General features: G+C 39.8%; 1 protein-coding gene across 4 annotated transcripts; it reads left to right on the forward strand.

Annotated features, from left to right (window-relative positions):
- Positions 1–106771: 106771 nt before the first annotated feature.
- LOC105499288 (protocadherin 19) lies at positions 106772–222544 on the forward strand. 4 transcript variants are annotated; one of them, XM_011771801.3, is made up of 6 exons: positions 106772–110604; positions 113421–113561; positions 114239–114566; positions 165060–165118; positions 173669–173841; positions 218721–222544. In XM_011771801.3, exons 1-6 carry the CDS (start codon positions 108458–108460, stop codon positions 219317–219319), a joined length of 3447 nt encoding a protein of 1148 aa, XP_011770103.1. In that variant the 5' UTR covers positions 106772–108457; the 3' UTR covers positions 219320–222544. The 4 variants fall into 4 exon arrangements, with proteins under 4 accessions (XP_011770103.1, XP_070945244.1, XP_011770105.1 ...); XM_071089143.1 differs by having other exon boundaries at positions 107811–110604; positions 173672–173841; XM_011771803.3 differs by lacking the exon at positions 113421–113561 and having other exon boundaries at positions 107811–110604.
- Positions 222545–288358: the final 65814 nt, after the last annotated feature.

Below are 288358 nucleotides of genomic sequence, written 5' to 3' on the forward strand. Positions count from 1 at the left end.
ATATAGCAAAGTAATCCCAGGGAGTCCTCATTATACAGGACAAACTAGTACTGAAAAAAGACACTTAAAGAGAATTCATGTGAAACAGGGAATGTTTCATAATAAACAGTGAAAAGATAAAAGATTTGGTTGAGATTTTAGTTCAAAAGTGAAACAATTATGGAAAGAGATTTTATCTTATATTTGATATAGGTTCTAATTCAGCTATTTTCTAATACTTAAAACAAAGAATGAATTGTTGCTTTTGAGGGTATAATTTCTTGATAAACTTATGTGATAGCATGGTAACAATATCCTTCACTTCACTTTTGACTTTCATTAGAGGGCCAATTTTACAAAAATGTTTGAGAGCTGCATCATTTTTTCCAAGGACCTTTCTTAAGCTTTTATTATTCAAATAGTCCTCTTTTGAAATGTCAGTGCTGTCATCATCCTTGTTCATTTTTTCTTCTTCGATTGTTAACTTATCTAACTTTGCCGAGTGATCATTTGTCATTGACTTTGTAAGTTATTTGGGCAGTTCTTCAACATCTTTTATCTTCTTTACACTTCTGCATCTTTTACAAAATTTTCAGTTTCACTTTGCAAATTTTCACTGCACAGTGTTGGATATTTACAGGAAGAAAAATTATTGCTGCAATGGCAAGAGATAGACACTAGTGTTAGTCAAAGAGGGATGTTTAAATGAGCTCTAATTTTACTATGGCTAGTTCATTAATAAGCACTTTTTATGTTATGGAAACTTTTGCTCTCTGCAGGAACATACGGTGTAGACTTTGATAATGAACACTTGAATAATAAGAGGTCCTGTGTACATCCCCGAAAATTCCATCTTTATTTAATTAATATTCTTTTACTATAGGAAACAGTCAATGATTCAATGATTTCAGTGACTTATTCATTCATTCATCCATCCATTCATTCATTCATTGGTGTCCCGGTAGTAGCAATGATGTTTTTAAACCAGTGGATGTCAATATTGTGGGTCTTAATAATCCATAAGAAAAACACTTTTAATATCAGTGAACCAGACTGACCAAAGGCTTTAACTTAAACTGAAACAGACCAAACACCACGCAGAATCACTGCAAAATGCACTTATACATTGGTTGATTAATAGAGAAGAGACACTCAAGAAAATTGCAAGGTAATTTTATCAGGGTGTACAATTTGTCAAGAACTATGGAGGGTCTGAGATTTTACTCTACTTGCATGCCAGTTTTATGGATGCTCGGAGAAAATATGAAACTTCTGGGTCAGAGACAAAGGATTTCATTACTCATTGCACAGCAAATAGCAGGAGCTTTGTGTTCATGTCAGCGCCCCTTGCCCTTCCCTTCTAACTCCCACAGGGTGATGTAGAGGGGGCTAGGTAGAGGCTGTGAACACAGTGGCATCACAGCCCAGGAATCCTGAATGTAGGGAACCAAATCTTTTATAACTGGCTGCATATAAACGTGTTCAACGTTTACTCTAAAAGGAAACATTATCTTATTATTCTGGATGTCTTGTTCACCTCCTGTTTAACCCATTGATAAAGGCAGATTCCTGCCCTAGGGTTACGAAGATGACCAAACACATAACACTCAACACTGGACAGGTAAGGTTCACAGCAGTTCATTAGTCATATACACTCACAACCTAGTGGAGAAGGGCACCACATGACATGCAGAGCCACATGGGGTGACATGTGGGAATAGAGTTAACAGCCAGGGGCTTTAGAAGGTAAGCTTTGTAGTATCAAGAGGATAAGATGCCCCCCAGTTCTCATGGGGGATGTGATTGACTTGTTTCAATAATTCTGAAAGATGTCAGGAAACTGAAACCAATTGCTCAGGAATAAGCAAAAATTGTGTGTCTTATCCCCTCAATATGGAAGATTGTTTGGCTAGGGGATCTTGTCTACAGGAGCAGAGTGGGAGGGAAACTTATATTTGACTGAACAATAAACACATTTGCCCTTTGTCCTACAGAGAGACACTATCTCTATTTTTCATGGCTCTTTGCTATACAAAAATCTTTGAAAATAATCATTGTCTCTGCTTGCAAGCAATACAGAAATGTGTGAGACTCATAGATAATTATTTCCCAAGACAATGTCAATAGGATTGAAGAACAGACACATTTTGATTATGACAGTAATAAGACTAGGGTCACAACAAATGAAAACGTATCTGATCAGTCTGAGTCACTAATTTCAACAGTTCCTTATATGGTGGATGAGATCAAACTATAATGGGCCTTTTCAATTGCATAAAAACCTAGGGTCCACTTGCTGGGGAAGGCACAACAAAGTCTCTGTATTCTGAGTATTTGATCATCAGGAGGTATCTTTAATCACTCCAGGTCTGGCATGATAATCCTAACTTTATAGTTAGGTAAATAAAATCTTAACCTTGGGAAAAGATAAGAATAAGAAAAACCAGTCAGAAACGGAATAAAAAATAGAATAAACATAAGAAATAGCTCTTTACAGAAATGTTCTTCTTAATGAAACGTGACAACCTGACATGACAACCTCCATCAAATTTCCACTCCTACCTGTTTTGGGAAGTCTTTCTCATTTCCCTGGCTGAATTAATCTTGTCTTCTGCGAATCCAAATGATTTCGTTTCTAACATCTGTTGTAACAGCTATCATATTCTTTTGTACTATAATGCTTTTCATATATCCTCTATGAGATATGGTTTCTGTCTCCAAGTAGCTTACCATCTTGTCAATAAATTAATTTTTAATTAATTTTTGCTTTATTTTTGTGCCACTCATAGTTCTCTGCAGGAAGTGGATGCTCACTAAATGCATATGGATCATAATTGGACAAAATAAATGGAAATAACAATACCCTATATGTCTATAGAACTTTAAAAACTTGTTATAGCTCCATTGGACCAAGGATTTTATTTGATGCTTCCAAGATTCTTGTAAACAAATTTTCACTGGATAGATGAAAAATCTGAGACATAGAGAATATGGGTGACTTTCTCTAAGTAATACATCTTGTTGGGGGTGTAAACTGATACAGATTATATGTAAATTAATTTTGACATGTATGTATACATACAAATACACACATTTCTTTCCTTCTTTCCTCTTGTTCTTTCTCTCATTTTCTCTCTCTCATCTATATATCTAAAGAATCTTAAAAATACTCCTACTCTTGACTGAGTGGATGCATTGATTGGAATCTACTTTAAGAAAGTAACTTGAAATACATGTTTGTGGAAGGACGCTCATCACAGCGTTACTTATCAGAGTGAAAGTGTGTAAGTAGCTTAAAGTGCCCCCAAAGAGGAAAGTAGTTAAATACATATGACACATACATACAATAGAATATTTTATTTTTGATAATTTGATCCATTTATTTTCTGTTTTTTTTCTCTTCATACATTAATATAGCTTAAAAATAACAAGTTGTGATGCTGGCATAGTATAGAGATATAGATCAATGAAATAAAATTGAAAGTTCAGAAATATGCTTTAATATTTACAATCAATTGAGTTTTTTACAAAGGGACCATGACAATTCACTGAACATAGAAGAGCATTTTCAAAAGATAGTGCTGAGACAATGGATACCCATATACAAACGAGTAAATTTGAAACCCCACAGTACACCACACACAAAAGTTAACTCAAAAGGGATCATAGACCTACATGTAAGATGTAAAAGTATGAAACTCTTACAAGGAGACATAGGAGTAAATTTTTGTGACCTTGGGTTAAGCAGTGTTTTCTTAGATATGACACCAAGAACAGCAGCCATTAAAAAAAGATAACTGAATTTCATTAAACTTACAATTTTTGTCTTTTGAATGATATTGAAAAGGTGAAAAGATAGCTCCCAGACTGGGAGAAAATATTTGTAAAGTCATATATATGACATGGAACTGGTATCCAGCACATATAAAGAGCTCAATTATAAAAAGACAGCTCAATGTTTAAAAACAAAAACAGGCAAAGGTTTGAATAGACATTTATCCAAAGAAGATATACAAATGACCAATAGCATTTGAAAAGATGCTCAATATCATTAGTCATTAAGAAAATGAAAATCAAAATCATAAAGTGACACCACTTTGTACATACTAGAATGACAATAATAAATGATAGATAACAACAAGTGTTGGTGAGAATGTGGAGAAATCGTGACCTTCATACATTGCTGGTATGTATGTAAAATAGTGCAGTCTCTGTGGAAAACAGTTTGACAGTTTCTCCAAAAGTTAAACCTAGTATAACCATATGACCTAGCAATTCCACTCCTCGTTATCAAAAAAGTAAAAACATGTTCACACAAAAACTTGCAGCATTATTCATAATAGGCAATAAATGAAGAGAAGCCAAAATGTCCATCAATTGATGAATGGGTAAATAAAATGTGTTATATCCACACAATGGAATATTATTCATTCATAAAAAATTAAATTGCTGATACATACCACATGGATGAAAGTTGAAAATACTGTTAAATGAAAGAAATCACAAAAGACTGCATATGATATGATCCCATATATCTGAAATTTCTACAATGGCAAATCCATAGAGATGAAAAGTAGTTTCGTGGTAGTCTAGGGCTGAAGATGGGGATGGGAGGTTGGGAAAGGACTTTCTTTGCAATGATGAAAATATTTTAAAATTAGATTATGGTGATGATTGCACAGCTCTGTAAATATACTAATAACCATGGAATTGTTCACTTTAAATGGATGAACTTTATGGCAGGTAAATTATATTATTAAAGCTATTAAAATAGCATCATACAATGCATATTTTCTATAAATGGTTTTATTCAATCATCAATTTATTGTTAATATATTTCATGCAAATAAAATATTTCTACAATATTTAAAAATCTTTATTTTCTACTCATTACAGAAGCAATGCATGTTTATTGGAAAAAACTTAAGGAATATAGAAATGTGTAACAGAAAAATCATAGTTTTCTTTTCTTTTTTTTTTTTTTTGAGATGGAGTCTCCCTCTGTTGCCCAGGCTGGAGTGCAGTGGCGCGATCTCGGCTCACTGCAAGCTCCACCTCCCGGGTTCACGCCATTCTCCTGCCTCAGCCTCCCGAGTAGCTGGCACTACAGGCGCCTGCCACCATGCCCGGCTAATTTTTTTTGTATTTTTAGTAGAAACGTGGTTTCACTTTGTTAGCCAGGATGGTCTCCCTCTCCTGACCTCGTGATCCGCCCGCCTCAGCCTCCCAAAGTGCTGGGATTATAAGCGTGAGCCACCACGCCCGGCCCATAGTTTTCTCATAATTTTATTATTTAATAATATGCTTAGTGGCTGCTTAGTATTATGTTGTATGGTTGTGTGATAATTTACTTAGTTATTTTCATATTATTTTTATTTAGCAATAGATTGGAAACAATCTGTAATAAATCACACTGTTGCAAACATCTTTGTGCATGTATTGTGGTGCAATGGCCCAATTATACTGTTAGAATGAATTCCTACAAACATATTTGCTAAAGTGAATGTATATTTTTAAGGTTTTCAAAATTATGCACTGCAAATTTTATCCAAAAAAATACTAATTTGTATTCTAATCAGCAGTATTTGTCTGTCTCCTCTCATTTTTTCCAACCCTGGTTATTATTTCTTTTTTAAAAACATTTTTTGTTGGTTTGATAGATAAAAGTGGTGTCATTTTAATTTGAAATTATTTTTTATTACTAGTTAAATACTTTTCTCATAAACTTTTGGCCTTTTGTATTCCTTTATGAATTGCTCTTTAAGCTTTTTGCTCATTTTTTAAATGGAAGTTTCATCTTTTCTTCAAGATTACATTCAACAAAATAATAGAATAATATTCAGCCAATAAAAATGTTTTATGAAAAGTTTTCAATGCTTATTTTCAATGTTAAGTGAAAAAACAGGATAGAAAACTGTATTTATCATACCAGCTCAATTGTATAAAATAGATAATGCTTTGGGAAAGATTAAAACATGTTTTTAGAGTAATCATCTCTAGACAGTAGGTTTACATGGTTTTTATGTTCTTTAAACTTTGTATTTCCCCTGTTTTCTACAACGGACATGTGTTATTTTTATAATTAAGCAAGATGTTTTTTTCTTTCAAATCACAGAGTTGGTTTGTGACTAAACCAGGGCCAGACTCATTGCCCTACTCCACCCTCTCTACCTTAGGCCTCTAGAAAAGTGTGGTCTGAGGTAGAAGAATCATCAGTGGTAGGAAAGGAGAGTAAAGAATTTCAAGAGCGTGTCGTACTTATTCCCGAGATGCATGTTGAAGAACTTAACGTTCAAGTATAATAGCATCTGCAACTTAGGAAACGTGTGCTGAAGTATCTAGAGTGCCATGATGTCTGGAAAGAAAGAGGTGAGGTTGGAAAGGGAGGGAGAGCAAGGATGGAGGAAGTATGGTAACCGGTTAAATGGTCAATCTAAGTGAAAGTATGTGGCTCCTCTTTGTGGTGTTCCTTCCATTTTTTGTAGGTTTGAAAAATTTCAAAATAAAGAAGTTAGGAGAATTGTGAGGAAAAAAAGGAGAAAGTTAATTACCTCGCAAATGTTTCCGAGAAATGAATTAGGATGAGCCCTAAGAAGAGGCAGTTGGGTTTAGCTAGTAGGAAATCACTGGAGAGGTTAAGGAAATAATAATTCTAGAAGGGTTGGGTGGGAAAGATGGCAAAGGGTTGGAAAGTGAGTGTGATATGAGATAGTGGAGTCAATGGTGTGGACCAAGAATTTGAGCAATAGGGAAAAAGAGAGTCAGGAAATTGGCCTAAGAGGCAACAAAATGTTGGAAAAGTTTTTAATATTGTTATTAATTTTCAACTAATTATAGATTCATGTTAATATAAAACTAATATTTAACCTTTCTCCCCTCCACACACATCTTTCCTGATATATAAAATGATGAATTAGAAAAATCAATGAAAAGGAGAATAAAATGCACAATGCTACCATCTAGAGTATTCACTGAGAATTACACCCAGTATTTGACAACGCAGGTGACTTGCTTTGGGCCTCTGAGTTTGTATGTGTTCATGTGTTTGTTGCTTCGTGGAAGCCATGTAGGAGAGGGAGAAATATTTTGGGAGAAGCCCAGTGTTTGGGGACCAACATTTTGATCCCTGAATAAAACATTTCAAATTTTGATGAAGTCCTAAAATTTGATTTTAAGCTAGGTGAGACATTTTAACAATCTTTAACCTCAACAGTGCTTTGGCAATGAACTGAAACATTTTGGAAGAAGAGACAGTTCTAGGATCACCCTAAGCACAAGCATTAAGAGGGTTATTATGTTTAGCTGGGAGAAATGGGAAATTCCACCTGAAGTTTCTTTTTAGCTTCAAAAAACTTCAATCTTTTCAGCTAGCTTGAAGCCAAGTGTTACTGGAATAATCGTGAAGGTCCATATAGCAAAGCACTCTGGGAGAATGGTAGTCAGAGTAATTTAGGGTAGGCAGGAGCTAGATTCTGAGGGATATGTGGTTGAAGATGGGATGGACAGGAAAAGTTGCAGGTGGAGAGAATATTGAGTACGAAGGCAGAAAAGCACAGGGCACGTTTGGAGAACAGGGATCAGTTCTGTTGTGGCTAGAATAGGAGAAAGAAAGGGAGAGAAGATGAAAAAGTGGATTGGCATATGGATATGCCTATCTTCTCTTCCCCCAGCAAGAAGATTCAGTTCTTGAAAATAGGGGGCTTCATCTTTTGTCTCTCTAAGGGCCTAACACTTGGTTGGGTACACAGTAGAAGCTTAATAAATGTTGGTTGATCAGACCATCAGCTAATACCATTGTGCACTTCTATCTCCTAAGAGTTTGGCTGTCAGACTAGGAATGGGGGTAGATGCTGGCATTTAGCTACTGGAGACATGGCTCTGGTGCTTGAAATCAGGCAAGTGTAACTCTCAGCTAACATCCAGAGCAGCACATCTCAGATCACCTGTGCACCTTGTTAACATGCAGATTCTGATTTATGTTTGGAATGGGGGCTGTGATTCTGCATTGCTAATGACCTCTCAGGTGATGCTTATATTACTAGTCTGGGGATCACATATCAGCAAGAATTTAAAGAGCCTCCAACCCCTACTCCTTGAGCTTTGAAGACTGCAGACTCCTTAATGATTGGGCACAAGTAATGATTCTTCACTTAGTATAGCTGATGAAAAAGCTCAAATCAAGTATATTATCTTGTGAAGATTTCCTGCTTCCAGAATTGTTGAGATGGCATCTACACTGTTGGCATCCTATTTTTGCCAACTTTTTATTACCTTTCCTAGGTAAGTATGGGTCTATCATACCTACACAGTGCAATCTAGTCTTGTTTTTACTCTCCAAATATGGACTTTTCTATTGATTGGACATCCCTTCTGCCTAAATCCCATGCCCATTTTCCCTTAAATAATTACAAGGCTGTGTTTTTAGGGCCAACAGCTCATACAAGGGGTTGTCAAACTGTAGTCTCTGCTATTCTGAAAACGATTCTTGTTATATAAAGAAATATGGCTGTAACAGCATAAGTTGTGCTTTTTAGTGTTTGTTAACTTTTATTTATGTCATTATTTTTCTCATCCTTTGTTCAGGCTAAGCCGTGTAATTTTAACATTGATTATGGTCGTTGCGAGGGTCAGAGTTGGTAGGAATGGTCTTCACTATGAAAATGAAAGCGATGGTAAAGAGTTGCATAAATTAATTGGTTTCTGGTTAGTTATACAACTACACATTTCAGCTACGTGAAGGCAAGAAAGGCCAGGGTGCTGACTGAATACATTATTATAGTCTTACCAAGAAGGACACTCGTCTTTAAGGTGAGATTAGACTTTTTTCCCTCAAGACATATTATGAGAAACATAGGTCTAACAATGAGATGGTCACATAGTCTGGAGTTGGAGGCAAAAAGAGGCTGCCTCTTCAACCCTCCACCAGAATCCTGGCCTTTTGTCTTCTTTCAGTGTTTGAATCATTCATCTGTTCAGATTCGCAATATAACTTTGCACAGCCCCTTATCTGCCTAACTTTAGACCCTGGGAATAGCAAGGATCTGGCCAGCAACCTCTGACAACTGGGGATACATTCTCATGTGTGGCTGAGGGAAGATATTTCCTGCTGATACATACATACACGTATATGTACATGTATGTGTGTGTGTGTGTGTATATATATATATTTTTTCAAATAATTAACATAAGAAGAAATGAGAAAATTTTCCTTTTGCGTTTAAATTCATTTTTCTTTCAAGGGCTAAAACAATTGTCATGCTTTCTTCTCTCCCCAAAGGGTGTGGGATGTCCTAATCACTAGCATGACATCCTAAAACCACACGAGTTTTCTTTTAAGAGGGATTGAGCTCTTTACAAGAACCTTCATGCTCAATGGCCTAGAGAGCTTTCCCTATAAGCCCAGGTCTAGAAGACATCAAATAAAACAAAGGCCTTATGATTCCTGGCTATTTTTCAAATGTAGTTCTATTTGATCTTAGTGAGGATTCCAAGCGAATGTTAGTCCTCCTTCCTTCCTTTTTCCTTTCTTTGCTTCCAGATGTACATGTTTAAAAATTACAAAAGAGCTATTAGGTTGTGAAAAAATTTCAATATTACAGAAGTGAGGATCCACCATGCCATTAATCTTACTCCCCAGAGGTAACTATTATTGATAGATTGGAATAACTTCAGATTTTTCATATGCATATCCAAAATGCATATATTCAGATATATAAATTAGTTTTGGTTTATAAACATTGAATAATACTTTATAGGCTCTTCTGTACTTTTCACTTGTCAATATCATGGATGCTTTTCCACATAAATACATATAGGTTTCTCTCATTCTATGACCCCATAGTATTCCATTGTCTTAATCTATGTAACCATTCTCCCATTAATAGAAATTTCACTTATTCCAGTTTTTATATAAATTATGCTACAGCAGATATGTTTGTACAACAGAAACTTTTTGTATAACATACATTTGCTAGAAATGAAAATCTTGAGTCAACATGTCTGCACATTTCAATGTTAGAATTTGTCAAATTTTCTTTTAAAAAGGCTGTACCAACTTAAACTCCAAAGAACAAATCAATGTATAAGAAAGTCTGTTTCCTAGAATCCTTACCTATACTGGGTATTTCAGTGCTTTAATTTTTGCCAGTTTGAATAATGGTATTTTGGCATTCTTTCAATATGTATTTCATTCATAATTGTTGAGTCTGAGCATCTTTCCTGTATGTTTGATGGCCATTTACATTCTTTTTTTTTTTTTTTTCCAAGAATTTACTTCCATGAGGCATCAAAGTGAGAAAACAAGCCAGCTTTTGAGACAGAGCTCTGGTAATGAGAATTTGTCACCTATGTTGCCTCAGAAAAATCAAAAGACAAGTGTTTCTATTTACTAGAAATACAAATATGTTTCTTTAAATGGTAAAAACTGAAAGTAGAATGCACTACTCAGATACATAGACTGGCCTCATAGTATATTTTTGAGATACTAAGGCAATCAAACAGAGGAAAATATGAGGAATAAGATTGCTAGTGAAGCTAGTAGTGTAATTTTTTTTTTTTTTTTTTTTTTTTTTTTTTTTTTTGAGATGGAGTCTCGCTCTGTTGCCAGGCTGGAGTGCAGTGGCACGACCTCGGATCACTGCAACATCCGCCTCCTGGGTTCAAGCGATTCTCCTGCCTCGGCCTCCAGAGTAGCTGGGACTAGAGGTGCATGCCACCACGCCCAGCTAATTTTTTGTATTTTTAGTAGAGATGGAGTTTCACCATGTTGGCCAGGATGGTCTCAGTCTCTTGACCCCGTGATTCACCCACCTCAGCCTCCCAAAGTGCTGAGATTATAGGCGTGAGCCACCGTGCCTGGTCTGATAGTATAATTTTTTTTACCATCCATCCATTGGTTCATTATTGGACAAATATTCAACAAATCTTTTTGAGTACTCACAATCTGCTAATCACTGGGTATCTGATGATGAACAAAGATTGTGGTTTCTAAATTAAGACTGAATGGGTTTAAATTTTGTTTCCATCTCTTACAGCTGTGTGATCTTGTGCATGTTGCTTAACGTTCCTGTGCTGTAGTTTCCTCATATGCACATGGTATAACAATAGCATGTACTTCATAGAGTTGTTGAAAGGATCAAATGAGATAATGCAAGTAAAGTTCTGTGCACAGAGTAAGCATCTAATAAGAGTTATATTTACAATTCCTGATAAATGAGTTGCTGTTTCCCTCCCCAAAATGAACTCTGAAGAAACTGTAGAAACTGGAGAGAAACACAGATTCTAGAAACAGCAGTAGCAGCAGCAAAAGCAATAACACTGTGAGAAACCCCTGGGGATACTTCATGCTGCCTTGACCTGATGTGTGTAGAAGGTTGGGTGACTGTCGCTTGGTGCAGAGGATCCAGAGGCAGCAGTGATAAGATAGGTCAGGGGAAAACTTTTTGAGCTCTACTCCTGCTTCTCCCCTGTGTGGCCTTGTAATGATTATTGCTTGCTTCCATCACTGCAATAATCAATTGCAATAGTCCAGAATGCCTGTGTAGGTGGGCCGCCCCAAAGTCCTGCTGGGGTAAGGAGTTGATGAGCATGGGGATAGATAACTGACTACTCTGGCGTTGATTCCTTCACCCCACCCATACTCCTAGGTCTGATGAATTGCATGACCAGAGGAGTGACTGACCAGAGGAGTTGCTTCATAAGGTGCCAGGAAATAGGACTAACAGTGGTTCTGTGATGTCTGGAACTCTTTATTAGGACTAGACTAGGGCATGGACATTAGTCTTTTTATAATATACACTATTAGGCCGTGCACGGTGGTTCATGCGTGTAATCCCAGAACTTTGGGAGGCCGAGGTGGGCGGATCACGAGGTCAGGAGATCGAGACCATCCTGGTGAGTAGAGACCAGTGAAACCCCGTCTCTACTAAAAATACACAAAATTAGCCTGGCGTGGTGGTGGGCGCCTGTAGTCCCAGCTACTCGGGAGGCTGAGACAGGAGAATAGCGTGAACTCAGGAGGCAGAGCTTGCAGTGAGCTGAGATCGTGCCACTGCACTCGAGCCTGGGGGACAGAGTGAGAGTCTGTCTCAAAAAAAAAAAAAATTTATATATATATATATATATATATATATATATATATATATACACATATACACACACACACTATTAGATACAGCAGCTTATACCCTGCATCCTGTTTCCCATATTGTCAATATCTTACATTAGTACGGTACATTTGTTACAAATGTGAAAGGAAAATACAAACTTGGGACCTCAATTCACTATGCCAAAAGAAAAGGAAATAAACTGAAGTCTGAGTCATGCAAGAAGCTGCTTTTCCTTTTATACCTATACAGACAGCTACAGATAAAAAGTTAAATATCTCCATAGGTAGCTACTCTATGTTCACATTATCTCATAGTGAGCGTGAGATGAATACATAATTTACTATTCCCCTACCTGCTCCCTTTTTGTAACATATGGATTCAGTAATGTAACCACACCCTCCCTCTTTCCCCTCCAAGCTGCTTTCCACCTTTAAATATTGAAGCCTTCAAAATCATCTTTGGAGAATGGCACAGACCTGTATCCCAGGCATGTGTCCTTAACCTTGGCAAAATAAACCTCTAAATTAGTTGAGACCTGTCTCAGATACTTTTTGGTTTATACAACTAAGTAATCAATATTGCTACATTCTTATTAACTAAGGTCCACACTGTATTTTTGTTTGCCTCTTTTCTTTGTCCCAGAGTCATATCTAAGATACCACATTACATTTAGTTGTCATGTCTTCTTAGGTGCCTCTCGACTGTGGCAGTTTCTCAGACTTTCTTTGTTTTTAATGACGTTGACAGCTTTGAGGATTACTGATTAGGTATTTTGTAAAATGTCCTCTATTTGAGTTTGTGTGATGTTTTTCTCAGGATTAGACTGGGGTTGTACGTTCTTGGAAAAAAGACCACAGAGGTAAAGTGCTATTCTCATCATATTATATCAGTGGCACATGATATCAGCATGACTGTTTATCAGTGATGTCAACCTTGATCCCTTCACTAAGGTAGTATTTTTCAAGTTTCTGCACCATAAAGTTGCTCTTTTCCTCTCTTTTTCATACTGTACTCTTTGGAAGGAAGTCATTATGTGCAGACCACATTTCAGGAGTGGGGAGTGATGCTCCACCTCCTTGAGAGGGAAGTATCCACATAAATTATTTATAATTCTTTTGTATGGGAGGTTTCTCTATTCTCCCTCATTTGTTTACTAAATTATTTGTTTACATCAGTAAGGGCTCATGAATATTTATTTTATATTTTTAGTTATAATCCCACACTGTTTTATTTATTTTCTTATTCAAATTGTTCCAATTTTGGCCTCTGGGAGCTCTTTCAGTTGATTGCTGTGTCCCTTTGGCATACCCCTATCATTTTTATTTTTAGCATTTTCTTACTTTCTGGTACTATGCAATGCTCCAGGCTCATCTTGTATATTCATAGCCCCAGTCCTAGAGTCAGCCATTTCTCCGAGGAGCCCTGGTCCCTTGTGTTGCAGAATGAAATTAGAAACCAATATCTGGGCATTGGGTGTAACATTTCTTTTTGTGCAGGTTTACTGGCAAAAAATTCTCTCAGGTTTGGTTTGGTTTGCCTGACAAGGTATGCAATTAGCTTTTATGCTGGAAGGTTTTTTCCTCCTTTGACATAGCATTCTAGGTTAACAGTTATTTTTTTTTCTTTCGCTACTTGTATTAGTCAGGGTTCTCTAGAGGGACAGAACAAATAGGATATATATGTGTGTGTGTATATATATATATATTACATATATATCATATATATTATATATATAAGTATATATAGGGGAGTTTATTAAATATTAACTCACATGATCACAAGGTCCCACAATAGGCCGTCTGTAAGCTGAGGAGCAAGGAGAACCAGTCATAGTCCCAAAACTGAGGAACTTGGAGTCCAGTGTTCAAGGGCAGGAAGCATCCAGCACAGGAGAAAGATGTAGGCTGGGAGGTTAGGCCAGTCTAATCTTTTCACATTTTTCTGCCTGGTTTATATTCTAGCCATGCTGGCAGCTGATTACATGATGCCCACCCAGATTAAGGGTGTGTCTGCCTTTCCCAGCCCACTGACTCAAATGTTAATCTCCTTTGGCAACACCCTCACAGACACACCTAGGATCAATACTTTGCATCCTTCAATCCAACCAAGTTGACACGCAGTATTAACTATTACACTACTTTAATGTCTCTCCATTGCTTTCCAGTTTATATTATTTCCGATAAGTCAGTGTTAATCCTTGTCTTTGTTCCCTTATACCTAAAGTGTTCTTTGTTTTCCTTTGGCTGCATTTAAGATTTTTTTTTTTTTTTTTTTTTTTTTTTTTTTTTTTTTTTGAGACAGCGTTTTGCTCTTGTTGCCCAGGCTGGAGTGCAATGGCGTGAAACTGGCGCACCGCAACTTCTGCCTCCCGGGTTCAAGCGATTCTCCTGACTTAGCCTCCCGAGTAGCTGGGATTATAGGCATGTACCACCATGCCCAGCTAATTTTGTATTTTTGGTAGAGATGGGGTTTCTGCATGTTGGTCAGGCTGGTCTCGAGCTCCTGACCTTAGGTGATCCGCCTGCCTCAGCCTCCCAAAGTGCGGGGATTACAGGTGTGAGCCACCACGCCCAGCCAAGATTCTTTCTTTGTCATTAGTTTTTAGCAGCTTGATTATGATGTACCTCAGTGTGGTTCTCTTTGTGTTTATACTGCTCGGAGTTTGTTGAACTTTTTGAATCTATGGATTTATAGTTATCATCAAATTTTGGAAATTTTAGTCATTATTTCTTCAAATGTTTTCTCTAAATCCCCATTCTGGGCCTTCAGTTATATATGAGTGAGACCACTTGATATTGTCCCACATAACACTGAGGCTCTAGTTATCATTTTTTCATACTTTTTTTTTTCTTTTTGTGTTGCAATTTGGATACTTTCTATTGCTATGTCTTCAAGTTTACTCATTTTCTGCAATGTCTAATCTGTTGTTAATCCTAATCAGTAAAATTTCTATTTCAAATATTTTTTTTAGCTCTAGTAGTTTTATTTGGTTCTTTTAAAATTATTTCCATTTCTTTCCTCATTATGTTTATGTTTTATTTTGAACCCTTGAACATATTTTAATAGCTTTTCTAAATTTTTGTCTGCTAGTTCTACTCTTTCTGTTTTTTTCTGTCATCTAAATTTTTTTCTGTTTATAGGTCATATTTTCCTGTTTTTCGCTTGTCTAGTAGTTTTAATTAGATGCTGGATATTGTGAATGTTTTGTTGTTGAGTGCCTGAATTTTGTTGCCTTACTTTAAAGAATGTTGAGTTTTGTTTAGCAGGCAGTTAAGTCACTTTCATGTGAGTTTCAAACTTTTAAGTCTTGTTTATAAGCTTTGTTATAGTAGGTCTAGGGTAGCTTTCACTCTAGTCTAGGACTAGGATGGCCCTACTACATATGTGTGATCATTTTGTGGTCTCAACTCACATTCCTGGGTACTCAACATTTCTTCACTCTGGCTGATTGGAAATCAGACATTTCCCTGTCCTGGTTGAGCTCTGGGAATTGTTCAGCTTACGGCAATTCAGCAGTTGTTCTTTGCCTGTCCTCATGGAAGTTTCACTCTATGTATGCACAACTCAGTATTCAGCAAAGACTCAAGGGAGCCCCATGTCAAATTTTGGAGTTCTTTCTTTGCATAACTCCCTACTCTCTTATACCCTGCCCCACAAATAATACCTGTCTTGGCCTACCTGGACTCAGATCTCTGTCTCCTAAATCAGCAAGATCACTGTGCTCTGCTTCAGTTTTCCATCCTTACGCTGTGGTCCAGAAATTTCCTCCAAGCAGCAAGTTAGGCAATCACAGAGATTACATAATATATTTCCTTTATCTCAAAGATCATAGTTCTGCACTGCCTTTTGTCTACTGTTTGAAAGCAATTGTTTCCTATATTTTGTCCAGTTTTGTAGTTACTTATGGTATGAGGGCAGGTCCAGTGCTAGTTATTCAGTCATGCGTGGAAGTGGAAATTCTAGTCTTAAAAAATATAGTAATTGAAATAAAAATACAACTGGGGGCTGGGTACAGTGGCTCATGCCTGCAATCCCAGCACTTTGAGAGGCCAAGGCGGGAGGATTACTTGAGGCCAGGAGTTTGAGACCAGCCTGAGCAACATAGGGAGACCCCATCTCTACAAAAAAAAAAAAAAGAAGAAGAAGGTTTTTGTTTGTTTGTTTGTTTAAATCAAGTGTAGTGTTGTGTGCCTATAATCCCAGCTACTCTGGAGGCTTAGGTGGGAGAATAACTTGAGCTTGGGAGGTTGGGGCTGCAGCGAACCCTAATCATGCCACTACATTCCAGCCTGGGTGACAGAGCAAGACCCTGTCTCTAAAAAAATATAATTGGTAGAATCAATAATTGGATAAATGTAGCTAAAGAACAAGTTAGTGAGTTCAAGATAAAATTGAGGAACTTTCTTAGAAGGCAGCAGGGAAGGATAAGGAAATAGAAAAAAATATATTAAAAAGTTAAAGGATGTGGAAGTAGGAACTAAAAGTGACAATATAAATAAAAGAAGTCTAAGAAATAGGGAAAATAAAAATGGAGAGAATTGTTTTAAAAAATAATGGAGATGAATTTTCTAGAATTGAAAAATAATAAAAAACTGCATTTTGCAAAGAGTCATAGAGTGCTAAATAGGAGCAAAAAGGAAAACCTATATTGGATACTTTATAGTGAACATTAAGAAAATCAAAGAGAAAATTCTAAAAGCATCCTGAAAGAACAAATAGTATATGTATAAAGAGATAAGAATCAGTTTGATCTCAGACTTCTCAATAGCAACATTAGATATAAGAAAAAAATAGAGTATCCTTGGGGAGTTGTATATAGGAGAACTTAACAGAGAAAAAGCCTGGGACAGAGGGGGAACTAGAGGTAGAACTGAACTGATAATTGATCAAAAGCCCAACAGTCATAGTTTAATAGTAGAAAAGGTCTTGTGAATATTTTCCAGAGCAGAAAATTAGGCATTATTTTGTCCCAGTGGAACCTCATTCTCCTCTGGAGTGGAAAGAGTAATTCAATTTTGCATTCATATTGGATTTTATACATTTCAAATTGCTTTAATATTCATTGCGACATTTGAACTTACGTGGAACAGGAAGCTCAAGTGTTAGTGTGTTCAAGTGCCATTTCTTCCACTGTATAGACAGGAAAACTGAGACCCATTAAGGTCATGACACTGATCAGTGACAGAGCCAGACCTGGATCCCTAATTTACTAACTCCCACATTTGTTTTTAAATTTTTTCTTTGATTTTTATTTGACACATAGTAATTGTACATATTTATGGGATACATAGTGATATTTTGATACATGTATTATAATGTATAATTATTAAATCAGGGTAATTAGCATATGTATCACCTGAAACATTGATCATTTCTTTGTGTTGGGAACACTCACAATCCTCTCTTCTAGCTATTTGAAAATATACAATAAATTATTGCTGACTATAGTCAGTCTACAGTGCTACAGAATACTAGAACTTATTCCTCCTACCTAGCTGTAAATTTTTATCCATTAACCAACTCCTCCCTCCCCTCCCCACCTCCACTCTTCCCATCTTCTAGTGACCACAATTCTATTCTCTACTTCTATGAGCTCAACTTTATAAGTGCCCATATATGTGTGAGAACATGCAGTATTTATCCTTCTGTGCCTAACTTACTTCACTTAACATAATGTCTTCCAGGCTCATCCATGTTGCCATGAATAACAGGATTTCATTTTTTATGGCTGAATAGTATTCCATTATGTATATACACCACATTGTCTTTATCCATTCATCCCTTGATGGACACTTAGTTTGATTCTGTATCTTAGCTATTGTGAATAGTGTTACAATAAACATGGGGATGCAGATAGCTTTTCAATATACTCATGTGCTTTCCTTTGGATAAATACACAGTAGTGGGACTGCTGGATCATATGGTGGTTCTATCTTTGGTTTTTAGTTTGTTGCAGAATCTCCACACTGTTTTCTATAATGGCTGTACTAATTTACATTCCCACCAATAGTGTATAAGAGTTCCCTTTTCTCCACATCCTTGCCAGCATCTGTTATTTTTTGTCTTTTTAGTAATAGCCATTCTAACTGGGATGAGATGATATATCATTGTGATTTTAATTTGCAATTCCCCTTTAATTAGTGATGTGTAACATTTTGTCATATACCTGTTGATCATTTATATGTCTTCTTTTGAGAAATAGCTAATCAGATCCTTTGCCCACTTTTGGGACTATTTGTTTTTCTACTGTTGAGTTGTTTGAGTTCCTTGTATATTCTGGATATTAGCTCCTTGTCAACTGAAGTTTGCAAATATTTTCTCCCATTCAATGGGTTGTCTCTTCACTTTGCCAATTTTTTGCTATGCAGAAGCTTTTTAGTTTAATACATTCCTATTTGTCTATATTTGCTTTTGTTGCCTGTGATTTTGAAGTCTTAGCTATATAATCTTTGCCAAGATCAATGTTATAAATCATTTCCCCTGTATTTTCTTCTAGTAGTTTTATAGTTTTGAACTTTACATTTAAGTGTTTTTTCCATTTTTGGGTTGATTTATATATATTGTGGGAGATAGAGATCTAGTTTAATTCTTCCGCATATGGATATCCATTTTTTCCGGAAGAATTTATTGAAGAGACTATTCTTTCCCCAGTGTATGTTGAAAATAAGTTGGTTGTAAATATGTGATTTATTTCTGAGTTCTCTATTTCACTGATCTATGTGTCTGTTTTTATACCAACACCATGCTGTTTGGGTTACTATAGCTTTGTAGTATATTTTGAAGTCAGGTAGTGTGATCCCCCAGCATTGTTCTTTTTGCTCAGGATTGTTTTAGCTATTTGGGGTCTTTTGTGGTTACATATGAATTTTAGGATTTTTTTTCTATGTCTGTGAAGAATGTTATCAATATTTTGATAGAGATTGCATTGAATTTGTAGATTGCTTCGGGTAGTATGTTTTTTGTTTTGTTTTGTTTTGTTTTTTGAGACAAGGTCTTGCTCTGTCATCCAGGCTGGAGTGCAGTGGCATGATCACAGCTCACTGCAGCCTTGACCTCCCAGGCTCAAATGATCCTCCCTCCGAGCCTCCTGAGTAGCTGCAATCACAGGTGTGTGCCGCCACTACCACCGGCTAATTTTTAAAGCTTTTGTAGAGACGAGGTCTCCCTAGGTTGCCCAGACTGGATTGGAATTCCTGAGCTCAAGTTATCTTCTCACCTGCGCCTCCCAAAGTGCTGGCACTACAGGTATTAGCCACGTGATCAACTGGTAGTGTGGTCATTTTAACCACATTAATTCTTCTAGTTCAAAAACATGGATGTTTTTCCAATTTTTTGTGTTATATTCAATTTCTTTCATCAGCATTTCATAGCTTTCATTGTAGAGATCTTTTAATGACGTTGAGATCTCCTTGGTTAAATTATTTCTAGGCATTGCATTTTTTGGTAGCTATTATAAATGGGACTACTTTCTTGATTTCTTTTTCAGCTAGTTCATTATTGGTGTATATAAATGCTACTGGTTTTTGTCTGTTCATTTTGTATCCTGCAAATTTCCTGAATTTGTTTATTAGTCTTAAGGGTTTTTTAGTGGAGTCTTTAGGTTTTTCTATGTATAAAATCACGTCAACTGCAAAGAGGGACAATTTGACTTCCTCTTTTCCAGTTTGGACGTCCTTTATTTCTTTCTCTTGCCTAATTTCTCTGGCTAGAACTTCCAGTACTGTATTGAATCCGAGTGGTGAAAGTGGACATCCTTGTCTTGTTCCAGTTCTTAGAGGAAATGCTTTCAGCTTTTCCCTGTTCAGTATGGTGTTAGCTGTGGTTTTGCCACATATGGCCTTTATTGTATTGAGGTATGCTCCTTCTACACCTAATTTTTTGAGTCTAACACACACATTTCTGCTATTTCTCAGCATATTGAAGCAGCACGAAAGCTAAGTGAGTTGGGTGGATTGCGAACTGATTTGTCAAGTGAATCTTGCTTTGTAAGGCCTTTTGGCTAGGGGTGGGCATTCTCAAATGAAAAGGTAACTGTGCCACCCCTGAAAAGGCTGTGTTCTGCTGTACTTGGCTTATGCATTGTGATTGTCCTCAGCTCTGAGATATGATCCAATAATGAAAAAAACATCTATTTTCCATCTTGGAGTTCTTGTTAGTACTTTATGTGGATAAGGTTTTTTAGAATAGTTATTTTAAATGTAGCACACATGAAGGGTGGCTCCAATTGCATTTTTAGAGAATAAATGTATGATAATGAATTTCATGACAACTTACACAAACCTCCTTGCCCTGAAAGCTACCAGCAGGAGACATTACTGTCTGTCAGAGAAATGAGAAATAGAAAGAAACCCCTTCTTTAAATTGTCCTTCTCTATATATGAAGTGTCTCTTTCCCATAGAGCCCATAAAGATCCTTCTTGTTGTCAGCTGTACATAAGCATTCTTTTCATCAGCTATCCTAAGGTTCTAAAAGACCCCATTGAAAAAAAAACACCAAAAGGAGCATGTTAATTTCAAGAAACTGGCTGAATGTGACAGTCCCAGCACCTCCTACTCAGAGAGATAACATCATGACAGCAGCAGTGTCAGCCCCATCGCTAGTCTCCTCTTTGGCAGGGTAAGGAGCCTGATTTTTGTATGGTTTTTGTATGTTCATTTTGTATCCTGCAACTTTCCTGAACTTTTTAAAAATTAGTTTTAAGGGGTTTTTAGTGGAATCTTTAGGTTTTTCTATGTATAAAATCATGTCAACTGCAACGAGTGGCAATTTGACTTCCTCTTTTCCAGTTTGGATGTCCTTTATTTCTTTCTTTTGCCTAATTTCTCTGGCTAGAACTTCCAGTACTATATTGAATCAGAGTGGTGAAAGTGGGCATCCTTGACTTGTGACTATGCTTTCATTTATGTCTCCATTTGAAAGATGCACTCTGCGAGATTACAGAGAACCCTGTCCTCTATACACACACACACACACACACACACACACACACACACACACACAGCAGAACCTGCTTGCTATGAAAACATTAACTCTTTCTTGCATAGCCCACTGAAAATTAAGATAGAAATAAGGATGAATGAGGCTTGAACTATATGTTAAGAAATTTCAGAGCTCCATGCATCAAATTGTAAATGAAAGTAATCTGAAACCTGGCCTTATACTGGAGTCTAAAATAGAGCTTCAAATGTAAAAGATAGTTGAAATGGGACAGAGAAATGATCCACATGTACCAGTGAGTTTGAAACACTTTTTGGAATAATAATTTATACGTTAATACCCTTTGCAATTTTAAGATTAGTAATTCTGCTTTACACTTGAAGAAGTGTTTTTTATTTCAATCAGAACCCTTTGGGGATGTATTTTATTACCAGATTCAAAAGAAAATGTAAAACTCTTGCAGAGCCTGGCTGGCACCAGTTGCATTTGGCATCTTCCTCTTTAGATCCCATAGATGCTTACAATTCATGCTGAATTGTCCTTTGGTAAGATAGTAGAGTTGGCAATGTTGGTCTCTGTAACCCTCAGCCTCCTTACCTTGTCCTCTTTTCTCTTTGCACTACCTCCCCTCCCCTACACTCCCTCTTCCTTCAGGCTTCCAGCACTACCTACTCTCTTCCTTCTCTTTCTTCCTTCCTATTACAATCTAATCTGGGGAGTAGCTCTACTATTAGTCATTTACAACTCAGTGTGAATTTAAATAAACTTTTTCTCTCACACAGGAATGGAAACTAAAGACTTTGTCCCTTATTAAAGGGATTTCAGGCATTAGTGAGCTCATGGGAGAAGTAGATTTTTGGCCAAGTGGACCTTAATGGCATCTCAGAAATTGATGATTGTACCACCCACATCGCTTAACACAGTGGCTAGCACACCTAGTGGCAGTTTATTGAGGATTTGCTAACTGGATAAGTGGTTTTCTACTCTTCCTACCAATAAGGCTTTGGCTGTTAAACTTTTGGCTTTTCAATGTCCCCCAGGTGGATATTGTCGTACTTGGGCACATTGTGGACCCTGATATTGCACTGGAGTTTGATAACAAAAAGGTTGCAATATTTGAGAAGATTGAATCTTGAAGGATAATTCAATGAGCAGTCGAAGGATAGAATCAGAAAGTTAAGCAGACATATATGAATCTTCCAGAATTGAAAACTGTCGAAATTGCTGGAAGATTAGATCATATTAGTCATTTGCTGTAAACCTGTTCTGGCTGTACCTTGAAAGAAGGGTTTATTTCCTGACTGTCAGTCAGCTGTGGCCTGATTAGAGGGAGCAGGATCTGAGGAGGTCAGAGTCTGGCTCTGGAGTCATTTCTGATGAGTTTTTCTTTCACCTATAATACAGCAGGAAAAGTGAGTGCAAGGTGGAGAAGAGATTTACATTTTTTTCCCCTATTGCTCAGATGAAGCTTATATTTCCATTAAAAATCTTTTCATGGAAAGCTCTTGGAAAATTTGACCCCTGAAGCAAGCATTATTTGGAGAGCTTGGGACGTGGCTTTCTGGCACGGTGTTGGTTTGAATGTGATTAGCAGACAAACCCTGCGTTGGGCCTCTTGGCTTCTGCTAGCTAGCATTCATCTGCATAGCACCCCGCCTTCCCTGTTTCTGCTGCTGCTAGAAATGTCCCAGCTACTGTTTGAACATTCTCCATTACATTCTCAAAACTTCCTTTACTGTCATCAGGGAGTGGCCTGCCCTTTGTGCACAGAAATCAATAATTGTCATTTTCCCCAAGAAATCCTGGGAGAATGGAGTGGTGATTGAACTCAGATGGGGACACTTCTGCCCTAATCTCCAAGCCTAGCTTAACTAATATAAGGACAATTTCTACCGGCTTTACAGGAAGAAATGGGAAGCAAAATAGGGGTGCTGTGGTCTCTCCTTAACAAAGATATTCGCCTTAATTGCTAGGCAACTTTTCATTCCCTACCTCTCACACCCTGTTCCTAAGAAACCCCACCAGTTGCTCTCTTTTTTGGTCTGATGTTGTTTTACAATAGGTTAAGGCTCTAACTGTTAATAAGCAAGGGCTTTTGCTCCAGGGCTGTCAAACTAGCCCTTTTCAAGTGTGCAAAATTTGTTTAGCAATTAAAATAAAAGAGATATGGAATCTCACATATACACGTAAGTGACTCTTCCTTTCATGTTTTTGCCTGGCTGCGACTTGAGATGCTTTTTAACCACAAGCTTTTCATTAAGTAGAAAATGTAATTATTCTTTTAGAGAGGAAGGGCAAAGCATTCCCAGTGACCTGTCTAAAGAATCCCTTTAACTAATGACAGCTTCTCTCAAATTACAGCAATAATTGTACTGATTCTGAATAATATGGGGGCAAGACAATAAAATCAGGAAAATTTTAGGAATAATAATACTGCCCTAATAAGTAGTTTTCAGCTATGAAAAGCTTGTAAGCACTTTATTAAGGGTATATTTGGAAAGACAAAAAACTACTGCAGTCTATGCTCAATAAAGCAAAATGATAATGCTGAATACTTTTAAAGATCTTTTAGTAAGGAGTCGTACTGGAATGTCTAAGAAGTTTGCAGCATTATTTGAAATAAAATTTTATAGAATGAAGTTCAAAATCTCATTACAATGAGCTTCAAACAAGTATCTAAGTGATTAATACAACTTTCTTTAATGAGGATTCTTAATTAACAAAACTTTTTACATAATTGTATTTTTGCAGAAAGAGGGGTAGCAAAAGATAACTATCTTCTAGGGTTTTTAAAATAACATTTCTAGTGTATTTTGGGTTCACTATGGGTTAAACACAATCTCTTAAGCGTTTTACAACTACATTACTAGTCTGGACTGCTGCCATCGATGGTTGGAAAGATGACTCCAAGACCTGGCAATATCTTTAATCTTCAAATATTGAATTTTGTTCACTAATGTAACTTACTATACTGTACGCACTAAGGCAGGAAATTTGACTCATAGGATTTTCGGTCATAAATTTTGAAAAAATCATAAAATTTTCAAGTTAACCCCCAGTTACCCAGACAAAAATAATCAGGCACAATACTCTAGTCTCAGATGCAATGAAGAAAAGATTGGCTGCACTGATGTGTTGTTGTATTGAATGTAGCCAAAAATGATTGACCACTGTTTAAAAAGTTTTTTTAATAGTAAATTTGTGATACTAGAAATTGATTGAGGCATTTTTTTTCTTCATATGTATAGCTACCCCGAATAGTGCCTGGCGCATGATAGGTGCTTTAAAAATACTTTTGGTCTAAATTGAAGAGTGAAAGTATGTTTCACATATTTTTGAAATAATAAATCAATTTTTGTGTCATTTGCTCCTGATAGTCTGTTTCCTTGTTGTCTTGCATGCACTCTTCCTACTCATTGAATCAATTATTGCTTCGGGGGAAGATAGAAATGACCTAGAATAACTCTATCATTGCCTAGCTCTGAATTTCAAATGGTAATTTTGAGTGTATAGTGAGGTAATAGTTTCAAAAGCCAGGCTTTGATGAGGGTAAACACTTTACAGACCAAGAACAAAATGTGGTGGTTTGAAAATAATTTACTATTGTAAATTACTGTATAAGCTATTGTATAGTGAGGATGAGGAATACTAACATAAGGGATGTTTCTGCCACTCGGGAACCCGAAAGCTGTTTTGATGCTCAGAGGATCTTGGCAATATTTGGGAAGGAATGTGCTTAGGCTTGAGATGTTGACCTCATACTCTGGACTATGAAAGGGGATGATGCTGCCCTTCCTATCTATAACTCATGGAGGGGCTCACCTCACATGATACCCCATATCAACACAGAGTAGCCACAGTTGAGTATCGAGGTGGCATGATAAAACAAAGAGAGGGTTGGGGACCATGTAGTTGGTCCTGAAGGGCTATAAAAGAGATCTTAATTTCCCACATTCCCTGGTGGGAGATGCAAGAGTGAAGAAAGGACAGGTGCATAAGAAGAAGACTGGGATCAGGAAGAGGAGAGAGCTGAGTGCAGAAACCTTACCTTAAGAGTAATGGCAAGTTTCGTGGTCATTAGCAGTGTTCCTGGCATAATTCCCCAAAGGATAGGTGAACTTGAAACACTATAGTGGATGCCGATGCAGGATTCATGATGACCAGCCATAGTTAGGGACATTTCAGTAGAAGTCAGAGAGGAACCAGAGATCAACACGCAGCACAAAGGCCCCTTCTCCGGCTGCATTCAGGCTATACAAACTTCCCTCTGCACCCTGATGCCATCTTGAGGAAGGAGAAGAGAAGACATTTTGAGAAGATCAAGGGAGCCCTAATAAGAAGTTTGAACTTTGAATTGACTAAAAATTAGCCTAAAAGTTACTGGGGGAATTGGTGCTCCAGAGCAGGATGAAGTCAGACATAGAAAATCAAGTTGCTTTTTTTCCATAACTGAGTCGGAGTGTGTAACGGTGTACTTCCTCCAACAGATGTATCTTCCAGTGCCTTATAGGCTAAGATAAGGCTCACCAGCCTTTCCAACTTAGCACAAAGTCTTCTCATGTATTTATTCTAGGAAAGGTACGAAGGGAAGTGAGACAACAAGGGAGAAGTGCTCTATTAAAATGCGTACTCCCCTGGAAATAGTTACACCTTCAAATGGTAACAACTAATGCTAAATTACTAGTTAACAAATTAGTTGTCCATTAACACTCCAGTATGGGTTTATAGGAAAGAGGGTAAAGACTTAAGCACTTTGGAGAAGGTGGCTAAGGAGTAATTAAAAAGTGGGTGTACCTTTTTTTACATATCTGGAACTACTTGGACAGTATTTATCCCATGATTCTTTGCGTTTTCTTAACCTGCTAGGACACAGGAGAGAACACTTCTACATTTCTTACTGTTAATCAAGGCAGTCCTGGGCTCAAATATCAATTCTGACATCTGGTTTTAAATACTAGCTGTGTGACCTTGAACAAGTGATCTAACTCATTTTAGCTTCAATTTTCTCTTCTGTAAAATGGAAGAAATAATATGTTCATTTTCCCTTGTCAAACTGTGTTAGGCATCTTATCTTTGTCTTTCCAGACCCATTCCCCACCCTTTTCTACACTACTCTGTGTTCTGGAAGACAGACTTGTGTACATTTCTTCACTGAGCTTACTTGTCCTCTGGCTTTTGTGAGGATTTGACCGATGGGAAGTACTAGTGGGAGATCAGAAGGAAGAGAGTGAAATGTGGATATTTATTCCCGCAGCTTCCCCCTGCAGGATGCCATGGGTTGATTGTGTCCTTTAGTGAAAGGTCTGAGGTGATAACACTTCTCCTACCTCTCCCAGGAGTCCATAATCTCTTTTTTAGTTTACTAACCTTTGTAAATCATCCATTTATTAAACTCTCTTCAAATTATTTAATTTGAGTGTACGTGCCTGTTTTCTGCTGGGATCCTGATTGGTATATTCTCTTACCATTTCTAAGTATCTATGAGAAATCGATGGAAGCCACATGCATGCTTTACTTGACTCAATCTCTCTGTATAGGTCTGAGTTAGCTGTTCCAATCTTTGCTTTGGGATTCTGAGTTCCAGTGAGGGAACGGTTTGGTCTAGTGTTAATAAAAAGGACACTCTGTAATCCTAGCACTTTGGGAGGCCGAGGCAGGTGGATCATGAGGTCAGGAAATTGAGACCATCCTGGCTAACACGGTGAAACCCTGTCTCTACTAAAAAATATACAAAAAATTAGCCGAGCATGGTGGCGGGCGCCTGTACTTTCAGCTACTCGGGAGGCTGAGGCAGGAGAATGGCGTGGATCCGGGAGGCGGAGCTTGCAGTGAGCCGAGATGCGCCACTGCACTACAGCCTGGGCGACAGAGAGAGACTCCCTCAAAATAATAATAATAATAATAATAATAATAATAATAATAATACAATAAAATAAAATAAAAAGGACACTAAGCTGGTTAGAAGAAGACTTGGCTTTGCTCTATTTCTGCCGTTAACTCTGTGAGCTTGGGCAAGTGACACACCTCCTCTGTGGGTCTCAGTTCTTCTGTAAGATGAAGAGATTGAATTAGATGACTTCCACGGTATCTTTTAGTGCTTACTCCATAGTGACTGGAGTTTTCCCTAGTAGAGTTGTAGCAGACAGTTCTTTGATGATGTAAAAGGAAAATATCTTGTGCCCCCAAAATCACTAAGCTGAAGGGAAAATTCAAGCTGGGAACTGCTCAGGGCAAATCTGCCTCCCATTCTATTCAAAGTCATCCCTCTGCTCACTGAGATAGATGCATATTCTGATTGCCTCCTTTAGAAAGGCTTATCAGACACTCAAAAGAATGCAACCATTTGTCTCTCACCTACCTGTGACCTGAAAGCCCCCCACCCCCAAGTTGTCCCTGCCTTTCGGGATGGAATCATTGTACTTCTCACATATATTGATTGATGCCTCATGTCTCCCTAAAATGCATAAAATCAAGCTGTGCCCCGACCACCTTGAGCATATGTCATCAGGACTTCCAGAGGCTGTGTCACAGGTGTGCGTCCTCAACCTTGGCAAAATAAACTTTCTAAATTAATTGACATCTGTCTCAAATTTGGGGGGTTCACAATGGTAATTCACCTAGCTTTCCACATAGGAAAGGAGATTGATATACCTCCCAACCTTCCTTAAGAAAGAAAGTAAGGAAGAAGAAGAAGAAAGAGAAAGAAAGATCAACCCCTTAAAAATGATATGTGAAGCTTTTAGAACCTTCCAATCAATCCAATCAATCTCTTTGCCCTTAGATTGGCAGATTAAGGCTCTTGACATCTGGATGATTTATTATGACTCAAAGTCCATACTTACCGTACTTCAGCTTGATTTCTTCACAGCAACAAAAGATAATGGAAGAAGACAGATGACAGGCAGAAAGCAACAGGCCAATCACTGAAGAAATGGGAGCTTCAATGATGATTCTGTCATATGGCCTTGGCAGGCATCAGATTTTTTTGTTGTTGTTGCTGTAGTTGTTTGGTTTGAATAATTTGTGAGAGTGGGGAGAGTAGAGAGGAAAGAAAATATTTAGACACACCTGGACAAAAAGAAGAACCATCAGGGAGAATGGAGAGGAATATAATAGCAAGAAGGTGGTTTGGGAGGAAGGAGCGAGTCTGTGATTTGAAGTCTACCTTGTTCTAGTTCATTGTGTTGTGGACTTTACATACATGGAGATTATGACAATTATACAGAAGAGAAAATTGGTTCAAAGGGACTGGGAAACTTGTCCAAGGTCACCCGGTTTTATTAGATGAAAAACCAGGATTGAGCCTAAGTTTAGCTGGTTTCACAGTTCATGCTTTCCTGAGACTGCTAAAGGGTGATGCCCTGAATTGCATCTGGAAACTTCAGGCTACATAGTTTAAAACCATTCGTGTATTTATTCAGGAAATTTGTTGTTTATCTTCTATGTGCCAAGCAATGTTCTATATATTGGGGTACAGTGGCAAACAAGTTAGATGAAATCCCTGCTCTTATCGTGCTTACCTCCTAGTGGGGAAAACAGATAATCAAGGAGTACACAAGTAATGCAGTGTAATTTTCTGATAATCATAAGTGTTTGAAGAAGACAAAATAAGGAGAAATTGATTGAGGGGTGGTCTAAGGTGGCTTCTCTGAGGAAGTGACATCTAAGTTGCATCTAGAATGACTCAGAAGCTAGTCTGTGAAGATTAGAAAGAAAGAGCAAGGAAAAGGAAGGAAGCCAGGGTAACTGGGGAGAAAGGGTCAGTGTGGGGAGGTGGTTGTGGTGGGGGGAGGGTGGTTGTGAGGGAGGGATAAGAAGGGAGAGAGAGAAAGAAAGATTGAGAGAGAAAGAGAGAGAGAGAGAGAGAAACTTCAGAGTGCTAGACAGCTTGTGAGCAGATCATGTAGATGCTTACAGGTCATAATGAAATGAAGGGTTTGGGTTTTATTATAAGGATGATGGTGAACCATTAGTGCTCTTAACTGCCTTCTCCACCCTTGTCTTAATGGAAAGATTTTGTGAGAATGAACTTAGTGACTTAGGATCCTATTTTGATATCTTAACTAACTCTGAGTTGGATGGCGTTTAAGTAATTAATATTCTTCATGATAAAAGCCCTAATTATATGTCCGTTTGTGCATGACACAAGTTCCAGTTCAAGCAATTACCACCCAATCTGAGGGGGGTGTGTGTGTGTGTAGGATGTAGGGTTAGGGATGATATGCATGACTGCAAGATCTGGAAGGTCAAGGAGGTGGGTAGGACTACCCATAAACCTCAGTAGTCTTCCACCTCATCACCTCCACAGTTTAAGGAGCCTTAGCTGCTTTTCCTTGGTGCTTGAGGTTATTTCCTAGTCTATCTACTGTTGTCACTCCTGAATGAACTGCAACTTCCAATGAAAATGAAGAAAAGATGTTTGCATGGCTTTGAATCTTGCCTAGGCAATTCCAGTGAATGCACAGCATATATTTACATGATGCTGGAAGCATTTACATGATGCTCGAATTGCACAGCTTGTGGAGAGGAGATTGTTTATTTAAACGAAGACTGAGAGGGCTGATTTGATTTCCTTATTCAACCGAAGACTTTGTGATGGTAGGACATGTAAATAGCTTGCTCACTGATGAAAGGTTTTATGTTTCTATTAAAAATAGAAGGAAATAAGGGGAGCAGTGTCTGGAAGGGGGCACAAGGGGGCTTCTGGTATTCTGGTTATTGATCTGGGTGCTGGTTATACGGGTGTATTCAGTTTGTGAAGATTCACTGTTCTGTACTTACAATTTGTTCACTCTTCTATATATATCTCAATAAAAGTCTACAAAAAGTGAAGTAAATGAAATGCAGCCCTGAAGGCTTTTTCCATATAATAACGCCAGGATAGTTAATGAGCACTGGAGTGGGAGTTTGGAGACTTAAGTTCAGAAAAAGCTCTCCCACTAACTCAGATGAATGAGCAATAATAATGCAGAGGTTTCAGGTAGCCCAAAAAATAACACCCTTACTTTTCTTTCTCCAGGTCTGAACTGACCAAGACAAAGAAGTAAAGCAGACAGAAATAAAGAGAGCTTCATTTCTGATAAAAGTGCTAAGGAAAGTGGGTTAAATGTGTTTGCCAAATGAGCTTCTTACTCCTTAACCCAGAATTAGGCAGAGATACTCATCTAGACATAGAAAATGCAAGGAAACTGTAGGCCTAGCCTGCAAGGGGGATTTTATAGCACAGAGTAGACCAGAGCTCATTCCCTCTAAAAGCAGATAGATCCCTATTGGCTGCACATAGCCTGTTCCTGTTTCCAGATCTACCAATCAGAATACCCTTCTTCCCGAGGAAGGGAAAATATGAGGGTGAAGAGAGATCAACAGTGTTACATTAATTGATGTTTCTCCACTTAGGAACATGAAGCCAAGAGAAAATGTGTCCCCCAGCCTTCCTCAACTAACAACAAAAACAACTTTTGCTGTGATGATGATAGCAACTGCCATTTACTGAGCACTTACCATAAAGAGGCACGAGGCTAAGTGTTCACCCATATGTGTTATCACATATATAATTGTATTCTCACAATAACCCCAGGAAATAGGTACAATTATTACCTTCATTTTACAGATGGAGTAACCTAGTAAAGGTGACATAGCTAGGAGATGGTGGAGCCAGGACTCAAACATAGAACGTAAAATCCATACTTTTAGAGGTTGCTGTAATGTAACAAAGGGTAGAGATGGGATTGGGATGCCTGGGTTTAAAAGTCAGTACCAATTACTAGTTGTATAGCCTTGGGAAAGTTACTAATCTGCTTATTAGTTTCCAAAATCAGCAAGATGGACACGCTATTTCTCTTCACTGGGACTCAATTTCCTTATCTGTGTAATGTGTAGAATAGATTAGAGCAGCAGTTCTCAAAGTGTGCTCCCTGAACCAGAAGCATCAGCATTACCTGAGAACTTAGAAAGAATCCTCCTGAATCAGAAACTATGGCAGGGCCCAGCAATTTGTGTTTTAATGAGTCCTCCAGGGGTGTCTGGTACATGCTGAAGTTTAAAATCCACTGTTCTGGATGATCTCAACATTTTCTTTCAGTTCTGCCATTCTGATATCTAATCTTAATGTTTCCAGTTGCCCTTTCTTCTCGGCAGGTGTTAACCTACTTGAGGAGATACTGCCTCACCCTCAGGAAGCTCCACTGTCAGACAAGTGGTGGTGTTATTGGGGGACACAAAGCAGCCTTGAGGAATAGCCTTTTTGATGGGAAAACCACAAATTTTAGGCTCTTGGTGAAGCCCAGAAGTGAGGCTTTAGTTAAGTCTGCTTCCTTACCCCAGAATGTGCTAGTGACAGAGGAGAAAACGGAGATGAAAGCAGAATTCCTCAGTCTGGAGTGGGAGTTGGTATTGGGCTGCAGCAGCTGCCAGGAGTGGTTGGGCCGGTGGTTTGGTCTGAGGTTCAGACCCCTATAGGATTAGGCTGTGGGACAGTTAGGAGACTGCTTTTCGGCACTTCTCCCAACTTTCCTGGCCTTCCTGTTACTGCCTTTGTCTCTATCCCCATCCCCTAGATTGCCTGGATATTCTGACTTTCTATGTCAGCCAGCAAGATTTGTCAGAGCATGGCCAGGATCTGAGAAGAAACTGTGGGTTAGTGATGCTAAGGGCACCTTGAAATATGACTTTGTATTATATGGTAGCAGATGAAGTCCTCATTAACACTTCAGCTCAGCTAAGGGATAATATTCAGTAATTATGTGAAAGGGATTTTATAAGTTGTAGAAATAGAGAGTATTATTATTATGAAGAGTATTGAATTAGACACTTGGGCAAACCATAGGTTTCCAACAGGCCGATATATGTGTTTACAGATGTCTACATAGGTGTGATTTGAGGGCTGTCATTTAACATCTTAGCGCAGATTAATTTGTCAGATAACTAGCTGTTACTTTGGCAACTCAAGCAGGGCTCTGACAGCATGGGACATGGGATGGGAAAGTTTTTCCTGGATGCTAAGGGTGACAGCAGGAGGCTTAGAGGGAACTTATGGGATTAAGCGATATGCCATGTGTAAATTACCTAGCACAGTACCTGGCATGGAAAAAGTGCTTGATAAAAAAACAAATTAAGGTAAGAGTGTCTGGACAAATGGGGATCCACTGGGTACTGCTTAGGGGGAACAGTTTGGAGGAAGGCCAAGGCACTGAGTGGCAGCTAGGGACATGTTGCAAAGGGGAGAGAAAGAGAAAGGGGTGCAAGGGGTCGGGGAAGCAAGTGAATTTGGCTGACCTGTTGAGGAATGTGAGGGCCATTCAAAGGCCCTTGGCATGCTGATGCTGAAAGGCTTAGGAAGGCAATGAATAAAGGACTGGTTTGTTTTATAGTTAAGGAGGCTGTTTTAAATCTTTTGAATTTCACTCTAAGCTATGTTGGAAATTTCTATGGCACACAAATCATGCAGGTTGGTAACCTGTTGGCATGGGAAATCGCATTCTTTTCTCTGGACCCTCCTGACAGAGTCATAATACATTGAAGCAAAACCAAGAGAATTAACATGACTCACGTAGCTTTCTTTTTTCAAAAAAACCACCATGCTTAGCTATATTAAAGAAACAAAATTCAGGCCAATGTTTCCCTTGGGCTGAACAAAACACTGATTGAAACCAGATCAGGGTGCTGCCACTAACTGTGTGACTTTGGGAACTCACATGCCCATTCCAGGTAGACCTTTCTTCCCCAGAGAGCAGATGGTTTCTAATATCCTACTTTGGACTTCCAAGTCTTTGGTACAAAGTAAGCTTGTGTGCTTCTTCCTTCCTCCCCACCATAGCCCTCAGCTCCACTGACTGCTTTCAGAAGGTGACGAACTGCTACAAAGTTTGCCTACAGAAGGTGACGAACTGCTACAAAGTTTGCCTACAGACTGTAATCATGAATGCATAAAAAGCAAAGCAGGCCCCAAACACCAGTTAACATCATCATCAAACCCTGCCACATCCCAGAGAAATAGAACAAGAACTCCATGAAGAAATTATGTCCTGATTCTAGATATCAAAATGTCACATTGCATTGGCCAATTCCTGCAGATTTTGTCAAGCAAGAGGCATCATGAGACATTAAAAATTCTCTTTGTGAGTGTAGAGTGCCAAACATCAGCCTTGCCTCTCTCCAGAGTTACAAACTGGAAAGCAGGCTGGTCCTTTCCTTTTCCTTTTCAACTCTCTGATGTGGGCCGAAGCCAAGGGCAGGGTTCCTTGGCCCACCGGCAGTCTTTCATCTGGCCTATTTACTGGGCTCCTCAAGAAATGTCTCTACAAAAGTTATAACCAAACACAGTGACTTGTTCTTTTCAGCGGGCTGCCTGCATGGCAAACATGATTTAAAGAAATTCTTTAGATGATTGCTAGGACGTTGGGAAACTGCATAAAGCTGCTGTGATTGGGAGTGAGTACTTTGTGGAGTTTTAAATTTGCTTTATATATTTGTCCTGCTTCCAGCTCTTTTCATCTTTTCTTTACCAGTCCCTAACTGTTTAACTTAGCAGTAGTTCCTCTCTCTTGGGACCTGGTTTCCTCTATGGGTCTCTCCCTGTCCTCTCCAGCCACTAGGCATTTGGACAGAGACCAGGGCATAAGGGATGCCTTTCATCATGTCCTGCCTTTTCTCCACGGCCACCAGCCTATCCAGAGTTCCCGCCACTTCTGCCTCTCTCTTCAGCCTCATTGTATATGTCTTTGAAATTCTGGGAGCATCACTGTAATCACATGATATATGTGAAAGCCATTTTAGCCTAAAGAAAGAACAATGTTCGGTGTCAGGTTTCTGAATAAATTGTGATAGGGCTGATGGGCCTGAAGCAGGCTGGCAGGAAAATTACCTTTGTATGTGCTTTCCCGTTACCTGGCAAGCTGTTCCCAGTCTTCTACCTTCTAAACCTAGCTGATCACCATATCTAGGATTTCTGGAAAGCTCAGCTCAGACATCTTCACCACCTCTGGAAGCTTTTAATAAACTCTGCTTTGCTGGCCTTGTTCTCCCTCTTATGCACCACTAACAACATGTAACATTTATTGAATACTTCTTATGTGCCAGGCACTTTACATGTATTAATTCATTTAATCCTAACAATCATTCTATAAGATAGACGCTCAGTTATAATTTCCATTGTATAGATAAGGAAACTGAGATACCAATAGGTTAAACAATTTGCCCAAAGATATACAGTTAAGAGGTAGTAAGGTTGGAGTTCAAACCTAAGCATTCAGACTCTAAAGCCTACACGCGACTGCCTCTCTCTTCCCTAGCATAGCTAATGTAGCATTTATTGTCACTTGTGTAATTACCCAGTTACTTGTCGTGTTCACAACTAGACTGAAGATTCTGTGCAGGGCAGGAGTGGTGTCTTATTCACGTTTTTATCCCTAGGATGTGGCATGCTAGGTGTTTGGTGCAAAATAGACGCTTAATACATGTTGAATAAATGAATGAATAAATAAATAAATAATTTTGCTGACGTAGAAAGTACAAGGCTTTTGGAATCAGAAGACCCGGATTTGGATCCTGCTACTGCCTGTATGATCCTGGCCAAGTTACACAATTTTTTGAGCTTTGGTTTCTTCTTTTGTGAAATCAGAATAAAAGATAGTACAAAGCCTTATCCTAAGGATTAAAGAAGATCATGTTTTTAAAGCACCTAGCACAGTAAGGGTGCTGAGTGGTTTCATTCATTCATTCAACAACTATTAATAATTTTTGAGCACCTGGTATGTGCTAGGCACTATACTATTTGTCAGGTAAACACTGTGAACAAAACAGAGTTCCTACCTCATGGAGTTACATTCCAGTGAGGGAAGGGAAACCAAATAAATGAGTAAACAAGTGAAAAAATATATAGCATTTATAAAGTAAATACAGAGTAACTGGAGGACGACTTTATTTAGACAGGATGGTCAAAAGAGGTCTCTGAGGAGCAATGCTGACATTGAGGCTTGAAGGATGAAGAGGAGCTAGCCACATGAAAAGCCAGGAGATGATCATTCCAGGAAGAGGGAATAGTCAATATAAGGGCCTTGAGTTTAGAAAGAGATCAAGGTGTTCGAAGAAGAGGAAGGAGATCGGGATCCTGGCACCTAATGAGTGAGGTGGAGAGGGGTAGGAAATGAAGTTGGAGAGGCAGGTGGATGCCAGATGCCAGAACAAGGGTGTTCCAGTCCCTGTTAAAGATTTTGTATTACTCTAAATGCAATAGGAAGGTATAGACAGGTTTTCAGTGAAGGGATGGCATAGTGTGATTTATATTTTTAAGAGCCCGCTTTGTTGCATAGTGTCTGGATTTTAAGGGACAAGAATAGAAGAAGGGAAGCCAGTTAAAAGCTTATTGAAGTAGTCCAGGTGAGAAATTACGATAGCTGGGGCCAGGGTGGTAGCAGTGGAGATGGAGAGAAATAGCTGTATTTGAGATATATTTTAGAAGTAGAACTGTTATAACTAGCTAATGAATTGGATATTGGGGATGGTGAAAATGGAGGAATCAAGGATGATTTCTAGCTTTTGATTCGAACAACCAGGTGGATGATGGTATATTTATTGAAATAGGAGTAGCTGAGAAAGGAGCAGACTGGAGAGAAAAACAAGAGTTACATTTAAGACATGTTAAGTTTGAAATGCCTACTCTGTCTCAGGGGAGATGTCAAATAGGCTGTTGGATATATGATTTTGGAGGTTGTGATAGTTAATTTTATGTGTTAACTTGACTATGTTAAGGGATATCCAAAGAACTGGTAAAACATTATTTCCGAATGTTTCTGTGAGGGTGTTTCTGGAAGAGATTAACATTTAAATCAGTCTATTGAGTAAAGAAGATCCCCACTCACCCAATATGAATGGGCATTATTCAACCCATTGAGAACCCGGATAGAACAAAAAATGGAGAAAGTGAGAATCTGCTCTCTTTTCGGGAGCTGGGATATCCACCTCCTCCTGCCCTTGGACATCAGAGCTCCTGGTTCTTGGGCCTTTGGACTTGGGGTTACACCAGTGGCCCTTCAATTCTTGGGACATTAACCTTAGAGCTGGGGTTACACCACTGGCTCCCTTGGCTCTCAGGCCTTCAGACTCAGACTGCATTACACAACCAGACTTCTTAGTTCTCCACCTTGCAGAAGGCATATGGTGGGACTTCTTGTCCTCCATAATCACATGAGCCAATTCCCATAATAAATCTCTTGTTATCTGTTTATCTATCTATCCAACTTACTGGTTTTCTTTCGTTAGAGAACTGTGACTAATACAGAAGTCAAGGGAGAGAGGTCAGAGTTGGGGGATGTCAATTTATGTTATTTGCCTATGAATGGTATTTAAGATTATGGGAATGAATTATATTACCTAAGCAACAGTGTAGACAGAAAAGAGAATAACAGCAATAACAATAATGATGATAGTAATGATGATGATTATAACGATAATAATACTGAACATGTAAATAGTGGTTATATGCTAGGTACTGGTCTAAGTTATATATATATAAAACTTAGATATATATATAAACATATATATATAATTTATATATAAAACTTAGATATATGTAACTTAGACCAGTACCTAGCATATAATATGAATGAATATATACATATATATGTGTATATATATGTATATATTCATTTAATTTTTTTTTTTTTTCTGAGACAGAATTTCACTCTGTCACCCAGGCTGGAGTGCAGTGGCACGATCTTGGCTCACTGCAACCTCCACGCTCCAGGTTCAAACGATTCTCCTTCCTTAGCCTCCTGAGTAGCTGGGACTACAGGCGCCTGCCACCACGCTCAGCTAACTTTTGGTATTTTTAGTAGAAATGGAGTTTCACCATCTTGGCCAGGCTGGTCTTGAACTCCTGACCTCGTGATTCACCTGCCTCGGCCTCCCAAAGTGCTGGGATTACAGGTGTGAGCTACTGTGCCCGGCTGGGTTTATTTAATCTTAACAGCAACCCCATGAGGTAGGTGCTATTACTCTCCTTACTTTACAAATGAGGAATTTGTGGCACTGATAGACTTAGGCAAATTTTCCAGTTTCACACTAAGTAAGTAGCAGATAGGATTCAAAACTAGGCAGTTTGGCTTGAGTTCATTCTCTTAACTGCTCTACTATTATTGCCTCTCAAGAGAAGAAGGCCTAGAATCAAACCCTGGGGCTCTATCATATTTAGAGGGCAAAAAGAGAAGAACTCAGCAAAGGAGACTGGTAAGGAGTAACAAGCAGAGTGTGGTATCACGCAAGCCAAGTAAGTAAAGGATATCAATAAAGTGGAAGTGTTTAAGCATGTTGAATATTTTTGAGCCATTATGTAAGAAGGCAGAGGGGTTTCCACTGAATTTGTCATTATGGGGGTTGCCTGTGTCCTGACAAGGGCAGTTCCTTCCTTACTAGTATTTACTATTTTCCAAAAGACTCCTCTCTTCAGTCACTACCTTCTTTGTCAATTTTGATGACTCCCTTTAGTACTGTAATTGGCCTCTTTGGACATGAATTTCATATGCTAGTAGGTATATGCAATCAGATCACTTCAATTTCCTATGGGATGTATTCTGAGTGCCATTTTATATTTAACCTTTTATCTCACTGTTTTATTTTGGGATGTCACAGTCTAGTTTTCTTGAATTTTAAAATTTCTTCTGGAGATATTTTCCTGTGTCATCAAAGGAGTTACATAAGAGGCTCTCTCCTTTGTTCCACTACTCCCACTTCCTCGGGTGGGTGATTCAGAGTGGGAAAGAGGACAAGATTTCTGGCTGTTTCTGAATGGCAAACTCAAGCACTATGTCAGTAGATGATTCTGATGTACAGCACTTCCTCCCTCGTGTTCCTATGCTTGAGTAATCCAGAGACAGTTTCTGAAGAGTAAATCTCCCTCCGGCAAGGATAACTATTCCTACTAGGCAGTTTAGAGTAAGGACAGATTACATGAGTAGTGCCTCCAATTAGCCCCTCAGCAAGCTCTAGTCTAGGTTCCTCATTTAGGGCATAGTGGTAGTTAGAAAGGGTGTGATTCATTTCTACCAGTGTGTCTGGACACATCTGAATACATAAAAAAGAAACTCATTTCCAGATGGAGTTCTCTTAACAGAGCTGCTTGGGGAGGGTGAACAATGGTACACCTCAGTCTCAATAGGACAAGGCACTGGGAGAGGGAGTTTCCCCTTGCTCTCTGATGAGCAATGCCCTGGACAAGATGTCATAAGCCTATGGATTCTCTCTCGAACTCAAGATAGCAGATGACACAAACACAGCAGGGGATTGACAAATGCTTATCACTACTTCTCCCTAACTTTCTTAAAACATGTCAACATTGGCCTTCCCTGGAGATCTTAGTCAAGGCATTGTGTTAAAAGAGAACATTCACAGATCTGAGTTCATAGAGGATTCAGAGTTTAATGGAATTTAGTGAGCTGAATTCCTCAGTGAGCTGAGTTCCTTTTTTGTCACTCCATGTGGGATTTGGAGCTCTTAGGGGTCAAGATGTCAAGGCCCTTGGCCTCTCCTCGTAAAAATGTCTTCTTGTAGAAATGGTTCAGGCTAAATAACTATCCTAAAGCACTGACTAATTTTCTTTGCACTTTTTTTTGTGATCCTGCAGAATCATGGAAATCCCTGAGCATAGGCAGAGGAACAGTTATTATTGGTATTGAAGACACCAGTGAAAAGGAATGAGTTATAGAAGGGTCTGCGATCTTGGAATAGTAGGATTGATCAGCAGACTGATGGAAGGATAAAGAGGCTGGGGAGGGAGAGATGTTAAAGGCACTTAGAGAAAGGGAAAGTGAAATGGCAAGAAGAGTCTTGGGGCCAAATTACCTTCTAGGAACAGAGATGAGGCAGAGGGAAATAGCCTGTAAGATGATGAAGGCTCATATGAGTGAAAACAAGAAAAACACCTACTCTTTGCCACTATCACTCCTATGGATCTAGAGGTGGGCAAGAAGAGATCCTCCAGACTTTTATTCCACTCAGAACTAAAAGCAAAGAGGTGCATGAAGGGGACAGAAAGGAAGGAAGGGGGGCTTTGCCATTAGATCAGAAATAGAAACATCTGAAACTTTCCACTGCAAAATCTTGGCAGGATTAGACCCTCGTGGGACCTTAAAGGAATCTCAATTTAACTGGCCTGCATAGTGCAAGGGTGTGGTGTGCTTGGAAGAGCTTGCAGTCTCGGGAGAGAAACGTGACCATGGAAAGTGTCTTTCCTATGTGAGAGCTGAAGATGGAATATTCCTTTTTTTTTTTTCTCCTTGTAAACTACTTTGGACTTGCTGGAAACTTATGAGCACAGTGAAACCTGTCTCGAGGTCTGCTCTTCACCTTGACCAAGTCCCACCCTGTCAATGATGACTTTACCTTGTTTTGAGTTTCCAGGGAGAATATATTTTCAACGCCAAGCAATCAATTTTTATGGGTCTCTGCCTGGAATTTAAGTTTAGAGTTAGATTCTTTACACTAAGGAGAGTTTATTGGCCAAAGTTAGACCCAAGTCATAACCAATGGATTAGTCAATGCAACAGTTCCAAACTGATGAACACAAGGGGCAATTGACCAGGATTTTCCAGAACTCCATTAGAGCTTGAGGCTCACCCAAAAGGAAGTGGATGATGAAATACTGCTGGACCAATTTGTCTGGGGCCCCTGGGGTTTTGTATTTGAAGGATTAGCTCCAGCCTCAAAATCTGCTCTAGCCAGAAATGTTGAGGCCCAAGGGGGAGGATTTTGGGGGTCACATTCCTAAAAACATATTACTTATCCCACCTTTTGGCAGATGACTAAATTTATTTTAGAAGGAGACAGAGCCTTTCATTCCACAATGCTTCTTTGACTCTCCCAACCTTCCTAACAGAGGCCATAGTCACAGTTTTACAGAAGTGTTAGATCATTTTTGAGAGCAGTTTTTCTTGCAAAGATATGGCACAAAAGAATTGCCTGCTTGAAGTGGGAGTAGTAAGTACTGGGAGGGTAAAAAAGGAGAGACTGGAAATCTGAAAGCCGAATGACTGACCTTACAGTTTTGCTAAGGATGACTAGCCCTATCAAATGGGAATTTTAGGAAAATTTATCCCAAGGCAATGGTAAGATTCTTCTTCAAGCAGCTAGTACTCTCAGCTATCTGACATGTCAGCACTGTGCATATGGGAAGTACTCAAAGGGCTGCAGATATATTGCAGGCAAGTTGTAGTATTTCTGACTTAGCAGTTCTTTTGACCTTCCCTGAAAGCTTAATGACCCACAGAATATTTTTTTCTGTCAAAAATGCCAATTTCTGATCAGCCTGGTTTGATCAGATGTTCCTCTTTCCAAATTACTGAATTATATCCAATGATCCATAGATTATTCAAAACCACTATCTATTTTGGTAAGTTCTCTTGTGCCTAGTGGAGACATTGCCAGGATTGTACACAAAAACAGTTGCTAATTAAAGAGACATGTTAGCATTGCCTTTGAGAGGGAAAAGGATGACAACAAAGAAAAACCGATCTCCAGCATCAGGGTCTAGCACATGCTGAATATCTTGGGGTGTCATTTATCTGAACTCCTCTTCAGCCTTGGCAGGGAAGATTTGCTGCTGCAGCTGGGCAGTGGCCTTGCTCTGTAGCGGAACAGCAGTCACACAATCAAGATGCAAACTTGAAAGAGGTCTGAAGTTTCTTCTTCTTCTTCAAGTAGATACCACAGCCACCTTCATTATTATCTTTCTAGCTTGTTTGATCAAAAAAGGTTTGGTTGATTTTCATTTCAGCAGAGCTGGGGTGGACCAACAACTGGAGGCAGAGGAGTAGCAGATGGCCAGTCACAGAGTTCAGATGGGTGCAGGGGAAATCTCAGTGTGTTTGCAGCATTTTTACACTGTGTGGAGTGCTTGTGTGGAGGAACATATGCTAAAGGCAGTGAGACTTATGTACTCCTTTTCAAGTAACACACTCAGTCTGTGGCACCCCACTAATAGACTTTAAGCGGCCAGCGTTGCAGGAGGATGTGCCATTGCCAAAAGCCCATCACCAGCTCCCAGAGAATACTTGGCACTCCTGCATCATCGCTTTTGTTAACTTGTAAACAGTCCTGAACTGTTAACTAAACTAAACTGTAGTAGCAACATGAAAAGGAGATGGAGGTAAATAGCCAGGAGGATTTTAGGTTAAATACATACCTCATCACCAGCAATGCTTCTTCCTGTCCTTTCAGTAACACTGCCTTTAATCTGGTGGTATGATTGGTTCAAGGATAAATTGATTTGAGAAATAAATTCAAGATGAAACAGTCTAGATTGTAGCCCTTGAGGTAGCTGATCCCAAAAAATCTCACATGCAGCTGAAGCTCAAATTTCAGTGATTAGTTTAATAAACATTGGGAAGTGTAAACATTTGGGAATAAAGAACTAGGCTAAAAAGTGTGTGTCATATTTTTATTGAAATAAGACATTATGATTGCATTGAAGGAAAACTCTTCAAACAAAGGAACAAAAAATCATCTACAAGCTCTCTAACACAGGAGCTATTTTCACTTTTAGATTTCCCTTTCTAGTCTGCATGCAAATGCATACACTTTTTTTTACATAGTTGCAACTGAAATAAACATAGACTTTACAGTCAGGCGTTTTTCTCATAGCATCATATCCTAAACACTGTCAATGTCTCCACATAATAGTCTTTTTCAAGGTTTCATTTGATTTTTTTGTAATCATAAAATCATTATGATTATGATTTTTATTTTTTTGAAACGGAGTCGCGCTCTGTTGTCCAGGCTGGAGTGCAGTGGCACAATTTCAGCTCGCTGCAAGCTCTGCCTCCTGGGTTCACGCCATTCTCCTGCCTCAGCCTCCCAAGTAAGTGGGGCTGCAGGCACCTGCCACCACGCCCGGCTAATTTTTTGTGTTTTCAGTAGAGACGGGGTTTCACCGTGTTAGCCAGGATGGTCTTGATCTCCTGACCTCGTGATCCGCCCACCTCGGGCTCCCGAAGTGCTGGGATTATAGGTGTTAGCCACCGTGCCCGGCCTATTATGATTATTATAAGGTTATGATTATTGTAGAAAATTGGGAAAATACAGAAAATAATAAATCAAGCAATAAATCATGAAAAGAGACCTATAGTTTCACTATCAAAAGGCAGCTATTAAAAGGATATTGGTCTATTTCCTTGTAGTCTTTTTACAATCAATGTATTTTTCTTTACATAATTGACCTTATACTGTATATATATGTATCCAGCCTTGATTTATTAACATTGTGTAACAAGCATTTCCCAATGCCCTTATGAACAAACATGCTTTAGGAGGACTGCATCATTTTCTATTTTTTGGACGTTCCATTATGTTAGATTGTTTTGATATTTCCCTAATATCAATGATGTTGAACTGCTGTAACAAATAGACTGCCTAAAATGTAACGGTTAACGTTAGAGAGCAATTTGTTTCTCTCTCAAGTAATGGCATGAAATCCGAGTCAGGTCGTGATTCTTCCTAACACATTCACTAAAAAATGCAGATTTATTTTTGTCTTCTTTTTTAAAAATTTAACTTTTATTTAAAGTTCAGGGATACACGTGCAGGTTTGTTATGTAGGTAAATTTGTGTCCTGGGGATTTGTTGTACAGATTATTTCGCCACCCAGGTATTAAGCCTAGTACTCAATAGTTATTTTTTTCTGAACCTTTCCTTTCTCCCACGTTCCACCCTGAGGTAGACCCCAGTGCATGTTTTTCCTCTCTATGTGTCCTTGTGTTCTAAACACTTAGCTCCAACTTATAAGTGAGAGCATGCGATATTTGGTTTTCTGTTCCTGCATCAGTTTGCTAAGGATAATGGGCTCCAGCTCCATCCATGTTCTTGCAAAGGACATGATCTCATTCATTTTTTTGTGGCTGCATAGTATTCCATGGTGTATTTGTGCCACATTTTCCTTATCCAGTCTATCATTGATGGGCATTTAGATTGGCTCCACATCTTTGCTATTGTGAATAGTGCTACAGTGTACATACGCATGCATGTGTCTTTATAACAGAAAGATTTATATTTCTTTGGGTAATACCCAGGAATAGAGTTGCTGGGTTGAATGGTATTTCTACCTTTAGGTCTTTGAGGAATCACCACACTGTCTTCCACAATGGTTGAACTAATTTACACTCCCACCAACAGTGTATAAGCATTCCTTTTTTCTCTGCAACCTCATCAGCATCTGTTATTTTTTTAACTTTTTAATAATAGCCATTCTGACTGGTGTGAGATGGATCTCAATGTTTTTGATTTGCATTTCTCTAATGATCAGTGATGTTGAGCTTTTCTTCATATGATTGTTGGCCATATAAATGTCTTCTTTTGAAAGTGTCTGTGTTCTTTGCCCATTTTTTAGTGGGACTGTTTGGTTTTTCCTTGTAAATTTGTTTAAGTAACTTACAGATGCTGGATGTTGGACCTTTTCAGAGGCATAGTTTGCAAACATTTGCTCCCATTCTGTAGGTTGTCTGTTTACTTGGTTGATGGTTTCTCTGATGTGCAGAAGCTCTTTGGTTTAATTAGATTCATTTGTTAATTTTTGCTTTTGTTGCAATTGCTTTTGGCATCTTCATCACAAAATCTATGCCAGTTCCTGTTCCTATGTCCAGAATGGTATTGCCTACGTTGTCTTCCAGGGTTTTCATAGTTTGGAGTTTTACATTTAAGTCCTTAATCCATATTGTGTTGATTTTTGTATATGGTGTAAGGAACAGGTCCAGTTTCAATCTTCTGCACATGACTACCCAGTTATCCCAGGACCATTTATTGAATAGGGAATTCTTTTCCCATTGCTTGTTTTTCTCAGGTTTATCAAAGATCAGATGGTTGTAGGTGTGTGGTCTTATTTCTGAGCTCTCTATTCTGTTCCATTTGTCTATGTGTCAGTGTTTTTTTTTTTTTTTTTTTTTTTTTTTTCAGAACCATGCTGTTTTGGTTACTATAGCCCTGTACTATAGTTTGAAGTTTAGTAGTGTGATACCTCCAGCTTTATTCTTCTTGCTTAGGATCACTTTAACTGTTCGGGCTGTTTTTGGGGTTCCATATGAATTTTAAAATACCTTTTCTAGTTCTGTGAAAAAAGTCAATGGTAGTTTAATAGGAATATCCTTGAATCTATAAATAGCTTTGAGCAGTATGGTCATTTTAACAATGTTGACTCTTCCTCTCCATGAGCATGGAGTGTTTTTCCATTTGTTTGTGTCATCTCTGATTTTTTTTGGGGGGTGAAGTATTTTGTAGTTCTCCTGTAGAGATCTTTCACCTTTCTGGTTACCTGTATTCCTAAGTATTTAATTATTTTTGTGGCAATTGTGAATGGGAGTTCATTCCTGATTTAGCTCTTGGCTTGATAGTTGATGGTGTATAGGAATGTCAGTGATTTTCACACATTCGTTTTGTATCCTGAGACTTTGCCAAAGTTGTTTATCAGCTTAAGAAGTTTTAGGGCTGAGACTATGGGGTTTTCTAGATATAAGCATGTTATCTGCAAACAGGGATAGTTTGATTTCCTCTCTTCCTATTTGGATGCCCTTTATTTCTTTCCCTTGACTGACTGCTTTGGCCAGGACTTCCAGTAGTATGTTGCAACCCAATCCAAGAAAGCTAAAAATCGTCTCTGTCTTCTACCAGCCCTGCTGCAAGTGATGTCACTTGAACATACGTGCTTAGAATCACAGGAAAAGGAAATAGAGCAGGGTGGAGGTACGCCCAGGGATCTGGCCCAGGAGAGATGCACCCTTTTGCTTGCATTTCTTAATCATACAGCCATACACAAGAAAATGAAGCTTGAAACTGTAGTATAGCTGGACAGCCATGTCCCTGGCAGGTCTATTGCTATGGAGGAAAGAGAAAAGAGATATTGGGAGACAGCTAGTAGTCTCTGCCATAAACATTTTTGTGCAGAAATATTTGTTTGTATGTTAGTGTTTTTTCCTTAGGATATATTCTTAGAAAGAGTGACTAAATATTATTCTTTTTAAACTACAACTGCTTCACTATTGCTCTGTTATTTTTAATTCATCTCTCGGCTAACCTGAATGTCCTAAACAGTTTCTTTCAAGAAGAATCCATGACTAATATATTTTCTGAGCCCTTGCATATTTGAGAAACTTTTGGTACCTTCTCATTTGAAAGGCAATTTCTCTAAGTATAGAATTCTTGACTTACAAACTTTTCCCCTTAATACTTCATAGCTATACCTCCATTGCCTTCAACAAATATTTATTGAGCACCTACATATGCCAACAATTACTATAGGTGTTGGGAATACAGCTGTTGACAAAGCAGGCAAAAAGCCCTTGCCCTCTCAGAGGGACTAGTGGGCTGTGCTAGATTTTCTCTGCTCCCAAACCTGAGCCATTCTCTGCCTACTGTGGGCCTTGAAAGACTGACTCCTGAAGACTACGTTCCCCAGCCTCCCTTCATGGCTGATTTTCAATATTTCTTTCAATGGGTGGCACTGGCAGAAGATTGGAGGGCAAAAGGAGAGAGAAGCTGAGGTATTTCTTATCTGCTCCCTTCCTATTTCTGTATCTTATCTCTGACAGCTGCATACCTCCAGAAGTATAGTGTCTTCCAGATGGCTCTCTTCCACAGTTCCATTTTTCTCATTAAAATAATCTGAATCTGATTCTGTTCATTTTCATGATCCTGCCACTGGTGTAATGATTAGGATCACAGCAGGAGAAAGATGGCATACTCAGATGGTTTAACTAGGGATAGTTTAATGGCAAGACTATTTACAGAGTTATGGGCAGAGTTAAGGAATCCATAGAGGATAGTGTGATGCCCAAGCATAGCAATAGTAGGAAGCTGTTACTACTGGTAGGCCTGGAAGCACAAGAGGAGTGGTTACTAGAACCAAGTGAGACCTACAGTTGTTCGAGAGGGCCAACTAGATAGGTACCGTCATGATAGGTAGAAAAACACAATCATTACCCAAGCTATAGCCTGGCCGAGGAGAGGAGAATGTTTGAGGGAAAGTAAGTGCCCTGACCTTACTTTCCTCCTACCTCAGATCTCCTACCATTATCTTCCATTTGCCAAACCCAACTGGAAACTAAAAACCAAGGACACTTCACATGAAGCAGTCTGTGTAGGTCATCCTCCCAGGATACTGCTAGGAAGTCAGGAGATGGATCTGGGGGGAAAACAGACAGTATGAAGCAAAATGGGTTAATATTTACATGTAATGTTGCAATTTAGTTTGGAGTTTGCTTATTCTATTTTATTTTATTTTTTTGTGATTGACAAATAATTATATATATTTATGGAGTACAATAATGATGGCTTCATATAAGTATACATTGTGGAATGATTAAGTCAAGCTAGTTAACATATTCATCACCTTACCTACTTATTATTTTTTGATGAAAACATTTAAAATATACTCTTAGCAATTTTTTTTGAGATGGAGTTTTGCTCTTGTTACCCAGGCTGGAGTGCAATGGCACAATCTCCTCTCACCGCAACCTCCGCCTCCCAGATTCAAGCAATTCTCCTCCCTCAGCCTCCCGAGTAGCTGTGATTGCAGGCATGTGCCACCACGCCCAGCTAATTTTGTATTTTTAGTAGACACAGGGTTTCTCCATGTTGGTCAGGCTGGTCTTGAACTCCCAACCTCAGGTGATCTGCCCACCTCGGCCTCCCAAAGTGCTGGGATTACAGGCATGAGCCGCTGCACCTGGCCTCTTTTAGCAATTTCGAAATACAGAATACATTATTATTAATTATGGTCACCATTATGTGCAATAGATCACTAAAAGTTATTCCTTCTATCCAGCTGAAATTTTGTACCTTTTGACTAACATCTCCCCTTTTCCCATTCCCCTCCCCTAGTCCCTGGTAACTACCATTTTACTCTCTACTTCTATGAGTTCAACATTTTTAGATTCCACATGTAAGCAAGATCATGCAGTATTTATCTTTCTGTGCCTGGCTAATTTCACCTTAACATAATATTCTCCAACTCATCCCTGTTGTTGCAAAATGACAGAATTTCCTTCTTTTTAAAGGTGGTACAGTATTTCATTATATATGTATATCACGTTTTGTTTATCCATTCATCCATTAATGGACACTTAGGCTGCTTCCATATCTTGGCTATTATGAATAAAGCTGCCATGAACATGAAAGTACAGATATCTCTTTGACACTAATTGTAATTCCTTTGAATATATACCCAGAAGTGGGACTGCTGGATCATATGGTAATTCTATTTTTAGTTTTTCAGTGAACTTCAACACTGTTTTCCATAATGGCTATACTAATTTACATTCTCCCCAACACTGTACAAAGGTTTCCTTTTCTCTGCATCTTTTTTTTTAACACTTATTATCTTTCTTCTTTCTGTTAATAGCCATTCTATCAGGTGTGAGGTGATATCTCATTATGGTTTTAATTTGCATTTCTCTGATGGTTAGTGAGGTTGAGCATTTTTTCATATATCTGTTGGCCATTCATATGTTTTCTTTTGAGAAATGTCTGTTTACGTGCTTTGCCCATTTTTAAATTGGATTGTTTTCTTGCTATTAAGTTGTTTAAGTTCCTTACGTATTTGAGTATTAGTCCCTTGTCAATGTATGGTTGGCAAATATGTTCTCCCATTCTGTAGGCTGCCTGTGTTTTCAATCTGTTAATTTATTTCCTTTGCTGTACAGAAGCTTTTTAGTTTGATGCAATCCCATTTGTCTATTTTTGCTTTTGTTGTCTGTGCTTTTGGGGTCATATCTAAGAAATTATTGCCTAGACAAACGTTTTCTTTTAGTAGTTTCCTATGTTTTATTTTAGTAGTTTCACAGTTTCAGGTCTTATATTTAAGCCCTTAATCCATTTTGGGTTGATTTTTGTATATGGTTTGTGTTAAGGGTCCAATTTTATTCTTTGGCATGTGAATATCCAGTTTTCCCATTACCATTTATTGAAGAAACCATCCTTTCCCCATTGTTTATTCTTAGTACCTTTATTTAAAGTAAATTGAGCATAAATTAATGGGCTTATTCTGGGCTTTCTATCCTGGTCCACTGGTTGATGTGTCATTTAAATGTCAGATTGCCCACACTAGTAACTTCTATTTGACATAGGACTGGAAGTCCTAGCAGAGTGATCAGGCAAGAAAAAAAAATAAAATGCATCCATATAGGAAAGGAAAAAGTGAAATTGTCTCTGTTTGTTTATAACATGATTTTATATATAGGAAACCCTGAAGACTCCAGCCAAAAAACAAAACAAAACAAAACTGTTAGAATAAACAAATTCAGTAAAGTTTCAGGATACAAAATCAACATACAAAAACCAATAACATTTCTATACACTAATGACAAACTATCTTAAAAAGAAATAAAGAAAACAATCCCATTTATAATAGCATCAAAAAATACTTAGGAGTAAATTTAACCAGAGGTGAAAATCTGTCTTAGTCTTCTTTCTGTTGCATATAACAGAGCACCTAAGGCTTTACTCTGTGCTGCTGCTGGCACTGTGAACAGATGCAAACAATGAAACTCCATAGCCCACTCCCATTGGTACCTGATCCCAGCCGACAGGGAGGAACCCTGCTGTGCTGCTGTGGCAGCTGCCACATGCAAGCGAACACAGATCTCGCTGCCGCTGCCCTAATGAAGCACTTTGGCCAGCAACACCAAACAGAGTGTTGTGGCCAGCAGACCAGGAACACCTTAGCCCCTCCAGTGCAGCAGATTCCTAAACTCAAGGGACCAGAAAACAAAGCCAGGGTCCTGGTATCCGCCCTGCCCCCAGAGTTAAAGCACACAGCCCAGGATTGCTGAGCTAAGCCTTGGCCCCCTAAAACCTTCCAGAAACAAAGCCAGTTGACTGAATGCACCTCATACCACAGTAGAACTCCCAAGGGCATCAAAGAAGATAAAAGCAAAAACAAAACAAAACAAAACAAAAACCATCCAAAAGATGGCAACTTCAAAGACTGAAGGACCATTAACTTACACAGATAAGAAAGAACCAGCGCAAGAAGTCTGGAAACTCAAAAAGCCAGAGTGTCTTCTCACTTCCAAATGCTCACACTGGGTCCCCAGTAGTAGTTCTTAACCAGGCTGATGACAGAAATAGAATTTAAAATGTGGATAGAAGTGAAGATCACTGAGATTCAGCAGACAGTTGAAACCCAATCCAAGAAATGTAGGGAATACAATAAAATGATCAAGGAGATGAAAGATGAAATGGTCATTTTAAGAAAGAACCAAACTGATCTGATAGGGCTGGAAAACTCACTATGGGAATTTCATAATATAATTGCAAGTATTAACAGCAGAACTGACAAAACTGAAGAAAGAATCTCAGAGCTTGAAGACCAGTTCTCTGAAATAACTCAGTCAGACAAAAATAAAGAAAAAATATTGAAGAATAAACAAAGCTTCCAAAAAATGTGGGAGTATGTAATAAGACCAAATCTACAACTCATTGGCATCCTTGAGAGAGAGCGAGAAACCAAGCAACTTGGAAAACACATTTGAAAATATCATCTGTGAAAATCTTCCCAACCTCACCATAGAGGCCAACATTCAAATTCAGGAAATGCTGAGAACCCCTGCAAGATGCTAAATAAGATGACCATCCCCAAGACACATAGTCGTCAGATTCTGCATGGTTGAAATGAAAGAGAAAATGCTAAAAGCAGTTTGAAAGAAGGGGCAAGTCACTTACAAAGGGAACCCCATTGGGCTAACAGCAAACTTGTCAGCAGAAACTCTTAAAGCCAGAAGAAATTGGGGACCTATATTCAACATTCTTAAAGAAAACAGTTTTCAACTAAGAATTTCATATCCAGCAAGCTAAGCTTCATTAAGTGAAGGAGAAATATGATACTTTTCAGGCAAGCAAATGCTAAGGGAATTCATTACTACCAGACATGCCTTACAAGAAGTCCTTAAGGGAGTGCTAAATATGGAAAGGAAAGACCATTACTGGCCACCACAAAAATACACTTAAGTACATAGGCCAGTGACACTATAAAGTAACCACACGATCAAGTCTGCATAATAACAAGCTAACAACATGATGACAGGATCAAATTCGCACATATCAAATATTAACCTTGAATGTAAATTGGCTAAATACCCCAATTAAAGGGCACATAGTGGCAAGTTAGATAAAGCAGCAGTACACAGCAGTATGCTGTCTTCAAGAGACCCATCTCACATGCAACAACACCCATTGGCTCAAAGTAAAAGGATGGAGAAAAATCTACAAGTAGATGGAAAACAGAAAAAAGGCAGGGGCTGCTATGCTAATTTCACATAAAACAGACTTTCAGTCAATTATGATTTAAAAAAAGAGAAAGTTGGATATTACATCATAAAGTAAAGGGTTCAATTCAAAAAGAAGATCTAACTATCCTGAATGTATTTGCACCCAACACAGGAACATCTAGATTCATAAAGCAAGTTCTTAGAGACTTATGAAGAGGCTTAGATAACCAGATGAATAGTAGGAGACTTCAACACCCCATTGACAGTATTAGACAGATCACCAAAGAAGAAAACTAGAAGATATTCGGGACCTGAACTCAATACTTGATCATCGTACAAGATCTCAAGTTAGTAAGCTAACATCACAACTAAAAGAACTAGAGAACCAAGAGCAAACAAATCCCAAAGCTAGCAGAAGACGAGAAATAACCCAAATCAGAGCTGAACTGAAGGAAATTGAGACACAAAAAAACATTTAAAAGATCAATGAATCCAGGACCTAGTTTTTCGAAAAAAATAATAAAATAGATAGACCACTAGGTAGACTAACGAAGAAGAGAAAAGAGAACATTCAAAAAACACAATGAGAAATGACAGGGTAGCCAAGTGCAGTGGCTCACGCCTATAATTCCAGCACTTCTGGAGGCCAAGGTGGGTGGATCACCTGAGGTCAGGATTTTGAGACTAGCCTGGCCAACATGGTGAAGCTCCATCTCTACTAAAAAATACAAAAATTAGCCAGGTGTGGTAGCACGCACCTGTAATCTCAGCTACTCTGGAGGCTAAGGCAGGAGAATCACTTGAATCCAAGAGGCAGAGGTTGCAGTGAGCTGAGATTGTGCCACTGCACTCCAGCCTGGGAGACTGAGCAAGACTCCGTCTCAAAAAAGAAAAAAAAAAATGAAATGACAGGGCAATATTACCATTGACCCCACAGAAATACAAACAACCAGCGGAGAATATTATGAACACTTCTATGCACATAATCTAGAAAATCTAGAAGAAATGCGTAAATTCCTGGGCACATACACCCTCCCAAGATCAAACAAGGAAGGGGAAAGGGTCAGGAATAATAACTAACAGGTACTAGGCTTAATACCTGGTGGTGGAATAACCTTTACAACAAACCCCCACAATGCTAGTTTACCTAGGTAGCAAATCTGCACATGTATCCTTGAACTTAAACATTAAAAAAAAGAAAGAAGGAATAAGAAAATGGGCAGGAATTACCAAGGATGTTTTGGAAAAGAGGAAAAATGGGAGATGACTCTCCCTACCAGATATCAAAATATGGCATACATTTACAATAATTAAAACAGTGTGAATATGGCTTAGGAATGTAATAGGCTACTGACAAAACAGAGAAGAATTTCAAAATAGACTCATTTAAAAAATTGGAATTTATCATGTGGTGTGACATTTTATATCAGTGGAACATGATGAATTCTTCAGTAAAAGATGTTGAGACAAAAATTAATAATTTAACACAGTTAGTTCTCTATCATAATCTAAGGTAAATTCCAGATGGATTTGAGAAATGAACATAAAATATCAAGTCTTAGACTAAAATACAAGAAAATGAAGGCTTGATAAGCATGATGCTAAGGGAAACCTAGAAACCGTAAAGGAAAATCATGATGAGAAACAGTAACATATTCAACAACATAAAATACAAAACTAAAAACAAAAACGTAAAAAACCTCTGAACACCACCAACAACAACAAAAAGTCACTAAAAGCTAAGTCTCAAACTGGTGGCTCATATATGCAACACAGTTTTTTTCTGCACAGAGCTTTAAATATTTTTTTGTATTTAAAACTGTTGTGTGGACATTTTTTTGCCTTATTCTTTATTGTCTTGAACCTAGTGAGCATTACAAAATTAAATTACCTTCCTGACTCATAATTGTTTGAATTTGTGACATGTGCAACAAACGAAAACACAAGAAACAGACTGGAAAAATATTTACAATATATGTAAAAGACAATGAACATTCATAATATACCAAGTGCTTCTACATATCAATAAGAAGGTGACAAAAAACTCATTCAATAAATAAGCAAAGCTATGATTAGGCAATTCATTGAAGAAATACTAATGACTAATGAGTATATGAAAAGATGCTATTTTTCACTCGTAATCAAAAGAATTCAAAATGAAACAAAAATAAGATATATATATTTCCCATTAGGTTAGGAAAAATTAAAAAGATTGATAAAATGTAGAATTGGTTTGTGTGTGTGGGAAACTGATAATGTTATACATATTGGTGGGAATGTAAATCCATATGGCCATGTTGTTGGGTAATTTGGCTCTACTCCGTCAAACTTTAAAATGCAAATATACTTCGATGTAGCAAATTCACTTATAAAAATGCTTGTACATCTTAACAAGGAGACTTATACAAGGATGTTTATAGTTTTAAAAGATTGTAAACAACTCAATGTCCATCTGTAGTGAAAGGGTTATATACATTATCATATCTTTTTGCTATGAAATACTACTCAGAAGCAGGAACAAAATGAGATAGGCCTGTCTCTACTGACATAGAGAAATCGCTAAGATATTTTTTAGATTAAAAAAGGCAAGTCACATAAAATGTATAGAGTATAATCCAATTTTTATAAAGATAAAACATCTCAAACTATGTGTTTGCAAATGCATAGGAAACTATGTGTTTGCAAATGCATAGGAAAAAATTTGGAAGAATGTACATAAAACTGTCAGCCTTGAGGTTGCTTCTGGGGAGTAGTATAGAACAGAGAGTGTCAACTATACTTCTGTATAGAAGTATTCATGTATTACTTGAGTAATTAAAAAACATTAAAAAAAGAGTGAAAGTAAGGAAGTGGATTTAAAAGTTTCTCACGTTTGAGATGTGAAAATGCAGATGGGAGAGACAGGAAGTACAGGAAATGAATGTATGGTAAGGTAAGTAACATTCTAAGTACTCTGACACTATGTATTTTTTAGAAAGCCAGTAATGCTTCAATTCAGAAGTTTGTGCAGGATCTTATATTAGTTAGAATTCAATCAGGAGGGCAGTTTTATGGTATGAGAGATTTTTTAAAGAATTAGACCTCTTACAATTGTGAGAGGAACATATTGCAGGAGGAAAATAAAGGTCTACAAAGAGGAGTTCAAAGATCACCAGAAAGGTCACTAATCAGCTCCCATGAGGTTGAAAGAGTTGGAGCTTACAGGATATTCTGGAAGCTAGGCATATCAGTCTGCTAACATTAGGTCATGAAGCAGGGATGATGTAGAAAATGATGCAAGATTTTTGGCTTTCTATGGTGATACTGCTTCTGCGAGGTTGCAGTGAAGCATCTGGTGATGGGCCTGGGGTTGCTGTTGGTCAGCAGGACTAATAGGAAGAAAAGCTAAAGATGGAGCAGGAAAAAGTGAAGAGAAACTGGAACCTGTCTACACTTCAGTTTCTGTCTCTCAATACTTATAACTAAAGATGGCATTTTTTAGTGTAATGGCTACTGCTTTACAAATCTTGTACAACCTCACTTTTGGCCAACTACAAGCAAGTACCATCCAGGGAAGAGGATTGTGGGAAATGTAGTTCGTAGTGTACTAAAGTTTACAAGAGAACATACTAGGAAAGTCTTTATTCAGTAACCACTGAAAGCTAATAGGGGCACTGTATAAGCTGAAAAATATGACTGTGTATTCATACTGAAGCTGGATTGAAAAGAACACATATCCCCTGAACTTACAATAAAAGTAGAATGAAAAAGAAAATAAAATGATTTTAAAAATGCAGATTGTTTAAAAAAAAAAAAAAAAGAAGTCTTAAATTTGTAGCCTTCTTTGAAAGCTGGGCCAGATTATAGCCCCTTTGGTCTGGTTTTGTGAAGATCTGGGCTGCAAAGTTGTTCCAAAGCTCAAGGATTAGCAAGAAGTGATCCATAATGGTAATTCATTCATGTCATTCAGTCAGCAAATATTTATTGGAGTCCCTACTATGTGACTGGTGCTGGCTAGTGCTGGGGATATAGAATGAGCAAAACTAGGCATGGTCTCTGCCCTTCATAGTTTCCATTCCCATTCTGATTCTAGTGGTTGAATCACAAATGGGGCGGTACATTTATAAGCAAATGTAAATATTGTGATTTTGGTAAGTGCAATGAATGAGCATGTTACAATGGGATTGGGGGGAGATTTGGGAAGTCAGGGAAGAGCTATTTGAGCTAAGATAGAAGGAAAAGTAGGAGTTTAGATTATAGGCTATGCTGGTGATCATAGTGGGAAGAAAAGTTCAAGGTGCAATTTTCCATGAGAAAATTGCATAGATCTCTACTGAACAGAAGCTGAGAATGAGAACTGGGAGTTTGTGATGGTTGGTAACTGCAGCTCAATGGCAGTTTGTACTGAATGGGTCAGTAGGCTATCCTGCAGAGGGTACTCATTGTCTCAACAGCAAGTTTTGGTTGGGTTGGCAATTGAGTTTTTCGGTTCAAGAATTAGCTGAGGGTGACAGCCTCCTACCTACAGTTCCATGGGAGCTCAGAATGGCTCCCTCTCCTGTGATGGGGGATTTAGATGTAGGTCAAAGCCCAGCCATTTCTACCTTTTTGGCAAGCCAAGAAGTTCTAGAGTGGCAGATGTGATACTGCCTGGTAAAGCATATACAAAGTGTATGCTAGCAAAGTTTCTTTTCCAATATTAACTTGAGGAATTCTTAGGGGGCAGGTGGGGCAAGATCTCCAGCTACATCACCAATGTCACATAAAAATATGCATGTTCTTGACCCTAGTTGGGTGACAGGATGTCATTGAAACCATGGGTTCTAGGCAAAGTGATATCAAGCCCTCAGTCTCTGATAGGGAGTTTGGATGAAGGATGAGTTGGGATCCATGGAGCCAGGGTAAATGTAGAGTTGTGAAAACCAAAAATATGAGCAGAGCTAAAACTTGTGCAGGAAAGCCAAGTTTCCAAAGCTAGGAAGGGAGTCTTGAAAGTCACCAAAGGCCCAGAGTCAGGTATGGATATATATGTACTAATTCAGAAGCCTGGCACCCATGAGGTGATAGTGAATTTCAGAGAAATAGTGGCTAAGTATAGCAGCAGTGGTGGTGGTGGGCATGTCTGCAGCACCTGTCTAGAAAGACAGGTGCTGGCCACTAGGTGGTCTTTCGTCATTGGTGGTGAGGTCAGGTGTTTGTGGAGCATTTAGTTAGAAATGTCTTTGCTATTTAATGTGTATCTGCAAATTCTTAGTTGCTGATGTGTGAAGAGATAAGGAGCTAGCTAGATTGTAAATCAACTATTTTATTGTGCAAACTGTTTAGTTCAGCTGATTTTGTTTTGATAGAAATACCTTCTCAAGGAAGGCAGTGGGGTGGTGACTTCCTTACATCATTCTGGCCATGCTTCTTATCTCATAGTTGACCATCATTTTGAATAACTCCAGATATACCTTTGGGCTGTAGTAAAACTTGCGAGCCATTGACATATTTGCAGTATTTGAACCTGTGGAGTAGATAAGATTTCTTAGAGACCAAACAAAGAGTGAGAAGAGGAGAAGTCAAGGAAAGGATGCTGAAGGATATCAACATTTTTTAATGGTTCATTCACTGTGCTAAGTACTTTACATGCATTATCTCATTCAATTCCTATAGTAGCCCTAGGAGGTAAGTATTATTATTCCCATTTTACACATGAGCAAACTGGGGTTTATGATTACACAGCCATGGTGGCAGAGCTGGTAGTCTAACCCAAGTTCTGAGTCCAGAACCTGTGCTCTTAATTGCTAAGATCTAACAAGGAGCTTGCTGTAAGCAGGGACCAGAGAGCCTCTTAATAGCAGTTTCTTCTGAGAGAGAGGGTGCTCAGGGGAAGAACCAGATGACTGGACCAAAATGACTTGCTGGATCAAGCAGGTCTGAAAACAAGGAAAAGGGATTTGAAATGGGTTTATGAGAGGCAGCGTCTGGGCACACACCAAAGACAGTTGCTGATACCTAAAATGGACTTGTTTTTGGATGGGGTGGGTTTGTTGCATGAATTGTCTTGACTTGCTTTTCTGGATACAATGCCTGGTGCATAGCAGGGTGCCCTGGCTTCAAGAGCCAAGTATGAAATGAATGGTTCCTGGATGTTGGAAATATTTGGTAATGTCAAACTAGCTTAGTTGGAATGTTATGAGATTATTCCCTTGGGGCAGGGCCCTGAAGGGGAAGAACTGAGAACCTAGCTGGGAGAGACCTGAACTTTCTCCAGCCTCAGGGTATACGGTCATCTTTGCTCTGTAAATGGCTCTTACCAAATAAAAACGAGGTAGGAAGGCTTCTCAAGAGCTTGGTTTTATGAAAGAGATCAAACTGCAGTTTTCTATTATCTATCCCAGCAGGCAAGAAGCCACATACCTCCTGGGAGCCTAGAACAACAAACAGCAAACCTGACTTTCTCTAAAGAAGAAAAACCGCCTTGATATGTAGCTAGCAACTGTGGTTCAGACAAAGTGAATAAGACCTATTCCTACTTTATTTTCTTCAAAACACACATGACTACATGATAACACATTTTAGATTAATTTGTTGTCTCTTACCCCCCACCACCCTGCCTTCAACTTTCAACTGCCCTACTAGACATTCTTTTTTTTTTTTTTTTGAGACAGAGTCTTGCTCTGCCACCCAACCTGGAGTGCAGTGGCACGATCTCGGCTCACAGCAACCTCCGCCTCCTGGGTGCAAACAGTTATCCTGCCTCAGCCTCCCCAGAAGCTGGGATTACAGGTGCCCGCTACCATGTACGGCTAATTTTTGTATTTTTAGTAGAGACAGGGTTTCACCATGTTGAGGCCAGGCTGGTCTCAAACTCCTGACCTCAGGCAATCTGCTCACCTCTGCCTCCCAAAGTGCTGGGATTACAGGCATGAGTCACTGCACCCGGCCTTAGACATTCTTTATGGTGGCAGGAACTTTATCTTGTTCACTTCTATGGTACTATGCCTAGAACAGTGCCTGGCACATCATAGGTCTTCAATAAATATCTGTTGAATGTATGAAGACAAAGATAGATGGATCATGGAGGAGGGGGAAGAGAGGCCCATACCCGTAGAGATACTTATGAGAAAATGAAGAATAGTTGTTAAAAACACAGACTCATGAGTCAGACTGCTTGGCTTGAAATTCTATGCAACTTTGGGCAAGTTAGTTAACTTGTGTCTCAATTTCATCATTTGGAAATGGGATATTATTTCATCATGCTGTTGAAAAGATGGAGTTAGCTAATAGGTGTAAAGCACTTAGAATAGTGCCTGGCATATAATTAAAAGCTAAATAAATGTTTGCTATAATAATAACTATTATTATTTTGTTTTAAAATTTTTTGTTAAATTGATTATTTCTTTTCTAAAATTTTTATTTAAGGTTTAGAGGTACATGTGCAGGTTTGTTATATAGGTAAAATGCATGTTGTGGGAGTTTGGTGTACAGATTATTTTGTCACCCAGGTAATAAGCATAGTCCAATAGGGAGTTTTTTTTAATCCTCACCCTCCTCCCAGCCTCCACCCTTAAGTAGGCCCTGGTGGCTATTGTTCCCTTCTTTGTGTCCATAGGTACTAAAAGTTTAGCTCCCACTTATAAGTGAGAACATGTGGTATTTAGTTTTCTGTTCCTGTGTTAGTTTGCTTAGGATGATGGCCTCCAGGTCCATCCATGTTGTTGCAAAGGTCATGATCTCATCCTTTTTTATGGCTGTGTGGTATTCCATTGTGTATGTGTACCACATTTTCTTTATCCAGGCTACCATTCATGGGCATTTAGGTGGGTTCCATATCTTTGCTATTGTGAACAGTGCAGTGATGAACATGTATGTGCATGTATCTTTATACTAGAATGATTTCTATTCCTTTGGGTATACACCCAACAATGGGATTGCTGGGTCGAATGGTAATTCTGTTTTAAGATATTTGAGGAATCGCCACACTGCTTTCCACAATGGCTAAACTAATTTAGATTTAGACCAACAGTGTATAAGCATTTCCTTTTCTCTGCAACCTTGCCAGCACCTGTTATTTTTTGACTTTTTAATAATAGCCATTCTGACTGGTGTGAGATATTATCTGTATTAGTTTGTTCTCACACTGCTCTAAAGAACTGCTCAAGACTGGGTAATTTATTAGAAAAGAGGTTTAATTGACTCACAGTTCTGCATGGCTGGGGAGGCCTTAGGAAACTTACAATCATGGTAGTAGGGGAAGCAGACATATCTTACATGGCAGCAGGTAAGAAGCATGTGAAAGAGGAACTGACGAACACTTATAAAACCATCAGGTCTCATGAGAATTCACTCATCATCACAAAAGCAGCATGGGGGAAACCACCCCCATGATCTAATCACCACCCACCAGGTCCATCCCTGGACAAGTGGGGATTATGGGGATTATAATTCAAGATGAGATTTGGTTATGTACACAGACCAAACTGTATCAGTATTTCATTTTGGTTTTGATTTGCATTTCTTTAATGATCAGTGATGTTGAACATTTTTTCATATGCTTGTTAGCTGCATGTTGTCTTCTTTTGAAAAATATCTATTCATGTCTTTTGCCCACTTTTTTCACAGGTTGTTTGCTTTTTTCTTGTAAATTTGTTTAAGTTCCTTGTAGATTCTGGATATTAGACCTTGGTCAAATGCATAGTTTGCAAATATTTTCTCCCTTTCTGTAGGTTGTCTGTTTACTCTGTTGATAGTTTATTTTGCTGTGCAGAAGCCCTTTAGTTGAACCAGGTTCCATTTGTCAATTTTGGTTTTGCTGCAATTGATTTTGGTGTCCTAATTGTGAAGTCTTTGCTAGGTCCTATGTTCAGAAGAGTATTTCCTAGGTTATCTTCCAGGGTTTTTTTTTTTTTCTTCTTCTTCCAGGGTTTTTAGAATTTTCAGTTTTACATTTAAGTCTTTAATCCATCTCAAATTAAGTTTTATATATGGTGTAAGGAAGGTGATATGGTTTGGCTGTGTCCCCACCCAAATTTCATCTTCATTTGTAGCTCCCATAATCCCCACATGTTGTGGGACGGACCCAATGGGAGGTGACTGAATCATGACGAAGGGTTTTTCCTGTGCTGTTTTCATGATAGTGAATGAGTCTCATGAGATTTGATGATTTTATAAAGGGCAGTTCCCCTGCACATGGACTCCTGCCTGCCGCCATGTAAGACATACCTTTGCTCATTCTTCATCTTCTATCATGATTGTGAGGCCTCTTCAGCCATGTGGGATTGTAAGTCCATTAAACCTCTTTTTCTTTATAAATTACCCAGTCTTGGGTATTTCTTCATAGCAGTATGAAAGTGGGCTAATACAGAAGTTGTCCAGTTTCAACCCACATATGGCTAGCCAGTTAACCCAGCATCATTTGTTGAATAGGGAGTCCTTTCCCTATTGCTTATTTTGGTCAAATTTATCAAAGATCAGATGGTTGTAGGTGTGTGGTATTATTTCTGGGCTCTCTGTTCTGTTCCTCTAGTCTATGTGTCTGTTTTTGTACCAGTACCATGCTATTTTGGTTACTGTAGCCTTGCAGTATAGTTTGAAGTTGGGTAGTGTGATACCTCCAGCTTTGTTCTTTTTGCTTAGGATTGCCTTGATTTTCTGGGCTCTTTTTTGGTCCCATATGAATTTTAAAATAGTTTTTCCTAATTCTGTGAAGAATGTCATTGGTAGCTTGATAGGAATAGCATCAAATCTGTAAATTGCTTTGGGCAGTATGGCCATTTTAACAATATTGGTTTTTCCTATCCATGAGTGTGGAATGGTTTAATATTTATTTGTGTTATCTTTGATTTCTTTCAGTAGTGTTTTGTAATTCTTATTCTAGCAGTCTTTCAATTTCTTGGTTAGCTGTACTCCTAGTTGTTTATTTTATTTTATTTTATTTTTTTTTTGCTATTGTGAATGGGATTGCATTCTTGATTTGCCTCTCATCTTGGATGTTATAGGTGTGTAGAAATGCTACTGATTTTTGTACATTAATTTTGTTTCCTGAAACATTGCTGTAGTTGTCTGTTAGCTGAAGGAGCTTTTGGGTCAAGATTATGGGGTTTTCTAGATATAAAATCATGTCATCTGCAAACAGGAATAGTTTGACTGCCTCTCTTCCTATTTGGATGCCCTTTATTTCTTTCTCTTGCCTGATTGCTCTGGCCAGGGCTTCCAATACTATGTTGAATAGGAGTGTTGAGAGAGGGCATCCTTATCATGTGCTGGTTTTCAAGGGGAATACTTCCAGGTTTTGCTCATTCCATGTGATTGGTTGTGGGTTTTTCATAGATAGCTCTTATTATTTTGAGGTATGTTCCTTCAATGATTAGTTTGTTGAGGGTTTTTAACATGAAGGGATGTTGAATTTTATCAAAGGCCTTTTCTGCATCTTTTGAGAAAATTATGCGGTTTTTGTCTTTAGTTCTGTTTGTGTGGTGAATCACAATTATTGATATGTGTATGTTAAACCAATCTTGCATCCCAGGGATAAAGCTTACTTGATGATGGTGGATTAGCTTTTTGATGTGCTGTTGAAGGACATTGGCCTTAAGTTTTCTTTTTTTGTGTGTGTCTCTTCCAGATTTTTGTAACAGGATGATGCTGGCCTCATAGAATGAGTTAGGGAGGAATCCCTCCCCTCAATTTTTTGGAATAGTTTTGGTAAGAATGGTACCAGCTCTTCCTTAAACATATGGTAGAGTTAAGTTATGAATCCATGTGGTCCTGAGCTTTTTCTTGCTGGTAGGATTTTTATTACTGATTCAATTTCAGAACTCATTAATCTGTTTAGGGATTCAATTGCTACCTGGTTCAATCTTGGGAGGCTGTATGGTTCCAGGAATTTATCCATTTCCTCTAGGTTTTCTAGCTTGTGTGCACAGAGGTGCTCATAAGAGTCTCTGAAGAATTTTTGTATTTCTGTGAAGTTGGTGACATCACCTTAGTCATTTCTGATTGTGTTTATTTGGATCTTCTCTCTTTTTTAAATTAGTGTAGCTAATGGTCTATCTATCTTATTAATGCTTTCAAAAAACCAGTTCCTGGAATCATTAATCTTTTGTATCATTTTTTTGTGTCTCAATTTTCCTTCAGTTCAGCTCTGATTTTGGTTATTTCTTATAATCTGCTAGCTTTATAGTTGGTTTGCTCTTGTTTCTCTAGTTCTTCTACATGTGATGTTAGGTTGGTAATCTGGGACCTAACTTTTTGATTTGTGTGTTTAGTTCTATAAACGTCCCTCTTGATCAGGAAAAATAACTAATGGGTATTTGACTTAATACTTGGGTGATGAAATAATTTGTAAAATAAATCCCCATGGCACAAGTTTACCTATATAACAAACCTGCATATATACATCTGAACTTAAAATAAAAATTAAATAAAAAGAAAAAAAGAAAGAAAACTATAAATATACTTCCTTCTTACACTACTTTGGTTGTGTCGTAGAGATTCTGGTATGCTGTATCATTGTTCTCATTACTTCCAAAGAATTTCTTGATTTCTGCCTTAATTTGATGATTTATGCAGAAGTAATTCAGGAGTAGGTTGTTTACTTTCCATGCAATTGTATGGTTTTGAGTGATTTTCTTAGCCTTTCTTTCTTTCTTTTCTTTCTTTCTTTCTTTCTTTCTTTCTTTCTTTCTTTCTTTCTTTCTTTCTTTCTTTCTTTCTTTCTTTTTCTTTCTTTCCTTTTTTTCTTTCTTTCTTCTTTCTTTCTTTCTTTCTTTCTTTCTTTCTTTCTTTCTTTCTCTCTCTCTCTCTCTCTCCCCCTCCCTCCCTCCCTCCCTCCCTCTCTCCTTCCTTCCTTCCTTCCTTCTTTCCTTCTTTCCTTTCTTTTCTTTTTTTTGAGACAGAGTCTTGCTCTGTTGCCCAGGCTGGAGTGCAGTCGTGCAATCTCAGCTCACTGCAACCTCTGCTTCCTGGGTTCAAGTGCTTCTCCCACCTCAGCCTACTGAGTAGCTAGGATTACAGGCATGCACCACCATGCCTGGCTAATTTTTGTATTTTTAGCAGAGAAGGGCTTTTGTCATGTTGGCCAGGCTGGTCTCAAACTCCTGATCTCAAGTGATCTTCCTACCTCATCCTCCCGAAGTGCTAAGATTACAGGCATAAGCCATCATGCCCAGCCCCTTAGCATTGATTTCTATTTTTATTGCACTGTGGTCTGAGAGTGTGATTGGTATGATCTTTTTTTTAATTTGCTGGGGATTGTTTTATGCCCAGTTGTGTCATTGATTTTAGAGTATGTGCCATGTGCAGATAAGAAGAAGGTATATTCTATTCTTTGGTTGGAGAGTTCTGTAGATGTCTGTTAGGTCCATTTGGTCAAGTGTAAAGTTCAGGTCCTGAATATCTTTGTTAGTTTTCTGTCTTAATTATCTGTCTAAAACTGTCAGTGGGGTGTTGTATTAGTCTGTTTCACACTGCTATAAAGAAATGCCTGAGACTGTGTAATTTATGAAGGAAAGGAGTTCAATTGACTTACAGTTCCACATGGCTGGGAAGGTTTTAGGAAACTTACAATCATGGAAGAAGGCAAAGGGGAAGCAAGCACCTTCTTCACAAGGCAGTAGAAGAGCAAACGAAAGAGTGCAAATGAAGGAGCAACTACCAAACAATTTCAAAACTATCAGCTCTTGTGAGAATTCCCTCAGTATCATGAGAACAGTACGGGAGAAACTGACTCCATGATCCAATCACCTTTCATCAGGTCTCTCCCTTGACATGTGGGGATTATAATTCAGATTACAATTCAAGATGAGATTTGGGTCAGGACACAGAGCCAAACCATATTCTGCCCCTGGCCCTTTCCAAATCTCATGTCATCACATTTTAAAGCACAATCATGCCTTCCCAACAGTCCTCCAAACTCTTAACTCATCCCCGCATTAACTCAAAAATCCAAGTCCAAAGTCTCAGCTGAAATAAGTCAAGTCCTTTCCACCTATGAGCCTGTGAAATCAAAAACATGTTAGTTACTTCCAAGATACAGTGGGGGTACAGGCATTGGATAAATGCTTCCTTTCCAAATGGGAGAAATTGGCCAGAACAAAGGGGCTACAGGCCCTATGCAAGTCCAAAATCCAGCAGGGCAGTCATTAACTCTTAAAGCTCCAAAATAGTCTCCTTTGACTCCATGTCTCACATTCAGGGCATGCTGATGCAAAGGATGTGCTCCCATGGCCTTGGGCAGCTCTGCCCCTGTGGCTTTGCAGCCCTCTACTTTACAGCCCTCTACTGCCCCCTCCCAACCCACTGCTTTCATGGGCTGGTGTTGTGTCTGCATCTTTTCCAGGTGCACAGTGCAAGTTCTTCATGGATCTACTGTTCTGGGTTCTGGAGGATGTGGCCTGCTTCTCACAGATCCACTAGCCAGTGCCCCAGTAGGGACTCTGTGTGGGGGCTCCAACCCCACATTTCCCTTCTGCCCTGCCCTAGTGGAGGTTCTCCATGATGGCTCCACCCCTGCAGCAAACTTATGCTTAGACATCCAGGTATTTCCATATGTATTAGTCTGTTCTCATGCTGCTTGCACCTTCTGAAGCAATGGCCTGAGCTGTACCTTGGCCCCTTTTAGCCACAGCTGGAGCTGGAGTGGCTGGCTGGGATACAGGATACCAAGTTTCTGGGCTGCACAAAGCAGCAGGGCCCTGAGCCCAGCCCACAAACCATTTTTCCCTCCTAGCCTCCCAGCTTGTGATGGGAGGGGCTGCTGTGAAGGTCTCTAACATGCCCTGGAGACATTTTCCCCATTGTCTTGGTGATTAACATTTGGCTCCCCATTGCTTATGCAAATTTCTGCAGCTGGCTTGAATTTCTCCCCCAGAAAATGGGTTTTTCTTTTCTGTTACATTGTCAGGCTGCAAATTTCCCAAACTTTTATGTTCTGTTTCCCTTTTAAACATAAGTTCCAATTTTAGATCATCTCTCTCAAGTTCAAAGTTCCACCAATCTCTAGGGCAGTGGAAAATGCCGCCAGTCTCTTTGCTAAAGCATAACAAGAGTGACCTTTGCTCTGGTTATCAGTAAGTTCCTTATCTCCATCTGAGACCACCTCAGCCTGGACTTCATTGTCCATATCACTGTCAGCACTTTGGTCAAAACCATTCAACAAGTTTCCAGGAAGTCCCAAACTTTCCTATATCTTCCTATCTTCTTCTGAGCCCTCCAAACTGTTCCAACCTCTGCCCATTACCCAGTTTCAAAGTCACTTCCACATGAGGTTATCTTTATAGCAGTACTCCACTCCCTAGGTACCAATTTAGGTGTTGAAGTCTCCCACTATTATTGTGTGGTTATCTAAGTCTCTCATAAGTCTCTAAGAACTTGCTTTATCAATCTGGGTGCTCCTGTGTTGGATGCATATATTTAGGATTGCTAGGTCTTCTTACTGAATTGAAACCTTTAGTATGATGTAATGCTCCTTTGGGTTTTTTTTTTTTTTTTTTTTATCTTTGTTGGTTTAAAGTCAGTTTTGTCTGAAATGAGAATAGCAACTCCTGCCTTTTTTTGTTTTCTGTTTGCTTGGAAATTTTTCTCCATCTCTTTACTTTGAGTCTATGGGTGTCACTGCATGTGAGATGGGTCTTTTAAAGAAAGCATACAATTGGGCATTGCTTCTTTATCTACCTTGCCACTCTGTGCCTTTTAATTGGGGCATTTAGCTTATTTACATTCAATGTTAGTATTGATATGTGCAGTCTGATCCTGTCATTATGTTAGTAGCTCATTATTATGCAGACTTGTTTGTGTGGCTGCTTTAGTGTCACTGTTGTATGTACTTAAGTGTGTTTTTGTAGTGGCCAGTAACAGTCTTTCCTTTCCATGTTTAACACTCCCTTAAGTGCTTCTTGTAAGGCATGTCTGATGGTAATAAATTCCCTTAACATTTGCTTGCCTGAAAAGCATCTTATTCCTCCTTCACTTATGAAGTTTAGTTCGATTAGATATGAAATTCTTGACTGGAATTTATTTTCTTTAAGAATGCTGAAAATACACCCGCAATCTCTTCTGGTTTGCAGGATTTGTGCTGACGGGTTTGCTGTTAGCCTGATGGGATTCCTTTTGGAGGTGACCTATCCCTTGTCTCTTGCTGCCTTCGACTTATTTTCTTTAACATTGATCTTGAAGAATCTGATTGCTATGTGTCTTGGGGATGGTCTTCTAGTATTTTGCAAGGGTTCTCTGCATTTCCTGAATTTGAATGTTGGCATCTCTAGTGAGGCTGGGAAAATTTTCATGCATGATATCCTGAAATATGTTTTCCATGTTGCCTGTTTTCTCTGCCTCTCTTTCAGGGATGCCAATGAGTCATAGATTTGGTGTCTTTACGTTATTCCATATTTATCAGAGGTTTTGTTCATTCTTCTTTATTGTTTTTATTTTATTTTTGCTTGACTGAGTTGTTTTGGAGAGCCAGTCTTCAATATCTGAGACTCTTTCCTTGGTTTGGTCAATGCTGCTGTTAATACTTGTGATTGCATTATGAAATTATTCTAGTGTGTTTTTTAGCTCTATCAGACAAGTTTGTTTTTTCTTATAAGGGTCATTTGCTTTATCCCCTCCTGTATTTTTTCATTGTAATCCTTAGATTTCTTGGATTAGGTTTCCATTATCTCCTGTATGTCAATCATCTTTGTTCCTGTCCATATTCTGAATTCTATTTCTGACTTTTCAGTCATTTCAGCCTAGTTAAGAACCATTGCTGGGGAATTCATATTGCCATTTGGAGGTAAGAAGGCACTCTGGCTTTTTGAGTTGCCAGACTTTTTTGCTGTTTCTTTCTCATTTGCATGGGCTGATGTTCCTTCAGTCTTTGAAGTTGCCATCCTTTGGATGGAATTTTTTTTTCTGTTTTCTTTTTTGATACCCTTGAGGGTTTGATTATGGTATAAGGTGGGTTCAGTTGACTAGCTTCAATTCTAGTCCACTCCTCCATCTTGGAGGAGCCCCCTCTGATTGCTGTCTCTGTGCCTGTGTTTCTTTTTTGGGGTGTTCTGATCCATGGGGCTCCCCACAGGGGCCACAATTGGCAGACAAGCCTTATCCTTGCCAAGTAGGCCTTAATATGCTGTGTGCTTCCTGGGAAGAGACAGGGTTGTGCCTGCCTGCAGAGTTTAGGTGGAAGCAGGTTCACTAGGATGGAAGATCTAGTGAGTTTGGCCTGTCTAGCTATGAGAGGTGGGGGTGGGTGCAGTGCCTGCTCTGCTGTCTGGGTGTTTCCATGGCTGCACCCCTTTGCAAATTCAGGCAGAAGAAGGGCCACTGGGCTGGAAGCCCCAGCAGGCATAGCTCCCCTGGCTACTGGCAGTAGGAGTTGGTGGGGATGCCTGCCTTGCCACCTGGGAGTTTTCTAGGAAAACAGGAAGCTGCACCCTGCAGCTGAGTTCACACAGAAGCGAGACTGCTGGGCTGGAAGCTCTAGCAGGCATTGCCTGCCTGGCTATCAGCAGCAGGGGTGAGTGAGGTCACCTACCCTGATGTCTGGATGCTTCCTGGGACAATAGGCAGCTGTGAGCACTGGTTGAGTTCACACAGAAGGAGGACTATGGTGCCTGGGAGCAGGCGGGGCCATGTACTGTGTGTTCCGGGTATTTCCCTGGACAACAGGAAGCTGTACACTTCCGCTGAATTCACACAGAAGCAGGACCACTGAGCTAGAAGCTCTAGCAGGCATTGCCCTCCTGGTTCCCAGTGGTGGGGGCAGGTAGGGTTGTACGTTCTGCTGTCCAGTTGTTTCCTGGGACAACTGGAAGCTGCCTGCTCTGGCTGAGTTCACACAGAAGCCAGGCTACTGTGCGGAAAGCTCTAGCAAGTGTTGCCTGTCTGGCTGCCAATGGTGCAGTTGGGTGGAGTGGCCGGCTGGGTTCAAACAAAAGTGGGACCACTGGCCTGGAAGCTGGTACTGAGCCCTTTCTGGCAAGGGGGTGGTGAAGTAATGTTACTGCTCCCAGGCATGGCAACGGTGGCCTCTACTGATGCTATGGCACCAGTGCTTGTTTGCTCTGGGGCCTAAGGCTTGTAGAGGTCCCTTTGGACTCGAGAGTTGCCCCTGCGAAACATCCAGGTGGCTCTCTGCCTCAGTCTAGAAGTACGGTGTAGGGACAGTTCGGGGGAACCAGTGGTATTATCCTGTTCCCAGTCTTGCACAGGTCCCTGTGGGGAATGTGAATCCCCCTGGGAGATCTCACTCACTGACCCTTTCCTATATTGGAGAGGTTCCCCCAGCTCCACTTTGAGTCCAGGCAACGTGGGGCCCAGCTTCGTTCCTCTCTGCTCTCTGTGTTCCCCTCCTACCTTAATGAATCCCAACATGGTTTCTCAGATGATCAGGCTGTAGGGACAGTATTCACTAACCTTTTGTTTTCTGTCTGTGAGAGTGGCACACATGCACTGCTTCTAGTCCACCATCTTGGCCCAGCTCCACCTAATATTCTTTTAAAAAGTTGATTGCAGGAAAATATGAAGAAGGAAGGGGAGAGGTTAACACTCTTCAAGCAGTTGTTATACTCCAGGTGCTTTTCTTCATGAGTTACTTGCACTACTTCATTGAATCCTCACTTCAACCTTGGCAAGTAAGTAGCATTATTTTCCCACTTTACAGATGAGGACACTGAGATACTTGTCCCAAGTGATGCAGAGATGAAACTGAACCCTGGCACTGAGTCCAAGCTCTTTCCACTCAAGAACATTGACTCTAAGTTCTGGATCATAAAAAAGGGCCATGTTTATTTTTATCTATAATTTTACTCTCAGCCCGTAGCAAATAGTTGGCACTCGAAAATTAATTGCTGGATTTGAACAAATAGTGAATGAATAAATGCTTTTAAGACCAACAGAAAGGGAAATTCCAACCAAAGCTTAGGGAAGACTCTAGAAAGGCGGTTGAGGCTGCCATTCTTAAGTAGGATGCAGTCTGGACCAGAGTGGACAATCTGAGCCTACAGGAACTGGATGGAGGATGGCTTTGGGCTGTTATGGTGCCAATCATAAGCCACCTTGGGTTCCCGTGGCTGGAAGTTACAATTATGTTTCTAAATTAAAAGGGAAAATATAAGTATATGAAATACATTCTCATTTAAAAAAATACCCGATGATGATAAAGCAAAAATTCTCTTTGAACTAACTTCCACCACTAATTTGATATGCATCCCCTCAGAAATTTGTATATGAATTTAACTATATATATGTATATGTCTATAGCTATATCTATCTTGCTTGGTTTTGTGGTTTTTTACATAAATAATATCCTCCTGTATGCATTGTTTTACAGCCTACTTTCTTCACGCGACAATATGTGTTATAGCTGTTTCTATGTTAGTATGAACCGATCTATCTCCTTTTAAATGATTGAACAGCATTCTATATTTTATTGTTTGGATAAGCCAATTGACGTAAATGGTCCCCTTTTATGCATTCTCCTTTCTTCTCACCTTCTGTCCCTTTGTCCTTCCATTTCTTTCATTCTTTCTTTTGACACTACAAACATTACAGCAAGAATACTTATAAATGGCTCTTTCTGCTCATGTGCAAGAATTTCTGCGGATAGAGACTTGAAAGTAGAGCTGCTCAGCTGGAGAATATGCTCATGTAAAATTTAGTAGATAACTGCCAAGTTATGTAATTAAGAGTTTATAAGAGCAGAGGCAGGAAATTAGTGCTCTCTAAACTCATTGGTCTCTCTGCTTTTTAATTGCTTTGCCTATTTCAGTATTCTTTTTCCTTAGCTTCTCTGCGAGGTCACTTTTCAAAAATTTTAGTCTATCTCAGAAAAGCTAAGGAGAAAAGTTCCTCGGTTACACTAATTTCTATAAATTTAGGAGGACACTGAGAGTGTCCCTAGTGTCCATATGGCAGTAATGCAACCCTGGCTGCCTGGGCTCAGCTGGGGCTAGGGATCCAGAGAGGTAAGAGGGATTTATTCTGGGAAGAGTCAGCATGGCTGCAGTATTCGTCCTTTCCAGTTTAGAACGTGCCTATATACACTTTTCTTTCCTTTGAGGTCTTGGAGAACCCTTCATCGTGGGTAATCCTTTATCCTCTCCCCACCCCAAATCAAGAAAAAGAGAAGCCATGTATTTTACAGAGAAATGAGACATTCTGAAGAGCTAGTGCCATCTACAGTCCTAAAAACTGCCCACAAGTTTTCTTGAGAATTTCTCCACAGGTCTATATGCTCTTTCATTTGCTGCCATTTGCCTGCTTTCCCTAAAACCTTGTCAGTCAAAATAATAGTAATAATAAATGAATAATACATGATTTGTAATTCAGTGATATTTTCTTGTGTTTTTAACTACTCCTGCAGCAATTTTAATTTTTAGTATTTTTTCTTTGCATATGTTTGACTCTATTAGCATATCACAATTTGTATATCCTTTGGAGTTTGCAAAGCACTTTCACATCCAACATATTATTTACTACCTGTAGCAACCACTACTGTCCTTGATTTTATAGGAAATGGTTCAGGGAAGTTAAGTTACTAGTTTAAAGTCACACAACCTATAACTGACAACAACTGAAGTCTACTTGGATCTATTTTCTTTGGCCATTATATTACAATATACCATACTCTGTGTTTATGAATTAATTAGAATTTTTATCTGTGAATATAAATATTATTTTAGTTATCTTTTCTTGATCATCTGAAGATAAGGAAACTAAATTTGTGTTTCAAGTTCCTAAGCCTTATAAACAAACTTCTCATAAATAAGATAAGCTAAAGACGAAGAGTGTCTGACAGCTTTATACTTGATTTTGAAGGGTATACTTTTTGGGTGTGACTGAGAAGACAGAGCTACTCTTCAGTAGGACATTGCTCCCATTCCCTCCTCTCCTGTCAGTATGCAAATTGTGCTGTTGGTCAACACTGCAGCTGCCATTTGTTGAGTCTGGCTCTGTGAGCAGTTGCTGCCTGGCCCCCTTTCTCAAGAGGAGGCTTTGCCCCACTTGGTGGGGCTGGTGTCTCTGTATTTTTCTTGCCACTCAGAATAATATCAAACTGAAGTGAAACTCTAGTGCAGCCCTGAAGTCTTCTCCAGCTTTATAATATATTTAAGTAATATTTATTGAGTGTTTGCTAAGTGCTAGGTAGTGTAATAAGTCTTTTACACATATTAACTCATGTGATCTTCGCATTAGCCCTATGAAGTAGAGATTATTATTATTAAATTCATTTTGCAGAGGAAGAAACTGAAGCTCAGAGATGTTAAGTAACTTGCTGAAATTCATGGAGCTAGTGTGTAGCAGATTTAGGACATGATTCCAAGTCTGTTTTGATGTCTAAGTTTGTGCTTCCAACCATTTTAAGTCTTTCAAAAAGCTTCTCCTCATCTTCCCTGCCACCATTTCAATAACTTCTAAAAGAACACCCAAGATGTAGCACCAAATGAGAAATGGAGTAGTAATGATGATGCTTTGGCTTGAATGCTCTGAATGCTATCTCTTTAGCAATGGACAAATGGCCTTTGAGCATGGATTGGAATATGAACTTTGGAGTCCCCTGACACTTGGATTTAAATCTCAGTTCTACCTCTTCTTTATCTGTTTCTTTATCTATAAATTGAATATAATAATAGTTACCCCAATAGGGTGATTGTGAAATATAAATGGGTTAATACATGTAAAGCACTTAGAACTGTCCCTGGCCCATAGATAGAGCTATGTGACAAGATTCTGTTATGAAGCTATAAGATACATTTAGATACTGTGTTGTTTCCTTGCCTCCGTGGGTGAAGAGGAGGCTTGTCTAGGTCAAAGGGAGCACTTGAATGGCAATACTGTTTTTTTTTTTTTGAACAAAATTTAGCATTTTATTTGTGTTTGGATTCCACTTGTGAGATTATGAAAATATGTTTTAGAATGCTTAAAACGATTTTATACCCATATTGCAAAGTGTGAACAGCTTTAAAAGTGGGCAGATTATCTCATTACACTTAAAACAAAAATCCAAATTGGAAGCTAGCTTATCTTGAAGTAAGAATATAAAAGAAACTGCAAGGTAGTAAAAGCTGGCAATTTTTTTTTTAATTTTTTATTTTATTTTATTTTATTTTTTATTTTATTATTATTATTATTATACTTTAAGTTCTAGGGTACATGTGCATAACGCGCAGGTTTGTTACATATGTATACTTGTGCCACGTTGGTGTGCTGCACCCATCAACTCGTCAGCACCCATCAACTCGTCATTTACATCAGGTATAACTCCCAATGCAATCCCTCCCCCCTCCCCCCTCCCCATGATAGGCCCCGGTGTGTGATGTTCCCCTTCCCGAGTCCAAGTGATCTCATTGTTCAGTTCCCACCTATGAGTGAGAACATGCGGTGTTTGGTTTTCTGTTCTTGTGATAGTTTGCTAAGAATGATGGTTTCCAGCTGCATCCATGTCCCTACAAAGGACACAAACTCGGCAATACTGTTAAGAAAAAACTGTTACTCACTTGTGCCTGTTGAAGCAACATGGGGGCAGTATTTGCAGTTATCTCTTGTCACTGCTGGCCTTGGGCAGATTTATTAACTGATCAAGTTTGCTTTGTGGTAGTATCCCCTTCATCTACCCTTCTCAGACATTTTGTACAGTTGTTTTCTCTTCCACTCCCTGGGCCTCTCCCACACCTATGCCTGTGGAAGGAGGCAAATACTCTTCACTCTGACTGAGGTGTCTATGACTTATGAAACTTCCTTTATGTAGTTGCTTGTATTTGAACTGAACACTAGATGTTTAGTCTATACTCATGGTAGGATTTCAGGCATTAATCAGTGGACATGTCTTAGTCAGCTTAGGCTGCCGTAACAAAATACCATAGACTGTGTGGCTTAAATAATGTAAATTTATTTACTCATAGCTCTGGAGGTTGGAAAGTCCAAGATCAAAGTGCTAGCCAATTTGGTTCTTGGTGAGGGCTCTCTTCTTGGCTGGCAGACAGTGGCCGTTTTGCTATGACCTTACTTGGCAGGCAGAGATAGCCCTGGTGTCTCTTCCTTTGAGGGCCACTCCCTCATTAACTCATCTAAACCTAATTATCTCTCAAAAACTCCGTCTCTAAATATCATCACATGTGGAGCGGGGGTTAGGGAATCAATGTATGGATTTTGGGGAGACACAATTCAGTACATAGCAGATCACAAAAGGACATTTAAACCTCAGGGCCATTAGGTGCCCCTAAAACCATAACAAAATGTAAGAAAGCCAAGTCCCTCTGTACTCCAGGCCCATACACAGTTCAGAAATGAGCATGTTCTATGGAGCTCCCAAGGGCTCTTCCCTCTTGGGTGGTAAGGACAGATTCTCCCCCTTAATCATAGTTGTGGTTCCGAAGTCAGGTTTTGGAAACAGTCTAATCCACATTATCAGGCGGTTAAGAGAATGGGATCCCATTTGACTTGGTAATGGTTTTCTTTTTTCTTTCTTTTTTTTTTTTTTTGAGACGGAGTCTCGCTCTGTCGCCCAGGCTGGAGTGCAGTGGCCGGATCTCAGCTCACTGCAAGCTCCGCCTCCCGGGTTCCCGCCATTCTCCTGTCTCAGCCCCCTGAGTAGCTGGGACTACAGGCGCCCGCCACCTCGCCCGGCTAGTTTTTTTTTTTTGTATTTTTTTTTAGTAGAGACGGGGTTTCACCGTGTTAGCCAGGATGGTCTCGATCTCCTGACCTAGTGATCCGCCCGTCTCGGCCTCCCAAAGTGCTGGGATTACAGGCTTGAGCCACCGCGCCCGGCCTATGGTTTTCTTTTATTAACTTTTCGGTGAAAATTTTCCTTTCATTGTGATTAGACTTAGTGATTGGAATCTCTAGAGTTTGCTCTTTAAGTACCAGCAAGTGTTAAAGTGCCCAGGACTATCAAAAAATCTTCAGCTTGAGTTGTTGGTGTAAAGGGGAGGTTTAGGCAAGCCTGCAGCCACTAAGCCTGTTGATTTAGAACAGGCATTAGGTGCCCAGAGAGAGTTGAGAGAAAAGGTGTTATAGACGCCATTAATGGATCCATGGGGAGACTGAATTATTTTTCTAATAACGTGGTCCATTTATTTTTAAGATCATTTGTGGGTTCCTTGTATCTTCTAGTTTGTGCACCAAAGAAAGGAAAAGGAATATTTCCATCCTTTTTCCTCTTTGGATTTTGGAAAACCTTGCCCTGATGAAGACATAAAGACTCCAGGGAAGTACAATAGTACTGTGAGGGTGGAGATGCTCTTTAAAAGATAAGTGTATATGATAGACAAATACTTAATATTATGATATTATTCATATATAAAGAGCTGTTACAGATTAATAAGAAAGACACAAGCATCATAACAGACAAAAAGACAAAGGAGATAAACCATTACACACACACAAGACAAAAAAATAAAAATGTCCGATAGACACTATTTTAAATAACAATGAAATCATGTGCTTCATTAATGCCTAACACATTATATTGACAAGGATTAAAAAATTAAAAACAGTCCAGGTGCTGTGACTCACGCCTGTAATCCCAGCACTTTGGGAGGCCAAGGCAGGCGGATTACCTGAGGTCAGGAGTTCGAGATCAGCCTGGCGAAACCCCATCTCCACTAAAAATACAAAAAAATTCGCTGGGCATGGTGGTGGGCACCTGTAATCCCAGCTACTCGGGAGATTGAGGTAGGAGAATTGCTTGAATCCGGGAGGCAGAGGTTGCAGCGAGCTGAGATCGCGCCATTGCATTCCAGCCTGGGCAATAAGAGCGAAACTCCGTCTCAAAAAAAAAAAAAAAAAAAAAAAATTAAAAACAAATAACCATAGGTGGTTGGTGTTGGCCTGGTTAAGACAAAAACAGACACTCAAATACAGTTCTAGTGGAGGTATTAATTGGTGTAGACTTTCTGAAAGGCAATTTGAGAATACATACCAAAAGCTTTAATATGTGCATATCTTTTGACCCAGCATTTGCACTGTTAGGTATTTATCCTAAGAAAATAATTATGGATGTGTGAAAAGATTTAGCTACACAAACAATTGAAGCAGCAAAAATTGGAAACAACTAAATACCCTCAAATTGGAAATTGGTTAAATAAATGATGGTATAGGCATAGAATAGAAAATTATGTAGCCATTAAAAATCATGTTTTGAAATGAGAAAATGTTCATGATATCATAATATTAAAATAAGAAAGTAAGATACCAAGCTGTGTATACAGAGTATAATCTCAATTTCATACACAAAAGTATATTAAAAGACTAGAAGAAGATACACTTAAATGTTAACAATGATTATATCTGGGTAGTAGGATGACAGATAATCCTTACTTTCTTCTTTTCAGGATTTTATGTCTTTTCCAAATTTCATGCAGTGAGTATGTGCTACTTTTATAATTTAAAAAAAAAAAAAAGCAACACAGAAACTATAAAAAAGACATTTAAGCTTGTTTCTGAAAGCTAATCTTTGATTTAATTTTTTCTCTTCAAATTTAAATGCAGACATTTCCTTTAGGAAATGAGGAAAAACATTTTAACTGTCTTGTGGGAGAAATTGATAAAGAAAAAGTTTTTCTGGGTGTGTAGGGAATATCCCAGGATAAAAGTACTCCCATGGACCGTATATATTCCAGACTGACCCTTCTTTCAAAGGCTTCGTGTTACCTTTTTTTCAGAAACTGCTTTATGGAGGTATAATTCACATACCACAAAATTTACTCATTTAAAGTGTACAAGTCAATGTATTTTAGTATATTAACAGGGCTATGTGGCCATCACCACTATCTAATTCTAGAATATTTTTATCACTCTAAAAAGAAAATTCATACTCCTTAGCAGTCACTGCTCATTCTCCACTTCCCACCCTCTCACCAACTCCTGGCTATGGATTTGCTTATTGTGAACTTTTCATATAAATGGAATCACACAATATGTAAACTTTCAGTTAGCATAATATTTTCAAGGTTCATCCATGTTTCAACATCAATCAGTACTTCATTCCTTTTTATGGCTGAGGAATATTTCATTGTATGTATAATGAAGTTGTGTGTATGTATAAACTACACTTACTTTATCCACTCATTAGTTGATGGACATTTCAGTTGTTTTCACTTTCTGGCTTTTAGGAATAATGCTGGCATGTACATTCGTGTACAACTTTTTGCCTGCAAATATATTTTCATTTCTCTTGCATATATACCTAGAAGTGAAATTGCTGGGTTATATGACAACAGCACAATTAACCTTTTGTGGAAATGTCAGGTTGTTTTCCAAAGTGGGTGCACTATTTTACATTTCCACATGTTATCTTTCATCCAATAATTCTCACATGTACTTTAAGAAATATGTACAAGGATGATCATTTGTAGTAGCAAAAAACTAGAAACAATCAAATATCCATAGATAGAGAACCAGTTAAATTGACTGTAAATTATGGAATACGATGCAGGTGCTGAAAGAATGAGATATTATATATGTTCTCATTGGGAAAGATATACAAGATGTATAAGTTGAAAAAGCAAGTTGTAAACCAGTATGTATGATATTATTTATTTGTGTGCAACACAATTATTGTGCATATGTATATGTATCAAAATATATACATATTGTACATATGTATGTACATATGTATATGTATCAAAAATTTCTGGAAGAATATCTAATCAATTGTTCATACTGATTACTACTGAAGAATGAGACTGGGGGGATTGGTGGTGGTCTGAAGTGTGGTGTGGGGAGGGAATTGCTTTTCAATTTAAAGCCTTCTGTACATTAATTTTAAAAACTGTGTTATTTTACAATAATAAAAAAGTTTAAGAGAGCTTGCATTTTAAAACTTAGCTTTTTAATCGGCATAAACAGTTTGATTTTCATTATTCCTACAAGTGCAGCAGGAGGGAAGTGACGCGTAGTAGTCCCAATAGCAGAGTGAGAGTGCAGAGCCTCCTCTACATCAATAGCCCAGGATTCTTTAATCTCTTATTGGATACTGGGCCAAATTTTAGGAACAAACTACCTCTTGATTTTTCTATTGCATCCAAATGGGTAAATTTATGTTACCAAGAAACATGTTTTGAGGCCAAATTTATGACTTGTGTAAACATTTTAGTAAAAGCAGAGCCCTCAAGATTAAAATAGGAATGATTGAGGAGACAACCTTGGGATATATTTGTTGGCAACCAATATTTGATAAATTGCATTTACTAAAAAAAAGAATTCAGCAGAACAGTTTGCTTGAAAAATGTTACACCATGTAACTACACACAAGATTTGATCATTTAAAATGAATCAGTTGTTGGCCGGGCATGGTGGCTCACGCCTATAACCCCAGCACTTTAGGAGGCCGAGGAGGGTGAACCACCTGAGGTCAGGAGTTCGAGATCAGCCTGGCCGACATGGCCAAACCCCGTCTCTACTAAAAATACAAAAACTAGCTGGGCGTGGTGGTGGTGGGCACCTGTAATCCCAGCTACTCAGGAGGCAGAGACAGGAGAATCACTTGAACCTGGGAGGCGGAGGTTGCAGTGAGCTGAGATCACACCACTGCACTCCAGCCTGGGCGACAGAGCGAGATTCCATATCAAAAAAAGAGAGTCAGTTGTTGCCAGAAACTGGACAGATTTCTGCTTTTAAAAGAATTTGCGGCCCGGCACGGTGGCTCATGCCTGTAATCCCAGCACTTTGGGAGGCTGAGGCGGGCAGATCACAAGGTCGGGAGTTTGAGACCAGCTTGACCAACATGGTGAAACCCTGTCTCTACTAAAAATACAAAAATTAGCCAGTCGTGGTGGCACACGCCTGTAATCCCAGCTATTCAGGAGGCTGAGGCAGGAGAATCGCTTGAACCCGGAGGCAGAGGTTGCAGTGAGCCGAGATCGCGCCACTGCACTCCAGCCTGGGGGACAGAGTGAGACTCTGTCTCAAAAAAAAAAAAAGAGTTTGCATTAAAAGCCCTATGATATGAACCCCTGTGTTGGGGAAGAGGTAAGCAATAAAGCTTGGCATAGCTACCCTTTCTGTTAATAGGAAAAAGTAGGTGGTCTTAGTTCTCAAATTAAGACAGCCACATGAGATCAACAGCTTGGTGCCCGAGGTGTAGGCAGGATGTAACTTCCTCGGTTAAATATGTTTACAATGAATTGCCTCCATTAATTCCTTTCAACTTGGTTTATACACCCTTTTCAATTCAATTATAAGAAACTCAATCAAATACCTACCCGGTGCCAGGCACTATGTTAATCCCTGTGGTGGATACAATTATGAATGAGACTAGGTTTCTACCTGGAAGGAACTAATTTGGGAGCTATTTACAGCTAATTTCTTAACAATTTTCCTTTTTATTTTAATGCACATCTTATATGCACAATATCTGTTATGTTTTTGTTGAGCTTTTAAAGGCTTAAGAGGCAAGTGAAACGCTAATCAAGTGGTCTAATTCATTCCAGGGAAAGTGTAGAAGTCACCTTTGTAATGATCCAATGTGGAGCTGAAGCATGTTCGATTATGCTGTAGGCAAAAGAATCTTGGGCTGTGTTCATCTGCCTCTGAGTTTCCTTTCATAAGACTTGGAATCCCTTCCACACCCTAGAATAGCTACGTTTTCTAAAAGTAAGGTTTTATAAAAGGAATTCCATGTTCCACTGACCTCTTGTAGCAAACAGCCAAACAAATGAAATAGATGTATTTTGACTGGAAAAAACTGACTCTCACTTATAATATAATAAGAATAATATAAAACTTTGCCAAGAATTACTACTCCTCCCCACACTGTGTTAATACTTCTGCTAGCAGGACCTGTCTAAAATTGATTTCACTTTATAAACAACAACAACGGCAAGAACAACCCACTGGTAGAGATAATTTACAACCAAGAGGGTCCATAGTGTTCCTCTACCCTCCTTTGCTTTACACACTGTTCCTGTTGGTGGAGTATCTATCTCTAAAACTTTAACACATTCGCTGTTTTTCACCACCTCAAACCTCCTCAGCATTTCTAAATATATATCCAAGATGATTCTATTATTACTTCTGGCCCCTTTCACATTCCTTGAATTTACAGGCCTCTTTTCAGACATTTTCTGATGATATCCATGCAGTTAATTACAGTCTTCCTGATTGAGAGAAACTAACAGCACCCACAGGGAGGGACTGCAGTGGCTCTTCCTTATTTGGCAGTGGTTGCTCAGTTGCAGTTTCTGCTGGGAAAGGGTCTACATTCTGCAATAACATAATATTAACTAGCTGCCTCATAAGGAGGTGCAAATGCAGCACCTCTTCGCCACGATTTGTAAAAGGGCATGTTTCAAGAGTCTGAAGATGGATTTAGCCATTATACTGAGAACTTGTTTTGCCGAGGGACATCGGATGTAGTCCACTTAAATCAAAATGGAAGAATTACTCCAGCTGAGCACATTTGACTCGTAACTCTAAGAAAGTAAAAGTAGTAACAATTGTCTGGATCTTGTGTACCTTACAGAGATAATTTGGGGGTGGGGGTTTTGGTCCGTGGCAACACCACCTTAGGTAATCAACTCTGCATGAAGACAAGCTGGGGAAGAGAATGGTGCATGGGAGGACACTTTTTCTCACAAAGAATTGCTTTCTCCAGGCTTGGCCCTTCCTAGGTGTGTATATTTGGGTAAGTTACCTAATCTTTTGAAACCTCAGTTTCCTCGTTTGTGCAGTGAAGATAATAATACCTATCTTGTAGGATTATTTTGGGGACAGTATATAAAGGAATCTGTGATATAGTAAAGCGGAGGCATAGTTTAGAGTACAAGATGTTTACTAGGGATCAACACCTGTGAAAGGAAGGAGACGGAAGCACTTTGTAGTAAGACACCCATGTTATAACCAGAAAAAGGTATGAGTCCTTAACATTTACTGTTCTTGTTGCTTGAAATGCCATTCCCTAAAGACTCCCACGCCTGTGATAATGACCATAAAGAAAATAAAATAGTAGTGTCTCTGTCTTCCAACTCCTATTTCACTTGTTTTTAAAAATCACTTTTCATTGCTTTCCCTGGCAAAAGTCTCCTTAAATGTCAAGCTTCTTAACCTGCCACTCAAGGATCTCTATTATCTGCCCACAACTTCGTACATTTCCAACTTTTGTACCCTGTCAACCTCCAGCTGGCTGGGCCCTCCACTATTCTTGGCACAAGGCATATTTCCTCCTACATTTACCCTCTCCTGACACCATTCATCCTGTCCTCCTAGCTGCCCTTCACTCATTCAAATGCTTCCCAATCCTCAAGGAGGAATTCTGAGTGCATGCCAATCTGATGTTTTACTGGTCTATTCCAGCTCAGAATAGTTGATTCCTCTTTTGAATTTCTAGTTCTTATGCTTGGACTTCCTCATATTATAAAGTCTTGTAATGCCTTTTGTTTCATTGCCGTGCATTGTTATTACGTTATTGGTGGCAAATATCCGAGTCACTTGGCACCAAAATATGTTAGTGGCGGCAACTCCATACAGGTTTGCAGCAGGAATGTACACTTGGAAGAGAACCAAGTGGGCACCTTGGAGGTCAAGTGCCCCGTTTAACCTTGAACCTCAGAAATATATGCTGGCCTACTTCTGGCATCTTGCGCCCCTTTCCCTTCATTCCTCCCTTAGGGTGAGCCGCCTGCATGCGCGGTGCACTGCTTGCACTTGGGAGGCGAGTATGCACATTGTGTTTACTGGAGTTGTACGCATCTCACCTAAGGCTTTCTTCCCTTTTCCTGTGGAATGCCCCTGGAAGGTCACACTCTGCCATTTTGCCTCTTAATGTGCGCGCTCGATCCCACTTGCCCAATTCCTGAAAGCTGCTGATTACCAACTTCAGGTGTTTTTATCTGTTAGGAAACTGCCTCTCCCTGGTGCTGGCTGTGACCTATTATTATTTTAGAGAGGCAGTGTGACAACTGCTGGACCATCACCTGATGATTGCCTGACATTCTTGGTGGGTGGGAGGGAGAGCCCTCTCCTGCCCTGCTCATGCCTGACTAGCTACCTACTGTAACAATTACAGTCTTTGTGCAGATATTTGCTAAGCATCTTTTATCTTCCTGTCCCTAGTCAAGGAACTGAGGATACAGAAAGTAGTGAACAAAGAAAGGCAAGTTGCTGCTCTCAAGGAGAATATATTCCAGTGAGTGGGGATAGACAGATAATAAACAAATAAAGGAATAAAGGAGATAATTTCAGGTAGCGATAAGAACCATGAAAAAAAAGAGCAGTAACGTAAAGGGAGGGAAGGGGGATACACTACAATTTTATTTTCTTCATGGTGATTATCACAGGCCTGGAATGTTCTAGAGGAAGAGCATTTGAGGCAGAGGGAACAGAAAATGTTAAGGCCCCAAGACTTCTTTATTTTGGCTAGAGTATGGGGTCTTACTACTAAAAGATTAAGAAAAAATACACAGAGAAGGTCAGCTAGGTATCTGGCTATTGGAATAACTGAATCTCATGCTGACCACTGCATATATTACTTCTTGTTTTATAAATTGCAATGCTCTACAAATAAGTTTCCAAAACATTTCATGTGATTATCACAATTACCCTTCAAGTTTGTTAAGGTAGGTATTATTCTCCTCTTTTTATCGGAGGAAACTGGGTCATTAGATGACATGCCCACAATCACATATTTAACATGTTTGTTGGATGGGTCTCATTTTCCTCACCACGATGGAAATACCTCAAGTCAGCAACCTTAAAGTGAGGGTAATGGAAAGAACTCTGGAGGCAGCCAAGTCAGTTTCAAGCCTGACTCTGCCACTTACTAGCTGCAGAGTCTTAGGCAAATGATTTCACTCTCTATACCTCAGCTTCCTTCTTTGTAAAATAAGGATAGCAATAATCCATGAAGTGGTTGTGCAGAATGAAAATAATAATATATGGAAAGCCACTAACACAGCATTTGGCATATTAATAGATGGTCCCACCTGTGACCATCATTACAATGAATATAATAATTATGAGAAACAATAATAAAATAATAACCTTTCCTAAGGTTATATTTCTCAGGGAGCTGTTCTGTTACACATAAGGAACCATTAGTTAGCAGATATTTTTTCCTGTGCCTAGAAGTGACCTCCATACATTATTACACACAAGATCATTGGAAACACAGTGATTTTGAGAGATTTGATGCAAAAGATCCTGTAAAGGCACTTAGCACAGAGCCTGGTATATAGTAGATTCTCACTTAATGGTTACTATTATTATATAAACCATTATGTCTATCTTCCTAGGTTTCCTAGCATTGTGATGGGTGCACTGGCATTCAATTAACATTGAATGAGTGAAGGAATAATTGAACTTAAAACACCAAATAATCTTGTTCACTTGCAGTTCAAACAGAGCCAAATGAATTAATACTGGGCTTTGTCTCTGGTTATTTCCTGGTATCTCCACTGTCATCTCAACCAACCTGAGGGGGAAACCATGTATTACCTTTCTTTTGTATCCTTCCCCACCCCCATTTCCATTGGTCACTGTGCTTAGTTCAATTCTTTTTAAAATGTGAGCAATAAATAAATACATGCTAAATCAATTACCAGTTCACTTGTCCAGAGGCTCATTTCTAATAGATCAAATTCTCTGACACCTCAATGACTCACCTGCATTACTGTCATTTTTTTGAAGTAGAGACTGAGTCTAAAGGCTCTGGAAATTTGATGATGGGATTTCACCATTCTGGTTTAAATTCACTGAATACCTTCCATATAGCAGGCACTCAATACATAGCTGTTGAGAACAAAGAATGAATATTGAATTAATGCATCCTTCACCCTTGCCACTAGATTCTTCTCCTTGTCACCATATTTCAGAGCAGGGAAGTCTAAGACATTGTTTTCTTTGTTTTTCAAGTGCTTAGAACCAAAGGCATTGATGAGCACTCCCTTAGGCAATGGCATCCTAGTTGAATGCCATTAGGCAAGTCTTTCAACAGAAGCAATTTGGCCTTTGGGTCATCTGGTGCCTCATTTTCTGATGACTATTCTGCCCAAGGCAGTAGGAAACAATCTGCTCAGCCTAGGCTGAGTGAGCTTTTGTGCCTATGGGTGCACCCTACTTGAGACCCAGCAGGGTGGGGTCACACTTCTATCTCCAGAGACAGGAGGCCCTGAAAGTGAACTGCAACTGAAATAGAGATCTTCTTGAATTAACAGTGGAACCTGGTTAACCACATTAGGTCTGCATCTCAAAAACAATAAATAGAATTTAGGTCTCTCCGTCTTAAAGAAACAGCCATTTGTTTTCAGGATAACTGTGTGTTAGAGACTTGGGTAAGGAGGAGACAATTCTGTTTTAAGCATGTTAGGCATGATTTAAAGGGTTTTTCTATTGCTTATAATAGGTTTTCATTTTTGCTGATTGAATTTAGTTGCTTCTGTGGCTTGTATGCAAGCTCCTGGTTGGGGGTGTGTGTGTGTGACCTTTTTAACTTTGTAGCACTTTAATGCAAATGAAATTTAAGGGTGGGGGAGCAAGCAAAACCAACCGAATGACAATGAAATCATTTTCTAAATATGTTTACAATCAAATATCTCCCTCGATAATTTGATTTGTAGGAAATGGCAGAGTACAGCATTTTATACAGAAGCTTTTCAATAATTCATCCTCATCTCATTGATGTGCAAGCCTTTGGCTAGGTTGGTGAGTGCAATAGGTGCTCTGGCACGGGGGAGAAATTCATTTGAGTTCTCAAATCGATGTACCCCTTGTCTGACCCACCCATCTAATGCTGTTCTGGCCTGTGACTAGAGGCTTTTCAACCTTATTAGACTCCTGTAGTACCCCTTTCTAGAGTACTGAGAGCATTTAGAACCCGTGCTTTTTCCTTGTTTAATTTTTTGGGGGATTTATATTTGTATAATCCTTATTAAGCTGTTCAAATGATTAAACTCCTCTGTAGAAACTTCTAGAAAATTGACACTCCCAAGTGTTAGCTTTTGGGGGCATAGGGAAATGGAAGAGTGTGAAAAGTGGCAATTGGGAGAGGGTCCTCCACCAGTTGAAAAGATAAGCCTCTTAATGGGTCACAAGGTCAAGCAAACTTGAATACATAAATAATAAAGAGACCAAGAGACACTTGAAACCCTCCAAGCTTGAGCTAGCGTTAAAAAGTAGTCTTTTCCCTGGGAATCTGCACTCTTGTGGTGGCTCCTCACAGAGCTTGTGTACAACGGACTCTTCCTGGCTCTTGGGTCGGGGTGGGGTGGATCCTTTGCAAACTCCTTCCTGGAGCAGAAGGATGCAGGATAGAGGGAGGTGGTGGGTGAGGAGAAAATGGCATGGCAGCATACCCAGTCATCTCAATTAGAATCCCAGAGTCTTCAGGCAGTAGTGTGCTGAGGCTCTGGCACTCAGAGAATTCAGACAGTGATTACCTACTTTGTAATAATAGACAGGAGACATGAAGTTTGCTATTGTGCTGCTACTGCTGCTCTGAAACTTTGTGAAGCCATTGATCTGACTTCAATGAACCATAATACTATTGATTTGGTGTCAGATCACTGGTAGGCACTTGAGTGACAGTCTGAGTGGATGTGATGTTACATTTAAATTGTCCTTTTGTTTGTTTTCTAGTTGTCAAAACCTCTTGATAGAACGTGTGCTGCCAAGTGCCTGTACAGTCCTTATTAGAGTTCAAGTGCCAAGAGCATGTGCTGCATCATTAAACAAAATGAGTGGCTCTTGGCCAAATTCTATTGGTTAGAAATGTATAACATTTGATGAGCCTGATTTTCACTGAGAAGCTCAGAAAGGCATAGTGTCATACCCCCTGAAGCTGTCCAGGGTAAAAGTAAATCATCCTTCAACCCCCATCTCCACCCCACCAATCTTATTGGGAGCTGGGACTCCTACCATCTCAGCCACATTCCTGGCTGTGCTCGGACTGAGAAAGGGCTTTACTAGGCGAGAAAACCCAGCAGGTTTACAAGTATCTTGGGCTATTGTAAGGGAAGTGGAGAATCAGCAGAATTAGCCTGACACATTCTTCCCAGGTTATAGTTCCAAACCAGGCCTCATATTGGGCACAATATGTGAAGTAGTGCCCCAGTGAGACTGTAAGGTGGGAAAAATTGAGATGTGTGAAGTTGTGGAGAGCATTCCTTAGTGAATCTTAGTCACTTATTATTATCATTATTATTACTATTACTATTATTTTTGAGATGGAGTCTCGCTGTGTCTCCCAGGCTAGAGTGCAGTGGCGCGATCTCGGCTCACTGCAAGCTCTGCCTCCTGGGTTCACGCCATTCTCCTGCCTCAGCCTCCCCAGTAGCTGGGACTACAGGCGCCTGCCACCATGCCCGGCTAATTTTTGTATTTTTAGTAGAGACAGGGTTTCACCGTGTTAGCCAGGATGGTCTGGATCTCCTGACCTTGTGATCCACCCACCTTGGCCTCCCAAAGTGCTGGGATTACAGGCATGAGTCACCACGCCCAGCAGTCAGTCATTATTTTTATTCAGCGATTACATATTGAGTACACACTAGACATTGGGCATGGTGCTTAGTGTTAGGGATATAGTAGTAAACCAGAACAACATGGTACCTACAGGCAAAACACAGTTTAGGAGGGAGAAAAGGACCAAATAAGTCTTATGAATAATTCTAAATATAATGGTAGAAAAAGGAAGGCAGTGTAATGTGGCAGAAAGGATATAGAGTTTGCAGTCTGGCAGATGTATGATTGAATCTATTTTTACTTGTTTTTTTTTTTTTTTTTTTTTTTGAGACGGAGTCTCACTCTGTCGCCCAGGCTGGAGTGCAGTGGCCGGATCTCAGCTCACTGCAAGCTCCGCCTCTCCGGTTCACGCCATTCTCCTGCCTCAGCCTCCCTAGTAGCTGGGACTACAGGCGCCTGCCACCTCGCCCGGCTAGTTTTTTGTATTTTTTAGTAGAGACGGGGTTTCACCGTGTTAGCCAGGATGGTCTCGATCTCCTGACCTTGTGATCCACCCATCTCGGCCTCCCAAAGTGCTGGGATTACAGGCTTGAGCCACCACGCCCTGCCTGTTTATTTTTTTGAAACAAAGTCTCACTCTGTTGCCCAGGCTGGAGTGCAGTGGTGTGATCTCGGCTCACTGCAACCTTCGCCTCCTGGGTTCAAGTGATTTTCGTGCCTCAGCCTCCCTAGTAACTAGGATTACAGGCGCCCACCACCACGCCCAGCTAATTTTTGTATTTTTAGTAGAGACTGGGTTTCACCATGTTGGCCAGGCTGGTCTCAAACTCCTGACCTCAGGTGATCCACTCACCTCGGCCTCTCAAAGTACTGGGATTACAGGCGGTGAGCCACCGCCTGGCCACGATTGAATTTAAATTAGCTGTTTGTTTTTAAACAAATTACTCCTTTTCTTTGAGCTTTCATTTTCTCCTCCGTAAAATGGTGACAATAATAGTACATATCTCCAAGGGTTGTTGTACGGATGAAGTGGGAATATGCATATAAAGGTCCTAACACAGTGCCTGACTAGTTGTCTAGGAAAGAAGAATGGAATGGTGGGGGGGTGGTAGGGGGTGGGGGAAGCACACTGACAAGTATACGGAGTATTATAAGCAAAGTTGAGGGTTCATGGCCAATTAGGAGATTGTTGCAGTAATACAAGTGAAAAATGATGTTAGCCAAGGCTAGACTGGTAGTGTGTGGGTGGAGAGAAAGGGACAAATGCTTATGTTACAGTGGTAGACTGAATAAAGATGGGAATGAGGGAGGGGCTAATCTCCACGTTTCTGACTATGATAATTGGGTGGATAATTACTCTTTTTATGGATTAAGGAATAAGAGAAGAAGATTTGGGGTAAATTAACTATGAAATGTCTATGAGATATCCAAGTGTATATGAGATACCCAGTAAGTATGCAATTGGATATAAAAATGCAGAGCTCAGTGGAGAGGTGAGGCCCAGAGATCGAGATTTAGAAGTCCTCAGCACAAAGATTAAAATTTTAGTTATGAGTGATCTCCTTGTCTTAGTCCGTTTGGGCTGCTATAACAAAATACCTTAAACTGGGTAACTTATACACAACACAGATTTTATCGCTTTAAGGTTCTGAAGGCTGAGAAGTCCAAGATCAAGGCACCAGCACATTCAGTGTCTGGTGAGGACCCATTTCTCATAGATGGCACCTTCTTGCTATGTCCTCACATGGTGGAAGAACAAGCAGGCCCCTTGTGCTTCTTTTATAAGAGCATTAATCCCATTCATGACAGCTTCACTCTCATGAGCTAATCACCTCCTACAAGCCCCAGCTCTTAATATTATTGAATTAGGGATTAGGTTTCAACATATGATTTTTGGGAGGGACACAAACATTCAGACCATACACTTGTGAAGAGAGAATGGAGAGAGAAGAGAAGCGAGTAAAGGACAGATTTGTGGGGGCACAATTTGGCAGCTTCTTACTCCTATGTTCACTATTCTTCCCACTTTTCCAGAGAGGGATTTATGGAGTTCTTTATGTTTCTTCTAGAGTTTTTCTCTTGTATAACTGACTTGTAAGTCTCCTATAAAATGATCAAGTAGCTGTTTGTATTTTTTTTTTTTTTTTAACAGATGGGCACACAGAAGTGTAGGAAACTATCATGAAATTGTCAAGGTCACTCAGCTGGCACCAAACTCAGGACTCCTTCTTGCCCACCTGCCCATGTCAATTCCTTCTTCATGATCCTTTTTGAAATGGAACTGTCCAGTCCTTTGAGTATGGTTAAGGTATTGTGAATCACACATGCCTTGATCTCCTCGTCTATAATGGCATGGGTTGTTATTTAGGGCTATTCATGTTGGGAGGGGAGGGCAAAAGGTAGAGAATGGGAGAGCTCTATTTTTGAGTATGAATTGTCACTGTAGACAGAGGAAAAAAAGAAATCCATGGGAGATGATGACATTGTGCAGTTGGAGAGCAAAGAAAGAGGAGTCGAAGAGAGAAGAGCTAAAAGAAGTGGACGTGTTATTGGAGTAAAAAGGCACTGAGGAAAATACTCTTCAAAGATCCCAGCATGAAGTGAGAATCCCAGGAGGCAAGAGAAGTAGTCAGAGAAGAAAGTGGAGGAGGTCGCGAGTACATGTGTGAGCGACAAGAGACTTGTTTATTTCCCTTCAGTTTATTCAGTGGTTTGTTAATGAAGGCCCAGCAGCAGGAGATGTGCAGTCCATTTAGGAATGACAAGGACTGCTAATCCAGGATTTACCTATGCTTGCCGGAGGTGAAAGCCCCTGCTACTAAATTATTTCAAGTGAATGCACTGGCTCAGGTAGGGATCGAATTGTCTCGCTGGGCCAAGTCTTTGAGTTAATGCTTCAGCGCATGACAGTGGAAGTAAAATCCTGAACTGGATTTCCATATTTGTGTAATATAGACTCAGGCAAGAGGCTGGGATGAAGATTGAAGTCCCTGTTTGTTTAAAAAGGCATGCAGAATTTCAACGAGTTTCATTTGCATGATTGACTGACTGAAATGTGACCCCTAATCACACAGTGAGGTTGAATACACTTTGTACTGGCTTGTTTCAGAGAGGAAACTCTAACCTCTTTGGCATTAGCCTGTATAGAACTCACGCCTTACTGATCCTGTACTTTCTCCATCATCCTCAGTGAATCAAGAAATCTCAACTCCCAGCAACAGGAGGTTAAATACTGGTTGATGAGAATGTTTGTTTGCTTGGTTTCTCTCCTAATCTCAGTGCTGGCAGCAGGTGCCTGCTTGGCAGCTCTGGAGTCCTGGACCATCTCAGAAGAGCTACAGTCGTAAGTCTGCAATCCACAGCCTCTCCACAGGGTCTTTCTGCTTGGCAGACCTGCCATGGCCTAGTAAACAGGGCTCACCACTAGCATCTGCTCTCTGGAAACTAGTCTGAGAGTCTCACCTCAGTTGCCCAACTAACTTGCTGTAAACAGACACAAGGCTTCTGGTAGGATCAACAGGAAAGCGCCTTTGTTTGTAGCAAGAATCATTAAACTCCGGACCCCCAGATTTTCCTAACCTTCTTCCTCAGACATCCTTTAACAATGCTCCCAAGCATCTCTTTACCGCGTGCTTCATTCCTGGTCAGATTAACACCTAGAGGTTCTAAGCACTGAAAAGTTTATAGTTCTTCCTTACTGATCCTGTACTTTTTCTATAATCCTCAGTGAATCAAGAAATATCAACTCCTCAACTTATGTAATTCAAAAGTGAAAATTATACTAAACTGTAGCAAGTCCAAAAATCTGATTTTGACATCATGACTCTTTTACTTTTTAAATAGAAAATATAAAATTATTTTTAATTTTTTAGGTAAAATTGATAATCTAGTTATGGTAGGTAACACTGACCCTAACAGATTCAGGGGAGACAGACTACTTCTGCGGAGAGACCTCTTGAACTATATATGCAGAGACTCCATATTCCAAATCTCACAACTTCTTTCTCTAACATATTTTAGAGACTTCCATACAAATATCTCCTTTCCAGGTGTTCAAGTCTGACCTCAGTAAGCCTATGTCATCATTCAAACTGGCTGTTTCTTTCTGGAAAGAACCAGAGAAATCCCAATTGCAGACTGGTTTAAATAGTCTTAGCTGCCTGGTTCCCTCTTAATTCTTAATTGGAAAAATCAATCTGATTAGTCAAAGAAGAGGATCATTCTAACACCCCAAAGTGATCAAAATCACATCTTTTTTTGAAGGTGCAGTTTGACACCCAGCTGTTGTTTGGGGAACGTCTACCAAAATTTTTGCTTGGCTGCCGAATTTTCATATGAAAAAATTCTCCTTTCCTTTGAGCAAAGCTATTACTGAGATGTAGGTGGTTTGAGCTGAAAGAGACGATGGATTTTCTCAGTCCTCTAGTGTGGCAAAACAATCCATCAGTAAGTACATAGAGGGCCCAAGGGAAACTACTCAGGGATTAGCCCATAGGGGTATTTCTTGATTTGTTCTCTGTGTTGCTTTTCTTTTCATTTTAGTGGTGGTAAAAGTATGGCTGATGGGAGGTACGCCTCTTTCCACAAAAGCACATGCAACGCCAACAACCAACTTCACTGAACCAAATAGAAAACTGTGAAGCCTCCAGCACAAGGAAACTATAACCAATAACATTCTATTTATTCAACTTAACCTTAAGCTTATTGTTGATTAGCCTCAAATAATGATAAACTTACTGGTGTATTTCCATCTATGTATGATTCAGGGAAATTGCACAGGACTCAGTATACTGTGTAATCACTTGCTAAATGAGTCTTGAATACACAGGGAGCTACTTGAAGCAGCCTGAGATTGGGTTTATTCTGGCCTTGGGTTTATGTCTATGCTATGGGGACTAAGTGGCGGGTGTGTGTGCGGAAGGGTGTTTGGATGAACTCCTGTTCTGGAAAAACACTTCAAAGTGTGTGTTTCACTGATTGTGGCTCGGTAGGGTTATTTCTATTTAAAGGACAGCACATTTTATTTTTCAAAAGTGGCTACCTCTGACACATCTATTATTTATATTAAATAATTATATATATATATATATATATATGATTGGTTTATGAAAACCCAGCCTATAGTTTTGTAGCATGTAATGGTGTTGCTTCCATTTCACTGTACCTCCTGTAAGAAGCAACCAACTATATTTTGGAAGGGTGGAAAAACTACTTCCCCATCTTTCAAATTAGCTCTGGAATCACAAATGTGGGTACAAAATTCTACAAGTAAAAATGGTTTTCCCAAAAGGAATATAATTGTGTCATAGACATGGCCAAAGTTATGATCGCCAATTTACTGATAAATTAACTAAGGCATGGGAAAATCAAGTGACATTCCCAGGTATGGTGGGTTGAATAGTGCCCCTGCACCCCCAATTCACGTTCACCCAGAACCTGTGAATGTGACCTTATTTAGAAATAAGGTCTTGGCAGATGTAATCAAATTAGGATGAGATCATACCAGATCACATATATTGTTCGGGTTGTTCTGAATTAGTGGAGTTTTCATGGGTTTCTCTGATTCTAGATTTACTTGCTATGGATCCTTGAATCTAATAGCAGTCCTGTTATTACGAAGAGCTGGTGATGGTCTGAGAACCATATATCTTAGAGTTGGAGGAGACTTCATGATATCATGGTAAGCCACCTGCTTTAGGGAAACTAAGCTATCATTATTTCCATTTACAGTTGAAATCACTGAAGACAGTTCCAACGATCAAATAAAGATAATACATTTGGTTAGTAGCAGATAATAATATCCAATATTTTAAGTGTTTTCCATGTGTCAGGCATTGTTTTTAGCGTATAATTCATTTAATTTCCACAACCTTATGAAGTAGGTGTCATTACTATCCTGTTTTAAAGAAGAGAGAACAGAGACAGAAAGGTTAAATAACTTGCCCAAGGCAGTACTGCTAGTAAGTTATCAGAACCAAGTATCTGCACCTTAGTGTAGATACCATTGTGAACCCAGAAAGTCTGATTCCCAAGCCTAAGTATTTAGTCACCATGTTATATCATTTAGTGGTCAGAATAAGAATCAAATTCTCCTTTCCTGGTAGTTTAGTGAAGTTGTTCCTAGCTATTGTTCGGGGCCTATGAATCTCTCTCTCTCTCTCTCTCTCTCTCTCTCTCTCTCTCTCTCTATAAATATATATATATATATATATACATATATATATATCTTCTAAGCATTATCTGTAGACTAAAAGCATTAATGTGCTCAACAAATATTATTACATGAATATTAGGGTTTGAGTAAGTAAACTATAAATTCATTCAAAAGCATTAATGAATTGACTGGTCACGGTGGTTTATGCCTGTAATCCCAGCACTTTGGGAGGCCAAGGTGAGTGGATCACTTGAGGTTAGGAGTTCAAGACCAGCCTGGCCAACATGCTGAAACCCTGTCTCTACTAAAAATACAAAAATTAGCCAGTCGTGGTGGCGGGAACCTGTGATCCCAGCTACTTGGGAGGCTGAGGCAGGAGAATTGCTTAAACCTGGGAGGTGGAGGTTGTTGTGAGCCAGGACTGCACCACTGCACTGCAGCCTGGGTGACAGAGAGAGACTTTATCTCAAAAATAAATAAAAGCATTAATGAATTAAAATTGGCTTCATGTCATGATTCATTTTATTAAACCAGGGGCTAAAAAAAGAACAACAACCCTTTTGTGGGAGGTTGAAATATTTTGAACTATTTCAGGGGTCCTTATATTCATGAAGATTGGGAATCACAGGTATCTTAGTCAATTAAGGCAACTAAAGCAACAGAGGATAGACTGGGTGGCTTACAGAACAAAAAATAGTTCTGGAGACTGGGAAGTCCTAGATCAAGGAACTGGCAGATTCAGTGTCTGGTGAGGGCCCCGTTCCTGATTTGCAGATGGCTGCCTTCTTTTTGTCCTCTAATGGCAGGGAGACAGATCACATCTCTCATGTATATTCTTATAAGAGCGCTAATCCCATCATTAGGGCTCCACCCATAATTACCTCACAAAATTCTCACCTCTGAATACCATCACATTGGGATTAGGGTTCCAACATGTAAATTTGGGGGAGACACAAACATTCAGGCCACAGCAACAGGTATAGGAAAAAGGGCTGAATTTGGAGTCAGACAGACTTGGGTTTGCGTCTTGGCTTCTGTTTACTTGCTAGCTGAGAGATCTTGAGCAAGTCCCTTAATCATCTGAGCTTCAGTTTCCTCATCTGCAAAATGGTTTTTCTACAACTTGTCCACAGTGTTGTTGGGAGTCTCAGATGTAATAGTGTATGTGAGAGTATTTTGTAAAACAAAAACCCATAGAATTCCCTAGGAATAAGAACTATAATGACTATTATTCCTCTATAATACTCAAGGAATCAATTTTAGTCCTGAATATGTACATATGTCAATTTTGCCTGTGGCCTTTTTGTACAGCTTTCTTTACCTTTGTCATTACTGTGATACCAAGCTGAGGGAATAGGTCAATTTACAGGAAAATAATATCCATCCCTGGCATGAGTTGTCTCCACTTTCCAGTCATGCCTGGAATAGCACATCCTTTGTAAGATGAGGACTTTGGGTGGTAAAGAGGAAAAGAAGATGGTATTTCAGCTCTTCTGTAGCTTTGACTTCATCCAACCACTTTGAGTAGGTCATAGCTATTCTGGGAGGCCCTACATCATTTTTTCTTCCTAGGCTGAGAACTAGAGATGGAAGAATGTAGCCCAGCCAAAGAAAGGGAGAACTGTTCTGTCTTTCTCCCACATTTCTCTCCTATCCCAGCCTTCCAATCTCTGTTGTGGACACTATTTTTTGAAGCAGAAGCCTACAAAGGAACAGACCAGATCCATCGTTGGCCTTCTGAGTGGCATGAAAACGTTTTGGGGCCTATTTTGTGCAGATAACATGGTGAAGTAGCCAGCCAGGATACTCCTGTCAGTGGATCCAAGGACTCTGGTGGAGTTGTGTCTGAACAGCAGGGACAAGCTTGAGGGAACCTCAGTTACAGCCCGAGTCTGACTTGGTCATCTGCTGTGACTTAAGATTTCTCCTTTGATTCCAGCCGTTTCTAACTACTGAGTTGCTCCAAGGCTTAGAGTGAAGTAGCCTCAGCTTCTGGAGCTAGAGCTGTGCCGCCACCACCTGGGGTTGGGGAGTGTTTCAGCAGGTATTGTCCTTACCTCACTCTTAGCAGTTATTCATTTACAGACAGAATGCTGAATTTATTCTCTTGTCCGAGAAAAATCCTTTTCTCCAGAAGCTTCCTGATTCTTTGGGGAGTGCTTGATATGGAATAGGGTTTGGTCTCTGGGCTACTGATGAAATTTACAAGGTTGGCAGTGATGAATCCTTAAACAGGTTTCTTGTACTCTACTAGCCACAGCTATCCATTATGATTAATAAAACAGTGCATTAGTAACCTAGGTCTGACCAGTGCTAGGGCATGATTAATCTTGCGGCCCAACTGCAGTCCAACTCTCTTTGTTAACCTCTTGTCTGAGGACATATAGCTATCGAGAGACTGAGGACCTCCTTGTTAATTACACTATATATACTATATGCTATATATGCTTTATAAGACCTAAGAAGTTTTGGAAAGCTGGTTGGCTGCTCTGTCTTCCTAATACCAACCTGTGCTGAGAACCTTGCTATTTATCTCCTTGGTTTCATCTGCACTGCTAGTTCCTGGTTTGGGACAACCACAGATTATTTTCATAGCAGACTTTAATTGTGACTCTTGGCAGAAGACAAAGGTGAACTTCACTGCTTGATCTGCTACGATCTTTGTGCTAAAGGAGAGAGTAGGAATTACCTTTATTTTTATTTATTTATTTTTATTTTTAGTAGAGACGGTCTCACTTTGCTGTGCAGGCTGGTCTTAAACTCCTGGGCTCAAGCGATCCTCTCACCTTGGCCTCCCCAAATCCTGGGATTACAGGCGTGAGTCACCATGCCTGTCTGGGATTACCTTCTTATAGATACATGAAATCTAGTGTAAGATGGGTAAGTTTTTATCTTAGTCTGTTCGAATACTAGGTGGAAAAAGGCGGGGCCCTGGCAAGGGTTTCACCCTCAAGCCTGGGCCTGTGGCCCTAAGTGAGAACTTCACATCCCTGTTTTTCTACCTGAATGTTGCCTTTTGGCCCACCAGGTCCGCCCACCCTGTACCCATAGAAACCCCAAGCTCCACTGGCAGAGGAGCAGAGTGGCATGGCAGAGAAGGAGAGAAAAGAAGTGTCTGAACGTCGAGAGGAGTTTGGCCAGGGACAGTCAGAGAAGAACTTCCCACTCCATTCCCTTTCCAGCTCCCCATCCCACTGAGACACCTCTATCACTCAATAGAATCCTCCACATACACCACACTTACATCCTTACATCTGAGCTGTTTAACGCTTAAGCTGTCCACAGATGGCAAAGCTAAAATAGCATTGTTTGTAACTCACACCCTCTGGGGCTCCAGTGGTTGTGTGCAACCTCTAGACACTGCTGCAGACTGGTTGGCACCTGAAGGCACTCGCCCTGGCTCCTGCACCTGCTCACCTGCGTGCTCCCTCTCCTGCAAATGGTTTGAGCTTGGAGGCTGAATAAACGAGTCACACCCCTGTCACAAGTCCTGTGAAGGGGTCAAGGGAACTCTCCTCTCTCACTGTTACAACAAAATACCACAGATTGGGTAATTTATAAATAATAGAAATTTATTTCTCACAGTTCTGGGGGCTGAGAAGTCCAAGATCAAGGTGCTGGTAGGTTCAGTGTCTGGTGAGGGCTGCTCTCTGCTTCCAAGATGGTACCTTGTTGCTGTGTTCTCTGGAGGGGAAGAATGCTGTGTATTCACATGGTAGAAGGGATGCTAAAGAAAAAAACAACTAGCTAATTCCCTCCAGCCTTTTATAAGGTTGCTAATACCATTTATGAGGGTTCTTCTCTCATGACTTAATCACCCGCCACAAAGGCCCCACTTCTTAATACTCTCACATTGGAATTTCAGCTCTAGCATATGAATTTTGGAGGGCTGCATACATTCCAACCATGTGTGGCCTTCTGAACTTTGGAATTGGTCCATGTGTCAGGCCTAAAACAAGTGTGTGGAGAGCACCAAGAGAGCTACCATTTGCTGACTTCACTTTTAAAGTCAGGCTTGCTTTGTGTTCAGATGAAAGAGGTTGGTTGGTAGTGTTGGTCATCTGGCTGCTCTGAGACACACATTTAATTCTCATTATGCCAAGGAAAGACCTAAAGAGAGATAAGTTATAAGTGTGGAACACACCACACCTCTGGTGCAGTCATAAGATCTGACAGAAGTAGAAATTGTGGGAATACACAGGAGAGTTTTGTTCCAAGACATTCAGTTCCCAAGAAAATGCAAATCATTGCAATACATGGTTTTACAGTTATACTGTCAGAGTTCTCAGAATTAATCATTTTCATTTCTAGCACTAAGTCTGATACTAACCTCTGCATTCCTTACACTGTCTTTTCCTTACACTGTGTAACCTTTTGGAAAAGCACTTATTGCTTTTACCAAAACCTTCTCGGTCTAATCTCCAGGAAATATCTTGAAGAAAATCAGGTTTATTTGACAGACCATATATTGGCATTTAGTGAATTCTTATCAATGTAGACTGCCTTAGATGGTCTTTACGTTTCATATTAAATGTGACAGATATTCTCAGAGAGGCCTTCCTTGACTATGTGCTCTAAAGTCGGTTGCTCCGACCTCTTTTTTTTTGGTATAGTGGTTAAGAAAGCATGCTCCAGAGCCAGGCATCACTTCCCTGGTTCTGTCCACCACTAGCTGTGTTACCCAAGGCAAGTTACTTTCACCTCTCTACATTTCACTTTCCTCACTTGTAAAATAGGCATAATAATAGTATGTACTTCAAAGGGTTATCATGAGGATTAGTGATGGTGCATAAAGCACTCAGAACAGTGCCTGACTATCACCATTATCACTATAATTTGAGCCTGGGTTGTGTCTTTCATGTCATTTATTATGAATTAAAATTGTTGTAGGTGTCAGTTTTTCTGTTTTTGTTTGTTTGTTTGTTTGTTGTCTCTCTTCCACTGTTCTGAAAGTTGCATGAGGGCAGAAACCATGGTCGTCTTGTTAATTCTTCTTTCCCTGGTGCCTAGCACAGTGCTTAGCACACAGCAAGAGCTCAGTAAATACTTGCCAAGTGAATGAATGATAATTTAAGAAAATTTCCCTAAACAACTCAAATATTATAAATCTTATTACCCCAAGCTCCCATTGCCATAAAATCTCTTTATAACAAAAAGACTCTTAGATACAAATTGATGAAGCATTTTATTTTAAGGAATATTTGTTACAAACAAAATGCCAGGACAACACATTCCAAACAGTTTTCCACATCAGCCCTTCTTTTTCACTAGTGCCTTTGCTTTCTCCAGCTATTGACAGCTAGATCTACTAATGGGACCTACCCCTAGGTTTGGACCCAAATCCTGTCAATCATCCAAGCTATTGATGATGTAGACTAGGGTACCAAAATTATAAAGGTACAAACATATTAAATAATTGAAGTGTTGGCTGGGTGCGGTGGCTCACACCTGTAATCCCAGCACTTTGGGAGGCCGAGGCAGGTGGATCACGAGGTCAGGAGATTGAGACCATCCTGGCTAACACGGTGAAACTCCGTCTCTACTAAAAATACAAAACAATTAGCCAGGCGTGGTGGCGGGTGCCTGCAGTCCCAGCTACTTGGGAGGCCGAGGCAGGAGAATGGCATGAACCCAAGAAGTGGAGCATGCAGTGAGCCGAGATCGCACCACTGCACTCCAGCCTGGGAGACAGAGTGAGACTCTGTCTCAAAAAAAAAAAAAAAAAAAAAAAAGTTGAAGTGTTGTGTAAACTGTAAAGATACCTTACTCTAGCATGAAGTGTGTTAGAGATGAACCCTGGCTGTTTGTGTAGCCTCCAAGTCATAAATCCTGCTCACTGCACCGTCTGTCACAGATGGCCAGATGTCCTAGAACCAACAAAGACGCCACCTGTGCTTGTTGACTGAAATTTTCTGTTGACATATCCTATCTTCTGCTTCCATGAAACATTTTGGGACTTGATGAATTCCTTGAACACAATGACTTGGACACCCAGCTGCTATTGCTGATACCAGCCTCCTCTACTTGCAATACCCCCATCTCAGTGTTCCTACCCATTTTTAGGAGCCCTTGCTTCTGAGCTTACTCTAGTTAAGAGTAAGAGTTATGGTAAATGTCATACTGGAATTTGACTTGTGTAAGAATTAGTGACATAATCCAAAATGTGGGCAAAGTGGAGGAAGGTTGAGGAAGCCAACCTGACATTATTTGGAAATTTTAAAAATCACAAATCATAAAAATGATATTTAGTTATTCCCTACTACAAAAGCCTTAGATGACTTCACTGACCTTAATAAGGTTCTAATCCTTCAGTCTAACAATCAAGGCTCTACACAATAGCCTCTACCTACCTCTCTAACCTCAACTCCCATTATTCTACTATACAATCCTTCCACGAGATCCTTGAGGGCACAGGATTTCTCTTCTTTAGTAGCAGACTGGCACCTTGAATTGTATGTGGAACTTTGTGGTGTTCAGAAAATGTAACAACTAAAAATTATTGAGTTATTTATTCTGTGCTAGGCATGTAAAACATGAAGTACTGTATAGGTATCATTTCCCTTTGCAGGCATCATCTCATGTTATACCACAACTTTATAAATAGACATTATATAATTTTCTCAAAGTCATTCAACTAGGGAAATGGTAAAACCAGGACTTCAACTCAGATCCATTTAGCCCCAAAGCTTGTGCCCTTAATAACTACAGCACAGCACTTCAGTGGTGTTTGTGGAGTAAGTGCTTGAGCCAAATTGCATTCTTCATTCCTAACACACCTTACTGAAGCTTATGTGCCTTTGCAAACACCCTTTCCCTCACCTGAAAGGCATCCCACAGCTTCTAGGTCATCAGTCACCCGTTTGTAACTTGGGTTGTACCAATATTGAGCACTGCTGCTCTGACACCTGAAAAATACATCCTTGTATTTTTAATTCTCCTTTTATGATATCCATAATTAGACTGTAAGCAATTGGAGGGCACAATCCATGTTTCACACTATTATGCATTATCAGTCTTATGCATCAAGTGTAGGCAATCAATTAATATTTTCTGAGAAAGCAATTAATATTTCCTGTTGGCTTAAAATGGAGCCAAAAACTGAAGTTAGGTTCATGAATAATTACAAGAGATCTATATTACATAAAGATGTATCAGAACATGACAGTCCTTTTATGTGCAAATATTAGTTACTGGAATAAGAAATTGAAGGAACAAAGAAGAAATAGATAGTCATCATCATAACCACCACCCTTACAAATAAATCTGCTTCAGAGGTTGAATTATCCTGTTATGTCTACTGTCTATTTTAGACTGATCCATGGGAACTTCCAGAAACCAGAAATTAGTTGCCTAGGCTGGACATAATTATTTTGCATTTATGGGATAATTTACATTTATAAAACTGCTTTACAATCATTTTAATGTTCACTGGAGATCAAATAAGACTGAACAGGAAACCTGGGAGGGTCTTCAAAGGCTTCCTGATGATCAGGGACTGCCTATCATAGGAAATCTTTGGTTAAACTCTACGTGGAGCTCCTTTTCTCAAGAGAGGATCAGATTTCATTGATCTCCACGTTCCAAAGCAGTTCATGAACCCTGCTGTTCTGGATGTGTGACAGCTATTTATTTCTCAGGGAAAAGAGAACTAAATTAAGCATCTTTATTTTACTCTCCTTGGTTAAAAAAATCTAATGCTGTATTAGAACAGGTTAATGATCCACTAAGTAATATTCAGAGCCCCGAGTTATAAAGAAAGGGAGGCCCATGCATGAATCTCTTGAAATGTACAATAAAAGATATGAAATTGGGCGTTATGGATTCTCTTTTAACACTTGTAGGTGATTACTGTTGCTGGGGTTTTAATATGGTGGTTTCACAGACTATGAGATCAAGTTTGTTGTTCTATTAAAAATAACTATATGACTTTCTATCCTCTCTACATTAGGAACAGAGGTCTGGGGAAGATGTCTTCATATACATTGCATTGAAGAAAAACTTTGTTTCCTTTTCCAGATTACCCTGATCTCTGCTATAGAGCAAGCAATTTGATTACCTTGCTAGCGTTCACTTATATTGCATGACTAACAACATTATTAATAGCTAAAAATTATTCAGGTCCTTAAAGATGCAGTCACTATTCTTCTCTTAAAGGTGTCTTACAGCAGGAAATTCTAGGCTGATTTTAAATGTGTTTTCCATTAATTTAATCAAGCCAACTTTTGCTCCCCTGCAATGGCACCAAGAATGGGAAGGGCTTGCCTGTGTCTTTCACCACATCCTCCATGGATGGAGGAAATCAGGCCTGGACTTTCTTGCTTCACATCTTGAGGCTGAGTCTGTCTTTTCCACTTTACCGTTTCTTCCTGAATGACCCTGTTCTTGACCCTAAGCATGCAATCTGAGCGCCGAGTGGGGGTGGAGTGGGGGGAAGATGTTCTGGAGCTCAGCAGATGGATCCCAAGAGCACAATGGCTTACCAGCCCTTCTGTGATTGTTGCCAAAACGCCTTCCTGTTTTCAAAATTGTTTCGCCCCCTGCTCCTTTGTTTTGCTTTGCTAGGAGACTGCAGTTCTGATTTTGCTAGGAACCAAATCTGCTGTTTCAAGGAAATGCAGCTGCTTGCTTTGGTGGGTGGCTTGAAAGAGGGAATTTTTCTATCCTCCCTCCATAACCTCCTTCCCACCCCACCCCCATGTGAACTCCGCTGGCTGGCTCATCATCTCATGAAGCATTGATTTTAGAAGCTGACTATTTGCTTTTGATTGTTTGGCTGGGGCTGCAACAAAGTCATTGATGGATCTCATTTTGAGCTATCATTCTGTCCACTCTCTTCAGTCAGGCTTCCAGAACTGATTGCCTGTTCTCCCAAATGAAACTGCACAGCCAGACAGCAAGGCTTTCTCAAGTTCCACCATTTCCCCGGGCAGAGAGCACGCAGAGCTGCACAGGCCTCAAGCTGGGCCCACTGTCCTCTATGACTGTTAGTTTTCTTACTAACCCATCAGTAGGTACAAGACTTAATTTGATCACTGCTGCCTAGGTTGCTATCTCTGGGTGGATATGGCCTGCTACTGATGTCACTGCATTTTGTGATCTTTGCTAAAAGAGATCAGCCAAGCTCAGCCCAACTGGTATCTCCTGTGACACAGGACACTCTCCCTAACCCTCTCAACTCCCAGCTTTTGGAAGAAAGGTCACTGGTCCTCTATGGCCATTCTGGCTCCAGCCGGAGACAACAGACACAAATTAATAGGCTTTCCCCCAAGTCCAGTGCACCAATATGCAAACTCTTGGACCCTAAAACAGGATGTTTTCCCAGCTGGCAAGTCATTGTTTTCTTCTCATTCATAAAAAGGTACATAACTTCCATGCTGCTAAAATGATTTTTCTGTTACTTCTGCTCTATCTGTCCCCTTTGTGGGGCTCTCTCTGCCTCCTTCTGGGATCTCCTTCTTTCAGTTTATTCTCCACTGCCCCAGGGCTTGTCAACCTGAACAGATACTGTGCCTTGTGCTGTTAGTGGCATACGTGACATGCCTTTGGTACTTATATTGCTAGCCCAGGTAATGTAACTGCAGCTGTCAAACTGGCAGTTCTTCATGTTTATTAGTTTCCTTCTTTCCCTTTTAAGTTGACATTAGCCAAGTAGCGAGTTTCCTAGTTCAGTGAAAAATCAGTTGGTGGAGCAGCTGGAACTCCCAGGGAGCTATGCTAGGCCTCTCCTGAGTTCTAGGAGAAGCTTGGGAGGAACCAAGAGCAAATCTAGGCCCAGCCTGGTCACTTAGAACTAAAGAGTATACAACAGATTTGGTGCCTCACAGAGATCATCTTTTGCCCAAGATACCAAGAGAAGCCCAGGAAACTGGCTCATCAGACTGACTTTTGTATTCTTCTGGCTATTACTGTTCATTTGAACTTAATGCAAAAGGGTACTATAGTGTGGAGTTCACAAACTCACCTCAGCTCCAGTACTGTATATCTCAAGGTCTTAAAAGATCTGGTTTGTTTTCTCCAATCTTGTGGATATCTCCAAAAAGAACTCAGCCTCCTATAAGATCAAGCAACCAGACAGGTATTTATTTTTATTTTTTAATTTGGAAAGCTGATCTTCAGGGCATATTCTGTAGGGCTGATATTTTGGCCAGGGCTCTTTTAACCCTCAACCATTCCTTTCAGTGATAGTTCTGCTTTCTTCTTGCCCCACTTGTACTGCCTCAGAAATAGCAGAAGAGACTGTGAGAGAAGCCTAGGGTGGGAGTCAAAAGCTGAGCCCTAATCAGAAGCTCCAATCTGAGGGAATTACACAAGTTATAAGGTGCCTGGGATCCACCTACTAGGTTGCAGCGTTAGAGGCTGGGGATATAAGTACAGGAAAAAAAAAAAAAAAGGCTTGGCCTTGGCCTAAAACAGTGCATCCCAAGTGAAAGTCTGCTCACTTTCAATTACGTATTCTTTGTATCATTGTGGTTCATATTTCAATGGTTTTTGAGGTCTCCAATTTGGTGATAGTTTTTTTTTTTTCAAGCTGTCAAAAAAGCATTTCCTCTGGGGAGCTGTGGAATGTCACCCTTACCCTCCTCCTTGGGATGAGGGAGTCAGCAGTGGGAAGGCTGGCCGTGATTTAATCAGAGTGCCTTTGAAGAGAGAGCTTTCTGTTTTCAAAAGTGGTGATGGGGGGAGTAACAGCTGACATGAGGTTGCACCTAGGAAACCAGCATTTGGGGTCCACTTGGAGAACATTCACATGAAAAGATTGAGGCAATAATGCTGAGAGCCCAAATGGTGCTGTCAAAACATCACAGGTGATCACTGCAGGCAGTACAAAAGGTGTTAGAGAGCAGTGTCATTTATTGAAATGTATCTGCTGATTTAGCGTTTGCTAATTAAATGGTCCCCATGATGTGTGCTTATTTAGGGACAGTTATGAGTTTGGCAGCAGCAGGGGTTTGGTCCTGTGGGAAGTGCCATTCCTAAAGGGAGGGGATAAGGCATGGAGGGAGTTTGGACATAACTTGTTCAAGGATGCTGGCCTTGTCAAAATGGGAAGACATGAAGTGATTAATAACTTTCTCAGTCTCTTTTTCTCCACTGTCCCACTCATCTCTTGTGTTTCTTGGAAAAGGCAGGCATTGGGGCCATGGTGAACAATTTCAGCACTTAAGGAACACTTTCTCTACTTTGTTTATCTGCTGCAGCTCCCTGCTGTTAATGTTATCCTCTGTCACAGGGTAGGAAAGGGGGTGGAGTTTGAGAGGAAGAGAGGGAAAAGTGCGAGGGACCTCAAACATTTTTCTTGGCCTCTGTCCTAGTCTTCTTGGTGTTTCAGAAGGGTTAGAAACAGCATCCAGGATAACCCCACCCCTGCCCAGCAGGTCCACATCCCCGATTGCTGCTGTTGATGCCTTTCCTTATACTGTCTGGGATAGTGGCCGGGGAGGCGGGAAGGGAGGTAAGGACTATCTAGAAATTGGGCAATCATCGTGGGCAGAAGAGAACAGAATTTTAGGAATCTGTCAACATGATATATCCCATCCTAGTTTCTCCTCTAGGAAAATTTATAGTACGTAGAAATACATGCTGTTATTAAATTAATCAACTGCATATTAAACTACACAAGGGCAAGATCCACTAAAAAAATTATCAATCTTTAACACAATGCTGGACAAAAAGCCAACACTTGTTGATCTCACAAGGGAAGTGGTTGAGTTTTGTGTAATGAGGTCATCTTGGAAAATCGTTGAACTGCTCTGCAACTCTGTTTCCACATCTGCAAAGTGTCTTTATCTCCCAGGGATATTGTAAAAATTAAATAAGATGATGACTTTAATAATGACACTTTATAGTTTTTTTTTTTTTTTGCCATTTCCTCCATTTTCATTCTTTTATATTCTCTTCTCTAGGCATTGTAACCTAAGTAAGGAGATCAGATATACAGTCAGAAGGAGTTTGATTGAATTTGCTAATTTTAAAATCAAGTTTTTCTTTCTAAGAGAACCTCATCAGGCAGCTGGTCAAACTAGTTGGGTGGAATGGGATCCCCATGATATGCAATGAAAGCCAAGCTAGAAGATGGCCCACTTTTCTGCAGCCAGGGCAAAGAGAAGGGGACAAAAGGGAAGAGGAGGAGGAGGAGGAGGAGGAGAGAAAGAGAGAGACTGGAGTTATTTGAAGGCTAATCTCTTTTGAGCTTAAAGCAAACATTTTAAAAAAAACACATCTCAGGCTAGGGCACAGTGGTTTATGCCTGTAATCTTAGCACTTTGGGAAGCCAAGGGAGAAGGATTGCTTGAGGCCAGGAGTTCGAGACCAGCCTGGACAACAGAGAGAGACCCCATTTCTACAAAAAATAAAATGAAAAAAAAATGAGCCAGGTGTGACAGTGCACACCTGTATATTCCTAGCTACTCAGGAGGCTGAGGTGGTAGGATCGCTTGAGCCCTGGAGTTTGAGGATACAGTGAGCCGTGTCTGTACCATTGAACTCTAGCCTGGGCAACAGAATGACACCTTGTCTCTAAAACAACAGAACAAAACAAACACATCTCAGAAAGCTCCCTTAAACTTCTCAGAGTTACAGTCCCTCATATACTGGTATCTTGGTTCCTACCATTACTTTTTACTTTTCTGAACAAAACCTTTTACCCTACCCTTATCAATCTTAGGAGAACAAGAATTAGCTTCACATACTGGTTTAAGATTTCTCCCATTTTGGTCTTCTTTTATTGCCTTTCAGCATGATTTTAGTGGCATGGATGACATTTTAAAGACAAAAAAAAAAAAAAAATCTCTTTACCAATTTTGATGCTGGCCTCTGTGGAGCTGCTTTGGCCTGGAGAGCAGCTGTAGGCGGCATAGCACCATAGTTAGTATTTCTTAGTAGCTGTTGGATAAAAAATACTGAGGATGGTCACTAGATGTCCCTCTTGTGTCTCTAAAGAGGCTGAGGAGGCGTGGCTCCCTTCAGGATTGAAGTAAAGGGAAGCTAAAACGGAGAGAACTTTCTTGTTTTTGTTATCTACATGCAGAACGATTTTATTCAGTTAGTTAATAAATTCCTGATCATGAAAGTGTTTTGGGCTACTCATTTAGTCAATGGCATTGTTGGAGTGTAATGATCAAGTGTGCCTATTAGAAAAAAAGAAATTCTGAGGGCAAAGGCTGTTGTTAGGATTATCTGTAGAAATAGACTGGGGGATGGAAGAGCTATCTTGTGTGTGGGGGTGGGGAAGGCTGTGTAACTGTCACTTTGAGCTTAGGGGTGGGGAGGAGATAATAGGAAAGAAGGAAAGCATAGGCACACGCCCCTGCCTCCCTCAGCACCTGGCTTGTGCAAAAGTGGTTTGGTAGCTGGAAGTACTTGGATGCTCTCCTTGGAAAAGAGGGGTGCCTAGAGTGTGAACAGCGTGTTACCTGGGAACACGGTGGCATCGCCTTAGCAAAGAGCGTTTGTCTTTGCAAATGCAGAACATGTCTTTACAATGTGATTGCAATTACGAAGGTAATGACATTGTACATGAATTGAATTCTCCTATTTATCTTTAAAAGACAGCAGAATATAGACATTCTATTAGCACTCCCTAAGGTAAGAGGTCTGCAGTCTTCTTATCTTGTTGTGTGCATCTTTTCGGATCCTACGACAATGTTAATCATTTTACCTGAATAATTCTTCCATTTCTCGTTACCTGGGGGATTGTTAATGGCCGAGACTACTTCTCAGACTCTTTGCTCCCGCTCAATCAAGCCGTGGAGGCGCCAGTTTACTTTTATTGATCAGTGGGTTCCTGACAGCCTTCGCCACAAGGAAGCAGCATCATCCTTTTTTAACTTAAAGGGGGAACAGATCGCCTTAAAGTTTACAGCTAAAAGCTTCTAAGCATAGCATGCAAACATTTTAGCATGCTGCTAATTGTTCTGTTTAAATAGTCCAAGCAATATTTTAGAAAGCTGCCAAACGCCGAATTCACATCCCGGCAGATAGCAAACCCATTTCAAATGCCTTTTTAGGCCTTTTTAATTAGACCAAGATGCACTTCATTCCCATGCTCTGACATCAAAGGTAAATAACTGTGATAAATCAAATGGAACCCTTCCTTTCGCGGAGCCCGCGAGGTGCGCCCACCGCTGCCTGCCATGTTGTCATTTTCTACTACTTGCCCATTTCTCCAACGGTGTCTGGAGAAAACCAGGAGGGCCACCGGGCTCCCTTGAGCCACCATTCTGGTGTCCACCCGCAGCTCTAAATGACCAAAATTAAATGATACTCCTTGCAGAAGCATCGGTTTTCTCCCTGTTTTTCTGGGCCGAATCACATCCTAACGTGAAACAGTGAAACGACCCCCACGCGGAAAGCGGATCAGGCTCCCTATGCTCTCCCTTTGGCCTCGGCTGCACGTTCAGGGGATCGCAACCTCACTCGCGAAATACTTTCTTTCTGTAGGAGGAAGCTGCCTTTCCCCTCTCCCACCGCCAAGGTAAAGGCTGCTAAAGTAGCTCTTCTTGGAAAGAAAAATATTTTAAAAAGCAGCTGGGTTGCTCTCCACTAAAATATGGCAGTTTTGAGAAAACCCATTATGTGTCCAAATGCCGGCTTCCTTTTCTTGTTTAACGCTTTTTAGAGGGCAAAAGTGACTCTCACGTTAAGTCCACAGGCTCGAGCCAATGTCGCTGGGCTAATTATGAGTTTGCTTATCCCACTCCCAAATATCCGAGACGACTCACTCAGAAGACATTTTTACTCTTCCAAGAATTGTGAATTCAGAAGCAGCTTCCCCACCTTCTACGAGGGGAGAAAAAAAAAAACACAAACTTGTTTAACGGGCATGTTTTTGATTCTTCGCCGCCGGCGACCTTAATTAAAAGCCTCAGAGCCCGAGTGAGGAGGAATGCCCCGCTGCCCCCAGGGAGCCTTCAATGCACAAGGCAGGATGAGCTTGATGTCAGCCCTGGCCATGCCGGCCTCCCGCTTCCCAGTACTGGCACATGCCGCAGCCACCACCGCCGCCCAAGTGGAGCTGGCAGCCCACTGGGACCGAGACCCCGCGGGAAGGCTGGGGCGCCCTGCACATCGGCGCCGGCTCCCAGCTGTCGGCGACCTAAGCGGACACGTATGGCGCGCCCGCCCCACAGCTCCTGCCCGGCTTTGAGCTCTGCTGGCTTGGCGCGGCGCGGCGCGGCGGCGTCCGCTCCACCGGCTCTTCTCAAACGTAGAGTTTATTTATAGGGAGCTAAATTCTCCAACAGGGTGGGGTGAGGGGCAATGAAATGTGTCCAGCCCCCTCCGCAGCTCATTCTCTGTGCCACATATCCCATTTGATTAACAAGCAACAGACAAGAGCGAACCGAACCAGGGGGCCCTGCTGGGAGTGCAGCGGGCAGAGAGTAGTGTGGCGTCTGCCCGGGGTGGAAGGATGGGGGTGACGGTCCGGGGGGGATGGCGGCCGTGGCTGTCGCCTGATGTGAAGATGCACCGGCCAAAAGCGGGATGAATGACCACCTCAGGGGCGCTTTCTCCTTCCCTTTCTTCCTTCCACTACCGGAGAATGAGAAGAGAGGCAAACAAAAACAGACAAATTTTTAGGGTGAAGAGACAAGAAGAAAGAGAGGGATATATATATGATTACAATACAGATATTATATTCAAGATATGAAGATATGTGAGGGAGTTAAACACAAGAGAATCATAACATCCTCATCTTTCCTGAAATCTCTGCAAACATGAGAAGCGCACAGTTCCCGGCGAGGCTCAGCCGCAGCCCCAGCACATCGCCTCCCTGCTCATTCCTGCCCTATTTATTGCTCCCGCCTGGCCTGTCTGTCCGTCCTCCCTTGAATCCCGCCAGGGCTCTACGGGCCGGGGTACCACTTGGTCCTGCCGGTGTGTAAGTTTCCGTTTGGTCCTACCCCCCGCCACCCCCCTCCCCTTGGCCCCGCCCCAAGACTGGAGCCCGCTGGGCGGCGCGCTGATTGGCCAGCGCCTGGCGTAGCCGGGCTCGGCAGCTCGAGCTCTCTCCGGCTTTCTCCAGACTCCGCGGCCAGTAGTTTGCGGCATCGGGAAGAGCAGCAGCAGCAGTAGCGGCGGCGGCTGGCGCAGCGCGGAGACGGACGAGCGGGCACAGACGGCAGCACAGCTCCGGTGCACCATGCCCGGCTTGCCCGGGAGGCACTGGCACCCGCGTCCCTAGCCAGGTGCTGGCCCTTGGCGCGTTGCGCTCCGCGGCATTCCGGCTGAGCGGATTCATCCGAAATCCTAAACCTCCTACCCCAAACCCATTGCCTCCTGCTTGCTCATACTCCACACTCACACTCCCAACACCACACACTCTTCTCTCTCTCACACATTCACACACAGCCCGAGACAGACAGAGAAAGCGAGACAGACCTCCCGAGTGCGCGAGCGCCCGGGAGGGAGGGAGCCCAAGGCAGCGCGGCCAGCGCCTCTCCGGGAAGATGAAATCAAGACTCTCCTGCAAGTAAACTTTGGCGGCGACAAAATCGTCGACTGTGGCAGCTGCTGAGGCGGATCCGAGCGACATGCAACTGAGCTAGGAGGGCTTCCTCCCGCGGCGGCGGCGGCGGCGGCGGCGGCCCTTGGAGCGACACCCCAGCCCAAACGGAGAGAGGAGAAGCACCCGGTACCCACGGCGGCGGCCCCGCCTCTCCTGGCCGGTACTGTTGTTGCCTCCCCTTCCCTCTTCCCCATTCCCCGCCACCCCGGACCATTAGAAAGACCGGGGCTTTGATTTTCTTGGACAAATTGCCACCTCCCTGTTTCCACAAACTTGACGTGGAGGGTCGGGCTGCGTTGTTAACTTTGATTTCCTAGACGCAAACGCCCGCAGACCCTCAACTGCTCTGTGGGGGGAACTCCGCTCCCACCTCGGATCCTGGACAGACGCGCCCCCAAGCCCTCCGAAGCCAGCCTTAGCGCGAGGGAGCGCCCTCAAGCCCTGGCAGCCTCTCTCCCCTCCCCCTTCCTCTGCTGGCCCCGGGACCGCCATCCGGCTCAACCCTATAGCCGGGTGCCCGCGGCGCTTGCCAGTAACTGACTCCCGCCTGTGACACCCCCTTTCTCCCGAACAGGCCTTGAAGAGGCCAGTGTGGCCCCCCCAGACCCCGGAGGGCCCATTCCAAGCGGGTACTCTCTCCGCAGTGAACCGGGAGCGCTGGGGGGAGGTCTTTGCGCATGCCAGGTGCACAGACAGCGAGTTCGCCAGCCTCAGTGCCGGTGCGCCGCGGCGGGCCGGGCAGTGCCTGAAGGGCTGCGCCTCCTCCGCCCTCTTTGCCTTCGCCTCAAGTACTATCCGGACTCAGCGGCGCGTCCTCCAGGCCGCGCAGACGCTGCCCGACCCGCAGCCCTGGGCGGCTGCGGACAGTCGCGCCCGGCTAACTTTGAAGGGGGAAAACTGAGTAGCCGGGCTGGAGGGAGGGGGCTCGGGGCCGCGCGGCGCTCCCTTGGCCCCTCGGAGCCCCCGGGGCCCCCGCGAGCCCCCGCCGCGGCCGCCGCAACCTCAGCATTGGAGCCGCCGCGGGTGTCCCCCGCGCGCCGCCGGGCCGCCCTGGGCGGGACTCCTCCCGCGGCCTCCGGGGCCACGGGGCGCGCGCAACAGGCGGCCCGAACCGGCGGGAAGCTGGAGCGCCGACGGCGTCGGTCTCGGAGGGGTGTGGAGAGGCGAGGCCAGGCAGAGCCCCGCGCAGCCATGGAGTCGCTCCTGCTGCCGGTGCTGCTGCTGCTGGCCGTACTATGGACGCAGGCAGCCGCCCTCATTAACCTCAAGTACTCAGTAGAAGAGGAGCAGCGCGCCGGGACGGTGATTGCCAACGTGGCCAAGGACGCGCGGGAGGCGGGCTTCGCGCTGGACTCCCGGCAGGCTTCGGCCTTTCGCGTGGTGTCCAACTCGGCTCCACACCTAGTGGACATCAATCCCAGCTCTGGCCTGCTGGTCACCAAGCAGAAGATTGACCGTGACCTGCTGTGCCGCCAGAGCCCCAAGTGCATCATCTCGCTCGAGGTCATGTCCAGCTCAATGGAAATCTGCGTGATAAAGGTGGAGATCAAGGACCTGAACGACAATGCGCCCAGTTTTCCGGCAGCACAGATGGAGCTGGAGATCTCGGAGGCAGCCAGCCCTGGCACGCGCATCCCGCTGGACAGCGCTTACGATCCAGACTCAGGAAGCTTTGGCGTGCAGACTTACGAGCTTACGCCCAACGAGCTGTTCGGCCTGGAGATCAAGACGCGCGGCGACGGCTCGCGCTTCGCCGAACTCGTGGTGGAAAAGAGCCTGGACCGCGAGACGCAGTCGCACTACAGCTTCCGAATCACTGCGCTAGACGGTGGCGACCCGCCGCGCCTGGGCACCGTTGGCCTTAGTATCAAGGTGACCGACTCCAATGACAACAACCCGGTGTTTAGCGAGTCCACCTACTCGGTGAGCGTGCCAGAAAACTCGCCTCCCAACACACCCGTCATCCGCCTCAACGCCAGCGATCCAGACGAGGGCACCAACGGCCAGGTGGTCTACTCCTTCTATGGCTACGTCAACGACCGCACGCGTGAGCTCTTTCAGATCGACCCGCACAGTGGCCTGGTCACTGTCACTGGCGCTTTAGACTACGAAGAGGGGCACGTGTACGAGCTGGACGTGCAGGCTAAGGACTTGGGGCCCAATTCCATCCCGGCACACTGCAAGGTCACCGTCAGCGTGCTGGACACCAATGACAATCCGCCGGTCATCAACCTGCTGTCAGTCAACAGTGAGCTTGTGGAGGTCAGCGAGAGCGCCCCCCCGGGCTACGTGATCGCCTTGGTGCGGGTGTCTGATCGCGACTCAGGCCTCAATGGACGTGTGCAGTGCCGTTTGCTGGGCAATGTGCCCTTTCGACTGCAGGAATACGAGAGCTTCTCCACTATTCTGGTGGACGGACGGCTGGACCGCGAGCAGCACGACCAATACAACCTCACAATTCAGGCACGCGACGGCGGCGTGCCCATGCTGCAGAGTGCCAAGTCCTTTACCGTGCTCATCTCTGACGAAAATGACAACCACCCGCACTTTTCCAAGCCCTACTACCAGGTCATTGTGCAGGAGAACAACACGCCTGGCGCCTATCTGCTCTCTGTGTCTGCTCGCGACCCCGACCTGGGTCTCAACGGCAGTGTCTCCTACCAGATCGTGCCGTCGCAGGTGCGGGACATGCCTGTCTTCACCTATGTCTCCATCAACCCAAACTCAGGCGACATCTACGCGCTGCGATCCTTTAACCACGAGCAGACCAAGGCGTTCGAATTCAAGGTGCTGGCCAAGGACGGCGGCCTTCCCTCACTGCAAAGCAACGCTACGGTGAGGGTCATCATCCTCGACGTCAACGACAACACCCCGGTCATCACAGCCCCACCTCTGATTAACGGCACTGCCGAAGTCTACATACCCCGCAACGCTGGCATAGGCTACCTGGTGACTATTGTCAAGGCAGAAGACTACGATGAGGGCGAAAATGGCCGAGTCACCTACGACATGACGGAGGGCGACCGCGGCTTCTTTGAAATAGACCAGGTCAACGGCGAAGTCAGAACCACCCGCACCTTCGGGGAGAGCTCCAAGTCCTCCTATGAGCTTATCGTGGTGGCTCACGACCACGGCAAGACATCTCTCTCTGCCTCTGCTCTCGTCCTAATATACTTGTCCCCTGCTCTCGATGCCCAAGAGTCAATGGGCTCTGTGAACTTGTCCTTGATTTTCATTATTGCCCTGGGCTCCATTGCGGGCATCCTCTTTGTAACTATGATCTTCGTGGCAATCAAGTGCAAGCGAGACAACAAAGAGATCCGGACCTACAACTGCAGGTAAAGCCAAGTTTTCTTTCTTTGTCTTGGATGAATAAGGTGTGTTTATCTGTGTCTCTGTGTGAAAATCCTGGTGCTTTTGTTTCCTACTTAAATGCATGCAGCATACTTGCAGTGCTTCTTTTTGTAGGGTGAAAAGTTTGTGGCAGTCCAAGTTGATCAATTCTTTTGATCTGACAATTTGCTGGAAGACAATCATTTAGTGTTTGAATGGATTCTGTCACATAATGATGATGAGCAGAAAAGCAATTACCATTTTAAAATTTGCATAGCTGTCTCCATGAAGTTATGGCAGGAAAAACAGAGAGAGAGAGAGAGAGAGAGAGAGAGAGAGAGAGAGAGAGAGGGAGAGAGAGATTGTTCATGTTTTTAGGAAAACCGCCAACTACCACAACTTGGTGTCTGGGGCACAGTGTTTTTGGGACAGGTACTGAATGAAAGGAGAGGGAGTGTTGGCAGCTACCCTGTCTTGTTGCAGTGATGAACTCTGGAGAGAGACTGGGAGTGGGAGTGTAAAATGGGAAAGGGAGATTAGGGGGAGGAGAGAACAGGAGTGTGTGGAGATGCAGGTGATTAGTGGTTTTTAGTTTATTCTTGGCTTGTTTTTTATCTAGTCCCCAAACATCTGGCTATATAAAGTGAAATTCTGTCAGGCATCTGTATGTTTTCAAATATCTGGTTGGTTGGTAGTGTGGAGACCAAACATCCCAATGAGGAACAAGACTTTGCATCCAGATGTTTCAGTAAAAATAGCAATCTTCTAGAGTTGATGATGCTTTCCTCTAATGTGAGGCTGTGTTGTGGCATTAAGATCTGGTTGCTACCAGTGGATGTCACTGTGGGCTATTGTGTTACAGTTTCTCTTGAAGTATGTGCAGGATGTGTGTGTGTGTGTGTGTGTGTGTGTGTGTGTGTGTGAGGGGGGAGAGAGGGATAGAAGGGGGAGGAGAAGGGAGAAAAGAAATGTGGAAGCACAGTATTTTTAAAAAAGATTTCCTGATAAGCACATTAGAAGGTCTTACTGAACCCCTTTCTTACATTTGGATAGAGCACATAAGTCTAAGCATTTCTAAAATCCTAGAATCCAATTTAGAATAATACATGACATTTTTTTTTCCAGCAGTGTCTCATCGAAACAGTTGAAAAAAGTTGTTTCTTTAGTTTGCTGAAAATGAATGATGCTGCTATTTACAACCAAGGTGTGTGTGTGCTTTCCACACACCTACACATCAGTGTGTCTTTTTGTGCCATTTGTGTCTGCATGTTAATCAGTCAAAATATGTTCCTCTGGTTCAGTTTGTATTTGACACCGTCTGAAATGCACACTTCTGTGAATCAGAGCCCCCTGAATATGTAACAGCCATGCAATTATTGTTTCCCTTTTACTATTCTCTGCGTTACACAAGTTAGTAGACAAATGCTAACCACACATGAATATCAATCAGGTGCCATAAAAGAGCAGCTGCAATGCCTCATAAATGCTTTAATCCTGTTACTAGTGAAATGGCCATGACTTTTCTTTCCTTCAGCACCAAGTCATTTCAGATGGGAGAAATGGAAATTAATATTGCTCTTACCTTTCAAACCTGTGACTGCTAGTGGCGATTTTTATAGGAGAAAAATGTGGGGTCAATAAAATTTTATTTATATGGAGATAATTATGGAGAGGACTCTTTTAAAGCCATTTTCTCAGCATAGAAGTAAATGCATAAGATGCTTTCCTTGATGAAAAAGAAATTAGCTTGAAATAAAGATATTGAAGGCTTTGCCACCTCTTGGTGATGTATGAGTAGAAGTGAGAGCCCTTTCTGAGAACTTGCCAAGGAGATGATTAAACAGGAGGAGAGCATCCAAATATTGAAAAAAAAGAGTAAATCAAAGTGCTCTCCAACTTCACCCAAATGTGTATTTTGTGAAGCACTCTGTTTCCTGTGATGGTTTGGGATTAATGAAGTACAGTATAATTAAATAATTGGTCAATACAGAAAGGGCTGCACAATGAATGCTTCAGCTGAATAATTTCATGGGGCATTGCCAAACTTACTCATCTTGGGTAAACAAAATGATTAAAATTTCCCATTGATTCTGTAAACAGATGAGAATAGAAAATCAACCTTAGTACTAGGGTTTTGGGGATTTTATCTGCTCCCAAACCCCAGTAGTACCAGTTTGCCATCACTGCAAATCTGCCTGAGCACAGAGCGAAGGGGTGAGGGGAACTCAATTGCTTAGCTCTAGATAGATCCTGGGGACAGAGCAAGATTTTGCCTCTGTAGATGTGCAGTCTCCCTATCTGTTCAGACTTTTTAGAGACCTAAAGTTCAGGAGTGTGTCTTTCCATGTGATTAGGCAGAGGTTTCTTTTGCTAAGCCTCTGCAGAACCTCTTCCTGAAATGCATTCATTTATGAGACTTGCGAGATGATCTGCAATTGCTGCTTGAATTGGGCTCCCTTTTTGTATTCAGACAATTAGCTTTGTCGAGTGAAAATAAGGCACAGTCTTTCCCTTGTAAAGATCAACCCGTATTATTTATTAACCCTATTGTTTTGCTGATTATTGCCCAGAAATCGAATTTCCAAAAAATAAACTGCATCATTATGTGCAAAGTAACAAATGACTTTGAGAATCTGGCTACATTTAAATGTATTTCTTTTGATAAGTCTCTTAATGCTTGGTGTCTTTGGTGCACGTTGCTGGGTCTGTGTCAGTGTTAATTAAATTGAGCTCTTTATGTTCCAGTTGCAGCACAGCTGCTTGTAGGTACACCTGAATGGAGAAGGATGCTGAATGCACTAACCTTTAAATTCCTTTGCAGTAATTGTTTAACCATCACTTGTCTCCTCGGCTGTTTTATAAAAGGACAAAACAGCAAGTGTCTGCATTGCATCTCAGTTTCTCCCATTAGCGAGGAGCAAGACAAAAAGACAGAGGAGAAAGTGAGCCTAAGGGGAAAGAGGTAAAAAGGCATTTCCCCTCATTTAAATGGGTTTGGCTATTAGATTTTTCTAGGAGAGGAGGGGGTCGGGGGGAGAGTAAAAGGGAACTGGGCTAGGGCAGGGAGGAGGGTGTGGAGGAGACGTGAAAGAATGGGGTCTGATCTCCTACCCCAGTCCAAAACTGATCAAGTGAGTCATAGAGGAAGCCGACTGAGGGCGTGTGCCACATGGCAAATGCCTGGAGGAACTGGCAAGCGGGGAGGGGGGGAGGCGGGTATTTTTTATCTTCCTCTATCTCCTCTTTGGTGACTTGCTTTGTATTTCACCTAGGAGTTCCTTTTGGTTCCAGGGAAGCTCCAGATTTGAGCATTTTCATGCTTTCTCTCCCATAGGCTCAACTTTCCCTGTCCCCACACCCGTGCTCACAGGCCACTCACAATGAAAAATTCCAAATCCAAAGTATAGAAACTTTTTTAGGGGGGTTGGTGGGAGGTTACTATGTTTAATATGAAAAGTTTATGGCCCTCAGCTTGTTTTCCCATGTAAAAAGCACAGGGAGAAACCCGATGATGTAATGCGCCAGAATAAGGAGCTGGAGCAGAAATGGGGTGCAACCCTCTGGGGTGCTTAATGTTTATTAATCAGTGCATGGTTTGGGAGGGTGTTAGTGATTCATGCTGCCTTTTCTGTCACATAGAATTGCTGAGTACTCCTATGGGCATCAAAAGAAATCAAGCAAGAAGAAAAAAATCAGTAAGAATGACATCCGCCTGGTACCCCGGGATGTGGAGGAGACAGACAAGATGAACGTTGTCAGTTGCTCTTCCCTGACCTCGTCCCTCAACTATTTTGACTACCACCAGCAGACGCTGCCTCTGGGCTGCCGCCGCTCTGAGAGCACTTTCCTGAATGTGGAGAACCAGAATACCCGCAACACCAGTGCTAACCACATCTACCATCACTCTTTCAACAGCCAGGGGCCCCAGCAGCCTGACCTGATTATCAACGGTGTGCCTCTGCCTGAGGTGAGTGCAGCTAAGTGGCTCTGTGAGGTTCTCCCAGACCTCCTTCTTTAGCTGCTTGCTGGATACCATAAGCTGCTGTGCTGGCACATCCTCTGGCAGGGGTGGGGGGAATTTTTCTGCTTATGCCTATTTTCATACTAAGGGTTTGCTACCAGTGCTTCTTGGAGCAAATGGTAACCTAACATACTGGGCCTTTGTGTAGGTGTGGGTGTTGGAATTGGCAACTCAAAGAGTCTGAACCCTTGAAATCACTGTGTGATATCCTGGCATAACTCAAGTTTGCTCCACCTGTTGCAAATATAGCACGCTTGACAGCCAGCAGTACCAGCATGCCAGTAAAGTGGCTTAGAAAGAGTCATCAAGTAGTGTTGAAAATGGATGAAACCCTCTAATGCCCTGGGACCAGTTTTCCAGTGTGAGAGTGATTCAGCCTCCTAAAGCCCCCATTTGCTTTTTCTTTCGTCACATCACTGTTCTCTAGCATTTTGGTGAGATATGGATGGACTGGTTAAAAGGAGGCAAAGCAAAAAATTAAAAAGCCACTTTGCCATTTCTTAGCAGTTCTAGTGGTAACATTTGATGGTTGAGAAGATTGAAACTGTCATTATTGCTAAAAATTTAAGAATTAGTTGACTGGTTGCAGTGGTTCACACCTGTAATCCCAGTACTTTGGGAGGCCGAGGCAGGAGAATCCCTTGAGCCCGGAATTCCAGATCGGCTTGCCAGCCTGGGCAATATAGTGAGACCTCGTCTCTAACAACGAAAAAAAAAAAAAAAGAATAAGAATTATCTATGCATTCAATTTAGCTCTGTTTCTCTTCACTAGGAATGAATGATTTTAAGTAGATTTTTTTTTTTTTTTTTTTTTTTTTTTGAGATAGAGTTTCTCTCGTTGCCCAGGCTAGAGTGCAATGGTGCAATGTTGGCTCACCGCAACCTCTGCCTCCCGGCTTCAAGCAATTCTCTTGCCCCAGCCTCCTGAGTAGCTGGGATTACAGGCATGCGCCATCACGCCTGGCTAATTTTGTATTTTTAGTAGAGACAGGGTTTCTCCGTGTTGGTGAGGCTGGTCTCAAACTCCTGACCACAGGTGATCGGCCTGCCTTGGCCTCCCAAAGTGCTGGGATTACCACCGCGCTGGGCTTAAGTAGAAATATTTTTAAAAATGTGATGTGGTCAGATGTTTGCTGGCTATTGAAATATTTCAGGGCAGTAGAGTGGTATATGGATGATGGCTGGTGGGTAGCTGGGTGGAAGGCTATAAATAACATTTCTTAAGTTGATTTCATTTTTCCATGAATTGCTTAAGTCCCTCTTTGGTTAGAAATTTGATGCCCTGGAAGGCATATGTCCTCTTCCAAGCTACCAGTGAAAAGAATACTGCACACTTGGAGATCTCTTTCACATCTTTCAAAGCACCTTCCCAAACATTGTTTTGTTTGATCCTCACAATCAGGTATCTTGATAGGTTGCCCTTCAGTAGATGATGAAACAGAGGTCCAGAGATGCTAAGAGACTTACTCAGACTCACAAAGCTGGTCATCAAGAGAGGGAGGACCAGACTGAAGGACTCCATACTCCCTGGCAAATGTGATTTCAGTGACACCTTCCTGCCTTAAAAGTAATTCAACCTGACATACCCAGGCTATGATGCATACATAAAATGGCCTCATAGTATTTGTGTCAATTTTGTAGGATAAGGGGTCTTAGGACCACTTACATTGATTGCTTCTTCTAGTTCCTGAACAATAATTCTCATCAGAATTAATGGGGCCGAACACCAGTGCTTTTGATGAGTAACTGATGGTATTCTGCCAGCAACAAAAGCACCAATATTTTCTATTTATAACTCTATAAATAAGGATTTTTTTCGAAAGTCCAATATTGTGCTAGGTAAACTTAGTTATACTTATCAATGTTAGTGAATACTACTAAGGCCTAGACCGTAGACTACTTGGAAGACTACTTGTGGATCACCAATAGCTCAGCAATAGAAAGTGAGAGGTAGTGGTGTGTAGGGGAATCAGATTGATCATGATTTTGAAGCCAGGGATCACTGCTTGCTGTGGAACCTAAGACTCTTTCTTTATCTGCAAAACGGGCATACCTGTCATGCAAAGTTTTTCCAAGATGACTTGTGTAGTGTAGAAGGTCCAACTCATTGATGTCCCCAAAAGAGTAGACCTCTTCATCAGACAGTTGGAGAATCAGTGTTACAATGGCTTGCACTACTGATTGTGTCTCCCTAGGCACTTGTAACCAAAGAGGAATTTAGGCTGCTTCTATACAGGTAAGTCCTACAAAGTGTTATGGCCATACTATTCATATTGATCATTTAAACAGTAGAGGTGAAAGATGCCAAAGTTGTGGGTTCAGTTGTTCACAAGTAACAGCACTGTTACTTGTGGAGATGGACAAAAGAGTTGAATCCGGAGGACTTGGTGATCACTTAAGCAATCATTCCAAGGTACTAGATAAATGTGAGTTCTGGTGTCTATGAAATAGATGGAGAGGACAGAAAACATATGACTACATCTGCTTGGTTTACCTAAGACTTAGTATCATTTCTGGGATTCTTCCATGGGCTGAATGAAACAAAATATTGCTTCAATTATTTAGAAGAGCCATTTAAAATCTCAGTTCTGATCCTGTCTCTGACTCACAAAGCCAGATGCTTTTCCTTGGTTAACAAAATTACACAGTTTTGGTGTGTACAGCTGGTCAGGGCCAAGACAGTGTGTACTAGACATAGTGAGGTTGTGTGTATTTCTAATATTTAGTCCCTCCTGGAGAATTCAACTGGCAAACCCATTCAGAAAGGAGAGAGGCCCACTTACAGCCAAATATATACCAGGCCATTTAACTTGAATCAGTCACAATGCCCTGCATAGGGAAAATGGCACTTCTCATTTTCTTTTATACCAAAGGCCACTGGACTTGGTGGAATACTTAGGTTCAATGAAATCTATAGAAGAGCAGGGATGATTGATTCATTCATTCAACTGATATTTGTTGAGCCTACTCTTTGTAAGGCACTGCTCTAGGCTTTGGCATTAGAGAGATGAAAAAGACAAGAAATGCACATTCTAACGTGAGAGACAATCAAGTAAATAGGTGATTTGCAATATAGAGTAATAAATGCTAATATAAGGTGCAATGGGATATTCTCCATTGCTAGGATAATAACATCTTGATATATTTCTTACATTATCTTTATATTTCCCTAATTAATTAATCCATTCAAGAAAGCAACATTTATTAAGCAATTATAGCACAGAATGATAAGTGCTATGATGTGGCAAATATAAGATTCTATAGAAATTTCTCTATTAAATCATATTATGTTACTTACATTGTTCTTTATATTATTTCATTAAATAATTCTTTCATTTGTTCATTAATTTATCCCATTACCAGTTATTATACATTTAGAATGTGCCAGATAATGTACTATTTCCTGAGGATCAAAAATAATAAAACACTTGTTTCTTGACCCCAGGGAGCTTACAGAAAGACAAGTAAACAGGTAATTTCAATTCAGAATAACATCCTATTCCTGAGCACATGTTACATTCTTACTCTCCAGGTTGGGACAAAAGGGCACTACCTAGTAGGTTCCTCTATTGGATTACCTGTGTCAAACCCATTCCCTTTATGAGCTGTAGATCCAGTTACAGGGCTTACTCTCAAAGGGATTATAGACGAGTCCACTCAGACCTGTTGTATGCTAGCTGTACTCTATCACACTTTGAAATTTGTCACCATGGCATTAGATCAAGTCAGTAAGCATTGTTGGAGTATCTACTATGTGCTCAGCTGTGTGGCAAGGACCATGGAGATTCCAAATAAGTTCAAGACGTAAATTCTGCCCTCAGAGAGTTCACAGTCTAGTTGGGGAGCTAAGATCACCCAGAATGATTTCACTGGCAAGCAATACAAGATAGTTTCTGATCACCTGTCGCTTTGTAGACTCCTAAGAACTCCTTTCTCTTCCTTTCATGGCAGCCTTACATTTTATGTAGGTTTGCCATTGAACCCTCAAAATTTAGTGCTGAATGGAAGATAGCTCTTGTATCAGTGTCCAAACCTAGCCACATCTGAACATTGTTGGCTCTAGAAGCTAACAGAAATACAACTTTGAATGCGGTTAGGTAGACAAGGTAAAGGGAATAGAACATTAGTCAAGAATTGGAACTCAGTTTACAGTATTGCAGAGATAATCTTGTGTAGAATTGTATATCATTATTTACTTGTCCTCTGATGTTGGCTGGGAAATCAGCTGTGTGGATTTTGTGGTTTTGTACACAAATTTGAGGGGCAAAGTGGAGGATGCCTTTGCTGTTTACAGAAGACTTTTGTAGAATTAGTGATGTCAGGTATCTTTTACATATTTTAAACTGAAAGGTGAGGTTTGCATTCCTTGGTATCCTGGTTTATTTTACTCATAGACTTAGTGTATATGTGAATGAATTAGACGGTGTGTGTGTGTGTGTGTGTGTGTGTGTGTGTGTGTATGAGGGAGTAGAAAAGAGTGAAGAGAGAGGAAAGGAGGTTGAAAAAGAAGGAAAATGGAGAAGAAAGATAGTAGGTTTATCAGTTTGCTAAGATCTTTCTAAAAATAGTCCAAGTTTTTTGAGAGGCTCCTTAGTATGGCAAATACTTTTTCTTCCAGTCTTATGGAATGGAGACATGTCTACTGGTGCCTCTGGATGCTGGAAAGTGTTATTCCTTTGTACAGCAGCGTTGCTGCATTACCATTTTTGTCACCTGGGTCCAGTCATTATTGGAGGAAGAAAATGCAACTCATTGCTTGTACTGGAAATGGAGACTTGGGTGAGACTTCTTCCTGCCTCCAGGAGGGGTGAAATGGCCCAAACACCCAGTGTCTTTTGTGCAGTATTTTTAAATTTTAGTTTTCTGATGTTGAATGTTTCTGAGCTGACAGTTCTAACGGAGTGATAGGAGGTAAAAACTTAGAGAATTACAGTCATAGTTACGTAGGGATTTAAATTTTGGTTTCAATCTCAATCATGAATTCTATTTTCTACCTTTCATCAGGAAACTGTAGTTTCTTTGATATGAGGCATCTAAGGGTTGTGTGTGCATGCTCTGCTATAGTCACTCATGCAACAGTCTTCATAAGTAACGATGTAGTAGCCGTGGAAGAGTTTGCAGAACAAGAATGTGTGTGGTAGCCAAATTGAATGCTTCCAATTATCCTACAGAAAGTCTGAATGCCTGGTCATCTTAGTGGAAATAATGAAAATAAAACATTAGTTAGGCTTTTAAAACAAATAGTCCAGTACACTTTAGTTCCTAAAACAGTTTTAAAGTTAGAGATTTGCAGTGACTTAAATGAAATTCTGGGCTAAATTAGACAGCCACAAACCTATCAGGTAGTAGATTCAGAAAGCGCTAAAAAATAATAGGCATGATAAGACTGGTTTGGATAGCATGGAAATGACACAAAGCATCACCTCTAATTAAAACAAACCAACAAACCCTTTAGTGCACATCTTGTTTGTTTCCTTATTACAGCGGGGTCTTATAATCGTTTAAGTCCTATCCCTAAGGGTCAAAATAACCCTGCAGGAGAAAGCAATGAAAAACAACGCAGCCCACATCTTTTCAAGCATTCTCATTTCAGTTTTCTTCAAAAATCAAGGACTCCATTTCTACCAGCAGTCATTCTAGGGCCACCCATTGCCTACATTGTATCTTATTGGCGTGTTTCACCTCTAGCTGAGACAGCCAGTTTCCCAGCGGGGATGGGCTTGCAAGATGTGTTCCAGAATAAACTGTTCCTCTGTTGTCTCCATGCAACTGCCACAGAACTGCAGAACTGAGTTAGTTTACATTAGTATCTGCTAATTTATTATTATCATTCCTTATTGGCAATTAGCTGGTTACCTTAGAGATCACCTCTCTCCCCGTACACCTTCGCTAAAGTTGAGCTCAGCCAGAGCTCTTGCTAATGATCCTGAGATTTTTTCTCCCTAAGGGGCTGGAGGCAGGACATTTTCCAGAGAGGGCCCTAAGGCTTTGGAATTCGCCTTATCAGAGGACCACTTGTTTTGGGTCCAGGTGGCTCCACCTGGTTTTTTCTCTGATTGTCAGTCAGACTTACAAGGTGGGGCGAGCTGCAGACCTCTCTCTCCCTAACCTTGCCCCAGCCTGTGCTGTGGCTTGAGCTTATTGTGCCCAGGGCAGAAGCTAAGGGCTTAGGGGATTGCTTGTTAGGAATTAGGGAACTAAAAAAGGATGAAGTCACCTCCTGGCAAAGCTGGAGTCTTTCAGCTGTGGCAGTGCTGTGGCTTTTAGGCGTCTGCTTCAAGTTTCAGATGTTGACCCCTCTGCATGTGTACCTCAGCTTCCAGGATTTAGGGGAGGCCAAGCTTGGTTGAATCGAGTGTCTCAGATGTGGGTAAATAAAGTTGTTTTTACAAGAGGCCTGTGTGTGAGAGGTGGGAGGCTGGCTCTGGAGCAGCCATTTTCCCCCACGGAGAAGAAGTTTGATTTCTTGATGTGTGACTGGCTGGCCTTTGATGTGAGCCTCATTTACTTCGAACAATTGAGAGGCTTGAAGTGAAAATCCCAGAGGATCAGTTGTTTGCAGAGGGAAATGCTCTTCAAGTTACATTTCCTATTTGGCTGCTGTGTAGTTAGAGTGGTTTTTGTGTGGGCTGCATAGTGGGGTCACTCAGCTTCTGGTCGGTGTACCCAGGCTGCTAGCACCTCCCTGTGCCCCCTAGGGGAATGATGAAGAAAATTCCTGCAGCTGTGGGGACAGCAACTCTGCCAACTCCGGGAGCTTGAGCTCCTATGCGGAAACCTTACTTGTTATCATTAGGCATATTGGTTAGGACCACACAGCTCCACAGCATTTCTAGAAGAGCTGTCAGAATGGACCAGTGTTTCCACTCTACAGTGATGAAAATGGAAAAGGCAAATGACTTACCCAGGCACACAACATTTGCAGCCAAACAAGCCTCCATTTTGCTTCATAGTAGTTCCTCTGGTGCAGCTTCCCAGCGTTTTCTGTCACTTAATGAAAAACCTGACAGGACTCTCCAGGAGGACCTGCGGGTATGCTTTCAATGGTAGCTGTGTTCCTGAAAAGCTGGTCAGCCTAAGAGTGTTTGTTTTGTAAATTAGACCCCATGCTAATCACAGCAGTGGAATTCTGTATTTAAAGAAAGCCTGTGGTGGATCCTTTCATAAGGAAGAGTCCTTATATAATGTGAATAATCAACTCCTAACTGATTTATTTTGTAAGTCTGGATTTTCACATATCTTGTTTGCTTAAAATTAGATTCCTCAAATTGACAAGATTTACAAAACCTTTGAAAGGTGGGCCAATTCATTTTTCCCTTGATTGAAATCTGGCCCTTGAATCCTCACTGGTTAGCCTTCCTGTTTGAATTTTACTTAATTAAACAACTTGCAACTATGTAATATTTAAAATATAGTGTCCAGAAAAGATGGGTACGAGCCATTGAAATTTAACAAGTATTAGCATTTAATATTTGCTCCAGATTCTTAAAAAATGAAATAAAATATGACAGCTGCCACCTTTCCATCCTTTTCTCTCCACTGTTTGTAAACCCTTGACTCAAAGGACAGAAGCCCATCACGAATGTTTTTTGTTGCTGTTGTTGTTTTGTTTTGTTTTTTGTCTTCACCTCTAGAGCTTGTTCCTGAAAAGAGATGGCTTCCTCTTTGCCGTCTCAGATTCCGAAAGCTCCCCAAGTCAGTAAGGATTTCCTGTATTGGGTAGAGCCTGGGAATTACTTTGGAAAATGAAAGAGCTCTCTTAGACTTTCCTTTAAATTCAGTATTTGGGGAGGGAGAAAAATCACTTTTCAGAATGGGGAAAAATGAGAATGAGAGTGAGATAGACAAATTGACAGACACATGTTAGGACCAACTGCCTACAGAATTTTGAGCAGACCCTTTGGGACTGAAGCAGGCAGGAAGCTTGGTGTCAAATCTCTGTTCTCCTTGAGCTCTGTTCATGGGCTAGCACCGCGGCTTCTTTTTGTTGTTGTTATCGAGACGGAGTCTCGCTCTGTCACCCAGGCTGGAGTGCAGTGGTGTGATCTCGGCACACTGCAACCTCCACCTCCTGGGTTCAAGCGATTCTGCTGCCTCAGCCTTCTGAATAGCTGGGATTACAGGCATGCACCACCATGCCCGGCTAATTTTTTTTTTTTTTTTTTGTATTTTTAGTAGAGACAGAGTTTCACCGTGTTGGCCAGGCTGGTCTCGAACTCCTGACCTCAGGTGATCCACCCGCCTCTGCCTCCCAAAGTGCTGGGATTATAGGCTTGAGCCACCATGCCTGGCTGCACTGCGGCTTCTTAATGTCAGATGCTTAAGCACTGCCTTGATGTGCATAGTCTTCTGATGCTCCATTAAGTCTCTGAGTGCCAGGGTGGCCAGTTTTCAGTTTCTCCCACTGGGCCCCATCTGGCCGCTGTTCTGTGGCAAGCTGCTCTCCCTCACTGCCACCAGCACTGGCCTTGGCGGTCTCTGCCTTCTGGATTATTTTCGCTCCCAAATCTGATTTCCAGAGCATGAAGGGCACCTCTTCTCAGATTGTGTAGTTTGCTCTTCTGAGCAAAATGGATTCCCTGTGTAAGCTGACAGGAAGAAAAGTTCAATCCAAAGGCCAGATCCCTCTTCAGGGGAGAGTGTGTGTGTGTGTGTGTGTGTGTGTGTGTGTGTGTATGTATGTGTGGGAGAGGGAGGGGGGAAGGAGAGAGAGAAAGAAGCGGGAGGGAATAAAATGAACATTATCTGCTTCTCTCATTCACTTTTTTGCCTCTGTGATGATGGAGCCTTTACTGGCTGGGCTGACTGTACACATGTCTATGATATTAGGTCCTCAGAGCCCCCTTCCCAACTCTTTGACATTCTGCTGGTTGTCTCCCTGAGGAAATGCTCATAAGCTTAGTCACAGCAGGCTGTGATCCCCCAAATGTGAGACCATGACACCCCAATTTGATATAGCTCAAGGATAGATATCTCAGAGACTCTTTAATTGAGAACTCGGTGAGTAGGAAGCAGCCGAATAATCATTGCTGTGCATACAACTCAGCTTAAGAATACTTTATAGTGCATATTTTCAATTTATTAGAAATTATTTTCTGAGGCTTGCTTTCTCTTTTTGTTTCTTTTGGGCACAATTCTGTATCAAGCTTTCCTCTTCTTTAATTCTCTTGGCTTGAGGGAGTCTGCTTTGGGCTGCCTATGTATACAGGTCGTTTGCTATAAAACCGTATCTTTTCTAAGTGAGAAGAATGGACAGGGAGACCCTGTCAAACTGTGTTCAGAGGGATTGGCTTAACCTTTAAGAGGCTTTTTTATAACTAAAAAGGTCCATAATCTAGCATTCATATTTGAAACTTGACATACTTGAAGGAGGCAGGGCTCTGGAGATACAGGGACGAACAGAGGCATATGGCTACAGGTAATGGTGAATGGCTTGTTGGAAGACTGATTTCCTCCTCTGTGCAGCCAGGCACAGAGGCCACAGTAAGGACACAGACACACTGCACTCATAAGATTGGCATCGACTATGAGCTTGCTGTACTGATCATTTCTTTAATTAGTGCATTTCCATTTTTTCAAGTATAGACTTTTGAGTGATGGAGTATGCTAATGGTAACATTTGTTCCTAAAAGCTTAGGGGAGAGAAGACAATGGTATTAGTACTAAATATTGTTTATTTTCGTAGTGAAATTTTGCCTGATTTTAAAATTGCAAAATAATTTTATGATAGTTATGGCTCTTTGGAAACAAATCGCAAATACTACATATGAAACACCAATTTTCTGTGTGGCTTGTGCACTTACTAATGGCATATGTGTACTTACACTTCTAGGTCATTCTAATTTTGCCTTTACTGGTAATTCTTTAGAAATAGAAAAAGAGGTGTGCTTTGTTGCAGTAAAAATATAATAATTTCCTGAAACGGAAAGAAAGCTAACCTGCCTTTGCAAAAACTCTGCATTGTGTAGTGGCCTGATGGAGCAAAACCTTATAAAACTGGTAAGCTATAAATACCATGGCACTGGGCATTGTTGGAATGACATCCGGGGCTTGGTTTTTGCACATCTGATCACCAGGTACCCTCAAGAGAAGATCATGGAAGGTGGAGACAAATCCGTACCTGTAAAGGTTTGTGGCTGTGCATGGTGTCATATTTGGAAGTATGGGATCAAATAAATATGTGTGATGTTTGCAACACTTTGCTCTCCTCACTCTTTGAGCCTAGCAAACTCTATCAGGACAGTTTTCTCTAGTGTGTGAGTGAGCCCAAGTGACTGTATCATCAAAGATAACCATCTAGAAATCTGCAATTCTGAGGTAGGGGAGGAGGTCACTAGCAAAACAGATGAAACAACCACGTAAAAAAGAAGCTTTAGTTTGTTGAAACCTGTTATTACTAGGGAAATCAGAACCCAAGACATAGAGAATTCTGAAAATTCCAGAGAAATGCCGAACTACACCAAACCTGCAACAATATGTGAAGAGATTGGGTTAGGGGATCTCCAAGTTGTCTTTCAGCTCTAGGTGTAAATGTGTCAATGTTTGCTGCATTGGTTTGAAGGGCTTCATATAGCTGCCTGCATTAAAGTTTGAGTCCATGTGATGACAATGGTTGCTCTGTAGGTGATATTGAAGACAGAGGACTTAGCTATGGCAGGTGACACAATAGGTACAGCACATTAGCTTTCAATGAGGACAGCATATTCTGTGTATAATCTGGGTTGTGAGTGTGCATGCCAAAACTCAGAGCCTCTCTGTTCAAATATGTCTTCCTGTCCAATGCGAGTTCTGCCATAAAGGCAGCAATGGGTATTCTAACCTTGCTTCATTTGGTCTGTACTTGTTTTAGGGATGAATAGGAGATGCACGTGTCTTGCCTGGCAAACGACCTTTCAGGAGAGCACAAATTCACTTAAATATAAATTATGTCGATTATCACTGTACCTAAAAATTTACAGAGCTGGAAGTCACCGAGATCTCCTTTTAAGTTGGGTATTCTTGAAAACTGTTTTGTATATCATGATAAATTATCTAACCTTTTATACAGTTGAAGGCCAACATTATGGAAATAAGCAGCTTTTTATTCCGTTCTAAGGTCAGTCTAACCAAATTATGCAACTTCTAATGCAATTGCTTGAAGCTTCCACTTTGAGAGTTTTTTCATCTTAATACCTTGCAACAGAGATAAATATTTTAGCTGCTATTCATGCTTAACAATATATTTCACTGATTGTCATTCTCTTCGTGGGATTTGTTGGCATGAGAGGCAGCCCACCATGGCTCTGCTCATTTTGCTGTTTGTTATAGATTATAAGAAAAGAGCCAAAATTCAATAAAAAAATGTATTTTTGTTCTTGCTGTTATTTTTAATTTCAGGCCATAGGAGGCTGACTGAGCCCTACAGAATCAATATATACTTGGCACTTGGGGTTTGACTTAAGAGCCAAAAATGAGGTAGATTTTCTTTTAAACTAGATTTGATTCCAGAATTATTAAACCCAATGCATGTTGGAGGCTGATGGACTGCATCCAGCAGGATTTGGGGCACCTTCTGTAACAAAGCAATCTATTTCTTTCAGGGAGTTACTGTTACTTCAAGGGAAGGGGCAGTCGGAGGGGACACCCTTGGAAGCTCTGTTCTACCCTAGGCTCCCTAAACAATAATTTTTAGGAGCTCCTTGATGGTAGGATCAACTCTATGCAATTTCTTTTGGACAGTGTCAGGTGTTTATTAAATGTATTTTGTTACTGATGACTAGCTCTATACTGGTTACAGTGCCCTGCTGTTAGAGAGTATTCATTTATTCTGGGTCAAACCTTGCCCTCTATGATGATTTGCCTCCAGACTTTAGTGAGTGGACTTACTGTTTAGTAGTTAGGCTCTTTAAAAAAAAATTTTTAGCTTGAAAATATCCATCCATTCATCCCTCCACCAAATATTTATAGATCATCCTTCACTGACCAGGCCTGTATTCAGCCCAGAGAGACATAGAGAAAGCGTAAGTGGTACGTCACCTTGTAGTTTATATTGCCACTGAGGAGACAAGATAGAAGTTAACCACGTTTTCTTTAAGTCAATGAGGAAAGCAAGGATCATTTACTAAATGGTGCCATGTAATTGGTTAACAATTGGAAAAAATATGATTTTATTTCCCACTATATGACAAAAATAAATTTCACATTTATTAGTTAATATGAAAACTCAAATAATAAAATTATTAGAAGAAAATATAAATAAATATCCAATTAATTTTGAAACTGAAGAGGACTTCAAGAGCATAAAAACAATGAAAATGAGCACAAAGAAAAATACCAGCAGCTCTCACTATCAGCTGGGAAAATATTTTAAATTTATAGTGCAGAGAACCTATATTTATTAATTTGTTTTTCAGCTTTATTGGGAGTGTAATTGACAAATACAAATTGTGTATATTTAAGGTGTACAACTTGATGTTTTGACTCATGTATACATTGTGAAATGATTGCCACCATCAAGCTAATTAACATAGCCTTTACCTCATATAGTTACCATTTTTTAAAATGGTGAGAACACTTAAGATCTACTCTCTTAGAAAATTTCAGGAATACAATACAGCATTGTTAATTATAGTCACCATGCTGTACATTAGATCTCCAGAACTTATCTTGTATAGAAACTTTGTATCCTTTGGCCAATATCTTCCTGTTTCCCCCACCCACAACCCCTGACAACCACCATTCTGTTCTCCTTCTATGAAGAACCTGTGCTTATTAATTCATTAATTAATGCTTCAGTTATTTATAGAGTGCTTACTACATGTTAGTCACTATTCAAGGTGCTAGGGATACAACCGTGAACAAAAATCTCTGTTTCCATTGAGTTTACATTTTTATGGGCAAATGGTGATACGAAGAAAAATAAGGAAGCATGAAGCGTACATGTTTTGTCGAGAACGAGGATTGCTCTAGGAAGGTCAGGGAAGACATCTTGAATAAGAGGACTTTTAAACAATACCCTTATATATAAAGAGCTCTTAGAAAACAATGAAAAGACAAACACCCCAATATGAAAAATGTAAAATGAACACAAATGGATAATTAATAAAGAGGCCATTCAAACGGCCAATAGATATATAAAAATATTTCAACCATAGTAATCAACTAATAGCAATGAACTGCTATTGATTTTTAATTGCAAAGATGATGCATACTTACTACTAAAAAATCAAGGAACACAGGAATGTGTAAAAAGTTAAAGTCTTCACAACTATTTCCTCACCAATCTGTTACCTCTGGGGAATCACAGACAATGATTTGATATGTAAGGTGTCATTTTGTACTTATCAAATAAGCAAAGATTAAAAAAATAACAGTGATGGCAAGGGTGTGGTTATGATACATTGCAACCTGGAATATAATTTTAAAAATTGATATAATCTTTCCTGGGGGCAATTTGGCAATACACATTAAAAGCCCTAAGATATCTAATATTTCTACTTCTGGAATTTATCCTAAGGAAATAATTTTAGATCAGCATAGAAATTCATGTACAGAGGTGTTAATCTCAGTATAATTTATGAGGATAAGACATCAGAAATATCTTAAATATCATCAATATGTTAATAGCTAAATATATTATGATATATAGATATGCTAGAATACTGTGAAGCCAGTAGAATAATATTTTGAGGAATATTTAATTACACATGAAAATACGGTATAATATATATTAATTGAAAAAATCAGAAAATGAAACAACATACATAGATTCCAGTTTAATATATGCATATATTAGTTATTCAAATTGTTTAAATATATTACAATATATAAATACATATAATATGTAAACAATCCAATTATGTGTATATATATGTGTGTGTGTGTATATATATATATACACACACATACACATGCACATATGCACACACATAAGACTGGAAAGAAAATTAGCAAAGCATTAACAGTTATCTCAGGTTATAGGAAGTCAGGCAATTTTTGCTTTTTAAATAGTATACTTTTTTAGTTTTCCAAATTTTCTACATTGAATACGTATTATTTTTGACATCAGAAAAGCAATTACTTAAATTAACCGTGATACTATGCAGTAGGTATTAAGGGCCAAAAAGGTGGCTTAGACAGTTTTTATCAGTTATTCCGAGGAGGGGCAGACCAAAATGTTCCTTATTTTCATTTTCCAATTAGATCATATGAATTTTTTCTTCTTAATTTTCTTCTCTTGGAGGTCTCTCTCAGAAGGTAACAAGTATGAAGTTTTACATTTAAAAATTACTCTTTTATTTACAGTTTACCTTTTAAATGTGAGAAATAATGTTATGAACAATATTTGTTTCCTTTTTCATTCTTCTTGCCCGTATGTATACTCTTGTAAAAGTAGATTTGTCTCATCAGTGTTAGACATCTAGTTCACATATTTTATTTTTAGAATGAGAGGTTTTAAAATAGTAAAATTTAACTGCAACTTATACAGATATTTAATACTATAAAAATGATATAGGCTTTATCTAAGGGCCACTTTTCACAAAATATATTTTTTTCAGTGCCCTTTTCAGTACCAAATGGCCAATTTGGAGGGAAGTGCTTTTTTAGTATTCTCCAATACTTGATTTCATGTTCTTGCTTCTGGGCTTTGAAGCATCGTGTTTCAACATGATAGCCCCAACCATTTGGAACACAAAGAAGAAGGAGTCAGTGATTTGGTGATCACTGAGATGCTAAAAATTTTAAATTCAACCTTGACTAAATGCACTAGTTTTGTTCTTTTTTCAACAAAGTAGAATGGGTTCAATCCTTTTATGAAAGGCAAATTTTTTGATTGCTTCCTCATCTAGTAGGCTAGTTTTGGACAGCATAAATACAAAAGCCAGCATCCTTTGGAACACTTCTTTAATTGATGGCTGTATAAACTTCTCACATCCTAAGCAGCACGCTTAAGGGCAAAATATTTAATTCAGTGGCCCTGTGTAGATAGACATCAGAACTACTTAGATATTGTAAAGAAAATTCTCATGGAAAAAAAAAACTCACACAGACGCTTCACTCTCCACCCCATAGCTAATGCATGAGAACCGTGTACAACATCACTCTGATTGTAAATGAAATCTTTGCTACAGGAAAATGTCTGTGGCCTAATTCTGTAGTCTGTCCCTTGGATAAATGGAGACTGACTTTCAGCAGGACTATATTTCTTATATGTGCAACCATTTAACTAGATGGGTTTAAATTCAAATTACAAGGTTTTCATGTTATAGCATGGAGCATTTGATAGAAATGAAAGAAAGGTCTAAAAATTGAGGGAACCTCCCACCCCAGCCTCCTTTAGAGTTCAGTTCCTTAAAGTAAAAGTCTTCATTTAAAGAAGTATTGAGAATGTTTGAAACTTGATTATGGAGCAACTTAAGATTCATATTTTCTCTTCAGATGGCTTAAAGATGAGATTGTTTGGATTAGAAAAGAATTTCCATGAAATTAAAATATTTAATTACAGTTAAGCCAGGATTTGGAAAAAGTTAATGTGATAAAGCAGAATGTTCTAGCTGAAAAAAATTTATGTAATATTATGTAAATTCATATCAGCACGAAAGTTAATATAAAACCCCAGAAGGTGATAAGAAGATCAAAAGCAAGGAATTTTGTTTATTGCATTCAAATTCTATTTACACTTGCCAATCAGTGAGGGTTTTGGACTGGCTGTGAAGAGAGCCCTACTAAGCACACGATGCTCTATTTGATATGTGTGAAGGCCTGACTCTGAACTTGCTTATGGGCCCCGGATAGGCCAAAAGGCCTTGAGGTACCCTTAGCTCCCACCCTCCACTTCCTATGGCTGCTGTTTGCTAGGTCCCAAGAACAGAACTGATGGGATGCTGTGACTGAAATGTTCTTGTTTACCAGTGCCGATGAGGGAGATAGAGCCACGTAGGGAGATGTAGATACACAAAAGCTCCCTGAAACCAATGCTAATCTCAATGAGTTGGTATTTTTGAAAACACATATGTTAATGTCATGACTAAATAAATGCCCAATAAATGTTTGTTGAATTAATGAGAAAAACGTCCATGGTTTTAATGTTTTAAAATTTTAGTTGAGATCATTCTGTTTCTCTTTTCTCATCGTTACATTATGTTGTAACATTTTTTCTTTTTTTTGAGACGGAGTCTCACTCTGTCACCCAGGCTGGAGTACAGTGGCTCAATTTCGGCTCACTCTGGGAGGCAAACTCTGCGTCCCAGGTTCAAAGAATCTTCCTGCCTCAGCCTCCCAAGTAGCTGGGATTACAGGTGCCTGCTACCATACCTGGCTAATTTTTGTGTTGTAAGATGGGGTTTCGCCATGTTGGCCAGGTTGATCTCGAACATCTGACCTCAAGCGATCCGCCTGCCTCAGCCTCCCAAAGTGCTGGGATTATAGGCATGAGCCACCATGCCCAGCTAACATTTTTTCTATGTCATTACAGAATATTTATAAGCAATTTTTTAGTGGCCGAATTGTATTCTGTTCTATAGATAGGGTTTAGTTTTACTCAAACCATTGCTAGTATTGAACTTTGAGGTTATTTAAATTTTTGTTTTATATAAATAACACTATGACGGCTATCCTTATATATAAATTTTTTTGTGATCTCTGATTGTTTGCCTGTAATAAGTTCTCTACAAGTGAAATTGTTTTATCTGAGGGTTTATATATTTTTAAAAGTGGTATTTCCCCCAGATAAGTTGTAGCAATGTGTACTCCCACTGACAGTGTATGAAAGCCCATTTCACTGTACTGGCAAGACATTATTATAGTTTTAAACGTCACCACCAATCTGGTGAAGCTGTGGGAAAACAGGCGGTCCCATGCATTATTGGTGGGAGTATAATTTTTTTTTTTTCTTTCGGAGACAGAGTCTCACTCTGTCACCCAGGTCTGAGTACAGTGGTGTCATCTCGGTTCACCGAAACCTCCACCTTCTAGGTTCAAGCGATTCTCCTGCCTCAGCCTCCCAAGTAGCTGGGATTACAGGCGCTCACCACAATGCCCGGCTAATTTTTGTATTTTTTAGCAGAGACAGGGTTTCACCCTGTTGGCCAGGCTGGTCACGAACTCCTGACCTCAGGTGATCTGCCTACTTCCGCCTTCCAAAGAGCTGGGATTACAGGCGTGAGCCACCAGGCCCCGGCCTGGAAGTGTAAATTAGTACCAGTCCCATAAAGGGCAATTTGACATTATCTCTCAAAATTACAAATACATGTACACTTTGACCCAGCAATTCTACTTCTAGGGAATTTATCTTATAGATATGCTTGACCACATGAAAAATGATGTATATATAAGGTTCTTCATTGATGTATTATATGAAATAGCAAAAATGGAAACAACGTGTATGTCTGTCAGTAGAAATTTTTTTTTTAAGGAACGTTTTATATATTAATATGGAAAATCTCTAAATATATTGTTAACTAAATAAAATGAAGATTCAGAAAAAAGTGTAGGGCACACTATTATTTCCGTGAAAAAAGGAGGGAAAAAGAGAATATATATTTTATTGGTTTATATAAATACATGAAATTGTATGGAAGAATAAATACAAAATTAATTAGAATGGAGACCTGTTGGGAGAATGGCAAATGAGAGGACAGGGGACAGGGGTGGGAAGGAGAATTATTAGTTTCATAGATGGAAAATGGGCATCTAATTTTAGTTGAAATTTGTATTTCTTTGATTACTAATATATATGTTAAGGTAAATCCTTTGTTTAATTTATTGGAAATACTTTTCTTCAGTTTGTTGTATGACTTTTAACTTTTTATACTTATTTTTGACTTACAGTGTTTTGGAATCATTATTTGAAAAAAAAAATTTATCAGTGCTTTAATCTGTGATTTCTTCTGTTGCTTTTAAGCTATTCAACTTTCTACCAACAAAGAGATTATATATAACACTTCTTTCAGTATTTTTATGAATTCACTTTTACATTACATTTTTAATTCATTAGGAATTTATTTTGACATATAGTTGGAAGTATGATGTAAAAAACATTTTCCTAGATGGTTAATTGGTTGAGTTTGTACCATTTATTGTTTATTTCTTCTTCACCTTAACTTTCTGGTGCTTCTGAAAAACATGTTGAGTTTTTACAGAGACTAGGCCCTTTGCTGGGCTATTCATTTATTTTTTGCTGATCTGTTTGTCTACTCCTATACCAATACCACACTGATTTGATTATTGACGCTTTATAATAGATTTTAATCGATAGTAGGTTTAGTTTCTCCTTATTCTTTGTCTTTAAAAAGAGTTTCAGTTTTTCTGTTCGTTGTTTCAGATGAACTTTGGAGTCATGTTAAGTTTCAAAAATGATTATCTTGGGATTTTGATTGAAAATGTACCAAACTGATAAATTTAGGAAGAATTGACATGCGTATAATGTTTAGGCTTTTTATCTAGAAATATGACATCTTTCCATTTAGTCATGTTTCATTCTAATGTTATCAGCATATTTACATAGCTCTCCTTACATTTTTTGTTAAGATTACTTCTGACTATTTAATAGTTTTGCTGTTATTTTGAGTGGGCTCTTTATTCCATTACATTTTCTAATCGGACAAAGCTGGCAGAGTACATAGGAGAGCTCTTGACTTTTGTGTCTCTATTTTGTATTGAACCCTCCATGTTTTCTTAGATACGGTTTGTCACTTGAGTGTTCATGTAATAGTTATTTTGATTTATTGCATCTTTGCTTTTAGAAGTTAGAGTCAGGACCTGAGTGGCTTTAGGGAAATTACTTCCTCTCTGTGCCTCAGCTTTCTTATCTGTAAAATAAGAGTAATGGGACCTACCTCCTAGATTCTTGTGAGGATTCAATGTGAATGTTCAAGCACCTGGTACATAATAAGCCATCAGTAAATGTTAAGTAGCTATTATTATTTTGATCTCTTTTTGACTAGGAAAATATCTAATTTGTGCCTCTTACTCTGGAAGGAGGCAGTCAGATTCTTACTGCCCCTAGCAATGTACTGTAGAGGGCAACACAATTGAATTTTGAAATTAAAGAAAACTTCCATTTGCCTCTATTCTGTTACTGCAAATAAATTCCACCTCAGTGTGCTTTTCTGCTTTTAGTTACACAAATTCCTTTTTACATTGCAGTATTTATTCTTTTCCTTAGTGGTTTCTTCAGAGTTTCTCATTGTTCCTTACTGTGACATCCATCTCTAGTTCAAATGTGAAGTGGGAGGAGGTCCTACATGAATCACAGTTAGCTAGATGTGCTGGCCAGAGAGCCAGAAGCCCTTTTCTGATGTTATCCCTTAGTATTTTCTTTCTAGAGTCAGTGGATATCAATTTAGGCCTTAATCTGGCATTTTTCAACCTTTCTCCTGCATGACTCTGTGCTGGGTATCTCCATTAGCTAGGAAGCTCTGGAGATGGCAATTTCATGGACCACTGGCTTGGGGTTGTGACCTGCACTTTAATAAATACTGCCCCAAGCCTTTCTTCTCCTGTGACCTGCTGCTTCCGCAGACCTGGGCTCTGTTTCAGGGCCACTGCCTTTTCTTCTTTCTTTCATGCAAGTGACTTACAAATGAATTTTAAATAGCCAGTTCATGGTGAGGAACTTTTGAGATCATGTTCCCAGGACTATGCTCTGTCTCAGACATGTTTTCCTTCTACCCAGGAAACCAGCTTCTTCTTTCTCTTATCCAAGAATATTTTACACTCTTTTCTCAATTTTGGGATGAAATGTAGTGGCTTAGGGCAGGGACTCCAATTTCACTTTGGCCACTTGTGGACAAATTTATACTTGTGGGGAGTTTTAGGGAAGTGCCAGGCGGCTTGGGGAGGGGAGAACAAAAGCTTAATTATCTATTATAATATTTAACCTGAATGTAAAATATGTGAACTCTGCCAAACAGAGTCTCACTGTAAGTGAACCATTGCCAAGAAAATAATAGGTAGCTGGTTGTGTCTGTTTCTTAATGAGATTGTATACAGCCCTGAGACACCAGTTTGCTTTAAAAAAAAAAAAATTACTAGATATCGTTCCCAATAGAGTCAGCAGTTGAGTACTAACTGCTTTCTGTTCATTTCAGTACAGGCTGATTATTTTCCTTCTCTAGCTTATTGAGTTGTAATCCATGCACGTATAATTAAAATGATACCCAAATGCAGCTCAGGGTTTCCTTTGAATTTGTAATGGCTGTGTGTGTAGGGAAGGTTGTTGCTTTGCTATAAACCACAGACCCAGAGTAAACCTCAGCTGTGCTGCAGCTATTTTGGACGACAACTTTCTAGTTGCTTGTGTGTAATTGCCCATATTACATCATCCCAACCATTGTGAAATGTGCAAAATACAAGGCTTATCTAATGATTCATTTCAGGTGGACAGTTTCTTTTAAATTAATTTTAGGAGTGGTTCTCTGCACTAAACAGATCCCCCTACTTTGTTCTTGCTTTCTTGTTCAAGCCTAAGGTAATTTAATGATTGATAATGATGTAGCAGAGAGAAGTGTATCATATTCATTGTGCCAGTAACCTTTACAGTCTACCTAAAATGTTCCATGGGATGTGCTTTCTTTTGGCGTAAGTAAAGAACCAAGGGGAGAAAAATTCCCTCCACAGCATATCAAGTAAGCATTAACCTCAAATGAAATTTAATTTCCCTGTCATTGAGTAGCAGAGAGAGAGAAAAAAAAAAAAAAGCTATCTTCAACGGCCACAAGAGGCTTGGTCTTACTGGGGTTTCAGTTTGTCAGACTATGCTGTCTTTTGTTATCACAGGCATATCCTATAGGGAAGACTTTCAATGTCTCTGTTGGTGGATTGCACTAACTCATCTTTAAGTCAGGTATGTGAAATTCAAGTAAACCAAGACCTTCCAGTTTTTTCTTATCAATGTTAAACATTTGTAGGCTAGGTAATATTACATGTTTAGTCACCTACTATTAAGATGAGGTGTTTACAAATAATATTTATCTTTGGCCTTAGACCTTCTATGTTGCTCACAGAGTACAGTTTTGTAAAATGCCTTATAGGTAATATTTCAAAGTGGACAAAAAAAGATTGCTTAGAACCAGAAAGGTCAGAAATAGATCAAATAATCTTGGGACTTTTTATTGCTGAATAATGGACTTTGTAAATATCATATGTGACTATTAGACCAAATGAAACTACATAGAATTCAATATTAATTGGTTCAGTATCAGCTGATGGCCTGTTTGCAGGATTCAATGAAATTATATTATCAATACAATGTTTTATTGATTCCTTGGTTTGCAAAATTAAATAAACATAGTGTAAGCACTTGCAGTGGTAAGTTGTAGCAGGGAAACGGGTTTTCATTTGGAATTTGAAAACAAAATTAAAGGTGATTGAAGCAGAAAGCAGGCTGTGGCATAAAATTTCTGCCAGCACTTTTTGAAGTAACTGAATATATCTGGGGGTTTGGGAGGAATAAGAATCAGAGAACAGAGACTTTGGAGGAAGTGTTTCAAAATGCTTTCTTAAGTGTTATTTCAATACTAGCAACTCATTTTGTTGAATAGTTTAGTTTGCTTTGCTATGGATATATTAATTTATTTCATTCTATGCTATTTTTTTTCAGTATCTACGCCATTCTTTGTGTTGTTCTAGATAATGACTAAATAGTGGTCAGCAAAACTGACATAGTCCCCTGTCTTCATGGAGTGGGGAGACAAAACACCAACAATATAGAATTGTAATGCTATGAAAGAAAGGAGCATATTATTATGAAAGAGAAAAATGGGGAAACTCAACCTAGTCTGGGGGAAGGGAAGTAATATTTGAGCTGACCCTTGAAGGGTGAACAGGAGTTGTGAGGCAAAAAGGTGGGGGACAGGAAAATGGTGGATGTCTGGCTGTTGACATTAAACTCTTGGCCTAATCTCAGGGAACCATTTCCCACCCCTCCCCCACCAAGGTAGTCTGAATTTGAGTGCCAAAGTCTTGAATCCAACACATAGCCATTGGTTTAAAAAGTGGAAAGAGGCTAAGGCAGGAGGTGGTGGTTGTGGTAACACACCAAGTCTACCATGAATTCTGGAAAAAGCAAATTCATTTCAGAAAAGCAGTCATGAAAGGAATCTATTTCAAAGTAAAGAAAGAAGCAGCCTGCAGTCAGCTTCAGATGGATGGTTTGTGGCTCAAATCCATTCCTCCAGTTACTGCTCGATGGCCCTTTTGAGTCTATGCCACCTCCCACCCCCAACCAATGTCAATGGGTGGTGTGCAGATGCAGCTCAGTAAGATAGTGTTTTTAGGGCATGCAAGGTTCATCTAGTCACATTAATAACATAGAATCAGAGTAGTGTTAAGGCAATATTTAGCATTTTATATTCTTTCTTGGCTACTCTTGATAAATAGGAGGTCAAGGGCCTCCTCCTCTTTATCTTCCCTCTGGATAAACAGACAGCAGTCTCCAGAGAAGAAAGGCGTCTTTCCTTCCCTATTTTCTGCTTCCAATCTGTTTCTTTTTTCCTTTCTGCTCCAACTTTTTTTCTCTGACATTCTGTCTGACAGTCAGCAGAGGGCGTATAGATGCATCAAAATCCAGCCTTTATTCAACTTGGCCACCACGGTAATTTCATTGTCTTTATCTCTTCATTTTTACATTCCTCAGAGGCAGGGATGCATCCTGGCGTTTTCTCTTTGTAATAGTACCATCAAGGGCAACCATTCCTTACCTATTTTATAAAGGTGGGCAAAAGCTACTGTCTAGATAAAGGGAAAAAAGTTGTGTTCCTGAGAGCTGGGAGGAAATGGGGTGTGTGTGTGTGTGTGTGTATGTGACAGATCTCAGAGTTGCTGGTGCCCTACATGACTCGTTTGGGGAGGACTCGTTTTGCCAATAGCAAAGCAGACAGTCTGGGTTCCTCTTCTTTGCTTTCCCCGGACTGTTGTCCTGATAGCAGCTGCCCTGCTTCCTGACATGTCCTAATAATGAAGATGATGTGGCCAGGGGGCGATTCATCTTCTTCCCTAATCTGACTTCTTCATTGAATTTTCCCCTTGCTAAAGTCCAGAGAGGATTGTCTCCTCTTAACTGTGTGCCCTTTTTACTCTGCCCAAGGTCAGAGAATCCAGCTGTGGCCTGTCTGCCTCCCACATCTCTGGCTGCAGAGAGCGATCCATGTTTGTCTGTGACAGCTGTGTGGATGATATGTGAGAGGCAGAGGAGAGCTGTAGTTTAAGCTGCTCCAAAGATGCCTTGATATGGCAGTGCTGACGAAAAGGGAGACTTGTTTGTGTCAATGACATAATCAGAGAAGACATCCATGGCCCAGCTGCAGGGAGTGAGGAAGTGTGCAGCTTAGTATAGTCTTCTGACAAAAGCCCACACACTTCATGTTTATCTGTCCCAGTGCTAATCTCCTTCTGATGTCTTAACCTGACTTTTGTTGTAGTTTGTTCAAACGATTCCAGTGACAGGAAGAATTGCTTGGCTGGTGGTGGTTATACTGGCTAGCACGTTAATACAAGTGCAGGGTGTTTTATAACCAACTAGTCTCATAATAACTACACATGAAGAACAGGCAAGGTTTAGTTTAGCATATTCTGCCTATTGTAAAGCATCAGGCACAGTTATAGCGTCTCATAAATAATACTGATGGCTCCTAAAGGCCATTTTTCATGTAAATTTCCTTACTGTTAGTGAGCTTGAAAAAGAGCTGTATTGACGAACAGGTTATTTTAAAAGTAGAATGATTACTCAATAAAATACTTTTCAGCTTTTCCCTTTGGGGCTCTGGGGTTCCCCCTTATCTCAAGGATCCACGTAGGCAGATTGCATGTTAGCCGGAGAACCCAATAGACACATTCTTACTTTCCATGCCAGCAAAACACTAATAATCTAAACACAAAGGACATTTAACACAGTAACTGTTTCTGATGGAGCAAGTGGTACTGCCAGCTTGCTTTCTCTTGGTTGGCTTCTGTACGATGAGAGCAGGATTGGGAGTTGAGCCCAGGCTACTTCTTAGTTTTGTGTGGTATAAATGAACAACTTAAGAATAGTGTTTGTATAGTCAGGGTCATTTCTGCCCTTTCTCAATGGACTTGAAATCCTGGGCTGAATATTTATCCAGCTTGGTTTTGTGTTTTTAGAACAAAGGAAATTTCCAGTGACCAGTCTTGTTAATCACCAACGTTTATTCCCTCTTCACCACTATTTCGTATTGGGTTTCCTTCTATACCAGTACATTGGATTTCCAATCACATCGAACCCTATTAGACTGCCTTCCATTCATAGAAGATTAGATTCCCTTTCACCTCACTGCCTCTCAGGATTTTCCTCTCCACAATGTGTAGAGTATTAGGTTCCCTTACATGAGTTGCTGCTTGTTAAGTTGTGTTCAGTGCTGCGTAGTATCGAATTCTCTTTCTCATCAGCAGTCACTGGGTTGTTAATTACACACTTGCAGATTCACTTCTCCTGCACATGTTGTGACACACAGTTCTCCAAAGCTCTGACCTCACACTTCAGTGCCTTAGCCATATCTGCCCAGATTCAGTTTACCTGAGCTGTGTGGTATTGAATACCTATGCATCAGAGTCTGGGCTAGATACTGCAGAGTTTACAAAAATGGGTGCTGAATAATCCTTGCCCTCAGAGAGTTTACAGTCTACTGGGGTGGATCCAGGGCAGGGCAGTGCATAAGATGAAGAATTATTTGCGCAAAGATTAAGTATTGGTTTTACTCTTTTCCTAGAAACAGTTTACTTTCTGGCATGTTTAAAGCACCTTAGAAGGCAACATATTCATCATAATGCCATTATTGCCACAATTCTGTTCCATAATGGGAAAAAAAGACATTAAAAACACAATTGTGTGGGGAAAAAAAAAAACCTTTTACCAGGTTCCAATGCAGTTATTGGTAGAGTTGGTAGAAAACTCTTGGGTCTCTTAAACTCTTAACAACCCTGCTTTCATACAGACCTAAGACAGTATTAGAAATCATATAGTTCTAAGAGATATCCATTAGGCATAGAGAAATAAACATTCCTATGTAGACTGCACTCTAACATGCCTTGACATTACTTGCAAACTAGGATCTATCTCTGTTGTATTTCTTTTGGTACCAAAATACTGTGCGATTTTATTCACCCCTGGAAAGAGAGGGAACCAAAAGTAATACAAAGTGGAGTGAGTCATGGTTTCCCACAAGCAACAAAGTGGAGAAGGCATTACCAGTTGTTATTTTATTGCTCAGCATTCTCAACTTCATTGGAAATTCACAATCTGGTGTCTCACAATAGTGTAAATATTGCCTAATACCTTCTTGATGTAGCGTCTCATTCCTTGAATGCTTAACATGTGCCAGGCACTGTTCCGGATGCTTTACTGTAGAATCCCAGTTATTGCTCATCATAAATGAATCTTCCTTCTCTGTATTTGCTGTAGATAAAAAAAATCTAAGTTACTGGCAACAAAGGGATGTGTTTTTATCCCTTTCTGCCAATTCAACCAGAGCACTTCATTAATGCCAAATTTCTAATTTGATGTGAACAGTACTCCTAGCATAGTCTGAAGCTTGAAATGACAGTGATTTAAAAAGAAAATAGTTTAGAAAAAGACCTAGCTAATAAGAAAAGCTATTTGCTATAGGAATTCAATGAAAACCCAGACTTCGGTTTAAGTTTTTTCTTTAACAACAAAATATTGCGTCATTTAAAAAAAATCCCTGTAAGGAAGGGAACCAAAAGTAAGTCAAAGTGGAAAGAGGTCACAGGACCAATGCTTTTGCTATCTATCCAATCTTTTCTAACTACTCATATGTATTGTGTGTCTAAAATTCAGAGTATGATGTCTGTCTTTTCTTTTTTCTTTTCTTTCTTTCTTTTTTTTTTTTTTTTTTGAGACGGAGTTTCACTCTTGTTGCCCAGGCTGGAGTGCAATGGCGCCATCTCGGCTCACTGCAACCTCCGCCTCCTGGGTTCAAGCGATTCACCTGCCTCAGCCTCCCAAGTAGCTGGGATTACAGGCATGCACCACCATGCCTGGCTAATTTTGTATTTTTAGTAGAGACGGCGTTTCCCCACGTTGGTCAGGCTGGTCTCAGACTCCCGACCTCGAGTGATCCGCCCACCTCGGCCTCCCAAAGGGTTGGGATTACAGGCGTGAGCCACCGCGCCCGGCCGATATCTGTATTTTCTAACCTAATTGTGTAGCATAAAGAGGTTTTATTAGTATGGAAAAGTGACAGCAGCATTTAGAACTCAGTTTTCAAAGGTGTGTTGCTATTCAAAGCCTTTGGACCATAGCACCATTTCATTAGAAGAATAACATGTTGATCTTCAATTGAAATGCCCTATTTTCTTGACCATGGTTATCACCAGTAGTCAGCGAGGTTTTCTTTTCTGAGGCTTGTCTTTAATCATATAGGGCTTAATATGAACATCTAGACACAGACTTTATTCTTCCCTAATGCTGTCCCCAAACCTTTCCGGAGCTCCTGTTATGTGTAATGTAGCATGTTCCTACCTTCACAAACATTCCTACCAAGACATGTACTTCCATAACTCAAATATTTCATATTTCATCTTCTTCTGAATCCAAGACTTGTAACCATAATTTATGGATTACGGCTTCAAAGAAACAGTGAGTTATAGTGTATCTTATGATTCCTTGGACATGCCTTATTTAATAGTAAAATTTCCATTTTCCCCCGTTGCTCATTTTTAGCTATAAAGACCATAATGCCAGTCAGTGCCTGAAATCTAACCACCCCCTTTCACATTAATATTAATAGCATAATGGCAAACATTCTGTACATTGCCTGTGACTCACATAATCACCATGCAAAATGCATCATTCATAAATTGTTTAGTGCGACCTTTTGCACAGTAGCACTAATTATTATTATCACAGAAGCCCAGTAAACTAGACTGGTAATTATCAGGGATTTATTTGAATGGACAGCTAAGCTATTCTTGGCAAGTTAGTCAAAGCAGTTGTCATGGCAGCCATACAAATATGTCTTATGAATTGGGTTAATCAGGGTAATTAATAACTGTTGTTTGTCCCCCTTTTCCCAAGATATTGCCTCAGCATTATCAAAAGGGTGAGGGGTGTAAACTTTAAAATAATGCTTGAATCCTTCTGCTAAGAAAGCTACTTATGAAATTAGTGAAAGCTACCTACCCTCCGAAGGTGCTCCCCTAGAGAAACCCTCCTTTTTATGGGACCTTCTTCTACTTTTGGATGTTTCAGAGTCAGCAAGCACAAGCCATACTGAAAAAAAGTAGTTAAAAAGAGGAACTAAATAGTCAGTTTCCCGAGGCTGCTGCTTTCCTTTTAGTCACCTGTGAGAACTCCCAAGAGACCGTCCCTCTGGCTTCTACTTTTAGCAGAGCCCTGCTTTGTTTTTTGCTCATCTAGAACTTTCTTGCCTTGCTCTGCAGCCTGTTCATTGTATCATTTTTTTCTTATTTTTCCCTCACAAGGAAATTGTGAGTTTTTATCACCCACATTTCTGCCCCTCTGAGGTTTTCCAAGTTTTAATTTTGTTGGAGGCCTTTTTTAATTTAATGCCTTAGGGACCATCTAACATTGCCTGATGGTGGTTTTGCTCTTTTTTTCAAAGAAAGGAAAATAGGCTAGCTCTGAAGAGCTTTCTCTTTCTCTTCCTTAAAAAAGTGAAGAGTAAAAGTCCAAGTTCCTTCTCTGTGCATCACAGCATATTAAGTTGTTTTTCTTATTCTGGTGCAAAGAAGAGAGAAAGGGAGAGGTTAAAAACTGAAACTGATTTCCCCCAATGAGATGATTCTTTCAGAGTAAATGTTCACAAAAGGACTTTAAGACTTTTTGTAATGGTTTAAACAGCAAATCAATTTCTCTCCATTTCCTGCATAAAACTAGGAGAAGGGGGCTGGGGGAGATAACTCACGCCTGTAATCCGGAGGGAGACCAAGGCAGGCGGATCATGAGGTCAAGAGATCGAGACCATCCTGGCTAACATGGTGAAACCCCGCCTCTACTAAAAAATGCAAAAATTAACTGGGTGTGGTGGCATGTGCGTGTAGTCCCAGTTACTTGGGAGGCTGAGGCAGGAGAATCACTTGAACCCTGGAGGCGGAGGTTGCAGTGAGCCGAGATCGTGCCACTGCACTCCAGCCTGGCGACAGAGCAAGACTCCATCAAAAAAAAAAAAAAAAAAAAGAAGAAGAAGAAGAAGAGAAGGGATACAAGGCAGAAAGAGAACTGAGGATGTTAATTAAACATCTAATCTATGTCAGTTTCTGGGCTCAGTGCTTTTCATATATTAACTAATTTAATCCTCCCAACAACTCTATGACACTGGAAACATTATTATCCTAGCTTTACAGATAAAGAAACTAAAGTATGTGAAAGTTAAGTATTTTTCTGAGATCGCAGGTCTTAAACCTCAAGTCTCTGATTCAGAGTCTCCTTTCTTCTACACCAGCTAGAACAGAGTTTCCCCCAAAAAGCGAGAGGCTTTTAGTACTTTATTAATTCCAGATGCCTTGCTCACGCCCCAAATTTCTATTGAATAGAAATGCCCATTTATTTTGTTTGTTTCACTGCCTGTTCGGCAATTGAGATTTCTAGGTCAGTGCCAGCATTCTGGCTGACCCATAAAATTCAAGTTTAGGGGAAATTCTGGTAAAAAGCTTTTAGCAGAGGGTGTTAGATTAATACATTAGAAAAAGTGCCAAGGCACTTTCTTCCCATGTCATACTGGAATCTCATGATCAGAAGGTAGCTTCCTCTATTTTACTTTCAGTTGCCCTGTTAGGGAAGAAAGGCTTTCTATTGCAGAAGTGGCTTGATGGTGCTTGGAAGCTGCACGGCATATATGGAAGATGGAGTGGTTTAGGGTCCTCCAGGTGTCCCTGTCCTACTAAGTCAGAGATCAGGATCAGGTTCTGACATCTTAGGAAGCTGAAAACTGACACACATAGACCCATTTCTTTTTTATCTTTTTTTCTGACGTGGAGTCTTGCTCTGTCACCCAGGTTGGAGTGCAGTGGTACGATCTTGGCTCACTGTAGCCTCCACCTCCTGGGTTCAAGGGATTCTCCCATCTCAGTCTCTCAAGTAGCTGGGGTTACAGGCGTGCGCCACCACTCCTGGCTCATTTTTGTATTTTTAGTACAGACGAGGTTTCACCATATTGGCCAGGCTGGTCTCGAACTCCTGACCTCAAGTGATCCAACTGCCTCGGCCTCCCAATATGCTGGGATTACAGGTGTGAGCCACTCTGCCTGGCCTCCATTTCTTGATATGTTGTTATTAAATGGGCCATGATATCATGTATTTAGTATTTTTAAGTTTTTTTGTTTGTGTGTGTGTGTATAGTCATTTGTCTCGTCCATGAAGGACCTTCATTCTCTTGATAAGCACTTTGTGCCAGGAGCTGTTTTCAGGGTTCCAGGAACAGCAGTAAACTAAACAAACAAACAAAAATTTCCTAACATCATGGAGTTAACATTCTAGTAGGGGAAGAGAGATAATAAACACAATAAATACGTGAAATATATGGTATTTTAGAAAATAAGTGCTATGGAGAAAAATAAGGTAGAAAAGGAAGATAATGCATTTTGGAGGAAATTTGCAAATTTAAATAGGGTGGTTAGGTAAGGCTTCAATGAGGCCCAGTTTTATTTCTTACCACTTCACACACAAACTTTCTTCTCCAGCAAAGCAGATGGTTCATTCATTCATTAATGCCTACTCTACCTACCTTTATATCCTACCAGGTACAGAATACACATTTAAGGACAAAACAGACTTGCCGCTACCCTTTTGGAGCCCAAAGTATAGTACAGGAGATAGACGTTTAAAAAATAATTACACAGATAATTACTTGCAATTGTGATAAGTGTGATGGAAGTAATAGAAAGTACTAGCACATACTACATATGGAGGCCAATACACAGCTACTAATTCTATTAAGCTAAAGGCCACAGATGGACCACCAAACATTTGGTATCCCTGGATTCTAGTAGGAAGGACCACGATGACATGATTACAAAGCCACAAGTCTCGTTTGGTTTAACCTGTGTCTAGGGATCTGTGAATTTGTGGTTTCAAATGTTTGATTGCCATAATTTTATGAGATACTTTCAGCCTCCAACCTAGCCAATTACTGGCATTTGAGTTTAAACACATGCGTACACACACACACACATGCGTGCATGCACACACACACACTGTTGTATTCTTTGGAAAACAAATGATCTTTTGATGTGGTGTATTGTGGAACTGCTAGAAAACAGGCTTAGAAGGAGGGAAAATGTTAATGAAGGTAATGGCTGATTTTTAGAGCAGAGTACCTATTTGTTTTTTCTTGTCCTTTCATTGTGCCTCCAAAGCTTCAAAACCTCCTAAAAATGAAAGATGATAGGAAAAAAATGCATCTTTTAATTTTTAAGTGGTAGACAGCGAAGTATTTTAATGATGAAATATGTTATATTATTCTCCTACAAACCAACGGCTAGTAGTCTGGAACTGGTACTTTGGCTCTGTAAAAAGTCCAGCAAGACAAGCCAATTATGGACTCAGAAACATTTTTATTTTTAGTTCCTTGTAATAGCGATTCATTCTCTGCTATGGTACATTAACTGGGAAACAAGTTGAAATGAGAGTTTTGGCACCTTTAGAATAATTGAATATATTTACCAAATTCTTAATCGTTCAGAGAGGTTAGAGGGGAGGGGCATAGAAGAACAAAAGGCTAGGTCAGGGAAAAATACGTCTAGGAGAGTTTGACTTTCAATAAAGTCTAAATAGACAGCTTTAGAATACAGTTTTAGAGAACTTTTTTTCCTTTCAGTTTATTCTTCAAGTAGACAACAGTTTGGTTATTTATGCTGATTTCTGCCTTTATGTATGATGTGGTGTTACTTTTGTGAGCAGAAGTAATTAGTTGTTTACGAATGAAGAATGCAGTAGGCATAACTGTGATATTCTTTTCCCTACCGCGATATCTGGTAATCCCCAAATTTCCTTCTACATCTGTGTGCATTGGTAACCCTGTTAATTGCTCTGTTCCCTTTCTTTTCCAGTAGAATTTCTTTGGGAGGACTGTTACTTTTCCTTTTGGTCCTCTTTTCCTTCAGTGGCTCTGCTTGCCTATCTGGTGGTCGTTTTGGAAGTTCCAGCCCAATGCCAATCCAGAGTGGAGCTGGTGATGCCGAAATGGAAGGAATATTTGGGAAGGGTAGATATGTTATGAGGGAATCACGTTGAAGTTAAATGGACCGCTAAAACAAATGTAATCTTAGGCCTCATTAAGGACGTATAGTTTTCTGATTATGGGAGGTATTAGTCCCTCTGAATTCTTTGCTGTTCAGACTACATCTGGATAATTATGTCTAATTCTGGATGCCTTATTTTACGTGAAACACTGACACACTAGAATGAGCTTCAAGGGAGGTTAAGAGACTGATAAACAGCCTGGAGACCACGTCACTTGTGGAACAACATTCATACTGCTTAATTATGAGACAGGTAAAGAGTTGTATGAAGCCAGCCTTAACATTGATCTGCACTGGGCAAATGTGTTGAATTGAAGAGACTAAACTTTCACAAAAGCATGAAACATTCTTCTTAATGTTTGGCTTGTTAATTACTTATGTTGAGTACAAATATTTATAGTATTTGAGTCTAGGACCAGCTAATTGACCAGCACAACAGCTTTCACACACTCAGCAAGGACAATTCGTTCTTAGGTATAAGGCCAAAGACTGATCCTTGGGTGATCATGGAGATTTCCCTTCCCTTTGTAGAGTGTTCTGTATTTAATCTTCTCATCATTAAAAACCAGATACTCACCACTGACAGAGGTGGGGTTCCTGGAAAAGATGGACTGATGGCTGTTATGCTGTCTTCCATCTGCTTGAGACCCTTAGCAGCTTTGTAGTGGTATGCTTTAGTGGGGTTAGGAAGGAGTTAATATCTCGGAAAAACCTTGGATGTGGCTTGATTTCCTCTTAGGAATATTGAGAAGATGAACACGTAGTGGGAAATTTTGAAATTTACTGGTGCTATAGGCTTTTTTTCCAAGAGGCACTTGTCATAGTAGTAACAATAATAGTAATAATAATATGCCCAAACGACAGAAGAAATATTGACTTCTGAAAATAAAATTTCAAAAGGCAAATTTTATAATATGGTTAACCACCTTATTCTTTTAAGAACACCTAGGGAGAGGTCATTCATACCTTTTTTTTATTAATTGTCTATCTGCTCATGCCTTATTGATTTACTTTTCCAAAGCACAGCAGATAAAACTTTGGGGGGAAGAGATAAACGTAAACCCTGTTTGCACAGCAATACAATATGTACATTGTTGGCTTAAGGCCTGTGGTGGACAGAAAGACTCTGGCCTCAGAGCCCTTCAGGCCCTCTTATCCAGGAAGAGAAGACACAAAAACATCGTTCTCAGAGTAGAGACTGTGTTTCTGAGCAAGCCAAGATTTCCCTTGTTTCTTCTTGTGACTTTCTTCCTCTTTTGGGCACTGAATGGGGTCAGGCCTCTAGGGATGGCACACAGTTAGTTGGGGAGAGACAGGAAGGGACTCAGGGTCCAGCAGCTCCTGGGAGGGAGAAGGGTGACTCAGTAACTTTTCAGCTTCTTTTGGAGAAAAGGCACAATGTCGAGCAATCAGGAGAGGAGGAAAACAAGCATAAAATCCACATCCTTGAAGTCCATAAATGGTGAAAGGAAAGCTGTCTCTGCTCCCCACCACGTGTGGAAGTTTTATGGTATATTCTCTATTCATAGGACTGACAGAGAGTGGGACTGACCTGCTCAGGAAAGTGAAGGTCTCCACCTACAGGCTGCTGCAGGAAGAAGGCGCTCAGTCTGTCTTTCTTATCCTTGACAAGGGGACTAGAGCCAGTTTTCAGAGGCTATCCAAGCTAGGGTCGACTTGTCTCAGGACTCATCTTTATGCAAAGTCTGCAAAAAGAATTTGAAATTCATGAACATCTGACCACTGGAGAAAACCTTTACTGGCTCAAAAAATAAGTCTCTGTGGTTTAATTAGCTACCCCTTCGGACATTGATTTTTCTAGCACTTGTACGGAATGTAACTCATCTTCCAAACTTTACAGAAGAGCCAACCCAAATCCAGCTGGATTTGTGGTTGTAGAGAAGTTGCTTGATTTTATTAAGCATGGCTTATGTTCTTTCTTTCTCTCTCCCCTGACATTTATATGTAACTTGCAAAATCAAAAATTACAGCTAGAGAGAAGCAAACTCTTCCCCCAAACCAAATATTTTCCCTAGTTCTATCCCCCTTAGATCATATAGTCTGAGGGCACTTCTGATGGCATGTGTTACCAATGGAGGCTTTCTTCTCCATTGCTGTCTCCTCCGTGCTCCCATGGCTATGGCCTAAATGTTGGTGTTCTCCCCAAATTTATATGTTGGGGACCTGAGACCCAATGCGATAGTATTAAAAGATGGAGCCTTTAAAAGGTGATTAAGTCATGAAGGTTCTACCCTTACGAATGGGATTATTGGCCCTATAAAATGGCTCCAGGGACCAGCACCTTTTTGTCCTTCTGTCTTCTGCCATGTGAGGACACCATGTTCCTCCTGTCCAGAGAAAGATACAGCAGCAAGGTACCATCTTGGAAGCAGAGAGCAGCTCTCATCAGACACCAAATCTATTGATACCTTGATCTTGGACTTCCCAGCCTCCAGAACTGGGATAAATAAATTTCCTTTCTTTATAAGTTTCCTAGTCTCAGGTATTTTGTTATAGTAACACAAATTGACTGAGATGCCACTGTGGTAGCACTTACAACCCTGCATTATAATTGTCTCTCCACTTAACTGTCCCCGACACTAGAAATGTGAACTCCTTGAGGGCAGGAGTGGAATCTGGTTAATCTCCAGATCCCTAGCATCTCCCATGGGGCCTGACACATAGTCTTAACAGTATTTGCTGAATTGAATTAAGTTATTTCAGCCCTGAGCTGTACAAGCTGTCATTTGTTCTGCAACAGTCAGTCGAGGACAGCTAGGGAGCATGAGGCAAAGCTTTTCAAATGTGGGGAAGCCTCTGAATGATCTATTTTTGCCCTTTTCTTCTACCCTTCTCATCGATTCCATCTACCCCTTTTCATTACTGGTTGCCTGCACCTTGTGCAAAGAGAAGTCTTAAACACAGTGCAGGATCTTCTGTGACTTTTTTGTCTTTTGACCCGAGGCTGATGGCTTTTCATTTTACTCATGCTTTATATGGCGTAGTCAAATTGAGACTTATTTGGGAGTAGGGCAGTCAGAATTACAGATAGAAAAGAAATTCAATTTTATTACTTTCCAGTTCATAGAATAAGAAGAAGTAGACTAATAAAGTCTGTGCCAGGAAGTTTTGCCAAGTAGAAGTCCTTGGACTTGTTTTAATGAATAAATAAGAATGATGTGCAATTAACATATTTGTTGTTTGTAAATTGCTTCTAAAGTGCTTAAAAACAATTTATTCTCTTTAAACATTTTCCTTGTAACCTTGTTGATACCACAATTTGCCCAGCAAACCTTTATAAAAATAGATACAGCAGCCTAGCTCTGTCCAAATGATCACCAAATATGAATTACTGAAATCTGAACCGCAAAGGTATGACTCCAACACGGGAAAGCAAGTAAGCCTGAGATGGATGCTTTCAGGGAGTGAGCAGAACAGATTTTCCCTTTTCTACTTAGGTGTTGTTAGTTGCAAAGGCAGAAGGTTAGAGTTAGTTGCTCAGTACTATTTAGACAAGAAAAAAGCTCCCTTCACCAGGGAGCAATACTTGTCATCGTTCCAGCTCCCCTTGGTGGTCTAATGCCAGAGAAGTTTCTTTCCACTGAGGCAGTAAAAATGAGAAAATTTACCTTTTAGATAATTTCACTATGATCAAACAATCCCCAGTGGGCAAAACTAATAGAATATATTGTATTTTGATTGCAGTTTATCTCTAGCAATTATAGATGAGCAATTTAAGTGGCAACAAAGCAAGTTGTTTGTTAGAATGAGGCCATATTTCACAGAGCTTTATCATTCAATATTCTCTGGATCACTCAGCTAAAGGCAGTCTATTTCCTTGGGTGGATCGTACATCCTCTTTCTGCAGTATCCCTAGGAACAATTAATTTTCTTAACGGTAGAGTATTGACAAGATGTGATCTACAAACATCATTTACACTAAATTTCACTTTTTTCCTCCCATGAGAAATTTAGTTGACAAGACTTTGAGTGTTAGATTTTATTCTTCCAGGACTTCTTAAGAGAAATAACAAGAAGGAGCTGGGCAAGTAGAGAGAATGTCAGAAGAGCTCAGTTCTGAACCCATGCCTGAGTTTCTAATAACCAGCTGCGTTGCTTTGGGGGTGGTTGTAAGTTTCTCTGGGCCCATTTCCTTATCTTCAAAATATCGTGTGTGTGTGCGTGCGTGTGCAAGAGAGAGATTATAGATTAGATGAACTCTAAGGTCATATTGAATTTTAATGCTTTACGGATATATATTCTGTGATTGTTCATGAGCCCAAAGGGGAATTTTTCAATTTTTCAAAGCCTTCAGTGGACAGCATAGCATTGTCAGGTTGCAGTAATGATTTCAAGAACCTTTGCAAATGACTACATTTGGCAATAAAGCTACTGTAGGCTCTACCATGACCTGAAGAAATAATTAATATTGCATAAAAATGTATTTTTTAATTTATGAAGGATAGATCTCAGAAGGGACTATAGATTGAAAGCAAAAGCAGTAAGTGAGCCAATTGGGCTTCCATTTTCTACTATTTATAAATTTAGACTGGGTGGAAGGTCCCCTGGTTTGGAAAGAAGGAGTCTTAGGTTCTTGCTCTGACTCTGCCAGTAATTGGCTATGATCATGGATTCAGAAACTTTTGGGCCTCAGTTTTTCCATCTGTTAAAAAGGGAAAGGAGTATTTTGCCTATATACATCTTCAGACTGTTGTGGTTATTAGAAGGGAGCATAGGTCAAGGTTCTGTAAAAAAAACAATTGCTATATTAATGCAAGGTGTTATTTGAGAAAATAATTTTTAAAATTGGGCCATTGAGATACACAGTTCTACAGGTGTTTCTCATTGTGCTAGATTGTAAAACACTGTCTTTGAAGGTGTGGATTATATCATGTTCAATATTATGTGTATTACATATTGGCATTTTTATGTTAATAAATATGGGATTCTAATTTTTTAGGTTTATAAGCGATACTTTGGATAAATGAAAGAGATGGGCATAGAGGGATGGGGAAACAGGATGTTAGTTTGTTTTTGACTTAAGCCAGTTTTTCCTACTAAGTTCTTGGGAAACACTGAAACAAATACAAGTCTAGGAAGCACAGCAGCCTTTCTTAAAAGAGCTTTGCAAACTTTGCATTTCTGATTCAATCTATGAAAGAAACAGGTGAGAGATTCCTATCAGCTGTTAATCAGTTAACCAACAGTGGGTGAGCACTTAGCCAGTGCCAGGAACAGTGACAGACACTGAAGATACCAATACTAAAGATGTGGTTCTTGCCCTTAAGGAGTTCTCCGACCCAGTGGGGGTGAGATATAACTAAGCAACACAATGTGTTAGGTGATGTGATAGAGGTAAGTATATTCCTTATATTTTCTTAGGTAACATTTCAAAACCGGCAAATCCTGGGTGACAAGCCCCCGGTTTCTCTCTAAGGTACTGCTGTCTAATAGAACTTTCTGTGATTATGGAAATGTTCTATGTCTGCCCCGTCCAGGACATGCTAGCCACATGTGGTTACTGAGCACTTGGAATGTGGCTACTATGATTGAAAAACTAAAATTTTAATGTAGTTTAATTTTTGTGAATTTAAATTTAACTGGCTACATGTGGCTAATGTCTATGTTATTGGACAGCACACCTCTGAGGAATGGTAGTGTGAGCCCACAGTCAGGCTCCAAGGAGGTCCTGAGTTGGATCATAGAAAGCTTCAGTCAACTTGCCCCTGTCCTTTAACCCTGTTTTCCTATCCAAATACTACACTAGCCCTTGAATGGCTCCCTTCCAGCTGACAGCTCTGAATTATGCATGCTAATGTGTGTTACTCAACCATGGCATGAGGTTCCCTCACTCCCCTCCCCCAACCCTGCCATAAAGAAAGGATACTCTGTGACAGTTCAGTCATAATGAAGGAAGAAAATGGGTCAAAGAAAACTAGTTTATAAAAGCTTTTAAAATGTCTGAAATCTTGCTTTTCATGTAATTTCAGATGGTGTGAGGTCATTTCAACTCTTTAAGCTGAGTGTTAGCTCTCTTTCTCTCTCCCTCTCCCTCTCTCTCTCTCACACACACACGCACAGACACACGCACGCACATTCTACCTAAAGGGTCTGCTGTGGTAGATGAGGCTCCTTGTATTCCTGTTGAATCAGCAATTAGAGAAGTTGGGTATATAAAATATATATATTATATATATAAAGCATATATAATATATAAAATATATTTTATACATAATACATTTATCATGTACAGAATATATATTATATGCATATATATATATATAAATAAAACTTCCCATGCCAAAAACACAACTCTTCACCGCATTATTCTTTTTCTGATAGCATAGATAAAGGGAGACTGAGATAAAATATCCTAGTAGGAAACCTCAGAAAGAAAACTGTTCACAATATTCAATGGGAGTTTAGTTGGACATAGAAATAAATATTCAGAAGAAATCAAGTTTACGATCTGATAAGAAGACTTGCCATTTGTCTGGTGATTCACAGTTTTGGAAAGTGGTTGTACATTTGGTCCTAAAAAAAATATCCCCTAGAAGGTATTTGGGACAGATATTATTTCCATTTTTCTTTTCTTTTGCGATGGCGTTTCGCTCTTGTCACCCAGGCTGGAGTGCAGTGGTGTGATCTTGGCTTACTGCAACCTCTGCCTCCCGGGTTCAAGTGTTTATCCTGCCTCAGCCTCCCCAGTAGCTGGGATTACAGGCGCCCACCATTACGCCTGGCTACTTTTTTTGTATTTTTAGTAGAGACAGGGTTTCACCATGTTGGGCAGGCTGGTCTCGAACTCCTGGCCTTGGGTGATGCGTCTGCCTCAGCCTCCCAAAGTGCTAAGATTACAGGTGTGAGCCACCGCACCCGGCCAATATTATTTCCATTTTATAGATTATTTCTAATAATCTAGTCAGAGAGGCTCCATGATGTCTGCAAGGTCACACAGCGAGTAAGAACTTTTTCTGTTTTCATCACAGAAGGCTCTGTGATTGGAAGCTTTGTAGGATTTTTCTTTAAATTTTTTTTCTTATGTGCTTTTTTTCAAAGCTTACAGCCATCTGCAGGAAACAATCTCCAGAGTAACTTTTGACCCTAACTGAAGCTGGGTCTACCAGGAACCAACATTTAAAAATATCTGTACACAAAGGTACATCATTGTTTCCCCCTCACAAAAATTATATATAATACACGTATATATAACTATATATAGACACACACACACACACACGCGCACACACACACAGAGTTAAGAAATGACTGACCACACCTGTTTCTACTGGTTTAGCCCCTACAAAAATGTTTCTTTGTTATCAAATAGACACAGGTATTGAGCCAACCAGGATGAGGAAAGCTTCCTTCAAGAGAAAGGTGTGTACATAAGAGTGAAAGAAGAAAGAGGTTTCTAAACATATTTGAAAAATTGTCCAAGAGAGAGCTGTGGAGGGAGGAAGCTGAGAACAATGTGGGGAAAGGAAAGGAGACATCAGCCACACTGGTTGAGGAGTATGCTGTCTGACATAGTACAGCGTTATGTTTCTGACAGTGTTAACTTTTGTTTTTTGACAGTTAAGTTTAAAATTGGTCCTGATTTTTGCTGCTGGGAGTCTGATAGCAGAGGTAGAGTGAGGTGTTCCCCTCATTATTTCATTTCTTAATCTGCCTGCAGGAGGAAATTGCTCTGGTTGTGTTCACTGCCTTTGAACCTGTCGTGTTTAAGCAGGCTAGTGTATTTTCTTTCGCCCAAATAGTACACCTAGTCAGGCAGTCCTATTTGCTTTGATTTCAGTGCATTTTCCAGAATCCTAATGAGGTGTGGCCTAGTGGTGTGAGCACAGGACCTGGCATGAAGAGTCTCAAATTCTAGTTGCAGATGCTAGATGCTTCTGTGTAGTAGAGGGCAAGTCTCTTGACCTCTTCTGTAATGCCATTAACGGGGTTAATAATATTTATTTAGCTCATAAAGGCAGCAGGGGGATTAAATAGTTAATGTTTTTTAAAAGGCTTTGAGAAAAAGAAAAGGCAAGTTTTTGTGTATTGTGTCCATTTTCAAAAGCTAATTCTTATTAACAGGAAGCATCTGCTCCATGACGGTCATTCAGCACCTCATGGAAGTCTTGCTGGCTGCATGAGTGGGAAAATTCTTCAATTTTGTGCCATGAGATCTGAGAAAATGTAGCTACCTTCAGCCCCAGTTATGAACTTGGGTGTCTGTTTTCTCCCTATCTAAAAACATTCTTCTTCTTTATGTGTTTTCTGAGGTTTAGTAGTTTTTCTCTCTTTTGCAATCTTTTTATGCTTACTGTTACTGGTGCAAAATGACTATTGTGTTTCAGCTGTGGGGGGAAATGAACCCTTTTTATAACAGCCAGTTAGACATTCTGGAAGTCTTTGTGATAAAAGATTTCATAGAAATACAAGGTGCTTTAGTAATTGTTCTGTCGGTGCCTTGCATAACTGCATTACAGATTTCTAATACTCTGGCAGTTTCAAGATGCTGATAATATTAGCCACTTTGTGAAGTGCAATTGTGGCTTTCTGTGCATGGTTGCCAGCACTCTCATGTCAGATAGTAGCCTTTTGGTTAATCTCTATTTTAAATCAGATCAAATTCTAACCTGCCCTCATCCCTCCTCATCCCCCTTCCCAAATAAAACGAGAAGCACTGTGAGGATTTGGGAGAAGGACAGGTGGGACATTTTAGAGAATGAGTAAACATATCTATTATTATTTTTTGAGTCATCTTCTTATTGCTTCTCAGTTACAGTTTATGAAGTGATGCCAAAGTGTAAGCTCTATCTTGCCTCCAACGCTGATTTGCTGCAATGCTTGTTTAAGTTGCTAGAAACTGGAGGCTCCTGTGGGTTTCCTTCTGTGCCTAATAATTTCAACAGAGCCAAATGCCCTTTGTTTACTACAGTCATAATTAGAGGGCTGCCAGTGTTAAGCAACCATGGAATCTGAGTTTGGGAAATGTTTATTGTGCCTCATTAAATCTGAAATGAGTACTTAAAGGTCAGAAATAAATAATCTGTTTATATTTTTGTGACAGTAAATATAAGTGAATGCTGTGTGTTCATATCCTTGACTCTACTCATTTCAGTGTACTGAGACACCCCTCTGTCTGCCAAGGCAGTAATCAAAATATCTGCAACAAAAGAGAACTATGGCAGGTTTCATTGATCACAAACAAGAAAATGATCTATTGTATTGTATCTAATTAGAAAATATCAATACTAGACGTTAATGCATTCACTATTTCCAAGATGGTCTATCACTTGATTGTTTTTTGTCAGCATGATCACATTTTACGGGCTTCAGCAACAAGCTGGTACGAGGGAAATGAATTTAGAATGATATGCCAAAGGCTGTTGCTCCTTCAGTCTTAAATAAGCTTGTAGAGGCAACTGGGTTTTTAGTGGCACATAATATAAATAATGGGATTGGGGTTGGAACAGAATTTGGGGGTGTTGTTTTGGCCCAAAGGCACACAGCCACCCGCCGCTTTCTCTAAATATTTTGAAAGTCTTTTCAGCTGACAAAGCTTACTCAATAGAACTTGTACTCTGCACACTCTGCAGGCAGTCAGGGCTCTGTAGCTGGTAAGTGGCAGAGAATTGAGGCACTGATATACTAGAATTTAGCAGAAAGGAATGGTCCAGCTCAGGTTCAGAGGGTCCTTCTCTGGGCCAGAAGGGCTCAAAGGTAGGCTGGATCCAGGAGAGCTCATACTGTGGGTTCCTGGATCCCATTGCTTGTGGGAGATTACACACACACACACACACACACTCTTATATGTGTGTACATATATGTGTATATATTATGTATATGTATATATGTGTATATTTTTTTCTTTATTAGAGATGAGCTCTCACTATGTTGCCCAGGCTGGTCTTGAACTCCTGGCCTTAAGCGATCCTCCCATCTCAGTCTTCCAAGTCATTGGGGTTACAGGCATGAGCCACAATGCCCAACCCTCTTGTGGGAGATCCTATATGGGTTTATTATTGTCAGTTGGACCAGCTTTACCAAATCATAGCTTCTAAAATTGAAACCACCATCATGACTATTAATCTTACATCTTAGGTCACCTTCTAACAATGGTTGCCAGCGTCTCTAAAGAGCAACCAAAATGGTCATCAAGGTTTCGGGGAACAAAGTGGCTCACTTCTGGATCCCTTGGGCTCTGTGACTAGGCCCTCCAGCTAGGTCTGGAGAATGATTTCCAGTTAGTGTGTGCCAAGTTTTTCCTTTGTCTAAGTGCTGGACTATACTCCCCTGACCCTTTCACTGGAATGAGCCAAGGAAATCACTCAGAGAAACATAGGTAGGAAGCAGGCTAATCACTTCCCTGATGTTACTGTTTTCTGATTGCTTCCTATCCCAGTAGCAGAAAATGCCAAGAACGGTGCTCCTGGGGTTTCTCTTATTGTCCTTGTTGCGGCATGCTCTAGCTGAGTTAGTACTTAATGTGGCTGTAGCACTTAACCTGTGTGTTTGTTTTCATGGCTCTTTAAAGGGGAAATAACAGTTGGCACTTGCTTGTAAAGTGCTTTGATATTTGGGGATGAAAGGCACTCTGTGCCTGCAAAATAGCTTTAATGTGTTGTTGTTACATGTTCAGGAGGGTGATTGGACTCCAGAATTTGTTCCACTGGCAAATGTGGCTGAGAGCTATTTGGTTCTCCATTAAGTTCTGTTTACATGGGATTAAATAGTTTGACTTACATGACTGGATTTTTCATTTTATTTGCTCTTGAGGTACTCTTACTCATACCAAGATATCGTTGATTTTGCATTTGTACATATAATAGGCATTAACTGCTTCCAGAGAGCTTTCTATAATAATATTTCGGAGTGCACTCTGCCCACAAAGGACTTAGAAAAGGGTCAAGGGCCTTATTCAGAAACTTGTATTTGTTTTATGGTATGGTGTTTAGGCTCGTCTTTCAGCAGGCTTTGAATTGTATGGATTACTGCAGACAGCTGCTAGGTTTCTCAAGGAGGCCTCTGTAGTGATATTCACAACTGGGTTGCTCTTCTAAAGGCATAACTTTGACCCAAAGATGAGATCAAAGAAAAATGCTTTCCCTAAGCCATCTTTGCCACCTCTAGGTAGGGTGACCACATCATTAGTGCCAGTGAAACAATAGGAATGATGATGAGAGGCTGCTACAAGGGGAATTCTTTCACTTTAGTTTGTTGAATGTTAACCACATGGCCTGTGTTTCTCATTGATAGCCCTGTCCTGACAGTCAGTGGGATGCTAGAGTTGTTTACCACCTGTAGAAAAGTAGCTGCCACACTGTCAATCTGTGACTCAGAGGTCTACATTCTGGTGAACTCTCGTCTTCTCACAGAAACATTATCTACTTGGGTTTGGGAACACTAACATATGTTGTCACCACCATTCACAGAGATGTGGTGGGACTGATGGAGTTAGATGGACAGAAAGCACCTAACTGTGTCATCTTATCCCTTTTAGTTATATATAGGCTGTTGTGTATTTATAAGGTAGTAATTGGGAATGATAACAGTGGACAAATTGTAACTACAGAAGGCAGTGTGCAGAGTGGATGCTTTCTGAAGAAGTAGAACCACCTTGGCCTAATAAACTTGGTCACCTTCCTTAATTGCGATAAGTAGCCTCATTCTTAATCCCTTCCATCTCTTCTCTGATCATTCATTGATGTATTACACGAACACATGCTAAATGTCTAGCATTGTGGCAGATGGCACAGGGACCTCAGAAGAGAGCTTCCAGTCCCGTTGAGAGATGAACTGACACACTACACATGAAATAATCATAGAACCTGAGGAAATGCATAATTACATGGTACAGTCTGTATACAAAGTGCTGAGAAAATGCTAAGCAATGTGGGATGATCAGTGATGGAGATATATTAGAAATGAGGGGAATTAGATGGCTTGTGTTGGATGACTGCTTAGCTAAGGACTTCATTTAGATTTAATGTTAATTGCAACAAGGAGCTACTGTAAGGTCTTGAAAAGAGAAGTGATGTGATGAAAATAATGGGTGAGGAAGATTATCCAAACAGCATTTTGCAGAATGAGGTAGAACAAATGAAGGTGAGAAAACAATGGCACAAGGTGATGAAGGCTGTGGAAATGGAGCCAAAAGGACAGATATATGAGCTATTTCTAAGAACTTTATGAATCGTATAACCTATTTGATAGGATAGGGAGGTTTCTTGCCTTTTATGATGTGGGTTATATACATATGACACATATGAGGGCCAGATTCTCTTATATGAGTCACCTACAGTCATTGAGCCATTAGGGTGTTATTTAGTTCTACAAAGTAGCAGTGTAATTCTCCAAGTCGCACTCCAGTAGCCTGCGTACAAGTATATGCATGTATCTGCAGGTACATAGGTGCCAGTCTGTATATGTGTATTTACCTGAATGTCTGACATTTTGATCATCTCTGGTAAAAGATCCATTAGTTTGTGAGCTCCTTGAAGGTTCAGGCTATTTTTTTTTTTAATTCCCAGGGTTTGGTTCATGCTTACTGGATAAATAAATGAATAAATTGAGAATCACTTTGTTTTAGACGGCTAGAATTGTTGGAGCTTGAAGGCAACATGGAATCCTTTTGGTTATTCTCCTCATTTTAAAGATAGATAATTTAAGGCCTCAAGAGGGTTAATGTGATTTATCCAAGGTCATCTGTAAGTTAATGACAATCCTAGGGAGAGAATCCAGCTGTCCCCACTACACCACACTGCTTTCTGTAGTCAAACTGTGTGTGTGTGTGTGTGTGTGTGTGTGTGTGTGTGTGTGTGAGAGAGAGAGAGAGAGAGAGAGAGAGAGAGAGAGAGAGAGAATGAATTTGAATTAGGGCTGGGGTGTGTGGGGAGCATACGATTGACAATAAGTGGTTAGTAGGAGTTTACCTAGCATGTTTTCTAGTTCAGGACAAATATGAACTTTGTAATGTTGGCAGCTGGGGATGGTGCCTTTTATTCCACCTTCACTAATTCCTGCTTCGGTTGCTGCTGTCTGGATGGATGAGTCTTTGAATATACATTCTAGCTGGAGGCACGTCAGCTTTATTTTTATATAGAATTTACATATTCATTTTTATGTGTCGGGAATAGGAAGTAGGCAAAAACTATTTATTATCTCATTTCCAAAAACCATCTTTGTGAGGAGATGGCCATTTGAATATCTAAAACAGCAACCAGCTTTAGGAAAGGTTATGGGTCTTTTCATTATGGGTCAATGGACACAATTATCATTATTGGAAGTCAGTAGTTAAAAAAAGAAGTAGCATTTTATAATCACTTGGTTGTATATCTGATATGGGATTCCAGTTTTCCTGTTTTGATTGCTAAAGTGACTTAAGACTTAAAACCTTTAAAAAATTAAGTAGCAAGTTACAGTTATAATGCTTTTCAGCTTGATGGGACTTTAAAAGTGTAGCTTAAAAGTATCGTTCATTTTCAAATGAAAATCTAAAGATTTGAGTAACCTCTGTTTTAATCCCAGTGTCTGCAACCTTTTTTTTGCTTGGTATAGTGACCTGGGATTTGTGCCACTGGACAAAGAGTCTAGTCCTGGATATATCTGCATTTATTGGGCTTCTTTCTCCTTAGGGTCGAAGTCTCTCTGCTGATAAACGTGGTGCTGAGAGAGCTGCAGTCACTCTTCTAGAGACTAGGGCACGATTCAGTGAACTGTAAAAGTAATGCAAAATGACAATTAAAGTAGGGCATTCTCTGGTACCTTGGGGGCCTGACAAAGTGGAAGTATTTGACTTCTGATATGCCAGACTTACTAACGTAGAAATGTAATAACATATCCCCCACCCAAACGTCTTACTAGAATCCTCCTATATCCAGAAGAGAGCTGAGAACGGCAAGTAGTAAGCAAATAAAGCTCCCAAGCAGCTAACAAACAAATACCCAAACAAACAACGAAAACCAAAACATTGCACAAAAATCCCTATATTAAAGATCATGTAATTTCCCCCTTAGGACTGCAACATCTCAGCTCTCTATGCAGAACGTTGCAACTCTTTTTTTCTCGACACAAATATAATTGTATAGTTTCCAAGAACACAGTAGAGTAAAAGCGTCAAACTTGAAATGGAAGAAAAGCTACTTTTGATATACCAACAGCACTGAAAAGTTAAAAACACTATGTTTGATGGAAGGTTGGTGACGATCCTATGTTAAAAATTAAAGACAAGAAAAAACCACAGCAGTTTGGGGCTGTTGAGTATACAGGCAAAACCTGCATGGGGTAATAATTTACATTTATAAAGATGCTCCTAAGTAACCAATAAGTGGTTAAATTATGTTTTTATACCCTGTTTTAAGGAGGGCAACTTTGTGATATGTTTCAGAAACAAGGCAGATGGTTAGGATTTTAAATCAAAGTTTTAGTTCTTAAAGGAGAATGCCCTAAGCTATCTGGGAAACTGAGCTGTCCAGAATTATTTATTGTTTGAGAATTTTTAAAAATCAAAATTTTATTAAACCTAGGTCAAGTGAGACACCTGCTTTCACTGTTACACCCAAGGATAAAGAATTCAAATTAGAAAAAGAATTTGTCACTTTGGGAGGCCGAGACGGGCGGATCACGAGGTCAGGAGACCATCCTGCTAACATGGTGAAACTCCGTCTCTACTAAAAAATACAAAAAAAACCCTAGCCCGGCGAGGTGGTGGGCGCCTGTAGTCCCAGCTACTCAGGAGGCTGAGGCAGGAGAATCGCGTAAACCCGGGAGGCGGAACTTGCAGTGAGCTGAGATCCAGCCACTGCACTCCAGCCTGGGCCACAGAGCGAGATGCCGAGACGGGCAGATCACGAGGTCAGGAGATCGAGACCATCCTGGCTAACACGGTGAAACCCCGTCTCTACTAAAAAAAAAAAAAAAAAAAAAAAGAAAAAGAAAAAAAATTTGTGATAAATATACTAAATAATAAGAAAGTGACTCTTATTTACCACTGAGATGAAATAAAAAAGTTTGCTCTAGACTCATTTTTTTAATGTCACAGTTAGGTTTTTCCAAAGCAAATGTTGTTCTTATCTCTTTGCTGTGTTCTTGTGTTAACCTGCCTGTCTCATTAGAAATGGGGACATTTCCTAGTGAAATTAATGTGACATTTAGAGAAAATTTCCTCTCTCAAATGTTTCATGTTGTTTGCCATTTAGTATACTTAGAGAAGGTATTGGAATAATGTCAAGCAAATTTTGATTAAATAAGGCTAAGCAGGAGCCAATACACTCATTAAAAAAAAAGGCTTTTGTATTATATCTTAAAGAATGTATTTCTTCTGTGGTTCTTTATCCTATATTGAGATGACCTTGGTAGGTAATCTGACAAAAGAAATGACATCTTCTAAACAACTGGGCTTGCCTTAGAAAATGCAGCACATTAGGTCAGAGTCTGTGGCCAGTCCTTTGCTCAAGACAGTTATTTGCCACCCTGGAGGTACACTAAAATTTCCTGGAAAGCTTTTAAAAAAACCACCCAGTGCCTGGGTCCAATTCCAGGCTAATTACCTCAGAATCTCTTGGAGTGGGTCCTTAGTGACAGTATTTTTATTTTTTATGTTTTACAAGAAGATTCTGAGTTGATTCTCATTTGTAGTTAGGGCCGAGAGCCCCTGGCTTAAGACATACAAACTGTTCATTAAGAAAATATTTCCTTCTTCAGGATGATCTGAATCTCATCCTTTGCTCCACCAGAAGTGTGAAAAAATATACTCTCTCAGTGCACAGGAGTTGGGTTTGGGCATACACCTCGAACCAGTATGAGCTAGAACACTTGATGTCAGTATACATAGACCCATAATATAATAGCCCATCTATGGCCAGTTAACTCAGTTGTTTGGAATGTAGTACTAATGAGGCCAGAATAGTGTATTCTGTCCAATTAGAATAATTCTGTTGCATAGATTTTTCCCATAACTGTAACCCAGCTGCCTCACAAAGAGACCTGAGACGGATTACAAAGGCACAAGACAATGGATGAATCAGCATAGCCCCATCCATTCTGGGAAAATCGGTTCTAGGAACCTGCCACATTGACTAGCGCTACTAATTGCATTAGGATGCAGCATGGGACATCTGCCCGTGATGGTTTGTTTTGATTTGGGGGAATATATTTTCATTTGAAGGTCAGGACCCATAAGAATGGGTGGTTTATTCCTTTGGAGTTAAAAAAGGAGGAAGAAAGGAAAGTTATAAGCTTCTATGATATTCTCCTCTTTACAGTAGCAAATCATGCCTGGCACATCTGCCCAAGGTTAACAGAACTGTATTTGGGGGAAGAATTGTTAAGGTAATTACAAACAAGCCCTCGAGACTTGTCTCTTCTCAACTCAGTGCCCGGGAATGGGAATTCTCATGATGAGATATATTATGGCATTAGGACCAAGAAGTAGTATTTTCATTAGCGATAAAATGTGCATAGTATTGCTTTTTTTGCCTGAACATTTGGCTCTGGCACCATGCCTGGAGGTCAGGTCACCATGGAGCTTCATATTTGATGCACAGTGCACACAGATTCCATGCCTTCATATGCAAAGATATGGAAAATTTTCTACTTGAGAACTGTCTTCTTTAAAGGCAGTAAAGACAGATTCTTTAAATACAGTAGCTTGGGTTGCTGCTTATCCTTTTCCTGCAAAGCTAGTATCCTCTAGATTTCCTTTTTGTATTTTTGTTTCTTTACTAACCTTCTTGAAAAAATGGTTTAGTAAGTTTGGAAGATGAGATGGAACATGCATGTACCACTATTTTATTGCCTGAATGAGGTCAAATTCCTGATCCTACTTGGAGTTAGTTGCAGGTTCTGAATAAAGCAGGGGATCAGGATTCCCGCCATTCCTGTTATGGGTCTGATAAATGCAGCTGAAATTCTCCTTCGGATTCATGTTCTATTATCCCTATTTTACAGAGAGGGAAACTGAAGCACACAGGGATTAAGATCGCAGAGTGAAATGAATATTTGAACTGCTGAGTGCTTAATCAATTCCGGGTTTTAACAGAAGTATTAGTCCATTCTGAAGTTGCCCTAAAGAAATACCTGAGACTGGGTAATTTCGTGAAGAAAAGTGGTTTAATTGGCCCATGGTCCTGCAGACTGTACAGGAGGCATGATGCTGACATCTGCTTGGCTTCTGGGGAGGCCTAAGGAAACTTACAATCATGATGGAAGGTTAAGGGGGAGTAGGCATATCACATGGCCAGAGGAGCAAGAGAAAGAGATGGGGAGGAAGGACTACACACTTTTAAACAACCAGATGTGACGAGAACTCCTTCACTATCGAGAAGACAGTACCAAGAGGGATGGTGCTAAACCATTCATGAGAAATCGCCACCATGATCAAATCACTTCCCACCAGGCCCTACCTCCAACATTGAGGATTATAATTCAGCATGAGATTTGGGTGGGGACACAGGTCCAAACCACATCCACAGGGTAGCATAATTTTTGTGGGGTGGTGAACTTCCCACTTGTTAAATTATATATTGTACTGAATACCATAGATGAACACATTTAACCAACATCATTTTTACCTGTTATATTGGTACAACAATTAAACATCTTTGTTGGTTGACTGACTGTTGGATAAACTTCTTCCAGCAAATACTTGGATTGTATTCCTAACACAGCTTCAACTTTGCCTCCTAATCCTGTTTGTGACAATTTCAGCATTCACTCTCTAAAGAAACCAGAAATGAACCAACCCTTTTGATTCTTAATCTCCCAACCCATGCTTCCAATAGCATTAAAAATTGCTTGGGTTTACATTAAAAAGGGGATATAAACTTCTAGACAAAAGCAGTGTGAGTAGATATTACACAGTCCATCTTCAAATGAGGGGCATGGGTGGGTTTGTGAACACACCTGAGTAAGTGCAGGGCAATGTTGGGGTTTAGTTTCCTTTGAAGTACTGTCTCCTCCTCTCTCTCACACATTCACCATCCCCGTTACTACCTATTGTAGGCAGTTGGGGTCTGTACTCTGACTGCTGGCTGTTTGGTGCCCATGTGGTAGCTGGATCTGCTATTGCCTGTTCTGTTTTCTTCTCCATCAAACTGTGAGCTCCTTGGAAGTAAGGGCTGCATCTAGGAGCCTAGAACAGTTAGTTTCTGACAGGTAGAGGTCTGAGAGGAATCTGCTATTTTGTTTGCTAGATAGCAGTTGTGTTTCCTTTTCCACACACTCCCAGTTGAAGTAATTTCAGAAGGCTCCTAAGGAATAGTGGGAATGGTGGAGATTTCTAGTGGGATGGCAAGAGGTTCGGGGAGATGTGTTTGGGTAGTTTCTGGATTATACAATGGTACAAGAAGAGTGGTACTTTAGTGCTGGGTGTGAGATCACTTTACCAGGACATTCAGTTACTTTAGTGTTGACTTTTCTCTGGATTTCACCCTTCTAAGGCTTTTCCCCTCTAGTTCTCCCAACCTCTGGGTTGATCATAAGCTGTTTTTCCGTCTCTTTCATCTGGCAGGTATTCTGCATTTGCTTTTATAAAGCCATTGCTCCAGCAGTCTGCTGTAACCAGATTAAACAGCGGTGTTCTAATGATAGGAGCTGAGACGGGGGTTTGCTTGCAAACTTCATGTTTCACATGAAAGGCTTTGGCACCCCCTGTGGACTGCCCTTCACCCTGTTTTAGGCATAATGCTTGTTTGCCTTTATATCTGTGATAAAACAAAGGCCTTCCTGCATAACCAGTGCTGAGCAAATGTCTTGAAACAAAGGGAAGTGCGGAGTTTAAATCCACAGTGGGGGATTACCTTGCCTGCATTTCCATATCTTTGGAATAAATATTTTAACATGTTAATTATCTACTACTAATAAAAATACCTTTGAACTTCCAGTCAATTTGATGGGCATAGAATTTTCTCCACTGGGGAATGGGAAGCAATTAGTTTCTGTAAGGATTGTAGGTCACGTTATCTCTTCTCGGTAAGTGGCCGCATGGTCAGTAGCCAGTCATATTCTAGGGAATGTTTATGCCAAGGCTGTCCTGGTCTGCAGTGGGGAGCTACTGCCTCCAGGAGCCCCTAGGGCCTGAAGGAGGCAGAGGCTGCTGCTCCACTGTGGCCTTGGGTTCCAATTCACTCGCTGTTTCTTGGCCCAGAAGAAAAATTCCTTCTAAGTAGGATAGTTCGAAATCTACTTATGAATCATCTATGTAACCTTTTTAATTTTTTCTTCTCATTGCAGACTGAAAACTATTCTTTTGACTCCAACTACGTGAATAGCCGAGCCCATTTAATCAAAAGGTATGTTGGTTTGCTTGCTTATTGCTACAACTAAGCTTGATTTAACATTAAAAAGCAAAACAGATTAAAAATTTTAAACCGTATTTTTTTGGGGGATTTTAAAATGAATGTCTAACCTACTTATTGTAGAAAGTTTGGAGAATTGAGAAAAACATAAAAAAGTAAATAAACATCACTGGTAATTTCATCAATCAAAGGTAATCACTGTTGACATTTTATATTTCTTGGTATGAAAATGTATGTATAAACACTCAAAATTAAAAATAAAATTGGGATTATATTAAAATATAGTTTTATCTAGTGACAGAAATCCGATATTACAAATATTTACTATTTCTAATATTTCTAATATTATTTCTAATTTCTAATATTATTTCTAATATTTCTAATGTGATATTAGAAATATACGGTAGAAAACTTTCACAATCATGTTGATACCAAAATTCTTGTTGCTCTTCACTTTAAATAAAGGAAAGCCTTAAAAATTTTATGCATGTAGAACTTCCCATGAGTTTTGAGATTGATGCTATTTCAACAATTTTGAAATCATTTTAAGGATATTTTAATGACAGAAGCTAATCCGTTCCTTTCTAGATGAGAGAGAAAAAGAAATTTGCCTGATTCTTCTTAAAATATTTAGAAGTGTTTCAGAGGAAACAAAGTTGAGATTTATGTGATTGGTTGGTCATAATTTAGTATCCAAGGAGCCATAATAGATGTTGAGTACAGAGCTGAATATTGCCAAGAAAGATCCCATCTGGTGCAGTGGGCTACACCCAATGGGAGAAGGACAAAGAGTTTGGGAAGCCCTCTAAAAGGTGGAAACTGAGCAAAGAAGATAACCTCTTGCACAGAAAGACCAGTCCTGACCATTCAAATGATGCCTTTATTGCTGTTTCATGTAAATATCGCTTACATAGTCCAGTGGTTATTCTGCAGCTAAAATTGAACTCTGAGTATGTTTGTCAAAATAATAGAAATGAAACAGAGAGGCAAGCAGGGTATGTTAGAGCTGTAGCAGAGAAGATTTGCAAATTCTATTATTTTGCTGGCTCTAATCCCATAAAGTTACATCACCAGAAGAGTAGATTTCAAGGAATAAACAAGCTTCAGGTAACTTGCATTCATGTCTAATTTAATTCATGAGGCTTCAGTAACCCCTAAACCTTGCTAAGTTTATCTGTATTGGTCTGGAATTGCTTGTGACCTTAAGTGACGATCATTAGTTGTCTGAAAATGGGTAGCCCTTGTATTATCAGTGAAAGCACAGTTGAGAAATTTTTTTTTTTGAGGGGTTGGGAGGAATCCATTTAGAATATTTTCCTGGCTCACAGAATAAAAGCAAAAGGTGAGGAATTCAAAATTATCTGACTAATTTGTTTTAGAAAGAAAAAAATAACCCTCTTATGTGCACTGATTAGAGTGCCTTTATAGCAGAAACCTGCTTTGTTTTCTGCTTCCGGATTGTTACTTTCAAAGCTCCATTTTAAAACTTTGATAAAAACAGTGACTTGCCTTAGCCTCACAGGTCCTTTGGGCTAACTCAGGGTACCTGGGAATTCTATAGCCAGGTTAAACAGATAACATGATGCTGGGCGCAGTGACTCATGCCTGTAATCCCGGTGCTTTGGGAAGCTGATGGTGGAGGATTGCTTGAGGCCAGGAGTTGGAGACCAGCCTGGGCAAAATAGTGCAACCCCCCCCCACCCCCTACCATCTCTACCAAAAAGAAAAATAAATAAATAAAATTAAAAACCTGATAATATGAGTCTGATTGTCACAGCCTGGAAGAAAGCTAAGACTCCCAGGCACCCTTGCATCTTACATCAGTCCTGACTATCCAATTTACAAGGTAGACTGATAAGATAAAAACTTATGTTTAAACATTAATGGCTTTGGGGATACATGTATTTCCACAGCAGCGTTGAGACTTACTGGGAACTTCTGATTTTGGTTAATTATTTTATGTTTTTTGTTTATAGACACATACTCACAAAAGGCACAACCGAGACTTAATGGACTCTTGGTGAAAAAGTCTCCTGATTTTTCATGAAATCAAAGATAGCTTTTTTTTTTTTTTTTTTAAATAAAAGCAGGGACCACCTTGATCAAGAGGAAACATCTGAAAACTCAGGGACACATGCACTTTTGCCAGGGTTCTGTTAAGAGAGCTGTGAGGGCTTTGGGAAACCCTGAAAGCCTTGGAATTTGTGTGGTCAATTGAGTATAGATGAAGCATAATACTTAGAAAGATACAGGGAATCTTGTGTGCTATGCTGTTCTGGGGACCAACTGTGTTAAATGTAAAATGTGAGGAAAATGTTGAGAGTGGTGGCTAACACCAGGTGATAAAGTCATGCAAAGCCTGTTCAAATAGCTCACAGCAATGTTTGAAAGGGGTTTTGCTGTATGTGGTTTCTTGAAGATCCATTTACATGCGTGGTAAAAGCTCTTGGCCAGGAAATTCTGAATCTGATTATCAGTTTTAATTTTACTATCGAGTCCCTGTTTCTTTGAATGCCAATACAATTTCAGGCTAACTTTGAGAACTTATTTTTCTTTTTTCTTTTCTTTTCTTTTTTTTTTTTGAGACCGAGTCTTGCTCTGTCGCCTAGGTTGGAGTGCAGTGGCGCGATCTCGGCTGGCTGCAACCTCCACCTCCTGGGTTCAAGCTATTTTCCTGCCTCAGCCTCCTGAGTAGCTGGGATTACAGACATGTGCCACTGTGCCTGGATAATTTTTTTTTATTTTTAGTAGAGATGGGGTTTTGCTATGCTAGCCAGGCTAGTCTCGAACACCTGACCTCAAATGATCCACCCACCTTGACCTCCCAAAGTGCTGGGATTACAGGTGTGAGCCACCACGCCCGGCTGAGAACTTATTTTTCTATCCGTGTTCTCTTCTTCTATTCACTTTCTACTTATTCAAGGATGTTTCTTGGACCCTTCTTTTCGGCATTCTTTAGCAGTTGTTAGCATTCTTAGCCAGACTGTTTACACACAGGCATCTTTTCCTCTTTTACCTCTATCTACCCTGAGTAGTTGAACAGCAGCCACCACTGTCCATCTCTGGGTCTTTCCTTCATCAGTCAGGGTTCCTACATGAAATAGTTGGCACACCTAAATTGGAATGGCTTGAGGAAAGTTTATTTACAAAGGGGACCATTTACAAAGGCTTGGGCATGGGTAGTGAACCTCAAGGGATACTGCAGTATTATGGCACTGGAGGAACTAAAAATACTTCAGACAGGACCAGGGAAGAGAGCATGTAGGGAACACTGACTTGAGAGTAACAGTGACTTCTGGTTGGCCAAGGGATCCAGTCATCATGAAGTGACAATCAATATCCTGATATCATTGTTCTCCCCTGCTCTGATCTCCTGCTGGTGTCTTCCTTTGGCTAAACGCAACAGAAAGCCAGAGGGCAAGGGGGTTCTCATAGGCACAAATCAAGGTTGAGAAAGGAGCTCAGCCTTGGGAAAAGGAAGTGATATGACAGGCTTCCCATAATTTTAGGCACCAAGGAATCTAGCATTATATTTCTGTAGTTTTTTTTTTCTTTCTTTTTTCAGAATGTCACTTGCAACCTGCAGGTATACCCAAGCAGGCTTATGTGAGGACCCCAGATTAACAAATCATGGCAGTGCAGAGTTTCTTCTGAATGGCCTTCCTTCCTGCTCTATTTGTTTCTTGCTGTCTTCTCAGAGCAAGGAAAGCCAGCAGTGGTACTTTGTCCCTGCTGCAGCACTCTTTCCTCATGCCCGTTTTGTGGGCTGCTGTCTGATATCCACTCCTACAGTGCTTTGGGAACAATATCAAGCAGGGCATAAGGCTGTGGCCCAAAGAAAATGAAATAGAAAATGAACAAAGCACTGACTCAGTGTGGAAAGGATTAGGAGCTTTGGCTTCCTAAATCATGCACAATGCTTTCTTTTCCACCCAAATTGTCCTGGGGTTTTTACAGCATCTCGTATGGTGCCTTGTATATAATAAATGCTTGGTACATGTTTATTGAATGAATGCATGAGAGGAATTGAAGAAAACCTTAGCATTTTTCTATTAAAGACTAGCACTAGATTTCTCTTTAAGCTGGTGATTTCTGGATTTTAATGTGCATTGGAATCACTTGGAAGGCTTGTTAAATGCAGAGATGCTAGCTCCATCCCTAGAGAACCTCCAGTTGTAACGGGTTCCCAAGGTGATTGTGATACAGGTGGTCCAGAAACCACTCTAGGATTTTCCTTGTATTACTTAAACACAGTTATAATAATCTTCATTCTCACTCCTTTCTCATTCTTAGCCTCAGATATCATTCCCTGGGTATGTGGTATCACCTACTGTAAGATATAACCTGTTTCCATTCAGATTCTTATGTCTTTTGGAAAAGAGCTCTAATATTTCAGATGGTAAATATGGGTCAGAATTTGTGTGATGTTCATTCGTCATGCATCTGCTGAGTAACTCTTCGGTGCAGAACCCTGTTCTAGGTGTTTTCAAACATATCTGTCTTTCTGTTGGCCACCAGAGCCGTAATAGAAACATGTGCATTTGCAATATCATTGGAAACAGGAACCCCTAATTTATTGTCCCACAAAAGTTGTTTTACAAGTCCTTCATCTCCCAAGAGGTATGCAGGTAATAAAGCAAGTGAAATCAGCATTTTTTATGCCTGGCATAAATTGTTATTTGTTTTGGGTGAGTAGCCATTTACCAGGCTGTTTTACAATTTGCGGCATCTTGCTCACTGGGTCTTAAACTGCCTTACACAAATCCATTCATTAAACCACTAAATGCTCTTACAAGATCAGTGTAAGTGGTGCTTAGTTTGTCAGATGGGCAAACTAATCTTTAAATGAGTTAACTATTCCAAGGTTTTGGGGAGTTGTTATACCTCTTGCTTTTTATTCTGAGACTACACAACTTACCATGTTCACACTACCAGTCCCTTACATCCTAGTAGCTAATCCTTCACTGTTTTACTATTTCCATCATTTCTATTTAAAAAAACAAAATCCCTGAGGTTGTTTATAACATTCAGATGCCTATAAAAAAGATGATCAAATTTTTGAAAGGCAGATGCAAAACCAATTAGGAGAAGTAAGGTAGACATCCCTGGCATCCAGGGAGGTAACTGACTGCAACTAAACATTACATTTATGTTGAAGTTTTTGAGAAATCAAGACAAAGCAGTAAGTACATCAAGTGATATAGTTTTCATTATTCACTAAAGGAAGGATGGCCATTTGACAGGAGAACTATTGTTTTCTGTTCTTTAATGTTAGAAGAAATTAACCTAATAGTATGTGACTATTGTTTACAGAAGATATAGAAGAGTTCCTTAAATATAAATTTTCTATACCAATCCTATAAAAACTATGGACATAATATTTAATTGTAACTCAGTGAAAACATTACTACACAGAATAATGATCATATTAAACAATAACCACTTATGGAGCATTTATGTGTATCTAGTACTTCATGTACAGTGTCTCTTTGAGTCTTCTAAATGGCCTTGTGAAGGGGGTTTTAGCAAACACATTTTACAGATAAAGAAACTGAGATTTAAAGACATTAGATATCAGGTCCAGGGTCACACAGATGAAGTGGCAGATTATAGATTATTACCTCTCCTAATGACTCCAAGTTCAGGCTGTTCACTGCAGTCTGCTATAGAAATAAAGAACGTGGAGCAGTTGTTCTCAACTGTGGCGTGATTTGGCAATGTCTCTTTGGAGACACTTTTGGTTTTTTCCCTTAAGTGGGGGTCACTACTGGCATCCAGTAGATAAAGGGCAGGGATGTTGTTAAACACCTTATAATGCACAGGACAGCCACAACAAAGGATTATGCAGCCCCAAATGTCAATATTGCCAAGACTGGGAAGCCCTGTTCAAAGGGCTGGTTAGTTACATTGCCCCCATACTAGACCCCTCACCATCATATGTTTCAAGCAAGTTTCAACAGCTGCTGAATTCAGAGTTGAAATCTCTGGCCTAAAGTGACAAATTTGTGTTGTGGATTAAGGAAATTTTCAGACACCAGAAAATATACAGGTTGGAAAGTTAAATATTTGTTATAAAAATGGAGTTACCTGAATATCATCCAGGCAGGTCATTTCCTTCCTCCAGAGGTACATGGATGCTTGTAGGCAGGCACCCACCTCACAAAACAGAGAATAATTTCTAAAAAACAAACTTTAAATCTATTTAAACTGTGGGATTATAACAGTATTTACAGAAAACTCCATAATATGTGCCATAAAGCTAGAAATGGTGAAACACTTTAAATAATGTGTTTCCAATTGGCCATCATGACCATAAAAGAACTGTAAGATAATTTTTTTTTTTTAAAGAACACCATCCTGGTGGGTCCATAAGGCTGAGTTAGCTGTGTGACATAAATTGAAGGAGCTGAATGAGCTGGCCTATTGAGTAATTTTAATTTTAGTGCAGTTGATGCTCAGTTATTCTTCCTGAAAATAATTAGCTAACAGGTCAATGCTTCACTCTCTCCTACTCTTCATTTTCTTATAATTATGGCTTTCCAGTTACTGCCTTCCTGATCTTTACTTTTTATATTCAGGTCAGCAAGCATTCTACATCTAGGTTGGTCATATGTTAAAAATCTGCTGTGATTCTTCTTGACCAAGTGTGGAAAGTGACAATGTATCCATTGTGTCCATGGCATAGCTCTTCATTATGTGTACTGAATCTTCTTATCGGTCTCAGAGAGCCAGGCCTGTGAATGTCCAAGGTTGAGCAGATCAAGTGAGTTTGCAGTGTCATCTCCACAGGACTCTTTTCTCAGAGGCATAGTAGGTCTACTAGGGTTTGTTCTAATTCACAAACATAACACTCTTCCTTGTTGAGGCAACAACACATTTTCTTGAGTGTGCCTTTGCTGCTTCCTCACCGACTAGGGAATGGATTCACCATCCACTAGGTATTTCAGATGCATAATTTATGGTTCATGGTGTAGCACAGCTGTGGATTCTGTCAGGACATACAAAGTATTAGAAATAGCAGATGGATGCCCTATAGCTGTACCTTATGCATTTTTCTCTATTTCATGAGAAATGTTGTGGAGTTCTTGGATTGCATGCTTAGTGCATTGGATGGTAGATTGATTTAATAAATGCAAGAATCATTTTACACATCAACACTTGAGCTGAAAGTTTTCATGTTCTTAGTATAACTATACTCAGAGTTGTATTAGTGCTCACTTTCTGGTTCTCACTTTTGTCTTACCTTCTATATTAGTTAGGGTTCTGCAGAGAAACAGAACCAATAGGCATATCTAAATCTATAAATATGTAGAAAGAGTTTTATTGTAAGGTATGGGCTCATGTGATTATGGGGGCTGAGGAGTCTCATAATCTGCCATCTGCAAGGTGGAGAACCAGGGAAGATGGAAGTGTAGTTTGAAAGCCTGAGAACCAGAGAGCCAATAGTGTACATTCAAGTCTGGGCCTGAAGTCTTGAGAACCAGGAGCACTGAGGGCGGGAGATGATTAATGTTCCAGCTCAAGCAGTAAGGCAGAGAGCAAACTCAACTTCCTTCTCAATTTTTGTTTTATTCAGTCCTTCAGTGGATTGATGATGCCCACCCACATTGGGGAGAGTTATCTGCTTTACTGACCCTACCAATTCAAATGCTAATTTCTTCTGGAAACACCTTCATAGACACACCCAGAAATAATGTTTAACCAGTTATCTGGGCATTCCATGGTGCAGTCAAGTTGACTCACAGAATTAAACATCACACTTTCCATGCTCAGCTACTGACTCTCCTCTTTTTCTTTGAATATGTTCATCTGTTTTTCTCAGATAAAACTGACCTGGGTTCTCTGATCCTGATAATCCTTCCTATTTTAGTTACACTACTTCAATTTCTGCTACCTTTGCTTTTTACAGTTGGTTAGTAGACATCTTTTAGGAGTCAATATACATAGTGGTTAAATTTCCAGGGAGGCTCTGGAGCTAGACTACCTGTTTTCAGTCTTAGATCCACTATACTTTTTACCAGCTGTGTGACCTTGGGCGAGTTATCTCATTTCCATGTACCTCTGTTTTTTTTTCACCTGTAAATGAGAATATTAGTAGCACCTTTCTCTTATACAGTTGTGATGATTTAAACAGTTAATTAATGTCAAACACTTAAAACAGTGCCTCATGAATAGTAATTGCTCAGTAAACACTAGCTATTATTATTTTACTTTGATTTTATAAGAAGAGAAAAAAGCCTTCTGAAATGATGACATTCTTTAGAAGCAGTTTTAGAAATGTAACTTCTTCCACCTTGTCTGTAGTGATGCATTTAAGATAAGTGAATGAAAATGTTAGCTGTATCAGCATCCAATAGTGGGAACCTCTCTGCAATGTTAAGTTTTATTATCTTTAAACACAAATTTCTCTTCGCCTTATTCCTACCCTGTTGGGCAATCTAGCCACTGTTTGCCTCATTACGGAGCTGACATCATCCTGGCTCAGAAAGATTTTTAAAATCAGATCTGTCACGGTCGTAAATTATCATTCTTTCTTCAACCCAGCAGCTCCACCTTCAAGGACTTAGAGGGCAACAGCCTGAAGGATAGTGGACATGAGGAGAGTGACCAAACTGACAGTGAGCATGATGTCCAGCGGAGCCTGTATTGTGATACTGCTGTCAATGATGTGCTGAACACCAGTGTGACCTCCATGGGATCTCAGATGCCTGACCATGGTAAGGACTGTTTGGATGTAAGTTGCAACAGTCGACTCCAAAGAACCCAAAATGTTTGTAGGCACACTATACTACTTTGCTTAATGAGTGTATTATCAAGGTGTCTACAGAGCTCACACCTCAGCAGCATCTACAGGTTTTTGAGATGTCTTGACACCTAGCCAGATTCTTCTTTGCCCTCCCTAAGTGGATCCTCTAGGTCTGTATAATGTTCAGGCACTTCAGAAGCTTACTACATGTACATATTGCATACATTTTCTTCAATAAAACTACACTGAGCTCATAGGAGATGAACAGATGCCTTCTCTCCAGGAATAAATGCCTCTTTTTGCTTTAGTACATGAATTCAGCTGATCAATTGAATTGCATAGAACGCAGCACTAATGAGACCAAAGGGGTGGGTTTTATTTCCCTATCAGACTGGTTAGCTTTACCCAGAGTGAGACTCTGTTCTCTGACTGCAGATTGTGTACTATTTACTGAGGATAGAAAGTACTAAACTTCCCATTTTGTCTATGGGGCTGCTATGCCAAATCCCTTCCTCTAGCTTCCACACAAAACCATGCCATTAGTCATAGGGGAGACCAGGGTAAGAGAACATGGCTGAGTCAATGTAAAATATTCCATTAATGTGAAAGGTACCTCAAAGCACATGTCAGGAGTAGCATCCTCATGTATGAAAAAGAGTCTATTTCTGTGAACTCAGAACTCAGCCACACATGCTTTATCAAGAGGCACTATTTAAAACTTTGCTAGGCAGAAACCAGGGTATAAAAACATTAGCAGAGTTCAGCTAAGGCAGAATGTTTAGATGGACTTGGGCACAAATGTCATTTTCAATATTTTACTGATGCAAACATGCTATGCAAACAGCCTGTCTTTTTCAATTAAGAAATATGAATTCAACTTGGTGGTTAGGCTCAGTGAAGCTTCAGAATGCTTGGCTATGTCTTGAGAAAAAGCTAGACTCAAGCTCAGCTGGAAGCCCTACTGCTAAAAGACTTAAAGATGAGAAAACAAAATATGGTGATTATGTGCTGGTCTTCAGCTGTTTCATTTCACTGTAAACATCATTAAATGCTATTGTTTTGGTTTTGGAAATCAAAGGAAAAAAATGCACTATCTACAAAACAAAATGTTTTTCATGGAAAAAAAATTAGTCACTGTAGATTCTATTAAATTGTCTAATCCATCCCATCCCCAGCAGACCCAAGTGTCAAAGTCTATTATATAGAGAGGTCACTATGAATTGTGCACTGCTGCCTTCCCTAATTGGTGAGTGGTGACATCTGCAGAGATAATACACTTTCTGGGAAACCTCACTATGACTCAAGATGAAAAAAATTAAACACTTATATAACTGAAACAGAGGCAATTTAATACTTAGAGGATTAGCAGTATGTCACAGGATGCAAACTGATATATATCATATACTAGTTGTGTGTTTCAAAGAAGTGCTTTTTCATTTATATCAAGAAAGGGTTTTAGTTAGATGCTCTCTAAAATGAAATGACTCCAGGAAAGGAAATAGTCATAATTGATTTTCACTTTATGCGTGGTTAGAACAACATCTGTTTTAATTTTTTGTCACATTTCTCTAGGAAAACAGTATGAGGGAACTGCAGCTAGTTTTTTCTGAGAGAGTGTTTCTTACAAATTGGATGTATTACATATATATGTATTTATGTATGTGTGTGTGTGTGTATGCATATATATATATATATATATGCTATGTAGATTGGATAATAAGAGTATTCTTTTTTGTGAATGCATACCTAAATTTTATTTCAGCTTAGTCATTTGGGTTGAAAGTAGAGACCACCAGTCGCCATATAGGTAGAGTGACCACATAACCCAATTTGCCTTGTATACCTCACTTTACATCTGTGTCCTTGGCATAATCAATAATGAGAATATTCTAAAGGAGATGTGTGGCAATACTCCAAGATTCTCCTACATATAAGATGATGATTTTTACACACACACAAATGCATACACACACACACACACTTTTTGCTGGGTCATTTTGGTAACACTTTCACGTTTTGTTTCTTACTATTTGATTTGCATGTGTGTATCTTCATTTTTTCTATTATTCCAGCAGTGGTTAAACCACTTGAAGCAACCCTTGAGTGAGTTCTTTTCAACTTGTGTGATTGCCTAAGTTTAGGTACAAAAAGAATTTGGGCCTTGTTTACACCTCAGTCTCTCCCTTGTGATATCCTACTACTTCTGAAGCTTTCTGTGATCATACTTGTGTGTCCCAAATCAACTTCAGGCTTGCCACACATATTCCATCACCAGTTCACTTGGACTGATGACTGCAACCTCAAAAAAGAGGAACAATTCCAACAATTAATATTTCATAGCATTTTACTATCTCAAGTCTGCATTTGCATAATAAGTATATCACATTTTATCTTAAGGTACAGTGGTTGAAAGGCAGTCACTGGGTGATCCACCATGCATGCCTCATCTTATAACCATTTTAGTTAGATTTGTCCCAGGGTAACATGGTATTGTTGCTTCAAAGGATTACCAATTTAGAAAGGTGAGATGGGAAAATAGAATCTGCACTGGACTGAGACCTGTACTGAAAATCTCAAGAATTCCTTGAGGAGAAAAAAACTAGTCCCCAATCCCCTTGGTTCATTGACACTGTGATAGGAATCTTAAACCCAAGTGTTCTGAAATTCTTGGAGTTCCAGAGCAACTATTCTTGAGGTTTGTGTAGGTGTCACTGGAGCAGAGTAAAGAATATAGTGAATTTGTCAGGCTAACTCTGATCCTGATATTTCTTGTAGTCCTGCCAGAACCACTCCAAAGTTGGGCCAAATGTATCCAAGAAGAGTGTGCCTTACACCTTTGTTTTGGGGAGTTTGGCTCACCTTGTATTTCATGTCTGTAGCTCTCTCTGTGACTTTTCTAATTTGGATATTAGTACTGCATCTTTCCTTGCACATATGTGGACACATGATTGAAGGGGAATCTCAGAATTTTCAAAATAAAGATAATTTTGTGCATCGGTTAATTTTTCCTTTGAGCAGGAATGGGTTGTTCAAGGAGCTGATACTGTGTTGCCTGTGTTTGGGGTAAAGGTATAAACTATATTTGCTCCTCTTTTTAAGAGACACCTGGGCCCTGTGCTTTTCCACACTGCCAAAAGTTTCTATGGGATTTGTCCTTAAGATTTTATTGTAGCAGAAGTATGATCGGTGTGAATGACAAGGGTGCTTTGTGACTCTGAGTAAGGGCCCGAATTCCTTAATTTTCAATAACCCTTCTCTGAGAATATTCCTAGAGGTGGGAACCCAGAATCACTATATTTAATGAAGGAAGGAGAATATTATATTCAACAAAGGAAGGAGACTATCTAGAAGACTCTTTTTTTTTTTTTTTTTTAAGACAGAGTCTCACTCTGTTACCCAGGCTGGAGTGTACTTGTGCAGTCTCTACTCACTGCAACTTCTGCCTCCTGGGTTCAAGTGATTCTCCTGCCTCAGCTTCCCGAGTAGCTGGGACTACAGATGTGTACTACCACTCCTGGCTAATTTTTGTATTTTTAGTGGAGACGGGGTTTCACCGTGTTGAGCAGGCTGGTCTCGACCTTCTGGCCTCAAGTGATCCACCTGCCTTGGCCTCCCAAAGTGCTAGGATTACAGGCGTGAGCCACCGCGCCTGGCTTAGAAGACTTTTGAACTCAAATGGCAAAAGTCAGGTATTTTAGTCACTAGGAAGTTTGCATTATGTGTTTCTTTTTCAATTTTTAAAAATGTCTAAATTTACTTATTATTTTGTTTATAATTGACACATCATAATTTTACATATTTGTGGGGTACAGTGTGATGCTTCAATACATGTATATGTTATATAATAATATAATAATTAAATGAGGGTGGTTAGTATATCCAGCAACCTCAAACATTTATCATTTCTTTGCGGTAATAGCTTTTAAGATCCTCTTTTTTAGCTATCTTGAAATATACACTACATTGTTATAAGCTATAGTCTCCCTACTATGTATAGACACCAGAAGCATTGTGTTTTGATTGTCCAACCAGACACATTCGTGAGCTCAGTGAGGGTGGAAATGAGAGAGAATGACAGGAATTTCTGCTTTCTGGATTACTGTCAATCTTGGTGTTTCTCTTGACATGCCTAAGACGAGGTCAGTTGGTTGATGAACTGGCTAAGTTGAATTTCCTGGTTGCCAGCTGACTGAATTACAAATTCATTTGTTATCCAGTGCCCATGAATTAATACGTTTCAGTTTGTCCTTATTATTCAGCTCTTGTTGTTATGGCTTCCCCGAAAAGAAGATGATAGAGAATTCTTTATCCTGTGCTTTCTACTGGTGTATTGTAGAATGGCATTTTTTGGAATGCTGTCTCTTAATAGCTCTGAGTGGCTTGAGACCAAGTAAGTGTTGTCATTGGCAGATTTTACCACTTGATTTGGTTCTTGAGGCACTTTGGTGCTGAGCTTGGGAGTCAACACTCAAATTTTTTAACTGATGCCTTCTGTCCTTGAGGGAATTATTTGGCTTGAAGGAGTCTGAGTTACCTGGTAAAATTACCACCCTCTGGTGGGGATAAGAATTTTGCCTTCATGCGGTTCCTGCAGAGACTCTCTAAAAAGAGTGATTGACAAGTAGAGTGGTGAGAGATGCCAGAGGCTCATGGGTTTGTTGCATGATTATGGGTATTACGGGGCTTGAATTTCTTCCTATCCAAGTTATCTCTGAGCTGAGTAGTGGGGGCTGGGGGCTGGCTCCTCCTTGCTTATTTGCATAACAATTTTTGATGATGTGGATATCCCATTATTCTTACTTAAATTGTAATCCTGATATGAGATTGGGGTTTATAGGGATCATGCCCTAAAAGTGTACACTAGTCCCAAGCTCAGCTATTTTGTTTCAGATTACACTCATTCCCTCTTTCCTTATGATTTTAATTATTGATTATAAATTCACCAGATGAAAAGATGACTCTAATTGCTCTAATATGCACCCTATTTGGAGTTCACTACAACACTGAATTGGTTTCCCTCCATGCTGACTGATACCAAATGGAAGCAACTTACAGAATTTTTTTGTAAGATTTATCTGCTTTTCATATCACATGCATCCAAGTGCAATATAATGATTGCTTTATTTCTGGAAGTATAGTTTTAGTAGACTTGTTTATTTACTAGTTTCATCACCTGAAGAGCATTTAACATGCTCGCTGTGTATAACATGGATTTGAAGAACTTGATCTGTGCCTAATGCAACTGCTGTTACAAATTTGCCATGAAAATGTTCTGTAGGCTGCCTACTATGCTTATTCTAGTGTCAACCACAGGTGTATTAAGATGTTTACACTTTCAACACTCTACCAACAATGTGTAATTTTGTTTCCTCTAGCCATTTAAAGAAATTATGATTCCATGACTGAACATCCCTTCTTTTATCTTCTTATCTATCCCCCGACTCACCTCTTACCTCACTGAATTTTGAAACACTCATTTCAATTAGTCTCTTGGCAAAATAGGGAGTTCTCAATGGAGACTATTTCGTGTCATTGCAAAGCAGTGTGCTGCTGGGCTCCAGATAGGGTAGCATGGGCCAGATGTTCATAGAGTAATTGAAAATTCCATTTTATCAGAATAGCATTTGCTGTCAAAAAGTTTTATCTTTACTTGAACAAAGCGGTTGATTAGATCCCCCTGGACCTGAATTAGCATCTTTGAGGCTAGATACACTGTTTTGCAATTCATGTGGTTATTTCTTTCCCAGTTTTGCTCATATAGAGACTTTTAAAAATGTCTTCATCCTCTTGCAAATATACCTAGTGAAATTTAATTACTTGAACCCAGGAATGTGTACACAGTGTTTCTTATACTAGGCAGGAATAAACCATGAACAGACAGATATATTTCACTCATTACTCAGTAATATTTTTGAATGCCCACTATGTGCCTGGCTCTGGCAATTGAATGTTTCAACTACTGCTGTTATTGACTATAAAAGTTGTCATCTTTTTGCTTTTGGTAATCTGGGATTTACTGAGGTGAGCAAGGCCAGCTCAATGATGAAATGAATAATTCTATTTTAAAAAATTATAAGAATAGATTTTGGGGTCATTAAAAATCTTGTGAATATTGTACCAGTAAAGCAAGAGAAGCAATACGAAAAGACTGTTATAATCAAGATGTTCATGAAATATTTCTCCTTTGATGTTCTAATTTGGACCATATCACATTGGTAGACATATTTTTAATCCACCTGTTGTGAGGTTGAATTTCCTACTCACCTTTGGTTAATGTCATTGTAGGATGCTAAGTTTAATCTCTGACATGTCTGACATGTCTACTTACCTTGCTGGTTTAGAGACAGTCAGTGGCACTCAATGCCTAGTACCCCTTTTTTTCCGATGCCCAGAAACTTTATCTTTTCTCTCAGTCTCAGCAGTTTTTGGGCAGGTAGGAAGAGAGGTGACAGGTAGAACTTTTTCTTTTTTTTCAAAACCAGTTATCTGCTGTACCACATAATTGGATTTTTTTCTAAAGCACCATTTACATTTTATTGGAAAAATAATCACTAGAATAAAAAGTTGTTCTTCACTAATGGAAACCTCCCTGTTGTCAGAATTTCTTTTCTAGTATTCTTTTGGCATTGTGCTATTGTGTTATAGCATATCTATTTAACATATTGTGTCACAGCATATTGTGTTTCCCGACACACACACACACACACACACACACACACACACACATATATATATCTCAGGAAAACACATGCACACACGCACACTACACACACACACACACACACACACACATTGGTTATATATATGTTATGCGGTTCCCACAGAGAGTCTCTAAAAAGAGTGATTGACAAGTAGAGTGGTGAGAGATGCCAGAGGCTCATGGGTTTGTTGCATGATTACGGGTATCACGGGGCTTGAATTTCTTCCTATCCAGGTTATCTCTGAGCTGAGTACTGGGGGCTGGGGGCTGGGAGCTGGCTCCTCCTTGCTTCTTTGCATAACCACTTTTGATGATGTGGATATCCCATTATTCTTACTTAAATATGCAATCCTGATATGAGATTGGGGTTTATAGGAATCATGCCCTGGAAGTGTACACTAGACCCACATTCCTGGGTTCAAGTAACTAAACATTTCACTAGATATATTTGCAAGAGGATGAAGACATTTTTAAAAGTCTCTATATGAGCAAAACTGGGGAAGAAATAACCGCATGAATTTCAAAACAGTGTATCTAGCCTCAAACATTTATCATTTCTTTGTGGTAATAGCTTTTAAGATCCTCTTTTTTAGCTATCTTGAAATATGCAATACATTGTTTCTTTCTATATATATATTTATGCTTTTTTTCTTTCTCTCTCTCTACATAGTGTGTGTGCGTGCATGTGTGTTTTCCCGATCTACTTGGAACTTTTAGTTGTCTGATATTCAAAGTTATTTTAATATTTATTATTACTAATAATTACCTGTGGTGGGCTGGGCATGGTGGCTCATGCCTGTAATCCCAGCACTTTGGGATGCTGGGACAGGTGGATCATTTGAGGCCAGGAGTTCAAGACCAGCCTTGCCAACATGGTGAAACCCTGTCTCTGCTGAAAATACAAAAACTAGCTGGGCATGGTGGCACGTGCCTGTAAGTCCAGCTACTTGGGAGGCTGAAGCACAAGAATCACTTCAACCCATGAGGCAGAGGTTGCAGTGAGCGAGATTGTACTACTGCACTCCAGCCTGGGCAACACAGCAAGACTCTGTCTCAAAACAAGCAAACAAACAAACAAAACGAAAACAAAAACAACAACAGAAAACTGCCTGTGGTAAGGAATTCATTACTCATCAAAAAATAAATGCCAAAGCTGTTCTTGATTAGTTGACATTAAGAATTTCAACATTTCTAAGCATTTTGAAAACATTAGAGGATGTAGGATATGTAAAGGGAGCCCAATGAACAATTAAGAATTTCATTCTCCAGTAGTTTATGGCCCAATAACAAAAATGGTCCGGTATGGAATAGACTACATAGGATCGGTGAAGAAAATAATTAAGATTTTTTGAGCTGGAAACCAAAATGCATTTAAAAGGACCCTTTGGTGTAATGGGATCTGTTTAGAGGAATAGTGGAAGCCAGGCCCCAATACTGTATGCTAGATAAAATTATGCTCTATTTGGGTGATTTGCTAGGTGAATGTTTTCCAGTTGCTTCATAAAAAATCAACTTCTGTAGGCCATGAAAAGTAGGGACACTGCCAATAGGGTTATAGATGAGAGACAAATCAAGTTGTTTTGTGGGACGGACTTTCTTTCTCTCTCTCTCTCTCTCTCTCTCTCTCTCTCTCTCTCTCTCTCCCCCCCGCCCCGCTTCCCTCCCTCCCTCCCTCCCTCCCTCCCTCTCTTCCTTCCTCTCTCTCTCTCTTTTTTCCTTTCCCTTCCCTTCCCCTCCCTCTCTTCTTCTTTTCTTTTTTTTTCTTTTCTTTTTTCTTTTCTTTTTTTTGAGATCGATCTCACTCTGTCACCCAGGCTGGACTGCAGTGGTGCGATCACAGCTCACTGCAGCCTCGACCTCCTGGGCTCAGGCGATCCTCCCACCTCAACCTTCCGAGTAGCTGGGACCATAGGTGCATGCTTGGCTAATTTATTTTGGTAGAAACAGGATTTTGCCATGTTTCCCAGGCTGATCTTGAGCCCCTTGGCTCAAGTAGTCCTCCTGCTTCGGCCTCCCACAGTGCTAAGATTACAGGCATGAGCCATCGCTCCCAGCCTAACATTATTTCTGTCCTGTCATAAGATGGTTAAGAGCCATAAACTCCATCAGGATGGGAAATCATAAGTCTAAACATGGATTTTGAATATTTGTATTTTTTTCTGTTTATTTTCCTTTTAATCCTTTTGTTATGAAATAAATGTGGGGAATTAAGTCCATTCATAGCCAGTTTAAGGGACTGGAATCAAGATTTTTTTTTTTCCTTTGAGACAGAGTTTTGCTCCAGGCTGGAGTACAATGGCATGATCTTGGCTCACTGCAACCTCTGCCTCCCAGGTTCAAGCTATTCTCCTGCCTCAGCCTCCTGAGTAGCTGGGATTACAGGCCTGTGCCACCATGCCCAGCTAATTTTTGTACTTTTAGTAGAGACGGGGTTTCATCACATTGGCCAGGCTGGTCTCGAACTCCTGACCTCAGGTGATCCGCCCGCCTCGGCCTCTCAAAGTTCTGGGATTACAGATGTGAGCCACCACCCCTGGCCCCATAGGTTTTTTTTTGTTTTTTTTTTTTTAATACTTTAAGTTCTAGGGTACATGTGCACAACATGCAGGTTTGTTACATATGTACACATGTGCCATGTTGGTGTGCTGCACCCATTAACTCGTCATTTACATTAGTTATATCTCTTACTGCTATCCCTCCCTCCTACCCCCACCCCACAACAGGCCCTGGTGTGTGATGTTCCGCTTCCTGTGTCCGAGTGTTCTCATTGTTCAATTCCCACCTATGAGTGAGAACATGTGGTGTTTGGTTTTCTGTCCTTCCGATAGTTTACTGAGAATGATGGTTTCCAGCTTCATCCATGTCCCTACAAAGGACACGAACTCATCCCTTTTAATGGCTGCATAGTATTCCATGGTGTATATGTGCCACATTTTCTTAATCCAGTCTATCATTGATGGACATTTGGGTTGGTTCCAAGTCTTTGCTATTGTGAATAGTGCTGCAGTAAACATACGTGTGCATGTGTCTTTATAGCAGCATGATTTATAATCCTTTGGGTATATACCCAGTAATGGGATGGCTGGATCAAATGGTATTTCTAGTTCTAGATCCTTGAGGAATCGCCACACTGTCTTCCACAATGGTTGAACTAGTTTACAGTCCCATCAACAGTGTAAAAGTGTTCCTATTTCTCCACATCCTCTTCAGCACCTGTTGTTTCCTGACTTTTTAATGATAGCCATTCTAACTGGTGTGAGATGCTATCTCATTGTGGTTTTGATTTGCATTTCTCTGATGCCCTGGCCCCATAGTTTTAAAAGCAATTTCAACAATACCAAAATTATGTGTCATTTATTTATTGTGTGGACAAAACAGTTGTGAGATGGCTTTCCTCTTTTATGATAGATGCTTTTTGTCATCCAGGGTCAGGACTTGCCCAAGGTATTTTTGGTCTCTTGTTTGTATCAGATGGCTCAGTGCCCTGTATACTTTGCATCAAGGAAAGCTTAATTGATACATCCACTTTGGAAATGTGGCTTTTTGACAAGAAAGTCTTTTTTCATTTCTCTTTCTGTAAGGCTCATCCCCAGTAAAACTCCAGCCTAGAAAAATCGTTGTGTTACTCCATTCTCACACTGCTATAAAGAAATGACTGAAACTGGGTAATTTATAAAGGAAAGAGGTTTAATTGACTCACTATTCTGCATGGCTGGGGAGGCCTCAGGAAACTTACAGTCATGGCAGAAGGGGAAGCAGGTACCTTCTTCATAAAGTGACAGGAGAGAGAGTGAATGCGGGAATGAGGAAGTGCTGTACTTTAAAACCATCAGCTCCTGTGAGAACTCACTCACCATCATCAGAACAGCACAGGGGAAACTGTCCCCATGATCCAATCACCTCCCTCCCTTAACAGGTGGGGATTACAGGTCCCTTCCTCAACACATGGGGATTACAGTTCGAGATGAGATTTGGGTGGGGTCACAGAGCTAAACCATATCAATCATCAAGCACCAAATTAGAAAAGGTTTGAGCTTCCCTTTTTAGGAACATCAGAAAAGTTGCTTTTTAGGGGATCACACACAGGTTCTTCTTCTGGGGATATTTTCAAAGATCTCACATAATCTAGGCTTAGGTCTTAGATGGACTTGTAAAGCTCACAGTGGATAGACAAAACAGACTCTTTTGCAACTGGACAAAATGGAACCCTGTAAACCAATCATTCTGCCATGTAGAGAGAATATAAAGCAGTTCTCATAGTTTGCGCTAAAGAGATTATCATGAAATATCAGTCTCCAGAGTTGTTTTGGAACAAATCCTTTGGGACTGTAAGTGTGTGTGTGCAGGTGTCTATGTCAGAAGGGTGCTCTAGGATTTTAGGTTTTGTAGTAAACACTGGACTTCACTTAAAAATGTGCCATTCAGAAATCTAATGTGTGGTTGGAAGTGTGTGTAGGATGGTGTGTAGAAGAGGTGATTTGAAAGGCAGTGAATCTGGAAGGGGCCAAAAGAATTGATCAGAAAATGAACTCTTTGTGCCTGAAGTTACTCAAAGTTTTGTTACATTGAGGTGGCCTCATGACAAATAATTTTTTCTTTTGAGGCTCTCTAGTCATCAGAAACAATAGTTGTACTTCATTATCCTTCACGACAGTTTAGACAACAAAAATTCAAACTATTAAATTTGAAATAACAGACAACCCTGTTTTATCATTAGTTTAGTTCTTTTTAACCTTAGTAATATTAATTTCAATGGCAAATAAGACTCTTTAGGTTACTGCCTTAGTTTAACAGGAAAATATTCAATCTGGCTAAAGAGCTCTAGAATTTTAGAACTCTAAAAGCAAGTTTATCTTCCTCTGTCCCCAGTAAGCTAAGCCTTAGGGTCTTTCTAAATTTTATGGTCTAGTCCCTAGACTCTTAAGTAATGCAGGACTGCAAATGTAATCTGCTTTGAATAAAAATATAACTTATAATGTTGCTTCCTTTTTAAGTGGAAATCTGTAGACACACAGTACTCTAATAATTTGGAGAAACTTGGTACTGTTAGTTCATTGCAGCAAGGCAGCTTCCAAGTCATGAGTTTGCAAGTCCAAGTCCAATGCCAGAGATATATTTTCCAATTTCTGTGGTTGCCTTTCCATCTCTAAGCTCATATATTCTCTCCTTTTCTTGCATAATAATAAATGTTTGACAACTTGCTTTCTTTCCTCCTCTTTCGGCCTCTGTAGAGTTTCCAACCTGTGTGAACAATAGAATATTTAGTTCTATTAATACATGGAACAGAAGGAAAAGAGGAATGATGTATGTTTCAAGATATTTAGGCTGGTCAAACTGTTCCAAGGCATCACCACCTGCTGTTTTTAATCATTAATGAGGCTGTCAGTTGCTCTAATCTGGGAGGTGAAGCAAAAGAATTGTTTTGACTTTAATTTAATTTAAAAATCAGCTTATTGAAAAAAAAATGCTTCCAGCTTGTAAGAGTCAGGTTGCACACTGTTGATAAACCAAAGCAAGTCAAATGTTGACGCTGAACCATCATTCATATGCAAACGTGAACTGTTTTAAATTTGTGGAACTCTTATTATTACCATCACTAGCCAGAAATTTTAGTTCTTTTTTTGTTTGTTTGTTTTAGACAGCGTCTCCCTGTGTTGCCCAGGCTGGAGTGCAGTGGTGTGATCTCAGCTCACTGCAGCCTCCGCCTCCTGGGTTCAAGAGATTCTCCTCCCTCAGCCTCCCAAGTAGCTGGGACTACAGGTGCCCGCCACCATGCCCGGCTAATTTTTTTTGTATTTTTAGTAGGGACAGAGTTTTACTGTGTTGGCCAGGCTGATCTCGAGCTCCTGACCTCGTGATCTGCCCACCTCGACCTCCCCAAGGGCTAGAATTACAGGCGTGAGCCACCACGCCCAGTCAAATTTTAGTTCTTTTAATTCAAGTAGCCATTGCATTCCGGAGACATGCTGTGTATAAATATCTGTTCCATTTTTTTAGAAGAAAAACAAATGCACCAAAATTTTAAACACTCTATTAATGTCAGAACACAAATCTATAGCACAGTCCAGAGTGAAGCCTAAAGTTCAAATTCTTTTGCTTGACTCAATGCTCATCACACTGTTTGTACATTTTAGAAGTTTAGTGACTATCTGTGAGTACTCTATTAAGTTTGAGTTTTCTTCAGTGGATGGTTTTGCTTAGTGACAAAATGAGAATTCGGAAATACAGTGTCTATGCACAAGTGGATTTTAACGACCTAGAGCCAGACCTTTGTTTGTGCCAACTGTCAATTTAGAAGGTTTCATTATGCCTCCATCAGCTTCATCAAACACTTTCAGATTTATAATTGATGTCAACTGAAGTTGAAGTCAAAGAAAACCTTCTTTTCTTGACTGTAGAAAGTATTACCTTATTGTTGGACCCTGGTTAGCTGGAGGGTAGGTGTATCAAATCACACTAGCCTTCTGCTAAAACAGCAAGTGAGCACTTGCTGAATTCAGCTGATAATCAATCTGCAGCTAATGAGTCTGCAAACAGACTGAGCGGCTGGAGCTGGCACCAGGAAACCACCATTCCAACTAACCATCTCTTATTAACCTTTTGGTGTTTCCTTTGTGACGCTAATTAGAGACCCATAAAACTATCTGCTCTAGATCTTCGGTTTAAAATACAATTTTCAAAGAAACACAATTCACTTTAAGGCTCCTGTTCGTATGGCCTTTTCCCTCATGAAGGAAAATGACTGACTTGCCATTTAAGTAAAGTTTGGATAATTAATCTGTAATGTTTTGGTAATTAAAATGCCAGGAAAAGTTGGTTCTGTAGTTGGTATAATTTATAATACTCTCCAGATTCCGGTGGTACTGAAGTAGGCGGCAGATGTTTCTACCACCGTTATGTTTCGACTGTCTGAAAGTACCCATTCCCACGCTGTAGCCCTGTCTGCCAGACTGCCTGTCTGCCTCCTCCTTTGGTGTGAATTTGTTTTGATTGCCTGAGGGGGTTAGATGTGTGCTTTGCTTCCTTTCTGGGGGATGATGAGTCAAGGAATGAGCTTTGTACTCTTGGGAGAAGGAAAAGTCTTCTAAGTTGACATGCTGTTTAGCTCCAAATAAGTTATCAAATGGGTCCACTCAACATTCAAACTATTATATTTGCATGATGAAGATGGAGGAGCAGCATGCCTTCCTGCTCTAGTCCCCCATCTCATTTCCTCTTTCATATTTTTTACACCCAGAACAAGAGCATTATGAGATAAGTGTTCTAAGCATGTTGGACCCATGTGTTCATCCTGTGCTTTTGTTTACCTGTCTATAGCACCTTTTAGTGCCTCATTTCTCTCATTTATTTAAAATAAAAATTACCTAGCACAAATGACTTACATGATCCTAGGGGACAGAATCTCTAGATGAGGAATTGGCTGTCTATTAAATAAGTGAGATCTGCAAAGCTGGACATTGTTTTATTTGATTTAGCAAAGAGGTACTTCTTCCATAAGCCAAATATTAGTCATCTAGGATCCTTTAGAAATTAAAATATTCATACCAGAAATGCAGGCACAGAATCCAATATTCTTCTTGCAGCGTTACCTGGGGCCCCTTTGGTATCTTAAGCTTTCACTGTCATCAATATGGAATGCTTAAAGTCTTAAAAAGTCCCTGAAATCATTGTGATATGGAACTCATGTTACAATATATCGTTTATCCCTTACAGCAACACTGAAAGGGAGAGACAAGCATAGAATTCCAAATGGTCAATAGAGAAATGACAGCCATCTATACTGAGGATCAAAATCAAAATCTTGGCTAATGGGGAAAGGTTCAGAAAAATTAGAATGAGGTGATAAGAGAGAATGAAATAAGATAAAAATATCTATGGTTGAAACTGAGATTGGCAGGGACATAAGGGCTATAATCCAGATTTCCTTTTACATCTACTGTCTAGCTAATAGATAGTACATTGATAAACCTAATAATTCTAATTATCATTGGAATCTTCCAGACAGATAGTGTCCAATCAATTCAGGCTCCAACTAATATGAGCCAGTCCTAATGAATCAGTACAACTATTTCCACTCTACTCCATTATATTCAAGATTGACATCATTAGTCTGCCTGTAAATACAAAGGTAGGCAGAACATCATAGTGGCTAAGAGTACAGACTTTGAAATAAGACAGATTTAAGTTTCATGCTTATCTTTGCCACTTAATAGCTATTGACCTTATTTGTTTGAATCCTCAATTTTCACAACTGCAAAATGGGAGTAATGATAGAAATTACCTATCAGAATGTTGTGAGAAGATCCAGGTAAGTACTTCCTGGAATATAGCAAGTTCCCAAAACATAGCAAGTGTTATTGTGGGGACTGAGTCAGTGAAATGGCCACTTTATAGCATTTCAGGTACCCTACCACCCAAAGCCCCCCATCTGTTTGCTATCTGTGATCCCTTTAACAGAAAGTGAGGCATTTCATTTTACAATTACTGTTCACACTTCAAGCAGTCCATGGGGAGAGAAAATGCATTTATTCAAATTCACACTAAGTTGTAAATAGTTGCTATTAGATTGTTTCTAAGCTTATTATTTGAGAGGAGTGGTGGAGGGAAGAATATAGTTTCTAGAATATTGAACTTTAAAAGTCTCAGAGGGGAGAGTCAGAGGGGATAAATGCATAGAAATGGGGTGCCAAGGAGTCACAACCTCATGAGTTTGCCGGAGCTATTGGTGTCTAAAGAAAGTAATTTGATTTACTCACTGTGAAATGTCTGGATGCTGGAAAGCTGCCTTTACTATCAAATCATTTTTCTGAATCAGCCCAGACTCTGAGAAATTATAAGATGTCTGCCAAAGGTTTGAAAAGAGGTTGTGTTCATTTACATTGCAAAATATACATATTCTTGAGCACTTACTGTGAGGTAAGAGAAACCCTGGTTCTTCTCTGGAGGCATTGACTCCACTTTGCCTGCCCTGTATCAAAAGCCGCATACCCCAACCCCAGAATCCCTGCTGCTCTTCCCTGCTCTCCCTCTCTCGCTTCACAGTTCTTAAATGGCTAATGGGTGGTAGACATCATTTTGATTCCTTTATTTTCTCTCCCACTGCATGCCCAGACTTTCATTAAAAAATAAATGAGGAGATGCATTTTTCATTTTTAGTTTTTTTTTTTCTAAAAAAGCCACACTGCAAAGAATCCCTTCTATTCTTTTTTTCTAACAACGGACTGAAAAATGCTCAGCTCTACCTGAAAGGTCATATCTCCTTGCCATATGAATGAGCTTCCAGCAGGTCCATAGGGAGCGTGTCATCTGAGAAATGATGGGAATTTATGTGCCTTTGGATTTTGGCCTCATTTTGTAGTGGAAAAATGAATTTGTTAATGATAGAAAAAAAATCTCAACCAAAGCCCTTTATAAAATTCTCTCTCTATAACTCCCAGGAGAGAGCCACTCAGACACACAGTTGATAAATGAAAAAATATTTTTTACCCTTGCCTTGCTTAGAGCTGTTTGTCTTACATTAATGTAAGCTAGGTGGCCCACCTTCACTGATAATATGGTGTTGAGTATAGCAACCTACAGTTCTGTTGCATAAAGTATTTTTGCTTGTAAGGGACCTCGTGACGTGTTTGTGTTTGTCAACATCCTATTGGAAAGCAGGGCTCGGGGAGACATGTACACACATAGAACTGTGTGGAATTAGGGATATGAAAAAACAAAACACAGAGGCAAGCACTGTGTTTTTGAAAAAGGCAGATTCATTGTGAAAATAAACTTTCTTTTATAGTTTGAACATTCCATGAACAATGTAACTGGAAGTGCATACATTTGGGCTTCCCCAAAATCTAAATCCACGTGCTGTACAGAAAATGCTAAGATCATCATAGTCCCTAAAATACTTTAATGCCATGTGACCTACTGGGAAATGAGAATTGTAGTTTTCATTCTTTTGTTTGTTCATTGTAGAGGCTTGGATAAGTCACTAACCTCTCAAAGTCTCAATTCGTATATTTACAGGTGGAATGATGAGCAATGTTGCATTAACGTTGATAAGACCAATAATCAAAGTGTCTCTCTCTATATATATATATGTATATGTATGTATGTATATATGTGTATGTGTATATATGTGTATGTATATATGTATACATATATATAGTATTTTTTCTTAGTACAATATAATTGTGAATCGGATGGCTAGGTGTTTTGCTTTTTTTTTGTTTTTGCTTTTGGTTTTTTTTGTGCCCTTCTCTTCCTTGGCCTGTTGACCTGACCGGAGAATTGGGAACTTTATGTGTTCATCATATTCCACAGATTCATAGCCTATAAACAAGTTACTTGTCCAGTCCAGTCTTTGGATTTCTCATCTGCAAAATGGAGGATACTGGTAGTACCTGCCTTGTAGGGTGGTTGTAAGGATTAAATGAGACGATGCATTTAAAACACTTAGTACAGTGTCTGTTCCACAGTAGGCACTTAAAAAGAGTAGCGGCAAGATGATGCTGATGAAACATTCTCCCTGAGTTCCTGTCTCCCCTCTTTGTTTATCCACATCTCTTTCTGTCTTTAAAATTACAAGCAAAATTTAAGTCCCAGAAAGCAGCCTCTTTTGACTAACAGTTTGTCCTGATCTCTTCACCTGGCGTTCTTTAATACCCATGTACAGAGTTTATATCATGTTAATTTGCTTTTTTCCTATTTTTTAAAAATGTAAAATGAGAAAGTTGATAATTTTTAAGACCCTTCAACTTCTGAGCTTCTTTTATTCTGATTTTGGGTTCTGAGTACAACCTTTTCAGATTCCTGAGCACACAGCCATTTGCCAATGGATCTGTAATGGGTGCCACACTCAAATTAACAGATGGTATGGTGTGCTTGCTTTGAGGGGTAGTTGCTCTTTCATCTTAATTTCCTCTCTTTGGCATTCCTTCTTTGGATGCTGTTCAGTGGCAATGCCATAAAGCATGGGATGAAAATCAAACAAGTAGCAGGTCACTTGCCTAGCTCAGAAAAAGTTATTGTTAAAAACTAAGTGAAGGTCAACCAAGTGAGGGGCTTGTAACTTCTAGTGTTAGGGACCAAGTAACTCTTCAGCATACTTAATTGTCTGGTTGTTCCTCCTTTCCTAAGCAAGGTGGCTATTTCTAGTTGATAACTGTCTCTATTTTTCTTAAAGTTTAAGAAGATTCCTTCTCCTTGGCCATCATGTCACACCTTTCACAGTTGGTCTGTTCTTCTTAAACTCTTAACACTGTAAGGCAAATCTGATGTCCTTTCATCGTTGGAGCCAGTTGTAAACTGCTAACTTTACTATATAAACTCCTTTCCTCTGTCTTCCTCCTCTGTCTGTCTTCTTCCTCCTCTCTCGTCACACACACGTTTTTCCTTGATGCTTCTTATTTAGTTCTTTCTCCAACCCTCCCCCCTTTCTGCTTGGCCTAATTCTATCCTTTTACCCTCTAGGCAATTTCTCATTCATCACTGTGTTTTTACAGAGAATAGAAATAATTTTTAATGACACTGAATGAGAATTTTTGTTTTTTTGGTTGTAGTGGTTCAGTCTTCCCTTCTAAAGATTTTTATGGCTTATTTTTATTTGGTAAAGTTACCTTCTTTACTATTTTTTCTCTCCTTCCACACAATTCACAGGATACTACCATGAGTGAGGAAGACCCTCAATGAATAAGTGCTGATCAATTTATTTCTCTGAACATTACCAAACAACAGATGCCATCCACCAATGTTTGATCCCCAGGGCAGTTCTTATCCACCTTATTTTACAGATTCCAGAGGTGAAATGATCTATTGTAAAGCAGTACAAGTATCAGAAGAGAGTTTGTGTTTCCTGGATATATTATGTGACTCCAGGGCATTGTTCTGCTTTTCCATTTGAAATCTCAAAGGCTATTAGACTGACAGGAAGTTTTAATTCCTGTTATGGAACGGTTACTGCCTCGAGTTTGGAAGAGATGTTGCTTAGGGAAACAGCAGCAGATTATAGCAGTAAAGCCAGAAAGATCAGGGAGTCAGAAGTATTATTATGAGATGGAAGCAAATCACTGGTGTGCCTAACTAGCTCAGAAGCATGTTTGATAGTACCCAGGTATGTCTACAGAATTGGCACCTGTATAGATATTGACTTCTCAGTGTGTGTTTTACATTTTACTCTTTGAGTTGGCCTGCTGTGTTTTCTGTGTCACTGGTAATTCTGTTGACCAAAACACTTCAATTGAGTAACAGCTTGAGTCTTCAAGTTTCCTTCCCTCCAGCCTTGCTGATTTCTTGCTCATGTTGATATTTAAGAACCTTTTCTTTCAATTCAGCAAAGTTTCCAGATACAAGATTAATTTACACAAATCAGTAGCTCTTCTATACAGCAACAGCAACCAAGTTGAGAATCAAATCAAGAACTCAACCCCTTTTACAATAGCTGCAAACAAACAAACAAAAAAACTTAGGAATATACCTAACCAAGGAGGCAAAACACCTCTATGAGGAAAACTACAAAACACTGCTGAAAGAAATCATAGACACTAACAAATGGAAATACATCCCATGCTCAGGGATGAGTAGAATCAATATTGTGAAAATGACCATACTGCCAAAAGCAATCTACAAATTCAATGCAGTCCTCATCAAAATATCACCATCATTCTTTACAGAATTAGAAAAAACAATACTAAAATTCATACGAAACCGAAAAAGAGCCTGCATAGCCAAAGCAAGACTAAGCGAAAAGAACAAATCTGGAGGCATCACACTACCTGATTTCAAACTATACTATAAGGCCATAGTCACCAAAACAGCATGGTACTGGTATAAAAATAGGCACATAGATCAATGGAACAGAATAGAGAACCCAGAAATAAAGCCAAATACTTACAGTCAACTTATCTTCAACAAAGCAAACAAAAACATAAAGTTGGGGAAGGACACCCTTTTCAAAAAATGGCAGTGGGATAATTGGCTAGCTACATGTAGGAGAATGAAACTGGATCCTCATCTCTCACCTTATACAAAAATTAACTCAAAATAGATCAAGGACTTAAATCTAAGACCTAAAACTGTAAAAATTCTAAAAAATAACATTGGAAAAACCCTTCTAGACATTGGCTTAGGCAAGGATTTCATTACCAAGAACCCAAAAACAAATGCAATACAAACAAAGATAAATAGGTGGGACTTAATTAAACTAAAGAGCTTTTGCATGGCAAAAGAAACAGTCAGCAGAGTAGACAGACAACTCATAGAGTGGGAGAAAATCTTCACAATCTATACATCTGACAAGGGACTAATGTCCAGAATCTACAACGAACTCAAACAAATCAATGAGAAAAAAACAAAACGATCCCATCAAAAAGTGGGCTAAGGACATGAATAGACAATTCTCAAAAGAAGATATACAAATGGCCAACAAACATATGAAAAAATGCTCAACATCACTAATGATCAGGGAAATGCAAATGAAAACCACAGTGTGATACCACCTTACTCCTGCAAGAATGGCCATAATAAAAAATCAGAAAACAGTAGATGTTGGCATGGATGCGGTGAACGGGGAACACTTCCACACTGCTGGTGGAAATGTAAACTAGTACAACCACTATGGAAAACAGTGTGGAAATTCCTTAAAGATTTAAAGGAGAACTATCATTTGATCTAGCAATCCCACTACTGGGTATCCACCCAGAGGAAAAGAAGTCATTATATGTAAAAGATACTTGCACACACATGTTTATAGCAGCACAGTTCACAATTGCAAAATCATGGAACCAACCCAAATGCCCATCAAGGAAGCTATAGTATATTTATATGATGGAATACTACTCAGCAGTAAAAATGAATGAATTAACGGCATTTGCAGCAACCCGGATGAGATTAGAGACTATTATTCTAAGTGAAGTAACTCAGGAATGGAAAACCAAACATCGTATGTTCTCACTGATATGTGGGAGCTAAGCTGTGAGGATGCAAAGGTATAAGAATGATACAGTGGACTTTGGGGTCTTGTGGGGGATGGGTGGAAGTGGGGGGCGATTGATATAAGACTACAAATAGGGTGCAGTGTGTACTGCTCGGGTAATGGGTGCACCAAAATCTCACAAATAACCACTAAAGAACTTACTCATGTAACCAAATACCACCTGTATGCCAATCACTTATGGGGAAAAAAAAGTAAAAAAAAAAAAAAAAAAAAGAACTTTTTCTTTCAAAAAAAATGCCTGATGAAATGCAAGTTTTTAGCTTCTTTTCCTCTTGTCATTTCCGCTGATCTGGGCTGTTTTAGATAGGATGTTTTCAAAAGTTTTATCAGATGGCTCTATTCTTTTTGGCTTATTGGACTGCAAGTGTGCTAAGGCCCGGTCACTCAAGATCAATTAGTTCTTTGTGGTACTATATGGGCATTTTGGTGATTGTCATTTCTCAAAAATGATCCAAAAACGATTTTCCACATTGTTTAAACACATTGTTATTACTCCTAACATCCCAGTAGTTATCGAGGTGTTTCTTATTGCCTTTTTCTTTTAATTGGGGTTTTTATTGCATAGGAAAGGGGAAAAGCCCTGATTCAGGCATTTGGATTCAGGTCCTGGAACTGCCACTAACTCTGTGTGATCTCAAGCAACTTGCTTCCTCTCTTTGGGTTCCAATTTTTTTCATCTGTAAATGAAGAGTTTGGACTTGGAATGACTTATAGGTGCTTATTATTGGTAATACTCTATTACTGTTTGTTGTATATTTAGTATGGAAAGATTGTTTGGAAAGTGGATGGCATTTTGGCTGGATTTTCCTGTGTATTTCTAAAGACCAAGGCAAGGTGGGAAATCTGACTCTTACTCCTGGGGCTTTGGGCTGTAATAATCCTTCCGTTGTGGCAAGAGGAATGAGGATGAGACATTGGTGATGTTGGCTTTTGTTAAACATTCTGAGCTCCTTCCTTCTCTTAGGCTTTTGTTTGCACATGTTTAGCTTAACTCTACTTTCAAGTGTGTGTATTTTCGTGGAAATGGTCCTCTTTTCCTTTTACACCAAATTCATATTCTCATCTTCCTTACTGAATCATCCATTTCTGAATAGTTAGCAATTTTCAACTTAATGAGGTCTTTCCCCTAAGTGAAGAACACAGCTGTTCCTCCTCTGATACTTTGGCAACTGCCTCTGTCTTTCCCAAAATGGAATGATTAGCTCTTTCCTTTGATTTTTTAGCTGGCCATTAGTTCAGGACTACTAGCCCATTTCCTGTGTGATGGAACTACCAAATCCCATGGCCAGAATTGTTCCAATTTGCCTTTAGTGCCTTTTAGTCTTCTGGGGACTTAATTCATATGAAGTGGAGGATTTATCAATCTTTCAGAGCTCCATTTATCTCATTATCTCAAGTGATTTCATTGTTCAGCCTTTTGAGATGCTGATCTACGAAGAGAACCTAGCCTGGTGTCCCCGATGTGGTTTTGCTGGAGAAATAGAAGATAAGAAGATCCTCAGTCTATTTTGTTCCTGAATCAAATAGCCCTCATTTGTCACAGGATCTCCACTTCAGTTTCTGAAAAGCCCTTTTGCCTGTTCCATTTGAGTCTTATGTACCAGTATTTAAGAAAGTGATTGCTGGTTTTCCTCATGTACTTTGACTTCATCTGCTCCTCCAGCCTTTAATTTTATGATTTCATATCCATTGTTAATTGTTGGGATTTCCTTTTATCATATGTGTCCCTTACACTTAAGATATCAAGTCAACTTCTCCACTCCACTCCAATTCCCCTCTCACATTATGCTCCCTGTTAATCAATCAAAAGCATTGTGGGTTTAGTAGTGCTGTTCCAAATGTGTGTGGTGCAGCCCGTTTTTGCTTCCCCACCCCAAACGCCTCATTCAATTTAATTCCATATACTTAGCATATTAGGCTTCTTGTCAATATTTCCTTTCTGAGGTCTATTTTTAAAATTTGAATGCATTCTGCATGTGTAGGGTTTTTTTTTTTCTTCTTAAATGATGAGATCTACTGCAACAGAGAGCCAGAATTAGCTCTGTGCCTAGGAGGAAAGGAAAGCACAGAGGGAAAGAATATTTCTCACATTCTCAGAAGGTATATGTGAGCGCCAGCCCTTGGCACAATTATTTATACAGTGCCACTATATCTATCTGCCTGCACCTTCCCCTCCATTTGGGAGCACAGGCATTCAATATTCTCTTTGGGTTTTCTTAGTTTCTGCCACCATTAACCCTTCTGGTCGGGCCCTGCATTCCCAGTCTTTCCTTGTTTCCTACTTTCCCCATAAAAACTTACCTGGTCCATGTTCCATTTCCCCGAGATCCTAATTATTTCAAGGGACCTGTTAAAATGATCTGTTCTTTCTTTCCAAATAGTATTTGTATCTTAATGTGATGATAATCCAAAAGAATACCTAATGGTGGCATTTGGGTCACCAATGCAGCCTGATGGGGTGATGTCTTTAGGATACGGTCTTTTTCCCAGCATCAGTTCCCTTATATCCCACCAATAGTTGGCTACATGGTCAAATGATAAGGCTAGCTTGGACTCCATTTATCCCAGAGAGTTAGAGCTGCTTGATGGATAATAATACCTATCTAACATGTATTGAATTTTTCCTTAGTGCCGGGCACTGTGTAGCTCAGCTTACATGCATTTTCTCTTTTAATCATTCCAACAATTCCTTACGAACATCAGTGCTATTAGTCCTGACTTACGGAATAGAAAAAAAGCACACAGAGTAACTTTAAGTAGCTTCTATAGGATAGGGCTATTAAGTCTCAGATCTGGGACTCTAAGGTTAGTCTCGCTCCAGAGCCCATAGTCTTAGACTCTTTGCTGCACTGCCTCTGGGAGAAGGATGGTACCTTTTTCACATGTACACTTCACTCAGAAGAGCTAACTTCAGATGTGCTGCTGGGTAGTAAGCTTCCCTTTGGCAAGGAACACATGAAGTCTTGAGTTGCTCCAGTAGATCTGGCTCATATCTCATTCTTTCTGGAGAGAAGTTAGCCTTTGGACACAGTGCTACAGCAGAAAGGTTTGCCTTTGCTTTTCTGCACCTCAAAACTTAGCAGTATTAAAAACTTTCTTCACCAGCCCCTGTAGTTTTAAGTCATCAGTAGGGATATTTGCCAAATGCTTAGGACCAAGCTTACACTCTATCTTTTCTCTACCTTCAGAGCTGAGGGAGCTATGTATATGTGTGGGGGAGGGAGGCTCTCTTTGGTGTTGGTGAGCATGAGTAGGACAGACTCAGGGTCAGCAGGGTGGGTGGAGGGGGGGCGTCCATGGTGGGGAGAGCAGACTCACCCACACTCTCAAGGCAAGTATGGTTAGAAACCATGCTTCACTCAGGTAGCACTAGTCTCTTCACTATAAGTAGGTTTTCTTTGTTTTGTTTTGTTTTGTTTTTTAATGTGGTGATACAATGAATTGTTTTCTGAGGTGGATGGTTGTGTTTTCTGTTATTACTTTTTTCCTTTTGGACTGAACTTTTATTGACTGCTGCTTACTTACTAGTAGACAGAATGATTCACACCTATGGGTTGCTGCAATCATGACAATGAACATTCTGTTCAGAAGGGGAGCATTCATTCTCTTTCCCAGCAGCCATTACCCCAACATTGGGAATTTGATGCATTCATTTGTTCTTCTTTAGATAAATAGGATTAAATTCAGAATGAAGCAAGGAGCAGTCTTAGTCTGTGCTTTGCATGATTTTCAGGGTCTGCACAGTTCCAGCTGTGTAAACATGCTTGCAGAACTTAAGTATTGTATAATGGGGGAGGATTGCAATTTAGGAGTGGCACACCATAGCTGGGCTGGAGCCAGACATTCTTCCACCCACTTCAGTCCACACCCTGCAGAGTCGGCTTGCTCAGCTCCTAGAGTCAGAAGTGAAGATGGGGCAGCTGGAGTTAATTATACTGTTTTATAGCTTCTTATCGGTAGGGGATGAGAACTAGGCAAGGGCTAGAAAAATCTAAAATTATATCCTCAAATATGCTCCAGTTATGGCAGTAGGAAACAAAGAAATGGAATACATTGGACAAAATAAGGAATCCCCAAATACTAAATATGACAAGAAAAAATCCAATAAAATATCTATTGAAATTGTAGCTGCATTTATATTCCAGTTGATTCTTTTTTGTGGTCACTTGAAGCAAGAGTAGAGAAATATTGTATTGATTGTAAAAGATTGATTTTCTAATATTTGGACTGAATTTTGTTCTTGAGATTTGTTTAAATAATGAGTAGCTAAGTAATGCTAAAGACTTCTAATAAAGGAGCACTATTATTATGGAAGGAAATGCAATTTCTTCATAACAAATACAAATATTATGGATCACCCAATTCCTTTGTCCTTGTTCCTCCACCCACAATTATGTACAGTGTTGGCTCTGCTCAGTTCAGTAGAGTCTTAGATCTAGTAATTGTTCTGTCTATCTAAAGAGGAACATGGGCATACATATTCCTGAGCCCTAAAGGATGGGATTTCTGATGATATAGCAGGTTTTGTTTTGTTAGATTCTCCAGGTTATTCTTGGGGGAGTATCATTGATAGTTAACACAAAGGTACTTGGCTTCCTACTGGATATGAATGTCAAGGCATGGTCCTGATCAAGGAAGAAAACAAAGCATTACCTTTTGAATGTGCTGGGGATTCTAATACTTTTAGGAATAACCCAATCAATAGTATTGGTTCCTGTTACAACTGGCTGTTGAAAAACTGTTTTTCTGAGAAGCTCACTTCAAAATGTCTCTGAGACAGAATATTCTTTTATAGGATGGGGAGCTCTGGATTGAAAAAGAGAAATGCTAGGCTGATAAAGCACTGAGTTTGAATCATATGGAAATTGTTCAAGAACGGAAAGAGAGGAAAATTCAATAAATTACTGTTGATGCAATATTGGATGGTCAGAGTGATAAGAGACTCACTAGAGATTTCCAGTCTATGATGTACACACATGCATTCTTTTGTTCACTAGTTGTGGTAGCCCAAAGAGGCAGAAACATGCCTCCAGAGTACCAGCAGGGTATAGGGGAACCCCTCCATCTTCCATCATATTCAACTACAGGTGGGGGGTAATCCTGTCAATATTGCCCATGTGGTACCTCTGGAACTTGAGACTGGGAGCCTATTAGTGCTTCACTGAATTCTGTATTTGTAGCATGTGCATTGTAGCATGTACATACCACAACACTTAGCTCATGGATGCTTGTCTGAATCATTAGATATGAACATTATGGGTGCCATAATAGCACGGGAATTCCTGCAACTAAAAAGGAAACACATTTGGCTTGTACTTCATCCACAATCACTTACGCTTAAACTATTGATAGTTGATTAGGATATGTGAACTGCTGGGCTTGTGCCATGGGACTTCTAAGCATATTTGGTGGGCGGAACAGACAGGGAGGCTGTAGATTTTGGCAAGCTGTAGTTCCCATTAGTCAGGCTGACTGTATCTGACAGTAGAGATCCCAATTCACCAAGATGAAGCTTACTTCTCTAGGTTTTGGCTGATGGCCCAACAATCCTGACATGAAGGACAGGAGAGGAACAATGTTACATTAGGCTGTGAGTTTCTAATGAGCAAGTAGTTGGAATGGTTTACTGAATACCCTGTTGGTTTTTTGGTGGGGCAAACACAAAATTCGTAATTTGAGAGACATGTAAGACTTGAAATTTTATTTTATAGTACATGTTAACCATTCACTCTCCTAATAGGGAAATGTGGGCTCTTTTATAGGGTGTGCATGTTATGTAGTTGTACAGTTAATACTCTTCTCTGTGTTTTTCTTGTAAGGGGTGCTGATAACATACCCTACTAAGGAAATTCCAGGCACAGCTGTTTCTAATAATAGGTGCCCCGCCCTACAGAATTGTCAGGCTTACTCTCAAGGTTCTTTGTTGGGAAGGAGGAAAGGCCCCAGAGACCAGGCCTTTTCCATATTAGTGGATTTTCTGGCAGAGTCCTGGCCACTGCCATTGTCTTTGATTGCCTCCCTGTAGCTTCCTTGGAGGTATGAGTTTCTAAGCAGAAAGATTTGCTGTGGTGAGGGAAAGCCACAAAACTGAAGGAAGAGAGATGAGGTCTGTATAAAACTAAGTGAGAGGCTATTTTGGTCATGGCAGAGATGAGTTGAACACTATGGAATGGAGACAAGATGAGAAGAGGAGTGGGAATGAATTCATGAAAGCACTTATTATTTATAAGTTGGAATTAAAGGTTCGTTGAACTCCAGGGGACCCTTCTTATATGAAATGCTTGTGAATATGTTGAAATTTTGTAACAGCAGTTCAATCTTAAATACACTGGGGGAGCTGACAACCTGCAGTTTATGGATTATTCTATCTAGTGCACAATCACTCTTCTATTTTCCTACCCTGGACATTCTTCCGGGTGTGGTCAAGATAAAGTGGATAGAACAGATGGAAGATTTCCTCTCAGGAGAGTTCAAGAACTTCCTTAAACAAAGGCAAGATGTGAGCATAACCTTTTACTTTCTAAACTACTTTTTCTGAGAGCTACCTGGAAAAATTTCTAGCTTCCTCACCGATCCAAGTAATTTCTGAAATATTTAGAGACTATTATTCGTTTAACTTTTAAAAATCAAAGTTAGTTTGTGCTAAAAATATCATGTGGACAGTCTGTGTCTAATTGAGTCGGGAAGAAAAAAAGGCAAGCTCTTGGTATCAATCTTTATTCCCTCTGTAAACACACATGACCAGAAGAGAAGGCTGTTATTAATGGTAATGCAGACCAGAAAAAAGGGTATTATTTTCAGTCTGTTGAACAGTACAAAAATGCTTCTCAAGCACTGTGTTCAGATGTTTCTTTTTATTAGCCATCACACAAGGAATTAGACTCATTTCAAGCAGTTCGTTTCCCCACTCTTGTCTCCGTAAAATCGTTACTCATGAGTGGTTTCTTTGTTGAAATACTGCTGACCTCCCATATCGGAATGCACAACAGGGTGTTAAAAATATAAACTTTTTAGTTTGCATAAACTCTGGAAGAAGGGGGACAAAGATTCCCCAGGAGAATAAAACCATTCATCAATGTCCTTGTTTATTAGTGTCCTATAAGCATCTTATTCAGGAAGCTGTGTCAGCATTACAATTCTGTGTAGACTTTGTGTGTGTGTGTGTGTGAGAGAGAGAGAGAGAGAGATTAACAGCAGAGGACTCTGAATTCCAGCAGGAGGTTTTAAAATATAATTCTGCATCTGCCCCTCTCTCTTGTCCTTTCCAACCCTTTTCTACCTCCCTTCCCACCACCGACCCATCCAGGGCCATTAGGACAGATAAAGGAGTTGTACCATGTCTTAATATATGAGCAAATGATGATCCTTAGCTCTTCAGCTAGGTGCTGTTTGCATTTTGCCAAAGCTGATTATTTTATCTGCAGTTTTAATAGCAGACCAGATTATTTGCTGTTCACTAACTATGAAAGCAAATAAAAAAAAAAAAGATTGCAAAGTGGAATTAAGGGAATAAGAAAGTACTAGAGCCAAAGAAGTCTTTTTCTTTAATAATTTCCATTTGCTCTTAGAATATTTTTATGCTAGAGTTCAACATCTTATATTAAACATATGTGCACTCTTCCTCTCATAACTGCCGAATTGGAATCTTGGAATGGAAATCATGCAGGCTTGAACGGAGCTTCAAATTCTCCCAGTGTTGTCTTATTGTCTCTACACAGAACTAGACTCCTCAGGGCTTCCCCCACCACAGCATGGCATTTCTCCATTACCCCATGTTTCCCAGACCCAGTCATGAAGAACTGGCATGTTAACCAACAAGTAGAAAACACAATAAAATTGGAGTTCAGGAGATGCAATGTTTTGGAAAAACACATTATTCCGAGTGTAAAGATACATGATCTAAAGATGGACAGAGCATTTAAATTTACCAGCCTGGTTTTCAGTAATTTTTTGATTTGTTCCATTAATTTGTGAATGAAAATGCATCTTAAGGATGATGAGGACTGGTGGTAGTGGTGGTGAATGTGTGTGTGTGTGTGTGTGTGTGTGTGTGTGTGTGGTTTTGTGGCCATGATCCAGGCTTATTATGCATCAGCTCCTAAAGAGATTTTTATAGAGCTGTGTCTGAGTGTCTTAATTCAGGTCATCTCAACCAGAGAGCCTTCTGCTACTCCTACGTGCAAAGGCTCGAGTCAACTCAGAAAAAGTCCTCACAGCTGTGGCCCAGATAGATTCCAAGACTTCTCTGAAACTTCAGATGGAAGAGCCGTTCTCTCTATCAAAGACAAGTTGGGAAAGCTGGAGGCCAGAGGATTATATTGTAATCTTCATGTGCTGAAAGGTGTAAAGAACCTTTTCTTCTTAATAAGAGTACTGGGACAAGCATAGGGTGCCTTCAAATTATCAGACTTCCTCAAACAATACATCAATTAGCCTTTCTTCTGAATTTGTATAATTGCTTTTGAGGCAACACCCTGAAAATAGCTTATTTTTTCCGACTAGTATAATTAAGTGGACAAATGGAAAAAGAATCATTCAAAGTAAATTTTAAAGAAAAGGGCAAAAGAGTAAAATTTAGCATTGCCCATGGAAGATGGATAATGACAAGTAAACACAGAAGGTGGTGTTTGATCCCTTCAATTTTGGTATTCATTATTCATAGCTATTATTCATAAATTCCAGCACAAATGTTAGGCTTGTGCCCCAGTGACACATTTGCATTTTATTTTAAGTTGATTTCTACCTGGTTCTGCAAACAAGGATTTAATGATTTGGGCTGCCTCTCACTCTTCCTCTGTTGCTTGTCTTTTCATATACAGTGCTGGCTTCTAGCCCCTTTTACACCCTTTGTCTCCATCATCAGCCTTGCTCTCCCACTCAATGTTTTACTCTCTCTCTTTCTCTCTTCTCTCTCTCTCTCTCTCTCTCTCCCCCCCCCACCAATGTTTTAGGAAAAAAGATTTCTAACATGGAAAACTGATATTTGAGTAGAGTCCCCTAAGGCTATCAATTTACTTTTAATTCGTCTGGAGCTAAGCTTTTCTTTGTTGCAATAAGGAAGGATTAAAACTGCTGTAAAATTTATTAGCTTCCAGGAAGATATTTGAAATGAATTTTTTTAATGATTGTGCTGTTTGCTGTACCCAGAAGCAGTGTCATCACAACTACAGTATTCCAGATGGTTCCCCAAGTTACACTGAAACATCAAGATAACGCTAGACTTTTTTTATGATGCCTCTATTGGTAATGAATAGTCCATCCGAGGTAGTTAATGGATATTAATTAATAGATATTTGTTTCCAAGGACCATTTCTAGTGATACCCAGCTGATGACAAAACACACACACTATCCCTTTGAATCATTACAAGAGACAGTGATTGGTTTACCGAGCTCTTTATTTTCCAAATGTGGAAGAAGTGATTGGAGATTTACTAAAGCTGTTTCTTAGCTTCCCCACCCAGTCCTAGGAATATTTTGGTAGTCAAGAACCTTTAAGGAATTTAGTAGTTACAGTTGCAACATTTTTCATTGACTCATGTGTAGTATGGCCTATTCTACAAAACTGAATGTCCTGGGACTTGAGTGAAGGAAGTGTCAGTTCCTGTTAAGGGGAACACCAGCTGCTGGGTGCCTTTTTTGTTCCATTCAATAGTAAGTTTTCATTAAAAAAAAAAAAAGGGAAGATTTTTCTCTTGGCCAATGTGCTCTGTCTACTCTTGCTTTCTGTGTCAGTCTTATGTGTGCCATCTTCACTATGTATTCTCCTAGAAGCTCATGACCATCGTAAAAGTGGCTTCTTCAGAAGCTGATGATCTGCTAGCAGTTTCCTTATTTTCCACGAAAGAGTGAAACCAAGTTGGAGATAACTTTAGGTTCAGAACTACTCTTTAAGTGTGATAGGCTCTGTGACTGGGCACAGTGACTCTCTCCTGTAAACCCTGCTACTCCTGAGGCTGAAGTGGGAGGATCCTTTGAGTCCTGGATTTTGAGACCAGCCTAAGCAACATAGTGAGATTCTGCCTCTAATATTTTTTTTTAATTAGCCTGCAGTCCCAGCTACTTGGAAGACCGAGGCAGGAGAATTGTTGGAGTCCAGGAGTTGGAAGCTGCAATGAGCTATGGCTGCACTATTGCACTCCAGCCTGGGCAACAGAGTGAAACCTTGTCTCTAAAGACATTTTATTTTATTTTATTTATTATTTTTTTTTTGTAAAGGCTCTGTCATCCTAGATGTATAACCGCATGTAGAATGTGCCTGACTTTTTAATCTACACCAAGTCAAATAACTGATTTGAACTCTTCAGAGAAGTGACAAGATGTTGTAGGTATCCCACTAATATAGGTTTGAGGGACTTAATTCTGTGGGCATCTTCATATGAAACTTTCAAAAACGGTCCTATGTTGTTCAGAGTTGTAGCATCTCAGTGTTCTACCTTTTGGGGAATAGTTCATTGGCCTTCTGTGTCACCTCATATTTACTTATAAAGTTGCTTTTTCAAATGGTTTATAAGCACCTAGATGAAGTCCAGCACTTCGTCAGATTATTTTCTCCTTCACAGAAGCCAAAATACAAAGATTCCAGTCTAGTCAATCTCTGCTTATCTCAGTCACTGTCAGCACCTCTTATTTCTTAGTCTCAATTTTCCAGGCAGCCTTCTGCTTGATTTCCTTGCTCCCCATGTATCAGCACAAATGATTTATACTTATATACATCTTGAAATCTCTTCTTTATGGATTGAATTGAATTGAGCCCCAATACAAAAATGAAAACTCCAGGAACTGTTGTGATTGCCCAAATTGCAACTTGGATTTTATGACTGTATGTGCCACACTCTCATCTATCATAAATATTAAATTCTCAAGCACTTATACTTCAATATGTTTTAACTTTGTCTGTTTGACCAGCTCAGCACTAAAGATTCCATTGAAGATAATTCAATTGCTTTGAATTCTGAAAGGGGCATCTTTTTAATCTATTTTCATGTTGCACTGGGAGTTAAGTGAATTTCAGGTGCATAGCCTGTGAATGATGGGAGAGGCCTATGTGCCATTTGGCATCACAGAGGCCGAATATTGGGTGACATTTGCTAACTGATGCTGATCTGTGAAATGATCTAGGACAAGGTTGGGGTTCATCAGTCTTTTTAGCCATTCTCCTTATCTCAAAACTAAAACTAAACTTTGCAGAATTTCTGCTGTTTAGTCAGCCATACTGAAAATGCCAAGTTATGCTAATCAGGGCTGGCCTTTTTTCTTCTATCTTCTCTTTTGGTGACATCCCTTTGCCAGTCTCAGGAACTTTGTTCCCACACCCCATCCCCATCCTTCATCCTTCCTGAGGCATCTCCACATCCAGACATTTCTAGTGTTTTTAATCCCATCAAAACTCTCTTATCCTCGATACCCTCATTCAGGGCTCTGTTATGTGACCAAAAAAAATCTGATAATCTCAATTCGATAGTCGTGCCTCTTTAAAATTTTTTTTGAAATTTATTTTTTATTTTAATAGTTTTTGTGGAACAAGTAGTGTTTGGTTACATGAATAAGTTCTTAGTGGTGATTTCTGAGATTTTGGTGTACCTATCACCCAAGAAGTGTGCACTCTACCCAGTGTGCAGTCTTTTATCCCTCACCCTCCTCCCACCCTTTCCCCTGAGTCTCCAAAGTCCACTGTATCATTCTTATGCCTTTGCATCCTCATAGCTTAGCTCCCGCTTATTAGCGAGAACACATAATGTTTGGTTTTCCATTCCCGAGTTGCTTCACTTAGAATAATAGTCTCCAATTCTATTCAGGTTGCTGCATATGCCATTATTTTGTTCCTTTTTATGGCTGAGTAGTATTCCATCACATTTTGTTTATCCACTTGTTGATTGATGGGCATTTGGGCTGGTTCCATATTTTTGCAATTGTGAATTGTGCTGCTATAAACATGAGTATGCAAGTGCCTTTTCCATATAAGGACTTCTTTTCCTCTGGGCAGATACCTAGTAGTGGGATTGCTGGATCAAATAGATACACTTTTAGTTATTTAAGGAATGTCCTTACTGTTTTCCATAGTGGTTATACTAGTTTACATACCCACCAACAGTGTAAAAATATTCCCCTTTCACCACATCCATGCCAACATTTATTATTTTTTATTATGGCCATTCTTGCAGGAGTAAGGTGATATGGCATTGTGGTTTTGATTTACATTTCCCCGATAATTAGTGATGTTGAGCATTTTTTCATATGCTTGTTGGCCATTTGTATATCTTCTTTTGAGAATTGTCTATTCATGTCCTTCGCCCACTTTTTGATGGGATTGTTTGTTTTTTTCTTGCTGATTTGTCTGAGTTCCTTGTGGATTCTGGATGTTAGTCCTTTGTCAAATGTATAGATTTGGAAGATTTTCTCCCTCTCTGTGGGGTGTCTGTTTACTCTGCTAATTATTTCTTTTGCTGTGCAGAAGCTTTCTAGTTTAATTAAGTCCCATATATTTATCTTTGTTTTTGCTGTGTTTGCTTTTGGGTTCTTGGTCATGAAGTCTTTGCCTAAGCCAATGTCCATAAGAGTTTTTCTGATGTTACCTTCTAGAATTTTTATGGTTTCAAGGTCTTAGAATTAAGTCCTTGATCCACCTTGAGTTTATTTTTGTAGAAGATGAGAGATGAAGATCCAGTTTCATTCTTCTACATGTGTCTTGTCAATGATCCCAGTACCATTTGTTGAATAGAGTGTCTTTCCCCCACTTTATGTTTTTGTTTGCTTTGTCGAAGATCAGTTGGCTGTATTTACCTTTATTCCTGGGTTCTCTATTCTGTTCCATTGGCCTACGTACTTTTTTTTATACCAGTGTCATGCTGTTTTGGTGACTATGCCTTATATATAGTTTGAAGTCGGGTACTCTGAAGTCTCCAAATTTGTTCTTTTGTTGAGTCTTGTTTTGGCTGTGTGGGCTCTTTTTTGGTTCCATATGAATTTCAGGATTGTTTTTTCTAGTTCTGTGAAGAATAATGGTGGTGTTTTGATGGGAATTGCATTGAACTTGTAGATTGCTTTCGGCTGTATGGTCATTTTCACAATATTGATTCTACCCCTCCATGAACATGGGATATAGTTCCATTGGTTTGTGTCATCTATGATTTTTTTCAGCAGTGTTTTATAGTTTTCTTTGTAGGGGTTCTTTCACCTCCTTGCTTAAATATACTCCTTATTATTATTATTATTTTGCATCTGTTGTAAAAGGGATTGAGTTCTTGTTGATTCTCAGTGTGTTTGCTGTTGGTGTGTAGCTGTGCTACTGATTTGTGTACATTGGTTTTGTTTCCTGAAACTTTGCTGATTCATTTACCAGATCTAGGAGCTTTTTGGATGACTCGTTAGGGTTTTCTAGGTATACGATCATATCATCAGCAAACAGTGACAGTTTGATTTCCTCTTTACCAATTTAGATGCCCTTTATTTCTTTCTCTTGTGTGATTGCTTTGGCTAGGGCTTGCAGTAATATGTTGAATAGAAGTGGTGAAAGTGGGCATCCTTGTCTTGTTTCAGTTCTCAGGGGGAATGCTTTCAACTTTTCCCCATTCGGTATAACGTTGGCTGTGGGTTTGACATAGACGGCTCTTGTTACCTTGAGATATGTCTCTTCTGTGCTGATGATTTTGCTGAGGGTTTAGTCATAAAGGGATATTGGATTTTATCAAATTCTTTGTCTGCATCCATTGAGATGATCATGTGATTTTTGTTTTAAATTTTGTGTAATGTGTCACATTTATTGACTTGCATATGTTATACTGTCCCTGCATCCCTGGTATGAATCCCACTCGATCATGGTGGATGATCTTTTTGATATGCTGTTGGATTCGGCCAGCTGGTATTTTGTTGAGGATTTTCGTATCTGTGTTTATCAGGGATATTGGTCTGTAGCTTTCTTTTTTTGTTATGTCCTTCCCTGGTTTTGGTATTAGGACGATACTGGCTTCACAGAATGATTTAGGGAGGATTCCCTCTTTCTCTATCCTGTGGAATAGTGTTTATAGGGTTGGTACCAATTCTTCTTTGAATATCTGATAAAATTCAGCTATGAATCTGTCTGACTATTTTTGTTAACAATTATTACCATTTCAATCTCGCTGCTCATTATTGATCTGTTACGAGTTTCTGTATCTTCCTGGTTTAATCTAGGAGAGTTGAATATTTCCAGGAATTTATCCATTTCCTCTGGGTTTTCTAGTTTATGCACATAATAAAGGTGTTCATAGTAGCCTTGAATAATCTTTTGTTTCCCTGTGGTATCAGTAATAATATCTCCCATTTTGTTTCTAATTGAGCTTATTTGAATCTTCTGTCTTCTTTTTTTGGTTAATCTTGGTCAATCAATTTTATTTATTTTTTTCAAAGAACCAGATTTTTGTTTCATTTATCTTTTGTATTATTTCTTTTGTTTCAATTTCATTTAGTTCTGCTCTGATCTTGGTTATTTCTTTTCTTGTGCTGGGTTTGCATTTGGATTGTTCTTGTTTCTGCAGTTTCATGAGGTGTGACCTTAGATTGTCTATTTTTGCCTTTTCAGACTTTTTAATGTAGGCATTTAATGCTACGAACTTTCCTCTTAGCACTGCTTTTGCTGTATCCCAGAGGTTTATGGGTTGTGTCACTATTATTATTCAGTTCAAATAATTTTTCAGTTTCCATCTTGGTTTCATTGTTGACCCAGTGATAATTCAGGAGCAGGTTATTTAACTTCCATGTATTTGTATGGTTTTGAGGGTTCCTTTTAGAGTTGATTTCCAGTTTTTCCACTGTGGTCTGAGAGTACTTGATATCATTTCGATTTTCTTAAATTTATAGAGACTTGTTTTGTGGCCTATCATATGGTCTGTCTTGGAGAATGTTCCATGTGCTGATGAATAGAATGTATGTTCTGTAGTTGTTGGGCAGAATGTTCTGTAAATACCTGTCAAATCCATTTGCTGTAGGTTACAGTTTAAGTCCATTGTTTCTTTGCTGGCTTTCTGCCTTGATGACCTGTCTAGTGCTGTCAGTGGACTATTAAAGTCCCCTGCTATTATTGTGTTGCCATCTATCTTATTTCTCAGGTTTAGTAGTAATTATTATAAATTTGGAAGCTCCAGCGTTAAGTGCATATATATTTAGGATTGTGATATTTTCCTATTGGACTAATCCTTTTATCATTATGTAATGTCCTTTTTTGTCTTTTTTAACTGCTGTTGCTTTACAATTTGTCTGATATAAGAATAGCTATTCCTGCTCGCTTTTGGTGTCCATTTGCATGGAATATCTTTTTCTAACCCCTTTACCTTAAGTTCATGTGAGTCCGTATGTGTTAGTTGAGTCTTCTGAAGACAGCAGAAACGTGGTTGGTGAACTCTTATTCATTCTGCCATTCTGTATCTTTTAAGTGGAGCATTTAGGCCATTTACATTCAACATTAGTATTGAGATGTGAGGCACTATTCTATTCATCATGCAATTTATTGCCTGAATACCTTTTTTTTTTCATTGTGTTATTGTTATATAGCTCCTGTGAGATTTATGCTTTAAGGAGGTTCTATTTTCATGTATTTCAAGGACTTGTTTCAATATTTAGAGCTCTTTCTAGCAGTTCATATAGTGCCGGCTTGGTAGTGGCAAATTCTCTCAGCATTTGTCTGAAAAGACTGTATCTTTCCTTCATTTATTAAGCTTAGTTTCACTGGATACAAAATTCTTGGCTGATAATTGTTTCGTTTAAGGAGGCTAAAAATAGAACCCCAATCCCTTATAGCTTGTAGGGTTTCTGCTGAGAAATCTGCTATTATTCTGATAGGTTTTCCTTTATAGGTTACCTGATGCTTTTGCCTCACAGCTCTTATGATTCTTTTCTTTGTCTTGATTTCAGATAACCTAATGACTATGTGCCTAGGTGATGATCTTTTTGCAATGAATTTCCCAGGTGTTCTTTGAGCTCCTTGCATTTGGATGTCTAGATCTCTAGCAAGGCTGGGGAAGTTTTCCTCGATTATTCCCTCAAATATGTTTTCCAACCTTGTAGATTTCTCTTCTTCCTTGGAAACACCCATTATTCTTTGGTTTGGATGCTTAACATAGTCTCAAACTTCTTGGAGGTTTTGTTCATTTTTTAAAATTCTTTTTTCTTTTTCTTTGATAGATTGGGTTAATTCAAAAACCTTGTCTTTGAGCTCTGAAGTTCTTTCTTCTATTGTTCAATTCTATTGCTGAGACTTTCCAGTGCATTTTGCATTTCTCTAAGTGTGTCCTTGATTTCCAGAAGTTGTGATTGTTTTTTTGTTATGCTATCTATTTCACTGAAGACTTTTCCTTTCATATCTTATCTTGTGTCATGGTTTTGATTTATTTAAGTTGGACTTCACCTTTTTTCTGGAGCCGCTTTGGTTAGCTTAATAATCGACTTTCTGAATTTTTTTTTTTTTTTCTGGCAATTCAGAGATTTCTTCTTGGTTTGGATCCATTGCTAGTGAGCTAGTGTAATCTTTTGAGGGTGTTAAAGAACCTTGTTTTGTCATATTACCAGAATAGTTTTTCTGGTTCCTTCTCATTTGTGTAGACTGCGTCAGAAGGAAGATCTAGGACTCAAGGGCTGCTGTTCACATTCTTTTGTCCCATGGGGTGCTCCCTTGATGTAGTATTCTCCCCCTTCCCCTAGGGATGGGGATTCCTGAGAGCCAAACTGCAGTGATCGTTCTTTCTCTTCTGGGTCTAGCCACCCAGTGGAGCTACCAGGCTATGGGCTGGTACTGGGGAGTGTCTGCAGAAAGTCCTGTGACATGATCTCTCTTCAGGTCTTTCGGTCATGGATATTGGCACCTGCTCCAGTGGAGGTAGCAGGAGAGTGAAGTGGACTCTGTGAGGGTCCTTGGCTGTATTTTTGTTTAGTGCACTGGTTTTGTGTTGATTGGCCTCCAGCCAGGAGGTGATGCTTTCCAGAGTGTATCAGCTGCAGTATTGTAGTGTGGATGCTGGATCATCTTATTTTAACAGGCATTTTTTAATGCATGTATCCAGATTAATGAAAAATGTGGAAATTTTTCTCCATGCTACAAGGGCTGGTTCTTGGATGGCACTTTTTGGCATCTGTCAAGTAATACCACATCAGTGTTTTGAATGCCAATCAGTGCTGGCATCCTTTCCCTTCTGCCTGATGTCTGTCATTCCATAGTGTTGTAGGGGAGGGCTGCTAACAAGGAGGAGGCTAGGAAACAGGAGAACAAAAAGAAAGTTTTAGGGAGCAACCAAAAGTGGAGAAAATTGCTGGAAAAAAGGGAAGAAGGGAGTGAAAAAGAGACAAGTAGTTGTTTGTAGTGTAATTTGTGATGTACTTCTTGTCACTTAGAGTGACTACAGGATAGCTTGGTGTCATTGGTTCATGAGTGTCTACAAATATCTCAGCCTTCACTGGTGTTCCCTTGAATGTTTTACAGATGGAATATCATCTTTTTTTTGTGCTAAACTTTTACTTTAGAATATGACTGTAAGCCCCGTGCAACATTACAGCCTGGGAGGGCTCTAGGGAGTTGTCATTATGCCCATATTGAATTTTTGCTAGATACGTAACAGATATTTTCCATATGATATCTAAACACTCAAATAAGCCCAATCCTCAAGGTATCAATCATATCAAAACCAAAATAAAATGCCTAAAGCCTTGGCAATATTTTATTTCCTTCTTTCCTTCCTTCCTTCTTCCATTTCCTTCCTTTTCCTTTGAGCCCGTTGCTGCCCTACTTGCCTTGTTAAGTTACAGAGATGGGATCACTAATAGTGCAGGAGAGAGCACTATTAACTATTGTTAGGATAGAAAACTTGCAGATCTATGGCAAATGTATTTTCAACTGAATGTTAGAGGGTACTAGATCTCTCGGTACTAGATCTCTCTAACGCCTGTATATAGTGTGCAGGAAACCACACAGAGGCTAAGAGGACACTTAATGTTTCTCAAAAGTTCTAAATTTACTGCCTGTGACAAAGCTACATAGTTTACTTTGTAGGTTTCTGTAGTGTTTATGATAAAATAGTTATTTCCACTTTTAGGAGTTGCACAGTATCTGGGGTCGGACAGTATCTGGGGCGTTGACCAAGATTCTTCCTTCCTTCTGTGCATTTTTCATTCAATTAAATTGAACTATTATTGACAGTTTAATGACAGCTCTGTGCTGGACGCTTTGCTAGGTTGAGATAGATGTAATCTTTGCTCATCCAGAGCTTAAAAGGTGGCAGAAAATATAGACATTAAACAAGTACAGTTGTCTCTTGGCATCCATGGAGGATTGGTTCCAGGACTCCTGAGGATACGAAAATCTGTGCATGCTCAAGTCCTGCAGTTTGCCCTGGGGAATCTGGTGGAACCTGTGGATAAATGAAAAGTTGACCCTACAAATCTGAGGGTTTTGCATCCCACACAAGTTGTATTTTCTATTCACATGTTGCGACAGATGCAGAACCTGCAGCTACAGAGGGCTGACCATATTTATTTTTAAAAATCTACCTGTAAATGGACCCATGCAATTTCAAACTCATGTTGTTCAAGGGTCAACTGTAATTACGCATGTGATGAATGTCATAAAAGGGAAGTGCTATGAGATCTACCTTAGTCTAAAGGATCACAGAAGGACTCCCTGGGGAAGTGAAATTTAAATGGAGATTTCAGGGATAATGTATTAATCATGAATTGTGTTTAACTGCTAGTAATAAAGAAACCCCTCTCCTACTAAAGAAAATAAATCAATGCCTTAAATAAGAGAGATTTATTTTTCCTCTTGTTAAAGAAGTTCAAGTCTGGTGAGGGTAGCTCTACAGTATCTTTAATAACCCAAGGTCCTTATATCTTTCTATTCTGCCACCCACAGGCACATGGCTTCTATCTTCAGGGTTGCCTCATGGTAGTAAGACGAATGTTGCAGCACCAGCCATTATGTCTCCATTCCAGACAGGACAAAGCAGGAAGGAATAAAGACAAAATAGTCTCCTACCTAAGTCAGCTCTCCCCTTTTAAGGAATTTTCTTAACATCTTGCTTTATAACATTGGTCCAATCTTATGTTACATGGCCACCCTTGTCTACAAGGGAGCCTATGAAATGTAGTTTCTTTTAGCTGAGCACATTGCCATCCCTAACAGAAATGGGGCTTTGTTTCTATTTAACAAAAACAGATAAAGATATTTGGCAGGTAATTAGTTATCTCTGCTTCATCGAGTAGGTGTTAGATAGGTCAAGGGTGGGAGGTGGACTTCTCAACAGTTATATTTCCTTGATTAGGCACATGTGACCAATTTTAACACCACTAAACTTCTTCATAATCATTGCCATAATCTCTTCCATTATATCTCACAAAAAAATGGCCCTTCTTTGGTTACAGATTGTCTTGTTCATGAGGTGATGCAGAATAAGCTAAGTAGATGTATAAGAGTACAATTCAGGAAGCTTTTCTGATATGCACATCACTTGCTTGCTGGTTCTATTACTGCTGCCACTTAGAAGTAGCCAATTACTTGAGCTCTCAGGAACTGGAACTCACTTTAACTTTTTTCTTTCTGCTTCATTGGTTGCAGATTATTTCTGAAGAGGAAACATATTGCTCTTGTAACTGTAACCTTGAACTATTTTAGTGTTGGATTTTTGTCTGTGATCATTAGGATCTTTGAGTTAATACACCCGAACTCTGAATCACAGTAAAGAACTGCCAGCGTTATCGAACACATCCATTGTGACTGGATATCTATACAAGCCCAGCAGAGCCTCTTAGCTCATCTATCCCACCAGGACTTTGAAAGTTTTAGCAAAGCCTGAAATGAGGTTTTCATCATTTTCTTTTATTACTTTGGTGGGGACCATGGGTAGGCTCTTTCTAGTGTGGAAGTACATTGTTTGCCCACATCTGAGGAGACGGCAGTTTCATATCCTGAGGAGAGTAGTAATTGCTGCATAAAGTTTTGCTATTATCTGCACAAAATAACATATTCTGGTCTTTTTCTATTTGAATTACTTCCTTAATCCATCATGAGTTAGTCATTACTGTATTACTGCCTCTTTTGCCTCTTGTACCCTGACAAGACTGATGCTTTAGTTTTTTGGGGTTTTTTTTGTTTTTTTTTTTTTTTTGCCAGGGGTTTTGGGATTCTCTCACCAAGTTTCCTGATGACAAATTGTGACCCCCAAATACTTATTACCATGTGGATTGAAGAAACTTTCACTTTTTTCTGTATTTTTTTATGGTCTAAAATAATCAGATTTGTTTTGAACTAAGGAGTTCTCTGGTCTCAAGATCTATGTTCCTCTTCCAAATTTATGCACTCTCTTTTTCTTGTTTGTTTTGCAAATCCTAGGAACAACTTCAGAAGCAGGGAAAACCAATTTACAAATTCGTCAGTCAACCCTAATCATGATTATGTTTAAATTAAAGATGCCTGCCTTCATTCATCTATACATGAATTTCCACAACTACATGTGGATTTTAGAATGCCATATTTTGCTTTGCCTAGGTTCAGGTCAGAACTTTCAGATAAAAATGTAGCAAAGTATCAAGTCACAAATAGGCTCATAAGAAGAATCTTAGCAGGAAATTAGTGAATTGTTAGCCCACCTCTCTATGTAAGCTGGAGCCAGCACCTTGACAGTTTGTGATGCTACAAAATGGTTCTTCTCTAGTCTCATAACTCCCTTCCCAGCCACTAAACTACATGAAGGCTGGCACATAATCTTTACAAGTCCTATACAGTTACAGAAGTAGTCTTTTTTATTTTTATTTTTTTACATCTGGTCTGTCTTCATTGCTACTTTTAAGGGGCTTTGTATTGTGACTTTCTCACATTTACTACACAATTTCTTTACTAAACTGAAATTTTGATTTTTGAAAGGTAATTCATCTGCAGTATATTTATGAATGTAAATTACCCTGTGCTGGGCAGAGATGCTCTTCCTGCCTGTCTATATTAACCATTTTTACTTCATATATAAAGTGGCTATAAACATACTTAAGCTAAGTTAGACTTCATTGTAACTGTATAGACAAAAATGTGACAAAATATCTGAAACACAAAAATAAGAAACAGCAACTCAGTGCCCTTGGTAAGGACTTAAAAAAGTATATAGGTATCAGATCCAAGCCAAGGATGAGACATTGTGAGTAAAAGAATCTCTTAGATTCAAGTCTTCACTTGCATGAGGTAAGGGCAGTGCATATAAGTTTACATAAGTAATCTGAGAAAACTGCATATGAGTCCAGCTCACATGGAGCTGAGGTAGGCTCAGGGAGCTTGGTGGGGAAGCTTAGACTGATTGCATTGTTGGGTGTGTCCTGAGTTAGTCTACATTTCCCTTTTCCCAACAGTGATTGTTTCATTTAGACAGTGGGGCAGCTGAAGGCAAGTACTGTCTATGCAGAGAAGCCTCAGAGAAGATTGAATTCCCTGCTCTGGTCTTCCTAGATTTATTAGATCTTGGAGGTGTCTGTCTCTGGGCTCTCTATTCTCCCTCCCTGTATTCTGGGATTCAAGTCTCCTCGTGCTGTTCATTTGAGGCAGCCTAGTACAGGGAAGGAGCACCGTACTCGGATTCAGGGTGACACATGGGTGGCATTCTCCTATTGAATGGTGTTGAAAAAAACTGAACCTCAAAATTAGAGGACAGTCACTTCATATTAAAAAAACTCAAAGAAATGTTGAGCTTCATGTTGAGGACATTGGGCAGATTCTACTCAATTGTACTTCACTACTGTTCTACTTTAGAAGTGTGAGCAAGTGGCATGAAATATCAGTCTTAATCTTGGCTGGGATTTTCTTTTCTTAGTTGATCATATGTCCATGGTTTCAGGGCTCAAGGGTTAGGTCTTTATGCTTTTATGCCTTTCAGTTAGGGACAAAAAGGACAGAGATCTTATAGCCTTCTGGACATTTTTTGCTGGCTTCCAGGGATTTTTACTCTGATTTGTAGAAATGGAAATAATTTATTGAACTTTTCCCTCACCTGCAACTGCTTACTCTCTCTACCCTGAAACACTTTCACTAATTTTTTAGAGGTATTGTTTGGAAAGTTACCAGATAGGCCTCAGAAGAGGTGAAGAGGCAAACACAGCTTACTGAGAAACCCTAAAGATGTGACTTCCATTCTACCTGAGGGATCTTGGGACCTCCTGTGGAAAGCACTATATTTGGAGGAAACTGATTAAAAGTAGATCAACTAACTCTTCCACTCATACTGTTTAGTCTACACAAAGTGCTTCTCAAGTATATCCCAAAATGCTTCCCTTACTTTCATATTTTCTGCCTCCCAGGTACATGCATGTTGAATGATAATAGGGTATCAGATGGCAACACAGAGAGTTTGCAGGGAAGGGGCAGAGAAAGGGCCTTGACCTTTCATTTTGCAGAAGTGGCCATGCAGCCTGATGTGGAACTGTGCTGGAGTTTGCAGAAACATTGTCCTATCTATGTGGAAGGCACTTTTCCTGTTTGCCATGTTGTTCATTTGTTATTTGGTTCCACTGTGCAAAATTCTGAGTGTTTCGTTCCCCAGCACTGAAAGGGGGATAGAAGTGCCCATCTTAAAGATAAATTGGCAAATTATGTCCAGGTACACTGAAGAGATCTTGTCTTTAGTTTGCTTTTAAGTAGCTTAAATGAGGTCAAGGGCCATGCCCAGAATTGTGTTGAAAGCTGGATTTAGCTTGGATTAAGTCCTTGATATTTAACAGGCTTCTAATGTCTTTCCTCCAAATAATGAAGTGTACAGCCAATTCAACCATTATTCCTTGAGCCCTCTGCCTTGTGCCCCTTCACCAAAGAACCTTTAATGAATGAGGCATAGCAGTACGTTGCTCTGCTATGCCATTTACTCTTTAAAAACAATGAAGAAGCAAGCAAAAAAACACCAAAAATATAGAAATACAGGTATACAAGGAAGGTGTGTTATATCCAGTCTGATGCCAAGTAAGACTCTGAATTGCAGACATCTTCCCCCTGCAAAAAATCAGTCACAGCATAAATATATATATTCTATATACATATGTATATATATATATATTTTCTGTAAATGTTAAGCTGCTCCTATTTTGATGCATTGTGCAATGCGATGAAAATTTTCATTAGGTCGTCCTAATGAAAATTCTTGCAAGAATGTAACATAAATATAAATAGATCTGGAAAACTGAGGCTAGAAAACAAACATTGAGATTAACAGTTTTCCAGTGACAGGCAGAAGTTAACCCTGGGTCCATGCCTTGGTAAAGCCTGTGTAGTAAGCCTCTCTGAGAGCCAAATTGAAACTTTAACCCTTAGTGAACCTGACCTGGAAAGATAAATCTATGTCTCCCCAATAATTGTGAATTGTAACTGCTGAGATCTTCCAGGATGGAGTTAAAATAATCCATGAAAGATTTCTTTAAGAAATATTTCTCTAACAAAACTGCAGATAAGAAAGATAAGGAGGGATGGCTAGTTGGGTCTAATTAACAATGCCCAACATGTGACTGATGTTTGCATAGGGCCAGTTGAAGCTTATGGGTCAGCTGGAAAGAAGGGATCTCAGTTTATTCCTTCTGATGGGAAATCAAGTCATGGAAGTGGCATAGTGAGGAGATTGGCCGGTGGGACTGGTGGTCAAAAAGAAGGGGTGTGATTGGGCTTTCACAGAGAGTAGGATATCAATCTAAACTTAAATTAAGCACTGTGTATCAGTGATGGGTAGAGTGGAAGGGTGTTCGGCAGTGCTGTTGTTCAAAAATATGGCCAAGGCTTCTTAAATATACTGACACTTGGATTCCCTTCCCTGCCTCCGCTCCCTCATCTGCTGAATCCAGTTTCAAACATAGGTGATTTTTAGCAGGAGCTGTTGATTAAAATGCTGACTCTCAGCACCTTGACACTCCAGATGAACTTTAGAATATATATGTGTTTTCATCATAATGTGTTTCCCTTTAGGTTTTTTGTTTTGTCAGTAGTGGGAACCTTAAAAAGGATGTACATAGAGGGAGATCTACAGCCTTTTAAAAATCCAATTCTTCACACTTGTCCCAAAAGGCAATAAAGGACTACCTAAAAGTGCCATTTCCCAGAAGGGCCTGTGGATATCTAAGAAACCAGAGCACTGGGGAGTAACAATGATTCCTGGGAAAAGCTGATGAAATTGATATTTTCTTTTTCCCAAACAGATCAGAATGAAGGATTTCATTGCCGGGAAGAATGCCGGATTCTTGGCCACTCTGACAGGTGCTGGATGCCCCGGAACCCCATGCCCATCCGTTCCAAGTCCCCTGAGCATGTGAGGAACATCATCGCGCTGTCTATTGAAGCTACTGCTGCTGATGTTGAGGCTTATGACGACTGCGGCCCCACCAAACGGACTTTCGCAACCTTTGGCAAAGATGTCAGCGACCACCCGGCTGAGGAGAGGCCCACCCTGAAAGGCAAGAGGACTGTCGATGTGACCATCTGCAGCCCCAAGGTCAGCAGCGTTATCCGGGAGGCAGGCAATGGCTGTGAGGCGATTAGCCCTGTCACCTCCCCCCTGCACCTCAAGAGCCCTCTGCCCACCAAGCCTTCCGTGTCTTACACCATTGCCCTGGCTCCCCCGGCCCGTGATCTGGAGCAGTATGTCAGCAATGTCAACAATGGCCCTGCTCGTCCCTCTGAAGCTGAGCCCCGTGGAGCTGACAGCGAGAAAGTCATGCACGAGGTCAACCCCATTCTGAAGGAAGGTCGCCACAAAGAGTCCCCTGGTGTGAAGCGTCTGAAGGATATCGTTCTCTAAACCAGTCTCCGGGAAGAAGAGAAAGAAACCACAGTGGCTAGTGAAGAAGCAGGAGCTTCTTGTTTTAATTGCTCACCAATGGTTGGTTCTTGAGTGGCTATATTTCAGAGCTTTTCCTAAATGTATTGTTTATAGGTGACTATCATTCCGTGACAATCCCTTGTTTCAACAGGCGGCAGGGGTGTTCAGTTGGAGCAAATTAGCTTTGGCGTGAGTTGTTCATGGGGCCTTGATGTTGGGGAAACAGAGACAAATTCAGTTGTGAAAAGTATTATGTATTAAGTGTTTGAATTTATATATTTTTCTATGTCAAAATTATAATATAAATTACCATTGTTTGTGGAGGATTACATTTAAAAAAGCAAAAAGTGAAAAAAAAAAAAAAAAAAAAAAAGCTCTGGACACCTTTAATAAGCCCGCCACTGTTTTTTGTAGTGTAGACAAGTTAATGGTCATTTATTGTGTACTATTCATTGATTCAGTGATGTGAAATTGAGCCCCCAAAAGGTTGTTTCTGAAGCTCGAGTACTTCCCAATGCCGCTACTTTGCTGTGGACACCCCTGCTTTAAAAACCCTTTTGCTAGCTGTGCTATTGTTGTATTTGATATTGCAAATTGCTATGTGTGTGGTGATGGCAAAAGGCTTTTAAAGGTTGGTGTTTTCTTTTTCTTAAAAAAATAATAAAACTACAGACAAAAACAGTGCAAACAACTGAGACAGCAAATGAATGAGCAACACCACGCATATAGATTGAGTACTTGGAGAATACTCACGTTTTTTAACTCATGTAGTGATTGCTCACCACTTTGCAAAGTATTTTTCCTGCCTTTCGGTGGTCTGCCCAGGTCCATGATAGATCATTGCAGAAAGTCATTTTTGGATAGGCTGCTCTCTAATTTGCAGTTGTCAGAAATACTGTGCTGAAAGTTTTATGACATCCATCTTTTAAATTTTCAGGCCCTGAACAGGAAAGTTGCTCCTGAAGTTATGTTTCCAGGCTTAGAAATTCCCTCTCTCCAATCATCTAAAACTGAAGATGACTGAATCTATTTTAAGATCTAAATTAGCATCTCTTCAGACACACACTTCCTGATTCAGTGTTTCCCAATCATGATTAGAATTAGACTGCAAAGCACGTCATGGGCTGGAATTGAGAACTCCATGTTGCTCTGTATCTTAGGCTTATACATAGGGATAGAGTAAGCAGTACAAAGTGTACATTTTGGAAAAGACAGGTAACAGGTAACAGCATCGCTAATCCCATTACTGTGCCTTCTAAACGGAGACACTCAGACACTTGAACTCGTCTTTTTATGACTAATACTTTTTTGATTAAAAATGTGAACAAGAAAATATTAAAATAAAAATCCTTTAGATTTAGCCAACTCTTTTTGCTGTAGGCTAGGAATACACCCTTTTTAAATTAAACTGTACATCCTTTTTTTTCTGTTTTAACATTCCTCTAACTCCCCCATTTATCTTTTGTCTATTAATATTCACTAGCCCACATAGTATTTTTGCAGCCTAAGAGTTCATTATTTAAAAATAAACTAAAGAAATATGTCACCTTTGTTCTGCCTTGGTCTTAAGAGAGTTGTTTCTAGAGAAACAAGTTTTATGGTTCTGTTTTCATTTGTTTCATTTTTTGAAATTCAAGAGTACACAGAGAGAAGGCCTAGAGGTTAGATCACTAGAATGCAAAAGAGGATTTATTTTCTTAAGTTTAGGTAGATAAGTCAGCTCTTTTGAATGTTTTACTTATTTTTGCCTGAGTTCCTAGCTTTACACATTACTAGGAGTATTTTCTTTTACGGGAGGGAGAAGGGTTTTGAGGGAGGGGGTGGGTAAGGCAGTAGGGATGGGGTTAGGTAGGGGAGAACATTTCTGAAAAAGAACTTATAATGAAGCTACAAATCCATCCTTATTTCTTATTCAGTGCTGAATACTACCTCATGCAAAATATTGGTGTGGCTGCAAATTTCCTTCTGAAACTGACACAATTAAGGATGAATTACCATAACATCTTCATTTTTCCTCATTTCATTGCCTCTCATACAGTTTTCTCCCTCTGATTTATTTCATTTTGGTAGTAGATTTTGAATTAAGTATTTATTTCTCTTTGCAAGTGACTATTTGATTAACACATTAAAATTTTTTTTTAAATTTCCCCTTTAAGTTATGATGGCTGCCTATATAGAATTTAGACTGTTTCTCACCCTGATCCATCCTGATATGTTATTAGCTGCCATTTCAAGGTCACTTTGAAGTCAGACTCTACAGTTTTCTACAGGTGTATTTCTTGCTATGCTCAGTGGGAACGAGGGAGCAGAAAAGATTGTGGAAAGTGGGAACATTAATTGTCACGTGGCTGTTGAGCCAGAGAAGCCACTGGCTGCCATGCCTCTTACCAACCAAGTTTTAAATGGTTAGAGTGGCATTGGCATTGATTTTGCTTTTCTTTTGAGTTTTCTTCATTTCTTTTCATAATTCATCTTCAAGTTATAGATCCATCCTTCTTCCCTATCCAAATACCTTGTTCTCAGTGGGCAGTCAGATTTTTTTTGGCTTCCAAACCTCACTGAGCATGTTCAGAGAATTCCTCTCATTAAGAAATTGTCCTCTCAGAAGCACAAGTGCATACTAGGAGGGCTTTGTAAACTAAACTGGTTTTGTAGGCAGGCTGTACCTGCAAATAGGCATTCTGAGCAAGGATCCTAAATTTCCCTTTGGCTCATGTATCCCCACTCCCCCGCCCCCCGCCCCACCTTCTCCTTTTTGGCATGTCTGGTGAAAAGCTACAAGGTCCACAGGGCCAAATATTCTTCCTTTTCGTTCTCTAAACATGTTGCACACGTAAACTCAAGGGAGTGATTTTGGTTCCTAAGTCCTAGGCAGTTCTATTCCGTTTATTCTGATGTCCCTTTTAAGGAGGAGTTGGTGTTGAAGTGTGACATACTTTAATGATAACTGCTTTGGCAATTCCCCAGACAGGTAAACTTCTTCATCCTTCCCCAGACAGGTGAACTTCTTCATCCAAAATAAGGGGTTTGGTTTACATTGATTGCTTTCCTCCAAATATGGGGATATACAACATAACAAAGGAGAAGGGGGCAATGCCATGTGGAATCCCTTTTTTCTCTTCCCTTTAGGGACTAATCTGTGAACCTGTTCAGAATTAAACTTACCATCCCTTTGATCCTCTTAAAGCCAGTAGAGTAAATTATGGCCCACCCTATTGCTGAAATAGATAATGGGCCCCCAAAGGATCCTGCAGTTTCTGTAGAGCAGTGGTTCTCAAGTGTAGTTCCTGGATCTGCAGCAACAACATTACTTGGGGACTTGTTAGAAGTGCTAATTCTCTATCCCCACCTAGACCAATTGAATAAAAAATTCTGGGGGTGGGGTCCAAAAATACTTATGAATCAGTTGCCCATTAAAGGTTGAGAGCTTGTTAAAGCACAGGTTGATAGTTCCCTGAGTTTTCAGTTCAGTTGGTCTGGGGTGGGGTCTGCATTTTTGCATGTGTAAAAATTCCCAGATGATACTGATGCAGCTGATCCAGGGACCGTACTTCGAGTACCACTTCTGTAGTGGAAACCTGCCTGATAGAGCTAATTGCACCTAAGGTGTTCATTTAGACAAATTTGTTCACTCAGTGATCCACTGATCTCTAATCAAAAATATTTTTAAAAAATACAATTTAGGTCTCTGAAAATTGGAACCTACCAGAGTATCATCTTGATAGTGTTACTTCAGCATATGACTGACTGATTTTATGAAGGGAGTTTAGCTGACTTTTCCCTATAGCCCTATCATATTAAAAAAAGCAAAACAGAAGTGGTCCACTTGAAGCAGCAAGGACAAAGGGCAATTTAGGGAGAGGCAGGGTGAAGGGGATAGCTCGATTGGGCATCCAGAGTGGAAAAGGATTATTATTGTACATAATAGCAGTTTTGGCTGGAATTCCAATCCACTTTCTGGGGATCATTTTGATGTTGAATGTTCCCCCAAAGCATTCTGACAAGTTTGGTCCACTTGGCTCTTTACCCCAGGTAGGAAGACCCTTATTGACTTTGAAAAACTGGCATAAATGAGCTTAAGAAATCCATTGTATACAGTCCTAGTGTTTGCCTTCTTGGTAAAATTACATTTAAGGATGTCATTTCATGAGTCAAATTGTATCTGCTGACACTGAAGTGTATTGAGATGTTGTTCTTTAGTTTAAGTATGTAACAAAGTAATATTCAAAGGGGATGTGTGGGGGTGGGGCTGGGACCGGGTGGCTTTATATTGATAATGAAATATTCCAGAGCAAAACACATTGTCCTAATGAAGTTGTTGCAGCTCTCTTTGTTTTCTTGTGCCGCTGGAATTGGCCCGTGGGTCACTTGTTGTGCAAAAGTGAATTAATTTCAAATAGGAATCATATTGCTTTTGTGAAACAAAGAAAATTTACCACCTTGTCTGATGTATAGATTGGAAGGCGCTCTTGGTAAAGACAAACCCACAAACACCTGATCTTGATTGGAAAGCATTGTAGGTCATTAGGGAAAACTGATGATGCTGACTGTTGATCCAGCTGTGTTGGCAATTCAAGATGACCTTGTTACTAACTGAAAGTTGCTGTCAACCTTAGCAAACAAACTAGCTAACACCATTACAGCACTGGTTAAGTAGATTTTTACTGGCACTGGCTGGCGTTCAGCTGAGGAAGGCTAGGATACAGACTTTAATGACCAAGAGCCAGACTAGCTCAAGCTAGAAATCAGCAACAAATACCTCCTTGTGCTATTTGAATGCTAAGGTATTAGTTGCAAAAGGCTTACGCCTTCGCTCCTCTAGTGAGGGGAATGAGCCTGATGACACTATTACTGTTTACCTGTCAAACCAGGGTGGAAATTTGGAGGGATGCAAGTACAGTATGTCTCATTAAGCAGTCTCTGTTGCTGATTATATGAAGATGAAATTGTTGTATATGCTGATCTGTATGTTATGTACATTTTCACAGTGATTGAATCGTTGTAAAAAGAAAAAAGACAAAAAAGAATCACCACTGTCTATTTTATGAAGATGATAAAGCAGCTTTATTAAATTATTACAGTTATGTTTCAAATGGTGTTATCTGCCACATTGTTTCCTTTTATCTGGTGGTTCTCTGTTTCCCCCTTTAAATGTGTTTTCTCTGCTTCAAAAATTTAATGCATTTTAGTATTAAAGGCTATTATGGAAAAATTATTGAGTGTCTGGTGGAATGTGTTTCAGAGAGTGTTTGTTGGCTCGCGGGAAGCGACTCTTAGACCTAAGAGGTCACCAGTCCTTAGTGGAGTCATTGATGTTCAGACCCCAAGGGATCCTTTTGCCTTTTCCATTTCACAGCATTCACGACCTCCAACTAAGCCGGGGGGGGGGGGGGTGGGCTCTTCCTCCAGCAGGTTCCAGCTATTTCCTGAGCACCTCCTCTCCTTCCTACCCCAGTGAATACCGTTGCCTGAGGAGGGAGACCCAAACATATCTGGAATGGTAAAGACTTTCCTGGATGGTACTTTAAACAAGAGTGCTAAAGCCATTCTTTAAAATAAATCATTTCAGGGCAACTTCACAGTGAGACTTCTCTGAAGAATTAATTTTAAAAAAGGTGAGAAATAGTAGAGGCTGACAGCAGGGGAAAAGAGAGTTTAAAACAAAGATGACCTGGCTGCCCCTTTGATGCCTTCAGGTTTGAAAGTGAAGCAACAGGAGAGGCTCTGACTTTGCACAGAACAAGGCTGCAGAGAAAACCCTGACAAGCTTTCTTTATCCAAGCCATTATTCTCTGGGACTTAGCACTTGGACTGTAAGTATTCATTCTGCCTGCGACTGGCAGAAAAAAAATCAAGAGTAGAGGAAAAACAGGAGCATGGCAGAACATTTCCAAATAGTGCCATTAGTGGTTAAAGGCTAAATTGCTTCAGCATGACCTATTCTCTCCGGACAATTAAAAATGATCTCAAGGAAATCTACTGTCTCCCTGGATCTCCATCTTCCTGTTATCTCTATCCACCTGTATTAAATTGAGATTGCATCTTATTCTCCAGAATTAGCCCTAAAGTCACAGCAATAGCCAGCAATTTGGTACTATAGTTTAACAGGTGTTGCATCAGAATGCAAGCACAGACATGCTGGGACACATGGAGTCACACATACTGATGTATGTACAGATGTTCACGCAGACTCCCAGATGTTCATAAAGGCATATTGGAAGGAGGCTGCTTTGTGACTGACTTGGAGCACATTAAGTCATAGGAGGCTATATGAGTGCTTCTGAGTTAGTTCACACCAAAAACACAAAGAAAATGTTTCTTTGACCACATTTCAACTACCTTTTTTTCAGGGGTAGGGGCTGGAAAGGAAATGGCAACTCCATCCTAAAATAAGATCCTCCAAGGAATGAGCAAGAGAAAAACAAAGTCTCACATGATGAAGGGCATTTACATATGCAACACAGGCATATCCAAGGTCATTGACAACACCAGTAACTCTGCCTAAGTGTGGGTGAGTGGCAAGATTATAGGCATAACCTCAAATCGATTCAAATTTATAAAACAAAACAAAATACATTATTAAAACTATCCAAAGTGCTTGTGACACATTTTACATATGTCACTGACATGCTGTGTGTGAAGTCAAGAAACCGTGATGGGAATTGATATGTAAGAGGGCATTCTCCAACAGGAGATGATAGCTGCTCCAGAGACAAAGATACGAGTAACCATTTTTATTATTTTGGTTTGGGGGTATGGACATGCCTTAGAGAGGTATACCTTGAATGCACTGCCACCACTTGTAAAGGGGTGGGGCTCTTATCTCGAGAACAAAATTCTCTAGGATGGGAGCAGAGAGGTATTCCTTGAGAGTTTCAGGTCTTAACCTTTCTACACGTTGAAAAATAACCTGCTTGTATATATCTGACACTTCCATCCATTTACTATTTTTTGGTGGGCAACTCATTTAACACGGACATTCAAGACCTGGGCAGAGTGGGGAGTGCTAGGGCTTAAGGTACTAAGACTTTTCATGAGCACTTACTATGTGCAACACGCTTTACAAACATTATCCCATTTTATCCTTACAGCAACTTATGTAGTAAATACTGATATCTCCATTTTATATACAAATAAATTGAGACTCAGAGAGCTTAGGGGATTTTGCCCAGGGCCACAGGAACACTAAATGATAGAGCTAGGATTCAAATCCATGTTTGTCTACTTAGGAATTACTATTCTTTTCAATTACTGTTAAGGGATCAGCAACCAACATGATAAGTTCTTCCTGGCTAGAGTAGTAATGGTGCTAATGTCTTAAGGCATTTATCCATCCTGGAGGACATGTTGACGTTTTAACTGAGATCTTTGGGAAACCAATGTCATGGCCCAAAGAAGTGATTGCAGCAGTGGGATTTTCAGACTAGGGTGCTTTTGATCAGCCTCCTAGGCATGTTCCTACTCCTTCTCTACCGAGTGCCTGCCTTTCAAGTTGCATTAGTCGTGCATGGCAGGACTGTGACTCCTTTTAGAGTCTGTGCACTCTAGCTAGTCAACAGCCCTTGAAATGAAGGTCTGGTAACCCTATATTCATCTGTCCCTCTGGGTTTCAAGCAATCTGTCAAGGATGTATTCATGTGTGTTACAGGTCAGCACAGTTGGAGTCAATCCCAGTATATGTTAGCAACAGGTCTTGGCTACTTTTTTAGATCCAGAAAGTTAGTTGAGGGTGAGGGAGGTTGATGGCTAAGGCAAGGTTATAGTGGTAGTGGGTAGGGGAGGCATGTTTGAAAAAGAAATTGAAACCCCAGGCCACTGCGAGGAAAGAGATCAGAGGGTGGAATGATCAGCTGGGAAATGTGACTGAATCAACTGTAAGCACTGGGCCATCAGAAGCCTAGGGATTGATTTTTATGCTTGCCTCATAGTGCAAGTGGAGTTGAAGAGGTGTTGATAGGCCCCCAAAGGACCTTTATCTGGCCCTTCTAAGTTAGCAAGGGATCTGACACGGAGCTAAACTAAGAAGTGAGGTCAGATTAAAAAAAAAATGGGAAGGGAGGGGAGGAATGATCCCAACTACATGCATAAAGTCTCTCGTAATGAGTAGACCAGCTTCTCCAAAGGAGGCCTCTATATAGAGAGGCTAAATACCAAGCCATTTAAAATATTTTGTTGTTGAAGTTTTCCTAATTTGCCTCAGTGGTCCAGCACTTCTCAGACTGGGATATAGTTCTCAGGGTTTTGGATGTCAGAGCTGAGTTAAATGCAATGGTAAACCCTGAGATGCTTTGCCAGTGCCCTTCTAGCATTCTTTTTTTCCCTTTTAGCAGAAAAATAGGGATATTGTCAGAGACCAAGACAGAGGTATTTTATGCCCCTAAATCAATACTCAGGAACTTTTCCAAAAATGTCTGATAAACTTTCTTTATTCCCACTGCTACCACAGTGGCCCAGGCCTCAGCATCCCTCAGCTGGATGATGGAAATAGTCTCCTAATCTGTCTCTTACTCACCTTGCCTCTCTTTATCATATTCTTTATACTGTAGCCAGAGGGATCTTGCTGAAACACAACACTGGTTAAATCACAACTCAGCTCAGAACCCAACAATGGTTTCTCTTAAGATGAAATCCAATCCCTTAACATAGACTACAAGAGTGATTTTCAATTTTTTGTTTGCTTTCCATACTAAGAAATGCATTTTGCATCTCAATTCAGTGTCACATGCTCTGAAATGAACATTTCACAAACAATACTTATCCTTACTACCTGAAAGGCACTGATATATTCTATGCAACTCTGAATGCCAAGGGTCAGCAAACTTTTTGTGCAAAGGACCAGATAATAAATACTGTAGGCTTTGTGAACCATATGGTATCTGTTGCAACTACTAAATTTTAGCATTGGAGAAGCACACACAAATACTTTTGCTTACAACTCCAGGGACTTTTTGCATCCCTCAGACAAAGGTTCCCTGGTTTACAGAATGCAGAGCGCTGTACCCTCCACCCCAGGTAGTAAGTGCTCTAACTGGAGACATTTCAGTATCACACAATGCCATAATCACAGGCCCAAATCATGACTAGTTCCACACCAATGTCCCCTTTAAATATTATACCTCTTATTTTTGGAAGTCAAACTCGCTATTTGCCAATGATATGATTGTATACCTAGAAAACCCCAAAGACTTTCCCAAAGGACTCCTAGAATTGGTAAAAGAATTCAATAAAGTCTCAAGTTACAGAATCAATGTACACGAATCAGTAGCACTGCTATACACAAAGACCAAGCTAAGAATCAAATCCAGAACTCAATCCCTTTGACAATAGCTGAGGAAAAAACTAGGAATATAATTTACCATGCAGGTGAAAGACGTCTACAAGGAAAACTACAAAACACTGCTGAAATAAATCATAGGTGACACAAACGAATGGAAACACATCCCATACTCATGGATGGAAAGAATCAATATTGTGAAAATGGCCATACTGCCAAAGGAATGTGCAGATTCAACGCTCAGTGGCAGGGAGACCACTTAGGAGGTTGCTGCAATAATCCAGGTTAGATAAGATAGTAGCTTGAACGAGGGTAGTGGCCTTGGAGTAGGTAAGAAGTGATCCTATTACATTCTTAACTGCCTCAATGCAGCCACAGATGCTGTTATTAATATTAATAGAAGATAAAGACTAGAAAGAGGGAAGAAATGTGGCAAAATGGTGGAAAGGCTCAAGGTCCTGGTGAGTAAAAGGGAATAGGCAGTGGGGAGAGGAGGAAAGATAACTGTGAGAAATAAAAATAGGGGCATGTGGGAGAGCAAAGTCAGAGAATGAGAATGTGTCTTAAATCCATTTTCAATATCAGGTGCTTCTGGTTACATAGACTAACTCATCACCATGGCTTTTCACTTTATCAATGTCCGTGTAAGGTAACTTGTTTTGCAGCATTGTGAAATAATGGACTTTAAAAAAAAAATGTATAGATTAAGGAGATAGTTGTTCTTCTCCAAGCTGAGGTGAAAAGAAATTCTAATCAGCCCCAGGAAAGGAAATTAATGGGTCAGAACAGCCCAATACATTTTTTGGACCTGTGCTTCCTGCATGAGCGGACTATAGGCAACATCCCCTCTCTTGTCTGATCTCCAATCACCAAGGGTGTGATGCCCAGGTTTGGGGTTCAGTACTATCTGCTGGCAGATGAAAATTCAGAATTCTTTCCTGTTGGTGGAAGGCTGGAAGCAAACTAGGTAGTATCTGGAAATTGTTTGTGCCTTGAGTTTTTGAACTTTATTATGAACAATTTCAAATCTATATAGTATTGAGAGAATAGTATGATAAATGCAATGTCCCCATCACACAACTTTAATACTTATCAATACATCTGGGGCTTGTATTTCATAGAGAATAAAGAGAGAAGCAGAACCCTTGAGTTAGACTCTGTCTTTTGGAATTTTGACATTTTGATCTCTCTGAAATCAGAAGACCCAGAGTAGAGTCTGGTCCAGAAATAGGAGGCAACTCCAGATTTTACAGACTGAAGAACAACGGAGGCTAGACAGAGGAGGTGTGATACATTTTAGAATTGGGAAAATTCTATTAAAGAAAAGTAGAAAATGCTGAGCTGTTGGTAGAGCACAACCTCCCAGAGGCTATGGGTTGCCAATTATGGCTAATTTCTTTGTCTTCAAAGTTTTTCGCTCAGTTCATTCATTCTACATGGGATTTTTTCCTTTTGAAGAAATCCTAATTCAATGCTATATTTTATCATTGAAATCCATGGGAAAAGTAATCTACTTTGCCAATAGTTGCCTTTCACTTACTTTTTTTTTTTTTTTTTTGCAATGCATTGACTTTTTTTTTTTTTTAAGTTCAAGCTCTATGTGTTTTGAAAGTTGTAAGGTCTTTACAGTTTCCTGTGGTGTTTCCTCAGAGAATAAATGTCAAGCTTAACTTTGCACCATCTTCATCACTCTTATCCCTCACCTTGATTGCATTGGGAACAAAAAATTGTGTGTGTGTTTGTGTGTGTGTGACTGGATATGTGTGGGTGTGTGTATACGGGGAAGAGTGCTTCAGAAGTTCTTGGAGGAGGTGAGTGAGAAGGAGGAGTACCTACAAACGTTTTCATTTTTTCAGTTGGTAATTGTTGCCAGTAAGGGGTCCAACTGACAAAGGCTGGTATGATTTTGCTTAGAAAATAGCTAGTTTGACACAAAGAACTCTAATGAAGCTATATCAGGGAGGGTCATGGTCATTTGCCATAGACTCACCCTGGGGGTGGTGGTGGTATGGACTGGGCTGGCTCCAGAACCTGCACCTGGGTGGAGCTTGAGTTGAGCATATGGTAGTTTTTCACTTACTTGTTTTCAGATGGCAAGTCAAATATTTGACCTGGACCAATCCCTCTTGAAGTCTCCAAAGGCAGCTGAAGGTGTTTTAAATCTCTCCCAACACGTTGTGAGGAAGCTGCAGCTGGCTTTGATAAACCAAGGAGTAACATGATCAAAACAGTAGCCTCAGTGAGGAGGCAGTGAGCACAAGAAGGCTTCCTTTCCCAGGACTGTGTGAGAAAGAGAATTGCACATTTGGAACTTTGAAGAAAAACACACACTCCTGGTTTGCCACTTAGTGGTGATTGGGGGTGCTGATGCTTCCTGGCAATGTGCTTCAGGTAAGAAATCTTAGCAAGGGCCAAGTCCTTCTAATTTTTAATCTGACAACTCAGTTAAAACGAAGTGGAATCCAAAGAAATTTCAGAAAAATAGGTGTGATATGCAGGTTGGCCCTATTCAACCTCTGTAGTCAAGGTGGGACTTTATAAGGAGCAACTTTATAAGGAGCAACTTCCCATAAGGGGACTTAAAGATTGTATATCATAGAGTGACAGAACTTGTATAGCATTAACCACCATTTATTGGGCATTTAGTGTGCACCAGGCATTATCAAAGTGGAATATATATATATATATACATATTTTCTCATTTAGTCCACCTAACATGATAGTAAGATAGTTACTATTATCATTCCCACTTTGCAGACGAGGAAGCTGAGGCGTGGAGACCCTTTACTTGCTGAGGTTCAAATGGCTAGCAAGTATAAGAAGAGGGGTTCAAATACAGGCAGCCTGATTTGAAAACCCATGATTTTAAGCAGCATGCTATATTTTCTCTCTCAACTGATAGGGACCTTAGAAATCATTCAGCTTCCTAATTTTACAGATGAGGAAAATGAATTACAAAGAAATGACTAGACTATAAGATCCACAGCTCTATGAGAGCAGATCATAACTATTTTGCTCACCATTGTAGGCCCTGCTACTAATTGTAGGGTCAAGTCAATTCTATAGTAGGTGCTCAAGAAAAAAAGTTATTGAACAAGACTTTCGGCAGGAGGTGGAGCAAGATGGTGGAATAGAAGGCTCCACTAATTGTCATCCGCCCCCACAAGGACACCTATTCAACAACTATCTACACAGAAAAAACAGCTTCATAAGAACCTAAAAAACAGGTGAGCACTCATAGTACCTGGTTTTAACTTTATATTATTGAAAGGGCATTAAAGAGATAAGGAAAACAGTCTTGAATCAGGAATGCCATCCCTCCCCGAGGCCAAGCAGCATCAGCATGGTACAGAGAGCAACTCTGGGGCACTGGGGGAGGAAGAACACAGCAATTGTGAGGCACTGAACTCAATGCTGTCTTGTTACAGTAGAAAGGAAACCCGGACCAAACCTAGCCAGCACCCACCCGCGGAGGGAGCATTTAAACCAGCCCTAGCCAGAGGGGAATTACCCATCCCAGCAGTTGGAAATTTTGAGTTTCTGCAAATCTCTCCACTGAGGGCTACAGTGCTTTGTGTCTCTAAACTTGAAAGGTAGTCTATGCCATAAGGACTGCAAGTCTTAGGCAAGTCCTAGTGCTGAACTAGGCCCAGGGACAGAGGACTGGGGGTGGAGGGGATGTGACATACTGAGACACCAGCTGGGGTGGCTAAGGAAGTGCTGGCATTACCCCTCCCCTACCTTCACACTGCACAGCTCACAGCTCCAGAAGAGACCCCTTCTTTCTGCTTGAGGGGAGGGGAGAGAAGAGTAGGGAAAAATTTGTCTTGCATCTTGGATACCACCACAGCCACAGCAGGATAGGGGACTGGTCAGAGTCCTGAGGCCCCTGTTCCAGGCTCCAGCTCCCAGACAACATTTCTAGATATACCCTGGGTGAAAAAGGAACCCACTTCCTTGAAAAAAAGGACCCCGTGCTGGCAGCATTCATCATCTGCTAACTGAAGAGCCCTTGGGCCCTGAATAACCAGCAGCAACACCCAGGTACTACATCGATGGCCTTGGGTGAGCCTCTGAGACTTGCAAGCTTTTAGTGAGACTTAGCACACTTCCAGCTGTGCTGGCTACAGGGCAAAACTGCTTGAGAAGAGCAGAGGGAAAAATTAAAGGGAACGCGTTTTGTACCTTACGTATCAGCACAACCACAGTGGGGCAGAATACCAAGTGGTCTCTTGGGGGTCCCCAATTCCAAGACTTGACCCTTGGATGGCATTTCTGGACTTGCCTTGAGCCAGAGGGGAGCCCACTGTCCTGAAGGGTGAGTCCCAGGCCAGTCAGCATTCACCACAAGCTGACTTAAGAGCCCTTAGGCCTTAAAGGAACATCAGTGTTAGTTTGAGAGCACTCCTCATGGCCTGTGGTGGCAGTGGCTACAGGGCAAGTCTCCTCTGCCTTTGGAAAGGGGAGGGAAGAATGGAAAGGGCTGTTTCTTGTGCTCTGAGTGTCAGCTCAGCCACAGTACAATAGAACACCAGGTAGACTTGTAAGGATTTTGACTCTAGTCCCTGACTGCTGGGCAGTGCTTCTGGGGGACCTCACCACCATGAAGGGAAGGACACAGGCCTGGCTAGCTTTGCCACCTGCTGATTATAGATCCACAGGCCTCGAGTGAACATAGGCAGTAGCTAGGGAGTGGTTACAGCAGGTCTTTGGTGAGATTCAGTGCTGTGCTGGCTTCAGGTTGCCCCAGTGTAGTTATAGTTGTGGTGGTCACAGGGGTACTTGAGTGACTCCACTCCCAGCTTTAGTTGTCTCAGAACAGAGAGAGAGAAGTAGAGGGAAAGACTCCATTTGTTTGGGAGAAAGTAAGGGCAGAGAACAAGAGTTTCTCCCTGGTAATTTAGAGAATTCTCCCAGACCTTGTCCAAGATCACCAAGGTGGTATCTCTACGAGTCTGCAAGAATGACAGTTTTACTGAGCTTGGGGTGCCTGCTAAATCAGATACAGCTTAGATCATAGCAGCGAAGTCCTTTCAAATATGTGGAAAGCTTTTCCAAGAAGGATGGCTACACACAAGCCCAGACAGTGAAGACTACAATAAATCCCTAACTCATCAATGCCTAGAAACTGAAGAACATCTACTAGCATCAGCACCATCCAGGAAAGCATGACCTTTCCAAATGAACTAAATAAGGCACCAGGGACCAATCATGGAGAAACAGAATTATGTGACCTTTCAGACAGAGAATTCAAAAGAGCTGAGGTGAGGAAACTCGAAGAAATTCAACATAACGCAGAGAACGTTAACCAAGATTGAAATAATTAAAAAGAATCAAGCAGACATTATGGAGCTGAACAATGCAATGGGCATACTGAATAATGCATCAGAATCATTTAATAGCAGAAATAAGCAGAAGAAAGAATTAATGAGCTTGAAGACAGGCCATTTGAAAACATACAGTAATAAGAGACAAAAAATGAATAAAATACAATGAAGCACACCTAGAGGATCTAGAAAATAGCCTAAAAAGGGCAAATCTGAGTTATTTACCTTAAAGGGGAGGTAGAGAAATAGATAGGGGCATAAAGTTTATACAAAGGGATAATAACAGAGAACTTCCCAGACCTAGAGAAAGATATCAGTATCCAAGTACAAGAAGGTTATAGAACACCAAGCTAATTTTACCCAAAGAAGACTACATCAAGTTATTTAACAATCAAACTCTCAAAGATCATGGATAAAGACAGGATCCTAAAAGCAGCCAGAGAAAAGAAACAAATAGCATACAATGGAGCTCGAATACATCTGGCAGCAGATTTTTCAGTGGAAACCTTATAGACCTGGAGAGAGTGGCATGACATATTTAAAGTGATGAAGAAAAAAATAAAAAACTTTAACCTGAGAATTGTATATGTGGCGTGAATATTCCTCAAGCATGAAGGAGAAATAAAGACTTTCTCAGACTAAAACTGAGAGATTTCATCAACACCAGACCTGTCCTACAGGAAATGCTAAAGGGAGTACTTCAATCAGAAAGGAAAGGACATTGATGAACACTAAGTAATCACCTGAAGCTACAAAGGTCATTGGTAATAGTAAGTACACAGAAAAACACAGAATATTATAACACTGTAACTGGTGTGTAAACTACTCTCTTCCAAAGTAGAAAAACCAAAGGATAAACCAATCAAAAATAATAACTACGACAACTTTTTAAGACATAGGCAGTACAATAAGATATAAATAGAAACAGCACAATAAAATGTTAAAAAGTGGAGGGACAAAGTTAAAGCATAGAATTTTTATTAGTCTTCTTTTTGCTTGTTTGTTTATGCAAACAGTGTTAAGTTGTTAGGTTAAAATAATGGGTTACAATATAGTATTTGTGAGCCCCATGGTAACCTCAAAACAACATACAATGCATACACAAAAAATTAGAAGCAAGAACCTAAATCATATCACCAGAGAACATCACTCTGGTAATCTGGATTGGAAGAAAGGAAGGAAAGAAAGAAGAAAAGAAGAGAAGACCACAAAACAGCCAGAAAACAAATAATGAAATGGCAGGAGTAAGTCCTTACTTACCAATCATAACATTATATCAGTACTTATATCAGACAAAATAAATTTCAAGACAAAAACTTTAAGAAGAGACAAACGAGGTCACTACATGATGATAAGGGGATCAATTAAGCAAGAGGATATAACAATTTAAAATATATACACACCCAACACTGGAGCACCCAGATATATAAAACAAATGTTATTAATGCTAAAGAGAGGTAGATCCCAATAAAATGATAGCTGGAGACTCAGTGTTGGACAGATCCTCCAGACAGAAAATCAACAAAGAAGCATCGGACTTAATCTGTACTACTGATCACATGGATCTAATAGATATTTACAGAACATTTCATCCAATGGCTACAGAGTACACATTCTTTTCCTCAACCCATGGATCATTCTCAAAAATAGACCATATTTTAGGTCACAAAACAAGTCTGAAAACATTCAAAAAATTGAAATAATATCAAGCATATTTTCTGACCACAATGGAATAAAACTAGAAATTAATAAGAGGAATATTGGAAACTATACAAATACACGGAAATTAAACAATATGCTCCTGAATGATCAGTGGGTCAATGAAGAAATTAAGAAGGTAATTGAGAAATTTCTTGAAATAATTGATAATGGAAACACAACATACCAGAACCTGTGGGATACAGCAAAAACAAGTACTAAGAGAGATTATAACTGTAAGTGCGTACATCAAAAAAGAAGAAATTTTCAAATAAACAACCTAACAATGCATTTTAAAGAATTAGAAAACCAAGCGCAAACCAAACCCACAATTGGTAGAATAAGTGAAATAATAAAGAAAAGAGAAGTAATAAATGAAATTGAAATGAAAAAAATACAAAAGATCAATGAAATAAAAGGTTGGTTTCTTGAAAAGTTAAACCATATTGACAAACCTTTAGCTAGACTAACAAAGAAGAAAAGAGCGTAGACCCAAATAAATAAAATCAGAAATGAAAAAGGAGATATTACAAATGATACTGCAGAAATTCCAAGGACCATTAATGGCCACTATGAATAACTGTATACCAATAAATTGGAAAATCTAAACGAAATGGACAAATTCCTAGACACGTAGAAGCTACTATGATTGAACCAGGAAGAAATCCAAAAGCTGAACAGACCAATAAGAAGTAACAAGATCAAAGCTGTAATAAAAAGTTTCCTAGTAAAGAAAAGCCTGGGACCTGATGGCTTAGCAGGTGAATGCTAAGAAACATTTAAACAAGAACTTCTACCAATTCTAAGCAAACTATTTGAAAAATAGAGAAGGATGGAATACTTCCAAACTCATTCTATGAGGCTAGTAGTACCCAGATACCAAAACCAGACAAAGACACATCAAAAAAAGAAAACTATAGGCTAATATATCTGATGTACTGACGTAAGCTTCCTCAACAAAATACTAGCAAACCAAATTTAACACTACACTAGAAAGATCATTCATCATGATCAAGTGGGATTTATCTCTGGGATGCAAGTATGGTTCAACATACACAAATCAATCAATTTGATACATCATATTAACAGAATGAAAGAAAAAACCATATGATCATTTCAAATGATGCTGAAAAAGCATTTGATAAAATTCAGCATGCTTTTATGATAAAATCCCAGAAAAACTGGGTATAGAAGGAACATATCTCAACATAATAAAAAGCCATATGCTACAGATCCACAGCTAGTATTATACTGAATGGGGAAGAACTGAAAGATCTGGAACGCGACCAGGATGCCTATTGTCATCATTGTTATTTATCATAGTACTGGAAGTCCTAGCTACAGCAATCAAATGAGAAAGAAAGAAAGGGTATCCAAACTGGAAAAGAAGAAGTCAAATTATCCTCGTTTGCAGATGATATGATCTGATAGTTGGAAAAATCTAAAGACTCCGCAAGAAAAGTCATAGAAGTGATAAGCAAATTCAGTAAAGTTTTGGGATACAAAATCAACACACAAAAATCAATAGCATTTCTATATGCCAACAGTGAGCAATGTGAAAGAGAAATTAAAAGTAATCCCATTTAGTATAGCCACACATAAAATTAAATACCTAGGAATTAACCAAAGAAGTGAAAGATCTCTAAATAAAAACTATAAAACACTGATGAAGGAAATTGAAGAGGACACCAAAGGATGGAAAAATATTTCATGTTCATGGATTGGAAGAATCAATATTGTTAAAATGTCCATACTACCCAAAGCAATCTACAGATTCAATGCAATCCTTATCAAAATACCAACGACATTCTTCACAGAAACAGAGAAAAAAAACCAGTCCTAAAATGTATATGAATTTATATGGAACCACAAAAGACCCAGAATAGCCAAAGCTATCCTGAGCAAAAAGAACAAACCTGGAGGAATCACATTACCTGACTTCAATTTATACTACAGAGCTACAGTCACCAAAACAGCATGGTACTGGCATAAAAACAGACACATAGACCAAAGGAACAGAATGTAGAACAGAGACACAAATCCACAGAATTGCAGCGAACCCATTTTTGACAAAGGTGCCAAAAATATACACTGGGGAAGACAGTCCTTTCCATAAATGGTGCTGGAAAAACTGGATGTCTATATACAGAAGAAAGAAACTTGACCCCTATCTCTTTCTATATACAAAAATCAAATCAAAATGGGTTAAACACTTAAATCTGAGACCTCAAACTATGCAACTACTATAAGAAAACACTGGGGAAAGTCTCTAGGGCATTGGGCAAAGATTTCTTGAACAATGCCCCACAAGTACAGGAAACCAACCCCAAAATGCACAAATGGGATCACATGAAGTTAAAAAGCTTCTGTACAGTGAAGGAAACAATCAGCAAAGTGAAGAGAAAACCCACAGAATGGGAGAAAATATTTGCAAACTATCCCTCTGACAAGGGATTAATAAGCAGAAAATATAAGGAGCTCTGACAACTCTATAGGAAAAAAATCTAATAATCCACTGAAAAATTGGGCAAATGATTTGAGTAGACGTTTCTCAAAAGAAGACCTACAAATGGCAAACAGATATGAAAAGGTGTTCAACATCATTGATCATTAGAGAAATGGAGATCAAAACTAGAATGAGCTACCATCTCACTCCAGTTAAAATGACTTATATCCAAAAGACAGGCAATAACAGATGCTGTTGAGAATGTGGAGAAAAGGGAACACTTGTACACTACTGGGGAGAATGTAAATTAGTACAACTACCATGGAGAACAGTTTGGAAGAAGTTCCTTGAAAAATTAAAAATAGAGGTATCATGTGATCCAGCAATCCCACTGCTGGATATATACCCCAAAGAAAGGAAATAAGTATATCAAAGAGATATCTGCACTCCTGTGTTTGCTGCAGCAATTTGCGATACCTAAGATTTGTAAGCAACGTAAATGTCTATTAACAGATGGATGAATAAAGAAAATGTGGTACATATACACAATGGAGTACTATTCAGCCATAAAAAGAATGAAATCCAGTCATTTGCAACAACACGGATGGAACTGGAGATCACTGAGTTAGTTGAAATAAGCCAGGCACAGAAATACAAACATTGCATATTTTCACTTATTTGTGGGATCTAAAAATCAAAACAATTAAACTCATGGAGGTAGAGAGTAGAATGATGGTTACCAGAGGCTGGGAAGAATAGTGGGGAGTGGGTGGGAAGTGGGGATGATTAATGGGTAGAAAAAAATAGAAAAAATAAATAAGACCTACTATTTGATAGCACAACAGGGTGACTATAGCCAATAATAACTTAATTGTACTTTAAAATAAAGAGTGTAATTGGATTGTTTGTAACACAAAGGATAAATACTTGAGGGGATGAATACCCCATTCTCCATGATGTGATTATTTTACATTGTATGACTATCAAAATATCTCATGTAACCCATAAATATACATACCTACTATGTACTCACAAAAATTAAAAATATAAAATTTTAAAAATAAAATTAAAAAATACGGAATGAATATAGAATACATGAGCAAAATGGAGGGCTTAAATGGTGGATCCCCAAGATCTCCTACATGTTTAATATTCTATTTCATTTCACGCCCTTATTAAAAAAAAAATACTAAGGCCAGGCGCGGTGGCTCACTCCTATAATCTCAGTACTTTGGGAGGCCGAGGTGGGTGGATCACGAGGTCAGGAAATTGAGAACATCCTGGCTAACAGGGTGAAACCCCGTCTCTACTAAAAATACAAAAAAATTAGCCAGGCATGGTGGCCAGTGCCTATAGTCCCAGCTACTCGGGAGGCTGAGGCAGGACAACGACCTGAACTCAGGAGGCGGAGCTTGCAGTGAGCCGAGATTGCGTCACTGCACTCCAGCCTCGCGATAGAGTGAGACTCCCCCAGCCATAGACCGAGACTCCGTTTCAAAAAAAAAAAATAGTGTCCGGAATTGGTGGGTTCTTGGTCTCGCTGACTTCAAGAATGAAGCCACGGACCCTCGCGGTGAGTGTTACAATTCTTAAAGATGGTGTGCTGGGACTTTGTTTCTTCAGATGTTCAGATGTGAGTGCTAGAAAAGTTCTCGAAGTCCCCACTAGACCCAGGAGCCCAGCTGGCTTCACCTAGTGGATCCCGCACCAGGGCCCCAGGCGGAGCTCCCAGCCAGTTTCCAGCGGCAGGCCCGTACTCCTCAGCCCTTGAGCGGTTGATGGGACCCGGTGCCGCAGAGCAGGGGGCGGCGCTCGTGGGGGAGGCTCAGCCGAGCAGGAGTCCACAGCGCGGGAAGGGGAGGGCGCCGGCAGGCCGGCACTGCTGGGGGACCGGCGCACCCTCCGCAGCTGCTGGCCCGGGTGCTAAGTCCCTCACTTCCCCTCGCGGCAGCGCCGGCCTGCCGCTCGGAGTGCAGGGCCCACCGAGCCCACGCCTACCCGGAACTTGCGCTGGCCGGTAAGCGCCTTGCGCTGCCTCCGTTCCTACCCGCGCCTCTCCCTGCACACCTCCCAGCAAGCAGAGGAAGCTAGCTCTGGCCTGGCCAGTCCAGAGAGGGGCTCCCACAGTGCGCAAGTGGGCTGAAGGGCTCCTCAAGGCGGCCAGAGTGGTCGCCGAGGCCGAGGAGGCGCTGAGAGTGAGCGAGGACTGCTAGGGCTGCCAGCACGCTGTCACCTCTCAATACTAAAAGCATTTACACAGTATGTGATGCAGGTAAGGGAAGCCATGGACATGAAAGATCAGACTTCACTTACTTCATAATTTTTGATGAACAATGCCTAGCTAACTCAGACTAGAGGGACAACATTTATTCATTTGTTCACTCTGCAAACATTTTTTGAGGGCCTAACCTGTGCTAAGCACTGTACTAGGCTCTGATGGTACATGTGATAATAATAGCTAACCTTTTCCTATTTGAGTACCTGGGCCTATTTTAAATGCCTGATGTGTAACTATTCAGTACATTGGTATTGAGCACTTATTGTGTGCTAGGTATGTTCTGGGCACTGGGGTTATATTGTTGAGCAGAACAGACAAAAATTATGTCCTTGTAGGACTTATACTCTCATTTTTATAACACGTTTATAAGATTGATTCTAACATTAGCCCCATTTTATCAATGAGGAAACAGATACAGAGAGGTAAAGATCTCACTGGCAGTAAATAGCAGAGCCAGGCTTGAACCTAGGTAGTATGATTCTAGAAATGGCTTTTAACAGTTGCATTCTACTGCTTTTCAAAGAGGAATATGAGTCTTTGCACTTAGGGGCTCATGGACTATTTGGGGAGAGAGGCAAAAAAAATTAATCATTGTAAAACAACAAAAATAGCAGTAGCTAACACCTATGAGTGCTTACTATGTTTCAGTCCTTGTGTGAAGAGTTTGACATGTTTTCTTTCATTTCAACTTCCTAACAACCCCCCAAAATAGATAACACTATGATTTCCATTTTATACGTGAAACAGCTGTCACGTTCCACATCCCATGTCCTTAACCACCTTGGTAATACATTACACAAATACATGAACACAGAGTCCTGCATACAGAATAACAACGTTGTAACCTCCCCATGCCCAGCCCTCTTTCCCACTTACTTTCAAACCAAAAGTCTCATTTCTTGATCTTTGGTAGTGTGTTCACACTGTAGGAGCTAGGTATTTTGCTGTGAGAGCTTTGAAAGGCCAACTAAATTAGCTGTTCCATTTCTGATTTTATTGCTGACCCGATGTCGCTAAAGGTCAGCTAGGTTTGTGATGGCACTAAAGGCTGCTTTTTATAATAGCAGTTTTTTTTTTTGGAGACAGAATCTTGTTCTGTCACACAGGCTGGAGGGCAGTGGTGCGATCTTGGCTCACTGCAACCTCTGCCTCCCAGGTTCAAGCGATTCTTCTGCCTCAGCCTCCTGAGTAGCTGGGATTACAGGTGCTGCCACCATGCCTGGCTAATGTTTGTATTTTTAGTAGAGGCGGGGGTTTCATCATATTGGCTAGGCTGGTCTTGAACTCCTGACCTCAGGTGATCCACCCTTCTCAGCCTCCCAAAGTGTTGGGATTACAGGGGTGAGCCACCGTGCCCGGCCTCATAATAGCATTTTGTAGGACATTTCAAAAATGGCACTTGCTCCCTGGGTGAAGAAGCAGTATGGTATGGTGGCTAAAGTTGTCATCTTTAGGCTTATACAGACCAGAGTTCAAATCCAGTCTACTCCCTGTTTCCAGTTGAGTGACCTTGGGCAAGTTATCTACCTTTTTACTACTTTAGATTCCTAGCACCCAAAGCAAATTTTTCTAGATATAGTCTCTAAAGGAGGGAAAAGTCAATATTGAAAAAAAAATTAGGCCTGGCGCGGTGGCTCAAGCCTGTAATCCCAGCACTATGGGAGGCCGAGACGGGTGGATCACGAGGTCAGGAGATCGAGACCATCCTGGCTAACCCGGTGAAACCCCGTCTCTACTAAAAAATACAAAAAAACTAGCCAGGTGAGGTGGCCTATAGTCCTAGCTACTGGGGAGGCTGAGGCAGGAGAATGGCGTGAACCCAGGAGGCGGAGCTTGCAGTTAGCCAAGATCCGGCCACTGCACTCCAGCCTGGGCGACAGAGCGAGACTCCGTCTCAGAAAAAAAAAAAAAAAAAAAAAAAAAAAAAAATTTAGGAGAACTACTTATTTTTTCAGTGCTCTCTCTCTCTGTATTTGTGTGCATGTGTGTGTATGCACATGCCTGTGGGTATGAAAGTATAAACTCAATCGCACTGCCACCAATCTCACAGGCCAATTGACTAGAATATTAAAAAGTATCCTTGCCACTCATCCTTTACAATTTTCCCTTTAGAAAGTGGTATATAACAGAATTACACACAAACTGTATTTCATATCTATCCTAATAATGAGTTCATTCTTGACCACATTTGTTAAAATGAATATGAAATAATTATTTGCCACTTAGCAAATGTTAGCCAACTTTACATCCATATCTAGTTATCATGTGACAGTTGAGCATTGATAGTTATTGCTGGATATTAGCAGTTTTACAGAGCTTCACTTAAAATGTGTGCTGCCTCACAATCTGTTGGCACAAAAAGTATAACAAAGCAAATGACAGGAGAATAGATTATAATGGAATCTGATGGTTCATCTTTAAAAGAGAAACCTATTTCCAGAGAGAACATCTGCTCTCAATGCAGAGTGCGGGGCCATAGCTGGGGCTGCTATGCTTTTAGCAGATGGAAGTGGGGTGGACTGAAAATTCACAGAGCATTGGAGACTGAAGTTTGTCACCTCACCAGATTGCTTTCTGAGTATTTCCTTGTCTAGCAGCTTTGAACCTGCAAATGCCAAGGGAGTACACATTGTCTTCTGAGTAAAAAACCTTCCCAGGTGTCAATGTCAACATTAATTTTTTGTTAAGAGACCCATGGCTCAGATAGTTACATGTTTCCCTGTACTGTGTACATGTAAATATCACAGTCCATTTGTCTGTGGATACATTAGTAAGAATTGAATGATAAACTCATGGCTATCATATTAGGATATAACCTAGCAGGTCAATTAACTCACTTCCTTCTAACCATGGTAGCATTCTTCCCTCAACAATCAGTCTGGCCTTTGAGCAGTTTCATTTTAGAGGAAAAGCATTTGCAAAGTTTCTTTTCACATAAGGCCATTAGCCTCGTGATTGTAGTACGCTTTCGTTCTTCCTTCTCCCCACCTCTTTTTTGGTCAATAGTTCTCTTAAGATAATGAAATCCATACTGTGTTAAATTGCTCAAAGATCTAAAAGTAAAATCTTATTATAATGTGACAGGGCCGTGCTAAAAGAATATTGTGTTAGTAACTTTCCATTATATTAACTTACTATTGTGGCTGGAAGTGAAAAAAGCTGAGGCTTTTAACAATGTAGCGAGTTTTTTTAAAAGCCTCAATTAAAGACAGGTAGCAGTATTCTGAGGGTTAAATTTAACATAATATAGTAGGTATATTTTAAAAATGGCAGTAAAATGTGATTTGGGGACTCTCAAACTTTATGCTGAAGTGTCATTTCTATCTCTAACAGGAAAGGATCATATATTTAATATATTTGGCTTGGTACCGGTGTCTGATAGGCTAATGGACACTAGAAATATGTAGAGGGATAGATTTAGATAAAAGAGGCTAGTGATTCATGCTCACTTATCAAATAATGTTTCATTCAGAGTTATGAATAAGCCATAATAAACACAGAGATATGATTTGTGGTTGAGCATCAATAAAAGAAGATTAATATGAGTAGTGAAAAAAATAAGCAATAACCAGAAGAGATCAAAAAATTACTGTAAGTAAAAGACTTTTCATCACTCTCCCTTTTGTGTCTGGAAATAAGAGGTTTTGTGTGTGTGTGTGTGTGTGTGTGTGTGTGTGTGTGTGTTTAAATTTTTAAGCAATAAAATTAAGTGCTTTGGCAATAATATTATATATCACATCTTAAATATGTATAAACTCTCCTGGAGTTACAGGGCACTTCACTTTGTATTACTCAACAGCCTCGTATAAACTCTCCTGGAGTTACAGGGCACTTCACTTTGTATTACTCAACAGCCTCAAAATCTTGAAGGTCCACCTATTCTGTTGAATGAACTGTGCTAGGTGCCATGGGAAGAACTAAAAGGTATACTGTGATTTCTTTCACATATGAAATGAGAGAGCTCAGAGCCCTGTCCAATATGTTTTTCTTTCTATAGCCCCTAAATTCATCCAACATGTGGCAATCTTCAATACCAGGGCAGTTTGAAGGGTCTGCTTAACAGCAATGAGATTTTAATCTAAAGAGCCAAGTAGTGCCACATATATTTTTCAAGGTAACAGCATTCCCATAAATCTAACTCATCCAATACAGCTAAAAACTAGAATAAATTGGAAATGCAATTCGTATGAATTTACAGATGCATAAAAACCAGGGTCATCAGATCTGGATTTGGGTATAAGAAGGAATACCATGGTGTTTGCTGTATTTGTCGTATGTCTGTAGTCACATATCCTAATGCTCTAATCATTTGGATGATGGATTTTTTCCCCTAAGTCTTTGTGCATATTTTAGTAATTTGTTGATGGTCGTAAATATTTGGATATAAAGTTTGGAATATCAAGGCTCTTTGGCATTGTGCACACCCATGTGTGTGTGTTAAAAATTTCCGAACAGAAAGCATCAAGTTTCTTCAAAGAGTTCTTTTCACTCACTTGACATTTCTGATTCTAAGCAATACGAATAGATAGAACCTGCCGTGTATTGAGCCTCCTTTGAAACTGGCCCTGGGATTTTCCCTCTCTTCTGTAGATTTCTTTTTTTTTTTTTTTGTGGTGTTTGGGATTTTATCAACAGTGGCTTGAGCTCTTGCTCAAGGTGGTAAGAACAGCTTATAATATAATAACTCCTAGTTTTCTTATCAGATATTAAGAATAGGGGTGCTCATCAGAAACAGTAATAGCTAACATTATCAGGTGCTTACTATGACCAGGCTTTGCTTTAATTATTTCACATAATTAATTTTACTTAGTCCTCACCATAACCCTATGACTTAAGTAATATTACCCTTATTTTGCATTTGAGATAACTGAGGCCCAGAGAGTTTAAATAACTTGCATACAAACTGATGGTCTTAAGTGACAAAACTGGGTGTCATACCCAAGCAGCCTGGCTTCAGAGCCCAAGAAAGTAAATATTTCACTAAACTGCCTTACCCCTAGAGAGTTTTGTTGACAGACCTGAGAGTGGTGTGGTCCGGTCATCGTTATTTAAAAAAAATCTCCTGTTGGAATTCTGGTGAGCTTCCAGAGTTTAGATGCTCTGTTTGAAAGCAAGCTGACCTGGCTTCTTTGAAAAAGAGCCAGTACCCAGGTCTGAAGGGAAAATGGAGGCAGACAGCAGACATGCTTATGAGCCATCTGATGATAAACACCCACCATATGGTCAAAATGATTCCCACTGCCTCACAGTGAGGGAAGAAGACACTTTTGCGTATGAAATGCACTGTTTATTTTCTTGTGCAGTGGTTTCAGTTCAAATTAAATGTTTCACGTCAGACAAGGAACTAATAACAAATGATCTCCTCCCTCAGTGGTGCAGTAACAAATATGTAGTAATTTGAAAGCTGGGAAGAAAATTATTACTCCCAAAGATGCAATAAATACACGATATGTTTTAGAGAGTCCTTTGATGAAATGAACACTGAAGGTGCTGCTAGCAGTACTTCTGCTTAAGAAAAAAAAGCATAGTCCAAAAAAAAAAAAAAAAAGAAAAAAGGAAGAAGCATTTAAAAATGCTGTCTGATCTGTCAACATTTTGTTAACATGTAATACCTTAAGGACACAACTTAGAAGTAGAATCTTCAGTGAAGCAAAAACTCATTCTTTCTTCACATCACAAGAGATGAAACTAGCAAGTAGAACAGCCAGGCATAAAATTTTGCAGTTTAAAAGCAACTTAGTAAGAAAGGCTGCTTCTGCCCTCTTTCTTATTTTGATTGGTCTCTGAAAAGGGCAATGGCCAAACATTTTGTTTTTCTTCAGAGAAGTGCCCTGATGCCTGCCCTCCCCTCTCCCCAAGACCCATTTCCATTCTACTCTCTTAGTTCTCACACTATCCTGTGAGATCTGTTTCTTCTTCTCACTGCCAGGCTTTCTGTATCAAGGACTCCAAAGAAATCAGTTACAGCCCATGTATTTGATTGCATCCGGCCCTCATCTCAAGCATTAGCAGAGGCAAGAAAGAAGTCCAAGGCCAGGAATACCTGCCGCTGCTAGTGTCCAGTCCTAGGGAGAGTCCAAGGTTAGGTCTCTGCAAAGGGACTTGCCTACTTAATGCTTGCCATAGCCAGCCTTCTTCCTGGAACCTAGCAGGCAGGATACCACACTAAAAGGCAACAGCGCACCCATGTTGAGATCGGGCTTTTTACCTCTACCTTTTTTATTTTGAAATAAGTATAGATCCACAAGCAGTTACAGAAAAATGTACAGAGAAATCCCATGCACTCTTCACCCCTCTGTCCCCAATGTTATCATCTTGCATAAGCATAGTACATTATTAAAACCATGAACTTGACATTGGTATAATCTACAGAGTTTATTCAGATTTCACCAGTTATACATGAACTCATTTGTGTGTATTACTGTGTATGTGTAGTTCTATGCAATTCTATCACTTATGTAGCTTCATGTAACTACCACCACAAACAATTTGTAGAACTGTTCCATTACGTCAAGGCAACCTCTTGCTACCACTTAATAGTTAGCCCTCCCTCCCAAATCTTAGTCTCTGGCAACTACTATCTGTTTTCCATTTATATATTACATTATTTCAAGATTGTTATATAAATGGGATCATAACATGTGTAAACTCTTTTTCACTCAGCATAATTCCCTTGAGGCCCACCAAAGGTGTTACATGTATTCATAATTCCTTCTGTGTTTGCAGAGTAGTATTCCACAATATGAATATACCTTGGTCTGTTTAACCATTCACTTGTTGAAGAACCTCTGGGTTGTTTCCAATTTTTGGCTATTACAAATAAAGCTACTTTGAAAATTAGTGTACAGGTCTTTCTGGGTCATATAGCAGTTGCAAATTTAGTTTTACAAGAGACTGTCAAACTCTTTCCCAGAGTGGCTGTATCAATTTACATTCTCATCAGCAACATATAAGTGATTTGGTTTATTAACATCTTTGCCAGCATTTGGTGTTGTGACTATTTTTTATTGTAGCCATTCTGATAGCTATGTGGTAATATTTCATTGTGGTTTTAATTGTCCTTTCCATAATGGTTAATGAACATTTTTTTATGTGCTTATTTGACATCTCTATATTCTCTTTGGTGAAATGTCTATTCCTGTCTTTTGCCCATTTTCTAATTGAATTGTTGTATTTTTAGTATTGAGTTTTGAAATTTCCTTATATATTCCGGATAGAGGCCCTTTGTCAGATAGGTAGTTGCAAATATTTCCTTCGAGTATGTAATTTGTCTTTTTACGTGAACATTGTTTTTGCTTGTTTTTTTTTTTTTTCAGTACAAAAGGTTTTAATTTTGATGAGGTACAATTTATCAATTTTTCTTTTTATGGACCATACTTTTGGTGTCAGGTCTAGTAACTCTTGTCTAGCCCTAAATCCCAAAGATGTTTTCTTTTGTTATTATTTTGCCAATAGATATATAGTTTTCCAATTACTATAACTCCATTTGTTGAGAAGTCTAGCACCCATTCTTCTTCCATTGAATTACTTTTGCATTTTGTCAAAATCAGTTGGGCATATTTGTGGGGTCTATTTCTTGCTTCTCTGTTTTGTTCTGTTGACCTATGTGTTTATCCTTCTGCCAATACCACACTGTCTTGATTACTGTATCTATGTAGTAAGCCTTACTAGCAGGAAGAGTGAGTTTTTCCTCATCTTTTTGTGAGAAAAAATTCCTCTTTTTTCACCGCTTTTTTCCTCTTTCGATTCCTATTCAAGAGTACATTCAAGAGTAAACTCGTCGGCAATTTTCCTATCCCTAAATTAGCTATGGCTAAGAGTTCATTCTATCTAGTCTAAATAGAGTAAGTGCCTTTTGGGAGTAGACAAAGGAACCAGTTTACTGTGGGGGATTGCCAAGTGCACAACTTAGATTATGTGGGGTAAGAGAATAAGGCAATTCAAGGATATATTTGGTTTACTTTACTATTAACTCTTTGTTTTTTAAATTATACTTTAAGTTCTGGGATACAACGTGCAAGTTTGTTACATAGGTATACACGTGCCATGGTGGTTTGCTGCAACCATCAACCCGTCATCTACGTTAGGTATTTCTTCTAATGCTATCCCTCCCCTAGCCCCCCACCCCACAACAGGGCCTGGTGTGTAATGTTCCCCTCCCTGTGTCCATGTATTCTCATTGTTCAACTCCCACTTATGAGTGAGAACATGTGTTGTTTGGTTTTCTGTTCCTGTGTTAGTTTGTTGAGAATGAGGGTTTCCAGCTTCATCCATGTCCCTGCAAAGGACATGAACTCATCCTTTTTTATGGCTGCATAGTATTCCATGGTGTATATGTGCCACATTTTCTTTATCCAGTCTATCATTGATGGGCATTTGGGTTGGTTCCAAGTCTTTGCTATTGTGAGCAGTGCTGCAATAAGCATACATGTGCGTGTGTCTTTATAGTGTAATGATTTATAATCCTTTGAGTATGTACCTAGTAATGGGATTGCTGGATCAAATGGTATTTCTGGTTCTAGATCCTTGAGAAATCACCACACTGTCTTCCACAATGGTTGAACTAATTTACAGTCCCACCAACAGTGTAAAAGCGTTTCTGTTGGCCAGGCGCGGTGGCTCGAGCCTGTAATCCCAGCACTTTGGGAGGCTGAGATGGGTGGATCACGAGGTCAGGAGATCGAGACCATCCTGGCTAACACGGTGAAACCCCGTCTCTACTAAAAAATACAAAAAACTAGCCGGGTGTGGTGGCAGGCACCTGTAGTCCCAGCTACTTGGGAGGCTGAGGCAGGAGAATGGCGTGAACCTGGGAGGCGGAGCTTGCAGTGAGCTGAGATCCGGCCACTGCACTCCAGCCTGGGTGACAGAGCGAGTCTCCGTCTCAAAAAAAAAAAAAAAAAAAGCGTTTCTATTTCTCCACATCCTCTCCAGCATCTGTTGTTTCCTGACTTTGTAATGATCGCCATTCTAACTGGAGTGAGATGGTATCTCATTGTGGTTTTGATTTGCATTTCTATAATGACTAGTGATGATGAGCTTTTTTTCATGTTTTTTGGCCTCATAAATGTCTTCTGATGATATGTGTTTGTTCATATCCTTCACCCATTTTTTGATAGGGTTGTTTGTTTTTTTCTTGTAGATTCTGGATATTAGCCCTTTGTCAGATGGATAGATTGGAAAATTTTCTCCCATTCTGTAGGTTACCTGTTCACTCTGATGATAGTTTCTTTTGTTGTGCAGAAGGTCTTTAGTTTAATTAGATCCCATTTGTCAATTTTGGATTTTGTTGCCATTGCTTTAGGTCTTTTAGTCATGAAGTCTTTGCCCATGCCTGTGTATTGAATGGTATTGCCTAGGTTTTCTTGTAGGGTTTTTATGGTTTTAGGTTTTACATTTAAGTCTTTAATGCATTTTGAGTTAATTTTTGTATAAAGTATAAAAAAGTGGTCCAGTTTCAGTTTTCTGCATATGACTAGCCAGTTTTCCCAACACCATTTATTAAGTAGGAAATCCATTCCCCATTGCTGTTTTATAACATATCAGGTTTGTCAAAGATCAGATGGTTATAGATGTGTGGCATTATTTCTGAGGCCTCTGTTCTGTTCCATTGGTCTATATATCTGTTTTGGTACCAGTACCATGCTGTTTTGGTTACTGTAGCCTTGTAGTATAGTTTGAAGTCAGGTAGCATGATGCCTCCAGCTTTGTTCTTTTTGCTTAGGATTGTCTTGGCTATGCGGCCTCTTTTTTGGTTCTATATGAAATTTAAAGTAGTTTTTTTCTAATTCTGTGAAGAAAGTCAATGGTATCTTGAGGGGGATAGCATTGAATCTGTACGTTACTTTGGGCAGTATGGCCATTTTCGTGATATTGATTCTTCCTATCCATAAGCATGGAATGTTTTTCCATTTATTTGTGTCCTCTCTAATTTCTTTGAGCAGTGGTTTGTAGTTCTCCTTTAAGAGGTCCTTCACATCCCTTGTAAGTTGTGTTCCTAGGTATTTTATTTTCTTTGTAGCAATTGTGAGTGGGAGTTCACTCACAATTGGCTCTCTATTGATGTATAGGAATGCTTGTGATTTTTGCACATTGATTTTGTATCCTGGGACTTTGCTGAAGTTGCTTATCAGCTTAAGGAGATTTTGGGCTAAGATGATGGCATTTTCTAAATGTACCATCATGTCGTCTGCAAACAGACAATTTGTCTTCCTCTTTCCCTAATTGAATACCCTTTATTTCTTTTTCTTGCCTGATTGCCCTGGCCAGAATTTCTAATACTATGTTGAATAGGTGTGGTGAGAGAGGACATCCTTGTCTCGTGCCAGTATTCAAAAGGAATGGTTCCAGCTTTTGCCCATTCAGTATGATATTGGCTGTGGTTTTGTAATAAATAGCTCTTATTATTTTGAGATACATTCCATCAATACTTAGTTTATTGAAAGTTTTTATCATGAAGGGGTGTTGAATTTTATCAAAGGCCTTTTCTGCAACTGTTGAGATAATCATGTGGTTTTTGTCATTGGTTCTGTTTGTGAGATTGATTATGTTTATTGATTTGCATATGTTGGACCAGCCTTGCATCCCAGGGATGAAGCCGACTTGATCGTTGTGGATAAGCTTTTTGATGTGCTGCTGGATTTGGTTTGCCAGTATATTTTGGATGATTTTCACATCAATGTTAATCAGGCATATTGGCCTGAAATTTTCTTTTTTTTAATTGTGTCTCTGCCAGGTTTTCGTATCAGGATGAGTCCCTCTTTTTCTGTTGTTTGGAATAGTTGAAGAAGGAATGGTACCAGCTCCTCTTTCTACCTCTGGTAGAATTCAGCTATGAATCCTGGTCCTGGGCTTTTTTTGGTTGGTAGGCTATTAATTACTGCCTCAATTTCAGAACTTGTTATTGCTGTATTCAGCGATTCAGCTTCTTCCTGGTTTAGTCTTGGGAGGGTGTATGTGTCCAGGAATATATCCATTTCTTCTGGAGTTTCTAGTTTATTTGCATAGAGGTGTTTATAGTATTCTCTGAGGGTAGTTTGTATTTCTGTGGGATCAGTGGTGATACTTCCAATTATGTGGTCAATTTTAGAATAATTGTGATGTGGTGCTGAGAAGAATGTGTATTCTGTTGATTTGTAGTGGAGAATTCTGTAGATGTCTATTAGGTCTGCTTGGTCCAGAGCTGAGCTCAAGTCCTGAATATCCTTTTTAATTTTCTGTCTTGTTGATCTGTCTAATATTGACAGTGGGATGTTAAAGTCTCCTACTATTACTGTGTGGGAGTCTAAGTCTCTTTGTAGGTCTCTAAGAACTTGCCTTATGAATCTGGATGCTCCTGGTTTGGGTGCATATATATTTAGGATAGTTAGCTCTTCTTGTTGCATTGATCCCTTTACCAGTATGTAATGCCCTTCTTTGTCTTTTTTGATCTTTGTTGGTTTAAAGCCTGTTTTGTCAGAGACTAGGATTGCAATTGCTGCTTTTTTTGCTTTCCATTTGCTTGGTGAATATTCTTCCATTCCTTTATTTTGAACCTGTGGGTCTTTACATGTGAGATGGGTCTCCTTGGTACAGCACACCAATGGGTCTTGACTCTTTATCCAATTTGCCAGTCTGTGTCTTCTAATTGGGGCATTTAGCCCATTTACATTTAAGGTTAATATTATTATGTGTGAATTTGATCCTGTCATTATGATGCTAGCTGGTTATTTTGCCTGTTAGTTGATGCAGTTTCTTCATAGTGTTGGTGGTCTTTACAATTTGGTATGTTTTTGCAGTGGCTGGTACTGGTTTTTCCTTTCTATATTTAGTGCTTCCTTCAGGAGCTCCTGTAAGGCAGGCCTGGTGGTGACAAAATCTCTCAGCATTTGCTTGTCTGTAAAGGATTTTATTTCTCATTCACTTATGAAGCTTAGTTTGGCTGGATATGAAATTCTGGGCTGAAAATTCTTTTCTTTTAGACCATTGAATATTGGCCTCCCTCTCTTCTGGCCTGTAGGGTTTCTGCAGAGAGATCTGCTGTTAGTCTGATGGGCTTCCCTTTGTGGGTAGCTCGACCTTTCTCTCTGGCTGCCCTTAACATTTTTTCCTTTATTGCAACCTTGGCGAATCTGACAATTATGTGTCTTTGGGTTGCTCTTCTTGAGGAGTATCTTTGTGGTGTTTTCTGTATTTCCTGAATTTGAATGTTGGCCTGCCTTGCTAGTTTGGGGAAGTTCTCCTGCATACTATCCTGAAGAGTGTTTTCCAACTTGGTTCCATTCTCCCCATCACTTTCAGGTACAGCAATCAAATGTAGGTTTGGTCTTTTCACATAGTCCCGTATTTCTTGGAGGCTTTGTTTGTTCCTTTTCATTCTTTTTTTCTCTGATCTTGTCTTTACCTTTTATTTCATTAAGTTGATCTTCAATCTCTGATATCCTTTCTTCTGCTTGATTGATTTTGCTATTGATACTTGTGTATGCTTCACAGAGTTCTTGTGCTGTGTTTCAGCTCCATCAGGTCATGTATGTTCTTCTCTAAGCTGGTTATTCTAGTTACCAATTCCTCTAACCTTTTTTCAAGGTTCTTTGCTTTCTAGCATTGGGTTAGAGCATGCTGCTTTAGCTCCTTTAGCTCGGAGGAGTTCATTATTACCCACTTTCTGAAGCCTACTTTTGTCAATTTGTCAAACTCATTCTCTGTCTAGTTTTGTTCCCTTGCTGACAAGGAGTTGTGATCCTTTGGAGGAGAAGAGGTGTTCTGGTTTTTGGAATTTTCAGCCTTTTTGCGCTGGTTTTTCCTCATCTTCATGGATTCATTTACCTTTGGTCTTTGATGTTGGTGACGTTCGGATGGGGTTTTTGTGTGGATGTCCTTTTTGTTGGTGTTGATGCTCTTCATTTCTGTTTTTTAGTTTTCTTTCTAACAGTCAGGCTCCTCTGCTGCAGGTCTGCTGGAGTTTGCTGGAGGTTCACTGCAGACCAATTGCCTGGGTATCACCAGCGGAGGCTGCAGATCAGCAAAGATTGCTGCCTGTTTCTTCCTCTGGAAGCTTTGTCCCAGAGGGGTACCCGCCAGATGCCAGCCGGAACTGTCTTGTATGAGGTGTCTGTTGATCCCTGCTGGGAGGTGTCTCTCAGTCAGGAGGCATGGGGGTCAGGGACTCACTTGAGGAGGCAGTGTGTCCCTTAGCAGAGCTCTAGCGCTGTGCTGGGAGATCTGCTGCTCTCTGCAGAGCTGTCAGGCAGGGACATTTAAGTCTGCTGAAGCTGTGCCCACAGCCACCCCTTCCCCCAGGTGCTCTGTCCCAGGGAGATGGGAATTTTATCTATAAGCCCCTGACTGGGGCTGCTGCCTTTGTTTCAGAGATGCCCTGCCCAGAGAGGAGGAATCTAGAGAGGCAGTCTGGCCACAGTGGCTCTGCGGAGCTGTGGTGGGCTCTGCTCAGTTCGAACTTTCCAGAGGCTTGTTTACATTGTGAGGGGAAAACCATCTACTCAAACCTTAGTAATGGCGTACACCCCTCCCCCCACCAAGCCCGAGCATCCCAGGTCGACTTCAGACTGCTTTGCTGGCAGCCAGAATTTCAAGCCAGTGGATATTAGCTTGCTGGGCTCTGTGGGGGTGGAATCTGCTAAGCTAGACCAATTGACTGCCTGGCTTCAGCCCCCTTTCCAGGGGAGTGAACAGTTCTATCTCACTGGCATTCCAGGCACCACTGGGGTATGAAAAAAACTCCTGCAGCTACCTCAGAGTGTCCCCAAATGGCCGTACAGTTTTGTGGTTGAGACCCGGGGCCCTGGTGGTGTTGGCACCCAGAGGAATCTGCTGGTCTGCGGGTTGCGAAGACCATGGGAAAAGTGTAGTATCTAGGCTGGAATGCAGTGTTCCTCAAGATACAGTCCCTCACAGCTTCCCTTGGCTAGAGGAGGGAGTTCCTTGACCCCTTGCGCTTCCCGGGTGAGGCAACACCCCACCCTGCTTCGGCTTGCCCTCTGTGGGCTGTACCCACTGTCTGACCAGTCCCAATGATATGAGTCAGGTACCTCAGTTGGAGGTGCAGAAATCACCCACCTTCTGCGTTAATCTCATTGGGAGCTGCAAACTGGAGCTGTTCCTATTAGCTATCTTGCCAGCCACTGCAAACATCACTACTAATTAGAAATGCACTCTCAAACATCTCAGCCTAGACAGCATAGACAATTTAAGGAACCAAAGTGATATTCAGTCTGGGTGGCCTTCAGATAGTTAACTAGAAGAGCCTCCATGGGAAGTTGTCTGATTTGTAAACCACAAACTTTTTCCATCATGAGGAAGCTGAAAACCACGGGGTTAAGCTATTGGCCAAATTAAAAAACAAATCAGAGAAAAACAAACAAAACCCCCAAATTTCTAACTTTGTTTCTCCCCAACTGTTGACTGCTGATATTCCACTTTATCCCTTTAAGATAAGCTTTTAAGTCCTTATAACATGTAAGCATCACTGAGAGGGCTGATGTTTTCAAGACTCTTCGATAACTTCCTTCTTAGCACGAGTCTGTGCATTTCATCCTTTATTGACATTGATTTTTTTTTGTGGGGAAAGGAGTAGAAGAGAGCGCATGAAAGTACTCAGTATGGGAAGATTGAGAGGGCCATAGGAGAGCCTAGGATGGAGAGGTCATTGGTTCTGAGGACAAACTTTGTCCTGTTCATGATGCTTTCCAAAGCCAAGGTTTCCTTAGGCTCTTAGCTTTCTGTGCCAATTATGCAATTATCCTTCTCTTTTACTTCAATGGTTATCGTTATAAAAATAAAAACCTAGCTTTATCTTTGTTCTTCATATATACTATATTCTACTGGTCATTTGGTTATTCTCAGGTTGTTTGAGGAAGGTTGAAATAGGACACTTGGAAGGCTGTCATATATGTGAAAGAAAAGGCCTCATTTAATACATCCAAACCAAATGAATTATATTTAATTCCATTCAGTTTTATGTGGTTCAGTTCAATTCAATTAACCATTTTCTACATGTTAAGCAAGTGCCAGACACTGAGTTCTGGTTCTGAATATGTGTGTTAAGCCAAAACAGAATCACTTCTGTGACATGGGTACTGGCACCCAAACCAGTCACTCTACTCTCACCAGGACAGAAAGTTGTATTTTTAACAATAAAGACAGAAGAAAGTTAAGGTTATCAACTGAGGGCAAAAAATGGGTTTCTCAATGGAAGTTACATCTCTTTGAGTCCAACTGCGACATGCTTCCTGGAGGGTGAGTTCATAATTTCCTGGCTTTTCCTTATCTGACATTCCAGCGGTGGATCAGAGGGCTGTTCAGAGAAAAAGTGGGCTGGGACATGATAGTCAGACCAAGATAGTATGATAAAGGAAATGCAGCCTCAGAGCAAGTATATATTATGGGGATTTATTCCTGAAAATGATTGTGGTTTGATACCTCTATTATAAGTCTCACACTCTTGATTTCAGTGAGCTGCATAAAAGAATGCTCGTTATGCTTCAAAGAAGATTCAAGCTTGTGCTGACTTTATGTCAAGCTGGATAAGTGCAAATGGGCTGGGATCTTAAAATGCGTTCGGTGGTTTCTCCTGTCATGTTGATCTGTTGTGTTGCCTACCTAACACAACAGTGTCTTTGCTTTGGAAAATGATGTTGACTGGTTCTTGGATCCAGTTAAACTTTGGAAGCCAAGCAAAAGGAATCTGGATCAAGCAGAAGTAAATTTTTTTCATCATATACCAAATAGCTTTAACTTTCTTCTCATGTTGATTCTCAGAAGTCAAACACCCTCAAATGCAGGGACATTTGGGGCACAGCCATCTTCTTCATGCAGGAAAGTCATATGGCTGGGTCAGGATGGATGGCCATTGTGACAAACCTGACTAGTAGGCACCTACAACTTTATAGGGAACTGCAAGGTATTTCTCATGCTATGCAGGCAGAATTGGTGGAAGGATTGTCGAGGTCTCTTTCCTAAATATCAAAGCACAGGCGTTCACCCAAGAGAAGCACTCATTGAGTAGCTGCACATCTTTTCCTTCCCCCCAAGTCTTCTGATATAGAGTGGTGAGCCAGTGAGGTCAGTTTAAATCATACTTCAGGACATGCCACTGACTACTTTGTGGCTGTGAGGGAGGTGGGGTGAGAGGCAAGTGTGAGAAATATGTCAGGTCATAATGCACATAGGTTTACATATGTCCTGCACTCCTTGTAAATTTTGAAGCCTCTTAGTGGTAAGGAAAGTTAAAAGCAAGCATGATGACTGATTTAAGTACCTATTATGCAACATCTTGTAATTTGAGGTTTTCAAAGCAGGCACTTCTTGCTTGTTCTTTAATTAGCCATTTATAGGTTATGTTTATGAAACCCAGAGATAGGGGGAAAGTACCTCACTTTCTACCCACCTCAGATATAGCTGAGCCAGTAACTGGAATATTTATGAGGGGCAGACCTGGAAGCAGGGAACCATTGTGAGAATGAGAACCTCTAGCCAATTATTTGTACAATCAAATCAAGTTATTTAGGTGCTAACTTGCACCTCTGAGACTTTTACTGGTTATTGTTTTTGCCACCTTCTTCTGGGGATTGCTTCCAGACTAGGAATGAAGGAAGTATGAATCAGTAAGATGTGTATAACATGTCAGCATCTCTGATCAAAAGATTCAGTGGTAACATGGAAAAATGTTTAGCTTCAATGATAATCAAAGGAATGCAAATTAGAATATTGAGATTCCACCCCCCGAAATCAAAATAGTAAAGAAGGGAAAATGAAAATACCTAGAGCCGAAGAAAGTATGATACAATAGGCGCACTCATATGTTGCTGGCCGGACTATAAATTGGTACAACTTTTGGCAAACAATGTGGCAGTGTTTATACCCCTTGATGTGATTATTCAACTTCCTGGAATCTGTATATCCTCAGGGAGTTATATAAGGTAGGTAAAGTTTTAGGCACAGATAAGCTTATTGTAACTTATTTATTGTTGCCGAATATTGAACACAACCAAAGTGTATGAGAGTGTGGGAATATGTTTAAGTTCATTATGGCATATCCACATGATGTGCTATCAGGCAGTCATTAAAAATGTGTTCACAAGGAGGTTTTAATAACATGGGAGAGATACTTATGTTTCAGTATTAACTGGAGAAAAAAAGAGTACAAGCCTTTATACATAGAGTGAACACAATCATATTTAAAAGTATGTATATAAACACAGTGAAAAGGAGGGAAGGAAATGCAACGGAATGATAACAATGATTGAGTTTGAGTGGTGGTGCTATGACTGATTTTTTTCCTGATTTTTATTTTTACTTTTTTGGTATTTTTTTCAAATTTTCTATGCTGACTGTATACTACTGTTATAACTGAGAAAATTTGTATTCAAAAATATTCAGTGAACAGTGGGATTAGGAATTTAAAATATTGACAAATATGAATTTGGTAGATTATCCAGAGGTTTTATTTAGCTATTTTCTTCCTATTTCTCTTTAGGCCTGAGAGTTGTGAAGTAATTTTGTTTAAGTCACAAGCTGTGTAACTCTGTATGACTCATTTTACAGATTCTTCCAACTCTATACATGGCTCTATCCTAGGCCATATATAAGAGAACAGACAAATATTAATAGCTGTCTTTTATTTAGTGTTTACTGTGTGCTGGGAGTTAGGATAAGTACTTGTCATTTATTTTTTCATTTATCACAAAAACTCTTTGATGTAGCTTATGTTATTACTATACTCATTTTACAGACATGAAAACTGAGGCTTAGAGAAGTTAGATGACAATCTAAAACTACAGCTAGTCAATTGTAGACTAAGAATTCAAATCTATGTCTGTCTTAATGATTATATTGGATATACTTCTTGCTTTCAGTAAATGAATGAATAATAAGACCTATGAAAAATGTTTCAGGCTGGACACTTTTGCCTGCACATACCAGAAAACTCAATGAAGAGTGGTTTAAGCCATAAGGCCATTATATTATTACTTACCAGTAAGCCTGGAAGTAGGTAATTCCAGGGACATTTCAGCAGCTCTGTAATCCCTGGGCATGGGGTAGAATCCTTGGGATTCTTTTTGCCTTTCTCTAGTTTGAAGATGGTTGCAGAAGAATTAAGTAAGCATCATATTCTCACAAGCAAGTGTTCTAAACAGGGAAGAAATGAAGGGGCTTTATTTTTGCAACATTTTCTTTTTCTTTCTTTTGTTTTCTCTATCACATTGTTTTATTTATTTATTATTTTTATATTTTATTTTTAAATTTAAATTTTGTTTTAAGTTTGGGGGTACAAGTGCAGGTTTGTTATATAGGCAAACTTGTCATGGGGGGTTTATTGTACAGATTATTTTGTCACCCAAGTATTAAGTAGAGTACCATTAGTTATTTTTCTGATCCTCCCCCTTCTCCTACCCTATATCCTCTGACAGGCCCAGTGTGTGTTGTTTCCCTCTACCTGTCCCTGTGTTCTCATCATTTAGTTCCCACTTGTAAGTGAGAACATGCAGTATTTGGTTTTCTGTTCCTGTACAAGTTTGCTAAGGATAATGACCTCCAGGTCCATCCATGTCCCTGAAAAGGACGTGAGCTTTTTCTTTTTCATGGCTGCATTGTATTCCATGGTGTATATGTACCACATTTCTTTTATCCAGTTTATAATTGATGGGTGTTTAGGTTGATTCCATGTCTTTATTATTGTGAATAGTGCTGCGGTGAACATACATGTGCTTGTGTCTTCATGATAGAATGAGTTATATTCCTCTTGGTATGTACCCAGTAATGGGATTGCTGGGTCAAATACTATTTACGTTTTTAGGTCTTTGAGGACTCACTGCACTGTCTTCCATAATGGTTGCACTAATTTACACTCCAGCAACAGTGCACAAGCATTACTTTCTCCACAACCTCATCAGCATCTGTTGATTTTTAGTTATCAATAATAGCCATTCTGACTGGTGTGAGATGGTATCTCACTGTAGTTTTAATTTGCATTTCCCTAATTATCAGTGATGTTGAGCTTTTTTAAATGTGATTCTTGGCTGCATGTTTGTCTTCTTTTGAAAAGTGTCTGTTCATGTCCTTTGCCCACTTTTTAATGGGGTTGTTTGTTTTTTTGTCTTGTAAATCTGTTTAAGTACTTTATTGATGTGGGACATTAGACTTTTGTCAGATTCGTAGATTGCAAAAATTTTCTCCCACTCTGTACATTGTCTGTTCACTCAGTTGATAGTTTCTTTTGCTGTGCAGAAGCTCTTTAGATTAATTAGATCTCATTTGCCAATTTTTGCTTTTGTTGCAATTGCTTTTGGCATCTTCATTAGGAAATCTTTGCTCATTCTGTGTTCAGAATGATATTGCCTAGGTTGTCTTCCAGGGTTTTACATTTAAGTGTTTAAATTTAGTTTTGGGTTTAAATTTAGTTTTTACTTTTGGGTTTTACGTTTAAGTCTTTACTCAATCTTGAGTTAATTTTTGTATATAGTGTAAGCAAGGGGGCCAGTTTCAATCTTCTGCATTTGGCTAGCCAGTTATCCCAGCACCATCTATTGCATAGGAAATTCTTTCCCCATCGCTTATTTTTTGTCAGGTTTTTCAAAGATCAGATAGTTGTAGGTGAGTGGCCTTATTTCTGCGTTTTCTATTCTGTTCCCTTGGTCTTTGTGTCTGTTTTTCTACCAGTACCATGTTGTTTTGGCTACTGTAGCACTGTTCTACAGTTTGAAGTTAGATAGCATGATGCCTTCCGCTTTATTCTTTCTGCTTAGGATTGCCTTGGCTATTTGGGCTCCTTTTTGGTTCCACATGAATTTTAAAATAGTTTTTTTTTTTTTTTTTCTAGTTCTGTGAAGCATATCATTGGTAGTTTGATAGGAATAGTGTTGAACCTATAAATTGCTTTGGGCAATATGGCCATTTTTAATCGATATTGACTCTTCCTCTCCATGAGATTGGAATGCTTTTTCATTTGTTTTTGCCATCTCTGATTTCTTTGAGCAGTGTTTTGTAGTTCTCCTTGTAGAGATCTTCCACCTCCCTGGTTAGCTGTATTCCTAGGTATTATATATTTGTTGTGGCAATTGTGAATGGGATTGCATTCCTGATTTGGCTCTTGGTTTGACTGTTCTTGGTGTGTGGGAGTGCTAGTGATTTTTGTATGTTGATTCTGTATCCTGAGACTTTGCTGAAGTTGTTTATTAGCTGAAGGAGCTCTTGGGCCAAGACTATGGGGTTTTCTAGATATAGGATCATGTCTTCTGTGAACAGGAATAGTTTGACTTCCTTTTTTCCTTTTTGGATGCCCTTTCTTTCTCTTTCTTGCCTGATTACTCTGGCCAGGACTTCCAATACTATGTTGAATAGGAGTGGTGAGAAAGGGCATCCTTGTCTGGTACCAGTTTTCAAGGGGAATGCTTCCAGCTTTTGTACATCCAGTGGGTTTGTCATAGATGGCTCTTAGTATTTTGAAGTATGTTCCTTCAATACTTAGTTTATTGAGGGTTTTTAATATGAAGGGGTGTTGAATTCTATCAAAAGTCTTTATCTATTGAGATCATTATGTGGTTTTGTCATTAGTTCTGTTTATGATGAATCACGTTTGTTGATTTGCATGTGTTGAACCAACCTTACATTTCAGGGATAAAGCCTACTTGATTGTAATGAATAAGCTTTTTGATGTACTGCTGGATTTGGTTTACCAGTATTTTGTTGAGGATTTTTGCATCAATTTTCATCAAGAATATTGGCTGAAGTTTTCTGTTTTTGTTGTGTCTCTGCCAGGTTTTGGTATCAGGATGATGCTGGCTTCATAGATTGAGTTAGGGAGGAGTCCCTCCTCCTCAATTTTTTGTAATAGTTTCAGCAGGAGTGGTACCAGCTCTTCTTTGTATATCTGGTAAAACTCAGCTGTGAATTGGTCTGGTCCTGGGCTTTTTTTGGGTTAATATGCTATTTATTACTGATTCAATTTTAGAGCTCATTATCAGTCTGTTTGGGCACTCAATTTCTTATTGGTTCAGTCTTGGGAGGGTGTATGTGTCCAGGAATTTATCCATTTTTTCTAGATTTTCTAATACATGTGCTTAGAGGTGTTCATAATATTCTCTGATGGTTGTTTGTATTTCTGTGGGGTCAGTATAAATTTTTCCCTTGTTGTTTCTGATTTTGTTTATTTGAATCTTCTCTCTTTTCTTCTTTGTTAGTGTAGCTAAAGGTCTATATATTTTATTAATGTTTTTTTCCCAAAACCAACTCTTAGATTCACTGATCTTTTGAATGTTTTTTCATGTCTCAGTCTCCTCAGTTCAGCTATGATTTTGATTATTTTTTGTCTTTTGCTAGCTTTGGGGTTTGTTTGTTTTTGGTTCCCTGGATCTTTTAGTTGTGATGTTAGCTTATTAAATTGAGATCATTCTAACTTTTAGATGTGGACATGTAGTGTTATAAATTTCCCTTTTAACACTGTCTTAGCGGTGTCCCAGAGATTCTGGTATGTTGTATCTTTGTTCCCATTAGTTTCAAAGAACTTCTTGATTTCTGCCCTAATTTCATTATTTACCCAAAAGTCATTCAGGAGCAGGTTATTCGATTTACATGTAATTGTATGGTTTTGAGTGAATTCTTTAGTCTTGATTTCTAATTTAATTGTCCTGTGGTCTGAGAGATTGTTATGATTTCAGTTCCTTTGTATTTGCTGAAGAGTGTTTTACTTCTGATTATGTGATCAATCTCAGAGTACATGCTGTGTGGCGATGAGAAAAATGTATATTCTGTTTTTTGAGGGGGTGGACAGTTCTGTAGATATCTATTGGGTCCATGTAATCCAGTGCTGAGTTCAGGTCCTGAATATCTTTGTTACCTTTCTTACTCAATGATCTGTCTAACATTGTCAGTAGGGTGTTAAACTCTCCCACTATTATTGTGTGGGAGTCTAAGTCTATTTGAAGGTCTCTAAGAATTTGCTTTAGAAATGTGGGTGCTCCGGTGTTGGGTGCATATATATTTAGGATAGTTAGATCTTCTTGTTGAATGGAACCCTTTACCATTATGTAATAATGTCCTTCTCTTTGTTTTTGATCTTTGTTGGTTTAAGTCTGTTTTGTCAGAAACTAGGATTGCAACCCCTGCCTTTTTCTGATTTCCATTTGCTTGGTAACATTTTCCTCCATCCCTTTACTTTGAGCCTATGTGTGTCATTGCATGTGAGATGGGTCTCTCGAAGACAGCATACCAATGGGTCTTAGTTCTTTATCTGGCTTGCCATTCTGTATCTTTTAATTGGGGGCAATTAGCACATTTACATTCAAGGTTATTATTGATATTTGTGGATTTGATCCTGTCATGATGTTAGCTGGTCATCTTGAAGTTTTGTTTATGAAGTTGCTTTATAGTGTCACTGTTTTGTGTACTTTAGTGTGTTTTTTAGAGGCTGGTGATGGCCTTTCCTTTCCATATTTAGTGCTTCCTTCAGGAGCTCTTGTAAGGCTGATCTGCTGGTAACAAATTCCCTCAGCATTTGTTTGTCTGAAAAGGATCTTATTTCTCCTTGGCATATGAAGCTTAGTTTAGCCAGATGTAAAATTCTGAGTTGGAATTTCTTTTCTTTAAGAATGTAGAATATTGGCCCCCAATCTCTTCTATCTTGTAGTTTCTGCTGAGAGGTCTGCTGTTAGTCTGATGGACTTCCCTTTGTAGGCGACCTGACCTTTCTCTCTAGCTACCTTTAACATTTTTCTTTCATTTTGACCTTGCAGAGTCTGATGATTGTGTCTTAGGGATGATCTTCCTGTGATGTATCTTACTGGGGTTCTCTGTATATCCTGATTTTGAATGTTGGCCTAACTGATTTGGGAAAGTTCTCATGGATGATATACTAAAATATGTTTTCCAAGTTGGTTCCATTCTCCCCATCTCTTTCAGGGACATCAATGAGTCATAGGTTTTGTCTCTTTACATATTCCCACATTTTTCAGAGGTTTTGATCATTTTTAATTGTTTTTTTCTCTATTCTTATCTGACTGTCTTACTTCAGAAGGACAGTCTTCAAGCTCTGGGATTCTTTCCTTCACTTGGTCTATTATGCTATTGATACTTATTATTGCATTTTTGAAATTCTTGTAGTGAGTTTTTCAGCTCTATCAGGTCAGTTACATTCTTTTCTATAGTGGCTATTTTATCTGTCAGCTCCTACATTGTTTTATCTTGATTCTTAGCTTCGTTAGATTGAGTTTCAAATGTATTCCTTTAGCTCAATGGTCTTCTTTCCTATCCACATTCTGAATTTTATTTCTGTCACTTTAGCCATCTCAGCCTAATTCAGAATGCTTGCTGGACAGGTGGTGCAGTTATTTGGAAGAAAGAAGGCATTCTGGCTTTTTGAGTTGCCAGGGTTCTTGCTTTGGTTCTTTCTCATATTTGTGGACTTATCTACCTTCAATCTTTGAGGCAGCTGACCTTTGGATGGGTTATTTTTCTTTTATCTTATTTGATAACCTGAGGGTTTGGTTGTGTTATAAGGTGAATTCAGCTGACTGGCTTCATTTCTGGAAGATTTTAGGGGGACAGTGCTCATCTTCCAACTCCTAGACTGCATGCTCTAACTCTGGGGGACTTGTATTGTCCCCTGACTTTGTTTTCTGGCTCCTTGAGATTGGGAATCCACTGCCCTCGAAGCGGTGGGGGTGGGGGGCATGCTGAGGTGCTCCTGGACCACTGGTCACTACACTTTGGTGGGTGGTGTGAGCCAAAGTGTTTTGTAGTGTGATGACAGCAGGTTTCATCCTTGTTGCATGTGCCAGCAGTAGCCATTGTGGCAGCACAGTGGGGTGCATGCTCATTGGCTGCATCAGGGTGCTAGTGGTTGCTGGGGTACCTGCCTGTCTGTGGGCATTCACCACAAGCAGCTAGGAGGGGAGAATTGAGGGGCAGGCCCTGCTGGTGACTCTGTGTGTGGTGATATTGGTTCTGGGCCATTTTCTTTTTATTATGGAGAAAAATCACACAAGCCTTTACAGCATATTTCTGCTTATGTCTCTGTTAGGAGACATAAGAGACAATCATCACTTGTATTTCAGCACATCTTGTGAACAGAGATACTGATAGCTTTTGTTCTGGACTACTTTTTTCAAGGATGCCTATATAGTAAATAGCTGTGGAAGATAGAGATAATGCCTTCTTCCAGGGCAAATATCAAACATGCTTACTGCCTATCATAAAATATTTGGGTTTTCTATACTTAGGTTTCCTCTCCTGTAACATAATCCACTGAGTATGCAGGTGTCCTGTGGCCCTGTTTGTATCAACCTGTGGGAATTGGGGACTGGAGAATTGGCTTAAGAAAATGCTGATACTCTGGTTACTGCTGTTGCTATCAGTGGTGAAGTCCTTTGTCTCTGTCCCAGGAGCTGTGTGCTTTCTGCCATTACATCACTATGGCAGGCCTAACTTGTTAGCTTATAAGTAGGGTAAGATCTCTGACCTTTCACAGTTCTGAGCCTTATTGGTCAGAATTTTTTCATATGGTCACCCCTTACTGTGAGGGAGGTTGGAATAGAGATTGTACAGCAAAGGAAAATGGAATAATCATATTTGGCTTACATACATTATAAGTCATTCTCTGGGACTGAGCACATTGCTCCTCTGACCAAGGTTTCTTTTAGCAAGAAGTAGAGGAAATTGTTGTTGAGTATGTGACCAACATTGTTTGCCACAATGAATGGCCACCATAAAAGAGAGAATGTGACACATACTTCAGGATAGTATAAATGGTGGACTCTGTAGCTTCAATGAAGAAAGGCATTATTTTGTTTGAGAGCCTGGCATTAGAGACGGCTCCATATGAAGGTAATACTTAATATGTGCCATGAAAAAGAGCCAGAATTTTGATATTAGGTTGGTGAAAAAGTAAAGTAATTGCGGTTTTTGAAATTATTTTTAATGGCAAAAACCGCAACTGTTTTGCACCAACCTGCAATAGATCCGGATGGGGATGGGCTAGGATGGTAAGAAGATATTCCAGGCAAAGGAATAGCATGAGTCAAGGTATAATGTAAAGAAAACACACAGCATATTCAGGGAGGCAGTAGAGATGGGTTAATTTTTACCCTAAAGTCAAATCTTATATATCACCTACAGAACAAAGGTCGAATACTGGAGTTTATAATGAGCTCTGTGAAATTGTAAAGATAATTTTGTCAGTGTCCTTTCAGCATTTGCAAGATGGCAAGATGCAGCGTACCATCTTGCAATTTACATGGCAAAAATAATATGGATAGTGGCTGTGGAGTTACTATGGAGGAAAAAATGATTAAAATATATCATTACTACAGTTTATGTGATTAAAAGGGCATATCAGTTGAGAACTGTCCCATTAAATAGTGTACTCTCTACAAGTTCCCTTCTTATAGAGAGCAGAAAGACACACATTAGAAATTAAAGGCCTGGGTTTGAGAACTAATATTCTCTGCCTCTTGATTGATTTTCCTTAGTTATAAAATAGGGGTTTTGAATTTGGTGTTTGCTAAAGTTTTCCAGCTGTGATATTTTATATATTTCCAGATCAGAATAATTACTCCCCCAATCATATACAATGAGTCTGCCCTTAATCACTTTCCCACTTCTCCTATTTAACACACATACATAACACACATTGGCAGCATGATGCATAGACACACTAAGACGTGAACTTTGATCCCATTAAATATTTTCATATCAAAGTCCTGTTGAAGCTGCACCTTCCTTGTGGAGTTTATTTTTAATTTACTCTTTGCATATGCCAAATCATTCTACAGTGGGCAAGGTCAATTTGGGACTAGGAATTGGAAGGCTCATAGTTTTAGAGCTGGCATTTCAGTTAATATCTGCTGGGTTAGTCCTCTCTTCTATGAATTCCAATGGAGTAAAAGCTTATTTCTAGAACTTTTCCTATCTGCTATTTTCAATGCCCTATCGAATGCATTATCAATTTGTGTGACCTGTGATTGCTCCATAACTCAGCTCACAGAGGAATTAAGGTAAGACCAACTTCATGCAGACAAATCTCTGTCATCAGCTTTCATTTTGGGGCTTCTCTTTGTCATCTCCTTCAAAAGCCTGTCACTGTGGAGTGTTCCTTCAGCGCAAAAGGGCTGGAAGAAGCTCAGTCTGTTTGGAGCCTGTCATTCTTTATGTGCTCCTTTGTGATGGATAGAAAAAGGCAGTAGGTGAGGAATCTTGTTCTGAGAGCCTAGTACAGAAGAACAGTAGAAATGCATCCAGTACAGAAGTCAGAGCCCCAGCGCAGATTCTTTTGTCTTGGAGGTTACTGTACTCCATTTCTCAAAGAAGACTGACAACCTCAACAATTAGCAATGCTAGTCATGGCACTGTCTGAGCTCCCACTGTGTGTTCCTCACTCTTCTAGGCACACAGCTGAGGGGGAATAATAGGATGCATGATTACAGGGAGCTTGCTATCTAGTTGAGCAAAGATGTATTTTTTTTTCATTTTTTATTTTTTAGATGGAGTCTTGCACTGTTGCCCAGGCTGGAGTGCAATGGCGTGATCTCGGCTCACTGCAACCTCTGCCTCCCAGGTTCATGTGATACTCCTGCCTCAGCCTCCCTAGTAGCTGGGATTACAGGTGCACACCACCACATCTGGCTAATTTTTTGTATTTTTAGTAGAGATGGGGTTTTACTATGTTGGCCAGACTGGTCTTGAACTCCTGACCTTGTGATGCACCACCCGCCTTGGCCTCCCAAAGTGCTGGGATTACAGGTGTGAGCAAAGATGTATTTTTAAGGGGATAGCAAATGACTTACAAGAACATTTGTGAAACAGCATACAAATAAGTGCAAATGTGGTGCAACTAGAATAGGGAGAGGCTGTGGAAGCCCAGAATGAAGAGGTGACCTACTGAAGCAAGGTCAATAAGAAAAGGCTTCCCTGAGGAGGAAAATTTTAAGCTGAGTTTTGAATGAAGGAGGCCCATAACACATACACACAGTGCTCCTGGCACCATTCCTTTATTCGGTATTTATTTGGCATCTGTTGTAGCATGGCACTATGAGGGGTACTTTGGAGATACACAGAGTTACAAAGTTCCAGCCCTGCCTTCCCCCAGGAGCTTCAGGTCTGTTAAGGAGGTTCACGTATTCCCCACTCCTGATGTTTGCTTGTATATGGAGTAATATCTCATCAGTATAACACTCCTGGCCTCTCTCTGCCTTCTAACCTGCTCCTTTCCTGGGGGGAATTGGTGACTACTCTGATTGATGAGTTTGAGAGAAGGTACTAGGCAGGTGAGGCTCAGCTGTGCCCTTCTGCTTCCATTTGAGAGCCAGCAGCCTTGCAGGAAACACACATTCTAGGCTGCTCCTGCATGCCTTAACTCGTATAGGTGCAGGTCCCCACATGGGGAGGCCTGCTGACTTCCAGTACCATTTGTGACTGGGTGGTTAAGTCTGTCAAATTCTGGGGTTCAGAATTAGGAAGCCCATCTAAGCTATGCCCTTGACTCTAGACTTCAGCAGTGAAAGAGGTGACATTTTAGTTTTTACCAGCCTGACCTCTTTGCCTACTGTGCAATTGGCTCAGAATTCAGAGGAGTGGAATTTATTTGGCCTCCTTTCCATCCCCAACCAAAGTGTAATAGGAGATTTGAGACAAGTCTAGTCCATATATAATGGTAAGAAAAGGTGAATATGATAAGCACCATAAGCGTGGCTTGGCTGTTTTTGAGATTCTGCTTCTGACCCTGCAAAGCCTGTCACCAATGTAGAAAAAGTATCTTTTGAGACTCTTGACATTTACAGAATTCGTTGCAGTGGCCCCATTTCACTTGCTTTCAACTGTCTCTTGACTTTCTAGTTGTTGACTTTTACTGTTCCTTTTATTTCTACCCCTGACCTGTCTTCTGAGTCCCTGACTTGTATATCCAATTGCCTACTTGACATCTCCACCTGGATGTTGCACAGGTTTCTCAAACTAAGTGACCAAAATGGAACTCTTTAGTTCCCAGAGTTCCACCCCAACTGACATCTCTCTCAGTTTTCCTCAACTCAGTAAATGGTACCACCATCCATCCAGATGCTCAAGCAAAAGATGTTTGTGTGGTCTCTATTTGTATGATTATTTGGTCAATGTCTGCTTGCTTCTCTTGGGTGTTACTGCTTCCTCCCCCGACTTTCTTTGTGCTATAAGTACTGGCTGGCGCATAAGGAGTACTCAGTAGATATTTGTTGAATAAATATATTCTATTCATTAACTCTAATTCTAGCTTTGGTCATTGTGATGTAGCAGTTGGTTTGGCTTTTGACCTTTAAGGTTTTCCCCCTTGAATTCTAGCATCATCTTGTCCCTCTCCCTCCAATACTAAAATGTGCTTTAGTCCTACGCTATGATAGATAGATTACTGTGAGAACTCAGAAATGGCTGGGATGAAAGAATGATGGACAGTTCATGGAGGAAGAATAATTTGAGCTGGATCTTGAAAGAACCAGGAGTGTAGAGAGGTAGAAGCAAGAGAATGAGACTTTTCTGGTGGAAGAAGTCACTAGGGAAAGTTGAAGAGGTAGGAAAGCACTGAGCATTTTTGGAACATGGCCAACAGACTGATTTGTGAAGGAGTAGAATTAAAGCTACAGTTGGAAAGTTAGGATACAGCTGGTTTGTGGAGAGAAGCAGTACCTACAATCCATCTAGGAAATATGGATCTGCTTGGTAAATCATGTGATATGAGCTCTTCACTAAAACTGTTAAACTATAAATGAAAGCTGCATGGAGAGAGTATAAGATTAAAAATCTGTTTCATTAGGTTGTGACCAATTTCTTTGTAAGATGAGTATAGCTGAATTTTAGAGAATTTCACAGAAATATGCTACTTTTGATAATGTTCATATTTCTTGTAAAATTCTTCACATCCTCAACATTCTGTCAGATTTGCTGTGAAATTCTGTGAGTGCAATTATTTCCCTTGTCATCTCATGAAAACGAATGTTTCAGGTTCATCTGTTCCACTCCAGTTTTCCTCTAGATTCCTAGGACAAATAAACCTGGGCTCAAGACAGTGAAAATGCATCTATGGGTGGAAGGGAGGGGCTTTTGCTTTCTTTAGGAATTTTCAGTTAAGGAGCCTCTACTGGCCTCAGCATCAGGTAATAATTAGTGTATAATATGGAAGATTGTGAGAAATTTTTCAATTTCATAAAGAATAATTGCTGAAGAGAAAATGGATCCATTTTCCCAGTTCCTCACTTGAACACATTTGTGCTAGCTGCTTGCTTTTTTGAATTGGAGGCCACCCAGCAAGTTGCTGTTTTTAGCAGTGATTATTTTACCAGGCCCATTTCTGTGTCTATTTTATTTTTTCAGAAATGCTTTCCCCTTTGGGTGGGCTGCACTGGGATGGGGATGTTCCTGAGTCTACTGGGCTTGGGCATATTGTACATGAATTTAAGGAAAGAATGTCTTCCTCACTTTTGCCTGACTCAGGAGGACTGAAGAACTGCCTTCTAAAATGTGGAGGGTCGCCATGTGGGAAAGTGAGTAGACATTCTTTGGAGCTGCAGAGGGCAGATATAAGAGTAATGGCTGAAGTTATGAAGAGGCAGACTTAGTTTGGCAAAGGAATCAATCAGAGCTGCTCAGAAAAAAAAAAAAAAAAAAAAAAGGGGCTGCCTAGTCAGGTAATGAATGACCTTTGTGTCCCTGAAAGAGTTTAAATAGAGGTGAGATGGCAAACTGTCATGGATGTGGTAGAGAGAATTCCTGCATAGCTCTGCTTATCTGAATCCTACTGCCTTTCTATTGAATCCTACTGCCTTTCTATCGAATTCGGCCGATGTTTAAAGACGAAGCCCTAATATAGTTTTCTGCACAAGGCCTTGCTGAGTTACTTCCTAAAGCAACTGTCTACTCTCCACACTTGACACCAACCATTTATGGCCCTATATTGTTAGTTCAAGGTATCAAAATAGCTGTCCCCAGATATATAACACAAAAACACTTTCTTATGGATGATATGTACAACGACCTTTCCTTTTACCCCATTCCTGAAGTTTACCCTAACCTTCCACATCCCCATCTTTTCACTATCCAGGATGACATGAGACTCAGAGAAGAGGGAGGATGTCTACATCAAATATTCCTTATTTTGCACATACCTTATTCAAGGCCCTATTCTAGGCATCAGTGGGCAAAATAAATCAGTGAACAAAGTAAACAAAGATCCCTGGTTTGTGAAGCTTACATGTATGTAAAGTACCAGCACATAGAGAGCACACAATATATACTATATTAACTTCCTTTTCTTTCAGATATACTCAGCTCATGTGGTGTTAAAGAAGTAACATTGAACACCTAATATGTGCTATGTGCTTTACACATATGATCTTATTCAGTTTGTGAAACAATCCCATGAAGTAGATCATCTCATCTATACTTTTTGTGACTGAAAAACAGAGGGTTACAAGATTAAGTAGTTTACCCAAGACCAAACCATAAGTATCCCAGGTACAATTTGTTTTTTTAAATAATAAATTTTATTGTGTACATTTAAGGTACACAATGCACTGTTATGGGATACATATAGATAGTAAAAAGGCTCCTATGGTTGATATGGTTTGGATCTGTGTCCCCACCCAAATTTCATATTGAAGTGTAATCCCCAGTATTGGAGGTTGGGCATGTTGGGAGGTGATTTGATCGTGGGGTTGGATCCTTTATGAATGATTTAGCAGCATCCCCTTGGTGCTGTTCTCATAATAGTGAATGGGTTCTTGTGAGATCTGGTCATTTATGTATATGGCACCTCCCCCTTCTCCCTTCCTTGCTTCTACTCCTGCCATGTAAGATCTCTCACTTTTACTTCTGCCATGAGTAAAAGCTGCCTGAGGCCTCCCTAGAAGCTGATGCCACCATGCTTCCTGTATAGCCTTCAGAACTGTGAGCCAATCAAACTTCTTTTCTTTATAAATTACTGAGTCTCAGGTATTTTTCTTTCTTTCTTTTTTTTTTTTTTTTTTTTGGAATGGAGTCTCGCTCTGTCGCCCAGGCTGGAGTGCAGTGGCGCGATCTCGGCTCACTGCAAGCTCCGCCTTCCAGGTTCATGCCGTTCTTCTGCCTCAGCCTTCCGAGTAGCTGGGACTACAGGCGCCCGCCACCACGCCTGGCTAATTTTTTGTGTGTTTTTTTTTAGTAGAGATGGGGTTTCACCGTGTTAGCCAGGATGATCTCGATCTCCAGACCTCATGATCCGCCTGCCTCAGCCTCCCAAAGTGCTGGGATTACAGGCGTGAGCCACCACCCCTGGCCAGTCTCAGGTATTTCTTTACAGCAATGCGATGATGGACTAATACAATGGTGAAGCAAATTAACATATTAATTGTCTCACATAGTTACCTTTTTTTGTTTTTGTTTTTGTGTCAATAGCAGCTAGAGTCTAGTCATTTAGCAAGGATCTCAAATACAGTACAATTTTATTAACTAGTCTTCATGTTGTACATTAGATCTCTAGACTTATTCATCCTATGTATCTGTTACTTTGCAACCTCTGATCTACATCAGAGAAGGAAATGAGTTTCCATTTCATCCTCCAATCCTACCCCTGGTAACCAGTTTTATTTTCTCTGTATATTTGAGTTTTATTTTAGATTCCACTGTGAGATCAGGAAATACTTATCTTTCTATGTCTGGCTTATTTCACTTGTTATAATGTCCTTCAGTCTCATCCATGTTGTGGCAAATGGCAAGATCTCCTTTTTAAAAGCTGAGTAATATTCTGTTGTGTATATGTACCACAGTTTCTTTATTCATCTGTTAATGGACACTTAGGTTGTTTACATAGATTGGTTATTGTAAATAATGCAACATTGAATTTTGGAGTGCAGCTATCTTTATGAGATGATGATTTCATTTTCTTTGAACATATGCCCAGAAGAGGGAATGTTGGGACATATAGCAGTTCTATTTTTAATTTCTTTAGGAACATTCATACTGTTTTTCATAATGGCTACATCAATGTACATTCCCTCCAGTGGTATACTAGAGTTCCCTTTTCTCCACACTGTCGCCAGCATTTGTTGTCTCTTGACTTTTTGATAATAGCCATCTTAATGGGTGTGAGGTGGTGTCTCATTGTGGTTTTGATTTGCATATCCCTGATAATTAATGATGTTGAGTCCCTTTTCATATACCTGTTGGCCATTTTTATGTCTTCTTTGGAGAAGTGTCTATTCAGATCACTTGCCCATTTTGAAATTGGGTTTGTTTCCCTACTATGAAATTGTATGAGTTCTTTATAAAGTTTGGTTATTAATCCCTTATGAGATATATGGTTTGCAAATATTTTTTTTCCCAATCTGTAAGTTGCCGTTTCATTTTATTGATTGTTTCATTTGTTGTGCTGAAGGTTTTTAGTTTGATGTAGTCCTCTTTATTTTTGCTTTTGTAGCCTGAGCTTTTGGTGTGTGAGAGAGATATATATTATTATATATATTATATTGTTATATATTATATTTAATATATTATATTTAATTATATTATATATAATAATATATTATAAAAATATATTTATAAATATATAAATATAATATATATGGATTGTTAACCATTTGCCAAACACTGTACTACGTGCTTTACAATATAATATATATATATCCCACACACCAAAAGCTCAGGCTCCAAAAGCAAAAATGTATATATTTTTATATATTTATATGTATATTATAATATGTAATATATATATGTAAAAATTACTGCCAAGGCCAGTGTCAAGGAGCTTTCCCCCTATGTTCTCCTCTAGGAATTTTATGATTTCAGGTCTTATATTTAGGAGTTTTATCCATTTTGAGTTGATTTTTGTGTATGGTGTAAGACAAGGGTCTAATTTCATTCTTCTGCATGTGGAGATCCAGTTTTTCGAGCACCATTTATTGAAGACATTATCCTCTCCCTGTTGTCTCCTCTTGGTGCCCTTGTTCAAAATTAGTTGATCATGTAAGTTTGGCTTTACTTAGCACAAGTGCAATTTGAACACAGATTTGTCTGATTTTACACGCATGCTTTTTTCTTATCCTGCTTTCAAGAAGCATGGTTGTTTTTTTGTTGTTGTTATTCCATGGCTGGTAACTTTCTACCTAATTGAAGATTATCTTTTGAAAAATGAAATTATGGTCTTTAAAGGCATGCTTTCATACTTTAGACGTAAGAATCACCCAGAAAGCTTGATGAAAATGAATATATCTGAACTCAAGTGCGTTCAGGAATCTGCATTTTAACAGGTACCCACCCCCAAGTAATTCTGATATCTGTAAGCCGCAGACCACACTTTAAGAGACCTAATGTCCTTTGACGCTCTAACACTTTGTGCTTCTATGAGATTTTTACTAGTCACAATTTTGTTATAAGGACATTGTAAGAACACTCCTGGATTTCATTAGCAGTTGATGTAGTCATTATCATCATCATCACCACCACCACCTCCAGCATCAGCAGAGGCAGTTGTTTTCTATGTGTAAGCCACTTGATTGATGTATTTTTGTTTTTCTGGGAAACACCTGTGGAAGTGGTGGCCTTTACTCTTCTGCAGGGATTACCTGGCTGGCTGGGTAGCCCACGGAAAATCAACAAAATCAAATAGTTGTAGGCCTGGCTTTATGAAGCTGTAAAAGTGTAATTAGTGACTTGTTTTTGGATCATATGCCATGAGAATAATCAGTGTTGTAGATTTGGACTATTCAGTCCTACTGAAGGCCTGGTTTTTCTCACTTGCTGAATTTCCTTTTCTTTCCGTGCCCACGATGTCCCCTCCCACCACCTTTTGAAAATGTTGCCTTAGTGGACCCATTGTTGACAAGAGGAGCTTTGTACTTTCGGGCTGCTGAACATTTTTATTTTGAGGGTGAGGTTGACTGAGTACTTACCAATCAGCAATATATGGTTTCAATAGCTAAAGCTTGGAATTTGCGTGTTCTTCTACACAACAGCGTTGTAAAAGATGAGAATATCCCTTACATCATCGTAACATGGTTCTGGGCCCTTAATATACCATTGATTTGTCATTCACATTTATGGATTGTTTACCATTTGCCAAGCACTGTACTAAGTGCTTTACAAGCTAGTCGTCTTGTTCAGTTCTCCTAATACCCCTGTAGGTGCTTTCATAATCTCCATTTTACAAATGAGGAAACTGTGCTTGGAACTCAGATAACTTAAGCAATTTATTCAAGCTCACACAACTAGAAAGTTGGAGAGCCTGGATTGGAACCCAATTTGATGACAAAGCTTTTCCCTTTCTTCTCAACCTGTGTACTGTATGCTTTATGAAAATGAAAGGGCAATATCTTAGAGGAGCTTGAACATTTGGATTGAGATTAGGGGCTTACAGGTTGAGCTGGAAGAGAAAGGGATTCAATCATGTTTGAATTTCTGAAAACATAATTCTTGCTAACAAATATCTGTTTTCTTTTCTTCCTTTTTTATAATAACAAATCTTTTCAATATGTCTGTGCACTTGGTAAATAGCTAATGATGATGGCTGCCACCTGTATTCCTCAGAAAAGGATTGAAAGAACACAATTACAATTAATGTACATGAAAATGAAAATAGTCAAATTAACACAGTGAATTACAGTGCACGATGGAATGTGGCAACAGTTTTGCCATACTAATAAGCATGGGCTAATTAGCCATTACTTTTCCCTTTGAAGAGCCTGTAGCTTCATAGCCACTTTGTCTCTCATCTCTATTTGGGCAGTATCTCTAGAAGCAGCCAAAAAACACAGTAGCTCAGTGCTTGCTTAGATCTCAGCCTTCTCGCTTCGTTTCCTCTTTGCTTCCATGTGTGTATGCAGTGCAGCCCTATTCCTTTTGGCATTTATTTTGTTGTTATTTTTCTTATAATTTCTGTTTTCATTTCAAAAGTAATTCTTGTTATTGTTTAAAATCCGAATTTTAAAGAGAAAGGTGAAAAGTAAAATTCTCTTCCTTTCCCACCTATCCTTACTCAGTAGTAGTCAGTAGTCACTGTTAAGTTTTCCAGAAACTTTCTGTGCATATATAATATTTGTACACATACATATACCCATATATGGCTTTCAAGATATTGATATTTTCACAGTCTTTGACAACTTGATGGGTGGAAAAGTGATATCATGTTTTATTTTGCATTTAATTACAAGTGAGGTTGAATATGTATTTGTATGTTTACTTGTGATTTGCATTTCTTATTCTGTGAACCACACATTATCTATTAATATGATTTTCTTAATGAATTTTAAGAGCTCTTTGAATATGAAAGAAATTAACCGTTTTTCTCTGTCAACTACATAGCAAATATTTGTTCTTAGTTTTTCATTTGTCTTCTGCCTTTTTAATGGTAATTGTTCTTTGCCATACAGAAGGTTTTAATTTTTATGTAGCTAAATGTGTCAAATATTTTCTTCAGAGATTCTGTGTTTTGTATCTTCATTAGAAAAGCCTTTCCTATTTCAGCATTATTTTAAACTTTCATTTATGTTTCTATCTAGCTTTTCTTTTAAAATGAATCAAAAAATTTTTTTAACAATATTGAAGGACTTAATGCAAATTAGATACTATGAGTATGCTCTAGGAAGGTTCTAGAAATGTTAGATAAATCATAACAAGCCACCTATTAAATATGTAACTTATCTCTCAAATAAGTGGAGAATATTTCTAGGGTCCAGAAATAAAGTGGGAGCTAAAAATTGAGGGGTAAACACATATTTTGTGATGTGGATGTCCTTGAAGGGGGTTGCTATGATTTGAGTTTGTCCCCACCAAAACTCATGTTGAAATTTAATCCCCAAACTGGTAGCGTTGAGAGGTGTGGCCTCATGGGAGGTGTTTAGGTCATGGGGTCAGATCCCTTATGAATAGCTTGGTGCCATTCTTACTGTAGTGAGTTCTTGCGGTGGTGAGTTCTCGCGGTGATGAGTTCTCGCTCTGGCAAGACTTGGTTAGTTCTTGTGGAATGGGTTAGTTCTCTCCAGAGTGAGTGGTTATAAAGCCAAGATGCCCCTCATTTAGCATGTGACTACCTCTCCTTTGACCTTCTCCACTATGTTTTGACCTAGCATGTAGCCTTCACCAGAAGCTGAGCAGCTGCTGGCACCACCATGCTTCTTGTACTTAGCCTACAGAATTGTGAGCTAAACATTCTTTTCATTACAAATTATCCAACCTCAAGCATTCTGTTACAGAAACACAAAATGGACTAAGAGGTAGAGGGTGTATCAGGCTCAGTCTAAAAGCTTATTTATGTATTTTTTTTTTATAGTTAACATGTATTTGGGGAGAAGAGATAAAACCTTGAGTAAGGAAAAGTGCCTCTCACCTAAAGCCGTAACTTTGAAGGGTTACAACCTTAAGGCATGGTGAGTGAGAAAAAAAAAAAATACATGCCGTAATACTAAGAAACAACAAAGAAGCTTATGTTTGTGTAGGATCTGGGTGAGAAAAAAGTTTCTGCTGAAAATTTCTATCAACAGGTCTGTGACTCTCATAGGTCCAGCGTTTTAATTTACACTACCTGCAGAGTTTAGTTAGGCACCTGCAAGGCAAAAAATTCAACATAGAATTGTTTCCAGGACAGTGATAAAACCAGGCTGCAAAAGAGTTTTATATGTAATGTCCTGCTGAAGAAGAGCTTGCCACCCAATATCATATAAAACGAAACAAAATGAAACAAAAACCGCGCTACCATGAGATGCGGAAGTATGATAAGAAGCAGGATTAGAATCCCAAGAATATCATAAAATAGAACGATCCTATAGAGTCCCATCAAGTTAGAATGTTTAGAACCATGACAGAAATAAGATAAAGGACTGAAAAACATTAAAGGTAATAATAAGAAACTATATAAACAGGTAGATTATAAATAATAGAATATCCAAAATAAAAATATAGACATTGAAATTTAAAAAGTCCTCAATAGATATCATAGCAAATTAGAGGCAGCTCAAAAGAGAAATAATTAAACTGAAAGAGATTAGATGAAATTAACCAGAATGAAACATAGATGGGAAACAAAACTAAGGTTAAGAGACATAGAGAAGGTGTGTGTGTGTGTGTATTTATAATAAAAACACATGAAATGCCAAATTTATACGCACACATTCATATTATATATATGATTGACATTACACAGAGAGAATAGAGAATAAGGGGAAAATACAATTCAAGGAAATAATGACTAAGAAGTTTATAGCATTGAGTAAAGAATTGAATCCACATTGTGGAAGTATAATGGATCCCTAGCAGGAAGAGTAGAAATAAATTTTTACTTTGACTCATCATGGTGCAACTACAGAGCATCAAGGACAAAGAAGAGCTTAAAAGGTAGCAGAGAAACAGGACTGTTTAACAGCAAGGAATGACAGACTAGTCTGACAGCAGAATTCTGAACAGCAACAATAGAAGTCGGAAGAAAGTTGAATAATGGCTTCAAAGTGAGGTTGAAATAATGAACAACAGTGAATTCAGAAAGAGGGAGTAAGATGTAAGAAGAGCTGGCAAATAGGCAGTGGCTAGCAAGATGGCAGAATAGTAACAGCTCCTGTCTGCAGCTCCCAGCGAGATCAATCCAGAAGGTGGGTGATTTCTGCATTTCCAATTGAGGTACCCAGCTCATCTCATGGGGAGTGGTTAGACAGTGGGTGCAGCCCACGGAGAATGAGCCGAAGCAGGGTGGGGCATTGCCTCATCCGGGAAGTGCAAGGGATCGGGAACTCCCTCCCCTAGCCAAGGGAAGCCGTGAGGGACTGTGCATTGAAGAACAGTGCACTCCGGCCAAGATACTATGCTCTTCCAACAATCTTCACAACCTGCAGACCAGGAGATTCCCTTGGGTGCCTAAGCCACCAGGGCCCTGGGTTTCAAACACAAAACGTGGCGGCCATTTGGGCAGACACCAAGCTAGCTGCAGGAGGTTTTTTTTTTTTTTTTTTAATCTTTATCATACCCCAGTGACACTTGAAATGCCAGTGAGACAGAACTGTTCACTCCCCTGGAAAGGGGGCTGAATCCAGGGAACCAAGTGGTCTCGCTCAGCAGATCCCACCCCCATGGAGCCCAGCAAGCTAAGATCCACTGGCTTGAAATTCTGGCTGCCAGCACAGCAGTGTGAAATTGATCTGGGATGCTTGAGCTTAGTGAGGGGAGGGGCATCCACCATTACTGAGGCTTGAGTAGGCGATTTACCCCTCACAGAGTAAACAAAGCCTCCTAAAAGTTCTAACTGGGTGATGGGTTCACATCCTAAGAAATTTCATTAGGTAGGCACAAGGATATCTGTTTAAGATTGTTCACTGAAGCATTGTTTTGCATGTGTGTGTGTTTATTAATTCTTTTTCTCTTAATCCTGTTTTTTATTTTTCCTAAAAAAAATAAAACAGGATACATGTACAGAACGTGACGGTTTGTTACATAGGTATATGTGTGGTTACCTATACATAGGTATACATAGTGGTGTGCTGCACCTATTGATCCATCCTCTTAAGTTTCCTCCCGTTACTCCCCACCCCCCAACAGGCCCTGGTGTGTGTTATTCCCCTCTCTGTGTCCATGTGTTCTCAATGTTCAACTCCCACTTATGAGTGAGAACATGCAATGTTTGATTTTCTGTTCCTGTGTTAGTGTGTCCAGAATTGGTGGGTTCTTGGTCTCGCTGACTTCAAGAATGAAGCCGTGGACCCTCACGGTGAGTGTTAGTTCTTAAAGATGGTGTGTCTGGAGTTATTCGTTCTTCCCAGTGGGTTCGTGGTCTCACTGACAGGAGTGAAGCTGCAGACCTTCATGGTGAGTGTTACAGCTCTTAAAGGTGGCGCGTCTGGAGTTGTTCATTCTTCCCGGTGGGTTCGTGGTCTCCCTGGCTTCAGGAGTGAAGCTGCAGACCTTCGTGGTGAGTGTTACAGCTCTTAAAGGCGGCGTGGACCCAAAGAGTGAGCGGCAGCAAGATCTATTGCAGAGAAAGAACAAAGCTTCCACAGGGTGGAAGGGGACCTGAGCGGGTTGCCACTGCTGGCTCCGGCAGCCTGCTTTTATTCCCTTATCTGACCCCACCCACATCCTGCTGATTGGTCCATTTTACAGAGAGCTGATTGATCTATTTTACAGAGAGCTGATTGGTCTGTTTTGACAGAGTGCTGATTGGTGCATTTACTATCCTCTAGCTAGTCATAAAAGTTCTCCAAGTCCCCACTAGGTTAGGTAGGTATAGAGTACTGATAGGTGTATTCACAAACCCTGAGCTAGACACAGGGTGCTGATTGATGTTTTTACAAACCCTGAGCTAGATGCAGAGTGCTGATTGGTGCGTTTACAATCCTTTAGCTAGATGCAGAGTGCTAGACAGAAAAGTTCTTCAAGTCCCCACTACGTTAGCTAGATACAGAGTACTGATTGGTGTATTCACAAACCCTGAGCTAGACACAGAGTGCTAATTGATGTGTTTACAATCCTTGAGCTACACACAGAGTGCTACATGGAAAAGTTCTCTAAGTCCCCACTAGGTTAGCTAGATACAGAGTACCAATTGGTGTATTTACAAACCTGAGCTAGACACAGAGTACTGATTGGTGTATTTACAAACCCTGAGCTAGACACAGAGTGCTGATTGGTGTATTTACAATCCCTTAGCTAGACATAAAGGTTCTCCAAGTCCCCACTAGACTCAGGAGCCCAGCTGGCTTCACCTAGTGGATCCTGCACTGGGGCTGAAGGGCTCCTCGAGCACTGCCAGAGTGAATGCCAAGGCCGAGGAGGTGCCGAGAATGAGGGCTGCTAGCACATTGTCACCTCTCATTAGTTTGCTGAGGATGATGGCTTCCAGCTTCATCCATATCCCTGGAAAGGACGTGATCTCATTTCTTTTTATGGCTGCATAGTATTCCGTGGTGTATATGTACCACATTTTCTTTATCCACTCTATCATTGATGGGCATTTGGGTTGGTTCCATGTCTTTGCTATTGTAAATAGTTCTGCAGTAAATGCACATGTGCATGTGTCTTTATAAATAGAATGATTTATAATCCTTTGGGTATATAGCTAGTAATAGGATTGCTGGGTCAAATGGTATTTCTGGTTCTAGATCCTTGAGGAATCTCCATACTGCCTTCCACAATGGTTGAACTAATTTACATTCCCACCAACAGTGTAAAAGTGTTCCTATTTCTCCACAGCCTCTCCAGCATCTATTGTTTCTTGACTTTTTAATAATCGCCATTCTGACTGGCATGAGATGGTATCTCATTGCAGTTTTAATTTGCATGTCTCTGATGGTCAGTGATGTTGAGCTTTTTTTCATACATATGTTGGCCACATTAGTGTCTTCTTTTGAGACGGATCTGTTCATATCCTTTGCCCACTTTTTGATGAGGTGGTTTGTCTTTTTTTCTTGTAATTATGTTTAAGTTCATTGTAGATTCTGGATATTAGACCTTAGTCAGATGGGTAGATTGCAAAAATTTTCTCCCATTCTGTAGGTTGCCTGTTCACCCTGATGATAGTTTCTTTTGTTGTGCAGAGCTCTTTAGTTTAATTAGATTGTCATTTGTCAATTTTGGAAGCATTGTTTTAATAGTAAAATATTAGAAGCATCCTAAATGTACATGAACAAGAGAATGATTAAATAAATTCCGGTATAATTACACAATGGTGTGGTGTGGTCATGGTACCAAAAGTGAAATGTCACTGAAAGTGGATACTCTAGAACTATATGTATGAAAATGAGTAAGCCTGACAAAACACTTTGAATAAAAAATGCAAGTGGTAAAATAATACATAGACTATAATGTCATTTATTTAAAGTTAAACAAATGAAAATACTGAATATTGTTCCTAGATTATACTACGTGTCCATTTAGTAGACATTTAAAAGCATACATGAAAATATTAAACACTAAAATAAAGATAATAAATAGCTAAGATTTGGAGGGGCAGGGAGGAAAGGAGCAATGGATTAGGAAAATATATCCAAGGGGTGGTTGGTAAAACTTTGTGTGTGTGTGTGTGTGTGTGTACTTATATATGTGCATGCATATACAAATATATACTATCTATATATCTATACCTAAATCTATTTTGTACCTGAAATATTTTGTAATTGAAAAAAGAAAAATAAAGAGCAACATACCCATCTATAACCACACCAAACAGAGATAACTGTTACTTCGTTTTAGTGAGTATCCTTTCAGTATGTGTATATATATGTGTCTGAAATGGATCTAGTTGGACTAAGATTGATGTGTCAGCAGGACGGTGTTTCTATCTAGAACCTCTAGGAGAGAATCCATTTCCTTGTTTTTTTCCAGTTTCAAGAGGATGTCTGCATTCCTTGGCTTGTGGCCGCCTTTCTCCATCTTCAAAGTCAGCAACGCCTCATTTCTTGTACCACTCTTCTGTAGTCATATCTCCCTCTGTCTCTCTTCTTCTGCTGTCCTCTTCTACTCTTAAGAACACACATGATTAGATTGAACCCACCTGATAATCCAGGATAATCTTCTCATATTAAATTCCTTAACCCAAATCACATTTACAAAGTTCCTTTTCCCAGATTCCAAGGTTTAGGAGGTGAACGTTTTTTGGGGGCCATTATTCTGCCTGCTGCTATATATATATACGCACACACTTTCTATATATGTGTACATATATGGAGTATATACATATATGTATGCACATATATATATACACACATATATGCATATATGCAGATTTAAAAACTCAAATTCTACTTTAGGTACAGTTTTGTGCCCTGATTTTTTAATACTTAATATTAGATGATGAACTTTTTTTTTCTTCTGCAACTTCTATTTTAAGTTGCAGGGTACCTGTGCAGGATGTGCAGGTTTGTTACATAGGTAAATGTGTGACATGGTGGTTTTGCTGCACAGACCATCCCATCACCTAGGTATTAAGCCCAGCATGCATTAGCTATTCTTCCTGATTCTCTTCCTGCCCCGTACCCGACAGGCCCCAGTGTGTGTGGTTCTCCCTGCCATGTCCATGTGTGATGATGAACATTTTTAATAACTCTAAATATTATTTGAGAATATACTTTTAAATTACTATGTAACGCTCAGTTGTATGCATTATTATATTTTATTCAATTAATTTCCTTATTTTGTCCTGGAGATATTTTAATAAATAATTTTGCAAGGATATTCTTGTACATATGTATTTTAGTTTGTTGCTGTTTCTTCAGAAATTACTTAATCAAATGTACCAAATGTCTTACTCATTTTGAATGCTAATACTTATTTTTCATTTCACTTTCCTAAAAGGGTTTACCAATAGCATATGTTACTTTTACCAGTCATTAGCAAGAGTTTATCTATTCCCCACCTTTTTACCAACACATTATCCTACTTACACAAACAAGTAAGCAAGGAAACAAACAAATAAAAATTTCAATAAGTTTTGTATGTTAGGTCTCTAGTTTTTCTATTATCAACAACTGCTTTTAAAAGTTTGCTCAGGGGTTACGTAGCTGTAGGTTGTTATTGGCCTGGTGCATAGATACACGAAAGCAGAACTGCAACTCCCAAAGATAAAGGAAAGAGATTTTTTGGCCTCAGAGGAGTCAACCAATTCATACCAAGAGTTTCCTGTTAAATCTAGTAGACAGGTTTCCCACTTCTCCCTTGCTTAGATGAATTGCAAACATTTGCAAACATGAGGCTAAAACTTTATGGGGTTTGTTATATTTGCTAATTCTTCAATGAAGGATCATTCAGGTTTGGACAGAGAAAGAGCTTTCTGCTTAGATGATTGATTTGGACCTGCAGTGTATCTTGAGACAGTTATTTCTAGATTAGAGAAGTGAAAAGCAGCATGTTGAGAAATGTGTATTTAGAAAGTTGGGGTCAAAAATATTTACTTAGAAGGTATTTGTTAGTCATGGTTCTATAGGAAACATATGGCATGCTCAAAGGGCAATGGAAGAGAGACTTATGAAGGGAGTGTTTACAGAGATATGAACAGGGTTAAGGGATGGTGAAGTGCCGTGAGACTAACAATAGTAGGAACGGCACGAAGAGACAAAGAGGAGAAAATTGTGCTACTGAAATCTGGAGAGAGGATCCTTAATGGTAGGGCCACCTGATAGGAACTGCCAAATCACAGCCTGGCAGAGAGTGGGCAGAACAGATAATTTGACCTTTATCTCCTCTCACCTTCTCATTTCTTGCCAGTGTCTCCCATTGGTTGGAATCACCTGAAAGCCTGAGGGCAAAGGGGCCCAACTGATGCAGTCCATATCTTCTTGAGGCCTGGAGCAGAGCAGAGAAGGTGGAGAATGGATATAGAGGCATAAATAGAGAATATCCACTAAAGCCTATATGAGAGGTAGTTTATAAATGTTATCAGATTTAAGCTTCACAATAGCCTTATAAGATATATTTTATTCTACTCCCTACCCCCAGTTTACAGGTGAGGAATTTGATGAACAAAAAGGTTAATTGACTTGTTCAAGGTTACACAAGTAATAAATGGCAAAACTAGGATTCAAATCCAGGTCTGCCTAACATGAAATTCCATGCCCTTAATCTATAAGACATTGTCTCCTACAACTTTATTTAGGACCCTTTTATGTGTCAAGAATAGTGCTAGGTGCTGCAGGGAATACAAGGATTAAAAAGTCCCTGCCCTCAAAAAGCTTAAATCACTATTTTTTACATGCACTGTCTTGTTTAATCCTCATAGCAATGCTATGAAATAGGAACATTATCATCACCATTAAACAATTATTTAACAAATACAATTATTATTAATTTATGATTTTGTACCTTTTAAAAACCATTTAATAGTCTTCTTTGAAGATAGTTTCTTAGCCTCTAATACAGATCTACCTCATTTCTTAGCCTCTAATACAGATCTACCTCATTCTTTTAATGATTACATAGCAGGTGATCACACACAGATTTCATTATTTAATCAGTCCCCTATAAAGGGACATTTGGGTTGTTTCCTGTTTTTGTACTAGTGTAAATAAGACTTCAGTGAACAATGTTGTACATTTATCTTGGCATACCTTTGCAAATATATCTTTGCGTTAAATTCCTAGCAGTGGAATTGCCTAGTGAAAGAGTAGATGTAGTTATACTTTTCATGGATTTTGCCAAATTGCTCTCCAAATAATTTGTACTACATTCCCTCGAGCAGAATGTAAAAGACCTTTATTTCTACATGACAGATGGGGGAATTAAGGATCAGAGAGGTTAAATAAATTGTTTGGGTCACAAAGCTGGTGAATAGCAGACCTGGCTGTGAACTCATGTCTTTTTGACTCCAGTGCTTTCATTTTTCAGACTGTATTGTGGATAACATCAGGGAGAGATCAGTTTAGCTGTAAGTAAATATTTTTCTTAAGTTTATTTACTGATCGTGGCCTTTAATGGTGTGGTTATTTCTGATTTTCTTTTTAATACCATGTGGGTACAGATGGTTCAGATTAGGAGTCAGAACACTATTGTTCATGGGCCAAATCAGGCCCACCACCTGTTTTTATATAACCTGTAAACTAAGAATGGTTTTATGTTTTAAAATGGTTGAAAAAAAATCAAAAGAAGAATACTATTTTATGACACATGAAAATTTCATAAAGTTCAAATTTCATGGTCTATAAATAAAGTTTTATTGGAACGCAGCCACCCGTGCTAATTTGGTTATGTATTGTCCAAGGAGGCTGCTTCCACACTACAATGGCAGAGTTGAGCAGTATGACAGGGACCTTATGGCACACAAAGCCTAAAATATTTACTATCTGTAACTTGTCCAGAAAAAGCTTGCTAACACCTGGTTTAGAACTATAGAATCATTCATTTAACAAATACTAAGTGCTTACTCTTTGTCAAACAAAACTCAGGGAGCAAATAGTCCTATGGATTTTATTTTTTTTTCACACGGTGAACCCCCTTTTCAAAAGAAATTTTACTCAGACAAAAAGTATAATATAGATGAAAGCAGAGCTGTTCTGTCATGACAGGGACAGATGTTCAAGAGTCTCACACAATTGGCTTTCCTCTTGTTTTTCCTCTTGCCTTCTCTAGTAGCAGATCTCGAGGCATTTGTAGCTATAGGGATGTGCAATCCAAGGCCACCATGGAATATCATTTGAAAATTACTGCCACATTTTATTCCTTTATTTTACAGAGAAAGAGAAAGACCCAGAGAAGTTAAATGAGTTACCCAAGATGACCTAGTGGCATGGCTGAAACTATCATCCAAGTATATGGATTTTGGTGTATATGGGGTGGGAGTGGTCCTGGGTGTCTACACAAATAAAACTTGTGAACAGGGTCAGCCTTCTCTATAGATAAATATTCTTTCTGACTAATATTAACTTAGACTGTCAATATTGGAAGTGCAGTTTTAGGTCATCTACTTTAAAGCTTCCATTGTACAGAAGAGAATATAAGGAGGTAAAGTAACTTTCTTAACAGAAATTAGTGAGTTGCTGAAAAAGGTAGAATTTTGGCTGCCATTCTGGTGACATTTACCTTAAAATCAGGCTGTACCATACCTAACCCTACTCTAGTTAATCTTATCTTTAAAGGCAAGTTGACTATTAGCAAAAAGATGAAAAAAATAACAAATGCTGGCAAGGGTGTGGAGAAAAGGGAACTATTATATACTGCTGGTTGAAATGTATATTAGTACAACCACTATGGAGAGCAGTATTGAGGTCTCTCAGAAAAACTAAAAATAGAGCTACCATATGATCCAGTAATTCCACTGCTGGGTATAATACATCCATAATAAAGGAAACCAATATATTGAAGAGATACCTGCACTAATATTTTATCATATCTGCACTCAGTTTATTGTAGCACTATTCACAATAGCCAAGATATTGTATCGACCTAAATGTTCATCAGCAGATGAATAAAGAAAATATGGTACATATATTCAATGGAATTATTACATAAATCAGGTGAAATGTGTCATTTGTAGCAACATGGATGGAATTGGAGGTCATTGTGTTATGTGAAATAAGCCAGGCACAGCAAGACAAATATCACATGTTCTGACTCATAGGGGAAAGCTAAAAAACTGGATCTCATGGAGTCAGAAAGTAGAATAGTGGTTACTAGAGGATGGGAAGGCAAGGGGGAAGGGAGGAATGAAGGGAAGTTGTTTAATGGGTACTAAAATACAGTTAAGTAGAAGGAATAAGTTCTAGTATTAGATAGTACAGTAGAGAAATTACAGCTAACAATTTATTGTGTATTTTAAAATAGCTAAAAGAGAAGTTTGGAATGTTCCTAAAACAAAGAAAGATAAATGTTTGATGTGATAAGTATCCCAATTACCTCAATTTGATCATTATACATTATATACAGGTATCAAAATATCATATACCCCTAAAATGTGTACGACTATTATACACCAAAAAAACTTGTTAAAAAGGAAAATATTAATCAACAGAGAAGTAATATTATTAGTATTTAGTTTATCAGAAATAAGCAAGTCTTATCAGCTTTGGTATAGCGCCAGGTGACTTGAAGAGGGAGTGGCTAGGAGGGGAGAATTAGCAAACTATGTAGTCAGTCAGGAGCTGGCCTTACATGTAAGGTTAGGAACTATGAATGTTTAAGCCCACTCTTAAATACTTGGCAATAACTGTCAAGACTTTTGACCAGTCAGACCACATTTCCTTCTGCTACTCACCTTCTGGGTATTTTTCTGGCATGTTGATAGTTGCTTGATGTATGGTAAAAGCATTTGTGGGAGAGAGGATTATAATGATTAGCTCAATACAGGTCTTGTTGCCATCTGTGAATGTATCTTTTCCTCATTAGTTTGGCTCTTGAAGAAAGGGACATTTGGTGCTTTGCCAAGGAGACACATGCTATGAGGGTAATTTAAAGATTTTCTTTGCCAATATCCACTTCACAGTACAGAACTGAGGATGTTTACTGGGTTTACATATCTAGGTGCATTTTTCTTTATCCTCAAGTTGTGTTGGCTTTGAACAACATAAATCCTGATGTTAACAAACAGGGACACTGTCTTCTCCCTGAGGGATCTGGAAAAACCATTCCCAATTTTGTTCAAACTGTTGGGATTTCTTGATTCTAAAATCAAGGATTGAATTGCTTCCAGCTCTTCTGGACCCAGCCTTGAAATGTTGCCAAGTGGCTGCTGGTTGGTCAAGTGGTCTTTGCCTTTGCTTGCAGAGTAGATTCTCTGATCAACTTGATTGACAAGCTTTTTTCTGAGGATGCTGAAAAGATTGCTAGGAAAATGGCTACTGCATGACTAGGTGGTAGGCTGTCTCTTGATTCAGAAAGATTTCTATTGGACATATTCTGAGAGAGGGTCAGATGCTATGGAGGTTTCATTATGAATCCATTGCACCTTTCAGTTTCTTATAAAGAAGGGTTGGAAGGCCTAGCCTTCAACTCTACTAATCATGGGGTTCCTGAAGACTTGGTTCAAGGGCATTCAGTAGGAGCTATATGCATCTTGGTGTAAGTTAACTTATTGTCAGTAGAGTGAGCTGTTTTGGAGGGTTGCTGGGGGAGAAACAATTTTCATGTCCTCTTGAGACCACTGGCTCTCCAATGGAAAGTTTTTTCCTGTTATATACTCTTGGTAATATGATAATACAGTTTAATCGTTTACATACTTTAAATTCTGTGCTGTGACAGTTGTCTATCTTAATCAGCAGTTTTACATAATTAAAAACAACATAAACCTAAAATTAGAGACATGCTCAGACATTCTTGAGTTCTCTTTGGAGAACATCTGGCCATCCTTAAGCAATCACCTGACTTCTCCAGAGTCGAACGGTAGCCTCTTTTTAGTCAGCACTGTCTGAAATTAAATCCACCATCTGAATCCTATTCTTCATGACTACAGGGATCACATGTGCTGGTTTGCCTGGGGACAGTTGTAGATTAAACTTGCCGTCCACATGTAATAGTAACTAATAGCTGGAACTTTCATGTTCAAAACATGTCCCAGTTTGAATAGTAAATATATGGTTATCCTCTGTCCATGACTAGGCAACAAAACTTTGAA

This window comes from Macaca nemestrina, chromosome X (assembly GCF_043159975.1).
Source record: "Macaca nemestrina isolate mMacNem1 chromosome X, mMacNem.hap1, whole genome shotgun sequence".
Classification (NCBI taxonomy): Eukaryota; Metazoa; Chordata; class Mammalia; order Primates; family Cercopithecidae; genus Macaca; species Macaca nemestrina.

What these genes read in the sequence shown, in the direction of transcription:
- LOC105499288 (XM_011771801.3), top strand. Translation starts at nt 108,458, where the DNA reads ATGGAGTCGCTCCTGCTGCCGGTGCTGCTGCTGCTGGCCGTACTATGG. An exon ending in ATCCGGACCTACAACTGCAG is followed by an intron (nt 110,605 to 113,420) that starts GTAAAGCCAAGT and finishes ATTCCTTTGCAG; the next exon opens with TAATTGTTTAACCATCACTT. An exon ending in CGAGCCCATTTAATCAAAAG is followed by an intron (nt 165,119 to 173,668) that starts GTATGTTGGTTT and finishes TCTTCAACCCAG; the next exon opens with CAGCTCCACCTTCAAGGACT.